This window comes from Microcaecilia unicolor, chromosome 3 (genome assembly GCF_901765095.1).
Source record: "Microcaecilia unicolor chromosome 3, aMicUni1.1, whole genome shotgun sequence".
NCBI classification, from domain to species: Eukaryota; Metazoa; Chordata; class Amphibia; order Gymnophiona; family Siphonopidae; genus Microcaecilia; species Microcaecilia unicolor.
The window spans coordinates 72,210,734-72,488,640 of record NC_044033.1 but is presented as its reverse complement, the minus strand read 5'-3'; the positions used below and the strand labels follow the sequence as shown (position 1 = coordinate 72,488,640).

Genomic DNA, 277,907 nt, shown 5'->3' with positions numbered 1-277,907 from the left:
CAGATTCCCTGTTATAAATTTACCCTTAGTGATGTTTTTCAGTCATTAATTATAATGGGACAATCTGTTGGTACAGAAATCGCACCTACAGTACAGATGCAGACACGTATACCTGTTAAGCAGCTGTAAATGTTAATGCCTAGATTATTCAGGGTCACTTGTAGACTATCATATTTTTAATATGTGCATGTACTTAAAAACTCTGCCTACACTCCACCTAAACTCCTCTCTGTACATGCCTATGTCCAGAGTATGCATCATCATGTCATGATGTGCGCTTTTACACCAGTTACTGTTGTCTAGGAGGCCGTTTATGTACTTATGTGGTCACTTTCTAAAAATTGCCCTTCATATGTCTGAGGGTAGTGGAATGCCTTCATTTGCTAGTGCTGGTAGCAGTGGAAATATCCTCAGATTGTGTATGTACACTGAATTTCTCTCAGTAGTGCTGTGTAAGCATGAGAAAAAAAAATCTGAGACTGGAACACAGTAAGAGATTTATTCCTTTTAGCGGGAGATTTAATCCTCCAGTTCTGCCCATGGTGAAAACATTGGCCCCAGTATCCAAAGGCATATTTATCTGGATAATAGCACTGTCTGGATTAATGATCTACGAAGCCCCATCCATGGTTTGTCAGTACCACTATCCAGAGTGTGCTGCTGACAGACTTTACAGACTGCCTAGGCACTGTCTGAATAGTGCCAGTGCGGAGTGTGGCATTCTGCCCAACTATACAAAGAGCAATGATATTCAGTCCACTGTCTGCATAGATGTCTGGATAAATTCAGGCCAGCAAAAAGGCTGTGCTAATGCAAAATTTATCCAGATACCTATATTGCCGCGCTCCATATAGTAGAGGTGTTCACTGCTAAAAAAAAATTTTTTTTAAATGCCAATCGCTGTGTTTATATATAGGTCCAGATATGCTCTGAGTGGGTTCAGGTAGCAGGATGATAACCTCTCATTTTGTACAGGGTCTCAGTCGAAAGGCCAAGAACACATATCCCCAGCTCACAGCTCAGACCTTACGACTGGATCTTATTCAAGAAGTAGGAGAGAAATACTATACTGGAAAAAGCTATTAGATCTGAGCTTCCCAAACTGTGGGTCGGGACCGCTAATGGGGTCACCAAACCTACATTTGAGGTCCAGGACCTGGGTGAGCTCTCCATAGTGCATCATAATTCTGCAACTCTGAGGGGATCACACAGTTTTACTTGGCTGCCATCATGGGGTCACAGCCACAAAAAGATTGTTCAGCACTGTATTAGATGATTCCTTGGTTGTGAGTGGCTGTTATGGTAATGTATTTAGTTATGAAAAAAACTAGCAAGATTTGTAAACCTCTTAAATGCAATGGAGTACAAAATACTCATAGGGGAAAAAGCCTCAAAACCCTTCCTCCACTTATTTATAGAAGAGCATAGAGTAGGAATATCTCAGGTACATTTACTTCATCAGCATAAAAAAAAAACCCTTGAGAATTTAATTGTTAAAACAAAACTCCAATGCAATCAGTTTTCCTGGATTCAAATCCAAGTGACGTTATGAATAAAGGTGACGCTGTGAACAAGTAACGCAGTCTTAAGCTGAGACACGTTATATATATATACCTTGAAACAGCCTGATTGGCAAAATTTTGGCCACAGTTGGTGTGTGCTGAATGGGGAGCTGAATTGCACGATCGTTTGTTAAGTCACATTTGAACTTTATTCATAATGTCACTTCGATTCAGAAAAACTGATTGCATTGGAGTTTTGAACAATTAATTCTCAAGGGGCTTTTTATGCCGATGAAGTAAATGTACCTGAGATATTCCTAGTATAAATAAGGAGGAAGAGTTCTGAGGCTTTTTCCCTATGTGTTTTTGTACTCCATTGCATTTAAGAGATTCACAAATCTTGCTAGTTCTTTTATAGAAACAGTTAAGTCTAGTTATCTATATAAATAAAATCCCCCCTCAGAGTTCTGAAGCTCACTCCATCTGTGGCAGTGAAGCCCTGAACTCCTGTCCTCCTGGTAGGCTAGGCTACTATTGGGACTACTCACCCTCAGTACTCAGCCACGCCCATCTGCTCCCTATAAACTCACCCTCAACGTTCTATTGGCTTTCTGATGTCACTGAAGCCAAGGTTCGTATGTTCGAAGCTCTGAGCCTCGAAAAACACAGTCTCTGGCCCCGCCCTCAGCGTCAAACGTTATGACGTTGAGGGCAGAGGCGAAGCAATTCACCGCCCTCGCGTCAAACGTTATGACGTTGAGGGCAGAGGTGGACCAATTCACCAACATCGACGACGGGTTGGCGGGGGGGGGGGGGGGCCACAGGAAAGCCTTGCTAGCGCCCGTTTCATTGGCTCCAGAACGGGCCTTTTTTTACTAGTATATATATATTTGATCTTTCTTCCTCTTTTTAGAGAATTAATGTATTTAGTTTATAACATTAGACGTGTTCATTGTGCTTGCCGTCTGACACAAAGATTAACTGTTGACAGCTCTTAAATACATTAGAATAAATTTACACCATTTAAAGTAAGAAAATAGTTATTTGAGACTTTTATACCACTTCCTCATCTGATAGACTTCCCAAAGCAATATCTACAGCAGCAATTTTTAGTAAACATTAACAGTAATTTCCAAATTGTAAATTAATAGCTGGTCTTTTTTAACTTGTCACTTAAGAAAGCAAATATCTTGGGATGTAAATGGAGTTATTAGTTAATGAAACCCCCTTTTGAACCTCTGATTCTTAAAAACCTAACATCTGACACAGAAAACTTGTTTTCCCTAGTTGCTATGCTTTACCATTGGAGAGTGAGTAAATTACTTGCAACATCTTTTTCCATGTTGGGGCCAAAATCTGGAACGAGCTGCCTACATCAATATGTTTGGAGACCGGTGTATTATCTTTTAGAAAGAAGTTAAAGGCCTGGTATTCAGCCACCGACAGCGTAATGCTCAGATATTTTTGTTCCTGTTCTGCCCTCTGTTCGCAGTTTGGGGGTGATTTGGGATACTACTTTACTTTTCGACAACAGGTGATTGTGGTGGTTAAGAATGTGTTTTTAAGCTGTGGCTGGTATCTGGGCTCAGGAATTTTCTTCTTGTGAGAATTTCCGTACTGTGCTGCAGAATTATATGCTACCACATTTTGATTACTGTAATGCCCTTTTTTTTGTGGTCTTCCACATACAACTTTGTGGGCATTATAGGTTGCACAGCACTCTCATTACACCTCAGTTGCAGGGTTTGCGTTGGTTGCACATCATGTGGCACATTGTTTAAGATGCTTATGTTGGTTTTTAAGGCGTTGCACAATGATGCTGCACTGGCCTTGGCACAGGGTTTGCAGGCGTATGGTCCTTGGCATGCTTGAGATCCCAGGAACAGGGTCTGTTCATTGTTTCTTCATTTCCTCATGTTCGGCTTGAAGAAATTCATTCACATATGTTCCTTGTTGCAGGACCTAGTCTGTGGAAAAACTCTTTCCCTTGCCTTGCGCCAAGCAATGTCGCTATCTGTGTTTAAAAAAAACAAAGTGGAGGAGTGGCCTAGTGGTTAGAGCACCAGTCTTGACATCCAGAGGTGGCCAGTTCAAATCCTACTGCTGCTCCTTGTGATCTGGGCAGTCACTTAACCCTCCATTGCCTCAGGTACAAACTTAGATTGTGAGACCTCCTGGGACAGAGAAATACCCAGTGTACCTGAATGTAACTCATCTTGAGCTACTACTGAAAAGGGTGTGAGCAAAATCTAAATAAATAAATGAAAACCTTGTCTGTAAGGCTTTTTCTTGAAGAATTAGGAGTTTGATTGAGATATCAGTTGGGTAATTGTTGTATTGTTTATGATAATGATCTTATGTATGTTTTTATTGTACTCTGCCCAGATGTTTGGATGGGTGGATTATAAATCTGTTTAAATAAAATATTCAGTGCTGGGCTGGTTTGTTTTCCAGTGACTGACATTGAATATCGGGGGGTGAGGGTGGTGTTTAGCCACTATAAAGTTAACCAGCTATGCCGATATTGAGCACTAGCCAGTTAACATTTTAGTGATTAAAGATAGGACAGCTATAGTATTGGTGCCCTACCGGATAAATCATGCTATATATGTGGTTATGCACTAAGAACTAACTGGCAATATTCAGCAGAGATAACCGGTTAGCTCTTGCTGAGTGTTAGCAGTTAGATGCTGATATGCTATTTAACTGGTCATGCGGCCATATCTGGCCGGTTAAATAGCTTTGAATATCATGGGTAAAGGCTTATCTTTTTGACCTTGCTTATGCTTAAGGTTTCAGTTTAACACTGAGAAATGTAAAGTTTATTTTATCCCAGAATTTGTTCCAAAGTTTATTATGTTTAAACTGCAATTATTTTTCGTGTTTTGTGATTTTATTTTGTGGTGTTGTATTTGCTTTTTGTATTTATAATGTAGATGTTTGTTTATATGTACCATATCTATTACTGCTAGGAGATAATTGTGTAATAAATGAATAAATAATAATGATGATGATACATTTGATTTTTCCAAAACAGTTTTATTTTCAGAACCCGAGATGGTAACAGTAATTTATTTTGTTACATTTGTACCCCGCGCTTTCTCACTCATGGCAGGCTCAATGCGGCAATGGAGGGTTAAGTGACTTGCCCAGAGTCACAAGGAGGTGCCTGTGCCTGAAGTGGGAATCGACTCAGTTCCCCCAGGACCAAAGTCCATCACCCTAACCACTAGGCCATCCATATTAATCCATTATATTTCTTTAATGCTATAGGGGCTTATTTTTGAAAACAGAAAAACATTCAACAAGCAGCACAGAGCTATTCAGTTTATTGCAGTGCATTCAAATAACCAAGGGGGTATGTTGGGGGCAGGATTTGGGCATTCCTAAACCTGGATGTTTTTCTTTCTGCCATAATAGAACCAAATAAAAATGTCCAGGGCTACAATTTAGACATTTGCTGTATACCTGTTTACATCACACAAAGTCAGAAAAAGGTACTGTCCAGATGACCACTGGAAGGATTAAGGCATGACCCCACTTGTTCCCCCCAGTGGGTACTGACACCCCCCCCCCCCCCCCAAGATGTGAAAGAAACAGTTCGTACCAGCTCTATGATAACGTCAGATGTCATAGCCAGGCCTATTTAGAGCATCAAGCAGGTCCCTGGAGTAGCCTAGTGGTTGTTGCAGTGCACTGTAGAGAAGGGAACCTAGGCCAATAGCCCAGTCTGTTAACACTTGTGGTGGAAAGTGTGAGCCCTCCAAAACCCACCAAAAACCTACTTGCAGGCATAAGGGCTATTGTAGTGGGGTACAGTAGGTTTTTGGTGGGCTCATTGTACAAGATAAGGGGTCAATGATGAGATGTATACCTGGGACATTCTATGTGAAGTCCACTGCAGTGCCCCCTAGGGTGCCCCACTGCTCTGCTGGGATGCCTGTGTGGCCAGTCTACTAAGAATACCGGCTCTTCCTACATCTCAATGGCTTGATTTTGCGCATTTTCCCTTGGACATTTGTTTTCGAAAATAGCCCAAAAAGATAGAAACACAAATACCACAACATCTAGCAAATGGCCATTTTTGAAACAAAAGATAGACATTTTGCTGTTTCAAAAATGGTTATATTTGCCACTTGAATTCTGGATGTTTTTGAGCAAGACATCCAAAGTCAGACTTGAATGTCATATCGAAAATGCCCCTCATAGTGATGTACATGCAGAAAACGTTTTGATATATTTCCCCCATTTTGCTTTTTTTTTCCATTTTCTTTCATTGCACGTTTTGTTGATGTTCGCTAAATTGAATTATGTTGGCCTGCATTATTCAATTTAGGGGCCATTTTACTAAAACATGTTAAATATGGGCTTAACCTGTTTTAACATGGGAATTTCCTGTCTCTAAGGGCCCTGTTTACTAAGGCGTGCTAGTGTTTTAGTGTGTGCTAAAATTTAGCATGTGCTAATACTAGACACCTATATTCCTATGGGAAGCTTGCTAGGTGCCCTTGGCCTGGATTGGCCGCTGTCGTGGACAGGATGCTGGGCTCAATAGACCCTTGGTCTTTTCCCAGTGTGACATTACTTATGTACTTATGGGTGGCTCTAGCGTTAGCGCACACAAAAAACTAGCGCACCTACGCACTGCTTAATAAACAGGACCCCTTAGCCCGGGTTTAAGATGGCAGAATTTAGGGCTTTTAAAAAATGATTTTTTTTCAGGTGTCACGCTAATTTTTCCATTAGTTCTCAGGACTTAGATTAATTCAGGAGCACTTACTGCCTACCATTTAGGAGGTGCTAAATGCTCCTTTGTTAATTCTGCATTGTCTAGTTAGCAGGTACTAGTGCAAACGCACTAGCTGTATAACATTTTCCCAGTAATGCAAATGTATTGGCTGGATAATGTTTCCATGCCTATTCACTGCCCATGACATGCCCCTCTTGGAAAAAACTTCCAAAAATAACATATAATTAGCATGTGTAAACTGGCAAATTACCACAAAATGTTGTAGCATGTGTTGTTGCAGTAAGCAATATATATATATATATATATATAATGGACTTCTTAGCATTTAGCAGGCACTAAGCTTTAGTGAGAGGGCCTCTTAGTGTGCATTAAACCGAAGTGATACAAAAATGCATATCCCTTTAGGTTTTCTAACCTTCCCTAAACTATATGTACATCAAGGTGAATCGTTCTAAGTAGGTTAGCTTGAAAAAGAGCACTTGATCAACAGTTATTTCTAAGGGGAAAAAGCGAGGTCCAAGGAGTCCAAAGGATGATCATTAAACGCTTGTAAATTGAAAAAGTCAGACAAACACTTGCACCTGGAGAAGCATGGCTTGACACGCCATGTTTCGGCAAAGGTGCCTGCATCAGGACTCCAATGCACTAAAGTGTTGTGTATCACAGTTTGGGCAGTAATAATAAATGTAGTTATGGACTGGTTTCTTTGGTGTGAAAGTGCAGATGTAAGCTCTGTATAAAGGGTGCCCCACCCGTGGTATAGAAGGTTTACGACATAGATCCTGTGTAGGCCTATTTGCAGGGTTTTACATTATTTTCACGAAGTATTTGGCAGTGGGGAGATTTATGTTGTTGTTACGTGAGGCAATATCAGAATTTTTATTTATTTATGTAGACTGTAAGGGGAGGCACCTTAGTTCTGCCTGTATAGACTCCAGAAGAAGTATAAATAAATAAACTATAATCGATGCTATAATAAGTTTTGGTGCTAATTCAACCACGCATCAAAAACTGCATAGTTGCTATTCTTTGCTATTTTTCAAAACATCTGTGCTTTTCCGTGGTCAACATGTCTGTGAGCCCTGTTTACTAAGGTGCACTAGTGTTTGTTCTGGATGTGTCCGGGCAGACGCAGTTTAGTAGAAAGCAGTTCCTAGAGCTAAAGCCTAAAGTTTGACTGTGGGAGCAACTTTTTCCCTATTTCCTTGCAAGTGCCTGGTTCAGTATGGGAACAACAGCTACACCTTTATGAACTCTTCTCAATGGAATTGTTTCGTTCGGATAAACCGGTACTCGCTGCCTGTGAGTTTTTGTTTTCTTTTTTTAGTTTCTAGCCTCGCTTGTTAGCCCTACTGTAGTTTTTTTACATTTCAACTAGGCTTTTGAATATTTTCCTTTGTTTTTGAATTATTCTTGGATATTTTATTTACTTTCTGTTGTAATAAAATTATGAATAATCCAATAAAAGAACTGCATACTGCACATCATCCCAGATTTGTCACTTAAAGGAAAAAAAAAACCTTTTGTGAGAAAAAATTCAGTTTAATGATTTGCTTTATTTTATGAAAAGTAAATTCTGTTTAAGAACAGTTTCTATTTCCATTGCATCACTTTTAACTGTGGTATTTGTGTTCAGTGTGTCATGCACATGAATGTAGTCTGTCACAACAGAAGAAAGACTGAGAGCCACACCATTACAATGTATCCTGACCAATGTAAGGGGTATGTTACTAAGGTGCATTAGCATTTTTATCACATGCTTAAAATTAGCACGCACTAACCATGTAGGCGTCCATAGGAATAGTATGTGCACCTACACGGTTAGTGCATGCTAAAAAACGCTAGCCACGCCCTTAGCATTGCTTAATTACTATTTTTTGGTTTAGTGATTCAGGCAAGCATTTTGCAGCAATTTTATGCTATTTTCTTTTGTAGATTGGATGCCTCGTTACACAATAGACCCTGATGAAGCCATAGATATATTGATGAAACAGGTCCTATTGACTGTGTATAGCAGTACTAATACATTGCTTCTTCTGTGATTTAAATTTAAAACTATATCAGGCACTTTAATGATCTGTGCTGTAAGTTAGCATGAAGCGAAGAGGTATGATTGTTTCATTTATTTTGACAAGTTTGAACACTTTATCTTTTTTGAGTTTGCACTACTATTAAAACCAGTTTTAATTAAGTCAGACTGAAGTATCAAGGCAGAATAAGCAGTAACAGTCTGTTTTGTATTCCCATCCCCCCCTTTCCCCCCTTCCCCCCCCCCCCCCCCCCCCCCCCCCCCCAGCAAGCAGGTTCTAACCAGATAACTTTTCCATTGTTCATAACAGTCTGATCTTGGGAAGCAGCGGTATCACCCTGTTGTTGGTGATTGGGCAAACCGTAAATCTTTCTTTGCCTTAGGCACTTTGACCGTCCTCACAATAAAGGGCACTACCTTCGGTCCTGTGCTTGATAATTATGTTCACGTCTACAACCACATACTGGTAAAAAGAAAGTAAAACCATATCAAAAACTAAAACTGCTCTAGGCCAAGTATTGTACCACTGAAAGAAGAACTGGGATATAGATAAGATGGATACCTACCTACTATACTTCAGGTTTTTTTTTCTCCCACTCTATCTGCATTCCCAAGGCCTGGAAAAAGTCCCAGGCTGCCAGACAGAGAAATTTCACTCCTTTATGTTACTTTGGCAAGATTCTGCCCAGGAACGTATGTGCCAGCCAAGCAGGATTTATTCAGGTCTGCTGTTGCACAGATAACATTCAGTGCTTGATCAGAATCCCAGACCATTCTTCTATGTCATCGCACATTTATTACTCAGCATGGTCTTGCAGGAATCACTGTATGGTTAAGTACTTGTACTTTGGGTATTGTTTGATTGATTTGGTTTATGAGAAACACTCTGAGCCTTGATTAGTAATAATACTGGCCACATAGGAGATACATGCAAGCATGAGACAAATCAATTAGTGATACCAATTTTAGACTAGTTTTATGTGCAACTCAATAGTTGTGGCTTCATAGTCATAGGTGACTCTTTGGAATAAGAAGGCAGGCCCTCCTGCTTTCAGTCCCATTGGTGTATAAAACCAGAGAAACCTTTTGCTGCACTTTAGTCCCATTATTATTTTCAAGATATTGTGATAGCAGCCTACTTAAATGATTGTGATAAAGTGACAGGAACTCTAGGGGGAGGGGTTAGTTTTTACATGGATTATAGAATGCAGGTCATGTTCTGTTTCATATCACTGATTCTAGCATTGTGAAACAAGTAGAGAACATGGCTAGGTTTCAGGTACAACACCAGAAAGACCAAGGTTGGAGTCATGGATTTTTCAAACATTTTCAAAATAATTTTTCTCTTTAAAATATCCCCTGCTCTTACTCCACTCAGGTAGTTGATTCCACAGCCGAATGGTTCTTCACACATTCTCAGCATGGTTCATAGGCTCACTTAACATCTAAGATTTGGAGTGTCTTCATCCCTAGTAGCATCCAATGCCTCTCAAGGCTTTGACATGATCCAAAACAGAGATGTTGGGAACCCATTTTCTCTATAATGGAGGTGGCAACCATGGTCCTTGAGGTCTACAACCAGTTGCCTTTTCAAGATGCCACAATGAATAGGCATGAGATTGCATTTGCATGTACTACTTCCATTTGTATGCAAATCAATCTCATGCCGAGCATTGAGAAAATCTGTAGATCTGACTGGTTGGGCTTTCCACTGCTCTAGCTTTATTCCATATTGAGACCATTTTTCTATGACAGTCTACAAGGTGAGCACAATGGGGGGCATTCTATTGATGGCATGACCACAAGCCTTCACGCCTGAAACAGGTTCTTTAATCAGTTGATGTACATCATTACCTGACACGGGCTGTGTTTTGGCACTCAATGTCTGCAGTAGGGGTCATATAACATAAAAGTTCCCAAAATAGATAGTCCCACATCGGGGTGCTAATGATGATGACCAGTAAGTAAGTCAATCTTACAGTAATCCATTCTCCATGGAGATTTTGAGACCAGAAAGAATTGGCACTGAAAGTTGCTGAACTGTAAACAGTGCTCCAGGTTGAGCTTGTTTTATAGAACAGAGCTTGGGGCCCATTTCCACACCAAAAGTTTCGTGGTGTTATTTACGCCAGCGCAACCTGGTATAAATGCCAATGCCCAACTCCAGTAATTTTTAGTGCAGAAATGGAACTATTCTACTACAAAATGAAGTAGTGAGGAAATGATTTAAAAAAAAAAAAAAAGACAGTTCCAGTTGGAATACCAAGAAGTCCTTATTACTATATTATCATTGTGGCACAGAAAAGGACCAACGCAGCTTTGTTTTAGCAAACAATGCTGCGTCTGGAGTTTGCACAGTAAACAGAACATAAATAAATGAATAGATAAATCTTTGAAAACATATAAATAATATCAATATATAAAATATGTATGGAATAAAAGTGCATTTAAAAAATATGCTTAAAATGATGTTGACAAACTTGCCCTAAAGGCAACTCAAGGAATGGCAACAATATTAGGGGGTCCTTTACCAAATGGTGGTAAAAGGGGGCCACGGTGGTGTCAATGTGCAGTGATTGCCACACACCAAAGCCACCATTTCTGCCATGGGTAAAAGCTCATTTTCTTTAAAGGGCCAGTAAATGGCGTGCACTAACAAAAAACACATTGGCAAGCAGCCATTTGCTGGGGGAGCCCTTACGAGGCGGTGAGGGCTCCAGAGCTAAAAAATAGAAATTACCTCTCCCTTCACATGGTCCAGGAGCTTGCTCAACTATCCACCAGCACCCACAGAGCTGGCTCCTTTGCTCTCAGAACTGAAAAACATACAGTTTCTAGCCTTGTTACTTAATTGGCTCCCATAAGTACATAAGTACATAAGTAGTGCCCTACTGGGAAAGACCAAAGGTCCATCTAGCCCAGCATCCTGTCACCGACAGTGGCCAATCCAGGTCAAGGGCACCTGGCACGCTCCCCAAACGTAAAAACATTCCAGACAAGTTATACCTAAAAATGCGGAATTTTTCCAAGTCCATTTAATAGCGGTCTATGGACTTGTCCTTTAGGAATCTATCTAACCCCTTTTTAAACTCCGTCAAGCTAACCGCCCGTACCACGTTCTCCGGCAACGAATTCCAGAGTCTAATTGACACGTTGGGTGAAGAAAAATTTTCTCCGATTCGTTTTAAATTTACCACACTGTAGCTTCAACTCATGCCCTCTAGTCCTAGTATTTTGGATAGCGTGAACAGTCCGCTTCACATCCACCCGATCCATTCCACTCATTATTTATACACTTCTATCATATCTCCCCTCAGCCGTCTCTTCTCCAAGCTGAAAAGCCCTAGCCTTCTCAGCCTCTCTTCGTAGGAAAGTCGTCCCATCCCCACTATCATTTTCGTCGCCCTTCGCTGTACCTTTTCTAATTCTACTATATCTTTTTTTGAGATACGGAGACCAGTACTGAACACAATACTCCAGGTGCGGTCGCACCATGGAGCGATACAACGGCATTATAACATCCGCACACCTGGACTCCATACCCTTCCTAATAACACCCAACATTCTATTCGCTTTCCTAGCCGCAGCAGCACACTGAGCAGAAGGTTTCAGCGTATCATCGACGACGACACCCAGATCCCTTTCTTGATCCGTCACTCCTAACGCGGAACCTTGCAAGACGTAGCTATCATTCGGGGTTCCTCTTACCCACATGCATCACTTTGCACTTGTCAACATTGAACTTCATCTGCACTTGCACGCCCATTCTCCCAGTCTCGCAAGGTCCTCCTGTAATCGTTCACATTCCTCCTGCGATTTCCAGTTTTGTACAATCCGGCAGGTTGACAGGTGTAAGTACCAGTAGCACTTATAAATGCATGTTGCAAAGTTAATACTTATGTACATAAGTACCAGACCATATGCATTCAAACCTCAGGTGATGGCACTCAGTTTTCAGAATATGTTCCTTCTGTAAACTGGGTTGCAGAAGAGAGGGTTTGGACACACACACAGCACAAAAGGCCTTCAAGTATGGAACAATCAAGAGTCCTTTAATTACCTGACCCGACACAGGCCATGTTTCGGCATATAGAATGCCTGCATCAGGGGTCAGTTTGGATGGGAACTCTTGAAAACAATATATATATATGTTTGTGTGTATGGCTCAGGATATCAGGTAGATGCAGTCTAAAACACAATGCTGATCAGCACCGCAGTACTCACAAACTGGAATAACGATCAGACATAATCTATATGTTCCAATCCAATGAAATTAAGGCATACAAAGCTCAGTTCAAAGACAGCGTCACAATGCAACAGGGTTAACACAAAGACGCCCTTTCATTGGATTGGCACTTTTAAGATTGTGTCTGATCGTTATTCCAGTTTATATGCCGAACATGGCTTGTGTCAGGTCAATTAATTAAAGGACTCTTGATTGTTCTATACTTGAAGATCCTTTGTGGCCTTCTGTAAATTGGAAATACATTGAGCAAGCCTTTTGTAAAATTCTCGGTAAATTGTGCACTTCCAAACTCCACATCTCTTTTCCTACTTAACTGGCCCTGCAAAATCAGGCTTTTAAAACCCGATTGTCTAACTGCCTTCAGCAAGAATTTAACTGTGTGCTAACTGAAGATCAGTGAGAGGCAATTAAGGAATGAATATAGGAAACCCTTTCAATTTGGATTGCAGTGCATAGTTATAAAATCTGTTTAAGGTGGTTCTGACTGCGTATAGCCTCAACAAAACAATTCGAGAGCCAAATGTATTTGCTGGAGGGAATGTGATAGAGTGGGTATAATTCATATGTGGGGGAAAATAACCTGGTAGAAATGAATCAAATGAAACACATCCAGTAACGAAAAGAACTGCTATGGGTTCCACAGATGTTAAAAGTGGTACAGAATATGACAGTACAGTCCTTGACTGGTTGTCACCACTACAGAGATGTCACTCCTGCTCTATGCATGCTAAATGGGCACATCAAAATTAATTTTAAAATCAGTGCTTGATGATGAAACTTTGTATTTGGACATTGTCTTCTTGGTCTATATGACCTCTCATACTAGGTATCCCTATGTTTGATATTTTTCCTGTTCTGACAGTCGAGCATGAATCTGATGCTTACTACTACTACTACTACTACTACTACTACTTCAATTAAATCCGGAAAATCACATTGTGGAAAGTATATGAATTTATTTGCATTCTGCAGAGGGAAATAAGTATTTGATCCCCCACCAACCAGTAAGAGATCTGGCCCCTACAGACCAGGTAGATGCTCCAAATCAACTCGTTACCTGCATGACAGACAGCTGTCGGCAATGGTCACCTGTATGAAAGACACCTGTCCACAGACTCAGTGAATCAGTCAGACTCTAACCTCTACAAAATGGCCAAGAGCAAGGAGCTGTCTAAGGATGTCAGGGACAAGATCATACACCTGCACAAGGCTGGAATGGGCTACAAAACCATCAGTAAGACGCTGGGCGAGAAGGAGACAACTGTTGGTGCCATAGTAAGAAAATGGAAGAAGTACAAAATGACTGTCAATCGACAAAGATCTGGGGCTCCACGCAAAATCTCACCTCGTGGGGTATCCTTGATCATGAGGAAGGTTAGAAATCAGCCTACAACTACAAGGGGGGAACTTGTCAATGATCTCAAGGCAGCTGGGACCACTGTCACCACGAAAACCATTGGTAACACATTACGACATAACGGATTGCAATCCTGCAGTGCCCGCAAGGTCCCCCTGCTCCGGAAGGCACATGTGACGGCCCATCTGAAGTTTGCCAGTGAACACCTGGATGATGCTGAGAGTGATTGGGAGAAGGTGCTGTGGTCAGATGAGACAAAAATTGAGCTCTTTGGCATGAACTCAACTCGCCGTGTTTGGAGGAAGAGAAATGCTGCCTATGACCCAAAGAACACCGTCCCCACTGTCAAGCATGGAGGTGGAAATGTTATGTTTTGGGGTGTTTCTCTGCTAAGGGCACAGGACTACTTCACCGCATCAATGGGAGAATGGATGGGGCCATGTACCGTACAATTCTGAGTGACAACCTCCTTCCCTCCGCCAGGGCCTTAAAAATGGGTCGTGGCTGGGTCTTCCAGCACGACAATGACCCAAAACATACAGCCAAGGCAACAAAGGAGTGGCTCAGGAAGAAGCACATTAGGGTCATGGAGTGGCCTAGCCAGTCACCAGACCTTAATCCCATTGAAAACTTATGGAGGGAGCTGAAGCTGCGAGTTGCCAAGCGACAGCCCAGAACTCTTAATGATTTAGAGATGATCTGCAAAGAGTGGACCAAAATTCCTCCTGATATGTGTGCAAACCTCATCATCAACTACAGAAGACGTCTGACCGCTGTGCTTGCCAACAAGGGTTTTGCCACCAAGTATTAGGTCTTGTTTGCCAGAGGGATCAAATACTTATTTCCCTCTGCAGAATGCAAATAAATTCATATACTTTCCACAATGTGATTTTCCGGATTTAATTTGTGATGTGCTATCTCTCACTGTTACCAATAACCTACCCTTCAATTATGGGCTGCTCATGTCTTTGTCAGTGGGCAAACTTACAAAATCAGCAAGGGATCAAATACTTTTTCCCCCACTGTTATAGCGCTACAAAGCGTATGCAGTGCTGCACAAACATAGAAGAAAGACAGTCCCTTCTCAAAGAGCTTACAATCTAATAGACAAAAAATAAAAAAAGTAAGCAAATCAATTAATGTGAAGAGGAAAGAGGAGAGGAGGGTAGGTAGAAGCGAGAGGTACAAGTGGTTGGTTACAAGTCAAAGCAATGTTGAAGAGGTGGCTTTCAGTCTAGATTTAAAGATGGTCAAGGATGGAGCAAGACGTAGGGGCTCAGGAAGTTTATTCCAGGCGTAGGGTGCAGCGAGACAGAAGGGGCGAAGTCTGGAGTTGGCAGTAGTGGAGAAGGGAACAGATAAGAAGGATTTATCCATGGATCAGAGCGCGCGAGAAGGGGAGTAGGGAAGGAGAAGTGTGGAGAGATACTGGTGAGCAGCAGAGTGAATACATTTATAGGTTAGTAGAAGAAGTTTAAACAGGATGCGAAAATGGATAGGGAGCCAGTGAAGTGACCTGAGGAGAGGGGTAGTATGAGTAAAGCGACCCTGGCGGAAGACGAGATGGGCAGCAGAGTTTTGAACCGACTGGAGAGGGGAGAGGTGACTAAGTGGGAGGCCAGCAAGAAGCAGATTGCAGTAGTCTAAACGAAAATTCTGTTCCTGATTAGGTTAGGCCAGCGATTAATTTGTCTTTTTTTGAGGGGGGAGCAAAAGCCTTATTTTTTTAGACAACAGTTTGGACCAGATTGATATGGCTTTCCCTTTGCTGAGTTTTTGCTGGTCTAGACTCTATGCTGTGTATGATCTGCTTGTTTTTATTGCTAAAGTTTATTGCCATCCATGCAGAACTGAAATACAGTTTCAAAAATGAATGTAGAGGCAACTTATCACAACATTCACAGAAACTAAATCATATGAATAGGAAAATATATTCATCCCTAAATCAGCAAGAATAGTAACAAATAGAGAAAAAGACCTTGGTGAAAACAAATCTATGGTACTACAGCAATCTAATTGGTATCCCACAGCTCACATCACTGCAAAGTGATCTCTTCAGTAATTCAATATTTTCATACAGTCAATAATTCAAACATTTAATCATTTTGTAAGTATATCTATGAAAAACATAACGTGCATTGTAAGCAATGAAACTTCTGCATAAGTGCTGACAATGGCCACTTTTTCGCATCCTCAGCTGTTTCAGTGTTCTGTGTACAATGAAACTGAGGTGGCAATCTGCACGTAGACAGTTTGGACAAAACAGGGCAAGACCAATGTTTTGAAACAACCAACTTTATTAACCAAGGAGCCCGGCAAGGACAAGGCGGTGGCTGTATCTAGAAGGTTGTTGGGCTGTATAGAGAGAGGTGTGACCAGCAGAAGAAAGGAGGTGTTGATGCCCCTGTACAAGTCGTTGGTGAGGCCCCATCTGGAGTATTGTGTTCAGTTTTGGAGGCCGTATCTTGCTAAGGATGTAAAAAGAATCGAAGCGGTGCAAAGAAAAGCTACGAGAATGGTATGGGATTTGCGTAACAAGACGTATGAGGAGAGACTGGCTGACCTGAACATGTATACCCTGGAGGAAAGGAGAAACGGGTGATATGATACAGACGTTCAAATATTTGAAAGGTATTAATCCGCAAACGAACCTTTTCCAGAGATACGAAGGTGGTAGAACTAGAGGACATGAAATAAGATTGAAGGGGGACAGACTCAAGAAAAGTGTCAGGAAGTATTTCTTCACGGAGAGAGTGGTGGATGCTTGGAATGCCCTCCCGCGGGAGGTGGTGGAGATGAAAACGGTAACGGAATTCAAACATGCGTGGGATAAACATAAAGGAATCCTGTTCAGAAGGAGTGGATCCTCAGGAGCGTAACCGAGATTGGATAGCAGAGCCGGTAGTGAGAGGCGGGGCTGGAGGTTGGGAGGCGGGGATAGTGCGGGGCAGACTTATACAGTCTGTGCCAGAGCCAGTGGTGGGAGGCGGGACTGGAGGTTGGAAGGCAGGAATAGTGCTGGGCAGACTTATACGGTCTGTGCCAGAGCCGGTGGTGGGAGGCGGGGATAGTGCTGGGCAGACTTATACGGTCTGTGCCCTGAAGAGCATAGGTACAAATCAAAGTAGGGTATACACAAAAAGTAGCACACATGAGTTGTCTTGTTGGGCAGACTGGATGGACCGTGCATGTCTTTTTCTGCCGTCATCTACTATGTTACTATGATGTGGCCATGTTTTTGCCTTCTTAGAGAGGCTGAGTCGTGGCTTGTACTATTAGGGTCCAAAAAGGCACTTACACCTAATAGTGTTTTCACAAATAGTAGCACAGTCTCTCTCACTGACAGAGTGGATTAGAAGTCACTTTTAAGTAAAAAAGTCTTCCTGCTGGGTACTGGAATATATACTCCAGGGACCAAATCAGTCACTCAGTTATTGGCTGCAACCAGCTGGGAATAAGCAAATGGTTGATGTGCACGTGGACTGTCTACTTAATGGTGAAGTTAGCAGCAATATGGAAAGATAAATTGCCTTAGTTTAATTAAACCTAAAACCCATTTTCAGAATTCTTGAGAGACTAAAGAATATTAGTTCAAGGAGCAGGATAGCTTGAAAAGTAGAAGTTGGAAAAAAAATATTTGTTACATTTGTACCCCACATTTTCCCACCTATTTGCAGGCTTTCTTACCCCATAATTTTGTTTGTACATATAAAGAACCATTTCAGGAAAAACATCAGTTAAACTGGTGGACTACTGGTAGCTCAACAACACTGATGCTCTAAAAGCATCAAGTAGTAATAATTCCACAATCCGCACAAGGAATTCTTGAATATGGGCAGTTGTGAACCAAACTAGGCTGCAGTATTTTGTAAACTACAGTGGAACCACAAATTGCATAGGTAATTCCCCTCTTCAAGCACTTTCAAGAGTACTGGCTGTTTGTTGATCAAGAGAAGTATGAAACAGGAAAGGTGAATGAAACTGTATCTGGGATAGTGCAAGACATTAGAGAAGGCACCACTGAGTTTGCAATTAGGCATCTGAAAGAGATCCAGCCAGGGAATTCTAGGAATCGGTTGTTGTTTTTCTTGGAGCTGTCCCACCAAAGGGGTTCATTCATGACACCTGGGGCCATTCACCATACTCTCTGGACGTTGAAGGTAATTATTCTCTAAAGATCTGTATGTTTCAAAGCCACTTCACTCCGACACCGAACAAGGAAAAGGGACTACAGGACACGTGTGCATTTGTGGTACGTGTCTATCTGAAGGCTGGATAATGGCTCTGCTTGCAGCAAATGCTAGCACATACAATGACTTCCTGCTGGTGAAATCACGTTTACAAACACTTGTGGTATTTGTCACCAGAAATAGTTGAGCTGGCCCTATTTGACAGCCAAGTAAGTACTTCAACAAAGACGCTGATAGTAGTGCCATTAACAATGAGGATGATGTTGAGCAGGGTCATGCCAAAAGAATCACTGTGAACGTACAGTCATTCAGGGACAAGAACCTCTAAGATTTTATCTCAATTAAGTTTAAGACATTATTTCAAAGGATAGAGCTTGATGCATTTCTTGATGTAGATCCAAACATGGAAGACACGAGAAAACTGTCAACAGGCTGTGGAGACAGTACATGCTATTACAGTGGAGAATGATCAAGCTTGAATGATGCTACTGTCATTCAAGAATACTGTGGCCTCATGACAAAAGATGAGTCACAACTTCAGTTCTTACTCAAAATTATTGAGCAGCACCAGCAGGTTTATCCAGATAGCAAGAAACTGACATTGGCAGGTCTACATAATTTTTCTTTACTTTTTTAATGCATATTTTCCAACACAACCAAGAATCTGTTAATCTGTATCTTGAAAGGGTCACACACAAAAAATTAAAGGAAGCAAAACTACCAAGAAGGAAAACAATATATCAATTATTTAGCCCACAACATTAAGGGGGGTCAGGACAGGAAAAATGTAGAAGTCTAAAGCAGAAAGAAACTAGCCACCAAGAGTAGCAGCTCATACAAACAGTTGCTTTAGCTAGTTCATGCTAACCTAAGGAAGGTCACATGGTGTTTGCTGATCGGTTGGCTGGTCTTTTGTTCTCTCTGTGGATTAACTTGTTTTTATAACCACGTGCATACATAAAGGAATTATTCAAGCCAATCAGCTTCTTCTCAGAGAAAGTTGTTTGTGACCCCTGAGGCAGGTGCTTTGGAGCCGAAACACGGACCGTGTCGGGTCCTTGATATGAATATTCTGAATAAACTGTTTTTTGATATTATCTCCCTATTGGTTTGCGCATTTGTCGGTGTCTAAAATTAGGTACCAATGGGGTCTATTCTTTAACAATGCACATAAATTCTGGGTGCATCCCTGGAACACCCCTAAAATGCTCCTGGCAATGCCCCCTAGAATTTATGCACTATAAGATTTACACACAGAGCATTATAGAATATGAGCCACACCTTACTCCAATTAAGACCAATTAACACCAATAATTGGCTGTTAGCAGTTATCGGTGCTGATTGATTCATTAATCAAGTTGCACTTGCAAATCAGTAATGTGCTCTGAATTGAATGCACAACTTTAGTCACCATATTACTACTACTACTACTATTTAGCATTTCTATAGCGCTACAAGGCATACGCAGCGCTGCACAAACTTAGAAGAAAGACAGTCCCTGCTCAAAGAGCTTACAATCTACTAGAATCTTAGGGGGGGGGGGGGGGGGTAAATGCATCTGGTAGCGCTATACAAATGTTGATAATAATAATAATAAATGCCTTCAAGATAATCTACAAGAGTTGCACAAAAATCATTTGATTCAAGAGCCATATCAAGCAATCTGCAACTGTGCACTGCAAACAATGCTTCTGCTGCAACCATTTATAACAATGCTTAACTTGTACATTATACTCCCTCTCAAGTACTTCAAAAGCCTTAAATTCTCCCTCCTGAAAAAGCTGATGGTTGAACTAAATACCTCTAGAATGCCAAGCAGGCCTACTAAAATACAGACAAATGGACATATAGAAGATCAACATGTTCAAAGCCAGCGTATAACCAGTTATGTTGTAAAATAGCAACACAACTGGTTATGTGCCACTACATAACCAGTTATCTATACAGTCTTAGAAATGTAACTGTCAAGAAGCAGGGAAGCATGGGGTTGTACCTCCTGCCTCCCATGGGATGTCGCTCCGAACCACTTACCTGGCTGGAGAAAGCAACTATCTGGCAGGCAGACTGATTTGGGTCTTGCAACCACACAAGTGGTCCTTAACACCCCCTCAATAGAACATTTCATTACACATCTCAACAAGAACGTCCCTTAGTTCTGTTCCTGACTAGGGTCACACGACAAACTAGACTCAGATGCCTTTCTCCTTCATTGGAGACAAGGTCTTCTGTATACATATCCTCCAATGCTTCTAATAACAAAAACTCTCCTGAACTCAAACAGGACCAGGGAACCATGATTCTCATCAGACCATACTGGTTGCGGCAGATACGGTTCCCTCTGCCTCTGAAGATCCAAGGAGATTGGAATGCTTTCCAACACTCACCACTCAGAATGAGGGGTCCCTCTTGTATACTGACCTCCAGTCCTTGGCCCTCACAGCTTGGATGTTGAGAGGATAGAGGTGTTCCCTAGTTTCCAAGTCATTAATCATTTAATATACCGCATAGTGGACTCCTTGAACTTACCGGAGGGTGTCTCTCTGATTCTGGTTACTTCTAGGACAGTTTCCACTAGAAGACTGTATAGTTTCAAATGGATGAGGTATGCCGTCTGGTACGAGAGCAAGGCTCTAGATCCCTTTTCCTGCTGTACACAAAAACTGCTTGAATACCTTCTACACCTATGTTGCTCTTATAGAATCCAAGCATAAGTCTACATTTCACACCTAAACTGTAGGAGTCAGCATTTATGCCTGCTGAACGGCTAGTGTAATGTTTGCACCTAAGTACTGGCAGTCAGGAGTGTAAATAACAGTATTCCATAACATTGCACCTAATTGCATGACATACCTGCTCCTCCCACCTTTGGAGTTGTTGCACCATAAAAATTAGGTGTTCAGTTTATAGAATAGGGGCTTAAGGTCAGTCATGCACATAACTACAAATTGTCAATTAATGCTTATTAAGGCCAACTATTGGTACTTTATTGCCAATTTAGCGCTAATTAACCAGTTAAGTTGCGCCAAATAACTGACCCTACTTTATAACCACATGCCCAATTTTCTTGCCTAACTGTGGGGCGACATTTATAGAATTAGGGAGGTAAGTGTGCACTTTCAATTTGCTGTTTCGTTTTATATAATTACTGTGATCAAACTGTGGTAATGGTTTTAGCAGTCAGGTTAACAATCAATCAAAAAAGATTAGAACAAGCAGGGAAACACAATGCTTTTGTACTGTCAAGTGTGTCTAAATGACAGTAGTATTAAGGGCGGACTGACAATGATCTGGGCCCTCGGGGCAGTAAAGATCATTGCCCCCCCCTCCACTACAATCTCCCTAGCCTCAGTGGGCCCTTCTCAGTCCTACCTTGAAGGGCCCTGGTGGTCTAGTGGCTTCTTCGGGGGCAGGAAAAGAAACCCAGTCTTTCATGCCCACTATCGCTATTCTGCCCAGCATCACCTGTTTTCAAAATGGGTTCCGAGATGTCCTGCAGTAGTCTAATGGGTGTCGGCCACTGGCGTACCAAGGGGGGGGGTGGGGGCGGTCCAACCCGGGGTGCACGCCGCTGAGGGGGTGCTGCGCGCCTGTTGGCTCCGAGTCCGCTCGTTCATTCCCTGCTGCTTTCTCTGCGCAGAACAGGTTACTTCCTGTTCCGGGGGCAGAGGGAGCAGCAGGGAACGAGCGGACTCGGAACCGACAGGCGCGCGGCACCCCCCTCCAGCAGGTAAAAATGCACCCGGGGGGTCGCGCTGCACCCGGAGGGGGGTAATTTCGCTGGGGGGGGGGCGCATCGGCGATCCACCCCGGGTGTCAGCCAGCCTAGGAACACCACTGGTGTCGGCAGCCATTTTTTAAAACACTGTGGTGCTAGGCAGGAAAGAGTGTTGTCCTTTCCTGCCCCTACAGAGGCTACTAGACCACCAGGGCCCTTCAAGGTGGGACCGGGGAGGGCCCAGTGAGGCTCAGGGGACTGCAGTGTGCGGTGGCGGCAGGAGAGCCTCTGGGCCCTCGGGCACGGCCCGGTTGCCCGAATGGTCAGTCCTGCCCCTGGTATTAGCACTGCTGCCATCCATGGAGTGTTAGACAGTGTGTTTATAAAAAATAAAAGAAATTCTACAGAAGATAAACCAATCAAATTCCTAGCCAAAAACTGGCACACACACACTTATCCAGAAGTATGAGACCTTTGTTTTGGTCCTCTTAAAACTTGGAGCTTTGAATGTAGCAAGAGCAGACAGAAGTGAAATGTGATAATTAGCAGTCTGTTCCTCATTGTTTATTCTGTTGTTCTGTACCCAGCGTGTTCTTTCCTTTCGACAGAGTCAATCTGAATAACATTAAAACCTGTAAAAGGCTTTTGGTGCCTCTATACTAATGTTATTAAAATATTAAAAGTAACAATATTTTAAAAATTGAATGAAATTTCAGCAGAACCATTTAGAAATAGATTGGTAGCTAGTGACGGACCATGGACAGGTCTAGTTTGATGCATCCCAGGAGTCACTGCAGCAAATGTGCAACCCTTCCAATCCTCTTCAGTTTAGAGGTGCATGTGGCAATCACTAGTCTTTTAAAACAGACAGCTGAACTGATCATTTGTTACCTTATCGTATACGCAGAACAATGGATGCCTTCAACACATCATTTCTTATTACAATGAACATTGGGAAGGCTTTCTTCAACTTGTGCATGGAAATGTTTAAATATTAGCATGTACAATCTTCACATCTGTGTGTGATTGCCTATTTGACATCTAAGCTCTAAATCTTACACAGCACGCATTTGCAAGGGGAGTCTAAGTGGGACTCACTTTGATGCATGCTCAAGGAATTATGGTACCTTAAGTCAACTTACTTCGATCCCCTCCCCCCCCCCCCCCCCACACACACACACAACATTGCTTCTAGCCTTAGCACCCCCCCACAGATCTGGCATCTCTTTTTTGCACACTTGGTCTAGCGTCTCTTCCATTCTCTACCCACTCCCCCTGGTCCAGCCTCTGTCTCTCCCTCTTACACAGCGGTCCTGCCTTGGTTGCTGGCAGAGGCAGAAGCATGAACAACAGGCAGCTTTTCCGCCCCACCCCTCCGTCTTCTCTCTGCTTTGTCCTGCCTCTCCTGATGCAATTTCTTGTGAGTGGGACATAGCTGAGGGAAGATGCAGGGCCAGGTCACAGGCCAAATGCCTCCTGTTGTTCATGTTGCTGCTGCTGCTGCCGGCAACCAAAGTAAAGTGTACAGGACCATGGTGGATGAGGAAAGGAGAGCGAGAGAGAGACCAGACTAGGGGGGTGGTGAAAGAAGGGGAGAGACACTGGACCAAATGAGTGGAGAGGTGCTGGACTCACAGGGAGGGGGGGAGGCTTAACCTTTAGACCAGGTGAGGCACTGGTGGCGACATCAGATGCTGGGGATTTTGGCATCCTTTATCACCTAGTGCCCAGATCTAGTGCCTCACCTGGTCCAATGGTTAAGCTGGCCCTTTAGAATACTATAAACCGTATGTACGTATCTTTATCATTTAGGGTCCTGCAGTTACATCAGCTTTATGGCTGGCATAAGTGCTCACATCTAAATAGCATGTGTGTATTTACCCAGTTAGGCTAGTATTTCTTTTATAGCAGAGTCTCTAACCAGGTGTCCTCTGGATGCCTATTTGTAGGCACAGTAAGTTGAAGAATTCTCACAGGGAGTTGGGAATTAGCGAGAGAATTAGATGTATTACTCCAAGAGACAAGCGGGTTCAGTGATCAGTGTTAGAGAACAGAAATCAAAATGGGAGTATGAGTGTCTATAAGTTCACTAGCCATCAGATCAACATCTGAATTCAATAAAGAATTTCTCTGGTGAATCTACTTGTCATGTGAGTTTAAACTGAACATCCACATACACCCGGGGTTCTCATTCTTTTAGAGGCACGGACCCCTTTTCAATCACCAAACATTTTAGGTATCCAAAGTCTATCCCCCTTCAGTCAAATTCTATTTCTACATTTCCCAGTTTCTCTCTCAACCCTCCAAACCCAGCTTAGCCCACCATTCTCTCTCCCCAGCCCCTCGTCACCTGCCTCAATCTCCCCCAGATCCTCTCCAGTATGTTATCTCTCCAGCTTCCCCATACACTGTCTGTCTCTCATAAAATTCTCATTCCAGTCATTTCCCTCCTTTCAACCCATCTAGTCACTTCCCATCAAATTCTCTTTATTTCTTCCTGCTGCTCCCTACTAATCTCTCCCTCCACCTTCTAGTCACTCTGCACCACTCTCAATCTCTCTGTCTTCTCCAATCAACTTCCCTTCCTTCACACCCTCAAAGATTAGCCCTACCAGCCTTTTTCTATCCTCTGCTCTCCTCAGCCCTATGATTTTTTTCTTCCCACAGCCCATTCCTGACCTCTTTCTCTTCCTACCCCTCGCTCCCCCCTACTACTCATTGTCTCCACCTAATGCTCTCCCTCCCTTTCTGCTGCAACCACTGCTGATCTTGTGGCCTGTGTTGGTTACTGTTGCCTCACTCATTTCCAGACCCTGAGCTGTCATTCTCTTACTGATATCTGGACCCTAAGCTGCCACTTCCTGCTTCTCTTCAGGCCAAACCTGATTTTCTAGGCCCTGAGCCGCTGTTAATCCATTGATCTCCAGGCGCCAACCCAAAATTCACTGCTGCCTGACCTCTCTTGTGGAGATGCAGAGGTTTGAGAGTTCAAGCCAACTCAGTCCTTAAGCTACTTCCTTCTGATACCGCCATTGCAGCCCTGAGCTCTGCAGAAGCAAGAAGCAGAAATCCAATTAGAGGGGTGCAAAGGTAGGAGGCAGCAGTACCTCTTGATGAAACAAAACTTGAAGGGCAATTCTACAACTGAGTGCATGTAGTTATATGTGCTTTGTGAGCATAAGTGCACAGTGTTAAGGTAGTGAGTAAGCGCTTTAGTGTGTAACATGTGGGTGGAGCATGGGCATGTGTCCAGTTTACACGTGTAAAAAAAAAATAATAATAATAAGAAGAAGGACGGAAGCTGTACAGATAGACCAAACTAAAATCACAGGTGTAAAAAAGCCAAATTCCTTTATTAAGACCCTACACGGTCCGTGTTTCGGCCAAAGAGGCCTTCTTCAGGGGTCTATGGATTGGCATATATAGATATTCTTCCAAAGGTTCACTCAAATTAAGACAAATCTTGTTTGCTGGCGGGGGTCCACAAATCCCGCCAGCCGAAGAGTCTTCTTCAGCGCAGACTCCGGCGCCTTCGTTCAACGAAGTTCATTGTGTGATCAGCTGTTTCTGACGCCTTACGTCCTGCACGGGGCTACATGTTTTACTTGCCGCCTGGTCATTTCCTTTTGTCCTCCACCTTTTAAGGCACTGTCTATCTAATTGAAACAGCTTTAGACTTGTTTCAGATGGAACAACAATTAAAAAACGACAATGTGGAGCAGCAGCTCCTAGGTTTGCTTAATAAAGGAATTTGGCTTTTTACATCTGTGATTTTAGTTTGGTCTTTCTGTACATCTTCCGTTCTTGTTGTTTTTTGGTGTTTTTTACGGGAGATTTGGACTCTCTTTGTCGCAGTTTACACGTGTATCTTTTAGAATACTACCAGTCATGCCCATTTACGCCTGCCATTGTCCTGGTGTAAATGATCACGCCTAACATTCGGTATGCCAATGTTTACATTTTATTTGTTACATTTGTATCCCACATTTTCCACAAATTTGTAGGCTCAATGTGGCTTACATAGTACCGGAGAGGCGTTTGCAGACTCCGGTGAGAACAAATACAAAATGATGTTGTGGTAAGATGAAGTTCATGTGGCATAGCCACATTACAGAAACGTACATCGGAAGAGCTGCGTTTTGTCCATTACGTACTTTAGTTTTGTTGTGTTGCAGAGATCAGGCATTTAAGTTGGATCGGTGGGGTATGCCTTTTGAACAGGTTAGTTTTTAGTGATTTCCGGAAGTTTAGGTGGCTTTTGGTAATGCGTTCCATAGTTGTGTGCTTATGTAGGAAACGCTGGATGCATAAGTTGATTTGTATTTAAGTCCTTTGCAGGTTGGGTAGTGCAGATTTAGATATGATCGTGTTCATTCTGATGTGTTTCTAGTTGGTAAGTCGATCAAGTCTGTCATGTATACTGGGGCTTCACTGTAGATAATTTTAGCATTCTATACAGCATCTTGGCGCACAGAAGCCATTATAGAATTGGTGATCAGCACGCGGCATCAGAGCATGTAATTGGAAGTGCCCAGTTATACAATTGCCCACTTGATCCTTCAGTGGAAAGAATAGGGACATGCATTTGTTTAAAATGATATAAGCATCAATGAGAAAGGTTAGATATAAAATGTTGTGGGTTTTGTTAGCCATCAAATTGTTTCTAGGGTGTGCACCATTCGCAAACCCCCTCATTCTATAACAGTGATCGTCAGGGCCACTTTGAAGGAGAGCTGCCAAATCTCTTCTCCATGAAGGGCCACAACACTGTTGGCCAGTGTGTATATCAGTGATAAAAGGAGGAATGCCCTCAGAGATTATCCACATACACATAGTAGTCACTTAAGACCACTAAAGGGTGAAATATTGCACTTCATTCATCGGGCAACTCACTCCATAATAAAACTCATAATACCACTGGGAGTGAGTTGCCCGATGAATGAAGTGCAATATTTCACCCTTTAGTGGTCTTAAGTGACTACTATGTGTATGTGGATAATCTCTGAGGGCATTCCTCCATTTATTATTAAAAAAGTGCTTTCTCCTGATTTTGTTTTGTTTCTGAGTACATTCTACCAGTGAGGTTTTGGATTTTTTGCTTTCAGTGTGTATTGATGACATCCATCCCCACCAGCTGGCCTTCAAACTTTTCAATACAGGTTTCATCAAGAAGGTAGGCGTTTCCAAATGTATTCAGAAATGTCTTGTCCTTCAAACATGTGGCTCTTCCTCCCATCTACTCCCCTTTTTTTTCCTGAGCTTGGGTAGGGAGGCAGAGAGCAGTGGAAAGAAAAAAAACAAAACAAAAAAAGAATGACAATGGCAGTCATCCCAAAGGACTTCAGGGGCCTTGCATTGAAGATCAACAACAGGTCACCTAAGGTTAGGCGCCAGCTGTGTGCAAATGTTATAGAATTCTAGCCCTTACACAAGAGATTGCTACAGTTACACATGTGGAGGAGTAGCCTAATGGTTAATGCAGTAGGCTTTGATTCTGGCAACCAGGGTTCAATTCCCACTGAAGCTCCTTGTGACCTTGGGCAAGTCACTTAACCCCCCCCCCCCCCCCCCCCCCATTGCCCAAGGAACAAAAGAAAAAAACAACTTAAGATTGTGAGCCCCCTAGGGACAGAGAAAGTACTGCATACATCCAGTAGTGCTATAGAAATGGTTAGTAGTAGTATGTAAGTGCAACTGGGCACTAACTGGTAATCTATAACTTTAGTGAATAGCTGCTTAGCATATAAACGTAAGAGGCTGGGTACATGGGCAGGTCCCACATTCGTGCACGTAACTTACTATAAGTTATATCCTTAAGAGCCACATTTAGGTATGTGCATTCAGAGGCTGCTATTGAAATTTTGGCATGCATATGCCAACTTAATAATGGAATCTTGGTGCCCAGATGTTGCATTCTAGAATTAGCGCTCAGCAAGCTGCTTCTTGGTTCCTAACTTTTGGCATCCTTTGCAGAATTGTCCCTACAGAATGCACACTCTTAGAGAATAGCGCACAGTTAACAACATTGCTCCCGTGACACCATCGAGAAAAACAAACATTCCTAGAAACAGCCCACAAAATGACATGAAATGAAAACTTTCTGGCTGCCCATCTCTAGGATAGAACCCGACATCAAAAAGTATTTTATTTCCTGAATCAGCATCTCTACTCTGCAAACGATTTCTGTAATAGCCAGAATAAAGGAAAACTAGAGCACTTCTCACGATCTCATCTTTAATGCACACCTTTCACCAATGACCAAGGAGATCATGCCAATTAGTTTTCTGTCACCCATCTGCCTCACTGTGGTCATTGGCCACAATGCTCATTCCATAAAACTGTCCATGATTGACATGGTGTACTCTTAAAATACTTGCAGTTCTTGAACTTTTTTAATGATGGGCCTGCTAGGTTCCTCCTGTCCCACTGGGCTTCCTGCTCATGTGAAACGAGGGCTAGGATTTAGCACCATTGTCCTTCAGTACAACTTCCTGGGAATCTTCCATTTTATATCCTGTCTGAACTCACCCAGCCCAGTCAAGTCCTTGTCTGAGAGCTATGCACCAGGAACTCTGCAATCTTACACTCTAATATGGCCACCAGCAGGAAACATCAGATGTGATGACTGTGACACCTCTCCCACCTCTGCACATCACCCTGAGACCCAGCTGATCAGGCAGTGGAAAACCTCAGCCGTGAATCAAACAGAGGCATCCACTGAGCCTGTGAACTAGTTTATAGCCGCAAAATGACTTATTTTCACTACAGTGTTTCTCTTATCAAAAACAGTCAAGAAGAGAATCTACGTCTTTAATAAAAAAAAGTCTTTATTGCATAATCTGAGTAAGGATAGGTTTTTCTTTTTAACAATCTGCCTTCCCCCCCCCTTCCCCAAGATGTTGAAGAGTGTGTATAAAACAAAATTTATTTACAGACAAAGCGGGGTAGGGGTGGGGGGTGAGGAAGTTGTTCCAGTCTCCATAGTATAAGCGTTTTCCATGCATTTTATGCAGCCTTTTTTTTTTTTTAATTAAAAAGGGAAACTGGCTCTGTGAGAAGGCACATGAAGACTGGTAGGTCAACACTGAAACCTCATGGTCAGCAATTTTGTTTTTACAAGAATAATCATTTAAAACATATATATATTCAGACCCACTACATGTAGAATGCTGACCACCAGTAGCTATACATATAGGAGGTAATTTTATGAAGTCATCCTGCATGGATGAGCCTATTAGAAAATACAGGGGAACCACCCAAAGGTGGAGGAATGAGAACACTCAACAAACAATCACAGAAAAAAACACAAGGGACTACGGTATATGATGGCCCCTCTCAATCATGAACAACAGGAAACTTCAGTCCAAAGCAAGAAGTTTACTGTAAGTAATTGCAGCACTTAAGACTCAACACGGTGCCGTGTTTCGGCATTTCTGAATCGAAAATGCTGAAACATGGCTTCAGGTTAAGCCCGAGTGCTGCAATTACTACAATAAACTTATTGCTCTCGTTCCTTCAGCTTTGGGTGGTTTGCCTATATTTTATAAAAGGCTCATCCATGCAAAATGAGTTCATAAAATTACCTCCTATATGTATAGCTACTGATGGTCAGCAGTCTCCTGTTGTTTGTGGTTGAAAGGGGCCATCATACACCCTACTCCCTTGTGATTTTCTATTACAAAATACCAAATGGCATTAAAGTACGTGCCAGGACAGGATGCCATGTACTTTGCTAGTTCGTGTGCACAGGGGCGGAGTTAGCAGATATGCACATAGATTATGAAAATACATTAATCTATGTGTGAGTATGTCAACCATAAGCCACCATTTACACAAGCTCTGGAGCAGGTAAAAGTAATCATGCCTGCATTCAAGATACTTGTTTTTATCAAATAGTGCCTACATACTTGTTATAAAATTACCTTCAGTGTGGTAACATTCAGATGCCATACATATTGTCGTGCAGTTTACTTGAGATCTGCGCTTCAGCAGAAAATCTGTCTGGGAACACTGCATATACATCAATGAAAACAAGCAGTAGAACTATGCAAAATTATCTTCGGTAAGCATATTAAATTCCAAAACAAAATATTCTGAATAATATATGTGTCTCTTTTATAATTATCACATATAACAATATGTAAAAATAAATGTAAAACATCAAAAGCTAGAAAATATGGACTTATCTTGAAAACAAAATATAGATATTTATTTACTGATGTTGCATACTTGATATACCGCCAAAGGCCTACACACAGAGGGGCATTTTTGATATCACGTCTAAGTCCAACTTTGGGCGCTTTCCTCAAAACATCCAAAATTCAAGTGGGGAATATAGCCATTTTCGAAACAGAAAAATGACTATCTTTTTTTTTTCCTGAAAATGGCTATTTTCTAGCCCACCTATTTACTAAGCTGAGCTAGTAGCTGGAAGTGCACTAATGCCGACACAGCCCATTTACTTTGAATGGGCTGTGTCGGCGTTGCCGCATGGCAGCTGCTAGCGTAACTTAGTAAAGAGAGGGGAAGATGTTTTGTGTTCATCTTCTTCATCATTTTATCTTTATCTTCTTCATCATTTTTTGGAAAAAAAAAAAAGAAGTCAAAATGTAGAATATTAAGCCATTATGATATAGAAGGGACCAGGATTTTTAGTAGACTGGTCTCCCAGACATCCCAGGAGAGCAGTGGGGCACCCTAGGGGGCACTGCAGTGGACTTCATATAATTGCTCCCAGGTACACATCTCACCATTGTTCCCTTATCTTGTCTGCTGAGCCCTCCAAAACCCACTGCCCCCAACTGTACATCACTACAATAGCACATATATGTGGGTACAGTAGGTTTCTGGTGAGTTTCGGAGGGCTCACAGTTTCAACCACAAGTGTAAGAGGTAGGGCGAGATATGGGCCTGGGTCCATCTGTCTAACTGTGCACTGCACTAACCACTAGACTACTCCTGGGATCTGCATGCTGTTCTAATTGACCTGGCCATTACATCTGAAGTTGTCATAGAGGCTGGTAAGTAATATTTTTACTCACATGGGAGCGGGGTCAGTGACCACTGGGGAAGTAAGGGTAGTCATCCCTGATTCCCTCCAGTTATCATCTGGTCATTTAAGGTAACTTTTTGTGCCTAATTCATTCTACAGGTCTAGACCAAAATGTTGAAGTTTCAGCCCTAGACATTTTTGTTTTGTTCCACCATTGGACCAATATTTCTAAATGCTGAGTCATAGGCAAGGAAAAGGTGAAGTTGGGTGGGAGTGTTATTGGATGAACGGAGACAGTGGAGGGGAGCATATGGAATAAGGAGGTTGTCGAGATAGGCAGGAGCAGAGGGAGACCTAGATTTATAGACTAGGAGCAGAATTTTGAATTTGATATGGGCAGAGATGAGCAACCAGTGTTTGGATAGAAAGAGGGGGTAACATAGTCAAACGGTGTTGAAAATCCTCCTTTCTTCTTATGTATGGTATTTCAAAAACACCAGTCTCCCAGGAAGGCAAAATTGCAAGTGTGAAATTAGAGAATGGTACTGATTATTATATATCAGGCCTACAGTGTTTCCATAAGAGAGAGCAATATGCTCTCTGAATGGGAGGCTGGAGTTTTCGAAATACCATGTGTAAGATGAAAGGAGGGAGATTTTTCAACACTGATAAAAGATATGTATATCTTGTTTTCAAGGTAAAGCCCACATTTCTAGCTTTCAATGTTTCACATTTATTTTTAAATATTTTTTGTTATGTGTGTGATGAAAACTGCTTTTCAGCAGGCCTGAAGTAAACCGCATAGCTATAGCATGACGTGGCCGACTACCACCACTATATATACAGCTAGGTGTTACCACCCACAACTCTGCTTTAACCCCACCCAGACACTACATAGCAGGGCCAGACTAACAGTGACCTGGGCCCCTGGGCAATAAGGGTTATGGGCCCCTAATCACTTATCAAAAGTGATTAAACTAGATGGAAGTTAGGGGAGAATGGGTTCCTTACTGCTGTGGACCCTCTGGTACTGTCCTATTGTTCCAATGGTCAGTCCGCCCCTGCTACACAGAAAGTGCCAAAGTGGTTAAAGTGATTTTCAGTGGCACAATTTTTAAACTACCATTGAAAATCGGCGGTCAGAGGACTTATGGGGTCAATATTTAGCAGGACCCCTCCAGATAATGCCTCTGAATATCCGGACAGACTGCCTCAGCATTATCCAGATAGTGCCAGAATACAGTGGCATACCAAGGGCGGAGCAGTGGGGGCGGTCCGCCCTGGGTGCACGCTGCTGTGGGGGTGCAGAGAGCAGCCGCGCGCCTGTCGGCACCGCTGGTTCCCTGCTCCCTGTGCCCCGGAACAGGTTACTTCCTGTTCCGGAGCAGAGGGAGCCAGCGGAGCTGAGAGCCGCGCAGCTGCTCCCAGCAGCTAAAAATGCACCCGGGGAGGGGGTGGTGTGCATCGGCAATCCGCCCCGGGTAGCAGCCGACCTGGGATCGTCACTGCCAGAATAGTCTGGGAGTGTAGCTTAGGTTGATCCAGGAGTTACTCAATTAGCAGCAATATTCAGCCTGCTAACCAGATATCTATCTGGATAACACTTTTATTCGGATAGTTATCTGGTACTAGTCTGAATACTGCTGGAACCCAAATAACTACCGCCAGCCAAGCTCTACTTAGACCTTCTGTGCCAGCAGAAATCTGGATACTGCTGATGAATACTTGGTTATAAAAACACTGACGAGGGCTATACGTTCACCTGTTAAATGATATAACTCTTTTTGAATATTGACCCATGGATGTCTTAAAGCCCTGTATATGCCTTGGCAATCAATGTATGCTACACAGAACTTTATACAAAGAGAACAAAGGGGAAATACAGTGCAAAAAAATATTGTCAAAAGTAGTCACAGTTGTATATACAAAACTGGCAGGCATAAGCTTATTTACTGATATGAACATTGTACATTAGGGTATAAAACAGCATGCATAGTTTAGAAAAAGGCTTATGCAAGTACAAAATCGATATGGCACTTATACCTATTAACCTAGTCAATGAACTGACCCATTTTCATTTCGAGGTTGTGAGGTACAGTGTGAGAATCCCCACCCCCCCCTTTTTTATAAATCAAGTTAATCTGTAATTTACAAAGGAATGAAAAATACCAAAGATCACAAAAAATAATAATAATAATAATAAACATTCAGCAGGACAATGTCTGGCACTGTGAAACTAACTCACCTCTGTACAGAAGTAATGTCATATTTCCTTAAATACCTAAATACGCTCTCCTCTCTATGGAGAGGGGGGAGATAGAGAGAGAATCTGCATTACAGCTCTTACATAGAACAGATCATAATATATCCATCTTCAATCTACCCACTTCTCCTATGTACTGCCATACTGAAGGCCCTACATGATCTTTAGCTTAACCCTCACTTTCCTGACACTAAAAAGCTTCTCTTTTTCTTCAAGATGATATCTACAATGAGTTTCTCAAAAACAGGGGTGGGCAACTTCGGTCCTCAAGGATCGCAACCCAGTCGGGTTTTCAGGATTTCCCCAATGAGTATGCATCAAACATACTCATAACAACAACTATGGCTAGTTATACATCTTTATTATATCAAAATGTTCCTCTATAAAATGAATAAAACCCACAAACCTTCTACACATTGTTGATCATATTTCAAACATATATTCACACAACATCACACTCATACTCTCATTAAAACAACAACGCCAAGTCTTCTTCCTCAATGTGGAGCCAATAATAGAGTGTAAAAAAACTCTGTACTTATCTTGAGCATCGTCCATCTGACTGTCCCACTGTCAAATATATGTCCATATAATTTTACCACCAAGATCTTCACCCCATACTCTTCAATGAGGCAGGACCCAGTCAGTGGAACAGCATGAAAATGAATCCTCTAGGATCTAGAAGCACCCGCTCTGTAAAGGTGTTTCACTACCGCTTCCCACCACATGCAGTGAATCATTGTTTAAATGAGTCCAGAACCACCACCATTGTCAATCCATTTAGGACATGAATATGCATGAGATCTATTTGCATGCAATCGGGGCAGTGCATGCACACAGATCTCATGCATGCTCATTGGGGAAATCCTAAAAACCCGACTGGGTTATGGAGCTCAACAACCGAGGTTGCCCACCCCTGCTCTAAAAGAATTGGACAAAAATCTTCAGTCTTTTTGCCAGTTTCTTGCTCAGTTTCCATCCAACAACACTGACAACCTTTCATAAAAACAGCAGCACAGCACAAATTCTACCCCTGAAGTCAGTGGTGAATTACTGTAGGTTTCTGAGAAGTGCTATAGGGTTATATGATAAGGCAACCTGTCGCGTAATTACTGGCATTATAGTTTCTTTGTGTCTGTTCCAATGTTGGGGTAGGGTGGGAGGGGAAGGGTAAGAAGAGGTGGAAACAGAAATTCAGTGTTAACATTTTATTGTTAATCACCTAAATTAAAATATGTTTACAACTATATAGGTTTCTGAGTTGTGCTAGCAGTTATAATGGACTAAGGCTATTTTGTTTAGCCTATAAGGAGCAAGAATGCAGTTGGGACCCATTACTTGGCTTTTGATGTTGGTTTAATGCAGACTTACTCAAACAGTAATGGGGGGCCAATATAGGCTAGATGCACTTCCATGCCCCCTCCTTGCCCAAGGCAGGGTGGAATGCAGAGACACAGTAATGTGCTTCTCACTTAACTGGTCCCCTTGCCAGTTCTCATGATGGCAATATCATCATGCCCAGTACCCCTGGGTGACCTGTGAGGGTTGAAGAGAGATGCAGGGACAACTGCAAGGTCTCATTTGCATGGGTCAGTAAAGGACCGAAAAATGGGGTCAGATGTGAAAAACAAATCTCACTCAATGATAGGGCTGCTTTGTACAAGGTTATTGGTGGTCAGACATGATGATTTTTTACATCATTTTATTTATTTTAGTTATATTTGTACCCCGCGCTTTCCCACTCATGGCAGGCTCAATAAGCTTGCAAACAAGACTCTTGAATCACCATGGCCTGTGGTAGAGGTCATTTTCTGGCATTTGAGGAAACAGGCTACGAAATACTGTCAGAGCACCATGGGGGTCCCATCTTCAAGTTTTGCGAGCTGGCAGTCAAGTTCTTTGTTGTAAGACAAGGACTGAGAATCAACATTTTTTTTCTACAAATGATTATAGTCGAATTAGTCTGCTATACAAAGCGCTATGCACAGCTTACTTAACGGAAAATACCTTTATTTTGTTATAAATAATGGTTTGTTAGAGGAGCCCCTGCAACTTAGGAGGGACTTGGATCACATAAGTTCATCCTCATCCTGGTCCTAATGATGACCTTCCTTTCCGGAACACACGCCAAAGGGCCAAAGTCAGCTAATGTTCTTGTGCTTAATACAGCTGGACAGGGCCCTGTATTTTCACATGATCACACCAACATGGAATATGTTATCAATGTATGGCTAAGAGTTCTCCCTTGACAGTCCCCTTCAGTTTAAGAAGGATACTTTATCATTAAAGGTACTTTGCATATAGTACAATCACTAACACTGAACAGTGAAATATTTGCAAGGCAATAAAGTCTTTCTAAATATTTGCTTGTAAGACTGGGTAGCAGCAAGAAAACTGATAGCACATAGAAGAACCTTGTGGGCTACTGAGTGAGTCTGCCCACTTTGTCAGCATCATCTCGGACCCTGCTTTCCCTAAAGGCATCTCTTTTCCTTGTCCTCACCATCACTCTTCTGTGTCAAATGGTAGTCAACATTTAGACTTCAGTGCATGATCAACAATTGTGTTTCATTCATTCAATAGGACCAAGGTTGTTCTTCAGGTTATCCTTCTCCCCCCCCCCCCCCCCCAACACATTGTCTTAGTTACACAATGATTTTCAAGGCAAAAAACCTGGTAACACAGCTGGAACAGAACATACATGGGATATCCCCCCCCCCCCCAAGTTCCACAGTCCAAATTCAACCATCTAATGAGAGAGGGCAGCAGCAAAAGCAGACTTCTGTTCATGAAGGGTGTGCTATAGGGTTACATGATAAGGCAACAACCTGTCACATCATAAATGACATTATAGTTTCTCTGTGTCTGTTCTAATTGTTGGAGTAGGGTGGGAGGGGAAGGGTAAGAAGAGGTGGAAATAGAGAATCAGTGTTGATATCTTATTGTTAATCACCTAAATTAAAATGTGTTTACAACTATTTAAGGGTACAGCTGGCACTATGGATATAATTCAAGCAAATTGGTTAAGCAGACAAGGGCAAGTTACACACTGGAGAAACCTAAATTGGTTAATTGTATTCATCACGTCATGGTCTTCTGGCAAAGTCACTACCTTGCATGCCTTCCTACTTGGAAGTTTGGTCCATTTTTAACAGTGACCTAGCTAAGTCACCATAGTAAAAGTTGTTGACTGGGGTCACAGCCCATGGTACCCTCTGTACATAAACTGATTGATGAACTCTGACTATACAAGTGCTTTTGCTAAAAAAATTTTTTTGGAAATTTAACAGGCAAAGTGGCCAAGGTTGTCTGGATAGAAAAGGGGCATGGTTAGGCAAACATTACCCGCCGCCTGTATAACCTACACATGAAAGTGGCAACAGCTAAGCAGCAGGTATAACGTTAAGAAACATTCTGCAGGTAGAAAATGATTGTTACAAAATTGTTTGGTGGCATACATGTATAAACGTAGGCGCACCACAAGATTACATCTTCTCTTACCCATCCATGGGTAGGCATTCCTGGGGCAGAGCTGGGTTGGAATGGTGATGTATGCACACATTAAAATTCATGTGTACACACATACAATACATGCCCATACTTACAACAACTTTAGAGCAGTGATAAATTTATGCGAAGCCCACAGTATATTATAAAGGCACATAGGTATATACAAGATAGGACAGGTGCCTTTTCACATATTTCATAAAGGCAGCCTGTTATGAAACTACTCCTTAAATGCATTTACAGTTACATTTGAATTTTTATCATTGCTGCTCATACCTTTTCCAATGCTGAAAATCTGCATTCCCTTAAACAGGGCCGGTGTTGGGGGGGGGGGGGGTGTACAAACAGGGATGCTGCCAGCTGCCCTGAGCCCCACAGGTCCAGGGGGCCCCGTGGTCCAGGCACCTCCTCCTCCCTTCCCCTCAACTTCCCAATCTTCCTAAAAATTTATTTCCCTTCTCAGAGGGGCCCTGGCACAGCAACCATCCTCACAAGCTGCCTCTGGCTGCCCCAAAGCTTTCCCTCTCTGTTGCGATCCACTCCCTCTAACGCAATTTCCTGTTTCTGGCTGGGTGGATCGTGGCAGAGAGGGAAAGCTTTGGGGCAGCATTCATAACCCAAGAGGATTTTCTTGTAAGCTAAGTCCCTATGATTCCTTTCCATCACCCAGGTGGCACTGCTTTGACTGAACAATACAGAGCAGCTTTTAAGGCAGCCAGCGGTGCTGTTTGTGCATGGCGATGGGCACTCTTGCTTCCACAGAGCTACCAAGACCCATTGAATTGAGGAACAGGTATCAGATGTAAAAGAAAATCTGCTTCACAACAACACAACGACAACAACAGAAAGTTCTACCAACAGAGGAGTGAACTAGAGAACTGTAATCCCTTTAGCCGTTTGTCACGGATGCCAACTAAGGTTACAGAAGAACAAGTGGCGTTCAGGCAGTACACTTTCTACTTTTGGGTAGCCAGCAGCTGCAACATGGCAACGATGAATGGTTCACAACAACAGTGTCTACAGAAAAGCAAAATAATGAAGGAGTTTTTTCTTTTTTTTAAAAATGAAACAATAAATACAAATTCAATAAAATCTCTAGTATATTAATGTTTGTAACAAAGAATGTCTACATCTGTAGGTGCTTTAATGATAACTAGTTGTAGCTGTTCTGGTCTTATGATAACCGTCTTCCAAAAGCAAACAGTACAAAGCAAGTCAGTAGAAAGACAGGCGTGAAAGTCAAACCAGCATCTTCTGTGCTTTGTCAAATGAGCTGCCCCTCCCCCCACTGTATATGAATTAAATGTCTGGCTATTTTTCATTTCAACTGCAGCAGGAAACATCAATATAAGAACATCATCAACAACCCTCCACAAAACTTAATTAAAAAAACAAACAAACAAACAAGAAGAACAATTCTAAAATCAATGTTGCTCATAGAAATTAAGAAATATTCCCCCTCCCTTCCCCTATTGGTCACATACAGTTTGGTGTGTCATTAAACCACACTATTCATAAGTCATATCTTCAACATATATAAAAATAAAGAAGATATAATACTAGTTTCTTAAAGAAATTCTCTATAGTGAGACACCTAGATCGACAGCTCCAGCTGTCCAATCTCAAAGTCAGCTGTGGGTCTGGATTAGCTCTTGGCCCAAACTTGGTCTATCTGGGGCATTAAAAACCCTTTAGTGTCCAATGTTCCCATCAATCTGTTCCCATATGGCTTATTACGGGAACATTGGACACTAAAGGGTTAATAAAGCAGTGGTCTACTCCTTGGCCACCTTTCCAGATAGGAAGAATCTCTAAGTACTAATGAAATTACTTCAAATGATAGTTGTTAATTTAGGGGCCCTTTTTCTAAAGAGCAGTAAAATCTGGGTTTAACGAATAGGACTTTCCTGTATGTTAAGCCAAAATTTAATGCAGTGTTTATGGTTTGTGTGTGTGTGGGGGGGGGTGTGTTCTAAAATATTTTATTCCAGGTTGCATGATAATGTCATTAGTATGCAGCAACTGCATAGAGTTAATGCAGCAGCACCCATTGGCTCCTATTTCAGAGGCACTAGGTATCCTGAACATAAGAGTAGCCATACTGGATCAGACCAATGGTCCATCTAGCCCAGTATCCTGTTTTCCAAACAGTGGCCAAGCCAGGTCACAAGTACCTGGCAGAAATCCAAATTGTGGCAACACTCCATACTACAAATCACAGGGCAAGCAGTTGCTTCCCATGTCTGTCTCAATTGCAGACTATGGAGTTTTCCTCCAGGAATTTGTCCAAACCTTTTTTAAACCCAGATACACTAACCGCTGTTACCACTTCCTCCGGCAAAGAGTTCCAGAGCTTAACTATTCGTTAAGTGAAAAAAATTTTCCTCCTATTTGTTTTAAAAGTATTTCCATGTAACTTCCTTGAGTGTCCCCCAGTCTTTGTACTTTTGGAACGAGTAAAAAAATGATTTTCTCTACTCATTCTACACCACTCAGGATTTTGTAGACCTCAATCATATCGCCCCTGTGTTATTCAGTGTCAGAATGGCCGAGTGGTCTAAGGCGCCAGTTAGCATACACTAATCATAATGCACTAGTTGGATAACGCAGGAACATCCACTCTCTGATCATGACATGCCCCCTCCAAAAAATATCTTTGAAAAATGGGTAACATTAGTGCATGCAAACAGGCAAAATACTGCAAAACATTTTCTGTGGTAGCCTGCTAGCGTGAGCTAACCGCACATTAAGACCTTAAAGCTCTTCAGAAAAAGGGCTCCTTAACTAGCCATTCATTGGCACTTGCAAATAATCTCAATTTTGACATCCTAACCCCTTGGCTAGCCTAGTCCTGTTTTTTCCAATATCCTGCTCAATGCGCTCTGCAGATCAATTAAAAAAAACTCCAGAATGACATTTCTAGAGTTGCTAAGAGCAAAGATCAACCAAGAATTCCATACTAGAAGTTAGTTCACCATTCCATACTGCCACAGCACCATTGCACCAAGTCAGAGCCAACATGTAAAGAGCTCCATAGAATTATTTCCTGGAACACAGACAGATTCACAAAAGATGGGATCCGACAGCAGACACACCAAATCTCATGGCCATACCTGCTCTAAACCCCCCCTGCAACTCATCACACTCCCTGAAATTCTAATGACTGAATTACTCCACTCTGGATTCATGATCCGATAATGCTCCCCTCCTCCACCACCTATAGACAAGTATCTGGATGAAGGCCACTGTCAAGGATTGCCCACAAATAATTGGACACTACAGAGAAGCTCCTTGGGGGCACAGAATAAATCAGTGAGGTCAAGGCTGCATATAGGTAAGAAAAGCAAAGTCCGGGGAATGTGGTATCAGACATACAGTGACAGGGGGAACACATCAGAATACTATAGCTGTGATGCACTTTCTCCTCGGAGACACATGACAGCCAAGAGATCTCTGTAAACCACACTTCGAATCAGCTTTCTTGGCACAACTGCTGTAAATCCAAGCAGAGAAACAAAATGGGAGAAAACATTTAGGACTCTGGCTCTCTTGACAGATCCATATAAGATTGTTTGTGTACAGAGTCACACCAACAGCACCATCACTGGCATGCAACAGTTTGCACCTTTTGGGGCTAAGGGGGAGGGAGGGAAGAGTTGGTAAAATAGCTTTCATTATTTTAGAACTGAGAACAGAATTTTAAAACTGGACAAAGTGGGCAAGTAGCCAGCAATTTAATTTAAGGGGAAAAAAAAGAGCTCATGTTCCCATTTAATCAGAGTAATAATCTCAAGTTACTAGATCAACAGTGTCAATCTTTTTTTTTTTACATTTATGGATTTGGCCCTGCAGAACTAGCTGCTCAGATTGGGCTCCTATTTCAGTGTGTCTCACTTTAACCGTTGAAGCAGAGATCTCTTCCAAAAGTAGCACTACTCAAAAATCCACAGACTGAAGACACATCCATTTCAACAGTTGCAATGTACGTACAAAAATAGATGGACATCAGACAAGAAATCCCCGCAGCTGGCGATTGCCACAGCCCTCAGACACCCTGCAAGATAACCAGGTCCATCTAATGTGGCTCCCAATGTCGGCAAAGGCTTCACTCCAGGAATACTATAAGTTACTGAAAAGAGTTCCCCAATAAAAAAAAATAATAAATTAACTCATATAAAATAGTTCCAGGGACTGTCTGGCAAAGAATAAGGCAGCCTTGGAGGCTGGAAGCCAACCCCAGCACAAGAGGGTCGTGATTTCCGCACGAGCCAGCGTGGCGAGATGTGGAGGACGAGCATCTCCATGGCCAGGGTCTCCAAATGGGCTTCACAGCATGTGGCTTATGACCTCAGGGAAAATTAAATGAGTCTGGAGCTTTGAAGGAACTGGATAAGCACTTGATAAACAAACGTGTACTGGGCGATCGTCTGGATCATAAACATCCTCTGGTCCCTGAGGTGTTGCAGCATCATGGGAACATTCACTACCTGTAAACAGAAGGAAACCAACCATTAGGACACTTAATTCAATATCATCTAACACAGGGATGGGCAATCACGGTCCTCAAGGGCCACAATCCAGTCAGGTTTTCAAAATTTCCACAATGAATACACATGAGATTGATTTGCATGTACTGTTTCCATTGAAAACCCAACTAGGTTGTGGCCCTCAAAGACCATGGTTGCTCACCCCTGATCTTAATTGCTTTAGGTAAAGCATGAGTACTCAGTGACTGGTATCATGCATTAGTGACTTCCAAGTATCACACACAAAGTAGAGCTGATATACAAGGATCTCTCATCTGTGTGAATTGCAAGTAATGTCTGGCCATAAGTTTGTATATTTCCTGTGTCGTATCTGGAGATATTTCTCCCAGAATGTTTATTCTATGCGGCATAAAATGTATTCCTGTTTGGCCCTGGAGATACAAAGTTCTGATACATGCATATTATTAACAGTAATCTGTGCCACACAGACCTTCATCACATCACCATTTAGGCCCAACACAAACGGCTGAAGAGGGGACCCAAGAATAAATCATTTAAAAAATCTAGGTCTGCAACCACAGGAGAGGGCCCCACTGAAACTGATCAGTCATGTGTAGACCAAGCCTCAAAAGGGAGTTATGGTCCAAGTCTCTTGGTCTGAGGCCAATGATACCAAAAGCCTCCAGTGTTAACAGTAAACAGAATGATAGGGATCAGAGAGCACAGCCAAGCTAACAGCACATCTTTTACCTAAAAAAGTATAAAGACGAAAATAGGGCATGGAAAAGGAAAGAGATAGCTTAAGAACAGAAAAAAAAAGGCCACAAGAGCTATGAGTCAGGATAGATGGAATTCTGAGCAATGTTGAGCATGGAATTCTACAGACAGCAACTGGAAAGAAAGGTGTAAATCAGCCTATACTTTTGTAGGTTGACTAACAATCTCAATATAATTACAACCCCCCCCCCCCCCCCCCCCCCCCCGATATTCAAAATTATTTAACTGGCCAGGAATCAGTCTTTACGGATGACTTAGCTAAGCATGGGCATAATTTCCATACTCATTCTCATTTCCATACTCTGTAAGCCACATTGAGCCTGCAAAAAGGTGGGATAATGTGGGGTACAAATACAATAAATAAATAAATAGATGAACCCAACTGACCATGTGCATTTTTAGCCGCAGTTGAGGATGGAAATTCTCAGTCGGGCCATTTTATCTGCACAGCTGTATAAAATCATTACATGTAGACCTGGTTGTCTTTTTTTAAGGATCGGATTTTTGCTGGGAGGACTGAATTTTTGCTTTACACTGTGGTGGTGGTATTTGTGATTTGAGGATATTGACTCTGCTGGAAACCGATTCACACTTGCATCAGTTTGTCCTGAATACCGTTAACATAAAAACAATCATTTCTTAAGATATCATCATTTCAGGAGTTAACGTAAAAACTGAATTGATGTGCAGTGGTGGATTTACGAGTTGCCTTCTCATTTCTATGGTATGTGAGACAATGTATTTCCGAGCCGTAATACACCGTTTATTTATTGATTGATTGGTCATATTAAATAAAGTATTCACTTATTTTGTAAAAAAAATTCATGCAGTTCTTTTTTTGACAGTCACTTACTTCGTTGTGTTCCAAACAGCCAATCATCAGCTCTGTCAGTATGACAACGCCCGTCCTTCCTACACCAGCACTGCAGTGGACTATGATTGGCGGGTTGCAGCTCTTGCTACTGTCCAGCATGCTGTTGGTATGCCGTCGCACTGACTGGATCTCCTCCAAGTAGGCTACGATGCAAAATGCGAAAGCATGAATGTGATTTCACAGGAAAGCTGAAAAACTGTCAAAACCACCCTTATACTTTCCCCAATGATAAATAATTTGGCAGTTCCTGCAAAGTCTTCACACTGTCCTGGATCCAGCCACTAGCTGGGTGCTTTAGGTTACCCAAATTGTTGAGGCAATTCAATTCAGCACATTATTTTCACTGCAATTATGTGTGGTTTTCTGAAAATTTCCAGTCTCCAAGGACATTATGGCCAATAATTTAGAAGTATCCCCATGTCTACATGGCAGCATTTAAATATCTGGAGAAGCCCAGACATTTAAATGCCTTTTCAGAACAGGGACCATTCTGACGTGGGGAAGCAAGTATATCTATGGCAAGGGAGCATGGGGAGGTGCGGACAGGCAGTGGTCTAGGTGGAACAACAATAAAGACCTGTATTCTCTGTTTCACATAGGAAATCCATGTCTGCACTAACAAACCTAGACCATGGAATTTATACCTGCTCTGCAGCATGTCTAAGCACTGTAAGTCTCCACGTTCAAGGTCCCAGCAATGTCACCATTCTGCCCCTCCCCCTCCCCTAGAGGTCTTGTGGCCATTTTGAAGACCTGGAGCACACTAGGTGGGAGATCATGAGCATTGCTCCCACCACACTAGGCACCAGGGACTGGGTTGGGGGGGATTTGCAGCCCAAGGGCCATTTTGAAGGCCTTGGTTTGAGGGAGGGAGGTGAGCCTGGGAGAGGCTGCTATATGTCAGATGTGTCAGGATCATGCCCACATGTGGAGGGAGGGGGCTCTAGGTGAAGGATCAGTTTCTTAGTGTGTGTGGGGGGGAGGGGGATTTGAAGGGTTGGTTTGTTGGTGGGAAGGCTCTGGGTAACAGCTTGTTTGCCAGCGGGGGATACTGCTGAAGAATCTGTTTGCTGGTGGGGCAGAGAGAGTCTGTTTCCTGGTGATTGAGTGGGTTGGGGAGGCTTGCAGGCCACTCATGCTGGGATCAAAGAAAGAAAGAAAGAACGTAAGATAAGAATAGATTAAGAAATAGAATAGTTGAAAACATTTTATTCTGTCTCCCTGCTGAGGGTGGCAGCAGGCCTGGGAGAAGGCGGTGGGTAGCAAGATATAGAGGTAATACCTGAAAAGTATAAAGCCAGCGTGGAATGATTAGCATGTTATACAAAGCTATGCGGCCTATTAGTGACAATGGATAGGACAGCCATGCTTGTAACGTATTACAAGTACCTGAGGTGGCATCTGTATAAGAGTGTATAAAGGCTGGAACTGGTTCTCAATTGCTGTGTTTTTAATTATATTGATGTATTTGTTTTATTGTAGAATTTTTTCTGATGTATTTGGTGATTTTAATTATGTATATGATTTTTGTAATCCGCTAGGAACTGTGGACTATGCGGAATATAAATATTTTTAAATAAATAAATTAAATTAAATTAAATACCAGGATTGCCTCAAATATTCCTACAGAGGATTTACACTTAATGTGGCTTGATTTTGATAATTCCCATTTAGTACAAAACCTTAACACAGTTTAATAACTAGAGGCCTATTTAATAAGCCGTGAGGTAGGCGCGCTAGTGTTTTTTAGCGCACACTAATGCTAGAAACACCCATAGGAATATATGGGTGTTTCTAGCATTAGTGCATGCTAAAATTTAGCACGTGCTAAAAACACTAGCGTGCCTAAGTAAACAGGGCCATGGGCCCTATACAGTGTTGGATAGTATTATTTTACCGGTAATATACTTTTAAAACTAATGAGTACCTGTAAAGATTACTTTCGTGCAAATGTAATAACTGTAATATATTAGTTTTCAGTAATGAGTAATACAATGTCTAGTTACTTTGTATAGTTACTTTATAGTGACACTGATTTTCTTTACATCATTAGACCATTATTGGGCTGCTTCTGGTTTAAAGCAAACTTCCTTTTGATTGAAATTGTTCAAGTGTGCAGCACAAGGTGATAACAAAGATGACTGGGTCCTCAACAATTAAGCACTCTGTTTATGTCAATTGTTTTGATTTAGTAAGCAAAAATGAAAATATTTATGTCAGCGGCGAAGCTAGGTGGGGCCACAAGGGCCTGGGCCTGGGCCTGGGCCTGGGCCTGGGCCCCCCCCCCCCCCCCAGATTTCATCCAAGCCCCAGGTTTTGCTGGCGGGGGTCCCCAACCACCGCCAGCCAAAGTCTTCTTCAGCAATGGTCTCCTTGCCTCCCCCCACCGCCTCGTTGCTCCCCCCGCTGCACCCCACACCTTTGTAGGTGGAGATCCCCAACTCCTACCAGCTGAAGTCTTTGTCAGCACTGGTCTCCAGTGCACAGCGTTTGCTGCCCTGTGCTTTCTTCCTCCTGACGTCCTGCACTTTCCTTTAAGTGAAACTGAGCATGCTCAGTTTCACTTAAAGGAGCGTTCACAGGACGTCAGGAGAAAGAAAGAGAAGGGCAGCGAACGCGGCGCGACGGAGACCGGCACTGAAAAAGGCTTTGGGTGGCGGGGGTTGGGGACCCCAGCCAGCAAAGGTATGTGGTGCTGTGGGGTGCGGTGGAGGGAAGCAGCGAGGCGGTGGGGGGAGGTGAGGAGACCGACGCTGAGGAAGGCATCAGCTGGCGTGAGTTCGGGACCCCCGTCAGCAAAGGTATTTGGTGCTGTGGGGTGCGGCGAGACGGTGGGGGGGGGGGGGTGGTGAGGCGGCAGGGTGGCAGACTAAAATGTGCCCCCCACCTTGGGCTCTGGCCCTCTCCCACCGCAAGGTCTGGCTACGCCTCTGATTTATGTTAGGTGCAAGTTGTGTCTGGTAAGCCACAAACCTGAGAGTGATGAAGTGGCATCAATGCCAGGAAAAAACATAATCTTGTTCGATCAATTATTGCTTTTAATCATGACACAAAGAGGAACATGACTCAGAAGATGCTTGAAATGATGTGGAGGGGCATAATCGAAAGGGGGGCGCCCAAGTTTTCCTGAGGACGTCCTCGCAGGACGTCCCGGCAAAGGGGCGGGAAAACCCGTATTATCGAAACAAGATGGGTGTCCATCTTTCGTTTCGATAATACGGTCGGGGACGCCCAAATCTCAACATTTAGGTCAACCTTAGAGATGGTTGTCCCCAATTTTTGGCGATAACGGACACCGAGGACGCCCATCTCAGAAACGACCAAATCCAAGCCCTTTGGTCATGGGAGGAGCCAGCATTTGTAGTGCACTGGTCCCCCTCACGTGCCAAGACACCAACTGGGCACCCTAGGGGGCACTGCAGTGGACTTCAGAAATTTCTCCCAGGTGCATAGCTCCCTTACCTTGTGTGCTGAGCCCCCCCCCCCCCAAAACCCACTCCCCACAACTGTACACCACTACCATAGCCCTAAGGGGTGAAGGGGGGCTCCTACATGTGGGTACAGTGGGTTTTGAAGGGCTCACATTTACCACCACAAGTGTAACAGGTAGGGGGGGATGGGCCTGGGTCCGCATGCCTGAAGTGCACTGCACCCACTAAAACTGCTCCAGGGACCTGCATACTGCTGTGATGGAGCTGGGTGTGACATCTGAGGCTAGCATAGAGGCTGGCAAAAAATATTTAAAAAGTTTTTTTTTTTAGGGTGGGAGGGGGTTGGTGACCACTGGGGGAGTAAGGGGAGATCATCCCCGATTCCCTCCGGTGGTCATCTGGTCAGTTCCGGCAACTTTTTGAGGCTTAGTCGTAACAAAAAATGGACCAAGTAAAGTTGCCCAAGTGCTCGTCAGGGACTCCCTTCATTTTTCCATTATCGGTCGAGGACGCCCATGTGTTAGGCACGCCCCAGTCCCGCCTTCGCTACACTTCCAACACGCCCCGGTAACTTTGGTCGTCCCCGCGACGGAAAGCAGTTGAGGATGCCCAAAATCGGCTTTCGATTATGCCGATTTGAGCGACCCTGGGAGAAGGACGCCCATCTCCCAATTTGTGTCGAAAGATGGGCGCCCTTCTCTTTCGAAAATAAACCTGACAGTGTACAAGAAGATTTTTTTTTTCAAAGCTCAATGGCAAAGTGTGCAGCATTATGGAACAAGACAAGTCGAAGTGCTCAGGCAGTTGATATTGAATAAGGAAAATGCAATATTTAGCTGATCACTCCAAATGCAACGTGGTGGAATTGTTTCTTCTATGTTGTTGAGAAAATTAATTCCATTGTTGCAAAACATGAACTTGGATAGCCTGCCGAATGAATTGTGCACAACTCTGGAGTGACTGGATTCAAACAGTATGAAATAATGTGTGAGTACTGCCGTGTCAGAGTTTGCTGGCAGTTCCTCTGGATCCTACAAGGCAAAGCTAAATGTTACTTGGGCTTTTTACGGCCAACTTTGGTCATACTGAAAACAAAGCTGACTAAAGTTTGTATAAACTTTAAACATGCCTCAGCTCTGGTTTGTGCACTTCAACTTGACCAATAAGATTTGATTCTGTCTGCAGATAAGTTGCTACAGTTTAGCATTTCTTAGGTTGAAGGCGATGAAATTAAGAAGAAAAATACAAATAACTTCCTTTCGAAGCAAAGAAGACAGTGAAGCTCCTTTGTTGTAATAGGAAACTGTTAGGTTAAATCATTAGTAGGTACGCTGAGTTCTTTTCTTAATTTTAACATGTTATGTATACCACCGTGACCATTTTCGAATTATGCAGTATTTCAAGTATATTAGAGTTGAATTCGGTAAAAATTATCTGATTTTGAAGTTAACAACGTGTAAAGTTTCTTTCAACAACACAGTTGCTAGAATTAATCTTATGCAATGTTGAAACAACTGTTTATATCCAACAATTATAAAGTAGCTATAAGCAACATATTACTTTTCACAGTAACCTAACTCAATATTTTCATTAAACAAGTAACTAGTATATTATTTTTACAATGGCCCTATAGTTTTGCAAACGTATACTTTTCTAACCTAACTTCACAGGATTAAACTATGCACACTGTTGATCCCTGTACATACTTTTGCTCAGGGAAAGGGTGGACAGCTTTTAGACACTTTGGGGTTGATATTCAAAGTGATTTAACTGGCCAGGAATGGCTCCTGGAAGGTTAAATCGCTGGTGCGCCTAAATTTTAAGTTGAATAGTTGAAAAGGGGGCATGGGTGTTCCTACAATCTATGTGCATTATTATAGAACACATCCGCTCTGCGCCTAACTTCGGTGTCGGGATTTACACCAAGTAAAACACAGCCTAAATGAACATGACCAAATCCAGTCACATGGAGAGGTGTTCAGCATATTCTATATACCACGCAGAAATTTAAGCCAATTCTATAAAATTTTGGCATACTTTAGAGAATACGCCTAGGCGTATGTTTTTACCACACGGATTTTTCTGGCTTTGGTGCGCTCTTAATGAATAGCACTTATTGGCACCTCTGATGGGCTCGATATTCAGCCGGCAGTGATGGGTGTTTTGCTGACCACTACTAATGTTAAAAACATAAATTGAATGCAGGGTCATGTCTGGGCACTGGCACTGAAATTATGAGTTTCTGGAGCTGGCTAACACATAGCCGGTTAACTGTGATATTCAGCAATTAACCAGTATGGGTTACCGCATACAGATAGGACTGACTTTTATGCGGTCCTATTTATGCGGTTACCCTGCTGAATACTGGCACCTAATCAGCCAAGTGCTGACTCCGTCCACTGAATGCCCCCCAAAATAGCTGGCTTTCAATTTGAGGCTAGCCCAGTTATTTTCAGCAGACTAACCAGTAAAGTGGTGCTGAAAATTACCGGTAGCCCTGAACAGGCGATTTAACCTGTTTCTGGCCAGTTAAATTGCTTTGAATATCGACTCTTATGTGCACACTTGGGACTAGATTCTGTAAATGATGTTAAGAAATTGGTGCCAAAAAAGTTAAGCGCTGAGCGCTATTCTATAAAAAATCCAAGCCTTTTACACAATATCAGCTAAGCGCATAAATGGCGTCTAATTTAATGCGCGTAAATTCTCCCTGGAACACCCCCTGCCCCCTTGAATTTATATATCTTATAGAATTTCTGCACATATCATTATAGAATATGATGTGCGTGTAAAGCCTAATGGGCAATTAACGCCGATAATTGGTTGCTGGCGCTGATTAGCTTATTAATCAGTTAACTGATTTGTGCACGCAAGTTTAGTCACCATATTGGCGCCCATTAGGGGGTTGGCGCCTAATAGGCACCAAGTTATAGAAAGAGGGGGATTGCTTTGTTATTTCTTTTAGGTAACCCCTCTGAGACTATCCCCCATACCTTAGCCAGAAGTGAGCTACATCATTGGCTGCCATTACAGAATTACAATATTTGCTCTTGGCTTTCCGGACCATTCTGCTGTGAGATACCTGTACTCTGCTTAACAGTGTCATTTTCTAGGGGAGTGGGGGGGGGGGGGGAATAAGAGGTCCAACCTTATAGGCTGAATGCACCAAGAATGTATTACACTGTTATCATTCATAGGAAACAGTTATGAAAATCTTACACAGAAAGCCTTGAACGTCTTCTGGGCAGCCATGGTCTGGCCAGTCTGTGTACTGCAGATGCCAGACAGTCCTCTCCTGCCCAGACAGCAGGTGCTTGACTTTTAAACCCGTGGTGGCATAGTGAGCGGAATCCGTACGGAACTTGGTGGTCACCTTAAACTTCCCGTATGTAGTTGAGCTGTGTTTGGAGCCCAGTTTTGGCCAGTACCGGTGGCTCTTCACTCTTCCCCCCTCCTGAATGGAAAAACACGTCCAAGTTATTCTGATGCCATAAAGATTCTCAAAGAGAACTACTTTATTTGTAACTTTTACTACAAAGACACTGGACTATCTAAACGGGAAATCCTTCATCTTCATTGGCTTCTATGGGTTTGAAATCTATTGTAACTTTTTGGAGCACAGCTGCCATTTTTGTTCTGAAAAACATGCAGAGCGGCAGTATCTGGTTAGAACACTGGCCAACTGTGCACAGTTTTATACCATGGTGGCAATAATGCACTTCTTTTTTTGACAAGGGAATAAAAGAATTTTCAATAAAGGTATCCCAAAAGGACAGCAGTTTCTGGGGCTGTTGCAGCTGATAAGAATGACATGTATGCGGAGCTGGCCCTGGTTGGGCTGCTGCCATAAGCTAATTCAACCAAAAACAGTGCACAGTTGTCAGACTCCATTGCAAATACAGTTGCTTTCTTTGGCAAACGCAGGCTCAAAAACCAACTGATGCTTGTGGGTCGTTGGGGCTTTTTTATTATTATTTCAGTTTATAGCCAACTGATTACTGGAATAAAAAGATACAGGAAAACATCCAAGGGAAATAGTAACAGAATTTAAAACAGTCACAAATGAAAACATCTCTCCGTAATGGAAGCCTTGATCGTGGCAGCTCTAACCCTACTCACAATACAAATGAATTATTTTCTCCCATTTCACATACCTCTTCAGCTGTCACCATGGCAATCACGTTCACCCCCTGTTCCCACACCATCTGCCAAAAGTCATGGCAGGTATGTGGCAAAGGTCCTTGTGTGGCTACATAATGCCATTCTTCCCCACCTACAGTCACCTGAGGATTAAAAAGATTTCTGTTAGTATCGAGGCGAGAGTTCACGGGGTCCTGCTTTACATAAATACACATGTTTTTTTAAAGGGAGAACTGTTTTCATCCAGTCTGTCACTCTAAGATTCTACGTAGAAACGATAATAAGGTCCAGAAAGCAAGTTCTACATCCCTGGATGCCGAGCTGGAAACTGCTCTCTTCTTGGCAATCTACTGGTGTATTTTACATCATATTAAGAAATCCTAATTCTTGGTAGAACTACAAAGCTTCACTCAAAACTGGAGTTCTGCAGACTGCATTATGCTCAAAGCAAAATCAAAACCCATGATAGAGTGTTCTCCTCTTCCTTTGAACTTCCAGCTGTCTTGGAACCAGCCTCTACTTAGACTACGGCATCCCGAGTCTTTACCTGCAGCCACCCTACTACTAATCATAATTTCTACAGCATTACTAGACGTACGCAGTGCTGTACACTAAACATGTCCCTGCTCGACAGAGCTTACAATCGAATCAAGAAAGACAAATAGGACAAATAAGGGATAAGGGAGCTACTTAAACTGGGAATGATAAAACAGACATGAGTTTCCCTTTCTTTTTAAATTCCCTTTCTCTCCTCCCCCTCAGCCTTCATCTAGCCTAGTCCATCACTGCAATAGTCTTCCAGCACAATCCATGACTCCAGCTAGAATCTGGAAGCCATGTAGTCTGACTCTGGCCACTAGGTGTCACTATTCAGCAATGGTTGGGTATTGTTTCTCACACTGTGAATACAAATATACAGTACTTAATACTTTGATCATCTTGGTCAGGATAAAGTTATGACTACAATTTTTTTGTTGCAGATAGCCGCCACACAGAGTTAAACCTGTAAAATCAGCATATGTACATATTTCATAAAAAACGTGTATAAGTGCCAATCCTATCCCCACTCCTCCATTCTCTACTTCCTGGGAATGCCTATGGTTATACAGCATAACAGCGGTTTCTATGATTTCCTAGTGCTTACTTTTATACCTTTATATTGAACGTGGTACCAGAAGATTGGAGGGTGGCCAATGTAGCGCCAATTTTTTTAAATGGTTCCAGAGGAGATCCGGGAAATTATAGACCAGTGAGTCTGACGTTGGTGCTGGGCAAAATGGTAGAGACTATTATAAAGAACAAAATTACAGAGCATACTCAAAAGCATGGATTAATGAGACAAAGTCAACATGGATTTAGTAAAGGGAAATCTTGCTCCACTACTCTAAAGCTATTGGAATGAAGCTTAGAGCGAATCGCTCTAAGCTGCCTTAAGCAAAAAAAGAATCTTTTGGACAAGGCCTCTTTACATGTAGTTCAAAAGTTAAGGCAGAATTTAACTCCCCAAATCTTGGAAAGATTCTCTATTATTAGTATCTCTCTCCTGTTTCTAATTTAAAACGCTTTTCTGACAACAAATCATATGCTCCAAACCACACAACTTTAGTTTTTAACCTATTCAATTTTAGAAAATTCATTCTAGCCCAACTGTCAGTTTGAATAACAATCCTTTTCAACTGAGACATAGTATCTTCAATTTTATCCCTAGTCTCACATAATAAAAATTATGTCATCAGCGTATGAATATACCGAAACTCCCAAAGTGGACAACGCATTACCCATCATTCTGAGATAGATGTTAAATGAAGAGGGTGACAGTGGAGACCCCCGCAGGACACCAAAACTCGCATTCCACTCAGATGACACATTAGAATCCTTCCTCATTCCTATAAGTTCTTCTCTTCAACAATTCTCTGAACCACTTCAACACAATCCCACTCTCTTCAATCTGACTTAGTCTAATTAATTATTGATTGTGATCCACCGCATCAAAAGCGGCTGAGATATTGAACTGTAAAAGAATCATCTGCTTTCCCCTACTTAAGGCAAGCTTAATTTCTGTCATCATCTCTAGTTGCACAGTTTCCGTGCTATGTAACGATCTGAAACCACGTTGTGAAACATGGAGAAGATCGAATGTTTTAATACAGTCACTAAGCTGCATATTCACTATAAATTCAATTAGTTTTGCAAACCACTGAATACTCACTACTGGCCTGTAGTTTTCAACTCTGGACAAATTTGGCCCCACTGATTTAGGAATAGGTGACAATATAACACACGCCAGATCGGAAGGATAACTTCCACTATTCAAAATGGAATTAATAAATGATGTCACTCAAGTTACTATAACTGGTGACATCCTTTTCAACAAGTAAGGAGGACAGACATCTAACAAGACAAACACAAAGTATAAAGTATTACATATGCATGCTAGATCTTGATTTGTCCTTGCCATTTTCAGGGCACAGACTGTAAAAGTCTGCCTGGCATTGACAAGTTCTCCACACTGTAAGCAAATGGCAGAACAGGAGGGAAGAGGTAATGATCCCCATAAGGCCCCTTCCTTCTTCCTCCCCTCTCCCATTTCATTGCATAAAGCCAAAAAGGGGGCAATTCTATAATTTGGTGCCCATATGCAGTGGCGTAGCTACATGGGGCCACAGGGGCCCTGGACCCCCCTGCTGACGACCCTCTCGACCCCCTCTCCTGCTGCCAACCCGCCGTCGCCTACCTTTGCTGGCCGGGGGTTGGGGTCCCCTGCCAGCAAAGGTAGGCGACGGTGTCGGCGGGGGAGGGTTGGCGGCGGGAGGGGGGTCGAGAGGGTTGTCGGCGGGGGGGGGGGGGGGTCAAAGTTGGTGGTGGTGGCGGCGGTCGGCAATGGGGGGGGGGGGTAGGCGGTGCTGGGGGGGGGCTAAAATATGCCCCCTCACCTCGGGCTTTGGACCCCCTCCCGCCAAAGTCTGGCTACGCCCCTGCCCATATGTAAGTGCCACAATGGGGCATGCTTAGTGCCAATTCTATAATCGCTTCAGAGTGCTATTACAGAAAACTAGTGCAAAACTGCTTTGGAATGCCGAAATTTCAGCATGCCCACTTATGACAGGTGTTAAGTTGGCAAACCTAAATGTGCCATGCAATGCACGCAACTGATAGTATTGTGCGCATCGCTTGACAAGCATAAAGCAGAGGACCACAGCGCTTTTGCAGTCCTGTTAAGCTTGTTACTAGAGTGGGTTCTTTCACTGTGATCTCAGCATTGAAAGGTTACTAATTGCTGCATTGCTTATATCTGAACTCAGTATGAAATTGCCAGCTGTCCATGTCATCAGACCCCTGACGCAGGCAACCTTTCAGCCGAAACACAGCCGTGTCGGCTCATCAGCACTACATTGTGTCTGTTGGTAGGAATACAGATCACTGGTTTCATAAAGAATCTCCATTTCCTCGCTGTGTCTGTTATCGTGCATCGCTTGACGACACATTCATGGCCCTCCCATGCTCCGTCCACATGTACTGTCCTTTCGCAGTTAAGTACTAAGTGACTTTGGTGTGTACAATACAGACTAATGCCTAGCACTTGTGTGATTATTGCTACATCATTATTGGTACCTCTGAAGCATAATTTAAAAAGACAGAAGTGAGAGACTAGCTCTACATGAAAAGTAGCTGCTTCAAAAGCCTGAAGGTCACATGTTCAAGCTAGTTTTTCCATTCCTTAAGGAAAAAAAAAATAGAATTTGTGGATACTTGGAGAAGTCCAAGCCCCTTTCCTCTTACTCCCCCACTGGGATCTATTGGGGTTTAGGTGGCTTCAAAACTTTAGGAGGAAATTACATGGAAAGTTCACTAATGTGCATTGGGAGAAGAATAAATCAAACACTAAACTGTCCAATGAAAATTATTTCAACAAGCAGTGGAGGTAAGTCAATAAATATAAAAATCAACCTTGCACTGTACTTCTCTTATGGAAAATTTCAATACAGATGGGTAATCCAGATTGAACTTTTTATTGAAATTTCTTTTGGAAATTTATTGTTGTTCACACAATTCAATTCAGACCCCCGCCAACATGGGCCATGTTTTGCCATGCTGCGTCAGGACTAGGGTCTGTAATAAAATTTACACATAGTGGACAGGCAAACTGGATGGGCCATTTGGCCTTTATCTGCCATCATGTTCTATGTAAGGGCTCTTATTTTATAACATTACACATGCAACTTATACCTTATAGAATGAGGGGGGGGGGATACCTATAGATACAGACACTCTCATAAAGACTTGAATAAGACTGCAGTTTATGGAAAAAATCCATATTTCTAATTTAGGTATTTATTTTATTTATTACATATTTAACCCACTAATCCAAACATCTAGGTGAGGTACAATAAAACATTCATTAAAAAAAATTCAACATAAACAATACACAATCTTAAAGATCACAAACTCTAGAACAGAATGGGGCTATAAGCAAGTGCAAGAATTATGTACATCTACCTCACAACTAGAATGAGTTGACACACAGTAGACCCAGTATTGACATTGATGTATGAACTCAAACTCAAAGTCAGTTCCTTTTACCTTAATAAAAACACGTTCAATGCAGCAACCTCATCTCTCTTTGTTCTAATAATAATCCTTTGTTTACTAAGGACCAAATTCTATAAATGGCGCCTTAAAAATCGGCACAAAAAAAACCCCACGAGGTTAGCGTGATTCTATAAATTATGCCTAAAGCTAGGCGTAGTTTATAGAATATACCTACACGTCGGTCGTACGACTAAAATTTAGGTGCACCCATTTAGCAGGCATATTTTCAAAGCACTTAGCCTTCCAAAGTTCCATAGGTCACCTAGAACCAGGCCTAAATAGCTGTGCCTATGTCAGGTGCAGATCAGGTGTTTTCTATAATAGTGCGCATAGTTTTTTGAAACACCTACCACACCCTCCATTCCACGCCCATAGCCTTGCCCCTTTTCAACTGTATGCATTAGAATTTACGTGCACCACACTGTAGAACACGCCTAGAAAGTTGTGTGTGTAAATTCTAATTAAAGCCAATTAGTGTCACTAATTGGTTGTTAAGTACCAATTATAGGCACTGATTGACTTGTTAATTAAACGGCCAAATTACAGGTCACAACTTAAAGCATCATATATAGAATTTGGGGGTAAGGGACCTTTTATTAAGCTGTGTTAGAAACTAATGTCTGCCTAACACATCAAAAATGACCTAACCCAGGATATGCCAAAGTAATCTGCATTAGTCTTGCTATCTGCACCCATTAAGAACACGGTATTGGGAGAGGGTGTGTTGGAGTGGAGAATGGACATGGCTGCATTAACCAGCTCGCTGACATCACTGCCATGCTAATTGGTTAGTGGTCCATAATGCAGGAGTCCGTAGACGTGCTCCTGCAGTAGTGCACAGCCATATAGTTAACAAATAGAAAAAGTCCTTTTTGACTTCCGTGCCAAAAATGGGCTTTAGTACATGGGAAAGTCCCATATAAGGATGCGCTAAGCCCATTTCTTAGCACAGCTTACTAAAAGTGCCCCTAAGTAATTATAGTCCTGTTTAAGAAACTCCTCAAGACTCATCTATGTGATAAAACCTACTTAGCTGTTCCTTAACTTCCTGCCGTCCCTCCTTGGCTTCCCCTGTTGTCCCCCCCCACCCCCACCACCACCACCAGATGTGCCTTCTTCTTTGTTCCGCCCTTGCATTTGTTTGATGTTCATTCTTTATAAATTGTTAGCCACATAGAGCCTGCTATGTTGGGAATATGTGGGATATAAATGTTCTAAATAAATAAATAAATAGTCAACTAGATGCAAGCTGTTGGGAATCTCAGCCAAACCACCAGATTTGGGAAAAAAAAAAGACACAAAACAAGAATTCTCCCAGTATTAAACCCTGCTTCACGTGGCCCTTTCTGAAATGTATCCTCTGCATCTATGATAATTTCTTGGTGATGCCCCATACATAAGGCAGTCACTGTGCACTGCCTCCAACCTCTTCCTCACTCTGCCCATTGAGCACAGACGTGATGCTTGATAAGATTCCTATTCTCTGACTGAGTCTTAGGCATGAAAAGCCAACCAGGACCTCACAGCTATTTTAAACACTAGTGCTGTCTCCTCCCACCCCAGCCCAGCCACCCTACAGAGCAGGGGCCCCAGCCTGGAAATCAGGGCTCCTTCATGGAAGCACAAACATGGTAGGATCCATGTGTTGATAAAAAAAAACACTACCCACTAGAACAGTCTCCTTTCTTTTCCTGCTAATCATAACAACCTGTCAGCATGAATCAGCAGAGGAATGTCAGCCCGTAGCAGGCCTCAAGGCTTAGCGGTGGGAGTCAGGAACCCCAGGAATGGAAGATCTCAGAATGGCATGCTACTGTACTCCAGATATTATTTCTAACCGATGACTAGTCCAAATACCAACCTTTTGACACCTCTTTTGAAGACCATAAATATTCAGCAGGGAGGGTACTGCAAGGAACGCCACCCTAAATTTACTAAAGACATTTATTAAATGTGTACTGTCCTGAGACAGGACATTCTACTGGACTTCAACAGAAGTGCTGCCAGGCACTTAAAATCTCCAGAGCACGGACCCCAGGTCTGTCCTCCCAATCCCCTGTGGGGATTGTGAGATTTGGTTACTATGGTGGTGAGAGGGAAATGGGTTGCTGTATTTGTTTTATTTCATTGGAACACACCACAAGCTTTTCGGTGAGGTGTAATTTTCAAATACTGGAAATAATAAAGAGATAAAACAAAGTTACATTGAGCAGTCACGATCGCCTCCCACCCTTGAGAATGATACTGTAAAAATAAATCATGAGATGTCACACTTAAAATTTTTGTTAACTTTGTATCTTTCACTGATGGTAACAGTACAGGATAAGAAATTGCTTTCTTAGCAGTATAAAGAGAAAACACCACTTGGTATATAACTGTTTCTTTTACATACCCTACCTTTTAAAATATGTTCTCTCTTTTCTTTCACTCTACCCCATTTTCCCGCTTTGCTTCTTTCTCCTTTTCTTCCTTTCACCATCCTTCCTCTTTTCTCCTCTCTTCCATTCCTCATCCTCTTTCTCCTACCTTCTTTCCCTGGTTTCTTCCAGTTCTCCAACCCAGGATGCTCTCAACCTGCTAGTACCCACCATCCCTGGTCCTTTCACATACTCCCCTTTGTGGGTCTTCTTTTCCTTTCCATTGTCCTCATCCAGAGGTTTACAATTGATTTCACAGGGCACACAACCTGCCAGCTGAGTTTTCAGGATATCTGCACTGAATATATACGAGAAAGATTTGCCTGTGATGCAAATCTCATGATTATTCATTGTACATATCCTGCTAAATTGAAGTAACAAACCAATGATCAAATAGAAAGTCAGTTAGACTAAAATTCTATTCTATTCTATGCACAACTTTTATTCCGCTCTATCTCCACAGAATTCATTGAGGATTACAAGAAAAGAAGCATCTCAATCAGATGGAACTGCATAATAACATACTAAAATAATACAACCAAGATTAACCCGAGTCTACATCTAAAAACAAGAAAGTCTGCAACTGTTTTATAATCCAAAAAAATAAGACAAAATGGATCTAATCTGAAAAGGAACAATATTCCAGATTTTTACAGCTAAGAATTGAAAAGAATTACTCAGATAACTCTTAAGCCTAACTCCTCGGAAATTTGGGAACAACAAAGAATTTAAATGTCTGGAAAGAAAAGCTCATCCAACAGACAATAAACTCAAATATTTAGACAAAAAAAACTGAATTTTGTCTCATTAAAGTTTTAAAAAACATACAAGCTATTTTGAATTTAATACATGAGTGAACCTATTTAAATAAAGGAATCACTCTCTCAAACCTATTAACTCTAAGAATCAGTCTGTCAGCTGTACACTGAAGAAGATGTAATCTTCACAATGACTTCAATGTAAATCCCCCATATAAAGAGTTGCAATAATCAAGATACAGTAAAAGGACAGTCTGAGCTATACTTCGGAAACTTTCCATATTAAGACTGGACCGAATTGCTCAAAGTTGGCACAATCAGAAATTAAATTTCTTTACAAGAACTGTAATATAGTCATCAAAAGATAGTCTAGAGTCCAAAATTACACCTAGAACTTTAGACTTATTAGTGATCTGCAAAATTTCACCTGTAACTAACTGTAAACATTATTGGGACAAAGAGTCATAGTTCCCAAACCAAACAATACTAGTCTTTCGTCTATTTTAAAAATTTGCAGTAGCTTATGAATCAATCATAGAAATATTTTCAATTAGCATTGCTAATGTGTGTTCAAAAGTGTCTAATGCAGGACACGGTAAAAAAAAAATATCATCAGTGTAAGATAGTATTTGAATTCCAAAAAAAGATACCCAAGCACCAAGTGGCCTCATATAAACATTAAATAACAAAGGGAACAGTGGTGACCCCTGAGGGACACCACATCCAGGCAACCAGGAATCAGAGAAAACACCATTCTTACATCCCTATATGCATACATAGTGCAATACAGTGGTACAAACTACTCCAATGTAAAAATAATTCTTTCATAAAATACATTTTAAAAGCTTCAGCAGGGTAGGTAAGGCTCTGCAATAAATAATAGACATGTATGTTTGTGTCTGAGACAAAGCCAGCTCTCTGGTGAAATACACTGACATGTTACAGACAGTTCTTGGGATGAGAAGATGCAAGGTGGATGCTAGGTTGAACTCTCCCGTGTGATCACAGCCAACGCACCCATCAGTTCATCTTTTCATGGGCATGTAGGAAGGGCAGCCCAATCAGAAAAATATATCCCTCCTCCACTACTTACACAGAGAGAAAGCCTGCATTCTGCAACAATTCACAAAGTAGACAAGAATCCACTATGCCTTCCTGTGGAGAATGGGAACACAAGAGCAAAAACCAATGTGCTGCCTGTGAGTGTGGCAAGTGCTAGAGTATTCCTGGCTAGGCAGCCACTGCTGCATATACAATTCATGACAAGATGAAATCTGGAGTATGTCAGGGGAAATTCTCAGCTCACTGTAACTGTACCACCAAGTGTGCACTCTTTATGATGGAAAGGAGAAGAAAGATCCACAGTGTGCCTGGAAAAAATGCAGGCCCTGCCAGCTTTCAATCTAAAAACCCCGAGTAACATGACAAGAACACCTGCCACCCAGCAAGACCTACACGGAAAGGTAGTAAGTGTAATTCTGGCACCCCATAAGTGAGAAGTTACAGATGTTTACCACCTGATCCACGATCCATCACCGGACTTAAATATTTAGCAGAAAATGATACCCACTGTATCCTACACAGTGTTTAATGAGTGCATGTGGCAAGGTGCAATGTTTGCTGTGTATCAATTAAAAGCATTGCTCAGAAATAGTTTAATTCTTAAACAGCTACCTTATAATTGCCCCATTCTCCTATGCAGCAGCTGTGCTTAAAAGACAATTAGAATTTACATAAAGCCTTGTTTGTGCAATGAGTCTGACACCATTGGTGATACCAAAAGCACTGTCAGGGTAATTTTGTAACTGGGTGCCTAGTTTAAGGCAGCAAAATGAACTTCTTTTATAAATAAACTAGCCGTTAAGCCCGTTAAAACGGGCAAGATTTCCAGGAACCCTCCTCGCTGCTGCTGCCTCCCCCCTCCGTGCCGGGCCCCCTGCACTGACCTGACAGTGCCTCTCACCTCCGTGTGAAAGCGCTGCAGGCAGCAGTAGAGCGATCTGCTGCTGCCTGCAGCACTTTCACACGGAGATGAGAGGCACTGTCAGGTCAGTGCAGGGGGCCCGGCACGGAGGGGGGGGGGGGAGCGGCGGCGGGGATGGGGGGGGAGGTGGAGGTTGGTGCACGCGATATTTGTTTCCAAGCGGCAGCATCCGACAGTCCGACTCCGTTTCCCTCTCTGTTCTGCCCTCTGATGTCATCACGTCTTGACGCAAGGGCGGGACAGAGAGGGAAGTCTCTACTGCGCATTTGCAGGTGAGCCAGTCACTTGCCATTTATATGTTTGATAGGCGGCCCCATGTACAAGTGAGGAGAAATAGTCCCAACTGTTTGGCTACCACTGGCCTGATAGAAAAGCACTGAAGGGCACCAATGAACGTGTACCTGGAGTGGGTTCTAGGTGAGTTCCTATTTTATTCTGCTTGCAAAAAGAGAGGAGACTATGAGATTGCCATCTGTTGGCTATCTGAAAGTCGGAGATCCTGCCCAGCACACCCTGGATTTACAGTGAGGTACATTCTTGTTATGATAAACAGAAGACAAACTCAATACAAACCCCACATTTCCAGTTCCATAAACATATGCTTTGTACCCCCCACATTCCCCCAACAGTGGATGCAGAGCCAAACATGTTTTTTTTTATATCTCACCATATGAAGAAAAAAAAAAAAAAAGTATTCGGATCCTGGTGTCATCTCAGTAACAGCAACACAATCTCCTTTCATTAGCAGGCACATAGTGAAACAATACAAAACACCACAAAAGCACTAATCACACACATTAGATTAGATTAAGTATTAAGTATTAGATTAGATTATTAGATTAAGTATACCAGTGTTTAAGCATGAAGAAGTAGAACCTGTGCAGAGTGACATATTCAATTGGCTACCTTGTTGGGAAGACTGGATGGGCCATACAGGTCTCTATCTACCAACATTTACTATGTTTAAAGGTTTTAGTAAACAACTTTGTTTCAAAACCCTAGGCAGCAATTTATGTGGGAGATGTAGAAATAATTAAGATGTCAAGGAGAAAATAGTTATTTTTCCAATTCTTAATGGAGTGTAATATTGCAGACCAGACAAGCTTAGCTGCATTTCCTCAAGTCTGGTAGATCTAGACCCCAATTTTCCAATTACTATAAAGGAAAGGTAAACTCAATTTGGGTTTCTTCCCACCCGAGCAAAAGGGCTCAACTAACCTATTCAGCTTCCTCATCTATCTTTAATATACGGATCTGGAGAATCTGCAAGACATATAGAGGGGTATTTTCAAAGCATTAGCTTTACAAAGTTACACAGTAACTTATGGAACTTTGTAAGTCTAAGTGCTTTGAAAATGAGCCCCATAGCTATTTAGGGAAAACAATCTTCTGATATAAACTATACGTTCAGTTAAGGACGAAGGAAAATGTGTCCAAATACCCAAGTGATGTGTATCACTTAATACATGTAAGTATTGACCTGACTGCCTATCTGTACCCCACGAATCCCAGGATTCCCTTGCACTTCCCTCAAAAATGGGTTGAGTCAGAACAAAAGAGGGGATAAAGAGACAACCCTGTCTAGTGCCTCTGAAAATAGAAACAAATCTCTGAAAGCCAGCCACTAACCCACACTCTGGCTTTCAGTATGGCATATAGAGCCTGGATAGCCAAACTAAAACAACTCCCTATTCCATAATGAAGTAAGGCTTGAAACAAAGTCCTATCAAACATAGTCAAAGGTCTTCTCCATGTCAAAATTAATCAGTAAGGACAACCTACACCCCTCCCACCCCATCTGTTCCAACAAAGACAAGATTTTCCTAACGTTCTTAACCGCATGGCGGTCCCTAACAAACCCCACCTGAGAGTCTAATACAATGGAGGGGAGCACTTGAACCAAGCGATTGGCCAGAATTTTGGCCAACAGTTTGATTTATATACATAACAATGAGATGGGGTCGTATGATTCTAGAATCAGTGGGTCTTTCCCTGTTTTAGGGAGAACTATTATTTGAGTTGCTAAATTGTCCAGTACAGCCCGATGATCTATAATATAATTAGAGTGAGAATTTAAAATGGATTTGGGAAGCAGTGGGTAACCAATGACGCTGAAAGAGCAAAAGAGTGATTGGTCAAATCTCCTTGCATGTGAAAGAACACAAGCAGCGGTGTTCTGAATAGATTGAAGGCAGAAGTTGTGGGAGGCCAGAGTAAATTATATTACAATAGTCCAAGCATGACATCAAAAAAGCATAAAGATCTGTCTTTTAAGAAGATATATCAAGAAAAGAGCAAGCAATTCTAAACTGTCAGAGAGAGAGAGAGAGAGAAAGCATGCCTTAGTGAGGGATGAGACATGCTGGTTGAATGATAGTTCTTGGTCAAGAATAACAGTAAGGCATTTGAAATGTGTGACAATTCAGTTCAAATCAATTCTTGTATACCGCTAATATCCCCTTTCCAGGGTTCAGTGTGGTTTACATTCTAGGTGAGACAAAAGCAAATAATGTTAGTGTTAGGTTTGAAAAGCATTAGAGACCATTGGATTAATGCATGAGACTAAAAACATTAAGAAAATGATAATGGGTGATACTAGGAGGTAAAAGTCATGATGGTCTGTCACGAAGCAGTCTTTGGGAAGAGAAAGGTTTTTAGCCTCTTCCTGAAGTTGAGGTAGCTGTTTTCTGTTCTGATGGGAATAGGTAGAGAGTTCCATATTTTGACTCCAAGAAAGGGGAATAGAGAGCTGAACATTTTCTATTTCTAATTGTCTTTTGGAACAATGATGCTAGCAACAGTTGTTTCAGTATGTTAGACTTAAGTGGTCTTAGTCAGCAGTTCAGAGTTGAAGCCCTGTAGGATTTGAAGAGTAATAATGGCATCATATGAAGCATAGGGCTAAGTGCCAGTAATCCAAAAGGCGATGGTTTTGGATGGATTAAGAATGACCTGCTTCTTCTTGAGCCAGGATGCTAAAATAATGAAGTAATAAGTTTAGACAGATCAGGGGAGAGCAGATTGACAAGATGCAAAAGCAGGATATCATCTGCATAATAAATGAGTCTTGTTTGATAGCGGTCAAAGGACTTAGGAAAATGTTAAAGAGCAAAGGAGTCAGTATGGAGCCCTGAGGAACTCTGCAAGAAGTTGGCCATTTTCTGGAAAGCAAAGAAGAGTGAGAAACACTGTACGGCAACCAAGAAATGTTGTGAACCAGGGAGAACTGAGCTAGAAATTCCTAGGTCCAACATCCAAGAGAGCAAGAGGTTTAGCTTGAAAGCAGCAGTAAGGTCAAGGGAAACTAGAACTGCAATATCGCTGTTGTCCAGGGTAGAGTGGAGATCACTGAGGAGGGCAACAGGTATGGTCTCACAGCTGTGACCAGGGTGAAAACCTGACTGCTGAAGATGCAACACATTATTTTGGCACATATAAGCTAAAAGTTGCTTGAAGACAACCCATTTGTAATTTTGAGATGAAGGGTAAGTTTGAAAACTGGATGACAGTTTACATCTACTTTCATTTTTCACTTTAAGGGGAGAGGAAGGAGGACAGCAGCCGCTGGGGGATTAAGGAGGTGTCATGCCTTAATCCCTCCAGTGGACAGTTGCTCATTCAGGACACCTTTTGTACCCTGGACATGCCTGAAACAGGTCTAAGTAAGGATATCCTTTTTAGACAAGGACATTTCTTCCTCTTGGTTATTGCTCTTGGGTGTCCAGATTTCAGGCCCTCCCTATTCCCACCCAAAACACATCCCCTTGCTATATGAACACACTACAGTGGTTGGACGTCCCTTTGCTGCTTTTGCAAATCGGTACTTTGACATTGAAGCACATGGATGTCCACTTTGGCCTTTTAACACGTCCATATTCTTTGGAGCCAATACTAAGCCACAGAAGACAGGCCGGCTAAGTCCCGCAGTCGGCGCTGAGCCTGGATATTCAATGCCAAGCCATTCTGGTGATTGGCATTGAATATCCAGGGGTTTTTTTGGCCACTATAAATATAACCAGATAAGTTAATCTGGTCAGTGCTGGCCGGTTACGTTTACAGAGGCAAAGATAAGTCTGTTATTTCGGCGGCCCAATTTGGCCACTTAACTTGGCTGGCAAACTGATGAATATTCACAGATAGCCAGTTATATCACATGATATAACCGCTTAGCTGCTATGTGCTGACAGCAAATATTTATATAACCGGCTATCTCCCGATGAATATTTGCAGATAGCAAGTTAAGTGCTATTTAACTGGTCAGGAGCCACAAACCAGAAACAAAAAACAAGGATTACAATTTAATATATAAAACAGGCAAAAAATTCGTACAAAGCAAAAATTCAAAAAATGAAAATGATTATATCTGGTCTTAATTTTTTTTTTTTAATTTTGCTTTCTAAGAATTTTTTTTTACCTGTCATACAGTAAATGTCAATCCTATTTTTATTTATTTGTGTTTCATTTCGTTTTCTGGTTTGTGTTTGGTTTACCATCATGCCCTTGGATACTGTGCCTCTTCTTGATTGTCAGCAATGAATATTCAGGAGACAGATTTGCATGCACTTCCATCACTCTATACTAATGTTCATTATGGATATTCTAAAGACCAGACTGAGCAGGTACACCTTAATAACTTGATTGAAAAATACCGTTTTACCACAAGCTGAGCTGCAAATTGTGAAACATAGGGCCCTGTTTACTAAGCCAAGTTATATTAATGTGCACTAACTTTGTACGAGCATTAACCGTGTACGCACCTGCAATATCCCTATAGGCGCCTACATGGTTAGTGCGTGTGCTAATTGTAGGCAAATTAGAACCGCTAACTCACCTTAGTAAACAGGACCCATAGAGGGGCATAATCGAAGACGAACGCCCATCTCCATGGGCGTCTATCTCCGAGGACGGGTACATGAAGGGGCGGGCCAGACAGTATTTTCGAAAAAGATGGGCGTCCATCTTTTTTTTCGATAATACGGATTTGAGCTGGGCGGTATCTTTTTTCAGCGATAATGGAAACCGAAGGCGCCCTGCTCAAAAACGAACAAATCCAAGGTATTTGGTCGTGGGAGGGGCCAGGATTCTTAGTGCACTGGTCCCCCCTCACATGCCAGGACACCAACTGAGCACCCTAGGGGGCACTTGTAACAATTAAAAAAAAAATTAAAATAACTCCCAAGTCCATAGCTCCCTTCTCTTGGGTGCTGAGCCCCCCCCCAAACCCACAACTCTACACCATTACCATAGCACTTATGGCTGAAGGGGGGCACCTAGATGTGGGTACAGTGGGTTTTGGGGGCAGTTGGGAGTGCTCCCATTTACCACCACAAGTGTAACAGGTAGGGGGGGATGGGCCTGGGTCCACCTGGCTGAAGGCCACTGCACCCACTAACAACTGCTCCAGGGACCTGCATACTGCTGTCATGGAGCTGGGTATGACATTTGAGGCTGGCATACAGGCTGGTAAAAAAAGTTTTTAAAGTTCTTTTTTTTTGGGTGGGAGGGGTTAGTGACCACTGGGGGAGTCAGGGGTGGTCATCCGATTCCCTCCAGTGGTCATCTGAGCAGTTGGGGGCACTTTTTGGGGACTTGTTCGTGAAAAAAGGGTCCAGAAAAAGTGACCCAAATTCTCGCTTCTGGCGCCCTTCTTTTTTTCCATTATCGGCCGAGCACGCCCATCTCTCCTCGGCCGATAAACACGGCCCCAGTCCAGCCTTCAGCACGCCTCCGACAGGCCCCCATCAACTTTGTCCGTTCCCGCGACAGATTGCAGTTGGAGATGCCCAAAATCAGCTTTCGATTATACCGATTTGGGCACCCATCTCCCAATTTGGGTCGAAATATGGGTGTCTTTCTCTTTCGAAAATAAGCAGGATAGTCTTCTAATAAAATGTGATTTTTCTTGTTTGTGAACATTGGAGAACAATATATTTTAAAATAGGGGTTGCACCTCAGCCCAACCCTAAAGAATAACTTACAACAGAATCAATCCAAGCACTGCCCAACAGTGATGCATGCAAACACAAACTCCCAAAGTGAAGCATGCAAACACAATAATATCTACATATTTCAAGCATGCTTAATGCACAGCAATCTTTTTGCCACCAAATCTTCCACAATGTAAGCAAAAGGATGTTTGGAATGTTTTTCGAAGCCTGAATGAGTAGGGAAGCATCTGCATGTAAGCACAGCCAAACTATCGGCAGGCCCAATAGGGTATCTGGACTGCATGTAAACATTTACCTGGCAGAAGTACCATGGCACAGCAAAAAAAAGCGCAATGGACCTCAAGAATGGTGTAGAGGAACAAAATGTATTAAAAGAGCTGACACGGGTTGGTGTTACACCTGCATCAGGGGTCAGCTGGATATATGTTCAGTCAGGTAAAAGTAGCTCAGACAGCCAGCAGTACAAAGTATCTTCTCTCATTGAACTGATATCCACAGAACGTTTCTGGATTTATCATTGTTACCAGTGTACATGCTGGACTGAACTACTTTTACCTGACTGAACATGCATAATTGAATTGTGTAGGAACATAAACCCAGTTGATCTCTAATGCAGGCTTAACACCAAACATGGCCGTGTCAGATTTTTAAATAATTTTGTTCCTTTACACCATTTCTTGGGGCCCATCGTGCTTTTTTTTTGTTTGTTTGGCTATGCTTTTTTCACTGCACTTTCGGTTCCCTCTTTTTTTTTGTTTCTCAGAAGTACCATCGGGCATACCAATGGCAATTGACAGAAGCCATGCATTCACTCGAGTTTCTTCAGTGCACAAAGTTGGAGATGCAGGACTTATGCTCTTACCTTGATATGGATGCATTGACGTAACCTGTATTATTTTCTTTGGTTGGGACCAGCTCACCCTGTTCTCCTCATATGGATGACCTCCCTGATGCGGTTGCGCTCGCTGTTTTCTGGCAGAGCAGCCGTGGTGAACATGCCATCCCCCTTCTCTTCGGGATCTGCTCATACTCTGTGAACACCATGCCCTCCTCCAGCCTCTGCCTCAACAGCCTACACTGAAATGATCAGCACAGAGCGGAATGAGTGTCTTGTAATGTTGCAGCTGCTGAAATCCACAGATAGAATGAGTGCAACCTACATTTAAAATACACTCCATCGCCTCCTAGGACCCTCTGGATTTTCATCTAATATACGAACCTGACTTAACTCTACTGGAACCACTTAAAAAAAAAAAAAAAGCAAAATAAGGCCTGGTGAGAGCACAATGAATCAATGAACCTCTACCTGGAGTGGGTTTCTAGGTAAGTTCCTATTTTACTCTACTTGCCAAAAGAGAGGAGATTATGAGATTGTCATCTGTGGGTGCATGCCCTTGCGTTCCTCCTTAATAACTTTTGATGTTTTGTGTACTCCTCTATGTCAATTTTTCAGGATACATCAGAGACCAAGAGCATCTTGACAAAGGATATTCTTTGTGGCTCTACATCTGATTCTGAGGTTATAATCTAGGACAGTCGGTCATTTGCAATGACATGGGAAATATCAACGAAATATCCCATGCTGTTGCATGTCATTAGCAACATGAAACAAGGAGGAAAAAGCCACATTTTATTTTTTTTTATTTGTCGATATTAGTGTGTCTTTTTTGCATGGGGGCCTGAAATTTCGAAAGAGCATGCACTCTTAACAAAACAAAGCGAACACCGGCAGCAAATGACATGGGAAATAAGTGGAATGAAAACTTTTGAGCTTCCTGTCCCTACTGTAAAACTGCTCTGAACCAGAAAAGTGAAATACAATGTACGGTAGTGTAATTCCAAACCCTAGAGACATGACTGAAAAGGAGGCATCATTATTCAGCATGGAACTTCTTGTTATACCTGCCATCGCCAGACCTTTTTTCTATACTGGTACAGAATCTATACCATCATGAGGGACAAATTTCTACCCTTAATTCCAATCTTAGGGCACTTAACATGGGGATGTTAAGGAGTGGAGGAGTGGCTTAGTGGTTAGGGTGGTGGACTTTGGTCCTGGGGAACTGAGGAGCTGAGTTCGATTCCCACTTCAGGCACAGGCAGCTCCTTGTGACTCTGGGCAAGTCACTTAACCCTCCATTGCCCCAGGTACAAATAAGTACCTGTATATAATATGTAAGCCGCATTGAGCCTGCCATGAGTGGGAAAGCACAGGGTACAAATGTAACAAAAAAAAATAAAGTTACTGCAAAACATGTTCGAGTATTTTACAGTAATTGCCTATCAGAATGTGCTAATCGTGTGCTACTTAATTAAAAAAAAAATTTCAGGAGGGGGTATGTCATGGGCGGGGATGTGAGCATGGAAGCATTTTGCAGATAGCACACACTAATATAAATGCGCTAACTGGATAATGCAGGGGCATCTCCTAAATAAGAGGATATCAGTGTTCCTGCATTATTCCTTTTCAAGTCCCATGTGCCAATGGAAAAATTAGCATGGGACATGCAAAAAAAAACAAATAGAAAATAATCCTTAATAAAGTGATGTGGTAAATCTGGCTTAGCACGTGGGAAAGTCCCACTTTAGCATGCAGTAAGCCCAGGTTTTGCTGCGGCCATTGTGTAAAAGGGTGCCTTAGTGTAACATCAGCTTTCAAGACCATGTAGGTGCTCCTTTTCACATCTGACCAGCAGTCTCATCCAAAGCAGGGATTTCACATAAAAATTCCTAAATGACCCTGGGCCAATCAGCTCTGGCTCATCCCAAGCTTTGCTCCTTTTTTTTTTCTCTGCAAAGGGGAAAGAGCTATTTTCAAAGGAGCCTTTTCTGTAACCCAAAATCCCATTTACCGACAGGAAATCCCTTTCAAAATTGCCCCTCTGAGTGCTCGGTTTTCTCTGTTCCATACTAGTTCTGCCTTTTCAATACCATCAGGGCGATGTGGGGGAGAAAACCTGCAGTGCTACAGAAGAGTTGAGCTTCCCCCCCCCCCCCCCCCACCCCCCCACCCACCACCGGCGCCGCTGGAGTGAAGTTTCAGTTTAAACTTTGCTGAGCACTTCTGCTTCAACAGACAACACGAACAACAGTCCAAAAGAACAGATTTTTCAATCTCGCAGGCTAATAAAATGGTAAGCAGCAGAAGTGCTGGCGTTACGTTTCACTTTGCATGGGGCTGATTACCATCTCTTGCATCCGTCATAAACCTAGAATTAGCCTGGCCTGACTGCTACCGGCTCATGTGTCCATGTGATAACTGCTGGTGTGGCACTGCTAACATCCCAATGGATAAATGCAAACCAAATATACACACATATATATATACTTTTCAAGCATGCTTTGAAAGAAACAAAGAATGCACAGTTTGTAAGAACCACAGAACTAAAGGTCTGCTGCTGAGGGGACGGGGCAAAGGGGGGGGGGAAGTAATTCATTAAGTGCTGTTCTTACCCTTTCAATCCGTTGGCACCTTAGAGGTTTCATCTTGGCTGTCCTCAAGCACTGGAACTCCAGAAACTGAGAGCCCATTTCAGGGCTGCCAGCATCAACGGCCCCTTCTGCGCCTCCAGGGCTGCCATCCTCTGCCTCTCCAGATTCTTTTGGCAAGAAAAGGCATGTTTTCATCTCCGTGTAATTATTTATAATACCAGTCAAATGCTGGAATGTATTTTTAATCTCCTGAATCTGCAAACTTTGCCAGGTCAAGGAATGCAGATGATCACCATTAACTAAGTCACATTTCAAACACAACCTCCGTTCTTCCAGTCTGCCCTGTAGGGGCCTGTTCCTACATGAGGAAAGGAGTTCCACTTCCAAAGGAACAATTCCCACACTATAGTGTCTGCTACCGCCAAGACCCTTGCAAAACAGAAGTCTCAGCGCATCTGTAAAATATATATTTTTTTCCTCTGGTTGTTTCTGTTTTGATGTGGGGGCAGCAGTGGAACAATGAAACCAATCACAGTACTAATGTTTCAGCAAAATACTCTAACTTGGATGCTGTGCACTGCAGGTCTGCAAGCTGTTTGACTAGCCAGACTTATTACAGCAGCCACAGAGACTGGCCTCCCATACTGCTCGCTCTGATTTAATAAGGCAAAATAGGGCACAAAGATCCTCTGTTATTAAACCACACAGGATCGTTAAAAAAAATACTCCCAAGCTGATAAACATGAGGCCAAAATGCCAGGATCAGGTGACACAGCGTGGGGAATGCAGCACAGGGCCGCTGAGAGGGAGGTCGGGGGGGGAGGATTCCCCAGGCCCACTCCTCCAAGGGGAGCCCAGCGTTGGGGTCTCTCCCTCTCTTCTGCTCCTGACAGGACCCGGGTGATCGCGTCCCGACAGGAGCAGAAAAGAGAAAACTCCGGCGCTGGGCCCCCTTGGAGGCTGGGGAGGACCCGGAGGATCAGACACTGCAGGTCTTCCTCCAGCGCTGCTCTTCATTCTGCCCATTGCTTGCCAAATGGCTCCTTTACCCCTCAGGCCGCACATGCTCGGTTTTGAAACCGAGCATGCATTGAGAGGAAACATAGCCGAGGGAAAGGCAATAGGCAGAGTGAAGACCAGCGCTGGAGGAAGACTTCTGCTGGCAGGGCCTTGGGATCCCTGTCAGCTAAGGTACTTGTAAGTTGCGGCGGTGGCAGAGGTGGGGGGGTAGAAGCAGCGGAAATCCTGGGGCAGCAGCCCTGCCCCGGCGGTCCTGATGCAGCACAAGACTTGTGGATTCTACAGATCCCAGGTAAACTGTCAACATATTTTTTTCAAATAACGTGGTCAATGGCACTGAATATAGGCATTCGCCGCTGATGGCCAGCCACTATACAAACAGCAACAATATTCAGCCATTCTCTGTGCTGTGTTTTCTTTAGGCCTTCCAAATAGATTATCTGCATAGTGGCAGGATATTTTGGCTGTCTAATGGCCAGCAGTCAATATATTCATCATTTGAAAAAGATATGCTGACCTCCACCAAGTTATGTGCTATTCAGCTCATTTTTAGTTCCCTCTTTGACCAACCCAGACCCGGTCCCATTTTATTCAGACACATTTTTAGCTCTATTCTATCTGAACATTTTCACCATCAACAGATATGGGATTTATATGGTATCAGCAGCTGGTAGCCAAATAGATCCTTTTGAAAATTGATCCTCTATGTTTTAATGCTAATAATGATTTATCAATATTCTTACAGTATTATTAATGAACATTAATGCTTTTCAATAGAAAATTCAAATAATGTTTTCCCTACTTTTTTAATGCTGTTATTTAAGCCTTCTACAGATATTAAAGTGGCCAAATGCTAGACATTATTCACTGTTTATATCTAACCCTCACATGACAGAGGTCCTTGTTCACATAAAACTGTCTCACAGCATACTGTTATATGGTGGTGGTGGTGGGGGTGACCTTTTCTAGCAATAAAGGGGTTGATATTCAAGCGATTTAACCAGCCAGAAATGGTTCCATATCGGTTAAATTGCCTGTTTAGGGCTAGCCGGTCATTTTCAATGGTACTTAATCGGTTAGCATCGCTGAAAATAATGTTTTCATTAGCGTCAAACTCAAAACTGGCTATTTTGGGGGTGTTGCGGGGGCACAGTAGACACTTAACCAGACAAGGAAACCGCATACCCTCATATAGCACGCCTAGAGACACGCACCAAAATACAAGCATATTCTATAACAATGCACATAACTTAATTAGATTAACAAGCCAATCAGCACTGTTAACAGGACTTAATAAATAATGAGCACTGGCATTTAACCTTTGTTATATGAATAAAGATGATTTAAACATAATGAGCACTAATTGACAATAATTAGAATTTACGTGCGCAAATCGCTAAGCAATTCTGTAATGCAGAGTGCCTAAATTTTAGTGCGTGCAGGCAAAAAGGGGCATGGTTATGGGTGGGAAAATGGGCGTTTCATGGCTGTTCCAAAATTTACTTGCACTGTTATAGAAAATGGCCCTCTGTGCCTAAATCTACATGCCGGGATTTACACCATGTTTTCGTTGGTGTAAATGGATTCTATATAGTGTGCCTAGAGATCAGCACTAATATATGGAAGATAAGGATAAAGCTGAACTGCTGAACAAATATTTTAGCTCTGTGTTCATGAATGAAAGACCGGAGGGTAGGGATGCAGAAAACAAAGGCTAAAGGGGATGGATGTATGGTAGATCAAGACCCATTTACGGAGTACTGTGCTCGTGAGGAGCTAGCCAAATTAAAAGTAGACAACAGCGATGGGGCCGGATGGGATACATCAGAGGGTGCTCAAGGAACTCGGAGAAGTTCTGTCGGCTCCGCTGACGGACCTCTTCAATGCTTCCTTAGAAACTGGAGTGGTCCCGGTGGGCTGGAGAAGGGCGGATGTGGTTCCTTTGCACAAGATTGGAAGGAAGGAGGAGATTGGGAACAGTCTGACCTCGGTGGTGAGTAAGCTAATGGAAATGATTCTAAAGAGGAGGACTGTGAGATTTCTTGAACTAAATGGAATGTGGGACCTGAGGCAGCATGGCTTCACTAGTGGCGGATCGTGTCAGATGAATCTGACTGTCTTCTTTGACTGGGTGACCAAACAGTTGGACGTGGGAGGGGCGCTTGATGTGATATACTTGGATTTCAGCAAAGCCTTTCACATGGTTCCGCACAGGCGACTGATAAATTGAGTACCCTCGGTATGGGACCAAGAGTAACTGATTGGGTTAAAAATTGGTTGAATGGAAGGAGACAGAGGGTAGCAGTAAATGGAGCTTGCTCTGAAGAAAAGGATGTTGTCAGTGGAGTATTCGAGGTGCGGTCGCACCATGGAGCGATACCAAGGCATTATAACATCCTCATTTTTGTTTTCCATTCCTTTCCTAATAATACCTAACATTCTATTTGCTTTCTTAGCCGCAGCAGCACACTGAGCAGAAGGTTTCAACGTATCATCAACGTGGAACCTTGCATTATAGCTACGTCATGCAAGGTTCCACGTTAGGAATCACGGACCAAGAAAGGGATCTAGGTGTCGTCGTTGATGATACGTTGAAACCTTCTGCTCAGTGTGCTGCTGCGGCTAAGAAAGCAAATAGAATGTAAGGTATTATTAGGAAACAAATGGAAAACAAAAATGAGGATGTTATAATGCATTGTATCGCTCCATGTGCGACTGCACCTCGAATATTGTGTCCAATTCTGGTCGCCGCATTTCAAAAAAGATATAGTGAATTAGAAAAGGTGCAGAGAAGGGCAACGAAAATGATAAAGGGGATGGGACGACTTCCCTATGAGGAAAGTCTAAAGTGACTAGGGCTCTTCAGCTTGGAGAAAAGGCGCTGAGGGGAGATATGATAGAGGTCTATAAATAATGAGTGGAGTTGAACGGGTAGATGAGAAGCGTCTGTTCACGCTTTCCAAAAATACTAGGACTAGGGGGCATGTGATGAAGCTACAATGTAGTAAATTTAAAACGAATCGGAGAAAGTTTTCTTCACTCAACGTGTAATTAAACTCTGGAATTCGTTGCCAGAGAATGTGGTAAAGGCGGTTAGCTTAGCAGAGCTTAAAAAAAGGTCTGGACGGCTTCCTAAAGGAAAAGTCCATAGACCGTTATTAAATGGACTAGAGGAAAATCCACTATTTCTGGGATAAAGCAGTGTAAAATGTTTTGTACATTTTTGGGATCTTGCTGGGTATTTGTGACCTGGATTGGGCCACTGATGGAAACAGGATGCTGGGCTCGATGGACCTTTGGTCTTTCCCAGTATGGCAATTATAGGGACAGGTTTATGAACTCAACATGTATACGCTGGAAGAGAGGAGGGAGAGAGGAAGACATGATAGAGACGTTTAAATATCTCAAGGGGCATTATGTACAGAAGAGGGCCTTTTTTCAACTGAAGGAGAGCTCTGGAATGAGGGGGCAAATGACGAAGTTAAGAGGGAATAGGCTTAGGAGTAATCTAAGGAAGTACTATTCAATATTTCAAATATTTGAAAGGTATTAATCTGCAAACGAACCTTTTCCGGAGATACGAAGGCGGTAGAACGAGAGGACATGAAATGAGATTGAAGGGGGGCAGACTCAAGAAAAAATGTCAGGAAGTATTTCTTCACGGAGAGAGTGGTGGATGCTTGGAATGCCCTCCCGCGGGAGATGGTGGAGAGGAAAACGGTAACGGAATTCAAACATGCGTGGGATAACATAAAGGAATCCTGTTCAGAAGGAAAGGATCCTCAGGAGCTTAACCGAGATTGGATAGCAGAGCCGGTAGTGGGAGGCGGGGCTGGAGGTTGGGAGGCGGGGATAGTGCGGGGCAGACTTATACTGTCCTGTGCCAGAGCCAGTGGGGGGAGGCGGGACTGGAGGTTGGGAGGCGGGGGATAGTGCTGGGCAGACTTATACGGTCTATGCCAGAGCCGGTGGTTGGGAGGCGGGGCTAGTGCTGGGCAGACTTATACGGTCTGTGCCCTGACGAGCACAGGTACGAATCAAAGTAGGGTATACCAAAAGTAGCACACATGAGCTGTCTTGTTGGGCAGACTGGATGGACCGTGCAGGTCTTTTTCTGCCGTCATCTACTATGTACTACTATGTTACTATTTCACAGAAAGGGTGGTGGAGGCATGGAATGGCCTCCCTGTGGAGGTTGTGGAGTCGAGGACTGCTCCAGAATTTAAAAAGGCATGGGATAAGCATGTGGGATCGCTTAGGAAAAGGAAGAGTTAGGATTACAGAGGATGGGATGGGTCATATGGTCTTTATCTGGCCGTTATGTTTCTATGTTTCTAGGCATATTCTACAACAATGCACGTAACTTAATTGACTTTAACAAGCTAATCAGCGTTGATAACAGCACTTAACAAGCAATAATGAACACTAATTGGCAATAATTATAATTTACGCGCACAACTCGCTAAGCATATTCTGTAACTAACTGTGCCTAAATTCTAATGCGCTTAGTTCAAAAGAGGCATGGCTATGGGCGGGGAAACAGGTGTTTTGTATGGGAGTTCCAAAATTTATGTGCGCAGTTATAGAATATGGCCCAGTGCGAAATAAATCTACATGCAGGGATTTGGGCTACATTTTCATTGGCCTAAATGGAAGAACTAGGATTTCCACCTAAGAGTATTCTACATGCCATGCCTAAATCTAGGCTCCACTTATAGAATACGGTTACACGGAAATCTTTACTGAGCGGATTTTTTAAGCGCCAAATATAGAATCTGGCCCTTAGCATGTTCCACGAATAAGAGGTATATCAAATATTGATTAAACTTGGACTGTATAAAAGTCAGTCCTATCTTTGGTATCCTTTTACAAAGCCACGCTAGCTTTTCCAGCACGGCAAACGTGATGAAGACCATAGGACTTGAATGGGCTATGTCGCATTTGTCACACCTTTTGCAGTGTGGCTTTGTACAAGGAGCCCTTTATGCAGTGCCCCATAGCCAGTTAAGTGCTGAATATCGATATGAATTAGCCGGCTCTGCAAATCCGGAAATTCAAAGACAGTGCCTGGACATGGCCCGGCATTGAAGTTCCGGATTTAGCGCTGGCGGCGATCAGCAAACTGCTGATCACCGCTGGCTGAATATTGACCCCATACAGACAGGTAAATCTCTAAGGTGGGTGCTAATGTTTATGTACTGAATATGCATGGAAATGGTTAGAATAATGGTAGTATCATGTGTAAATGACATAAATCCAGCAAGAGCTATTTTGTAAAAGTGCATATATTGTACACAGTGTGGATTTTACATGTAGGTGTACACATGGGCAGGGCTCGCATGCACATAACTTATTCAAACTATAATTTAAGCATTTATCTTCGACATTTAGGTGCCCCCACTCTATGGCTGGCAAAAGCACTTGTGCCTAAATTATAGGGATGTATTTCACCTGTTACACTAGCATTCTATAGAGCAATGGTTCCAAACCAAATATTCATGAGTGACATTTGCTTGCAGTGGAGGAGGTGCATGCAAATTTCTCTCATGAATATTCATTGTGGATATCCTGAAAACCTGACTGGCTGGGGTTCCCCAGTCAGGTTGGGATCCACTGCTATAGGAGAAAGTATGTACACTGTAATAGCATTACCCCCTCCCCCCCCACCCCCCAATATGGCCTCCAGTAGATCTGGCACTGAAGAGGGTAAACACAAGATTATATTAAACTGAGCTCTGAAAAAAACGACCTACAGTTCCCTGCCTTTCCTACAATAATTAACAAAGAAAAACACACATATTGAGGAGCACAGTACTTACTCTCATTTTAACTTCGCTTTCTACAATATTGTCCTCCAGAGAAAACATTTCGGACACAGGTCTCTCTTTTATACCGGTTCTTTCTTGGCCCTTTCTTTTACACTGGTGAGGTCTGGTTCAGAGATAGAAGGCCCAAGTGAGGGTCCGTTTATTACCACTTGATCTGCTCGAGAGACGCAGGGGATCTGTGAAGGCCTAGGGTTCATGGCTTCGGCTCTAGCCAGAGCGATCTTTGCTCGACCCTGTCTTAGAGCTCCATTGCTCACACTCTTCCGTGGCCCAGGGTACTCTGGAGGAGGTTTATTTGGGATTCTAGCCAAGACGGCTTGTAGCCGGGCACTATACTCCATGGTCCCATGGATCATCTGTGAGACAGGTTCTGAGGTTTCCTCTTCCTCCTCACTCTCGCTGCTGTGTATCAACATGGTAGCATCCGAAAGCGTTTTCTTGTGATGGAATGAAGGGAGCTGCTGGATCTCATGGGTTTTCTGTATGGGTTGTTCCGATGGCACCTGTTCTCGCAATGTATTCCTGCGTGGCAAAGGTGCATTTAAAGTCTTTAAAGCCATTGCTTCCATTCCACGCACCATACTGCTAATGACCTCAAAACTGTGCCGCTTGTTCAGAACGGATGATGTTTGGCCACCAGAAGAGGCTCCGCTGACCTCCTGAAGAGACTGATGAACCACAGGTGAACTGTCTTCTTGAAATGTCTTTACCGACAACTGGACCTTCCGAGTCACTAGATCAGGGCTACTACCACTGACATACCTGTGACGGTGGCTTGCTAGATCAGGTGTGCTTGTGGCAGGACGAGGACGTGGGTAAGGAGGTGGAGGGTCTACAAAAGTAATTTCTTAACATATGAGCAGTATTGTAGTTTTGGCTGCTCTGAAAGCTGCATGTTAGCCAGTTCTGGTGTGCTTACCGTATGGGATATGGCATTGGCTGCTGTCGTACTTTGCACAGTGTTGTTGGATTCACTTGGTCAGTTGGGATTAATGGTTTGTTATAAGCAACCCTGGTGTCCATAAGGGTTTGCATAAGGATGCCTTTCCTGAATCTCAGGCTGACTATAACTAAGTCCTCAGGTTGGTTGTAAGCGTGTGTGTTTCCAATGTTGAGGTTCCTCAAAGACTGACTTTGGCAGTCCATATGAATAATGCCTCTTTCATCTGTCTCATTACAGTATCATAATCTGGAGTTGGCCTATAGGAAGGCACAATGATTGCACTATGCCTATGGCTGGGAATGTAATCAGCTCTCATGATGTCACTTCCTGGGATGCTGACATTGGAAGACAGTGGAGAAGGCTGGATGAAGTTTGGTGAACAGTTCAGAGAGTTCATGCTGTGGGCACTGCACCACTGCCATTTGGCACTGTACCATTCATATAACTAAAGTCCCACTTGGACACCGGTCCAAGCTTGGTTTCAGATCTATAATAGAATGCATCCTCATTTCCATGGAAAAATGCTGTCTGCGTGTTGCAAAAGATAAGGAACAAATGCAGCTTAGCAAACGTGGCTAGCATGTAAAAACATATTACATTCAAGTGCATTCTTCCTGCCTTCTTCCCCTTGTAAGCAATCAGAAATTATAATTGCTGCAGGAATAAAAGAGACGAACTTACAAAATGGCCTCTTCAAGAAAAAACAAAACTATGGTAAAAATGTTATATTAATGTTTAAGATTCTATGGCACAAGGTTAACTTTAACTCTTTGGTCTTTATCAGATATGCTTACACGAAAAGCCAGTTAAAGAGAGGCCAGGGTCTCTCATTTTCAGGATCATAACACACACATCTTGTAACAGCATGCAAAGTTTCAACTACATTGGTTTCTCTCCCTCTTGGAGGTCAGCTGTTGAGGTCATAGTCATATCTCAAGGAGTCTTTCTGCCTTGCACATGGTAAAGTGACCTAATGCAAGCAGCTGGTGGGTGGAATGGAAGGATATATAGTACAGAATAAAATTATCAGAGAAACTTTAGCGAGACTAAAGCCTAGAAACATGGCTCAGCTCTCCAAGAAGAGGGCCAAGAACTAACCAACTGTGGCAAAATGAAATCCTGTATTCTATCCCAGATTTTATCGTCATCAGTCATGGGACTGTGGTGATGTCCCTTTGTGGAATTTCTCACATCCAACAGCCAACTCTGTGGAAGGCGTGGGGTGGGAGGAGGGCACCTTATCTCTAACTTGTAATTAGTGGAAAACTCCAGGAAATACCTTGTGATGTGTGCGTTTCTGTGTAATGCTCTCCACATGGGATGTGCATAGGGGGTAGAATAAATGGCTGCTGTCGTGGCTGGAAGAAAAAATAGAAAAGTAAGTCTCAAAAATCTCAACTCAATGCTCAGTTTTTGGTTTCTGCTACTAAATGGAACAAACACATTACTATGGTAATCAAACAACCTCTAACCAAACCCCGTGATTGTAATATTTGACGCCATAAAGATCTCTTCAGACAAATCTAAGGAGCTGCCTGTGTGATACCAAAAGCTCATGTACAACACCATCTTTGGACAGGGTCTTGTTGTTAGCCTGAAATGAATACAGTTTCCCCGCACCAATACAGCTGTTGCACTTCAGCACTGACTGGGGAGTGTGCCAGTGGCATAGCCACAGGTGGGCCTAGGTGGGCCAGTGCCACCCACCTAGGGCTCAGACCCACCCAACAGTAGCACATGTTTACTGGTAGCTGAAGTTTTCTCCCTGATGGTAACAAAAATGCTACTCTCCACGATACCGGTATCTGCGCATGCTCAGTTTTAAGCACATGCCTGCTGCAGACCACCAACGTGGAAAGAAGCATTTTTCCGCCAGCTGAGATATTTTTTAGGTGGGGGGGGGGTGGGGGGGAGAGAACACTTGGTGCCCAACCACTTCTTGCCTAGGCCACCCCAAAATCTGTTGTCTGGCTACGCCCCTGGAGTGTGCATCTCAACTACTGGGTCTGCAGGTGTCCTACCAATACATACAGCCATTTCTTAGAGAGGACGTATGATAGGCTACAATTTTTTGGTGGTTGAATTAATTGCATCTCTTACAGTGGAGGACCAGTTTGAGTCTCTATTTCTAATTCTCTGGGCCCAAGTGGGCATCAATAGCAGATACAACATTATTTCTAAAGAATGGACCACACCATCCACTGAAATCCAGGATCTTAGACTGAAAACTGACAAACCCTGTGGATAAGAAACTAGAGTGAAAAGTTATGGAACATATCAGCTGGACAGAGAAGGATGCAGACATTGGGACAGAGAAGAAAAACATACATTAATTCTCTCTTACAGAGGACTCATTCTTTCCCTCTACCAGCGTGCAATAGTAATGTCAAGTACAAAATGACACGGGAACCCACGGGAACTGTGGGAATGGGGACGGGGACAAATCCCATGGGGGATGGGGCACGGATGGGGACGGGGACAAATTTTCAGCTTTGAAGCCTGCTAATGGACTGGACTGTTATTATGTTTGAGTGATGAAAACATGCTGAGCACAGCTAGCAAAATTTGTATGGGGGATCCTGTACATTCCTGCTACCAGCACATCTTCTAAGAAGACATCTTCTATTGAGGAAGGACCATGGAAGAGGGGAGAGCTAGACTGAATCCTGAGATTGTTGATGACTTAATTCAGCCACAGATGAAAAAATCATAACAGGCATATTTCTCCCCCGCTAGGGCATATAGAATGGGTTGTATTTTGTACTCATGGACATTTTAACAGGGTGGATTAGGATTCCCTAGGATAGTAGAAATCAGCTATTCTTGGGGATGGAAGGGTAGAGGGTGGTGATGGTGGGAGGTTATTATGGTTGCTCGTTGATATTATTGTTTTCTAGTTGTGATTTATAAACAGTTGCACAGCATATTGTTCCTTGTTATACTTTAATAAAAAGATTTAAATATAAAATCATAAGTGTTCAAGGCTTTTGCAGATGAGGACAGAGCCCACGGGGATGGGGCAGGGAAGGGGACAGAACTTGCGGGGATAGGGTGGGGGACGGAGACAGGGCCTGAGGGGACGGGACAGAGACGGAGACAGAACCTACGTGGACGGGGCGGGTACAGGGACAAACTTTGTCACCATGTCATTCTCTAATGTCAAGATTAGTAATCTCTGGAAATCACTGCTGCCTTCATGAAATAACTTGTGAAGTAAAGCAGAAAATATTTATGTTGTCCTAATTATCACAACAGGGAGGGCGATAATACAACCTGTGTTCTTTATAGTAATTGGGTGCACATACTTATAGGGTAGATTCTATATATGGTGCCAAAAAAGCGCTATTCTAGAAGCTGTGCTTAATGTTAGGCATGGTACATAGAAAAGCACTTATGCTCGGGAGTCACACCTAACATTAGGCGCAGCTATTGCACCAACTGAAACGTGGTGCAAATGTACACAACTAAATTAGGTGCAAATCCCCCTTATTCCTTATCCCTTGAGCCTGCAAAGAGGTGGGATAACGTGGGATACAAATGCAATAAATAAATAAATAAATTCTATAACAATGCACGTAAATGCTAGGAATGCCCCCATTCCACCCATGCCTCTCCCATTGCCGCACCCCCTTCTTCTGATTGCGTGTAAATCAACCACGTGGGTAAAGTCCAATTAAATTTAATTATATTCAATTAAATTGCGCACACGACCCAAATTTGCGCACACAATTTTGGCGGCTTTTATAGAATATGGGGGGATAACAGGTAATGTGGAGTAGCAGCCTAGTGGTTAGTGCAGTAGACTTTGATCCTGGGGAACTGAGTTCCATTCCCACTGCAGCTCCTTGTGACTCTGGGCAAGTCACTTAACCCTCCATTGCCCCTGGTACAAAAAATAAGTACCTGAGTATATGTAAACCGCTTTGAATGTAGTTGCAAAAACCTCAGAAAGGCGGTGTATCAAGTCCCATTTCCCTTTCATTTTATAACAGGTTGCTTAATGTGGAGACAAACGCTTTAGTTGGTGGGGGTTGGGGACCCCCACCAGCCAAGGTACCTTCCAGCAGGGGTGGGGGGGAGCGGCGGCGGGTGGGCGGGGGGAGTGGTGGCAGAGTGGTAGAAGTGGTGGTAGGAAGGCGGCAAGCCAAAATGTGCCCCCCATCATGTCGAGATCTGGCCACGCCCCTGCTGTCAACTCACAGTCACAGCTTCCATCATTTCTAATAAAGGCACGTGGCCACCAGACTAGAGGTGAAGTACATTTAGATAGGTTGAAAACAAGGGGCAACGAATATGTGGATAATGGCGTGCTAAAGTTAGTCCAATAAAAATGTAACATCTACAATAATTGATAAGTAGACTTTGATGCAAGGGGTCGACAGAACCAAGCCAAACGCAGTATTTATGAGCCCAGACTGCTATACAAGGGAAGAGGCACAAAGAGTAACACCATCTTTGGTTTATTTCCAGGAAACTGTGTGCTGGAAAGTTGGAGGAAGTGTCAGGAGTACAGGTTCCTGCTAGAGTAGAAAAATGTGTGTGTGTGTGTGTGTGAGGGGGGGGGGGGGGATGTGGAATATGACACCCTGAATTGTCGGGAAAGTGTGGTAGCAGAGTAGAGGGTTTCTGTTGTTGTAATGCACAGGTGGCTGTGTTTGAATCAGAGCAGGGCTTCATGCAGTATTGGGAAGAGGGATAAAATCAGAGAGAGAGGGGATGCTGTATTATTTATATTTGCTTTAATGTAGTAACATTTATGTTAGAAATGCTGTCTGAGTGCTGGAATATTTCAGTAAATACTCGTTTGATAAAATACGTCTGTAAAAAACTGATGGTGTGTCTTGACAATTTTTGCGCCTTTTCAGTGTGCCGCAAGATGAAAAAGGTTGAAAATCACTGAGACAGAAGAATATCAACTAGAGCTGTACCAAATAGCATATTTTACTATTCAGCCGAATACGAATAATAAAAAATATTATTCGGCCGAATACAAATACTAAATACGAATAATGGGCATTGAGCTTTAACATAACAAATAATAAAAGGTGCAATGTGAAATCAATGTTTATTTCAGTAGAATTTAGCACAGTACAGCCCTGGATTATTTGTATTCAAATTTAAATAACTATTAAGCCAAATATGAATAATGTATTCAGGGCACTATTTAGGGCCAAATCAAATCAAATATTCGGTACAGCCCGAATATCAACTGCATAATCCTGTCAAATTTCAGTCTCAGGTATGGACTAATTATGGGGTCCGTTTACTAAGGTGCGCTGAAAAATGGCCTGCGGTAGTGTAAGCGCATGTTTTGGACGTGCGCAGATCCATTTTTCAGCGCACCTGTAAAAATGCCTTTTTAAAATTCTGACCGAAAATGGACGTGCGGCAAAATGAAAATTGATGCGCATCCATTTTGGGTCTGAGACCTTACCACCAGCCATTGAATTAGCGGTAAGGTCTCACGCGTTAACTGGGTGGTAAGGGCCTACGTGTGTCAAATGCGTTGTAGCGCCGTGTGCCAGAAAATAAAAATAATTTTCTGGCGTGCATATTGGACGTGCGACAAAAATGAAATTACCACTCAGCACATGTGGTAGCCAGGCGGTAACTCGAAACTTGCACACATTGGGCGCATGTAGGCCCTTATGTGGCTTAGTAAAAGGACCCCTATGTCTTTAAAAAATGAGAAATGTTTATCAATAAAAGTAATTAACCCCGGAAATCACATGCCCCACTTTAGGCACCCGCAGTTTTTAGGCTGTGGAACATGGAAAAACATGAAAGTTGTTAAAAAAAATTTCAAAAATGAAAGTTGCCCAAATTTACCCCTTCAAACTTTTATAGCCTTTATCTCTATTATTTGTAACCCCACTTCTGATACTTTTTCGTTTAGCGGGTCATAAATATAAATGCAAAAAAAGGTACCTTAACTTTATCTCCTTGAACACCCAAAGAAAATGTAATAAGTGAAATGATAAGGTAGTGTAGCTTTTCTCCAGGTAGCATGTGTGCTCCTTTCACAGCAGATTTCATTTTAGATTGGGGAAAATCCTGTTCTGCTTTAGCTCTCTTCTCAGTGCTACCCAGATGGCTGATGAATTTCTCTGGGGTACTTACCAAGGGTGATTTACTCCATGTGGGCCTTCGTCTGATAGGTGGAGTACTTGATTGCCTGTGTGAGGAATGCAGACATAATTGCTATTCAGTTGTATGCACAAAACTCAGATTTATCAGCCAAAAATATCCAGAGGACAAATATTTGTCTTAATGAGAAAGTGGAACAAAAAAAACAAACAGGCTGGTGTTCACAGCAACTCATATGTTCACTGGCAGCCAGTGAACATATAACTTGCCTATCCATGTATTTCTGAAAAATATAAAGGTAACATCAGGCTGTTTAAATCCATCTATAAAAATGGCACAGTAGGGTTACCATTGGGCTCATTTTCGAAAGAGAAGGGCGCCCATCTTTAGACACAAATCGGGAGATGGGCGTCCTTCTCCCAGGGTCGCCCAAATCAGCATAATCGAAAGCCGATTTTGGGCGCCCTCAACTACTTTCCATCGTGGGGACGACCAAAGATCCCGGGGGCATCGGAAGCATAGCGAAGGCGGGACTGGGGCATGCTTAACACATGGGTGTCCTCGGCCAATAATGGAAAAAAGAAGGGTGTCCCTGAGGAACACTTGGACGACTTTACTTGGTCTTTTTTTTTTTTTACGACCAAGCCACAAAAATGTGCCCTAAATGACCAGATGACCACGGGAAGGAATAAGGGACGACCGCCCCCTACTCCCCCAATGGTAGGGGGTAGGGAAGAGGGCCGCTAGACCACCAGATTGGAGGGGTTGACTCGCAGCCCACTGGGCCACCAGGGCTCTATTTGAGGGGATGCTTGGGGGGGGGGGGGAGGTTAGTGGGGCTGGAGACCCATCGGATCTCCAGCCCCACTCGAACTTGTGTCGGGGGGGGGGGGGGGGGGGGGGGGGGGGGACTGTAGTCCTGCCAGATCTCCAGTCCCCGTGTCGCTTGGCTTGGGGTGGAGGTACTAGGCCACCAGGGCCATGTTGTTTGGGGTCTGGTGGTTTGGTGGTCCCAGACCTGTCAAACAAGTGCGGGAGGATTGTGCCTGAACCCTCCCATATTTTACCCTGTGATCAGAGATAATAGAGCACATAAATTTGCATGCTATTATCTCTGATCTTAGGGGCGGTAAAGCCCCGCACTGTTCCAGCGCAATTTTTAGAGTGCTATTTGGAACAGCGCAGGGCTTTTGATCATCTGCCCATGAGAGAACAACTGTTTGACAGAGCCTTGAGGTATGGCAACTGATAGCAGTAGTGCCGTACAGAAAGTCACCACAGTCAGGATGTACTAAAAGTATGAGTGGAGAGATAAAAAGAAGACTAAGACAGAGTAAAATCCTGAAATTCAATTTTTTTGTTTTATTTGTACCCCGCGCTTTCCCACTCATGGCAGGCTCAATGCGGCTTAGGTACTTATTTGTACCTGGGGCAATGGAGGGTTAAGTGACTTGCCCAGAGTCACAAGGAACTGCCTGTGCCTGCAGTGGGAATCGAACCCGTTTCCCCAGGACCAAAGTCCACCACTCTAACCTCTAGGCCACTCCTCCAGATTGTGTTGAGGAGTAGACGTGATCAGTGGAATCAAAATCAGTGGACAGGCCAAGGAGGATAAGAACTGAGTATAGGCTCTTGGCTATAAAGAGGTCAATGGAGACTTTGGCAGGAGTAAGTTATGTGGAATGTAGAAAATGGATCTAGAATGATTTGAGATGAAAGAATATCAAGACAGCAGAAATTAATGGTGCATTTGAGCTGTTTGGAAAGAAAAGGGAAGAGGGAGTGGGCTGATAGCGAGGCCGGTAGGGTCCAGGGAAGGGTTTTAGAGGGGCAGTGTGATCACAACATGTTTGAAGGAAGAGGAAACAGTCGAAGTGGCAAGTGATCAATTGAGGATGTGACGGAGGGAATGACTGCAGGTTGGAGAAACTGAGCAGCTAAAATAGGGTAGAGGAACAAATAGTGAGATTAGAAGACGAGAGAATTTGATCAGTTTCCTCCTCTGTAATTTCCAAAAAAGAAAAATGTGTGGAAGGCCAGTGGAAAAAGAGGTGAACAAAGTAGAGGAGGAGATGGTGGCCTTGTGGAGAATTCAAAATTAATCTTGCGAGTCTTGTCATGGAAGACGTCAGCTAAAAACTGTGCAGAGAGTGAAACGGGGTGGGAAGCAGAGCAGTTGGTGAAGGGAGGCGAGTGTTGCAAGGAGCCAACAGGGATTGGAGGCAAGAATGTTCGTCAGATGGACATGATAATCTTGCCTGGCGAGCCTGACAGCAAAGTGAACATTGAGCATAAATTTGAAAGGTATAAGGAAAGAGACTTAGAAGTCCTGATGTTTTGCGTCTTTAAATGTTTATTAGTCTTAAAAAAGTATTGCCTCCCCATTTCTTGCTGCTTTTCGTTTTACAAATTCTGTTCATTAATGGTTCATGGTAGTGCAAGATCTGCTTTTATGTTTCCTTTACGTGGCCTGTGGCCAGACCCACTGAGGTAGATTCTCAGGGCAGATGGGCAGTTCCCCTTTGCCTAGGCTTTTTTTTTTTCTGTATATCAAGTGCAGCATTCTACAAAGCAGCGTGGCTCTGCACCTTCTGAGAACAGAAGACCAAATTTATTGCAAATGCTTGTTTTATGGACAAGGATGTTCAGCCAATGAAGTGACTTTTATTTATTGTGTATTAACCAAAGCTATTCAAGGCAGTAGTGCACTCCTCTGTTCTTTTCTTAGTTCAGGTCATCATTGGAACGACACCCTTGGCGTTTCTCAGAAGTGAAGAAAAAGGAGGAATGCAAACCAAAAGGAAAAAACCCCCCAAAGATAATCAGAAGAACAGGCGAGTTCACAGAGGTAGGATAATTTAGGGGTGCAGTTATCAACATGGGCTATCATTATTTTACCACTAACTCATGCTATTTTATCATGGGTCCCATTTTATGCAATGAGATCTAGGTACTAATAATCTGGGTTAACCCATCTTAAAATAGCTCACATTGATAACTTTCCCTCTTAGTCTGAAAAAGTCTCTCATCTTACACATATATCCCCAGGTTCTATATATTCCATAACAATGCGCATAACCTAACTGGTTAACAAGCTAATCAGCGCTGATAATTGAACATTATCAATTATCAGCACTAACTGGAATTAGAATTTACACACACTACATGCTAAGCGTATTCTGTAAAGTGTTGTGTGTAAATTCTAATTAATGCCAATTAGTGCTGATAAAAAAGGGGCATGGAATGAGTGGTTCATGGGTGTTCTGAAAGTTTACGCGCAGGGTTATAGAATACACCTGCTCTGCACGTGCCTAGAGTTAGGTACTGGCATGGCCACTAGGCGTATTCTATAAACCACGCCTAAATCTAGGTGCACTTTATAGACTATGACAGGGCAGAAATTTTTTCAGCACCGATTTTTCAGGTGCCATAAATAGAATCTAGTCCATATAGAGGGGCATAATCGAACGGCGCCGGCCCTGTAAAGCGTTGCCCCAACCATATTATCGAAATAAGATAGCCGGCAATCTTTCGTTTCGATAATACAGTTGGAGACGGCCAAATCTCAGCATTTGGGCCGACTTTAGAGATGGCCGGCATCGGTTTCCGGCGATAATGGAAACTAATGCTGGCGATCTCAAACCCGGCCAAATCCAAGGTATTTGGTCATGGGAGGAGCCAGCATTTGTAGTGCACTGATCTCCCTCACATGCCAGGACACCAACCGGGCACTCTAGGGGGCACTGCAGTGGACTTAAAAAATTGCTCCCAGGTGCATAACTCCCTTACCTTGGGTGCTGAGCCCCCCAAATCCCCCCAAACCCACTCTTCACAACTCTACACCACTACCATAACCCTAAGGGGTGAAGGGGGGCACCTACATGTGTGGGTACAGTGGGTTTGGGGGGGGGGGGGTTGGAGGGCTCCCATTTACCACCACAAGTGTAACAGGTGGGGGGGGGGGGGCCTGGGTCCACCTGCCTGAAGTGCACTGCACCCACAAAAAACTGCTCCAGGGACCTACATACTGCTGTCAGGGAGCTGGGTATGACATTTGAGGCTGGCATAGAGGCTGGCAAAAAAATGTTTTTTTTTTTTTATTTTTGGGTGGGAGGGGGTTGGTGACCACTGGGGGAGTAAGGGGAGGTGATCCTCGATTTCCTCCAGTGGTCATCTGGTCAATTGGGGCACTTTTTTGAGGCTTGGTCCTAAAAATAAATGGACCAAGTGAAGCCGGCCAAGTGCTTGTCCGAGCCGGCCTTCTTTTTTCCATTATCAGCCGAAGCTGGCCATGTCTTAACCACGCCCCCGTTCCGCCTTTCTCTACCCTGCCAACACGACCCCTTGAACATTGGCCGGCTCTGCAACAGAAAGCAATTGGAGCTGGCCAAAACTGGCTTTCGATTATACCGATTTGGCCGGGTTCAGAAGATGGCCGGCCATCTCCCGATTTGTGTCGGAAGATGGCCGGCGATCTCCTTCGAAAATAAGCAGGATAGTCAAAAGTCACCAAGTTCATTTTATTTTTTATTTGGATTTTGCTGTTCTGTTTCTTTCTTTGAACAAACAAGTCAAAGCAGATTAACAGAAACCACCATATAATAAGGATAGAAATCAAACACACAAGACATTCTGTCCTAAGCCCTGCTAGCTGAAGGCTCCAGGTATCTTTCCTTCCCCTCCCTTGCATTCCATGTCTCTCAACTCCACCCCTTTAACTTCTCCCCTCCCCTATCTTTTAAAGCCTTCATTTCTTTGCCAGCACCTATTCATCCCTACCCCGAACCTTCCTTCTGATGCAACTTCCTGTTTCCGCATAGACAAGACCAGGTCAGAAGGAAGGCTTGGGCTGGTGGTGCAGCGTGTACGAGTCGATGCATGCTGCCAGCAAAGAAATAAAGGCTTTAAAAGGTACGGAGGGTGGAAGGGGTGGAGTTGAGACATGCGCAATCACCGGGGGACGTGGTTCTCATGCCCACCCAACTTCGGGCTCAGGCACACTCAAAATTGGGTTTCTGTCTACACCCCAGTTTCTGAGAGGATATGATAGTTTATAAAATTATGAGCATGGTGGAACAATCGAATAGGAAACAGGTTAACCTGTCACCCAAGAGGACATTCCATGAAACAAATGACCAGCTGATAGAAAAACTTAGAAAGATTCTTTTCAGGTGGCACAAAGTTGTGGAATCTTTTGCCAGAGGATGTGGTCAAAGTGACTAATAAAGAAATTCAAAAGAGGTTTGAACGAGTTCCTTGAGGGAAGGTACATATAAAATTATTAGCCAGGTAGACTTTGGGGAGCCACTGCTCATCCCTGGAAATCATCTATGGGAAATAAATGCATTTTTTGGAATATGCTCTCTTGGAGACAGGGTGCTGGGCTCGATGGACCCTGCTCTGACTCAGCATGGCTTTTCTTATGTTCTTTAGTTCCCTTTTCCAAATTCTCAGTCTCCTTTCTTTCTCCAGATGCCCCAGGAAATGTTCTCCCCTTAATGCCTCATGAGCTGCTCTCACAGGTGCCAACATTTCAAAGTAATAGGGTGTGCAATAAGCAATATAAATTACCCCTCCCTGGGCACAATGAAGGATCTTGCTCAATACTGGAGGTGCTTAGCACCAAGTGGCACCCACAGAACTGGTTCCTGTAGATGTTCTCTTCCTGAATGTGCATCATTTGGCAAATCTATGTGTGCCAACTCATACCTCCCACTGACATAGCTTAAGAGGACACACACTAATGCCAACCTTACGCTAATATTCTACTAAGAGAATCCTGGCGAAAGATACAGTCATAGAATTGACACTAAGCGCACAGCACTGGGGCGTCCAGACTGAGCTGCCAATTTAAAGAATTGCCCTTATAGTGTTACCTGGCACTTTCCAAAACGGGAGGTGTTACAAGCAATGTCCTAGAAGTATGTAGAGACTCAGGCAAGAGTGCTCTTAGGATCCAAGGAAATCTTAAGGATGAGAGGACCCAGAGGTGAAGACTGGTGAATGAGTTAGTTCCTCGCTCTCATTAAAGAATGTCTCAACTGTCTGATCAGAGGATATTTTATTGTCAGTCACCCTGAATAAGTGCCCTGCAAGGAGAAAGTCTTCGGATCTGTGGTTTGCTAAGATTCAGCAGGAGCTCATCTGTTTAGCAGAAGGAGATAGTGCTTCAAGAACTGGTCTGCAACCAGGACAAATGGGAAAGAACTCAAACAGTAACCAGAACAGAGGGTGGTAAAGGAAGATACCCCTAGTGTGTGGTGTTGCGGATTTCATTGACAATGACTTTGAATTATTTTTGGACTGTCTATCCTGTTTATTTTCCCTGCTGGAATTGGAGCCAGAGGAAATGAACTGTTGCCAAGCTATTCAACTGCACTGACTTACCCAGTAAAAGATTTATTTGAACAACCTCAAAATGGTGTGTTGTATAAAGGTTTTGTTCAGAACTTAGACTAGCGTCAGACAACTTCTGAGAGCTAAGGGCTCTGAAAGAACTCAGGGAGCATTACTGAAGGAATGCTATCTACAGAACTTGCACCATCACCACTGGTGCATGGTAGCAGCAACCTAACTAAAATTCAATTTACCACATTTTCTATGTAACACTCCTCTAGTTCAGGCTTAAACTGAGGACTTTACTAATTACCACTGTTGTATTTTTGTTGCCATCAAGCCAAATACCTTAAGTCCTCAGAATTACCCCAACAGAGATGTACAATTATACTAACCTCGTCTTTTTGTTTCAAAACCGGAAGGAGGAATAAGAAACTAAGGGGTCCTTTTACAAAGCCACGCTAGCATTTTTAGCGTGTACGTTAAATATGCGTGCACTAAACACTAGAGATGCCCATATATTCCCATGGGTGTCTCTAGCACTTAGCGCACTAAAAACACTAACGTATCCTTCGTAAAAGGACCCCTAAACGAATTTTTGAGTCCAAGAACCAGACAGGTGTTACAAAATGTTTACAAATTTTATTTGGATTCCAACTAAGAGCCAGCAAAATGCTATTAGAGTGAAGTCAAAATTCTTATGTTTTTCACAAAATTTGAGTTAACATAACTTCTCCTTTTACTCAATGGGTAATGAATAATTTTCTGTTTAATGTACAAATTTTTCCTTTCAAACAGATTTGGATAACCTACATCAGCTTCAGGCCTTAAGAACAGTAATATCAGATAAGTATTACTACGTTTACCCATTTTTGCCCTCTTTTTCTATAACTGTTACTCTATTTTCTTTAAGAAGTGACACTTTGTGCTTTCTTTTTTCGTCTTCTCCTTTCTTGTATACGTTGGGGCCCAGCTTCTGCAGCTGAATGCTGTCACGACTATCCTATTCCTTAATAAATTAAAGGAGAAAATTTATTTCCCTGACTAGACACAGTTTCTGCTGTCTGGGAAAGAGAGACATTGTTTGGGCCTCTATCTGCTTAAATAAATGAATAATTGAAATCCTTATCTATGATGTTCCCATTCTTTTACTGCTTCCCTCAAATTTCTTGAGAGTTTCACTCCTTTATATCATTCAAGCTACTACTACTACTACTACTATTTAGCATTTCTATAGCGCTACAAGGCATACGCAGCGCTGCACAAACATAGAAGAAAGACAGTCCCTGCTCAAAGAGCTTACAATCTAATAGACAAAAAATAAATAAAGTAAGCAAATCAAATCAATTAATGTGAACGGGAAGGAAGAGAGGAGGGTAGGTGGAGGCGAGTGGTTACAAGTGGTTACGAGTCAAAAGCAATGTTAAAGAGGTGGGCTTTCAGTCTAGATTTAAAGGTGGCCAAGGATGGGGCAAGACGTAGGGGCTCAGGAAGTTTATTCCAGGCGTAGGGTGCAGCGAGACAGAAGGCGCGAAGTCTGGAATTGGCAGTAGTGGAGAAGGGAACAGATAAGAAGGATTTATCCATGGAGCGGAGTGCACGGGAAGGGGTGTAGGGAAGGACGAGTGTGGAGAGACACTGGGGAGCAGCAGAGTGAGTACATTTATAGGTTAGTAGAAGAAGTTTGAACAGGATGCGAAAACGGATAGGGAGCCAGTGAAGGGTCTTGAGGAGAGGGGTAGTATGACTAAAGCGACCCTGGCGGAAGACGAGACGGGCAGCAGAGTTTTGAACCGACTGGAGAGGGGAGAAGTGACTAAGTGGGAGGCCAGCAAGAAGCAGATTGCAGTAGTCTAAATGAGAGGTGACAAGGGTGTGGATGAGGGTTTTCGTAGAGTGCTCGGAAAGAAAGGGGAAGTATGGGAAAAATTATCACAAAAATTATTATTAAAAATCACTCAAAGTGACCTAAAACCCCTACTACAGACGGAGATCAATATATAGTTTTCAAAACACTCTAGAAGCTCACTAGAAGCTTAACTACAGATTTAGGCAGTTAGATCAGAGGTTTGGGGAATTTTCTGCAGTTAAAAAGCATCTAAATCACAATCACAGCCTACCTGAACAGCCCTGAGTCTGAAAATCTACCTACGGTTCTAGGGATAAACAAAACCATGCACTTTGCACACTGTGTGGGTTTTTCAAAACTGCTCCCATGGCACAGAGAGTCAGTACACAAGAGTCAGTCCTGAGTCTTATTCCAATGAGTTAATCACGATGCTGGAGCCTCTTGCCCCCACCCCATAACTGTTATCCTTTAATAATTGATATGGATCGGTTATATAAAACTGGTTCCTACTTCATCACAGAATCAAATTAGCTGTGCATCACTCCTGCTGGTTAAGAGAGATGCTTGTATCTGGAGGAAACCAAGGGAAAGATTCAAACGACACTCGTAAAAAAGCCAGTGCAAGACATACAAGACAGCAAGCAGTTAAGAAAGCAGATACTCACTCTGTGCAGATTTTATGCTGTTTGTAAAACTTATATCTGGCAGCAAATAACCTTGAAATATATTTGGCATTTTCCATATCATCCTGTAAAAGTTAAAAAAAAATGTAATCAGGTAACATAGCAAAATGCAACTTAATGGACATTTCCATTGCAAGGCCTGCGTTCAGCTACAACAAATATTCTAAAAGAATGAAGATGATGGCCATGAGGCTACTGTGAGCCATCTTAGGCAGAGCAGATCAGTAAGGTCACGCCTGCTACAATATGCAGGTCTCAAGCCACAAACAGAAAGCGGACCACAGAGACACATGCCATTCATCACCAGCTCACTCTGCTGTAATGGAATACTATATCCAAACTAGAGGAAAACCTGGTTTCATTCACACTGTTAGGATCACCAGTAAAAAAAATGTGGAGAAAAACTCCAAGCCTGATACCAAGAGAAGATGAAAACTAGAACAGGGATGTGCAAATGTTAGATTTATCAAACTGGCTAGACAAATTTTTGTCATGAGATAAGTTCCCTCACCAGCTAAGTGCTGTAATTGTCTATTGCATACGGTTGAGTTATTCTTGCTGCACACCGCCTTGAGTGAATTCCTTCAAAGGTGGTAAATAAATAAATACATATCAATCTCTCCTCTTCCCTCCTACTCACCTGGTGCCATTACACTCTTCTTCTCCCCCCCCCCCCCCCCCCCTCCAAACTTCCTGGTACTGTTATTGCTCTCTGCCTTTCACTCCTTCAAGTGCTCCTGCTCAAACATTCTGAGGGTGGTATTGAGGAGATTGGAGTAGGGCTACCATATATGTCCGGTTTTACCTGGACATGTCCTCCTTTTGAGGACACCGCAGGACGTCTGGGTGGGTTTTTCCATTGAATACTGGCAATGTTTGGATAACTTCGGGACTGCCCAGATTCTGCCCCTGGGCTTCCCCTGCACTAAGGGAGCGGGGAAGTGGAGGAGTGGCCTAGTGGTTAGAGCACCTGTCTTGATATCCCACTGCTGCCCCTTGTGACCTTAGGCAAGTCACTTAACCCTCCATTGCCTCAGGTACAAAATTAGATTGTAAGCCCTCTAGGGACAGCAAAATACCCAGTGTACCTGAATGTAACTCACCTTGCACTACTACTAAAAAAGGTGTGAGCAAAATCCAAATAAATAAATAGAAATCTACAAACGGTGCCCTTCATTTAGGCACACCAAAGACCCATGGTAGGAGCCTATTCTATACATTAACCTGGGTGCCCAGATTCCAATATAGAATACTAGCATCTCCCATGCACCTGTGGTTACAGCAGCCACAGACCTGGTGTAACTGCGAACACATAAATGTGGCATGGACATGCATAACTCAGGGATCCTTTTACTAATATGTGTTAAGCACTGACGCTCAGGTATCACGTCGTAATTTTGTGATCAGCACGCATTTCCTACGCGTTAAAAAATAGATTTCATTTTTTAGTGCTGGGGTTGGTTGGGGGCAGAGAGTAGGCGTGTTATGCACTAATCAGTTAGTGAAGCTACATAGCCAAACTCTAACTGATTAGTGCATGATTAGCACGTGAGCCCTTACCTCCTACAAAATAGGTGGTGGTAGGGGCTCACACGTTAATGGTCATGCGTTAATGGGAAAATCGGCCACTTTACCCACGCAGAAAATCAGTGGGAAGGACCCACAGAAGGCCACTTTTTACCGCAGTTTGGTAAAAGGGCCTCTTACAGTTTTCTGCTAGTTATGTGTGTAACTGGCAACGTGTGTAATTACAATATTCTGTAAGTTACACCTCTGCCCATGTCTTGCCCGTGTGTACACTCTGTTGCATTTACGCGCTATATAAGCTAGGCACACTGTTACAGAATAGCGTTTAGGATACGTGTATATTTTTGCGAATAAGCGCTAGTATTCTAGAAATGTATATGTGCAAGAGGAGTGTACATACAGGTGTCTATAGAATTGCCCTTCGCCTGGATAGTGCTGCAGTGGTCTGTGATAATATCCAGTGGCACTCTCCAGTTGGTGCCATGGCATATTAGCCCGGGACCCAGTAAGCACTATTTAACTGAGTAGGAGCCTCTCCTGGTTAAATAGCAACGAATATTGACCGATATATATTTTTATATACTGTTGGTCTGCACAAACTCGTTTTTTTTCTTTTGTTTTTCTTGGAATACGGCCATTGCTCCAGCTCCCCCATATCTACTTTTAATCAAGAGACAAAGCACAGGCACCACAGTACACGAATGCCAAAAGAACATTCTGTATTCCTTGCAAAGAACAGGATAAGAGAAAAGTAAACACTGGACAATTTGAAAACACATGCGTCAAGCAAGAACACTTAAGAGCATCCCTGAGCTTCTTTATACTGAAGTCACTTTCGTGCAACTGAAACTTTGGCTCCGCTTGAACTTCTAGGCTACACTGTTCAATTCTTTATATGCAAAATCCTTGTTTACTGCTCACTAAATGAGGATTCTTCCGCTAGCACTCTATTCTTTCTTCTCATGACATCAACAAGTCACAAGCAGTGAGAACACAGACTTGTATTGTAATCCACTTTCAATGTGCAGAAACGCAGCATAGGAACTGATGCTTCAGATAGGATGGAGCAGACAGAGCTTGTAAACTGCACTATATTCGTGGACAAGCAAGCTAGCCTCTGTTCTCATTTCGCACCATCTCTGGAAAAAGGTGACTAACGTCACCAGAAACAAAAAAATGAGGTTTTAATAAATTCAGTTAGAGCAAACAATTTATAATACAACAGTCCAAACCTCATTCTTTTATGTGAAAAAAATTATAAAAAGTTACAGAAATTCAACATGTAACTTTTTCAGACTACTTACGGACCCATAACATGGAAAACTGGCCATTCTCAACATTTTGGATCCACTACGTTAGTCACCTTTTCCCAGAGACGGTCACATTTTTTTTTTTTCAAAGTGACTGTGGGCAGCTCAGCAACACAAGCTCTTCTGGAGCGTCAGAAACACCTGTCATGAAACATTTTAGTAATGCCACTTACAGTGTGAAAGAGCACAGTCTCTTCCTTTCCAGTTAACTCCATGGCAATTGAACACTTGTTATGTGTTATGTTCCCAATGTCATCCCACCTGCAGAAGAGAGGTGCTGTTAGAAAGGGTATTTTGGAAAATCAAATGCTGCACCGATGCCAATACTTATCAGCAGCAGTAGAAATGGATAGCTATTTTACATAAAACTTGGCCTGTACAAGGAAAGGAAGTGGACGAGCAGTCTATCCCTTATTTGCTTCAGGTACAACATAGATTGTGAGTCCACTTGGACGACAGAGAAATAAATGTTATTTTGTATCTCTAGATTTTTGTTCATATTTTGAACTATAAAACAAAATGCACACCACTTGAGAAACAGCAACACATGCCCAGTTTCAAATATCATTGAAATAAAATCACAAAAAGAGGAATTATTACTGTTCCTAAAAATAACACCACCATCTAAAAGTCCCTCTACCCCATCCCTTCCCCTGTGGTTATAATGTGCCATAAGTGAGTCCATTCTTACTACTACTACTACTTAACATTTCTAAAGCGCTACTAGGGTTACGCAGCGCTGTACAATTTAACATAGAAGGACAGTCCCTGCTCAACGAGCTTACAATCTAAAAGACAAGTGTACAGACAAAGTGGGGCAGTCTAGATTTCCAAAAGGTTAGGTGCCGAAGGCAGCATTGAAGAGGTGAGCTTTGAGCAAAGATTTGAAGATGGGTAGGGAGGGGGCTTGGCGTAGGGGTTCAGGAAGTTTGTTCCAGGCATAGGGTGAGGCAAGGCAGAATGAGCGGAGCCTGGAGTTGGCGGTGGTGGAGAAGGGTATTGAGAGGAGGGATTTGTCCTGCGAGCGGAGGTTACGGGCGGGAACGTAGGGGGAGATGAGGGTAGAGAGGTAGTGAAAAGCAGCAGACTGAATGCATTTGTAGGTAAGGAGGAGAAGCTTGAACTGTATACGGTATCTGATCGGAAGCCAGTGAAGTGACCTGAGGAGAGGGGTGATATGAGTATATCGGTTCTGGCGGAATATAAGACGTGCAGCAGAGTTCTGAACGGATTGGAGGGGGGATAGATGGCTAAGTGGGAGACCAGTGAGGAGTAGGTTGCAGTAGTCAAGGCGAGAGGTAATGAGAGCGTGGACGAGAGTTCGAGTGGTGTGCTCAGAAAGGAAAGGGCGAATTTTGCTGATGTTAAAGAGGAAGAAGCGACAGGTCTTGGCAGTCTGCTGGATATGCGCTGAGAAGGAGAGGGAGGAGTCGAAGATGACCCCGAGGTTGCGGGCAGATGAGACGGGGAGGGTGAGGGTGTTATCAACTGAGATAGAGAGTGGGGGAAGAGGAGAGGTGGGTTTAGGTGGAAAGACGATGAGCTCGGTCTTGGACATGTTCAGCTTCAGGTGGTGGTTGGACATCCAGGCAGCAATGTCAGATAAGCAGGCCGATACCTTGGTCTGGGTCTCCGCGGTGATGTCAGGTGTGGATAGATAAAGCTGGGTGTCGTCAGCATAAAGATGATACTGAAAACCATGAGATGAGATCAGAGAGCCTAGGGAAGAGGTGTAGATTGAAAAGAGAAGGGGACCAAGGACAGATCCCTGGGGAACTCCAACAGATAGCGGGATGGGGGTGGATGAAGATTCATGAGAGCACTCTGAAGGTGCGGTGGGAGAGATAGGAGGAGAACCAGGAAAGGACAGAGCCCCGGAACCCAAACGAGGACAGTGTGGCAAGAAGTAAATCATGATTGACAGTGTCAAAAGCGGCGGATAGATCGAGGAGGATGAGGATGGAGTAGTGGCCTCTGGATTTGGCCAGGAGCAGGTCATTACAGACTCTAGAGAGTGCTGTTTCTGTCGAGTGTAGAGGGCGAAAGCCGGATTGAAGTGGGTCGAGGATGGCATGAGAGGAGAGAAAATCAAGACAGCGGCTGTGAACGGCACGCTCAAGTATTTTGGAGAGGAAGGGTAGGAGGGAGATGGGGCGGTAGTTGGAGGGACAGGTAGGGTCAAGTGATGGTTTTTTGAGGAGAGGTGTGACTACGGCGTGCTTGAAGGTGTCAGGGACGGTTGCAGTGGAGAGAGAGAGGTTAAGGATGTGACAGATGGACGGGGTGACGGTATGAGAGATGGTGTTGAGTAAGTTGGTGGGGATGGGATCAGAGGAACAGGTGGTGCATTTCGAGGAGGAAAGAAGGTGGGCGGTTTCCTCCTCGATGATGTCAGGAAAGGAGGAGAAAGAGGCCTGGGTTGTTTGGTTGAGGGAGCAGGTTAAAGGGTGAAGAGGAGCAGGGCCGTGCCTAGGGTCTCTGGCGCCCCCCTGCAGACTATCAGTTGGCGCCCCCCCCCCCCCCCGGTGAAAATGATCGCTCACCACTTGCCACACTGACAGGAATTGTCAGCAATATTCTTAGAAACAAATTGCTATACATTGCAAAATAAGATAGCAGATGTAAATTCTCAAAGTGGACATATTCCAAACGCTAGACAAAAATTAAACTGAACCCCCAAGATGCCAGACTCTGCATACAATGCAACACCACAGAAACAGAAAATGTCCCCTAGTACTGTGCAAAATATAAAGACTGCAGATGTAAATTTGAAAAAAACTAACAAGAACCAATCACCACTTTACAAATTAACAAATAGAAATAAAACAAATATAGAAAATAAAATAATACCATTTTATTGGACTAATACATTTAGCTTTCAGAGGCCAAAACATCCTTCCTCAGGTCAATACAGTATAGTGCTGTTACAGTATCCTATCCTGACCTGAGGAAGGGGGTTTTGTTCTCCGAAAGTTAGTCAAAATGTATTAAAATTAGTCCAATAAAAAGATTACCTATTATAAACATTTATTAACACAGCTACAATACTACTATATCCTAAAGCAAAAAAATAAAAGTAAATATTTTATTTACAGTTTGTTGTCTCTGGTTTCTGCTTTCCTCATCTTCTTTTCACTGTCTTCCTTCCTTCCATCCAGCATCTGTCTTTGTTCTCTCTCTGCCATCCAGTGTCTGCCCTCTCTGCTGTCCCCTTCATCCAATGTCTGCCCTCTCTCCCTGCTCCTTCCATCTACATCTGCCCTCTATCTCTGCCCTTTCCATCCACCATCTGCCCCTGTCTGCCCTCTCTCTCTCCCCCTTCCATTCACTGTCTGCCCTTTCTATCGCTTCCATCCACTGTCTGCCCTTTCTCTCTGTCCGCTCAATCCACCATTTGCCCTCCCTCTCCCATCCATCTAGGGTCTGCCCTCCCTCTCACTCCCCCTTCCATCTAGGATCTGTCCCCTCTCTCTGCCCCTTTTTTCAGCCCCCAGTTCCAGCCCCACTATCCCACCAGTCCCCAGTTTCAGCCTTAGCCCTTTTCTCCCACCAGTCTTGAGCTTCGGCCCCCCAGCCACATCTCCCTGTCCCCTTTTCAGCCCCCAGTTTCAAACCCAGCCCTTTTCTCTCACTAGTCCCGAGCTTCAGCCCAGCCACTTCTCCCTGTCTTCTTTTCAGCCCCCAGTCCCCACAGTTTCAGCTCTTGTCCCTTTTCAGCCCCCCAGTCCCAGTACTAGCCCTCTTATCCCACCTACCCTCCTTTTCAGCCCCCAGTTCCAGCTCCCTTCATCCACATGCCTTGCATTAGGGCCTCCCCTTTCAGCCCCAGACCCCATCTGGGCTCCCCTCCCCATCCCCTTCTCCCATCTGGGCACCCCAACCCCTTCTCCCATCTGGCCACCCCATCCCCTTCTGCCATCTGGGCTCCCCACCCCATCCCCTTCTGTCATCTGGGCACCCCACCCCATCCCCTTCTGCCATCTGGGCTCCCCTCCCCATCTGTCATCTGGGCTCCCATCCCATCCCCTTCTGCCATCTGGGCTCCCCTCCCCATCTGGGCTCCCCTCCCCATCCCCATCCCCTTCTGTCATCTGGGCACCCCACCCCATCCCCTTCTGTCATCTGGGCACCCCACCCCATCCCCTTCTGTCATCTGGGCTCCCCACCCCATCCCCTTCTGCCATCTGGGCTCCCCTCCCCATCCCCTTCTGTCATCTGGGCTCCCATCCCCTTCTGTCATCTGGGCTCCCCTCCCCATCTGTCATCTGGGCACCCCATCCCATCCCCTTCTGTCATCTGGGCTCCCCTCCCCATCCCCATCCCCTTCTCCCATCTGGGCACCCCATCCCCTTCTCCCATCTGGGCTCCCCACCCCATCCCCTTCTGTCATCTGGGCACCCCACCCCCATCCCCTTCTGCCATCTGGGCTCCCCTCCCCATCCCCTTCTGCCATCTGGGCTCCCTCCCCATCCCCTTCTGTCATCTGGGCACCCCATCCCCTTCTGTCATCTGGGCTCCCCTCCCCATCCCCTTCTGTCATCTGGGCTCCCCTCCCCATCCCCTTCTGCCATCTGGGCACCCCTGATCCGACCCGACTACCAGCTCCGTCGAGATGACAGCGGGTGGGGGGGGGGGGGGGGGGTGCTCCGCTCCCGCTGCCCCCAGCCTACCTTCTTAAAAAAAAAGAAATCAGTAAAGCGGCGTGGCAGGCAGCGCAGCTTCGCGTCTGCCCTGCTTGTAAAACAAGTAGATCTCCTCGTCGGGCCTTCGCTCACTGGGTCCCGCCCTCCTCTGAGGTAACTTCCTATTTCCTCAAGGGCGGGACCCAGTGAGCGAAGGCCCGACGAGGAGATCTACTTGTTTTACAAGCAGGGCAGACGCGAAGCTGCGCTGCCTGCCACGCCGCTTTACTGATTTCTTTTTTTTTAAGAAGGTAGGGTGGGAGCAGCGGGAGCGGAGCACCCCCCACCCGCTGACACCCGGGGCGGACCGCCCCCACCGCGCTCTTGGTTCCCTCAGTGTCCGCCTTCTTCTGACGTCAGAAGAAGGCGGGACACTGAGGGAACCAATGAGTGCAAGGGAAGGGAGACGTCGGCAGCGCTTTCACCGACACTGCTGCAGCCTGCGACCGAGGTAATTTAAAGTCCTCGGCGGCGCGGGGCGAGGGTAAGCACCGTGGTGGCGCCCTCCAGAGGTGGGCGCCCCCCTGCGGCGCTTCCCTCGCTTACCGCATCGGCACGGCCCTGAAGAGGAGGAGGTGGCTTGCTAGTGAACTCAAGGTTGATTTTTTGCACCTTGTCGCGGAAGTAATCAGCCAGTGATTGAGGAGAGAGTGAGGGGGGAGTGGGAGCAGGGGGCAATTTGAGGAGGGAGTTAAGGGTGGCGAAGAGACGACGAGGGTTGGAGCTGAGAGAATTGGTCAATTGGGTGTAATAGTCCTGTTTTGCAAGGAATAGGGAGGAATGGAAGGAGGATAGCATGAATTTGTAGTGAAGGAAGTCCGAGTGGGTACGAGATTTCCTCCAGAGGCGTTCAGCAGATTGGGCGCAGGAGCGAAGGTAACGGATGCAAGGGGTCAGCCAAGGCTGGGGATTAGTATGCCTTGTAGGACGGGAGGTGGATGGTGCGAGGGTGTCGAGAGCAGAGGAGAGAGTGGTATTATAAGCGGAGACAGCCTTGTCGACAGTCTCGGAGGACATGATGGAAGGGAGGAGATTAGAGATACAAGAGGTTAAGGTGGGGGGGTCAATAGCCTGGAGATTCCTGGGGGTAGTGGTTAAAGTTGGTCGGGGCTGAGGGGGGGGGGTGAAGAAGTGTGAAGGTGATCAGGTGATGATCGGAGAGAGGAAGAGCCGAGGCGTGGAAATTGGAGGGTGAGCCGGAGGAGGAGAGGACGAGGTCAAGACAATGGCCGTCACGGTGAGTAGGGGTGGTGGAGCACAGCTGGAGGTTGAAGGAGGATGTTAGAGTGAGGAACTGAGAGGTGTGAGGGTCGGATGGGTCATCAGTGTGTATGTTAAAGTCTCCGAGAATGAGGGACGGAGATGAGAGTTCCAGGAAAACGGAGAGCCAAGCATCGAAGTCGGTGAGGAAGGAAGAGAGGGATTTATTAGAGGGGCGGTAAATGACTGCCACTCTGAGTGGCAACGGGTAGAATAGCCGGATGGAGTGGGATTCAAAGGATGAGAAGCAGTGAGACTGTGGTATGAGGAGGGGTTGGAAACTACAGGAGGGCGAGAGTAGTAACCCAACGCCTCCACCGCGGCCAACTGGACAGGGAGTGTGGGAGAAGAGATAACCTCCATGGCAAAGGGCCACAAAGGGCCGCAACTGAAGCAGAGTCATCTGGGGAGATCCATTCTTCATGTGTCTGGTCACAGCGTCCTTAATGCCTATCAGTCAGCTTTTCCAGATCTCGCACCATTTAGTGGTCACTAGGTAAATTCACTTAAATCTGGATTGCCATGTCCCCGTCTGTTACACAATCCTAAAAGACAAAATTTAGGGTCCAAAGCAAACGAAATGCCCAACTCCCTTGACATAAGATGGACAGGGAAATAGCTTGTGTATCTGAACTTGTAGCTTGTTTTGAACTCAGATTTGGAAAGCACTTGCCACACGGCCATTTCGTGGGGGGGAGCCCTTACCGCCACCAACTGAGGTGGCAGTAGGAGTTCCCATGCTAACCTAGCAGTAACTGGGCAGTGTGCAGCACTGTCCAATTACTGCCGGGTACACACTGGTGCTATAAAAATAAATATATTTTTCTAGCCAGATATGATGGCTTGCTGGGGGTGGGAACTACCGCTGGGCTGCTGAAGTAGCCTCACGGTACTTCCTTTTTAGCGAGCGGTAAGCCCGTGTTGGGCTTATCGTCACTTTGTAATAGGGGCCCTAAATCTCACATTCAAATCCGGCTGGCACAAAGAAGAAAGGATTATCCTCTAGATACCTATTATAGTGAAAGCTACCAAAACACTTGGGGTCGCTTTTACAAAGCAGCGGTAAGCCCAATGCAGTAGTTCCCACCCCCATTGTGCCGTCATATCCGGCGCTACAAAAATATATTTCTTTTTGTACCCGATGGTAACTGGGCAGTGCCACATGCTGCCTGTTTATCGCTGTGTTAGCACGGGAGCCCTTACTGCCACCTCAATGGGTGGAGGTAAGGGTTCGCCCCAGAAATGACCATGCGGCAAGTGCTTCACTTACAGAACGACCATTTCCTCAAAAAAAAAAAAAAGACATACCTTTTACCCGCTGAGGTAAAAGGGGACCTTGACACGCATCAAAAACACGAGCTGATGCCAGCACAGGCACCCTTTTACTCGGTGACGATCCTAGGTCGGCTGCCACCCGGGGCGGATCACCGATGCACACCCCCCCCCCCCCCCCCCCCCGGGTGCATACTTAGCTGCTGGGAGCAGCCGCGCGGCTGTTGGTTCCCTGCTCCCTCTGCCCCGGAACACCGGAACAGGAAGTAACCTGCTCCGGGGCAGAGGGAGCAGGGAACCAGCGGAGCCGACAGGCGTGCAGCTGCTCTCTGCACCCCTACAGCGGCATGCACCCGGGGCGGACCGCCCCCACCGCCCCGCCCTTAGTACGCCGCTGCTTTTGCTGCACCTTGGTAAAAGAGGCCTTCGGGGGGAAATATGAAGTCTGCAGAGATTTAACATACATGGAATTTCACTGTGATTAGACTAAGAACTGCTTAACGGCAGAGTCTCTACACTAAAAATAACAAGGGCTACTCGCTCCCAAGAACTAAGCCAACTTTTTGGAAAGAGCGTATTCTTAGGATCTGTACGCATCCACCTTGAAAGCATCACACTCTGTGATACTGGCCCAAACATAGAAAAAATGAATATGAAGAGGGTAATTTTATAAGGGGAGGGGAATGTGTACTATAAGTGGTAAAGTATGCAACCACTTTGGGATAGTTTAGTCATTTAAGCACATGGCCACATACATGCATAAATTATCTCTTCTAATAATGCTTTGAAATGATGTCATGCACTTTGCTGGTGGGCATGCACAAGGTGGAATTTGGGTGGAGTGACGGTGAAATATGCAAGCATGCATGTAGATTATAAAATATTATAATTTATTTGCATACTTGACAAATATTGGAATGGATAGTTCCACCAGCTCTAGAGCTAGTGTAAATGTCGATGCCTACCACTGGCATTTTAACTAGGCACCACCTTATAAAATTACTCTTGATATGTACCAAGCTTAACAAACTAGTCGAAATGTATTTACTAGAGTAAAAAATGGATGGGGTCATGAGACAGAAAAATTCAAATATTTGAAAAGATTCAATAAGTAACAAGAAAGGGTAAATTTCCATAGAAAATTTATTTCATTGACAAGGGATCATGATATGAAGCTGTCGGGACAAAGGTTCAAAGGAAACAAAAGAAAATACACTGTTACTGAGACAGCTGTAGATGGCTGGAAAACCTTCCAGTACCGATGGTAGAAATGAGTACTGTGACAGAATTCAAGCATGCTTAAGGCACATAAGGAGGACAGCGGTAGGAGAAGAGCTGGAAGAAGGGGCAGGCCAAGGCAATCTGCCACCTGAGGCAGGGATGAAATGGCACCCAAGCTGCCGCCCTCCCCACCCGTCAACCAGAAGCGTAGCTAGGTTATGACGCCAGGGGGAGCAGAGAGGCGTACACGTACACCACATAGGCACACGCACGGACTGCGTAGGTGCGACGGACTGCCTGAAAAATAGGCGCTGTCGCTGTCTGAAGTCAGTTTGGGGAAGTGGTCGCTTCCCTGGCACCCCACCTAGCTATGCCTTTGCTGCCAACTCCTTCCAACCTACCCCCAGCTGCGGTCTAGGATCTCTCCCCCATCTTCTTTTTTTGTTTTCAAAAGTCAGAGGCAGCAGCAATCCCCGTATGCTGCCCTGCCGCCAGCACCGCCGTCTTCTATGTACTGCCTCCGAGGAAACAGGAAGTTAAGTCAGAGAGGCGGGCCACAGTACAGGAGACACCAATGCCAGCAGCAGGACAGTGTATGGGGATCACTGCCCCTGCCGCCTTTTGAAAAACAAAACAAAGAAAAGGAGGTAGGCTGTGGAAGGAAGTTGAGGAATGAAGGGGAAAAGATAATTAGTGCCACCTAAGGCCCCCACCTCAGTTGGCCTAATGGCTGGAAGTTTGCAGTATTGTACTACAGGTTAGAATAGCTGTATTGGAACCACCAGACTATGGACTCTCCAGATCAATACTGGTAAGTTGCCTGCTATTATACAACAAGGTGAATAGAAGAAAACAAAAAGCAAATAAAGGAAGTCTGACCTATCAGGTAATGCTAAGATTCAGAAGTCTTAATATAGAATTGGGCATACAAGTCAAATTGTGTATGTGCCTTCTCCCTCCCCAGTCACTGTTTCTTCTTTAATTGTCATCTTCAGAAATCTAGATTATAACACTGAAAAAATTTGGGAAGAATAAAAACGTATACAGATGTGCATTCATTTTGAAATTATATGTCCTATGTTGTTTCATATTGTTTTCAATTCAAAATGAACGGTAAAAATCCAAAATGTGCTTTTTCCCCCCATGTCATCAATAGTATATGCTATTTCTCAACATTATGCACCACTGATTGGCAGCACACACTATTGTGATAGTGTGTGCTATTGACAATATTGCCCCAAAGTGAAAAAAAAAATCCCTACACAAAACCATGTAAATGGCAAGGGAAGCTAAACAATAGGGATGTGGGATCATTAGAAGGTAATCAGCGCCTTAAGAATTTTAATGCATGCAAAATCAATTGTACATGTGTAAACCTACAAATTAATGAGCACTAAATTAATTTGTACATGTTAACATTCTAAAATAAGCACAAAAATGATATTAAAATGAATTTGTGACACAAACCATAAAGCATCCAAAAATCAGGAAAAAGTCAGAAAAATCCAACAATGATCTGAAATTTGTTTGGCCATGCATATCCCTACTAAACAAAATGAAAATGTTTGGCATGCATACCCCTAAAACATTTTAACTTCTTGCCAAGTAATGTCTGTCCATGTGATGAACAATATAACTTAGCTCAGGAGCTGTAACAATAACATATCATTCTGCCAAGACAGAACAGAAAAAAATATTCCATCTCAATTTCTAATCAACAAACACAAGATCTAACATAACACAAATATCACCATGCTGAGAGAGACCAATGGTCCATTCAACCCAGCATCCTGTCTCCAAATATGACCAGAAAGTTGTTCCATAATCACTCAGTTTCAGACATAAGAGGTGGAGACACCCAAGTCTATATGGCTAAGATTTATTTATGGACCTTGTCCACACATACTTTGTTTATTCATATATTAATACATCTTGAAACATAACACAGAAAGGTATAATCACTATTCATGCAAGACAGCAAAACCATAATAAAAAGGGGAAAACACCCAACAACTTTCTACTACAGCTCTCAAAAGAAGATTCAGGAACCAAATCTATCCCTTAACCCTAATTCCAAAATGTCAGCACCCCATCCCAACATAGATCTGATATTTAAAAAGAAACAAAGTTGAGAGGGTCAACGAAAATATACAAGTTGCTCTTAAACTTAATAAACAAAAACATTTGCCCTATGAGAAAGCACTTCTTGGGACACCTAAGCCTACAGAAGCCCAAGAAAGTGCTCCTTTCCAGCAACCTCCAGGTATTTACTCCATGACACCAGCTCCCTTTCTTCTCAAGAAAACGCCTCCTAGTGCATCCAAGCCCGCAGAAGCCCAAGAAAGAGCTCATCTCCGACAATCTCCAGCTACTCACTCCAGTATACTGGCTTCCTGTCTTCTCCAGAAAGCACCTCCTGGAACAACCAAGCCTGCAGAAGCTCAAGAAAGTGTTCCTCTCTGACAACCTCCAAGTACTCGCTCCAGGACACTGGCTCCTTTTCTTCTCCAGAAAGCACCTCGTAGAACAACCAAACCCACGGAAGCCCAAGAAAGTGCTCCTCTCCAGCAACCTCCACGTACTCACTCCAGGACACCAACTCCCTCTCTTCCCCAGAAAGCACCCCCTCAACCTGTTCAGGTTGAAGCTGCCGCTGCTCTCTGTCCAATCATCCTGTGTAAGATGAAGTGTCAGCAGAGGCACCAAAAGGGTCCAATCTCTTCCCATCCATATACTGCTTTTGATACAGCGGAGAGAAAAACTGAGATCAATCTCTGCCACCAGCAGCCCCAATATCTGTGTCCTAGCTGACCTGGGACTGCAGCAGGAGGTGGTGAAGATAACCCTGAAGTCCTCCTTTTAATGTTTGATGATTATAAACCATTTTGAATGATCCTTGAGAGACTGGGAAGACAGTCTGTAAGTATTTTAAATCAGTGTTTCTCAACCCAGTCCTTGGGGTACACCGAGCCAGTCAGGTTTTCAGCATATCCACAATGAATACACACAAGATAGATTTGCATGCACTGCCTTCCTCAGTATGCAAATCTCTTCATGCATATTCACTGTGGATATCCTGAACACCTAACTGGTTGGTAATGCCTCAAGGACTGGATTGAGAAGCATTTTTTTTTAAATAAACAAACAATATAGGGAAAACCTTGTACCGTCTATTTGAGAGTCAGTACGCCACTGGATTTGAAACAATTTTATCAAAGGGAAATCTCATCTGTTATAGATTACAGACTCCTAAGTTTCTCTGCTTTCTGTTTGGTTCGAAAGTTTATTCATCATTACCTGTATCTTACTGTTGTTCTTCCGATCCGATTTTTCACAAAAATTCCCATGAAGAAAATACTGAGAATGATACCGCTTCCATGATTGTCCTGGACAAAAAGCATGAGCAGTTTGTTGACTGAGAGGAACACATTGAAAGGGGAAAAGCTTTCTTTTACCAAATCACTGCTTATTATCTATTTTCAGAACAACATGCTGGGCCTTTCTGATGCTAGCATAGTTTACTACTATTGATTACAGAAATAATCCTATTGTGGGGACATTGCAAGCATTTTCTTACCAGGATGAGCAAATTTTCCCTAATGAACAGCCATAACGCTTGCAAACCCCTGAATTTAAAACTATCCATAAGATGCTGTGCACTATGTAATTCTCTACATCAGTGCCATGGAGACAGTCCACAAGGTAAGCAGAAGTATGCCAAGCATACCAAAGCATATGCAAATTTATCCCGTGAATGGTCAAGGCAGGTAATCTGAAAAACAGCCCTGGTTGAGCATCTTGACAACAGTATTCGAGAACTACTACACTACTATGGACTACAGTCACTAAGGGGGTAATTCTGTAAGGAGCTGCCTGGCTTTATGTGGCAAGCATGTGAGTATATGGTTATTCTACTTATTTCTACGTGTAAGTGGGAGCTGATGCATGTAAATATCCTCTTACAGAATACCCGACTAGTGGAAAAGTGTAAGCCATGATTTGATAGCATGTATTTTGTCAGTGGGCCTGTGAATAGGTGAAGCATGGATGGAATGCACATTTATGCATGTAAATTATAGAATGCTCTAATTTATGCATGTTCATGTATACATGTAGGTGTGGGCATTGACAAGAATAAACAAAAAAAGGGAGTGGAAGTGACCACAAAGTCTGTTCCAGGAAGATAGATAAAAAAAAATTTATTCACAAATGCATAATCTCAAATTGGGTCATCTAATGCAGTACATATAATAATCCAGCAGATGCACAGTCTCAATTTTATAAAACATATGCTTTACAGATGGACACTACAGGAGCTGTATTTCAGCAAATAAGGCTTTCTCAGGGGTCCGCAAAAATGTAAAATAAATCAAAGTTAATTGCAGTGTAAATAATACACAGAACATGACAGACATCAGATATCCAGCGAAATATCAAAGACACAAAACTAAAATGGAAAATAAAATGAATGTGATATGTGCAACAGAAAAGCTTCTATTACGTAGTGTAAATGCCGTGTAAATCAAAACAATTTGTAATAGAAGTTTTTTTGTTGCACATATCATATACATCTTATTTTCCAGTTTGGCTTTATGTTTTTATGTTTCGCTGGCTATCGGGTCTCTCTGTCATGTTTTATGTATTATTTGCACTGCAATTAACTTTGGTTTATTTTACATTTTTGAGGACTCCTGAGGAAGCCTTATTTGTCAAAATGTGGTCCATGTAGTGTCCATCTACACAGTATATGTTTAATACGACTGAAACAACGCATCTGCTGGATTATTATCCAGCTTATTTTCGAAAGAGAAAAACGCCTATAGTGCGACCTAAATCGGGAGATAGACGTTTATCTCGCAAAGGCGCCCAAATCGGTATAATCGAAAGCTGATTTTGGGCGTTTCCAACTGCAGTCCATCGCGGAAACGAATAAAGTTGACGGGGGCGTGTCGGAGGCGTGGTGGAGGCGGAACTTGGGCGTGGCTATCGGCCGAGGAGAGATGGGCATCTTTAGCTGATAATCGGAAAAAAAAGGCGTTTTTACCGCGATTTTGGGTCACTTTTTTTGGACCCTTTTTTTTCACGAACAAGTCCCAAAAAAGTGCCCCAACTGCCCAGATGACCACTGGAGGGAATTGGGGATGACCTCCCCAGACTCCCCCAGTGGTCACTAACCCCCTCCCACCAAAAAAAACCCACTTTACAAACTTTTTTCCCAGCCTGTATGCCAGCCTCAAATGCCGTACCCACCTCAATGACAGCAGAATGTGTTCGATCCTGTCACAGCCTTTCCCTGGGTCAAATGTGGCTCTCGGGTGCAGTACAGGGTCACATCAGCATTGCATTGTGGTGGGTGTAGGGTATTGGGCTCCGTGATTTCATTAGCTTGTGTTACAGTCTCACGATGTTGGTAGTTGGTAGGCTCTTCTCCCATGGTGCTTTTCCCCCTGCCTACTGGGTCAGAGTGTGCCCTGTTGTGTTTCCTGTTGTAGTCCACGCGATAGTGGCCATTTTTGTAAGCCAGTTTTAGTTCCCTTTCCTGTGTTAGCCACATTACAGAACTTAGTTCTTCCCTTGAATGTGGCTGAAAGAGGGCATTGTACAGCATTCTGCCAGCTGTGACCTACTGCTCATCTCAGTACCAGGGAGACTCGTTGCCAGTGGGGCACAACCTCTGATCTGCAGTTAAACTGTGAGTAAAGGCGGTTATTCCAATAAAGGACGTTTTCGAAGAGCTTAGTCTTCAGGTGTCAACTGGTGTGCCAATGTTATATAGCAGCAACCAGTCCTAGAGGCCTGCGTGTATGCAGGTCCCTGGAGCACTTTTAGTGGGTACCGCAGTGCACTTCAGCCAGGTGGACCCAGGCCCATCCCCCCCCCCCCCCCCACCTGTAACACTTGTGCTGGTAAATGGGAGGCCTCCAAAACCCACTGTAACCACATGTAGGTGCCCCCTTCACCCCTAAGAGCTATGGTAGTGTTGTACATTTGTGGGTAGTGGGTTTTGGGGGAGGGGGGTTGGGTGCTCAGCACCCATGGTAAGGGAGCTATGCATGTGGGAGCGTTGTCTGAAGTCCACCGCACTGACCTCTAGGGTGCCCAGTTGGTGTCCTGGCATATCAGGGTGGCCAGTGTACTACGAATCCTGGCCCCTCCCACAACCAAATGGCTCGGATTAGGACGTTTTTGAGCTGGGCGTTTTTAGTTTCCATTATCGCTAAAAAAAACAAACGCCCAGCTCAAAAACGTCCATTTTTTCAAAAATACAGTTCGGCCCGCCCCTTCACGGCCCTGTTCTCGGAGATAAATGCCCATGGAGATAGGCGTTTCCATTCGATTATGCCCCTCTATATGGACTGCATTAGATGAACTAAATTTCAGATTCTGCATTTGTGAATACAATTTTTATCTATCCTCCTGGAACAGACTTTTTGTGGTCACTTCCACTCCTTTATTCTTATTTGGCCTGTAGAAGTGTTTGGTTTTCTCTTGTTCCTGGAGTGAGTGTTTATACCAGCTATAGGGTAGTGTACCTGGGTGTGCCTAGATGTCCGTGCATTCTCTGCCACTTAAGCTAGTATTCTATAAAGAAAAAGTAAGTACCGTATTTTTCGGACTATAAGACGCACTTTTTTCCCCCCAAATTTGGGAGGAAAATGGGGGGTGCGTCTTATATTCCGAAGGTAGCGAGTTCCCTCCCTCCCGCCCTCCCCCCGAGTTCGGGATCGCCCTCCCCCCAGCCCTGTCACCACTTCTCCCCTACTCACGTCACGCGATGTTCCCTGGTGGTCTAGTGACGTTGGGGCAGGAAAGAGCCCCCTCTTTCCTGCCCAGCGCGCTGCTCTCCGTCCTCCTGTATGCTGTCTGACGGTCTCGGCAAGATTCAAAATGGCCGCCGAGACTTTAATTCTCGGCGGCCATTTTGAATCTCGCCGAGACCGTCAGGCAGCATACAGGAGGACGGAGAGCAGCGCGCTGGGCAAGAAAGAGGGGGCTCTTTCCTGCCCCAACGTCACTAAACCACCAGGGAACATCGCGTGACGTGAGTAGGGGAGAAGTGGTGACAGGGCCGGGGGGAGGGCGATCCCGAACTCGGACAAGACGCACCGGAGCACCTAGGTTTTAGAGGAGGGAAAAAGGAAAATTTTTTTTCCTATTTCCCTCCTCTAAAACCTAGGTGCGTCTTATGGTCCGGTGCGTCTTATAGTCCGAAAAATACGGTACCTACTTTTCTTTATAAAATAAGTGTAAGTGTCATAATCAGCACCTATAGCAGATACCTTATTATAGAATTACCCTCTAGATCAATGGTTCTCCAACCTATCCTGGGGGACCACCAGCCAGTTGGGTTTTCAGGATATTCCTAATGAATATGCATGAGAGAGATTTGCATATAATATAGCTGACAGGCCTGCAAATCTCTCTTTTATGACTGTGTTGTTCAGGGGTGCCAGTGCTTCTAAGGATCACTCTTCAACTTATGATGATTTGGATGACCAAAAGGTAAGCTAGAATTAGGGTAGAGTGAGAGATGAGAAGAATGAGAAGGGAAAGGGAAGGCTGGGTGAGAAGGAAAGAGACAAGTAGAAAGGAAAAGGGTGAAGTAAAAAGGTGAGACAGAAGGGAGAAGAAGTGGGATGGAAGGAAAAGTAGAAGGTGAGGACAGGCAAGAGGGGAACAGAAGATGTCAATTTAAAAATTACCCTGAAAAAAAATATCTGAGCTCATGTTAAGTGCCTAAGGGCCTTGTTTACTAATTTGAGCTTGCGATTCCCGGCGCAACAAATGAGAGGAAGCCCCTTCGGTTTCTATGGGCTTCCTCTCATTTGCTGTGCTGGAATCACTAGCGTGGCTTTGTAAAAGAAGCCCTAAATCTGTCCTCTATTTCAGTCAGGACCCCTACCTGTCATTTATTTGCCTAGATTTAGAAGTCCCAATTTACATGCCTAATTTTTTTCCTGCCCTAAATCTGCCATCCACTTTTTTAGGCTCCTAAATTTAGTGTGTGTGTTGCGGAGGGGGGAGGGTGGGGGTTTCTAATGAAACTGTGAGCATAAATTGAGGCATTCAGCCCTAGTAAATTTTCAAAGAGGCCATCTTAGGACCCTCTCTCAAAGCTAGGAATATCCGCTTTGGCATGTTTATTTTAAGTAGCATGGAAACTTTAGGTTTCCGTTGACAGAATTCTAACAGTCCAAAAGGAACTAGAGTACTGTACCTTCACAGGGAAGCTTTCCTGTCCATAGCCATCTAGCTGTTCCACTCCTTTGATGTACAGCAACTCTGCATCAGGTGCAGGCATTCCACTAAGACGGACACACACACATACAGAAAAACAAGAGAAAAATTGGATCTACTATGTCAAGGTAATGAGATAAAGGAAATGCTACGTTTGTTCTACACCAGTACTTCACAATCCAAGAACTTGAGAAATTCCCAACAGATCCTGTTTTACAGTCACCAAACTTTACACATGAACTTATATCTCCAAAACTTACCACAGTTTGGTGAAATGAGTATTACAAGCAGGGGTTACAATGAATGAGCTTTGAGGATCTCAGAGACAAGGGAAGGAAATGATGAAGCCTGAAAACTCATATATAATTAAAACAATGTCCAAAAGAATTGTTTGGGTGATCCAATACAAGTTTTCCCAGGTCCCCCATCTCTTCCTGACACATCCAATAGCTTTTCTGTTTCATGCGAACGCAGGGAAGAATGAAGTCAGATTTTGTCATTTACCTGTGTGCTTTGTGCTCCAGGGCCACCTTCTGAGTCAGCTCCTCCAGAACTGCTTCGTCTTGGACCCATTTCTAAAAATAATTTAAATGAGAGCCTTATATAGTATGAAGGAAACTGAGAATCAGGTACATTAGGCGGTTGCCTAAGATGGCAGCTTCCTGGGGGCGGCAAAGAGCTGCTGTAGTCAAAGCAAAACAATAGATCCTGATACCACACAAACTCAAAGAATCATTAGAGTGTACTTTTACCCACAAACCCCCTGATTCTATATTTAGCGTCCAAATTTCTGTACCCAGCTATGTGCATGCATCAGAGATGCGTGAGCAAATAAATTGACTAATGAGCTCAGAAACATCAATACTCGGGTGCTAACAACCAATTATTTGATGTTAATTGGCAGTCTTAAAAATTAGCACGTGCATCTCACTATGAACTATTCTATACAAGCACAGTGTCTAACTTCAATCGTGTGTATCTGAAAAGTGGGTGTGGCCATGGACGTTCCAAAAAGTTGTGCACAGATTTACAGAATTCACCTGAAGCGCGCCTAAGTTGGCATTTACACCTGCTTTTAGCAGGTGTAAGTAGGGTGCCCAAAAGTTAAGCGCCAGATCTGGTCCGAACAATATTCTATAAAGGGCGCACTCCCTTTACAGAATTTTCGGCACCATTTATTGGCGTCCCTCCATAGTTCCTGCACATAACATATGTATGAAAAATCAACAACGGAGTAGGGAAGAGACAGCAGTTCCAAAAACCAAGAGGAAGACACAAAGGGCCCCGTTTACTAAGCCGCGTTGTAGGTGTGCTATCGTTTTGAGTGCACGCTAATGCTAGATACACTCATAGGAATAGATGGGTGTCTCTAGCATTAGCATGCACTACATTTTAGCACTCGCTAGAAACGCTAGCGCGCCTTAGTAAACTGGGCCCAAAGAATGGTAGTAGGTGACATTTATTTGCAATAAACCAAAAGGACTTGACACAGCAGCTGTATTTCGGTGCCTAAGTGCATGCCTCAAGAGTCTGACCATTTTTCTTTTTGGCATCACTGAAGATTTTCTGCCTTTACTGAGGTTTAATCTCTGCGATTTAAAGATATTCATTTTCTGCCTTTGCCAAGGTTTAATCTCTGTGATTTTAAGATATTCGTTTTACTCACACAGTTTTGTCAGCTGCACAGAAGTCTATTTAACCATTACTCATCAAATTGGTCAGACTCCTGAGGCAGGCACTTAGGCACCGAAACACAGCCGCTGTGTTGAGTCCTTTTTGGTTTATTTCACATCTGCTGGAATGTAAATAAATGTACTTTTACAGCAATTAAAACAGTTCTGTATTTCATTTTCAACAATTTAAGGAGCCCTTTTACTACAGCTTAGTGTGCACTAATGGACATTGGCCTGCGCCAAGTGCCACGTGGCTCATAGGTATAAAGTAGGACACACAGCATTTAGAACGCTAATGTCCGTTAGCATGTGCTAAGCTTTAGTAAAAGGGTCCCTAAGTGTTGGTTTCACATTGGGTTGCTCTTAGCAAGCATTCTGATAGCATCTTGCACATCATTTCTGATTTGATTCCAGTGGCAGGTGGCTTGGCACGAAATCAATACCACATCCTGGCCTGTGTTTAGATGAGCAAGTTGAATGCCAAGAAAATCTGTTTATATCGTTGCTAGAATATATTTTTTAATGTTAATCATTGCTTTTATACTCTAGGCTTTCTTTCCCTTTCCCAGATGCTTTGTGATGCTATATAGTATGGCAATATCATGTAATCACACTACAGCATCAAACCATCACGTTCCCAAACAGTGGGAAGCTTCGTTTCAAGGCCTCTCGGGTGCAGTGACTAAGACCTACAAAACATTCTCCATACTCAGAGTGGTGTTCCAAACAAAACTTCAGTAGAAATGATTTGACAAAGAGTAGGTTTACTCGGTGGAGAATCAGAAGATTCTATTCACACATCTAACAGCACAATCGGTCAGGGTTTCCTAATGTCATTGCGGCAGATTCTCTTACCAACCAGGGTTAAGGGAATTCCCACACATTATAGGATACCCTTTCTACATGAATTTCTTCTCCTCTTCTCTCTTCTTAAGAACATAACTGCCTAACTGGCCTTTCTCTGTGTGCAGACAGACCTCTTTAGACAAATTTAAATCTGACTTGAAAACTGTTTTGTTTAACAATGCCTTTACTTAAAGCTCTCAATCGCCCCACCCTTTTATCACAGGGTGTCCCATGAGATTATTCACACCATGAGCTTGTGGGCTATAACACTTACCCGCTTTTCCCTTTCCCATATTACCCTATTTCTCCCTTGGTGCACTGATCTCCTCCCATGGTTTTCAGTATCACCTTTATGCTGATGACTCCCAGATCTAACTCTCTCCACACCAGAAATTTCAGCAGGAAATCAGGTCCAAGTCTTAGCCTGCCTGTCTGACATTGCTGCTTGGATGTCTCATTGCCATCTTAAGTAGAGAGGTGTGGTAGACGTGTTAGTTCACTCTTAAAGGTTATCAATAGAAATCAAACAAAATAAAACATGGAAAAGAAAATAAGATGATACCTTTTTTATTGGACATAACTTAATACATTTCTTAATACATTTCTTCTTGGAAAGCTAATCAAGAAATGTATTAAGTTATGTCCAATAAAAAAGGTATCATCTTATTTTCTTTTCCATGTTTTATTTTGTTTGATTTCTATTCATTGCCATCTGAAACTAAACATGGCCAAGACTGAGCTTCTCATCCTCCCTGTCTCATCAGCTCATAACTTTGGGATTATCTTTGACTCCTCTCTCTCTCTTTCTCTGCACATATCCAACAGACTGCTAACACTTAACACTTGTCGTTTCTTTCTTTATAATTTCACCAAGATTCTTCCCTTTCTTTCTGAGCACACTACCAAAATCCTTATCCACACTCTCATCACCTACACTGAGCCTATTGCAACTTGCTTCTCAATCTCCCATTAAACCATCTCTCTCCCCTTCAATCTGTTCAAAATTCTGCTAAATGACTTACATTCCGCCAGTGTCTCTACATTCATATCAGCCCTCTCATCAAGTCACTTCATTGGCTCCCTATCCTTTTTCACATAGAGTTCAAACTCCTTTATTGACTTACAAGTACCTTCTCTCTGCAGCTCCTCAGTACCTCTCTACTCTTATCTCTTCCTACATTCCTTCCCAGGAACTCCGTTCATCAGATAAATCTCTCTTCTGTACCCTTCTCATCCACTGTCAACTCCAGACCCCATTCCTTTTATCTTGCTGCACCATACACCTGGAATAGACTTCCTGAGTCAGTACATCAAGCTCAATCTCTGGCTGACTTCAAATCTAGAATCAAAGCCCACCTTTTTGAAGCTGTTTCTAACTCCTAACTCCTATTCACTTGTTCGGTACCCATGTCTGTTTTATCATTCTCATCTTAAGTATTTCCCTTATCCCTTATTTGTCCTGTTTGTCTGTCTTGATTAGATTGTAAGCTGTGTTAAGCAGGGACTGTATCTTACATGTTTATTGTACAGCGCTGCGTACGTCTAGTAACACTATAGAAATGATAAGTAGTAGTAGTATTCTCACCTTTCCTATCACAAATTGTAGTTCCTCCCCTCATCCCTTAAGTTTTTTTCCCTCACCACCAAGCCTTTCTTGTACACTACTCTTATACCTATAGGATTGTCCTAGAATTGGAAACCACTCAGAAATTTTTCTTGATGAGCGGTATAGCAAATCTCTCTATATAAAAGGCACCTCCAACGTTCTAATGCAGCCTCTAGCCAGAAGTTTGAGGCGGTCTAGATATCCAGTGTGCCCATGAGTGTCTGCCCCGCCCTCGCGTCACAACATGATGATGTCGAGGGCGGAGCAATGACACTCGAGGGGCGAAACGGACAAGGCACAGGCGCGGAGGCGGAGCAAGAAAAAAAAAAAAAAGAGCGTCCCAACACAGAGAGAACCAGGAACAACGTGGGACAGAGGGAGAGAGGCAGGCAGGCACACACCCTCAATGTTGGAGGGCGAAACAGACAAGGCACAGGCGCGGAGGCGGACCAAGATCGCCGCTCACCACACTCCCTCAGAGTTCACAGAACCCCGGCAACTTCAACCCCACCCAAACACACAAACACAGGGTCAATGCGCACTTGCTCCCGCACCCCCTCCCCCCAGGGCCATCGCTCACTCGCACCCCCCCCCTCAGGCTGCCACTCACTCCCCGAGGTCGACGGAGGCAGCGCTTTAAAGTAATGCCAGCTGAGAGGAAGATAAGCACAGTACAGCAGCCTCACATTCACCTTTCCTCTTCTCTCTCTGCATCCCGCCCTCATTTCCTGTTTCACAGAGAGAAAAGGGGAAAGCTGAACGCGAGGTTGCTGTACTGTGCTTATCTTCCTCTCAGCTGGCATTACTTTAAAGCGCTGCCTCCGTCGACCTCGGGGGGTGAGTGGCGGCCTCCAAGGGGGGGGGGCAAGTGAGTGACGGCCCTGGGGGGGGGAGCGAGTGCCCCGCGACCCTATGTTTGTGTGTTTGGGTGGGTGGGAGGGGTTGCAGTTGCCGGGGTTCTGCAAACATTGAGGACTGCGGTGAGTGGTGACCTCGGGGTGGGGGGAGTGAACGACCACCGACCTGGGGGGGTGCTGTTCTCGGAGGGACGGAGAGAGGGGGCCTGGAAATCAGAGGACACAGAAGGAGAGGGAGGGAGGGGCCCTGGAAATCAAAGGCCACAGAGGGAGACGGAGGGAGAGAAAGGAAGGAAGGAAGGAAGGGAGGGAGGGGATGCCTACAACTCACAGGGGACAGGGAGGAGGGCCTATGACTCAGAGGGCAGAGAGACAGGGAGGGGGACACTATATGGGTGAAAGGAAACATATAGAGACATATGGAGAGGAGGGGAGACCAGGGGGAGAGAACAGATTGCTCAATGTGGACAGGAGGGGATGCCAGGGGACAGGACACAATACACTCACTCAGACAGACACACACACACTCTGGCTCTGTCTCAATCACACACTCACTCATACTCACTCACATGCTCTCTCTCTCTCACACATGCTCTCTCCTAACAGTTCCCTTAAAAACAAAATTACCATTACAGAACCTTGCTAGCGCCCGTTTCATTGCGTTCAGAAACGGGCCTTTTTTCCTAGTATTTAATAAACTTGGTCAAACCAATGATTTATTAAGTCTAGTGTCTGGTTTCCAACAGTGCCCAATTCAGGTCACAAGTACCTGGCAGGATCCTAAAAAGTGACTAGATTCCATGCTGCTTACTCTCAGGGATAAGCCGTGGATTTCCCCAAGTCTTCCTTAACTGTTTATGGATATCTTCTCCAGGAACTTGTGCAAACATAGTAACATAGCAGATGACAGCAGATAAAGATCTGTATGGTCCATCCAGTCTGCCCAACAAGATAAACTCATTACTAATGGTACGATGTGATACATCATATGTATAACTGATCTTGATTTATCTTTGCCATTTTTAGGGCATAGACTGTAGGAGTCTGCCAAGCACTGGCCTTGTTCTAAAATTTCTAAAGTTAACATCAAAGCCTCTAAAAAGCTCCCCTCCAACCCATCCAAATCTATTCAGCCATGATGAGGGCACAGATTGTAGATGTCTGCCCAGCACTGGCCTTGTTCTCCAACTTCTGAAGCTGAAGTTGAATCTGTCCAGCCAAGATCAGAGCACAGACTATAAAAGTTTGCCTAGTAAAGGCTTTGCTTCCTGATTACCAGTGTTGCTTTCGAATCTCCGCTAAGCTTCTTTGGATCCATTCCTTCTAAACAGGATTCCTTTGTATTTATCCAACACATTTTTGGATTCTGTTACAGTTTTCATCTCCACCACCTCCCAATCTACCACCCTCTCTGTGAAAACCATTTTTAAACCCAGCTATACTAACCGCTTTTACCACATCCTCTGCAATGAATTCCCTTGAGCCAGCCCTGTGAATATCTATATGTTCAGTAATTTTGGCACAACCCCTCTTCTCCCAGATGTGAAGCACTTTGTTGGCACTTCATTACATTGACTGGATAAATCACTGCACTCTCTCTTCTCGCTTAAGATCACAAAGGGTATCAGATCACTTCCAGAAAACCAAAAATGGAACTCTCCTGCTCCAAAAATAAGGCCTTTTCCTTTCCTGAAAATATTAGAACAAGTGCTTTCTTCCAGTTTTTGAGAAACTGACTCCTAGTTGTCCTCAACTAGGAAAGGAAAGAGTGTGTTTTCTTTTCCCTCCTTTGAAGAAAACTTACAAGCTTTCTGCACCTGAATCTGCAGCTGCTCGCACCTCTAAAGCAGGGGTTCTCAGCCCAGTCCTCATGTAGCCAGTCAGGTTTTCAGGATATCCATGATGAATATGTGTGAGATAGATTTGCACAATGGAGGAAGTGCACGCAAATCTATCACATGATTGTTCATTGTGGATGTCTTGAAAAAGTGATTGGCTGGGTGTGTCCTGAGGTCTGGATTGAGAGCCCCTGCTCTAGAGGGGTAGGGAACCTGCATTTCCGTCAAAAGCACAGTTTCTTATGGTGCACATTCAAAAGGTTTGATCTTACAAATGGAACATATCCCTTTCCCTTTCTCCAAAAACATGTCCTTGGAAATCAGACATAATGCTGGTAGGATTTCTATACAAGTAAAGTCAATGATTCCAGCGTTCATCATACTGGAACCTCCATACACCCATCACAAACGATATTAGTGAAATTCCAGCAACTTTGGAACAGAGTTATGTTTTAAGTGGGCATGCAGGAGGAAAAGCAAAACAACAAGGAGGAAAGGCTTAAGAAAAAGACAAGAGAAACACCCAGCAGTGAGCAGCATCTTTCTCGCTTCTACAAGTCACTGCAGAGCAAAAGCTATATGTTTGCGGACAGCTTAAATGTCCTTGAAAACAAGGAAAATGGTGGCGTCAGCTGACTAATGGAATCTTTACAGGAAAATGGAGGGCTGGCAAAGGAAAGATAAACAGGGAGTCCAGAACATAGGGATGAAAGGGGGACAGCACTGACTCTTATCCATTTCCGAAAGCTCTGTGCAGGTTTCCTGTCTCTCCAGATCAGGACACAGCTGTATATTGCCATGAATATCTTTGCCAGCCTCATTGTTTTCATGTCCAAGGACAACATAAATATTAAAAATGCTTCCAAAGTTCTGTGCAAAATGTGGACTGAACTCTGAAGAAATATTTCCTGGATTGTGCTGTTCTCGAGTGTTACTTCAGAGACCATCACAACAGTGATTTGCTTGCTGTTCAGCACTTCTATTCTTCTAGGCCACCACTTGGGGATATCATATTGATCTTTTATGAAAAAGAGTCAATGTATTCCACTTTATATATGTTCCATGGCAAAACTAGTAACCACTGCTCTCGTGGCCCCTGAAGGGAATGTTAGGCACCCTGGGGAAACCTTTAGTCTTGTGCACCCCCTCAATTAACTTTCAGGATATCACCCCCCCCCCCCCCCCCAACATGATTCTGATAATTAAAGAAGAGCAACCAAAATTATAAAGGGGATGGAACTCCTCTCTTATGAGGAAAGGCTAAAGAGGTTAGTGCTCTTCAGCTTGGAAAACTGGAATAACTATGTTAACAATGGATGAGGGGAGAAATGATTCGTTCCAAAAGTACAAAGACTAGGGAACACTCAAGGAAGTTACACGGAAATACTTTTAAAACAAATAGGAGGAAATATGTTTTCACTTAATTAATAGTTAAGTTCTGGAACTCTTTGCTGGAGGATGTGGCAACAGCGGTTAGCATATCTGGGTTTTAAAAAGGCTTGGACAAGTTCCCGGAGGAAAAATCCATAGTTTGCTATTGAGACAGACATGGGGAGGCAGCTGCTTGCCCCAGGAATGTTGCTAATAATTGGGTTTCTGCCAGGTACTTGTGACCTGGCTTGGCCACTGTTTGGAAACAGGATACTGGGCTATATGGACCATTGGTCTGACCCAATATGACTACTCTTATGTACTTATGATCACTCCAACACCAACCCTCCCAAAGTCCTCCTGTAAAAAAAACTATACGTGGACAAAATAAGACCAACAGTCAGCCAAGTGGTGAACATAAAATTTTAGGTATTCTATTTGTATTCAGTGGTTTAAATGGTGCCACAGAATATCCACATACAGGGGCTCCTTTTACCAAGCTGTGGCAAAACAGGGCTGGCGCTGGCATGTGTTTTACACACGTGCTAAGGACCCTTTTACCGCACCTGGTAAAAGGGAAGTCTCGCTTTCCTACAGGAAACAGCCATGCGGCAAGCAAAGCACTTGCCACACGGCCATTTCAGAGGGGGAGCCACCCATTGAGGTGGCACTGCCCGATTACTGCCAGGTACACTCTGGCACTACAAAAATAAATACATTCTTCTAGCACCAGAAACGATGGCGCAATAGGGGTGGGAAGTACCACTGGGGCTGCTGCGGTAGCCCGGTGGTACTTCCTGTATAGCGAGCGGTAAGCCTGCATTGGGCTTACTGCCACTTAGCAACTAACAAATATATATATATATATATATATATATATATATATATATATATATATATATAAAGAACAGAATAGATGGTAGTATGATTCTTAGAAAATATGCTTTTTTTTTTTTTTAAGTGTATGTTGCAGGAGACTGTAGATGAGCTGGGGTACCCAGTGTGGGGCTTTGAAGAACAGAAACAGAGAGATTGTCCACTCAGGATGCAGGAAGAGGATTCAAGTGAAGAACAGAGAGAAGAGACCTGCCAGTGAGAGAAAAAGAAGTGGGACTTTCTTTAACTTATTTTTTTCCTTTTTAAATTTTGCTACAGAGTGCATGGTTGATTTAGGGAATTTCATCTAATAAAGGAGCTAAGATTGTTTTGGAGAATTTTTCAAGTGTGGTAAAGCAGTCAGCTAGTAATGGGCTCTGAGCATTCCCTGACCACTAGAATCCCTCAATTTGGGGTTTTCTATTATATTTGTGCCTCCTCTAGAGCAAACCCTCACCCGACCAAAACAGAAGCTCCACTAACACTGAGAAGACATGCTCATAATGATGAATATGAGTTACATTTCTCTCTCACTCAATATGGAGGCCATTTCACAAATGTCACAAATACATTTGCACATGAATAAAGCAAAGGTAGGTAGCGATTCTAGAAAACCGCTTATACAGCATGCACAGTTTGGAAAGAGACATGTTCTGAGCATGGTTTGGGCTGCCCTGAAAAGTATGCATATGCTTTCTATTTTGCAACAGCAGTGCACATATAATCTTAAACGTTTGCCCATCAAAATTAGACCTGCCAGAAGTTAATGTTAACTAAGTGCTCGTTTGGGCCTAATCTTTGGAGGGGTGATGAGGGGAATTGTGCTTTTAACACCACCTCAACAGTAAAAAAAAAAAAAACTCGTTTTGGAACTTGGCTCTTTAATTGGTTCTCCTTGGATGTCCAGTTTTGTGAAATTTTGAACTTATACGTGTACGTGTCAGCATGTACAAGTGTAGATTGCAAAATCTGTGATCTACATATGTAAGTGCCAACATTTAAACATGCAGAGTGATGCCACTCTTTTTTTGAACGTGCAATTTTATAAAATGTTTGCTCTTGCTCTATGTTCTACTAAATATATATGTATTTCCTGTAGCTTTATACATTTTTTTGCAAAAGGCTCAGTGTTCAGCAAGCCTTTTGTAAAATATAGGTGCCCTTATTACAAAATGCTCAGTATTCAGCAAGCCTTTTGTAAAATACAGGTGCCCTTATATATTCTTTACAAAAACCTGTGTTCAGCAAGTCTTTTGTTAAACACCTGTGCCCTTATATGTTTTTTTTTTTTTACAAAATGCTCAGTGTTCAGGAAGTCATTTGTAAAATATTGATGCCCTTATATGTTTTTTTTTTACGAAAAGCTCAGCATTTAGCAAAGCCTTTTGTTAAATACCTGTGCCCTTATATGTTTTTTTTTTTTTTACAAAATGATCAGTGTTCAGCAAGCCTTTTGTTAAATACCTGTGCCTTTATATATTTTTTACAAAATGCTCAGTGTTAAATACCATGCACATTTGGAACATCCTGAATTGGATGTCCCTATTTCCTACCTATACAACCTATGCAAAATCAGCCTTCCTGCACACAGGGGGGCACACTTTCAAAGCATTTAAACTTACAAAGTTGCATAGAAACCTATGGAACTTTGTAAATCTAAGAGTTCCTTTTACTAAGAAATGATATGCTCAACGTGGGCTTACTGCTCGCTACACAGGAAGTACTGCCAGGCTACTGCAGCAGCCCGGTGGTACTTCCCACCCCTAGTGCGCCGTCGTTTCTGGTGCTAGAAGAATGTATTTATTTTTGTAGTGCCGGAGTGTACCTGGCAGTAATCGGGCAGTGCCGCTCACTACCCGGTTACCACTGGGGTAACATGGGAGCCCTTACTGCCATCTCAATGGGTGGCAGTAAGGGCTCCCCCCACCACCCGAAATGACCTCGTCGCAAGTGCTTTACTTGCCGCATGGCCATTTTCTGTAGGAAGGCAAGACTTCCCTTTTACCAGCTGCGGTAAAAGGGGGCCTTGGCACGCGTGTAAAACACACCCCAATGCCAGCGCTGGCCCCCTTTGGCCGCAGCTTGGTAAAAGGGACCCTAAGTGCTTTGAAAATGAGCCCCAAGGTGTCTCAGAGAAATTGTAAAGCACTGATTATGCTTCTGCACCAGAAACTGTTCTGTTGTTATTAGATAACTGGGCAATAACTAACATCATACCCAAATATTAAGAGGAGGGGGTGCAAAAATATAAATACAACTCACCACTGGAAATAATACGTATTCCCGGAGAAAATCCTGAGATTCATAATTATTATAGTCTCCAAAATCCGCTGAAAAATAAAAGGTTATAGTTGAACTGTCAGAACTGCACGAGTTAAATGACTATGAAACCTTCACAAGAAAAAATGAGTCTTCTATTTCAGAGCTTATCAATATTTATTTCAGTGGCTGTGACCCTACTCCTGAGGCCACTGAAAATGCATGACCCCATGGAGGTGCAGGCCAATGACATCTTTATAGTGTGCCCGCCCAAGTCATCACTGCAACAACAGGTTTCACAACCACAGTTGGGAAGCCCTGAGCTACTGAATCTAGAGAATGACACAGGGACAGTCCCTGTGGGTTCTGTCTCCAACCCCACTCCATCCCTGTCCCCACAGGTTCTGTCCTCATTTGCAGAAGCCTTGAACAATTATGATTTTATATTTAAATCTTTTTATTAAGGTATAAAAAGGAACAATATGCTGTGCAACTATGTATAAACTACAAATAGAAAACAATAATAACAATGAGCAGATATAAAGGAGCAGCTGTAAAGGACTAAAATACAAGCTGATGCACGCCACCACCTTCTCTTACATGAGCACGCAGTTATGGAATGCATTACCCACAGATCTGAATACAATTGACGAAACAACTACCTTTCGCAAATCTCTGAAGACATATTTCTTCAACAAGGCCTACAATAAGAACCTACAGCCCCACTAATCCACTTCACCAACCCATTCAGTTATGAAAGCCCACCTTCTATAAATACCCTAATAAATTCCTTCCTTCTTCTTTCTTCCCTTAATTAATCTCTACACAATACTAACTATACTTGATATACTGGAATAACTATGTTAACAATACTATGTAAACTACTTTGAGCCTGCAAATAGGTGGGATAAGGTGGGATACAAATGCAATAAATAAATAAATAATAACCCTCCTCCCCACCACCACCCTCTCTACCCTTCCAACCCCAACAACAGCTGATTTCTACTACCCTAATGAATTCTAATCCACCCTGTTAAAATGTCCAGGGGTATAAATTATATGCCCAGGAAGGGGAATATATACCCTATGAAGCACTATTATGATTTTTTAATCTGTGGATGAATAAGAAGTCATCAACAATCTCAGGATTCAATCCAGCTCTCCTGTCTTCCACAGTCCTTCCTGCAATAGAAGATGTCTTCTTAGAAGATGTGGTGGAAGAAGGATGTACAGTATCCCCCATGCAAATTTTGCTAGTTGTGGCCAGCATGTTTGCTTGTTTTTCCAAAAAAAATCAAAATATTGTTGTGGGCATCACTCAAACATAAACAGTAGTCAAGTTCACTAACAGGCTTCAAAGTAGAAAATGACATGGGGACAAAGTTTGTCCCCGTGGGCTCTGTCCCCCTCCCCGCCTCAACCCCATGGGATCTGTCCCCATCCCCGTAGGATCTGTGTCCACCCCATCCCCACGAGCTCTGTCCCCGTCCCCGCAGTTACCGTGGGTCTCCGTGTCATTCTCTAATTCAATCCTAATCCTGAGAGCTAGTCAAGGGGTTCAGGCTGACACGTGGAGGGGCATAATCGAACAGAGACGACCATCTCTAAGGACGCCCATCTCTGAGGACGTCCTGGTGAATGGGCGGGGCATCCCGTATTATCAAAACAAGATGGGCGTCCATCTTTTGTTTTGATAATACGGTCGGGAACGCCCAAATCTCAACATTTAGGTCGACCTTAGAGATGGTCGACCTCGGTTTTCGCCGATAATAGAAACTGAGGACGCCCATCTTATAAACGACCAAATCCAAGGCATTTGGTCATGGGAGGAGCCAGCATTTGTAGTGCACTGGTCCCCCTCACATGCCAGGACACCAACCGGGCACCCTAGGGGGCACAGCAGTGGACTTCACAAATTGCTCCCAGGTGCATAGCTCCCTTACCTTCGGTGCTGAGCCCCCCCAAAACCCACTCCCCACAACCGTACATCACTACCATAGCCCTTAGGGATGAAGGGGGACACCTACATGTGGGTACAGTGGGTTTTGGAGGGCTCACATGTACCAACACAAGTGTAACAGGTGGGGGGGGGGGATGGGCCTGGGTCTGCCTGCCTGAAGTGCACTGCACCCATTAAAAACTGCTCCAGGGACATGCATACTGCTGTGATGGAGCTGGGTATGACAATTGAGGCTGGCAAAAAATGGTTTTTAATTTTTTTTTTTGGGTGGGAGAGGGTTGGTGATCACTGGGGGACTAAGGGGAGATCATCCCCGATTCCCTCCGGTGGTCATCTGGTCAGTTCGAGCACCTTTTCGAGGCTTGGTCGTGAAAAAAAGGGACCAAGTAAAGTCGGCCAAATGCTCGTGAGGGACGCCCTTCTTTTTTCCATTATCGGCCGAGGACGCCCATCTCTTAACCACGCCCCCATCCCGCCTTCGCTACGTTGCCGACACGCCCCCATAAACTTTGGTCGTCCCCGCGACAGAAAGCAGTTGAGGACGCCCAAAATCGGTTTTCAATTATGCCGATTTGGGCGACCCTGATAGAAGGACGCCCATCTCCCTATTTGTGTCAAAAGATGGGCACCCTTCTCTTTCGATTATGCCCCTGCTAGTGGTACATTTCAACCACAAAAACACAAACACTTTCAGACAGTTATCACAATAACATCTATCTTTCTCACCAGATTTAGAAAAGGCATAATATTCTTGAAGCATCATACCACAAATTCATCACTATTATTATTTTTTTTTTATATCATGGAATATATTTTGTAGCAGGTGCTTTGAAAGGTATACAAATCTTATGAAATTATGAGCCCTATTTTTGGTTTTCTTGCCTATGACCTCTAACACCACTGACAGTAGGGCATAAGTTTCTGTTGAGGGCACTGCCTCCAAATGGTTTCGTTTTGTACACACCATGACAGTAATGAACCTCACTCCTAAGCCAGGGTATGTGGAGAATAACCTCAGTCTCTCAATTTTACTGCTAATGCTCGCCAAAGACAGCCAAAGAGAGCTTCCCTGTGGAGTTCATATGATATAACATATATAAGTGACCTATCAAGGTGTGCTTAAAAACTCCTTTTAATCAAGCTTGTAGCACCCAAATGATGAGCGGTATATCAAATAAAGGTGACAAGTGAAGGGAAACATTTCTGCATCTTTCTTGGTCTCTGACTGTATTTGTTGGTAGTTAAGGATTTTTTTCCTCTTCCCATGATTCTCTTGCCCAAATAGTTGCACTGAATAAATGGTACCTGGATAATTTCCAACTTCACCCCTGATGTCCAGATGGTCAGTGAAGATTTTCAGCAACATTATCCATATTTGGGCCCAGTGAGTAGCACTTATCCAAGCAGGCGCAGTTCTACCCAGATAAGAGCTGCTGAATAAGGCCTATGTTTGTACCTGAGGAAATGGAAGGTTAAGTGACTTCCACAAGAAGCCGAAGGGATTTGAACCCTGGCTTTCCTGATTCTCAGGCCACTAGACTACTCCACTCCTGTCACATATTTATTCATATCTCCATGTATATAAGTTATTGGTAGTCTACAGTTCTTTTTTCCTACTGACTGACAAACCAAGGCTAGAAAGTTGTTAACATCTGAATGTAACTTTGTGGCCCTCTATGAATTTAGCTTACTTTCCCAGAACAGTTGTAAGTTATCTTTTTTTTAAATACGCTTTTACGTTTACCTATTTTCATCAACCCTTTTATTTCATGACCCTCATCTGGCATCTCTCCCTCGTCTCCCCCCCCCCCAGAAGATCGGGGGGGGGGGGGGATCTCTTAATTGCACTTCCCCAACCTCCCTGGTCCCTGGTACCTTTTAAAACTTTCAGTTCTTCGCCAGCAGTGAGCAGTGACTCATAACGGCTGTCTTCCCTCTGATGTAACTTCCTGGTTCCACGGAAAGGAAATTACATCAAAGGGAAGGCTCGGGTCCGGCGTGAGCAGCTGGTATTAGCTACTGAAGGATTTAAAAAGTACCAGGAGGTTGGGGGAGTGCAGTTAAGACACCCCTGATTGCCTGGGAGGGGGAGGAGGGGGAGAAAAGATCAAAGTCTTTAGCTGGCAGGACGTGAGCATCCCCACCAACCACATCAAAGGTGCTAAGCTGCTGGGTGGGTCTGAGTTCAAAGTGAGTGGGCTTGAGTCCTTGGCTATCCCTTGACTATCCCTTCTTGCCCCTTTTATCTGCCAGCACCTACTTGTTCCTCTTGGCCACCACTGTTTACAGTCCAACTTTCGCTGTCAGACTTTCCTTCCACTGCCGGCTCCCTCTGGCCATGACAGCATATGGCTACACATTCCTGCAGCCTGACCTTCCTTTTGTAGCGATAAAATAATAACAGACTGCCCATGCTCTCACACATCCTCCATAGGGGGTGGTGCATGGCCAAAAAAACACTTGGTTTGTTTTCCAAATTTTTTCAAATTGTCATGTGTTTTCCATTCCTTTCCACAAGTTTCTTTAAATGAACGGATTTATGTGTACTAAAACTTTTTTACACATGCAAATTTATTTATTTATTATTACATTTGTACCCCACACTTTCCCACTAAAAGCAGGGTCAATGCGGCTTACAAAGTAATAGGGATTACAGAATATTGATAAAGACAATAAAGTTGAGTATCGCAGAATAATAAAAGAGAATAGGTAGGAGAAGGACAGGGTGAAGGGAGTAAGAGAGGAGAGAGCAAGGGTAGGTCAACATTAGAAGGGGGTGGAGGAGGCGGGAGGGGGATGGGTTACAGGATGAACAACGGAGCTATGGTGGGAGAAGTAGTCTAGGTCATTGTCGTTGTCTCCTGGATATGTGTTGGGTAGTATGGCTCATAGGATTAGTTTGGGTCATTAGGATAGGCTTGTTTGAATAGATGGGGTTTTAGTGATTAATTGATTGTATGCATGTTAATTTATAGATTGTAAGCACCCAAATAGGCCGAATGAATGCTACCAAATACACACCCCTAATCCTCAGTCTCCTGAATTCAATCAGACCAGAATCTAATCTGTTCTAGATCTTCATTACTTTTTTCCCAGATTCTTCTTTTCTCTTGTCCTATCAACTCCTTTCCCTGTCTCTTCAATCCTCTTTAAATTAGGAGTGGACAGTCAGAAAATTTTCATTTCGTGTAATTTCCTGTGTCGTTAAAACAAAAAGGACAAAGTCATGCAGCAGAAAATTTGAACAGATTGAAGGGGAGAGAGATGGTTTAGTGAGAGATCTACGAGAAGAAAATTGCAGTAATCTAGGCATGAGGTGAAAAGAGGGGGTAAGGGTTTATGCTGCAGACATCCAGCGCATAAACATCCACTGACAGACTTTAGTTCTGAAATACTTGTGAAACTTGTGGCATCCTTACCCAGAAATCACAATTCTGATTTTTACATCCTTTCTAAAATCAGACTGTATATTAATAATTAGGAAGCACATAGCTTTTTAAATGTATTTCCCCCTGTGAAAGAGCACGTGTTGGTACAGAATAATAATTAACATGAACGAAGCAAGAAATGCCTAGAATTCAGTGGTTCAGGGTCCTGGGTTTTACTGGTACAGCAAAACGACACTGTAGACATCTGGGATGAGATCTCAAAGGCTCTTTGTACAAAACGGACCAGTGTTCATTCTTGACCCTATGAATCTGAACTGAATTGTATGTCAAAATCCTTTCTGTGCTTGCCACAATGTGTGTTCATTGGTTGTTTTTATTTATTAGGATTCTGAAGACTTCAGCAGATGCATTCATGGATCAGAGCGGTGTACAATTAAAGAAGCGTGTTTTTCAGAGCAGTCATTGTGTTCATCTTGGTGAGAGGATAGCACATGAGAAGGGCTGCTGCTTCCCGCTATCCTCTCCCTTCCTTCCAGGAACAAGGAATAAGCTTTCACCACAGTGTTACGCTAAGATTCTTCACATATGATCCTGCAGTGTTCCAGACTCTGTTGTTTCCTCTTTTGGAAACATTCTACTTCTTCTCTTTTTACACAAAGGGGGAAATTCTATAACTGGATGCCTCCATTTAGGTACCTCAAGAATGTGAGGCGAAAGACTATTCCAGTGGTTCCCAAACCTGGTCCTGGAGGCACCCCAGCCAGTCAGGTTTTCAGGATATCCACAATGAATATTCATGAAAGAGACCTGATTGCAGTGGAGGCAGTGCATGCAAATCTCTCTCATATGAATATTTATTGTGGACCAGGTTCGGGAACCACTGGCCTATTCTATTACAGCACCTAGGTGCCCAGATTTCATTACAGAATACTAGCATAGCACGAATAGCCATACTGGGTCACACCAATGGTCTATCCAGCCCAGTATCCTGTTTCCAACAGTGGCTAATCCAGGTCACAAGTACCTGGCAGAAACCCAATTAGTAGCAACATTCCATGCTAAAACCCAGGGCAAGCCATGTCTGTTTCAATAAAAGACTATGGCCTTTTCCTCTAGGAACTTGTCCAGACTTTTTTTTTTTTTAACCCAGGTACGCTAACTGCCGATTCCACACCCTCTGGCAATGAGCTCCAGAGCTTAACTATTCTTTGACTGAAAAATATTTTTTCCTATTTGTTTTAAAAGTATTTTCATGTAATTTCATGGAATTACGTGGTCTTTGTACTTTTTAAAAGAGTGAAAAATCAACTCACATTAACTTTTGTGCGCCTGCAGTTACACCGGCGTAGAGATGGTATAAAGGCAGTAATGTAAATGCAGCAGGGATGTGCATAACTTACAGTATTCTGTAAGTTATGTGTGTAAGTGTGAGTGCCGCTCATTGTCACCCATGCTCCTCTCATATATACCCCCTTGTGTTTACGTGCTATGCCACTTACACACACCAAATGCAAACAAAGGGGTTGATGTTCAAAGCAATTTAACTGGCCAGAAACAGCTCTTGGCAAGTTAAATCGCTTGTTTGGGTCTAACCAGTCATTTTCAGCAGCACTTAACCAGATAGTGCTACTGAAAATAGCTGTTTTGCCCCAAACTCAAAACTGGCTATTTCGGGGGCTGGTTAAGTGCCGATATTCATTACTCAACTGGCCAAGGTCCCACATAAAAGTCAGTCCTATCTTTATGTGGTGCTCCATATCTAGTTAAGTGCTAAATATCGCACTTAACTGGCTATGGGTTAGCTGGCTCCAGAAGTCCAGAAATTGAATGCCGAAACTCAGACATGGTCCAGCACTGAATTTCTGGGAATAACAACAACGGCAATTACCATAATGCTGAGCGCTGCCGGCTGAATATCAACCCCCCCAAATAAAAAATGGGATTTTGCCAACTATATTGTTTTTAACCAAACAAAGAATTGTCTAAACCAGAGATTTTCAACCTTTTTCATCTCACAGCACACTTACATGGGCTAAAATTCTCAAAGCACACCCCCACAAATGGCCCAGCATTTTACCTTCTACACCCCCCCCACCCCCCACAAACGGTCCAGCATTTTACTTTCTTCTCCCCCCCCCCCCCCCCCACCTGCACCCCCACACATGGTCCAGTCCAGCATTTACCGTCTCTTCCCCTCTCCAGCTAGCAACTGGGCATCGCCCCTTGTCTCTTGACCCCCCCCCCTCCCCACCCCCAGTGTACCTTTTAAAAGTTTGCTTGTCTCTAGCGGTCGGTACCAGCGAGCAGCGATTCAGCCTTTGTCATACCAACTCCAGAGCTTTCTCTCTGATGTAACTTCCTGCTTCCTGCCTATGTGAAGCAGGAAGTTACATCAGAGAGAAAGCTCTGGGGTTAGCAAGAGCAGGCTGTATGAATTACTGCTCGCTGGTGCCGACCGCTAGAGATAAGAAAACTTTGAAAAGGTACACTCTGTTCCAGCACAAATTAAGCAGGCCCTACTAATAAATGACCCTCAACTCCTGTGGTACACCTGTGGACCAGCCATGACACACTGGTTGAAAAACGCTGGTCTAAACATTAATTCTTGCTAGTACTGCAGCTTTAGAAAGAGAATGGGAGGGGCAAAAATAAGACAATACTCATGTTAGAGAAGTTGAAGGAATAGTCATAAAAGGAAATATGGAAGACACAGGAAGCACACAACAACACAGGAGACAATGGCAAGTAAGTAGCCTAGTGGTTAAGTGCTATGGGCTGAAAACCAGAAAAGCTAGAGTTCAAATCTTGCTTTTTACCAGCTCCATCCCTGTAACTCAACCCTTCCTGGTATAAGCCACACTGAGCCCGCAAAAAGGTGGGAAAATGTGGGATACAAATGCAATAAATAAATAAATCTAGGCCATTTCTTCTTCCTCTTACCCCCTACCCAGCTTCCAATACCTCCACTTCATCTTCTCTCCAGTCCCATTTCCATATTTTCTCTGTCTTTCATAGTTCCACCTCTTAATACTGCTATCTAAGCCCCCAGCCTCCTGATCCTCCATACCATTTCTCCACACCCACTCCAGACACAGATTCCCCTTTCTCCCTTCCCTTCCCCTCTTTCATTATAGGCTCTTCTTCTACCTCACCCTCTCTAGAAATGCTTCTTTTCCTCTGTTCGCCTTCTCCTTCCCTCGTTATCGCTTTCTTTATCTAGAGGTTCTTCCCTCCATTTTTCTGTTCCCTCCTTCTCTTTCTTCCAACCTCTCCTCACTAGAGATTCCTTTTCCTCCAGTAGAGACTATCCATCTTGTTTTTCCCCATTAAAACCCCCATTCATCCTCTTGATGCTTGCCCCTCTAATCTCACCTCTATAAACTTCATGCTTTTCCCCCATTCTAACACTGTTTCACCCACTTGATGCTTTTTCCACATTTTAACCCCGCACCCACTTACTCACCCACTCAATGCTCTCTTCCCCATTCTTACCCCAACCCACCTGATGCTCTTTTCACAATTCTCACTCCCATCTACTCAATGCTTTTTCCTCGATTCTCAATCCCACCCACTAAAGGGGTTCTCCCCATTCCTTCCCATTATGTGATTCTTTGTGGCATCAACATACTGCCTCCTCATCTATCAGCATCTAAATACTGGGGAGTCTTAAGGTTCCATCCTGAGTTCATTTTATTGTTCAAGTTTGTATATAAGGAAAGGAAGAATTTAGTTGAATCATTTTCAACCGCTCAAAGGGTTGCTTCTGTGAAGCACCTAATTAAGTCTGTTTGGAAAGCTTTTTGCCGATGATGAAACAGTAAGAGATCATTTAGATCCTTTTGGCTCAGATTTTGAGCTCTTTGAAGCTTTTTCCTTCCTTTGCTATGCACATTGGTTATTTTTCTTTGTCTGGATGAAACACTTTTAGAGGATCACTAATGCAGCACCAACCATAAAGTTGGCGATTTGCAGTTTGCTGTTCTTTGGAAGATATTCTTGCCAAGAGATGGCAATGTTTCACAACAGCTACTGCGAAAAGAACAATTTACATATTTTTGGGAAACTGTACAACCTAGGGGTTTGAATAAGGAAATCGAATGAAATCTGTTATAAGTACCTGCTATCAGAAGAAACATTTAAGACAGCATCAGTAATTTTAATTGGGGAATAGGCTCTAATGACATCAATTTATAAGACTGTGAACGTTATGCTTATAATGTTGGTGGCATTCTTTACCCATTATGGAACCCATTTAGACAGCAGGCCACTAGGCCACTCCTCCACCTTGCTATACTGGATTTCAACTAATCAACTTTATCTGAATTTACTTGACTCCTGAGGCAGGCACCTGTGGCACCAAAATGTAGGACTGGGTCATGTCATTTTACAGTATGAAGTTGATTGACTGTTAATAAATATCCCCATGTTGGAAAAACAGTGATCTACCACCATCTTTTTTTGTTTTCTTCATCTTTTGCAAGCAGCAAAAGGTCATATCCCCCCCCCCCCCCCCCCCCCCCACCCCCAATGTAGCACTCCTCCTTCTGGCATCTTATAAGCATCATTGCAATACCAGAAATATCACTGCAGTAAACGATAATCAACATAACACTTCAACTATCGTACAGACATCATATGCTGAGTTAGACCAGGGTCCATTGAGCCCAGCATTCTGTCACCAACAGTGTCCAATCTGGGTCACAAGTACTCAGAAGATCCCCCAAAGAGATAGAACCATTCCCTGTTGCTCACTCCCAGATAAAAGCAGTGGCTTCCCAACTTTACTTGACTAATAATGCTTTAAGGTTGCTTCCTCTAGGAAGTTATCCAAACCGCATTTAATCCCAATTACTCTACATGCCTTGATCCCATCCTCTGGCAACAAATTTCACAGCTTGATTATGCATTGAGTGAAAATATACTTTCTCCAATTTGTTTTAAATGTCCTACTTGTTAGTTTCCTGGAGTATCCCCAAGTCTTATTACTGTCTGAAAAGGTAAATAACCATTTCCTGTTAACCTGTTTTAAACCACTCATGATTTTGTACACATCTATCATATCCACTTTAATCATCTCTTCTCCAAGCTGAATAACCCTTCAGTAGCCTTTCTTTCTTTGAAGGAAAGTCTTTCTATTCCCTTCATTGTTTTGATGCCCTTTTCTGTATCCTTTCTGATATTTATTTTTGAGTTGAGGTGACCAGAACTGCACACAACATTCAAAATGCATTCACATCATATATTCATAAAGGGCATTTTATTTTTCATTCCTTTCCAAATAATTCTAAGCTTTCTGTTTGCTTCCTTGACCACCGCCACACATCAAGGTGAGGATTTTAGCATATTGTTCACAAAGACTCTAGGAACCTTTTCCTGGGTGGTGATCCATATTGTGGAATTCAGCATCATGTAGCTAGAGCTTGAATTATCTTTCCCTATGTGCATCTATTTGTCCACATTAAATTTCAGCTGCCATTTAAACTCCAAGTTCCTAATTCTCACATCAGACTAGATAGTACAATTATAAAGTGTGCTAATTATGGAGAAACTAGTGGAACGCAGCCCGTTTCCTCAACAATGAAACGGGCCCTAGAAACGCTCTTGTAAGCGATTTTTTGTCTCTCCCCTGCCCTCCCCTCCCCTCCATGTCCAGCGATTCTTCCCTTCCCTCCCATCCCCTCCATGTACAGCGATTCTCCTCTTCCGTGCCCTCCCATCCGTGTCCCGCAATTCTCTTCTCGCCTGTCCTCTCCTCCCATCCCATCCCATCGATTCTGCTGTGCTCTGCCCTCGATGTGCCACAATTCTCTCTTCCTTTGTACCTCATCGTTTTCTGGCTGGCCTGGCTGGCTTGCCTTCCGTTGGTAACATCCTGACGTCAGCTCACCTCCAGCGTTCCCTTCCCTCTCACTGTTCCGCCCTCTGACGTCATTACGTTTTGACGCGAGGGCGGGGCAGTGAAAAGGAATGGAACACTGGAGGCTGGCTGACGTCATGAGATGTTACGAACCCAGGCAGCCAGACAGCAATGGAACATTGGAGTGCAAATTATTATATAGGATTAGGTCTTACCTGATAATTTTCTTTCCATTAGTCCTTCCCATTATTCCAGAAACTGTGAAATAGTTGTGTCTATCAACCAGCAGGTGGAGATTGAGAACTGAAAACTGAGCTGAGACATCTCTTTCTCTTGTCATCCAGTCCAGCCCTCAGTATTTACATACACAAGCAGTAAGGAGAAACTCAGAAAAAATACAACAACCTTAAACAATTTGTTAACCTAACGCTAACCAGCTGAGCAAACACGCGTGGACCTCTTTCTTCTCTGGACAACTTGTAGAGAACGTGAGATATGCAGAAAGCAACATGCAAGGTCATAGTCGTTGACCCATTACATCGCACCGACTAAACATCTCAGAACCCTGGGGTGGGGGTGGGGGGACTCTGGCATAGTGGAAAGGGCTAATGGAAAGAAATGATCAGGTAATATCTAATTTCTCCTTCCATTATGTAGCTTCCCAGTATTCCACAATCTGTGGGATGTTCTAAAGCAATCCCTAGAGTGGGTGTGATCCTGATGCCTCCACCCTGAAGACCGAAACACCACAACTGGCTTCCAAGCGCGCCACAACATCCACCCTGTAGTGCTTGGCAAAGGTATGCAGTATCAACCACATCACTGCCTTGAAAATATCCAGCAGAGACAGTAAGATACTCTTCACCCAGTACGCCTCATAGAATAAGCTTGCTTCTCAACAAGCTAATAAGCGGATGCAATAGTCTTCTTCAGTCATCTAGAAATTGTGGACTTGGAAGCCATGATACCAAGTCTCTGTTTACCAATAAACACAAGTCTGTCTGAATTGTGAAACTCATTTGTAACTTTCAGATATCTAATGAGGACTCTACACACATCGAGAACCTTCAAAGAAGAATACTGATCTTCTTTGTCCTCTCTGCAGACTGAGATGAAATGCTGATACCACTTTCTAAAGAAAGGAAGGAATCGTGTGCAGGGAGACCCCCCACTTCCAAAACGCGAAGAAAGGGATCCCGACAAGAGAGCCTGACACTCCAAAACCCTATGTGCCAATGCAACAGCCACCAAAACTGCTGTCCTTAGCATAAGATCCTTCAAGGAGGTCTTCCAGAGTGGCTCAAAAGGATGCTTCTGAAGAGCCTGAAGAACTAAATTAAGGTTCCACTCTGGACACAATGTACGAAAGGGAGGCTGCAAGTGGCTCGCTCCTTGCAAGAATCAAATGATATTGAGGTAAGCTGCAAGAAAAATCTTCTGAAGATGTCCCCTGAAACAAGCCAAAGCCACAATCTGAACTTTCAGAGAACCCAACGCCAATCCTTTCTGAAGACATGCTTGGAGAAATGCTAGGTGTAGCAGAGAAGGGAGATAGTCTGCGGTCCGCGCTGAGAATACCAACCCTTGAATGTCCTCCACACCCTCACATATGTTATGGATGTAGAGCATTTACAGGCCTGAAAGAAGGTAGCAATAACTGAATCAGAATAACCTTTTCATATCAACTAAGCTCTTTCAATGGCCAAGCCATAAGACCAAAGGGGTACAGATCCTTCATGAGCACTGGACCTTGCTTTAGTAGGCCGTGTACCTATAGAAGATGGAGAGGACCCCTGTCTAGCAGTCAAATCAGGTCTGCGTACCACACCCTCCATGGCCAATCCGGGGCTACGAGAATTTTTTGACCCTGGTGCAATGCAATCCTTTTCAACATGTGGCCAAGGGTCAAGGACGGAAGACATACAGTACATGTCTCTCTTTCCAGGACTGGCCTAAAACTCATAAAAGAGAGCTTAGTGCAAAGATCCAAGGGTATGAGGTTCCACTGGGTAGGGGCAACCATGGAAAAACAGGTTGATCCAGCACGGTGTGAATGAATTTGCAGACAAGAAGGAATGATGAGAAGATGTTAGCTAGAAGAATGCAAAGGACGAACTGGCACATAAGGAAGAAGTGATGTGAACAAGAACTGAAATGAAGAATTCCGAAATGAAGAATTTGACATATTAGTGCTACAACCTTAAATATGATATGGAGCTGGATAGGGAGCCAGTGTTCAGACATCAGAAGAGGGGAAACACTGTCATATTTTCCAGCCCCATGAATAAGCTTAACTGCAGTATTTTGAATTAATTGTAAGCAATGTAGCTGATAAAGTTGGAGACCATGAAAAAGGAAATTGCAATAGTCAAGACCAAACCCAACAACTAAAGAAGATGGATAACTTTTTCCGTCACTGCCATGCTGTCCAAATAGGATGATGGACGAATGAGCCAGTCGTTGAGATACGAGTGAACTCTGATTCTCTGGAGCCTAAGGAAGGACACCACAACCAAACTAACCGTGGTAAACATTCTAGTAGTTGTAGTGAGACCGAAGGGCAAAGCCTACCAGCAATGCAAACCTCTGATGCAGCAGCCATATGGGTATATGCAAGTACACCTCCTTGAGATCGAGGGTGATGAGAAATTCTCCCACTTGAACCGAGGCTGTCATGTGTAGTGAGTCCTTGTGCCATTCCTTAGGCAATGATGCCCAGGTGAGAGGACGGTGTTCTGTTCCAGGAACAGCAGTCGGCAAGCCCAGTGCTTCACCTATGGTGACCGTCGTTCCCCAGAGGTTGAGTCCCTGGGTCCAGGCGGCTGACAGGCCTTGGATGATCATGGGTACTGGAAGGAAGAAGAGGAACTGGAACAGAAGTGGACAGGGAGACCCCCAGAGGGGCCAAACAGAAGAGACCAAGAGAAGCTGGATTCCCCAGGCACGGAATTCAGGCAGGCCACAGGCAGAAGATGGCGTCAAGGTTCCGCTGGGGCAAAGGGTTCAGACAGGCGGCAGGTGGAAGTCAGCGTCAATGTCCAGGCACAGGGTTCAGGCAGGCAGCAGGCAGAAGACAACATCAAGGCCAAGGCACAGGATTCAGGCAGGCAGAAGACAGCGTCAAGGTCCAGGCACAGGGTCCAGGCAGGTGGCAGGCAGAGGACGGTGTCAAGGTCCAGAAACAGGATTCTGGCAGAAGACGGCATTCAATGTCCAGGCACAGGGTTCAGGCAGGCAGCAGGCAGAAGACGGCATCAAGGCCCAGGCACAGGGTTCAAGCATGCAGAAGACAGAATCAAGGTCCAGGCACAGAGTTCAGGCAAGTAGCAGGCAGAAGACAGCATCAATGAGGAAAGCCAAGGAGCCAAGAGAGCAACCCAACTAGTAGCTGAGTCATTTGGAAAAGGGCTGAGCTGGTTTAAATGCCAGCAGCATCTGATGTCAGTGACGGCAGGACAGGAAGTGTTCCCTCAAGATGGAAGAAAGAGCACTGGAGGGGAGCCGCATGCACTGTGCCCGCTGCGACAGCACCCACCCCGAAGAGACGCATGCCCTGCCCCCGAGTTGATGCGCTGAAGCACTGCCCGACGCTCCTGGTCTGGACCCGGCTACAGGTAAAGATTGTGACAGAGGCTATGACTACTCTAAGTGTCTCCATTCGAAAAAGAACACTCGGATACAGCAGTTTAGACCTTTGAGATCTAAGACCGGACAAAAGGTGCCTTCTTTCTTTGGGACAATGAAGTAGACAGAGTATCTGCCTTGTCCCTTTTCAGCCTGGGGAATTGGAACAATGACCTGGAGTACCAGCAAGGAAATCGGTGACTTGAACCTCGACCACCGTGGTTTTCTTTTGACAAGGAGACTGCAAGAAGAGAGGGGCGACCAGGTGAGAGAACTCCAACTTGTAACCTTCTGTAAGAATATCCAGAATCCACTGGCCTAAGTGATTTTGACCCACTACCAGTGGCGTAGCCAAGGGTGGGCCTGGGTGGGCCCAGGCCCATCCACTTTGGGCTCAGGCCCACCCAGTAGCAGCACACCTATGGTGTGGTTGGCAGGGATTCCCAAGCCCCACCAGCTGAAAGCTCCCAACAACTGTCCCTCCTGCATACCTTGTAAATAGCAGATGGCATGCAGGTGAGACAAGGAGAGACCAAATCACCTGTGGGACAGGGAGGGGTTATTCTGCCCACCCATCTTGGGTCCAGGCCCACTCAAAGTTGGGTGTCTGGCTACGCCCCTGCCCACTACTCCTAAAACTCCTGAAGATGTCCTCGCATTAGAGGAAAAGAAGAGTGGACTAGCCTCACATCACTGAGAAGCTCTAGAGGCATTGACTGAGAGAGGGCTTCCTGTCTGCATGAAAGGAAGACTGGCATGCTTGAAAGCGATATTTCTGACCATACTGCTGACAAACAGGTGGGTACCATCTGCTGTCTCGAAATTGAGATTGAGAGCCCCCTGAAGACAGACAACCAGATGCTTTCAGCTTATGCTCCAGCAACTGTAGTTGCTTAGTTTTCCCCAGTTCTTTCACCAAGTTACTGAGATCTTTGTTTATCATTTATTTGGTTTACTATACTGATTCTCACTGAAGTCAAAACAGTTTACAATAAGGGCAGTCAAACTAGATAGGATTTTGACACGGCATCCACTGCCCAATGCCACAATCAAAATTGCCCACATGCTACTGCGGGCCATAACCTGTAATGTCTCATAAATAACATTTGCTTCCAGCTTGGCGTTATAGCGCCCAACTTGTGTTGCCAACTGCTGATGCCACTTCAGGCATGCTCTTGCCACGAATGAGCTACACACTGTCGCTTGAAGGCCCAAACAGACCACTTCAAAGGTTTGTTTCAGCGAGCCTTCTAGCTTCCTATCCTGTAAGTCTTTTAGGGCAATGCCCCTTTCCACAGGCAAGGTGGTCTTCTTAGTCACTGCCATAACTAGGGAGTCCACCCTAGGAAGTAGCAATTTATTTTTCTCCTATAGAACTAATGGGTGAAGGTGAGCCATGTCTCTTCCCACTCTCAGCTTACATTCAGCTGTAATCAGGTCCTGAATGTCTGGATGCATCGGGAAGATCTTAGAAAGACCTCTATGCCTCCTCATGATTGATGAAGATAGAACTCCTGACACCGAAGCAGAATGCTGCTCAATGGAAAGCACTGCCAGTGTCTCAGAAATAAGAGTATTGAGCTCCTCTTTATGAAACACCCTCAGTACTTTCTGTTCATCCCCCTCCTCTAACAGCTCCTTCAATGATTGCTCCTCTGAATAGACCGAGGCCACATCAAATAAGAAGAGAGAAGCAGAGACAGCCTCATCTACCCACTCCTGGAGGTCTAAATGAGATCTCTTAGGAACCAGAGGAGCAGTAGGGTGAGAAATTGAAGCAACTAACAGCAACTATCCCTGCTTTAGCAAATAGGCCTGGTGTAAGAGCAATATAAATTCCAGAGAAAACAAAGATCCCAATGCAGCTGAATGCTCAGGTGCTGAGGCTGTAAAATGGTGGCTGTGCTCTGCACATGATCAGACAGATGCTGCTTCTCACTGCCAGTTGGCCCTGATAAAATGTCCGCCTGTGCTCGTACTCTCCTGCATCAAACTGCGCACCAGACCTGCCGGAGAGCCTGAAGACCCCAACATATTCGGATGCTGCGCAAAATCTGAAGATGTGCTGCTGCTGACTCTTTCCTCCGCATCCTGTGGGATTCCTGGTTTCACACACTGCAACGCACCAACACTGTCTGGTGGTTCACACAGAAGGAAAACCACTTAACTGCCTCCATGGGAGCTGCCATTCACCCCAACTGTCACAAGCATAGCACATGTCTCAAGCGGTGAGTCAGGATCCCTCCCCTGCACCAAGTAGAACTCTCAGCCCTCCAAGCAGTTCTGAGTCCAAATGAAGTCGACTTACCACTGCTGGCTGCTCCCTCCAAGCTCACAGTCTTCACAACTCTTATCCCAGATGAGAAAGGCTCAGGACTGACACTCTGTCCCACGCTCTCCAGCAAACCTCTTTCCTACTCCTTTCTTTCTTTAAGGTTGTTGTGCTGGAAAAGGATAGATCCACAGGAAACAGGGAGGGAGGGGAGAAGTAAGATCACTGGACACCAGAGACAGGGGATCTGAAGATCTCCAGATATAACTCTGCAGACTCAAGCCACCCGCAAAGCTCAACTAGGGACCAGTTGACTAACTGGACCAGAAGCAAAGCACTCAGAACCAGAGGCTGAAAAGTGCATCCATCCACCTGCTGGAGACAGAAAATACTGAAGAGCTGGACTATGTCTCAGCTCAGTTTTCAGTTCTCTATCTCCACCTACTGGTTGATGAACAAAACTATCCCATAGGTTCTGGAATAGTAGAAAGCTACATAATGGAAATTCTTTTTTTCCTCTTCCATAAAGCTCATTTTACAAAATGCAGCCCCTATTAGCTCAAAACCATTTTGGGCTACTAGTTTCACATGGCCAAAGTCAGCAACAGGAAGGGTGAAGGGATGAAATGAAAATGAAAAGCCACATACTGTCAGACCAAAATTGAAAGTCCACAGCTACATATATTCAAAATGCACCAGTGGATGAGATGGACAGTGCCTTACCTTATTTAGTTAATGGACAGGGGTCTCTTCTAGAACTAGGGGGCAAGATATGCATTGACTATGGGTATGTATTTTGTTTGTGCCTGAGGTTCTGTTATTGCTCTTCCTGATGGGCTGCTTATTTGCTGTTGACTGTTCCTTTTACTTACTGGTATTAAATAAAGATTTAAAAAAAAATCCACAGCTGGTGTTTCGTTTAAATGCTGGTATCCAGATAGCAGCACTGAATATCCAGGTAGAATGGACAGCACCACCGTTATCTAGGTATCATCAATATTCAGTTTTGCTGTCCTAACTTTACCTAGTTATTTGTGTAGAAGTTTGAATATCTGCACTGCCTAAATAAATTTTGCCTCTGCCCATGCTCTGACCTCCTACACCCCAGCATCATCCAGACAGCATTGGAGTGCTTCAGAAAATCAGGGGATAGCCTTAGTCAGTGCACTTATTTGGATAACAGGTGCTGCTACGGCTATGCATTTAAAAATATATATTTATGAAATATTCAAAATAATCACATCCAAGTATACAATCTGTAAAGAAATAAAGAGCCTAGTAGAAAGAAAAATGACAACTCTTGTTATATAAAAATCAAACTGCCCAATTTTCATAGCCGGGCTGTCTCCCGAGGTCTGCGCTGAACCTGGATATACAATGCCCGGCTGTTTCTGGTGACCGGCATTTAATATCTGGTTTAACTTTGGCCAGTCCGACTTGAACTGGCCAAGCTGATATTCAGCACTAACCGGTTAGAATCAGACCAGTCAAAATTATTCCACCTATCTTGATGGCCAAATATGGCCAGTCTGACTTTTAAAATCAGTGACTAGCCGGTTATATCGCGTGCTATAACCAGCTATCTTTAAGCCGCTATCCGGCGATATTCAGCGCCGGATAGCCACCTAAGTGCCATTTTAGTGGCTATATCCTTCTGAATATCGTCCTCAAAGGGAATAATGTATACTTTGCTCTGAATTAAGTCCACAATTGGAGAGATCAAGAACAACATGGAGAAAAAGAAGAAAAAGGAAAAGGAGGCCATGCATTTTTTAAAGTATTTCTATTTACTTTAAAATGTATCAAGCTGCAAAAAATGTGAGGGCTGATGGATCTGCATCCTCCATACTACAGTATAGCATAGGGGTGCGCAACATCGGTCCTTGAGGGCTGCAACCCAGTCAGATTTTCAGGTTTCCCCAATACAGTGGCATAGTAACGGAGGTGGGGGGAGCAGACCACTCTGGGTACTGTCTTGGCAAGGGCATGGCAGGCATCCCAGGCCCCCCAAAGTTGAGGCGAATGGCTGGTGGGAGTCCCAAGCCCTGCCATTGGAAGCCCTCCTGCTCTTGCGCCACGCCATCCACTCTCCCTATGCATATGCATTTTTCACACATGCGGGGGGGGGGGGGGGGGGGCCTCCTCATGCATGCTTGGTTGCACAAAAACCCAACAACGTGCAGATGGGGAGAGTAGATGGCACACCGCATGGGAAGGAGGGCTTCCACTGGCGGGGCTTGAAAACCCCACCAGTTCAGGTATAAAGTGCATGCTGGGGGAGGGGGGAGAGAGCGGAGGCAATTCATAGTGGTGTAGAAAAGGATGGCAGGAGTGCCGTCCTCCCTTACTACGCCACTGCCCCAATGAATATGCATGAGATCTATTTGCACGGACTGCCTCCATTGTATGAAAATAGATCTCATGCATCTTCATTGGGGAAATCCTGAAACGTCGAGGACCAATGTTTCCCACCTCTGGACCTAGCATTAAAGGGGCAAATCTATCATCTAGGCGCTTGCAAGCTCCCTTGTGTGTATAAATATATAGAATACTAGCACCGAAAAGGTACCATTGGGGCACCTGAGCGCAATTCTACAACAGCACATGTATCTTACATAGCACGTAAATGCAAAGGACGTATACATGGGAGGAGCATGAACAACTTATGCACATAACTTACAGAATACGTTATGCACATCCTTACCACATTTACGCAGCTGCAATTATGCCAGGTCTATGGCTGGTGTAACTGCGGACCCATATACGTTAGGTGTGCCAATTGCAGGTTATGCAAATATTCTATAGTGGAATCTGGGAGTCCTGATGCCATTATAGAAGAGGCTCCCAATGCGCATCCTGGGGGGCACCTAAACTGAGGTGCTCAGTTGTAGAATTCTCCTTAAACCCTTTATGAAGAATAGCCCAATATGCAAAACAATTACAGCGCCCACAGTGCCTTGTTACCACAAGAAAAGTGGCATATAATGCGTTTTACCTTGCACAGCTAAACCAGCTAGCTTGATTCCTTGATCTACTGAGGAGCGTAACCTGCCATCGAGAACATCCTTTTTCACTTGGAGGTAATACTGATATCTGCAGAAAGAGAAGAGACACTCATTGATTATCGGGCTACAGTTGGATAGTTATGTTCTAATAAACATTGCTCCCCAACTATCTTCCCACTGGTTTGAAGCAAAAGCAGAAAGCATGTCCATTTTTACATTACTTTAGGCGAGCAAGAACTTTGTTTGTGTCTGCTTAATTTAACAATGTGTCAGCGGTACTATGGCTCCTCCATCTCATTTGTCACTGGAGCCACACTCTGGTTATTAATTTTATTGTTGAGTGTGGCTCCAGTGACATCATTATTTCCCTGGCCACCTCAACGTTTTGCTGTTTCTGTTCTCAGCGGAACGTTTTTGTTCTTCTCCTGTTTCTCCTCCACCTCATTTCTCAGCATCTTAACCAATTTTAATACAGGAGCGTACCAGCATGAACCCAAAGACAATACAAAAAAAATATCAAAATACAGGAGTAACAGCCCAGGATAGCAGGCAGCGGATTCATTTTCCAATAGTTACATTTTCACGTTTCTATTCCCTTTCTTGCTCTACCATAGCTAGTAATCATTCTATTCTAATTATCTTTACACTAAGCATTGCAAGATGATTAGGCCTGCTGTTCTTAGACATTTATAATTGGTATATATTTTCCAGCTAATAAGGGTTCTTCCAAGAATATTAAAGTGGTATGGTAGCCGTGTTAGTCCATTTTTAAAGGCAATAAGTAGAAATAAATCAAAACATAGAAAAGAAAATAAGATGATACCTTTTTATTGTACCAAAAATGTATTAAGTTAGTCCAATGAAAAAAAATATATTTTATTTTCTCTGTTTTGATTTAAGAACATTAAACATCAGTCATTGTGGAGCACAGGTAATATTGTTGGTCCTTTTTTCCAGTTGAAAAGTCATCAGCAGAGAAATGGCGTAAAATTAGGGTGGAGGATCCAAGACAGACAAGAAGAATGATGCGAGAGCATTAGGGCAAGTGTTGCCTTTTTTCCAGCATGTATCCAATAAAGGGGTAATTCTATAAATAGGCATCTCCATATAGGCACCTTGAAGCTGTATAGGAAGAGCTGATTCTGTAACAGATCCACTTCTGAATGCAAACATATTGTATCCTCGTAATGGCATGTATAGCAACCATAAAGCTGGAGTAAGTGTGGAACATGCATAACTTGCAGTATTTTTATTTATTTATTTATTTATTTATTGCACTTGTATCCCACATTTCCCCACCTATTTGCAGGCTCAATGTGGCTTACAAAGACCTGTTATAGCATTGCCATATCAGGTTAAAGAATACAATTGGTGTTACAAAGAAGTCAAAGAAGATAAGAGATGTTTGGTCAAGCAGTGAAAAGATCTATTCTGAATAAGTTGGGTAGGTGTTGTGTTATAGTTAGTTAAAGGATCTCATGGTAGGCTTTGTTAAAGAGGTAAGTCTTCAGGGATTTGCGGAAGCTCATTAATTCATTGATTGATCTCAGTTGAGTTGGAAGTGAATTCTACAGTTGCGTGCTCATGTAAGAAAAGCTGGTCGCGTGTGTTGATTTGTATTTTAGCCCTTTACAGCTGGGGAAGTGTAGGTTAAGAAAGGTGTGGGAAGATCTCTTAGCATTTCTGGGTGGTAGGTCCACGAGATTCAGCATGTAGGTCGGGGCATCTCCATAAATGATTTTATGAACGGTCGTGCAAATCTTGAACGTGATGTGTTCTTTGAGTGGGAGCCAGTGTAGTTTCTTTCTTAAGGGTTTTGCACTTTCATATTTTGTTTTACCAAACATAAGTCTGGCTGCGGTATTTTGGGCTGTTTGAAGTTTCTTGATGGTCTGTTCCTTACATCCAGCGTAGAGTGCATTGCAATAGTCCAAGTGGCTTAGTACCATTAGTACCATTGATTGTAACTTACCTAAGTGGTACACATGTCTATGTCTCACCTATGCTCCTCCCCTGTGTACATACCTCTTACAAACAACCATTGTATAAGTTAAGTGGGTATTTGTAAATAGCAGGCAGAAACTTGCCATTTACAAAGTAACATAGTAGATGACGGAAGGTACAGACCTGTAGGGCCCATCCAGTTTGTCCACAAGATAAACTGATAGCATAAGGTATGGTGTGATACTACATATGAATACTTGAGCTTGATTTGTCCTTACCATTTTCAGGGCACAGACCGAAGAAGCGTGGATGGCATTATCCTGTACATTTATGTCAGGGGTATAGCCAGCAGCCCATTTGGAGAAGCCACTCATTCTTCTCTGCCCCCTCCTTCGGTTAAAAATTTTACTTTTGCTGGCTGGGAAGCCAAAGCCCCGCCAGCTGAAGAGCTCCACAACGAGAACCTCCCCTGATGCGACAGGTGGGCAGATGCTGAGACACTGCGGAGTTGGCACAGGCAGCAATAATGGATCACTGCAGGCGTCAGGGACAACTGTAAGGTGCACCGGGGAAGTACGGGTTTCAGCGACTGGCAGGCAGATTCCGAGACGCCGCAAAGGAGAGATGTTGATGAAGTAGGTGAAAAAAAACCTACATTTTTTTTAGATCTCTGGGGGGGGGGGGGGGGGAGGGGGATGTGTGGCATGGTGTGGAAGGGCGCATCTAAGTTAACTCTGGGCCCATCCAAAATACTGGGTTTGACTATGCCACTGCTTTGCTGGTGGGGGGATGATCAGGAGGGAGGGGGATCTGACTATGCTTGGTTGAGCAGGAGGGAGGAACTGTGGTCTGCACTTATGCAGGTCTCAGCCAGGACTCACCTATATGTATATCTACCTGCAAAGTATGTGCTATGTAAGATATGTACATATTTAGACCATAGTGTTTAGGTGGGTATATGGCATTTAATCGTCGCCTAGATTTAGACACTGATTATAGAATATGCTTAGCTAATATTTCAGCGCCTAAATCTATGCACATCCATTTACACCAAGCAAAACATAGCATAAATCCCGGTGCATAGATTTAGGCACTCTGGGCCATGTGCTATAAATAAATTTCTGAATACCCTTAAAATGCCCATTTCCATGCCCCTTTTTGCATGCGCTCATTGCAAGTTTGATGCACATCGGTACAGAATACACTTAGCGAGTTGTGCACCTAAATTATAATCAGTGCCAATTAATGCTCATTATTGTTAAGTGCTGTTATCAGCGCTCATTAACTTCTTAAGCTTGATAAATTGTGAGCATTGTTATAGAATCTGCACTGATTTCAGAACTGATCTTTAGGCACACTATATAGAATTTGGAGGTTAGAAACTTAAATAGTTAAAGTTACCCATATAATTGGCCTGGATTTTTTTTTTAATAAAAAAAAAAAAAAGCACTTATGTGGTCAGTCCCAACCATACAAGTAGAGACCACACCTTCAGGAAGATATAAACAGGATGGAGTCGGTCCAGAGGGCAGCTACTAAAATGGTCACTGGTCTTCATCATAAAGTGTATGGGGACAGACTTAAAGATGTCAATATTTATACTCTGGAAAAAAGGCAGGAAAGAGGGGATATGATAGGGACATTTAAATACCTACCTGGCATAAATGAACAGGAGATGAGTCTCTTTCAGTTGAAAGGAAGCTCTGGAATGAGGGGGCTTAGGATGAAGGTGAAAGCAAACAGACTCAGAAATAACCTCAGGAATACTTCTTTATGGAAAGGGTAGTGAATTCGTAGAACATCCTGAGTTGGTGGAAGTGAAGACTGTATTTGAATTCAAGAAAGCTTGGGACAAGGGAGTGATAGGGAGAGAAGATGGCATGGATGGATGGGCTGACTGGATAGGTCACATGGTCTTTATCTGCCTTCATTTTCTCTGTTTCTATGTTTATGTGCTTTTGAATATTGACCTTGTAATGTTCTAGACTAAGCCAAAGGAGAACTGGAGTTTTGTATTATATACAGTAAAGCTGAAACACTTCACAACAATTCACAATGTGAAATTATTCTAAAGCAGTAGTGACTCCTACTGTTAATTAGCCACAAGTACAATCTTGCTATAAGGAAGGAAAAGAAGCACCAGACTAATCATGTAGCAGAATCTCAGCATATAAAAAATGCAGAAGCTAGGGCCAGCCTGCTTCAACTGCTGGGCCATGAATCTATTCTGCGGGCTGGCTGCCGAGGCTGCAGACGCAGCATTCACAGTTCCCGGGTAGAGGAACTCCCAGTCATGGCTCCATGGTGACAGACACTTGCCAGACTCAGAGTCCATGCCGCTGTGCCATTTGGTCTGCTATCTCTATCCACCTGCTTAAGTACAGGATTCAAAATGGGCCTGTTTTTCAATCTGGCCACATAGAAATACAGCTACTATTGATATTCATCATGAAGGTAGCACTACTAAATGTAAGCAAAGAAAATGAAATTTGGACAGATTCTATGGGGTTCTTTTTTTAAGGGAGAAGTGCAGTTGGTGTTCACCATCTTTCCCTTACATCATCTGATACTCATTATCCCCTCTGCTCTTTCCCTTTTCACTCTCTGTCTCCCCTTCTCTTCACTATTTCAGGTTCCACTCCATCCCCCTCCCACAGGTTCCTCTACATCCACTTCCTCCACTTCTCTTTACTCCCCCCCCCCCCCCCCCCGCACCTCAGGTATTGCTACTCCAGCCACCATGCAGCCAACGGCAGTCAATGGTATTTTAAATGCTGACATCTATGGGTTCTGGGCACCGGACTGAATATCAGGTCATGACCAGCCAAGAATGTGATGCCCCAGGACCGCCAAAAGGGGGGAAAAAGGGGCAAAATTTCCCGGGCCCAGTCTCCAATGGGGGGGCCCGGACCTGGCAAGTTTCTTCCTGCCTGCTTCCGGGACTGTCCTCTCCTACTCCTGTCTGTGCTGGGAGTTGGGACATGGATGATTGCATTAGCACAATATCGTGTTAATGCAATCATCCGGGAACCGACTCCTGGCACGGACAGGAGAACGAAAGGACGCCGGGCCCCCTCCTTGGAGGCAGAGACAGAAAGGTAAGGAGGCGGGTAGGAGGTAGTGGCGGCACGAGTGGGGGGGGGGGGGGGGAGCACGAGGCAGTCCGGTGTAGCCCTGGGTCCGGCAATACGGTTCTGCCCCGGGCCCAGCTGTGTCTCTCGGTGGCCCTATGCTGTCCTAACTTATATAGGTCCGGATACAGCAAAGGGGCCTTAAAGTTGGCCTTCAGTTTGAGGCGGGCTTGGAGCCCCCTATGGAATGGGGGCCAAGGGCAATTGCCCTGTTTGCCACCCCCTAACACTGGTCTAAGCGGTGTACTCTGTAAAATAAATAAACTTCAATTCACCATTTCCTGAATTTCATCCCCCACTTAAGATCCTTTCCATCTTCCCTTTTTTCCTTAAAAACCTCCTACTGCATCTCAAGCATCCATATATTCTTCTCTATCACGCTCTATAATTGTTCATATATTCTTCTCTATGGTTCTCTATAATTGCTCCTCTACTTTACTTCCCCAGCATCTTGCAAGCAGGAAGCATGGTATGAGGAGAAGATTCAGATATTGTAAATGCTTGCTGAAGGTGTCCCCAAGCTAACAGCCTGCAAATGTTGCCCTTAATCTGATTACCAGGGGGCAGGGGAAAGTTGGCTTTTTGAAAAAAATGTGTTCTGCAAAGGCAATAGAAAAATGTATTTTTTTTGTTGTTTCTTTCTGAGTTTTTCCCAGTTTCTGGGTGTTATTTTCGATTCATTTCAAACATTCATTTTTAATAGCAATTTTTAAACATAAACTATTGTATTTTAACAGGGACTAATTGACTTCATGCATGATAATTTGTCAGTTAATACACATTAAATCAACTTAGCACGCACTAACATTTTTAAGGCATGTCAATGAACCAAATGAATGCATATCGCTTACATCTGGTATGGCTTTTAGCAAGGGGATTTCCATGCATACGGCAGTGGCTGGACTAAGGGAATTGGGAGGGAATGACAAAATAGGGTAGAAAATCTTGGGCACTTGCAAATAAAGGTTCACGGTTCCGCAATCCACTAGAAAATGGATCCAGTTTAGATGAAAGCCCAAAGGAGTAGGACAAAATGGCCAGGCAAACTGAAAAAATATATACAGAATTAGGGGTCAGATGCTCAAAACTCTGGTGCTGTACTAAATAGCGGCAGACCAGTGCAGAAGAACTCCTCCCTAATTCTCAACGCTAATGAGATGCAAACAGCATTCAGCATTAGGGAGTTCAGTGGAAGGCAGAAGTTGTCTAACAGCTGGAAGTTACTTTTGACGACAGAGCATATCTTTTAGATGATCAGTTTCTGGATTAACGGTCTTTTTCATGACCTCCTTTAGTGTTTCATTCTTTGAAGCTAGGCACATTAGTATACATTGAAGAGACTCCTGAGGCAGGCACGTGTGTGTGCTGAAACATGATACCGTGTCAATTCATCATTAAGAATCACCAAGTTATACTGGGTGTGCCTTGGTCTGTTTGAAGTACTTGGATCCGTTACCCACTCCTGCTTCCTTGGTGTGTGCTTCTCTGTGGGATTCTGGTGTTGTTTCCACATCTGTAGTTTGTCTGACTAGATTAGGCAACATTTATAAAGAAGAGACGCCTATTGGGTTTTATGAGTAACTATGACTTAGTGAATCCTCTGGGGGAGAAGGGGGATGTAATTATTTTAAGTCCCTCCAACACAGTAATTTACCAAACACTAACTCACCCCCCCCCCCCCCCCCATAATATTATATACCCTAAGGGAACTGATCAAAACGTTTCCTGTGTCCAAGAAAAATTGTTTGAAATTACCTTAGCCTTCTCCTGCCCCTCATACACCCTAATGCCAGCTCCATGCTGGTATAGGGTTTACAGCAGAAAGAGCGCCCGCTGAGCACTGGGGAGGAACAGGGAATGTCCTCATCAGCATGAATTTGCATGCTCATTGCACTGTGAGCCAGCGAGCTCATTGGTTCACACTCTCGTCGGCTCTCAGCATTCTGCGCTAGCAAATGTGGGCGCTAGTCCAGCGCTAATGGCCTCTAGCGCACACATTTGCTTTTTAGCCTTGGTAACTTAATCAGGAACCTGGATAATGGCTGATGGGCCCATTGTCTCTCTTATCTCCTTTATGGAGGAGTGGCCTAGTGGTTAGAGCACTGGTCTTGCAATCCAGAGGTGGCCAGTTCAAATCCCGCTAGATTGTAAGCTCTCTTGAGCAGGGACTGTCCTTCCCCTTGTCTAAACTTGTACAGCGCTGCGTAATCCTGGCAGCGCTATAGAAATGCTAAGTAGTAGTAGTAGTAGTAGTAGTAGTAGTAGTACTGCTCCTTGTGATCTTGGGCAAGTCACTTAAACCTCCATTGCCTCAGGTACAAACTTAGATTGTGAGCCCTCCTGGGACAGAGAAATATCCAGTGTACCTGATTGTAACTCACCTTGAGCTACTACTGAATAAGGTGTGAGCAAAATCTAAATAAAATAAATAAATAAACTGGCTGCCACTTTGACATTAACAGCCACATTTGTTTTGGATAAAAGAATGGTTCTAAATATAAAAAGGGACGAAAATGTCTGAGAGTTAGTTTGCTTGAAAAGGTACAGATGTGCTGAGCCAAACATTTTCTGCTCCTTTTGAATTTTTCCAGATTTTTTTTCAAAATTTTGAGTGAAATTTTTTCAGTTCATTTCACACACTCGTGTTAAAAACCTTTTTTTTTGTATGTGTTTTAACATTTTTTAACACATGCAAATCGACTGTATACACATTAATTCATAGGTAAACGTGCATACAATCCAGTCTGTGCACATTACAATTTTTAAGTCACCAAAATGAACTGGAATGTGAGTCAGTTCTCTCCAAGTTCAGAAGGGGGAAAAGATACACAGCTGAATCCAAGCAAACAAAGGCATCTTCTTTTCCAGAGAAGGAGAAACGGCAGAACAAGAGGACAAGAAGTATTTTTTCATGGAGAGGGTGGTGGATGCCTGGAATGCCTTCCTATGGGAAGTGGTCGAGACTAAAATGGTAACGGAATTCAAAAATGCGTGGGATAAACACAAAAGAGTCCTATATGGAAAGGGAATGGAATCAAATCAAAACAAAACTTTGCATTGCTTACACAGTAATTGGGAAATAAGGCCAATGCTAGACAGACGTCTACAGTCTGTGCTCCCATTATGGCTAGACAGATCTGGATGGGCTGGAGTGGGCTTCAACGGCAACTTCAGTAGTTGAGGAATAAAGCCAGTGCTGGGCAGACTCAGGGCCGTGCCGATGCGGTAAGCGGGGTAAGCGCCGCAGGGGGGCGCCCACCTCTGGAGGGCGCCGCCGCGGTGCTTACTCTCGCCCCGCGCCGCCGAGGCCTTTAAATCTTTTACCTGGTCGCAGCAGCGTCAGTGAAAGCGCTGCCGACGTCTCCCTTCCCTTGCACTCATTGGTTCCCTCAGTGTCCCGCCTTCTAGAAGAAGGCGGACACTGAGGGAACCAAGAGCGCGAAGGGAGATGTCGGCAGCGCTCCGCTTTCACTGACGCTGCTGCGACCGGAAGTAAAAGATTTAAAGGCCCCAGGGTGCGGAGGAAAGAGCAGAGGCATAGGCGCCCCGTATAAGAGGCTTGGGGAGGCTAAGCCTCCCCAGCCCAACCATGACCTTTAAAACCGGCTCCGGTCCCCACCTGGCAGTGTTGACGGCGTCCCCTGTGCCTTTGAGCAGCTTACCGGCACACGCAGCACTTCTCTTGTTTCTCCTCTTCGTTGCCGTCGCGTCGTCCCACCCCCCCACCCCCCCCCCTTCACGCGATTTGCGAACCGCGCTGCCGCTTAGCACTGCTTAAAAAAAAAATTTACACGTCAGCAGGAACAGGCTGCTTCAGCCAATCCCAGGAGCCTTCCTTCAGCCCTTGGGCGGAACACGCTGAAGGAAGGCCCCTGGGATTGGCTGAAGCAGCCTGTTCCTGCTGATGTGTAATTTTTTTTTTAAGCAGTGCTAAGCGGTTCGCGAATCGCGTGAAGGGAGAGGACAATTTGCTGGAAATGGAGGGGAGGGGAGAGAGGAGGATTGCTGGCTATGGATGGAGGAGGGAAGGGCAGAGAGGGACAAGGATGGACATGGGGGCCCACGGAGAGGACAATTTGCTGGAAATGGAGGGGAGGGGAGAGAGGAGGATTGCTGGCTATGGATGGAGGAGGGAAGGGCAGAGAGGGACAAGGATGGACATGGGGGCCCACGGAGAGGACAATTTGCTGGAAATGGAGGGGAGGGGAGAGAGGAGGATTGCTGGCTATGGATGGAGGAGGGAAGGGCAGAGGGGGACAAGGATGGACATGGGGGCCCACGGAGAGGACAATTTGCTGGAAATGGAGGGGAGGGGAGAGAGGAGGATTGCTGGCTATGGATGGAGGAGGGAAGGGCAGAGGGGGACAAGGATGGACATGGGGGCCCAGGGAGAGGACAATTTGCTGGAAATGGAGGGGAGAGGAGAGAGGAGGATTGCTGGCTATGGATGGAGGAGGGAAGGGCAGAGAGGGACAAGGATGGACATGGGGGCCCACGGAGAGGACAATTTGCTGGAAATGGAGGGGAGGGGAGAGAGGAGGATTGCTGGCTATGGATGGAGGAGGGAAGGGCAGAGAGGGACAAGGATGGACATGGGGGCCCACGGAGAGGACAATTTGCTGGAAATGGAGGGGAGGGGAGAGAGGAGGATTGCTGGCTATGGATGGAGGAGGGAAGGGCAGAGAGGGACAAGGATGGACATGGGGGCCCACGGAGAGGACAATTTGCTGGAAATGGAGGGGAGGGGAGAGAGGAGGATTGCTGGCTATGGATGGAGGAGGGAAGGGCAGAGAGGGACAAGGATGGACATGGGGGCCCACGGAGAGGACAATTTGCTGGAAATGGAGGGGAGGGGAGAGAGGAGGATTGCTGGCTATGGATGGAGGAGGGAAGGGCAGAGGGGGACAAGGATGGACATGGGGGCCCACGGAGAGGACAATTTGCTGGAAATGGAGGGGAGGGGAGAGAGGAGGATTGCTGGCTATGGATGGAGGAGGGAAGGGCAGAGGGGGACAAGGATGGACATGGGGGCCCAGGGAGAGGACAATTTGCTGGAAATGGAGGGGAGAGGAGAGAGGAGGATTGCTGGCTATGGATGGAGGAGGGAAGGGCAGAGAGGGACAAGGATGGACATGGGGGCCCACGGAGAGGACAATTTGCTGGAAATGGAGGGGAGGGGAGAGAGGAGGATTGCTGGCTATGGATGGAGGAGGGAAGGGCAGAGAGGGACAAGGATGGACATGGATGGGAGGACAGGACCCAGGGAGAGAGAAGAAATTGCTGGAAATGGATCTAGAGCAAGAAATGAAGAAGAAAGGAGGAAAGTAAAGAAATAAATGGAAAGGAAGCCCTGGAAATGGAGTTAAGAGGACAGATAGCAGCAGACTCAGATACTGGGCCAGCATGATCGGAAAAAGAAAGTCACCAGACAACAAAGGTAGAAAAAAATCATTTTATTTTCATTTTAGCGTTTGGAATATGTCTACTTTGAGAATTTACATCTGCTATCTTATTTTGCAATGTATAGCAATTTGTTTCTAAGAATATTGCTGACAATTCCTGTCAGTGTAGCAAGTGGTGAGCGATCATTTTCACCGGGGGGGGGGGGGGGGGGCGCCAACTGATAGTCTGCAGGGGGGCGCCAGAGACCCTAGGCACGGCCCTGGGCAGACTTCTACAATCTGTGCACTGAAAATGGCAAGGACAGATCGAGATCAAGAATATATATGTTATATTGCATCATATGCTACGAATTTATTTTATTGGACAGACTGGATGGACCATGCAGGTCATTATCTGCTGTCATCTACTATGTTACTATGGTACTAATTTTCGAAGCAGATAGACGTCTCAAAACAGCCAATAACACACGTACATCTGCTGAAAACATCTAAATCGTGATTTTTGAAAAGGCAGAATTTGGACATTTTCCAACGAGTTTGTCCAAATAAAAGGGAAAATGTTATTGGGTGTATTTCGGGCAGGACTAGGGCAAGTACAAAAATAAGATGTATTTCAGTGAAAATGGAACAGGAAGACACGTCCTAGATTGTAAGCTCTTTGAGCAGGGACTGTCTCTCTATGTCAAATGTTCAGCGCTGCGTGCGTCTGGTAGCGCTATATAAATGCTAGTAGTAGTAGTAAAAAGAAATACGTTTTTATCTGACCTATTTTAATCACGTCCAAGTGAAAAAAAGATGCTCTGAATGATCAGCTGACCACTGGATGGATTAAGACTTTACTCCTCCTTAATCCTCAAGTGAATGCTGTCCCTCTCCCACCCCCCCCCCTAAGAACTGAAACTGAAAAGGGCTATACGACAGCATCGGGTATTATGGTCATACCCAACAGAGCGGCAAGCCAGGAGTAGCCTAGTGGTCAGTGGAATGGATTGTGAACAAGGGGATCCAGGTTCAAATCCACTCCACCTAATACATTTGTAGTGCAAATTGTGAGCCCTCCAAAACCACCAAATTACCTACTGCAGGGTGCAAGGCTTACAAAATACAATACAAAATAATGGAGTTACGATGGGAAGTGTACCTGGATGCCATTGTTTAAACTCCGCTGCAATGACCACTAGGTTGCCCCTCTGATCTGCAGGGATGTCTGAGTGGCCGTTTCTCTCAAAATGATGCCAGACAGACATTCTAGTGTGTGTTTTTTTGGTATTTGAAGTTGGACATGTACTTTGGAAAATGGCACTCCTTTTTAGACTTCTGTGCAAATATATCCATCTTTGAGACATTTTCGAAAGGGAAACACATTTTTTTTCCTGTTCAAAAATGGCTCTAAGATGGACTTTTTTGGACGTAATGTATAAATGCCCTAATTCTGACTTAGAGGGGCATTTTCAAAATAATGCCTATGCTACTATGAGGGGAATTTTCGATAGTACATCTAAGTCGGAATTTGGACATTTTATGCTAAACGTACCAAATCTGAATAGGAAATATATCCATTTTTGAAAAAAGAAAAACATCTATCATTTTTTTTTTTTAATTTCATTTTGAACAAGGTTTTGTGCTTTGTGCGTTTACCTTTTAGGCAATTTCCGCCCCCACCCCCACCCCAGTTTAAAAATGTACAAAATGAAGCCACTGGGATGTAGAAGGGGCCAGCAGTTTTAGCAAACTGGTCCCCCAGACATCCCAAAAGACTAATGGTGCACCCTAGGGAGAACTACTGTAGACTTCATATAAATGCTTCCAGGTATACATCTCACTGTTGCTCCCTTATCTTGTCTGCTGAGCCCTCCTAAACCCACCCAAAACCCACTACTCCGAACTGTACACCACTACAATAGCTCTTATGGATGAAGGAGCACCTATAAGTGGGTAAAGTAGGTTTCTGGTGAGTTTTGGAGGACTCACAGTTTCCACAAGTGTAACAGGTAGGAGGAGGTATGGGTCTGGGTCCACCTATCTACAGTGCACTGCACCTACCACTAGACTACTCCAGGAACCTGCATGCTGCTCTAATGGACCTGGCTATAACATCTGAGGCTGTCACAGAGCTGCTGAGTACACTATTTTTATTCACATTTTTGGGGGTGGGTGGGAGGGGGTCAGTGACTACTGGGGGAGTAAGGGGGTTCATCCCTCCAGTGGTCATCTGGTCATTTAGGGCACCTTTTTGTGTCTTATTCGCTAATGTTGAAATTTTCACCCTAGACATTTTGGTTTTATTCCATTATGGCTCTAAAACGTCCAAATGTTAGACACACCCTAAGTCTGCCCTAATCCCACCTTCGAAACGTGACCACGTCGAGTCTTTTTTCTTTAATTATTGTTGTTTGACCTTCTTCTGTGATCCTTTCTGCTCTTTGTGCTGCACTCTCTGTGGATCTATACTGCCTCTCTTTGTTGGACTAAAAAAAGAAAAGTACTGAGAAACTGTCCGATTTTGTAGTCAAGTACATTCAGACCAAAGATGTACAGATCTTTCTACAGATGTTTTCTTTGCGGAGGTGTGCACCTGCCAAAAAACAGTACCAAGGTGCTGGGCAGTTTATGCATGTATTCTTCATGACCAAAGCAGACCATAGGAGACATGATGGAAACGTTTAAATATCTCAAGGGCATTTATGTACAGGAAGAGAGCCTTTTTCAAATGAAGGAGAGCTCTGGAATGAGGGGGCATACGACAAAGTTAAGAGGGAATAGGCTTAGGAGTAACCGAAGGAAGTATTATTTCACAGAAAGGGTGGTGGAATGGCCTCCCGGTGGAGGTGGTGGAGTTGAGGACTGTTCCAGAATTTTAAAAGGCATGGGATAAGCATGTGGGATCGCTTAGGAACAGGAAGAATTAGGGGGTTACAGAGGATGGGCAGACTGGATGGGTCATATGGCCTTTAGCTGCCATCATGTTTCTATGTTTCTATTATACAGTGAACTAACAGACTGCTTTTCCAGATTAATATTTGTTCTGTTCAGTCTTGTTAAAGAAGAAATGCAGAATTAGGAAACACAGCCCCCTGCCCCCCCCCCCCCCCCCCCCCCCCCACCACCAGCATGTTGGCACAGGTAGTTGAAAAAAAGAATAATAGCCTCAGTTGCACCAGTGTCTGAGCAACTTCCCACACACACTGGCTTGGATTTGACCCACCATAAATAAAGGGGCAAAGCCCTTGATTTCTAATGAAGACTGCAGAGTGCAGGTGTGCAAATAGGCTTTCACTGCTTTAAAACTAGGTCATCGCCCTTCTGACATGGTCATGAGGGCCTAATTTACTGACTCGTAGTACTCTGTGCCTGCACATTGTGGCCGAGTGTTCAGAATTAGCTTTGATCCTTCTACATTTGTGTGGCAAAAGCAACAACATCAAAGAAGAATGTTCTAACCTTTTGGTCCACATCTCTAAAACATTTAACCCATTTTATTCTAACCAGGAAAAAAAAAAACCCACAACTTTTGAACAGTGGGTACATTGTACTTAACTGAGCTCTTTCATCTCAAACCAACAAGCAGTTTCCCCCTATAGAAGTGTGGGAAGCATGATAGCAGTAAGTATTTACAAAGTTACTTGCAAGAAGTGTATGATAAAAGTTTGTCCAAGCTCACTAGTATGCATTTAATTTTACAGAGGAGCTTGGGGTTGATAACAAGCCTGGGCAGAGCTGTAATTAGTGGGGCTCTCAGGTTCCACAGCAACAGGGAAGAGGCACAGAGCTGACTTGGGAAACATTACACTAGCTTTCTAGATGCACCAGTGCACAGTCAGGCAGCCCACGCTAAAGAATGCTATTGAAACAAGAACTGGTGTTTCTCAGGGTGAGTATGTGGTCCATTCCGGTGCATCCTCCAAATGTAAAGAATCTGGTTTTATCAGCAGACTGACAAAGCAGACCAGCAGACAGTAGAGATAAGAAATTTTATCAATCAAAAGTATCCGATGTGGTCACGTTTTGTCTTCACGCAGGCTGCGTCAGGGGCAAACTACCAATTTAGATATATAAATTAAATTAAAAAATAATCTAATAAATAACACATAAAAACATACATCATCTAAATCAATAAATAATGGTAAAGAAATAAAACATTAAAACCACTAAATAATACACATCAAACGCTTTCCACATACAGATTGGTAATGATAAAATACTCAAAAGGGAATTAAAAACAAACACTAATGTAAAAAACCAAAATTCAAAGGGCTCCGAAAGGTACAAAAAGTATATGATGGATTCTAATGTGGGTTGTAAGTGAATCATGCACAATGTGTTGAGTCATTACAAAGAGCTTTCTATTACACCAGTGACTGGACTAAAAAAAAGGACACATACCTACAGGGGATCTAAAATAATCCTTCCCCTACTAGTTTAAAAATAGGAGCAAAACCTAGAAACAATAAAATAGGCACTAATGAACAATTAGTAAATGATGAGACACAATTACAGCTCCAGATAGTCTGACTGCACCCCATCCTTCTCTCCTGGAGTCTCCTTTCCCTACAGCAGAAGTCCTTCTCTCTTCTTCCAATCACTAGTTCAAGGCACCAGAAAGTATTTTCAAAATGCTTGAACCACCACCACCATGTGGATCTGCCTGCCTGTAATTTTTCCAGACATTCTTGCCAGTGGTGTAGCCATGGGGGGCCTTGGGGGCCTGCCCCTCCCACCTTGGGCTCAGGCCCCTCCAAACCTACACCACCTCATTAAATGGCCGGCAGGGATGCCTAAGCCCCGCCAGTCAAAGAAATTCCGTGCCTGAGGTGCTCCCACCTCCTTGTGCTGCTGTTGTAATGCGTACGTCGACAGTGTACCTCCAGCTGCTGACGCCAGGACTTCTTCTCGCACATGCTCAGTTCGCACAAGAACTGAGCATGTTCAGGGAATCCTGGAGTCGATGGCTGAAGACATATTGCCGACTTCCATATTACAGCAGTAGCATAAGGAGGAAGGGAGCAGTTCAGGAACTGAATTTCTTCAGCTGGTGGGGCTTCGGTATCCCTGCCTGAAAAGGTATACTTTTAATATACGCCGGGAGGGAGGAGGAGGGAATGCATTGCCCCCCCCCCCAGTCTACCCCAGGTCCTTCCTAAAATCTGAGGGCTGGTTATGCTCCTAGCAACCATCAAGTAGAAATCTACACTGTGCAGTTACTGCTGTAAATAAGTTGTGTATGGAAAGTCAAGAAAATACGATTCAGGTATCGTAGTCCAACTCATGGGAAAATCTCCTGACAGGAACAAAGTACTATACAGAATGGCTGCTACCTCATAAATTGGTGCCACACCTAACAAAACAGGTAAAGAATAATAAGTATAGGGGTAAATATTCAACCGGCGGCAGTCAGTGTTTTTTGGCTGCACCAGAAATTATGCCTGGATTTCAATCCCGGATGTGTGGCCACCGGCACTGAATATTCAGTTATGTGCGGCCAGCTATCCCTCATGTTTTGGTTAAGTGCAATATTTGGCACATTTCAACTCAGTCCTCAGGCCACACCCTGCCAGCTGGAATTTTCAGGATATCCTCAAAAACCCCGACTGGCTGGTTGTGCCCCGACGACTGGGTTGAAAACTTGCCCTTAGTGAAAATCAGACAAAGACAGGATAGAGTTTTATGTGAATAAATATTGGCATTTAACCACATAAGTGCCATCTCTGCCCCCGAACTGCCCACAAAATAGCAGTGGTGTAGCCACAGGTGGGTCACCCAGTTTTGATTCAGGCCTACCCAGTGGCGATGTACATCATTAATGTTCCCCACCCCCAGGCAGTCTCATCCTTGGAGCAGTCAGCAGTACATTTCCAGCTACTGATGCTGGCACTCCCCTCCTGCGCATGCTCAGTTCAATTGGCACCCTCCGCGCTGGAGGAGAACAGCTAGGACTCTGATTAGGTAGGGTGTATGAGCAAGAAGAGAAAAATAGGAATGGGGATGTGAAATTGTGACAGTAGGAGGCTAAGAGCTGGTAAGCAAAATCAGTGTATGAAAGAGAGATGGAATGATTAAAATGGAGGAATAAGACAATAAAAGATGGTAGGGAGATTTACTGTAATGTAGGGTTGTTTTATTAAGTAGATAGTTGACTGCATGATTTATTAACTGTGATATTTTAATGTTGAATATTTAACATTTTAGAATATATTTGTAAATCACTTACAGGGCATTTTAGAAGAATTAATGCACACAAGGGCTATCAAGACTGAGACAATAAGAAATGATATATTCAAAAAGTGCCCCGACACGGCCGTGTTTTGGCCAGAGTCACCTGCAGTTTGGTGGTACCTTCATACCGATAGCATTTTCTAAATATTTGCACAACTGAGACAGCGGTAACCTTTTTTCTGTGTTTGCGCAGATATTTGTATGAAAAGTAGAATTTTTTTGTAATGTTTATTAAGTATTTTCTTGCAATACACATCAAGGAAGTTGGGACCTTGTTTTGACCCCTGATGCAGGTGGACTCTGAGCCTATGTCAGGTCACTTTTTGAATAAATCATTTCTTATTGTCCTAGTCTTGAAGGCCCTTGAGTGCTTTTTCTATTTTGTTTTGGTTGGCATACTCTTTGTCTTTTGTAAGAAGAAATTACTAGAAATGTAAGTAAACCAAAATGCACAAAGGGGTTGAGGTATAGAGATTGTGATGATGAACATGAGAAATATTAACTAGAAGGGATGGGATGAGAAAACTTAGAATGGGTGAGGAGAGAGAATGGGTGAGAGTAATGAGAGGGGATGATTTGGTAGAGTCAGAGTGGGGATAATTTGAAAGAATCAGAAAGAAGGCTTGTGAGGAAGGACAATGGAACAAGACTCTTGTAGTCTGGAGAGAATAAACAGAAAAAGGGCAGAAGACTGACAAGATGAATGCAAAAAAAGAAAGACCAGGAGCAATATGATTAAAAGAATAAAATGCCCAGAGAATAAAGGCAGAAAAAAATTTATTTTTCAGTTTGCCGATTGGAATGTACCTGCTTTGAGAATGTCCCTGTCTTGTATCTTTATATTTTACGCAATTCATAAGGAAATGCTTTTCTGTTTCTCTTTCTCCAGTATTGCACTTCATGAAGCATGACTTCTTCTGATTTGCCATTTCAGTTTTTGTTTGTACATTTCAAAAAGCATATTTCTATTTATTTTGTTTGTAATTTTTTATTATGTATGTTTTTATGGTAGCCAATTAGGTGTTAAGTGTGTTAAAAATAAAAAAATAAATATAATACATTCTACTTTGTGGTCCCTGCTTTGGTGAGGGCCGTATGGTCTGAACGTGTGACTGAGGTGAAATATTTTGTTAGTATAAAGGAATAAAAGCCCTGTTTTACTAAGCCGTGCATATATTCCTATGGATGTCCATTTAGCGTGCCCTAAATATTAGCGAGCACTAAAAATGCTAGCACGCCTTAGTAAAAGAGTCCCTAAATTAGGCAGGGATTCCCTTTATCCTATAACGCATGCAAATTAAAGGAATGTTCCTGATCTGCCCATGACCCTCCCATGGCCACGCCCCCTTTGTGGACCTGCACTTAGGGGTCCTTTTACAAAGTCACGGTAAAAAGTGGCCTGCGGTAGTGTAGGCACGGGTTTTGGGTGCGCGCAGAATTATTTTTCAGTGCACCTGTAAAAAAAGGCCTCTTCCCCCCCCCGAAAATGCGCGTGCGGCAAAATCTCTGACCTTCCCGTGTGCCAAAAATGAAATTATCGCAAGAGCCACATAGTAGTCAGGTGGTAAGTCCATTTTGGCGCGCACTGGGCGCGTGTAGGTGTCTACGCGGCTTAGTAAAAGGGGCCCTTAATTTTCATGCACGTATCTCAGCACCTAAATTTACATGCGTAATTTCTAACTGAAGCAAATTTGCACCGATAACTGATAGGGCCCTATTATTGGTGCGAATTAGTTCATTATTCAATTAAATTACGTGCCCAAATTGGGCACACACCCAAATTAGCACATACAATTTTTAGTGACATTTACAGAATTTGGGGAATATTGGGGCTCTGTTGCAGTCCAACTTGTTCCATTTTCTCAGTAGGAGGCAGGGTCTGGGGGAATATTTGTATTACTACCTTTTCCTAAGTAGGGTAAATGCTGTTAGTACTGTTTTTGTAAAGCACATTTGTGATATAAGTTTTCAGCTCTTTTCTTTGCAGGGAGTTCCATAATTCTGGGTGACACCACAACACTACATGTAAATATAACATATCATAATTAAGTGATAGATTTACCTCAAACGACAGTACTTAGTTTGAATATCTTTATTTGTGGGCTATGATTTTAAATGTTCATTTACATTTTCCTATTACAAATAAAGTACATCTTAGTATACATGCAAGCATTTTATTCATACAAATACAAAATAAAAACCCTGTTTACAAAGGCGCACAAGCGGCTGGCAGTGCGGTACCGCCGACACAGTCCATTCACTTTGAATGGGCTGTGTCTGCAATGCCATGCAGCTTTGTAAACATGGGGGTTAATTTTCAAATGTTTTAATTGTGTGTGTATGTGTGGTGGGCATAGTTTGCCTAGGCGGTTAATACTCTGCACTGGCCCTGTGTTGAAGAATTAAACCTGGGACTTTGGAAACTTAAGTACCATATGCATCTTATGAAACCGATAAGTCTCAATTTCAATGTCAAGAGTAATGTGGAAAAATGAAATGGAGGAGCGGAATTTTAATTATCAGCAGCATAACTCGCCCTGTGGGAGACAACAATACAGTGGCAGGAATTTCAGACATCTCATACTATAGTAATCACTTTTTGCATTAAGCGTTGGAGTATGAAGGACAGTTCTGGGATAAGAGAAGAAAATATGAGGCTGAGGGTAAATTCAAAAATGCCGATCTTTCAAGTGTCTCAGCAGAGGTCAAAACCATAAATCCCCTCACAGATAACCATTGACTAATGCATTCTCACTGGCTTTAAATTTCGAGATTAGGAAGTATGAAAGCAGGCAAAACACAACATCCCTGGAAAAATGAGCTATCAGAACTAAAGAAACCCCAGCTGGCTGCAAGCCAACAACACGCCAACAAGCTAGTCACCAAGATACTAGCTGCATGTGGTCTCTCCGGACTGCTGCTGCCTCCCTGGTCTTGCATACGACACTGCTGTGTTGCACACACCAGGGAGGACCAGACATGTTTTTCTATTGTAGATACAGGTGTCACATATTGGAGTGAAGTGAAGTTAGGGCTTCATCCTGTCTTACTTAATAGGAAAAGCACCAGCTCAGTGATTTTGAAAGGAAAAAAAAAAACTTGTTAAAAACGAATATTTGCTCAGCTTTGACAAATATCAAAGCATAAAAAGAGGATCTTAAAGATCTTCTCTGCTAGAAGTGTTGTTTAGGGGCTAAGTAGCCCATAGGCACAGGTGGTGAGTGTAGGTGTATGAGAACAGGTGTGGGTGGGTGTGTGGGGTTGGCTGTTGGTACGTGTGGAGGTATAAGTGTTGTTACCTTTAACAATCAGTAACAAAGTAGTTTACAATCATATACAAACAAAAAAAAAAAAAGATAAAAAAATACAGGACTGGAACTCCATCACACAAGACAGAAAAGAGAGATAATACAAGCAAATAAACAGTCTCTGGGAGAACTGTGAGGCTTCCTGAGTAGCCACCATATGCTCAAACAACATTTCTTATTAAGGGCTTCTTTTATTAAGCGGCAGTAAGCCCAATGCGGGCTTACACCTCGCTATAACGGAAGTACTGCCAGGCTACCGCAGCAGCCCGGCGGTACTCCCCATCCCTACCGCGCCGTCACTTCCAGTGGTACAAAAATTTATTTATTTTTTATAGCGCCAGACTGTACCCGGTGGTAATCGCTGCCTGGTTACCACCGGGTTAGTGCAAGAGCCCTTACTGCCACCTCAATGGGTGACGGTAAGGGCTCCCCTCAAAATGGCCGCACAGAAAGTGCTTTACTTGCTGCCCGGCCATTTCCTGCAGAAAAGCGAGACTACTACTACTATTACTACTAATAGCATTTATATAGCGCTACCAGATGCACGCAGCGCTGAACATTTGACATAGAGAGACAGTCCCTACTCAAAGAGCTTACAATCTAGGTAAAACAGACAGACAAGACATTACGGGCAAGGGACTTACAGGGTAAAAAGGAACAGGGGAGGAGGGGGGCAAATGAGTAGCGGTTAGGAGCCAAAGGCAGCAGTGAAAAGGTGAGCTTTCAGCATAGATTTAAAAACAGGTAGAGATGGAGCTAGACATATGGGTTTGGGAAGACGGTTCCAGGCATAAGGTGCTGCAAGATGAAAGGAACGAAGTCTGGAGTTAGCAGTGGAGGAGAAGGGGGACGACAAGAGAGATTTGTTGAGAGAGCGGAGTTCACGGGGAGGAATGTAGGGAGAAATGAGAGAGGAGAGGTAGTGAGGGGTCATAGAGTGGATGCATTTAAAGGCCATTAAGAGGAGTTTGAACTGTATACGGAAGCGGACAGGGAGCCAGTGAAGTGACCTGAGGAGTGGGCTAGTGTGGGCATAACGATTCTGGCAGAAAATAAGTCGAGCTGCAGAATTCTGGACAGATTGGAGAGGAGAAAGATGATTGAGCCAGCTGCGGTAAAAGGGGGCCTTGGCGGCGGTAATCGGGTAGTGCCATGTGCTGCCCAGTTACCGCTGGGTTATTGTGAGAGCCCTTACCGCCACCTCAATGGGTGGTGGTAAGGGCTACCCCCCCCCCCCCCCCCGCCAAATGGCCATGCGGCATGAGCTTTACTTGCCGCCCGGCTATTTCCTGCAGGAGACCTTCCCCTTTACCAGCTATGATAAAAGGGGGCCTCGGTATGCATGTAAAACACGCACCGGTGCCAGCGTGGCTTCCTTTTGCCACAGGTTGGTAAACGGACCCCTAAACCTGAGTTAGGGAGGAGATTCCAGGGACAGCAATGAAAAAAAGCACTCTGGTCGATATTCAGCCTGCAATAATCAGCATTTTTTTAAATGTTGACTGCAATGTGTAGAACTATTCCCAGATATTCAGTCCCGGGCCACATCTGGGCACCAGCACAGATTATTTGGGGATCACTGAGCATGCAGTGGCCCCCAGAGCATATGCAGGTCCCGGCAGACATTTAGCAGAGGCCTGCCTAACTATACGGATATCAGCCAAGACTCACATAACACAAAAAGGCGCCCTCTGCTCCTCCCCCTCTCCCATCGCTCTGGTTCAGATCCCCACTTCTATCCCCTACAGGTCCAAACCCCCTCCCAACCGCCCCCTGGGCCACCTAAATTCCCTGGCGGTAGTAGCTGCCCCTACATAATGGCTGACACAACCTCTTGCGGCCTCATTGAAGTACTTAGTAGGTTCCTGCCCCCTTAAATCATGCTCAGTGGGCCAGTTACTGATATTCAGCAGCATTTAACCAGACAGTGCCACTGAATATTGGCACTAACTGCACATGTGGAATTCAGTTAGTAGAAAGGTGATCCTGGTGTGGAATCAGGGAGGAGCCAGCAGTTATGTGGGTACCAGCAATACTCAGTACCAGTTCCTGCATAGCTAAGCTGGCAGATAGGACTGCAACTTCCAGGTTGCTGCTGCTGGCACTCCCAATCCTCCTCCAAATCCCCAATACTGCCCCTGGTTCCAATCCCCTCTGATCACACCTCCTGGACTCCCAACCAAGATCTGCCCCCACTGAAAGACCCCTGGCTGCAGAGCACCCAAAGGAAGAAGCCTTCCTGCTAGCTCCACCCTACCTTTGATCAACCCCCCCACATATAAAATAGAGCCCCCTCCAACACAAGCAGTGTCCCCTACCCCCCTCCCGAGCAGCCTCCAGACATTTTAAGGCAGGGTTATAGAGACCTCCGGGACGGCTGATCTTGGGTGGTGGGCAGAAAGGGGAAGTGTTGCTTGAGTTGAAGGGGAGTTCCAGATGGAGTCTATTAGGGGAGGAGCTGATTTTGGGTGGGACTGGGTCCAGAGGGAGTGCTCGTTGTGTTGGGGGGGGGGGGGTATTTAAACCTCAGTATTGTGGATTATGGTATAGCGTTTGAAGGCGTGCGTTGCTACCCTGACTTGGAATAAAGTCCCCATGGTAAGCAGCCAATAATGTAGTTTAACGATATTGAAATTATTTATTTATTTGTTACATTTGTATCCCACATTTTCCCACCTAATTGCAGGATCAATGTGGCTTGCATAGTACCGTAAAGGCGATCGCCAATTCCGGTATGAACAAATACAAAATGATACAAATGGAAAGATGCATCATGCATCTTTCCATCAATCTTCAGAAATCTCCACTGTTTCTGCTGTCACAACACACCCCCACACAACCATCATGCTTTACTGTAGAGATGGTGTTAGAAGGCTGATGTGCTTTGGTCTCACCAAGCCACAAAACCTTCCTGCACATGAATTCAGGTTCCTCTAACTGTTTGTTCTCTCATTTCCAGTTTATCAAGGCAAAAGATCCTCCAGAGAAATCGAATTGCAGCTGAGAGTGAAATTTAGAGCATTCTGTGACATGGCACCACAAAAATTAATGAATTAACGAGCAAGAAGATAAAAAAGCAGAGTTATCTGAGGAAAACACCTTCCTATACGTGTCTTATTTTGCAACACTCACCCTGAACCACAAGCTTTCACGTGTGCTTAGGCCTTGCCAAGGCCTGCAGGGAAAACAAACCTCCTAAACATATTTTTCACAAGATTCGGTCTTTCAGTGGCTATCCATCTGTAGATTACTCAGAATAAACATAACAAGCCTATAACGGCCTCCAACCTGGAATTTCAAGGTTTGTTCTTACAAGGCGCCAACAGAAAACTCACTCCCCCATAAATAAAACTGGATAATGTTTGTAAAGTGATGGTATGAAACATCTCAACTATGTAGTAGAAAGGGCGAGTAGTAGCATGCTTTTACGAAAGAGGACGGCATGCCACAGCCTGAGTCTTATTTTCTGACCTTGAGCTCTTGCATTTATCATCCCAAATTGCAGAGATCTCAAAAACAGTTTACAAGCACAACATGTTCCTTCAGAGTAACCTATAATTTAATCAGGGTTAATCCAAAATGCCAGAAATACTATTCCAGCACCACATCAACACATTTGATGTAAGAACAACTTGTGGAAATATTCTCTTCTGCCCTTCAGAGCTACTGAATAGATGAGCTTAAGTTACCTGGGCAGAAGAGTTCTACTTTTCAGCAAATCTATAACATGAACAGAAGAGCAAGAGTAGCTACAGCAGGCATAATCTGGTAAAATAATTCCACAAATACGGCGGAAAGACAGAGAAATCTGGATAACTCCAGAGAGGTACTTAAAATTCCTTTAAAGTTTAGTACACTTAGGAGCTCATTTTCAAAGCACTTAGACATACAAAGTTACATATTATTATGTTATATTTTGTACCAGTAGCTACTGGATTTCTATACTTAATAGCAATACATATGTACTTAAACAACAAACTATGGAGTCCTTTTACTATGGTGCGCTGAAAAATGGCTTGCAGTAGTGTAGGCACAGGTTTTGGGGGTGAGCCGATCCATTTTTCAGCAGCCTGTAAAAAAAAGGCCTTTTTAAAATTTTTGCCGAAAATGGACATGCGGCAAAATGAAAATTGCTGCGAGTGCATTTAGGGTCTGCGACCTTACCACCAGCCACTGATCTAGCGGTAAAGACTCAAGCGGTAACTGGGCAGTAATGACCTACGAAAATCAAATGCCACTTGGCGCGCGTCTGATACACGTGTCCAAAAATAAAAAAAATTTTTTAGAAGTGCATATCGGACGCACACCAAAAATGGCACTCCTGGAGCTCAGCACTATGTACCAAAATCGATATCAAGCTAAATGTGTGTCAGTCAATAACTGTCCGTAGTGGTCTACCGATATCATTCCACCATCCCTCCACCAGGGAGGCATAGCTTTGCGTTGGCTGGTATTTAATTAATGCCTTTTTAAACCAAGAAACAGAAATCTGACTCACCGCATACTCCTCCAAGAATTCCTGTAGATGTGAGCTAAATTGAAGAAACAGGCTCTCAGATGGTAAACTCACATAATAGTAGATCTAGGGAAGCAGCCTTGGTTCCATCAGTATAGATAATATGATTGAGATATTAGATTTGAACCCAAATGTCTGTTCTATTTTCCTTTCTCTTTTTGTGATTTTTTTCTTCTTTGGAGAATTTCTTTGGGTCTCCTCATAGTGGTCTAAATTTCCCCTTATATAGATAGTGCTAAACATTTCCTTAAATAATTGTGTTGTAATTGGAAAATATTTCTGGTCAAGATGATTGTCTTTTATACATTATTTAAAATCCCAATACAACACATTTACCCTACAATAACCACCCCCTACGGCACACTTCCTATCTCAGAAAACCTGAAAATTCTTGGAGTCACCATTGATCGAAACCTCACTCTCGACACCCACGCGAAGAATACAATGAAAAAAATGTTACAATCGATGTGGAAACTCAAAAGAATAAAACCTTTTTTCCCAAGAAACATCTTCCGCACCCTAGTACAGTCATTAGTACTAAGCCACTTGGACTACTGTAACACTCTGTACGCAGGCTGTAAAGAACAGACCATCAAAAAACTCCAAACAGCCCAGAACACCGCAGCCAGACTCATTTTTGGAACACCTAAATATGAAAGCGTGAAACCCCTAAGAGAAAAACTGCACTGGCTCCCGCTCAAGGAACGAATTGAGGTCAAGATCTGCACGAATGTACACAAAATCATTCACGCATATGCCCCACTCTATATGTTAAACTTAGTGGACTTACTGCCCAGAAATGCCAAAAGATCGGCCCGCAAATTCCTCAATCTGAACTTCCCCAGCTGTAAAGGAATGAAATACAAACATGCTTATGCTACTACCTTTGCGTACAAAAGCACACAGTCTTGGAACGCACTACCCATGGCCCTGAAAACCATGACCAATCTAACCAGCTTTTGCAAAAATTTGAAAACACATCTCTTCAACAAAGCCTACAAAAGTCACCCTCAATGAAACAAATCATTCCTTAAACCACCCAAGTACACCAAAAAACACCTCTCACACGACCTTACCTAACACCTTCCATCTAAATCCTCTTTCACCTCTGCTTATGATCGACTGTTCTTAAAACATGTAACGACGTTATCATATCTATACTCTGTAAGCCACATTGAGCCTGCAAAAAGGTGGGAAAATGTGGGGTACAAATACAATAAATAAATAAATAAAGTTTAAACAAATTTGGGTAGCTTAGTAGACGGCCATATGTGGAGGGGCATTTTTAATATGACACCTAAATCCAACTTTGGACATTTTGGAGAAAATGTCCAAAATTCCAGTAGCCAAAATAATCCCTGTTAACTCCATCGATACCTCTAACATTTATATAGACTAATAAAAAAATAAAGGGGGATATCTAAATTTATATTTAAAAAAAAGTCAACAAAGTTAATTGCTGGCATATCCAGTGACTGAAGATTAAGGGCTCCTTTTTCAAAGCGGTGTTATCAATTAGCCTGCGCTGAATGCGAAGAAGCCCATGGGAATTGAATGGGTTTCTTCACATTCAATGTGCTGCTATAATCAGTAGTGCTGTTTTGTAAAGAGAGCCCTAAATTTTTGATTATATGTCACTGTCAGTCCTCCCACTTATACCTTGGTCTTGAACAATACAGGAATGGTCTAGGGTGGTGATTCCCAAACCTGGTCCTGGAGGCACCCAAGCCACTCAGATTTTCTGAATATCCACAATGAATATCCATGAGATGTATTTGCATGCACTGCCTCCACTGCATGCAAATCCCTCTCATGGATATTCATTGTGGATATCCTAAAAACCTGACTGGCTGGGGTGCCTACAGGACCAGGTTCGGGAACCACTGGTCTAAGGACATGCCTCAGTCAGAATGATCAAATCCCCTTCAATATCAATTTATAACAGATCAGTCTAGCATTAATCAGTCCCGTTTCTATGATAGCCAGCTGTCTACCCCCAGCAAAATCAATAACTGAAGCAAAATCCAAACTGCTGCCTTCTAATGGAATTATAGGAAAGGGAAAGGGAATGGGATTTGATATCCCACCTTCTGTGGTTATAATCCAAGTGGTTTACACATTACACACAGGTACTTATTTTGTACTTGGGAAAACAGAAGGTTACATGATTTGCTCAGAGTCACAAGGAGCTACAGTGGGAATCAAACCCAGTTCCCCTGGTTATCAGGCCGCTGCACTAACCATTAGGCTATTCCTCTACTCCATTAGACTATCAAAAGTAACTAACACAAGCCCACAAACACAAAAAAGTTTGCTCCTTTGTCAGAGAGATGACATTGGTATCCATGCCTTTGGTGCAAGATGCGACTAGCATCTTCCCCAGCTTCTTCAGCCACACCTGGCCACTGATGTCACTGGGGGAGGGGGGTGTTGCAGTATCTGGGACTGATGGCCCTTACTAAGGATGCAGAGGGAGAAGGATGGGCCAGCTGCTAGACTGGTTCATTCTGTGCTGGGTAGATGAGAACTCAAAGCTGTAGGAGACATCTGGAAGGTAATTCTAACACAGGGCACCTACTAAATACATTGGTTATGGCATCTACTTAAAGCCTATTCTATAAAGAAAAGTGGATGCCAATAGCTGCCTATATTTCTTTATAGAATACTAGTGTAGGTGGCCAAAAATGCACTTACATTTCAGGTGTGAGCACTTACACCAGCCTTAGAGCTGGTGTACATATCTGTGTCTAGTTGTGCACAAAATGATTGTAAATTATAGAGTACTTACTACTTGTGCACCCTACCCAAACTATGCCTATCCAGCTTATTTTCGAAAGTGAAGGCCGGCCATCTTCCAACACAAATCAGGAGATGGCCGGCCATCTCTCAAGGCCGGCAAAATCGGCATAATCAAAAGCCGATTTTGGCCGGCCTCAACTGCAGTCTGTCGCGGAGCCGGCCAAACTTCAAGGGGGCGTGTCGGCAGGGTACAGAAGGCGGGATGGGGGCGTGCTTAAGAGATGGTCAGCTTCGCCCGATAATGGAAAAAGGAAAGTCGGCCCTGACGAGCATTTGGTTGACTTTACTTGGTCCCTTTTTTTCAGGTCCAAGTCCCAAAAAAGTGCCCGAACTGACCGATGACCACCGGAGGGAATCGAGGATCACCTCTCCGGACTCCCCCAGTGGTCACTAACCCCCTCCCACCCTCAAAAAAAAACTTTTAAAACTTTTTTTGCCAACCTCTATGCCAGCCTCAAATGTCATACTCAGGACCATCGCAGCAGTATACAGGTCCCTGGAGCAGTTTTAGTGGGTGTAGTGGACTTCAGGCAGGCGGACCCAGGCCCTTCCCCCCCCCCCCCCCCCCACCTGTTACACTTGTGGTGGAAAATGTGAGCCCTTCAAAACCCACTCGAAACCCACTGTACCCACATGTAGGTGCCCCCCTTCACCCCTTAGGGCTATGGTAGTGGTGTATAGTTGTGGGGAGTGGGTTTTGGGGGGCTCAGCACCCAAGGTAAGGGAGCTATGCACCTGGGGCCAATTTGCGAAGTCCACTGTAGTGCCCCCTAGGGTGCCCGGTTGGTGCCCTGGCATGTGAGGGGGACCAGTGCACTACGAATCCTGGCCCCTCCCAAGACCAAATGCCTTGGATTTGTTCATTTTTGAGATGGGCGCCATCGGTTTCCATTATCGTCGAAAACTGAAGGCGCCCATCTCTAAATCCGGCGATCTCAGCATTTAGGTCGACCATCATTAATGTTGACCTAAATGTTGAGATTTGGGCGCCCCAACCGTATAATCGAAACGAAAGATGGATGCCCATCTCGTTCGATAATATGGGTGGCCCCGCCCCTTCACGGCGCCGTCCTTGGAGATGGGCGTTCCTGGTCGAAAATGCCCCTCTATGTGCATGTCCACTGGCAAAATACTACTACTATGAATCATTTCTATAGCGCTACTAGATGTATGCAGCTCTGTGCGCTGTACACATTATATGCAGGTACTATCTCTGTCCCAGAGGGCTCACAATCTAAGTTACGTATATAAAATCACAGCACATCCTTTTCTGCTAGTAGGTATTATATATCAGATCACGTAGGAGCATAAATGACTAAGGGGCCCTTTTATTAAAGGGTGTTAAGCCCTATTACATGTTTAGCTCATGAATAAAAGCTTATAGAAAAATGTGTTACAGGAGTGCTCCCGCAATAACTTTTGGCAAGTCCTACTTGCTAATGGAAAAAGTGTGGGACCTGCAAACAAATAAATATTAAAGAGCCCTAAATACCATTGCATTAAATTTGGGGTTAGTGTGCAGGGAAACTCCCATGTTAAAACCCATGAAGTCCAGATATTAATATGTTTTAGTAAAATGGCCCCTAAAATATTGACATGTATATGCCTTTGCGCTGCCTATCACTAAGTGGCTCCTTATAGGATTAACCTCTTGTTGTCTGCCCCTGGCTCTTCACCTGCACCAGGCTGCTGATACCACCGGGTGTGGTGGGGCTACTATCAAAATCAAGGTCAAAGTAACAAGTGTTAAACGTGGAGCCTTTTCTGCCCATGTGCACACTCAACATCCACATATGTTCTCACTCCACCACCAGAAACAACAAGGGTGAAAGTGAGGAAAAGTTCCAAATGACCAAGGCAAACAAGGAGTAAGAGCATCCAAAGGTTTATTTGCCAAAGTAAGCTGACCCAAAAAGACCCTACATGAGCCATGTTTCGGCACAATGCCTTCCTCAGGGGTCAAGATAGTTCAAATAAATCAGCTTTGCAGAGTATGCAAATGGAGAAGACCACTGAAATACTGGAGCAAAATACTCTGCGTGCCATGGTAACCAGTCTTCTCTTACTCCTTATTTGCCTTGGTAATTTAGAACTTTCATCACTTTCACCCTTGTTGTGAGGACCCCCTCCTCCTTTTTTCTCACTCTGCCGCCCACACTTCTGTTTGATGCTGCTTCTTTGCCGAGTCCCAGCTGCTCCTCCATCTTCCTTACTCTGGCCAGTGCCTGGAGCCCATGCTCCGCACCCCCAACCCACCCCATTTGCTATACCACTGCCTTTGAAAATTAGACCAGTAACTTGTTGACAGTGTGGTAAGTTGGGGGCAGCACAGAGAGAATAAATGATGTACAGTTAAATAATGTCACTAGTAGACGATTTGACCTTGCATCCCAATAATTCTCCTGACTCTTAGTTCAATGACCTGCTCAGAAGAGCGTTATCTCCTACCTATTAAGAAATACTGCTTATAAAATCTTCAAAAAACAGTTGAAGACATCATTCTGTCTATACCAGTTGCCATAGATAAAAATCCTTGAATCAGTAAATATCTCACTGCTGAAGAATTGCCTATGATCCTACACTGGCATTTCTGCCAAATTCTTCTGAGGTTTTCATCGGCAGAAGGGCCTCAGCACAAATGCTTCATTTAAACTCCCTCAGAGTATTCCTGATTGTGCTGACATACAAATGAAAGTCTTATGCGTTTGCACTTTGGCAACACAACAAACAAATTCTGCAGATATTTGACTCTGTTTAGAAAGCTGCCTTCTAAAACTACAGTATCTGTACTACTTGAACTTCAAATACACTCAGGAAAGAAGAGAGCGATTATTCACTTAGCAACAGATTAACCCTCAAGTTACCCATAGGTACTGGAACAGTTAGCTGTCCTCTCCCCCCCCCCCCCCATCCCCCCAGGGGGCAAGAGAGATACAAGCCTCTGAAACAGCAGCTGGTTGGGGAGGGCAAGGTCCAGCTCTGATCTTACGGTGCTTTGTGGGAGAATGTTGACTGCCCACGATCCACTATTTCCCCATCAGAATTTGATGGTAGGGACCATTCTCAAAAAGCCTTCTTATAACTTCATTCACCATGCTTTTTTAATTAAATTTTGAGGGGAGGGGTGAAATTCAGTCACTACCTACACAGGTTAAGAGCAGCAATGGTAAGGTAGGAGAGGCTACTGGCCATTTTGAGGCGAGCACATAGTAACATAGTAGATGACGGCAGAAAAAGACCTGCATGGTCCATCCAGTCTGCCCAACAAGATAAACTCATATGTGTATACCTTACCTTGATTTGTACCTGCCTTTTTCAGGGCACAGACAGTACAAGTCTGCCCAGCAGTATTTCCCGCCTCCCAACCACCAGTCCTGCCTCCCATCACCGGCTCTGGCACAGAACGTATAAGTCTGCCCTCCACTATCCTCGCCTCCCAACCACCAACCTCTCTTCCCCCATCTGCTCCACCACCCAATTTCGGCTAAGCTTCTGAGGATCCCTTCCTACTGCATAGGATTCCTTTACGCATATCCCACGCATGTTTGAATTCCGTTACCGTTTTCATCTCCACCACCTCCCGCGGGAGGGCATTCCAAGCATCCACCACCCTCTCCGTGAAAAAATACTTCCTGACATCTTTTTTGAGTCTGCCCCCCTTCAATCTCATTTCATGTCCTCTCATTCTACCACCTTCCCATCTCCGGAAAAGATTTGTTTGCGGATTAATACCTTTCAAGTATTTGAACGTCTGTATCATATCACCCCTGTTCCTCCTTTCCTCCAGGGTATACATGTTCAGGTCAGCAAGTCTCTGCTCATACGTCTTGGAACGCAAATCCCTTACCATTCTCATAGCTTTTCTTTGCACCGCTTCCATTTTTTTAACATCCTTCGCAAGGTACGGCCTCCAAAACTGAACACAATACTGCAGGTGGGGCCTCACCAACGACTTGTACAGAGGCATCAACACTTCCTTTCTTCTGCTGATCACACCTCTCTCTATACAGCCTAGCAACCTTCTCGCTACGGCCACCGCCTTGTCACACTGTTTCGTCGCCTTCAGATCCTCGGATACTATCACCCCAAGATCCCTCTCCCCCTCAGTACCTATCAGACTCTCACCGCCTAACACATAAGTCTCTCGTGGGTTTCTACTCCCTAAATGCATCACTTTGAGGCGAGCACTTACCATACAGATGGAAAGCAGGAGGCTGGCCTATGGCAGAGGTTTGTGCATTCACTCTCACACTGTCTCCTTCTTCACTGGAGCCAGACCTGAACCGATGCTCCTGGTGGTGTCCTTTCTTACACAGTGTCCTGGGTGACTGCCCTGTTTGTTTGCCCTACCCTAAATCAAGCCTTGAGAGGTCCTTCAAACCGCACACAGCAGAGGTCCAAGGGGGCCCAAACTTGATGTTCTGTCGGCAAACCACCACAAAAAGAAATGATGAGCCCCATAAGAGCACCAGTACTAGTGATAGGCAGACTTCTAGTCGTACGGCAACTGCCCCTAGCTGCTGCTCATTTCACTTATTTTGAAGTCCACCCCTGTATATGTTAGCCCAATAACCAAAGCGGCAGCTGCTATATATATAAAACTCCTATCTGTGAATTTTTATTGTAAACAGCATACCATGCCATACCTTGTATTGTTATTTGACTATTTATACAGCTCTAATTGTCTATTGCCTATGTTGGACTTATTCTTGCTGTACACTGCCTTGAATAAATTAATTAAAAAATGCAGTAAATAAATCCTAAGAAATAAAGAAACAGATAAGGGTCAACATTCAGCCGGCAGCAGTGAGTGTTTTACTTACCACCAATGGAGGTATTCCTTGATATTCAAAGCTGGACCCTGTCCAGGCTTTGGCTTTGACTATCCTTTTTGAACCAGCTAACACATAGCTGCTTAAGTCGATATTAAGCATTTAAGCTGACTCTGCCCCCCAGAACACCCCCAACATAGCTGGCCTTGAGTTAGGCGCTAACCGTGAACTTCAGTGGCTTTTAGCCAGTTAAGTGTCACTGAAAATTAGCAGCTAGTCCCAAAAAGCAATTTAACCCCACCTCACTTGGCATAATTCTAGAGCTGCATCTGCCTGGGGTGTAGGGAATGGGGAATCGATAATATGGGATGTCAAGAGGGAGGAATCTGCTGGGGGAGGTGGAAGGGAGAACTGCTTTTTATGGGTACATTGCAGCAGCTATTTCTATGCAGGCCCACACTGTGTTACATACACCGACAGTGTGAATGCTCCCACGCTGTCTGCCACTGCTTGTAATACAGTGCTGTGTCTGCCTTGTGTGTTAATTGCAAGACAGATGGTGGGCATGGCCCCTTTATTTACTGCACAGGCTTTGCACTTATCGTGCACTAATTTTTGCAACTAGCACATGGTGAGTGCAAAAGCTTACCATTCTTTAGTAAAAGGGCCCCTGAGAGTAGTTCGACTGATATGCACATAAATTGTCTTAAAAAGATTTTGCATACTAAATAGCAGATTTAAACGTGTGTTTAGTTTCCATGAGGTAATTTTCAAAGGCAAAATATGTGCATATTTTCTATTTAGAAAGTGGTATACTTATGCACATAGAGACTGCAGAAGTTGTGCAAATGCTACAAAATTATCCTGTTAATTAAAACCTTCAGGCTTCCTCAGGCAAGTAGCCTGTTGAATTCATGGAGCTGCTCTCTGCCAACAGCCGAATGCAGCGGGCTGCAATCTGGACTATTCCACTCTGGCCTACAGCAAACACATAGCGGCTTGTAAAACCTGCACCAAGGAATGTGAAATATGTTTGCTGTTTTGTAATAAAGTTAATATGTCTTGCACTGAGTACTTCTTCTTAGCACGTAAGACTGATTCCACTCAAATGTTTGGCTGACACAATCCCTCTTTTTCAAAAATTTTCTCTCTAAAAATACAGCTTTAAAATGGCCTTTATGACATGAAATTTTCAGTTCAACAAGCAGCTGAGGAAAAATGTTTTGGAAAGCAACCATTTCTGTGTTTTTAAGGGGGCTAACCTTGCAAGCATCAAGGTATAGATGGGAAGCTTTTATTGTAGGGGTCAGCTATTGCTGGTGTACTATTAAGCAGTATTTAAATATTATATTAATAATGTTTCTATCTTTATTGAAAACCAAATAAGGTTTTTGTTTGACTTTTCTCTAAGGTGGTGATGTACATTACTTACTACATCTTTTTTCTAACACCCAAGACTGTACCAGGCTATAACATACAACTCACCCATTGGCTCCTCCTCGCCCCGCCTACTTCACTATCACCAATGAGAGGAGATGGTGGACTGGAAGCAACGTTTGCACCCCTCCATACAGAGGAGTAAAGAAACGGATATTATGCTCAATGACAAATAAGACATTATACTGAATCCTTATTGGCGCTGTAGCCTACTATATTTGAAGGTTCTTGCTTTGATTTGGCTCTGTTGGGAAATAAAGGGGGAAGCAAGAACAAAAAAGGAGGTAAAAACCCTCACGAAACCGTGAGATATAAAACAAAAAGTGAGGAGAATGGATGAGGATACCAAAAAATATATGTATTTATTCACATGAAAAAAATAATTAAAAAGTAACAAATTGTACACGAAATGGACCCGACACGGCCGTGTTTCGGCCCTAAGGCCTGCCTCAGGGGTCTTTGCAACCTCAGAAGATATACCTCGGAATGTGTGCTCCAAGGGAAATATCGAGACAAAACTCTCTTAGGTCTCCTCTCTTCTAAAAAATGTGTATAAAATATGCTAAAAAGCAAAACGAACTTGTAATACTCCTCTCCGAAGAGATATCTACAATTGTGAAATATATTGAATAAAGGGGGTAATATTCAGCCCGCAGCAGTAAAATGGCTTGCAAGCCGCTTCCAGCCGTAGGCTGACCTAACCCAGGGACATGCATTGCTCCTGGCATTGAATATCCAGGTTACGTCCACTGACTTGGAAGTTAACCAGGACGAACCAATATTCAGAATGGTGCTCAGTTAACTTGCCGCATAAAACTAGCTTTTTTTCTGTCCTAACTTTATACGGTTACTTAGCCAGTTAGCAAACTGAATATCACTGCTATTTAAAATAGCGTTCCATCTTAATTCCACTCCCAGCCCTCTCAAAACCTAGCCGGTTAGCAGTGATAGTAGTACTACCTGGTTAAGTGCCGCTGAATATCAGCAGTCAGCCAGCCAGCCAGCTCAGCGGGCTTTAACCGGGCAGGAGCCTCCCTTTTGAATATCGACACCAGATTTTAGAAAGGAACATCATCATGTTCATATAAGGGATAGGCCAGGGAATTGGCAAATGATTCCTTTTCCACCACTGTCCAAACATTGGGAAGAGGTCTTGAGAAAGACATTTCAGCAGATGACTTGAAAGACAGTTTAATGAAGATAAGCAACTGAGGAGCCCTTTTAGTAAGGTGTGCTGAAAAATGGCCTGCGCTGGTATAGACGTGTGTATTGGATGTGCACAGGTCTATTTTTCAGCATGCCTGCAAAAAAGGCCTTTTCCTTTTTTTTTTTTTTGCCGAAAATGGACGTGTAGCAAAATAAAAATCAGCGCGTGTCCATTTTGGGCCTGAAACCTTACCACCACCCACTGACTTAGCGGTAAGGTCTCACGCGTTAACCGGGCGGTAATCGCCAGCGCGCATACACTGCCAATTACCGACTGGTTAGCGTTACGTAGTAGAAAACAGAAATTATTTTCTGTTGCGCACTTTGGACGTGCATCAAAATTATCTGACGCGCATTGTACGTGCGTAGGCACCTACGTGTCTTAGTAAAAGGGCCCCTGAGTGTGCTGTGCTGCGAGACATTCCATATAAATTCTTGCATAAATGATTCAGGTATCCTAAAATGGCCTACAGAGCAAAAGGTGCGAAGTATGAATGCTGTATTGGGCACATCAAGTTGGTCTGGCAGGGATACTAGGCATACAAGTCTCAACTGTGCTACTTATACTCTTATCGACAATAGACAATAGATTTCTAAGTAGTCTGCAACAGCTGTCCTCAATTCTTTCAAGCAGTTACCAATGCCTTCTTGCCAGGGCTGGTGTTACTTCTTTGCTGTCCTGTGCTGCCCTCCGGATGGATTCGAATGAAGCCATTCACAAGCTTCTTTTTTGTTCCAACAATAACTTCATGAGAGTCTGAATACTCTTTACTCATGAGAGTAAAGGCTACCAGATTTCTACATGACTTCTCTTCAGTACCAACTACCAGATGTGTTCTCCGACTCACCCGCAGCATTGCTGGAGTCTCTGTTACTTCCACTGGCACAGGGAACCACGCATGCGGTTGTCCCTGACAGCCCCAGCACTCCCCGGATTGCATTGTTCCCTGCACTGCGCCACCGGCAACAGCTATTCTTTTAGGCGCATGCACTCATCACAAGTGGGAACTTAGGGCCAGCAGTCTCCAGCAGACATTGACACATCTTGATGATGTCATCCGGCCAGGAAATTTAAGGCCATCATACCCCTCCTGCTTTGCCTTCGCTACTCCCTACTCAGCGTTGCTCCCAGCCCAGTGTTCCTGGTTTCTGCTTCCCAAGTTCCTGCCTCCTGCCTCCACTCTGCTCAGTTCCAGTCTCCAGCCTGCACAGTTCCTGTCTCTAGTCTGCTCAGTTCTGGCCTGCACAGTTCCTGTCTCCAGTTTGTTCAGGTCCATCCTGCACCGTTCCAGGCTCCAGTTCCAGCATCCAGTCTTCAGCTCCGCAGATCCTGCCTCTGGTTCTAGTATCCTCTCTTCAGTTCCAGCATCCAGTCTTCAGCTCTGCCTCTGGTTCCAGTATCCTGTCTCCAGTTTCAGCATCCACTAGATTCCGCTACTCTAGAATGACTTGTCTGCCATCTATCGAGATCCTCCCGACCTTTGGGTTGGGAACCCGGTGACGGTCCAAGGGCACACCATCCAGACCCGTGACACCAGATACATTATTAAGAACTACAAAACCCTATAGTACACCTAACATAACCTAATAAATTGCCAGGGTTTATATAGCACCACCCACTCTATGAAAAGGCAGCACTACAAATATTACCTTGGGCTCAAGAACAGCAACATACTTCTTACTGGTAAAACAGAACAATTACCAAGGTGTTGGCCCTAATAAATAAATAAATAAATAAAAAGGGCTGCCCAGTCCAGCCTCCTCCCCTGATCCTCCTTGATCTAACCTCGTGCCATCTTAGCACTGACCACCCCTATATTCAAATCTCCCCTTCTGATATCCCCCATAAAAGACCACCCCACACTCTGATCCGCCTGATCCAATCCAACTCCATTCCAATCACTCTCTTAAAGCTGCCACACAATAGAATCACCCCCCAATACTTCGACTCTCTCCCTACCCCCCCCCTCCCCGAAACTTACCCAGGGGTCTCTCTGGTAGTCACGGAAGCAGTCCTCCTCCGCTCCAATCCTGGCACTTACCATGGGTACAAAATGAAGGTGAGGACCTCTAACGGGAGTCTCACAGTACAGCTGGAAGGGATCATCCTTCCATATAAAGAGTGATTCTCCTCACAAGAAAAAAATGACTATGCTTGAGGTAGCATTAAATGCAGTCACACTATTGGCAATCATGATAGCTAGCACACAGCACCAATCCATGCACTAGCTGTCACAGCTGCCCACTCCCGCTCCTCCCTATCGGTCCTGTGACCCATCCCTACAAGAATTAAGCAGCTAGTGCAGGTTTTTTTTTTTTTTTTTACTGTGCTGGCTGGTTTTAAAGTACAGGAACTGTTAGGGTGGAACCACATTTATTTATTTTATTACTGGGATTTATTAACCACCTTTATGAAGAGATTGACCCAATGCGATGTACAGCAGGTACAGTCTAACATAAAACTTACCATTTTGTTAACAGCATAACAATAGTAAAAATGACCAAATATAAACATAAATACAATAAATAAGGTAAACTTGAGAACACTAAATTAAAACCTAATAATAGGATTACCATGAAACAGTATCAAAATATACACATTTATCAGCACTGAAATTCAAATAACAAGAGATATAATGGAATGAAACATCTAATAAGCATGCATTAGAACATTCAAATAACATAGATATGATGCTAATGATTTTCTACAATACAGCTTACCATGTAGCCAAGGGTAGGGTTACCATATGTCCGGACAACTGGGCGGGTTTTGCCATCCTGCCCGTTTGTCCGGATTTCTGGACAAACGGGCAGGCAGGCGGGCCTAGTGGTGTCCTACCCTCCACTCCCCTTACCTTACTATACTGCCCTGGTGGTCTAGTGACCTCTTCGGGGCAGGAAAGAGCACCCTCTTTCCTGCCCCCAGTGCCTGCATACTGTTTCCTGCTGACAGTCCTGGCACCCATTCAAAATGGCCATTGAAAGTTGAAGTCTCGCGAGGCCGCATCAACTCTCGGTGGCCATTTTGAATTGGCGCTAGGACCGGAGTCAGCAAGGAACAGTATGCAGGCGCGGGCAGGAAAGAGAGGGTTCTTGGGCAGTAAGGTAAGGGGAGGGGAGGATAGGACACCCTTAGGGGTGTGTGATGGGGTGTGTGTGTGTGCGCGTGTGTGTGTGTGTGTGAGTGAAAGGGGCGGGGTGGTATGTGACAGGGGGCGGGGTGGTATGTGACAGGGGGCGGGGGTGGTATGTGACAGGGGGCGGGCAGAGCATATGTTCTCTTTTTTGGGGGGGAGCATATATAATAACCCTAGCCAAGGGGCCAAGTGCAGAACAAGATAGATGGTACAGAATCAGTTGGGATAAGTTGATGGTTAGCTAAAATCAAGGCAAGGTCTTTTTACAGGTAAACAAGATATAAGGAACTAGTCTAAGTTACAGTGTGTGTGAGTGGTGCAGAGTGGTGTACAGTCTGTCACACTATGTATTAAGGACTAGATTCTGTATATGGTGTCTTAAAAATTGGCACCGAATATATGTCTGCCTATGCATATTCTGTAAACCGCACATAGACTTAGGCATGGATTACAGAATATGCCTAGCAGGTTTATAGAATATGCCTAGCAGCTATATCTGCACCTAACTCTAGGCATGTCCATTTACGCCAAGTAAAACTTGGTGTAAATACCAGCGTCTAAATTAGGCACAGAGCAGGTGTATTCTATAACCGTGTGTGTAGATTTTTGGAACGCCAATGGTCCCCCCCCCCCCTCAACTTCTGGCAGAACGCATTTGAATTTACGCGCATCACTTTACAGAATATGCTTAGCAAGTTGTCCGCGTAAATTCTAATTAATGCTAATTAGTGTCAATAATTGTCAATAATTGCTTGTCAAGTGGCAATTATCGGCGCTGATTGGCTGGTTAACTAATTAAACTACACACGCAAATCCTGACTATGACCGGATTTGCAAGTGCAATTTTAGTCACGCTATATAGAATCCATGGGGGTAAAGGCTTGGGAGAAGAACCAGGCTTTCACCTGCTTCCTGAAGCGGAGGCAGTCTCGAGTTAACATCTACCATGCACTAAAACCTGCATCAGCTGCTCAACTTAGCTGAGTAAAAGGGCTCCTTTAATTTTTTAGAACAGCTTCTACCATTTTGACTAGAACCACCATCAGGCTCACTCCTGGAGCCTTTTTAAAAAGCTGACAGTACATTGGCCACCCTCCAGTGCTCAGGTGCTGTTTTAAATGGTAGGCCAAAACAAACAAAAGAAAGGCATTTTAAAAGGATTTCATTTATGCATGGCAGCAACATTCCTACATCACACAGTGAGCCATTGTTCTACATATGTTCCTGTGAAAGAAAGCTCTGATTTGCAACACTTCCACAATGCACCTCCTTTCCATGTTCAGTGACACTACATGGAATCAGAAGGGTCTTGTGCAAAGCCAGCCTTCTATGACTCCTTGAACTAAATGCTCACTCAGGATCTCCGCTTCTTTTGGGGTTTAATGTAGCACAAACAGTACCTTTGTTTCCGCTCCTTGTTGCTGGAATAAGTTTTTTTTTTCTTTTATTTTATAGTCATTCAAATGCTGGTTGACAAAATCGCCAGAAACATAAGCCGTTAAGCCATCAGAGAGTTTCATCTGGGACATGCCCTGAATCGCTCCCGAACACTTGTTTTTATAATCTGAAAGTATGAGGGGTCTGATCATAATATTTCACAAGAACACTGCTGTAACCAACAAGCTCCCATAATAGTGCAGGAAGTCAGTGAGCAGGAGAGACTGTAAGCTTCAGAAAATGAAATCAACAAGCAGCAAACTATGCCGAAAGATTATGGTGGCTATTTTAGAAGTCCTATTCATGACTCACATGTATAAATACTACTACTACTACTTATCATTTCTAAAGCGCTACTAGACGTACGCAGCACTGTACACTTGAACATGAAGAGACAGTCCCTGCTCGACAGAGCTTACAATCTAATTAGGACAGACAGAACAAACAAGAGATAAGGGAATATTAAAGTGAGGATGATAAAATAAGGGTTCTGAACAAAGTGAATAAGGGTTAGGAGTTAAAAGCAGCATCAAAAAGGTGGGCTTTTAGCTTAGATTTGAAGACGGTCATTGATGGAGCTTGACGTACCAGCTCAGGAAGTCTATTCCAGGCATATGGTGCAGCAAGATAAAAGGAACGGAGTCTGGAGTTAGCAGTGGAGGAGAAGGGTGCAGATAAGAGAGATTTACCCAGTGAACGGAGTTCCTGGGGAGGAATGTAGGAAGAGATGAGAGTGGAGAGGTACTGAGGAGCTGCAGCGTGAATGCACTTATAGGTCAATAAGAGGAGTTTGAACTGTATGCGGAAACGGATAGGAAGCCAGTGAAGTGACTTGAGGAGAGGGCTAATATGAGCATAACGATACTGGCGGAACATTAGTTGTGCAGCAGAATTTTGAACAGACTGAAGAGGAGAGAGATGGCTAAGTGGGAGACCTGTGAGAAGCAAGTTGCAATAGTCTAAGCGAGAGGTAATAAGAGCGTGGATGAGGGTTCTGGTAGTGTGCTCAGAAAGGAAAGGGCGAATTTTGCTGATATTATAGAGAAAGAAACGACAGGTTTTAGCAGTCTGTTGAATATGTGCAGAGAAGGAGAGGGAGGAGTCGAAGATGACCCCAAGGTTACGAGCTGATGAGACAGGAAGGATGAGAATGTTATCCACAGTAATAGAGAATGGGGAAAGAAGAGAGGTTGGTTTAGGTGGAAAGATAAGAAGCTCAGTCTTGGTCATGTTTAGTTTCAGATGGCTGTGAGACATCCAGACAGCAATGTCAGACAGGCAGGCTGATACTTTGGCCTGGATTCCTGTTGAAATTTCTGGTGTGGAGAGGTAGATCTGGGAGTCATCAGCGTAAAGATGATACTGAAAACCATGGGATGAGATCAGAGTACCACTACTACTACTACTACTACTACTTAGCATTTCTATAGCACTGCCAGGGTTACGCAGCGCTGTACAAGTTTAAACATGGGGAAGGACAGTCCCTGCTCAAGAGAGCTTACAATCTAAAGGTAAAAACTATGTAGTCAGTGTAGGTATCATGAATGGGGAAGGTGGTTAGGCACCAAAAGCAAGGGAAAAGAGATGGGCCTTGAGTAAGGACTTGAAAATGGGCAGGGAGGGCGCATGGCGTATGGGCTCAGGAAGTCTGTTCCAGGCATAAGGTGATGCGAGTCATAAGGGGCGGAGTCTGGAGTTAGCGGTGGTGGAGAAGGGTACAGAAAGGAGTGATTTGTCCTGAGAGCGGAGGTTACGGGTGGGAACATATGAGGAGAGGAGGGTAGAGAGGTAATGGGGGGCTGCAGATTGAGTGCACTTGAAGGTCAACAGGAGAAGCTTGAACTGTATACGGTAGCGGATCGGGAGCCAGTGAAGCAACTTGAGGAGAGGGGTGATACGAGAGTATCGGTTCACGCGGTAGATAAGAAGTGCGGCGGAATTTTGGACACATTGAAGGGGGGATAGGTGGCTAAGCGGGAGGCCAGCGAGGAGAAGGTTGCAATAGTCAAGACGAGAGGTAACGAGCGAGTGGACGAGGGTTCGGGTGGTCTGTTCAGAGAGGAATGGGCAAATTTTGCTAATATTATAGAGGAAGAAGCGACAGGTCTTAGCTGTCTGCTGGATATGGGCAGAGAAGGAGAGGGAGGAGTCAAAAATGACTCCGAGATTGCGGGCTGAAGAGACGGGGAGGATGAGGGCGTTGTCAACAGAGACAGAAAGTGGGGGAACAGGAGAAGAGGGTTTGGGTGGAAAGACAAGGAGCTCAGTCTTTGCCATGTTCAGTTTCAGATGCCGGTTGGACATCCAGGCAGCGATGTCTGAAAGGCAGGCCGAAACTTTGACCTGGGTTTCAACTGTGATGTCGGGAGTGGAGAGGTAAAGCTGGGTATCATCAGCATAGAGATGGTACTGGAAACCATGTGATGAGATCAACAAGCCCAGGGAAGAGGTGTATATCGAGAAAAGAAGTGGTCCAAGGACAGATCCTTGGGAAGAAGTATAGATGGAGAAAAGAAGAGGTCCCAGGACAGATCCCTGAGGTACACCAACTGACAGTGGGATAGAAGTAGAGGAGGATCCACTAGAGCAGTGATGGCGAACCTTTCAGAGACTGAGTGCCCAAACAGCAACCCAAAATCTAATTATTTATCGCAAAGTGCCGGTACTCATTATGGGCAGGGTCACCACATATGACTCCACCCCTATAATAGCCACACCCCCTTACACCAGCCATGGCGCATATAAACAGACATCATTGAAAATATTATACTAGTATAGGAGAAAAAAATAACATGATTTTCTTTCATTATAAATCATTTCTGTAAGTTGTTACAGTTCCAGTACACCCAGTGCAAAATAAGACTGCAGATGTAAATTCTCAAATTGGACATATTCCAAACACTAAAATGAAAATAAAATGATTTTTTCTACCTTTGCTGTCTGGTGATTTTGTTTTTCTATCCATATTGGTCCTAGTTGCTGATTCTGCTGCTCTCTATCTGTTCTCTTAACTACATTTCCAGGGCTTCCTTTCCATTTATTTCTTTACTTTCCTCCTTTCTGCTTCATTTCTTGCCTCCATTTATTTCTTTACTTTCTTCCTTTTTTCATTTCTTGCCCTCCATCCATGTCCAGCAACCCTCCTCTCCCCTCCAGCCACCCATGTCCAGCCACCCTCCTCTCCCCTCCAGCCACCCATGTCCAGCCACCCTCCTCTCCCCCCTGCCATCCCGCCCACCCTCCCTCCCACCCAGCATCAGGCCGTCAGCCCTCCCACCCAGCACTAGGCCTCCCTCCCACCCAGCACCAGGCTTCCCTCCCTCCCACCCACTCAGCACCCAGCATCAGGCCTCCCTCCCTTCCAACCACCCACCCACCCAGCATCAGGCCTCCCTCCCAACCACCCACCCAGCACCCAGCAGCACCCAGCATCAAGCCTCCCTCCCTCCCCCCCAGCACCCAGAGGCACCCAACACCAGGCCTCCCTCCCTCCCAGCACTAAGCATTAGGCCTCCCACCCACCCAGCAGCACCCAGCATCAGGCCTCCCTCCCTCCCACCACGCAGCAGCACCCAGCGTCAGGCCTCCCACCCAGCAGCACCCAGCGTCAGGCCTACCTCCCTCCCACCCAGCACCAGGCCGACCTCCCTCCCTCCCATACGTTTTTTCAATTTCGGAGGAGGAGGAGGGGGGTGGTGCTGGGAGGGAGGGAGGACGGGCGGGCTGATGCTTGTTTGGAAGAGGGAGGGAGCGAGGGCAAGCGGCGTGGTGCTTGGTGAGAGGGAGGGAGGCCGGCCTGGTACTCGGAGGGAGGGAGGGACAGTGGGTGGAGCGGACCAGCGACTGGCGCGTGTGCCAAGGGAGAGGGCTCTGCGTGCCCTCTCTGGCACGTGTGCCATAGGTTCGCCATCACCGCACTAGAGTATACCGACATTTACATGGAGATATGTAGAGGAACAGATTTTAGAAAGCCGGGATTTCCATGTGTGCTTCCCATTTCAGAAAGGGAATGCACATATATGCATAAATATATGCATATATGTGCATTATGCTCCCGGGCACATAGTTTGTTTGTTTGTTTGGTTTTTTTAAGTGCTCGGTTTGGGCAGCCCTTTACAGGACAGATTAAGGGAAGTCTCCTCCTTAATTCCCCATGGATTTTTCCCCCATAAAGTTGAAAGTGCAGAAATGCTGCAGCCCCCATACTTAAATAGGAACATTTACATATGTAGGTTTCCAGACTGGTAGACATACCCATATAGATTCTCGAATAACCTTCTACACGTGTATATATCAGCACTTACGTGTTTAAGTTGCCGAACTACCTTTGGTGATATTTAAAAGAAAAAAAAGGGGGAAAGAACGCTCCACTAGAAAGTAACTGAAAAAAATACAGGAGTACAAAATACGTGGCAACTCTTCACTCTACAAACACTATAAACGCATATCAATAACTCATGGAAATAACTCTTTGCAATATAGTTTTCAATTCTTATGGCAAAGAGGCATCATACAAAGGTAAAACAGGCTATTGGATCCCCTATAGTGCACAGCTGATCCAGATCCGGAGGTCACCAAGTTGTATTAATCATCTGCCTCACTCGCTTATTTTGTTTTTTTAATAAATTGTTTGAGTGCTTAATCATGGGCAAAAGCAACATATCAAAAAACAGACAGCAGCGACCAAACTACTTAACTGAGCACAGAAGAGACAGCACTGTGGAAAATGAGTTCACAACTCCCAATACTCACATTCACAACTGTAAAATGGATTCTCCCGCCACATGTGGCGCCACATACACACCCATTCCTGCACGTACTTTAAAAAAAGTTCTACAAAGGCAGATCCTTCTTCTAAAATACCATCAGAACCGAGCATGACCCAGCCTGGAAATACAAAGTCCAGCTTCTACATTTTACCTAAAATGGGCCTTCTCGTGTGCTTTAAGGAGGGAGAAAATATCAGTTTTAAAGCCATAGCACTAGAAAGAGTGTTGTGGGTTTGGAAGCAATATTCTGCCTCATCAAACTTTCCCAAGCTTTTGGATTCTTTAGCATTCTCTTTTGGTTTTATTTCTTGATCTCTCCTCTTTGTTCTTCTAATATATCCTGCCTGTTTACAGTCCATCTGCTCCAGCCTCCGTCGGATCGCTCTTCCTGTTCGTCTCAGTCCATCTGCTCCAGCCTCCGTCGGATCCAGCTCTTCCTGCTTGTTCCAGCCACCTGCTCCTGCCATCCCAGCCCGCCTATTCCAGCTTGCTCCAGTCAGCCTGATCCAGCTTTCCAGCCATCTGCTCCTGCTGCTCCAGCCCGCCTTAACCTGCTTGCTACAGTCAGCCTGATTAAGCTCTTCCTACTTGTTCCAGCCACCCGCTCCTGCCATTCCAGCCCGCCTAATCCAGCTTGCTCCAGTCAGCCTGATCCAGCTCTCCAGCCATCTGCTCCTGCTGCTCCAGCCCGCCTAAACCTGCTTGCTCCAGTCAGCCTGATCCAGCTTCCCCTGCTCGATCCAGTCCATCTGCACCAGGTTGCTCCAGCCCGCCTGATCCAGCTTCCAGTCCATCTGCACCTGCTTGCTCCACCCCACCAGCTTGTCCAACTTGCCTGCTCACCCACTCCCTACCTCTCTCACTACTATGGCCCCCTTTCACATTCTATTTCTCGCCCTATCCCTCCCCAATCTCTTCCCCTCCCTCCGCTGTCTACCACATGAACTCACTACCCATCCCCCCCCCCCCGTCCTGCCCACTACTGCTATACCCTACCTACCCCTAACCCCCACCACCTCACCATCCCTACTGTCCTCCTCCTCCTTCCTAGCTCTCAACCTCCAACACCTCCTTCCGGCCATGAACCCTTCCCCATTCCTCCTCAGCGCATCCCGCCTTCGGCGCCCTACCTCCCCCACCCTTCTCCGCTCTCTCTTGCTCCTTCTCCTGCTATCCGCGGGAGACATCAATCCCAACCCAGGCCCACCACACATGTCCTCGTCCTCGTCTCATCTATGCAAACGTTCCCGCGATATCTTCAATCTCATCTCCATTCCCCTCCTCCCCCTTCCTCCCTCCCCTTCTCGTGTGCCCTGTGGAATGCCCACTCAATCTGCAACAAACTTACCTTCACCCATGATCTCTTCATCTCCCATTCCCTCGCCCTAACCGAAACCTGGCTCACCCCCGACAACTCTGCCTCAGTCGCAGCCCTTTGCCACGGAGGCTACCTTTTCTCCCATTCGCCCCGCACAGCTAGCCGTGGCGGCGGCGTTGGCGTTGGCATACTACTTTCGCCCTCCTGCAGTTTTCAACCCCTCCTCCTACCACAGTCTCACTGCTTCTCATCCTTTGAAGTCCATTCCATTCGTCTATTCTACCCGCTGCCACTCCGTGTTGCAGTCATCTACCGTCCCCCTGATAAGTCCCTCCCTTCCTTCCTTACTGACTTCGATGCCTGACTCTCCGTTTTCCTCGAGCCCTCATCCCCATCCCTCATTCTTGGTGACTTCAACATACACACTGATAACCCAACTGACTCATACACTTCTCAATTCCTCACCCTAACCTCCTCCTTCAACCTCCAACTGAGCTCCACCACCCCTACTCACAAATCTGGTCACTGTCTTGATCTCGTCCTCTCTTCTACCTGCACGCCCTCTAATCTCTGCGTCTCCGCTCTTCCCATTTCTGACCATCACCTGATCACATTCACACTTCATCACCCTCCCCCTCAGTCCCGCCCAACCCTAACTACTACCTCCAGGAATCTCCAGGCAGTTGACCCCCCCCCACCTTATCCGCTAGTATCTCTGGCCTCCTCCCGTCCATCACGTCCTCCGAGTCCATCGACAAGGCTGTCTCCAACTACAATGCCACTCTCTCCTCCGCCCTTGACACCCTTGCACCGTCTGTTTCCCGTCCCACTAGGTGCACTAATCCCCAGCCCTGGCTTAACCCTTGCACCCGTTACCTTCGCTCCTGCTCCCGATCGGCTGAACCGCTATGGAGGAAATCTCGCACCCATACTGACTTTGTTCACTACAAATTCATGCTATCCTCCTTCCAGTCCTCCCTATTCCTCGCCAAACAGGACTACTACACTCACTTGACTAATTCCCTCAGCTCTAACCCTCGTCGTCTCTTCGCCACCCTCAACTCCCTCCTCAATGTGCCCTCCGCTCCCACCCCCCCTTCACTCTCTCCTCAATCACTGGCTGACTACTTCTGCGACAAAGTCCAGAAGATCAACCTCGAATTCACCACTAAACCTTCTCCTCCCCTTCATCCTATCTCCCACTCCCTCAACAAATCAACCCAGGCCTCCTTCTCCTCTTTTCCTGATATCACCGATGAGGAAACCGCCCATCTTCTCTCCTCCTCTAAATGCACCACCTGTTCCTCAGACCCCATCCCCACCAACTTACTTACCACCATCTCTCCTACTATCACCCCTCCCATCTGTCATATCCTCAACCTCTCTCTCTCCATCCCAACTGTCCCTGACACCTTCAAGCATGCTGTTGTCACACCTCTCCTCAAAAAACATTCACTGGACCCTACTTGTCCCTTCAACTACCGCCCCATCTCCCTCTTACCCTTCCTCTCCAAAATACTTGAACGCGCCGTTCACAGCCGTTGCATTGATTTTCTCGCCTCTCATACCATCCTCGATCCGCTTCAATCTGGCTTTCGCCCACTTCACTCGACAGAAACGGCATTATCCAAAGTCTGTAATGACCTGTTCCTCGCCAAATCTAAAGGTCATTACTCCATCCTCATTCTCCTCGACCTATCCGCCGCTTTTGACACTGTCAATCACAACTTACTTCTTGACACACTGTCCTCTTTTGGGTTCCAGGGCTCTGTCCTCTCCTGGTTCTCCTCTTATCTCTCCCATCGTACCTTCAGAGTACACTCTCATGGTTCTTCCTCCACACCTATCCCGCTCTCTGTTGGAGTCCCTCAGGGTTCTGTCCTTGGACCCCTTCTTTTCTCTATCTACACCTCTTCCCTGGGCTCCCTGATCTCATCTCATGGCTTCCAGTATCATCTCTATGCTGACGACACCCAGCTTTATCTCTCCACACCTGACATCACCGCGGAAACCCAGGCCAAAGTTTCGGCCTGCTTATCAGACATTGCTGCATGGATGTCCAACCGCCACCTGAAACTGACCATGGCCAAGACCGAACTTCTTGTCTTCCCACCCAAACCCACTTCCCCTCTACCTCCACTCTCTATTTCGGTTGATAACACCCTCATCGTTCCCGTCTCATCTGCCCGCAACCTCGATGTCATCTTCGACTCCTCCCTCTCCTTCTCTGCGCATATCCAACAGATAGCCAAGACCTGTCGCTTCTTCCTCTATAACATTAGCAAAATCCGCCCTTTCCTCTCTGAGCACACCACCCGAACTCTCATCCACGCTCTCGTTACCTCTCGCCTTGACTACTGCAACCTACTCCTCACTGGTCTCCCACTTAGCCACCTATCCCCCCTTCAATCCGTTCAGAACTCTGCTGCACGTCTTATCTTCCGCCTGAACCGATACACTCATATCACCCCTCTCCTCAAGTCACTTCATTGGCTTCCGATCAGGTACCGCATTCAATTCAAGCTTCTGCTACTAACCTACAAATGTACTCGATCTGCAGCCCCTCCTTACCTCTCAACCCTCATCTCCCCTTACGTTCCTACCCGTAACCTCCGCTCTCAAGACAAATTCCTCCTTTCAATACCCTTCTCCACCACCGCCAACTCCAGGCTCCGCCCTTTCTGTCTCGCCTCACCCAACGCGTGGAACAAACTCCCCGAGGCCATACGCCAGGCCCCCTCCCTGCCCATCTTCAAATCTCTGCTTAAAGCCCACTTCTTCAACGTCGCCTTCGGCACCTAACCTCTACACCTCTACCCAGGAAATCTAGACTGCCCAACTTGACATTTCGTTCTTTAGATTGTAAGCTCCTTTGAGCAGGGACTGTCCTTCTTTGTTTATTCTGTACAGCGCTGCGTAACCCTAGTAGCGCTCTAGAAATGTTAAGTAGTAGTAGTAGTAGTTTGCACAGTTTTTAGAAAAGGTAAGGCTGCATTTGCTGCTTTCAATAAATCTGTGTTTCTCAAGTCCCCTCATCTTCTGTTTGTGCAATGCTAGTGTTTTCCACTTATCAGTGTAATACCTGTCTGGGCTTCTGATGACCATCAGCACAACAGCACCACATGATTTTCTGTGATGGATGTCGCTAAACTGAAAGAGCTTTTATTTTAAATGTTTTATTGTGAACTACTCAATAGCAAATGATAGGCAGGACAAAAATGAAAAGAATAATACTTGTTTGTTTGACCTGACCACAGAATAATCTGGAAAACAATGATTAAAATACACACATCAATTACACGCACATTGAGTACAAGAACACATTTATACCTGTTACACTATTTAGACTCTGCAATCAGCACTGGAATATACCACTAAAGTATGTTTGCTAAATAACATGTCCCCAGGCCTCTTAGTGTGCAGAATGTCAGTATTAATAGTTTAAACTTTGCCCTTACCATGATTAGAAACCAGTGTAATTGCAGGACAAATAACCTCATAACGTGACATCACAAACTACCACTGACTAAACTGGCTGCAACGATTTGCAGCAGCTGTAACTTATGGATGCTTTTGCTTGGGAGACCCACATACAGGGAATTACAGTAGTCAATTTGTGATATAATTAGCAAATGCATGACCAGTTTAAGTGCACTGTCAAAGTGGACAGAGAAAGCTGCAACTGCCAAATGTTGAATTAGAGAATTCCTACTTTGCTCATTTTATTTTTTCTTTCCTGCTTAATCTTGGCTGACGAAAAGAAAAGTTAAGAGTTATTTTGTTGGCTCAGCCCTGGTACTATGAAAGCCAATGGATAGCTATGTGAGAATGACTCCTCCACGAACTGATTACATCACCAAGGATCAGTCTTTGGGCTCTGTCATGGAACTTGCGGTGACGCTGAGCTCTGGAGCTCAAACTCCTCCACCCCAACAGACTGCCCCAGAGTCAGCATCAATACTAGGAAAAGCCAGCTGCTGACAACTCTATCTCTCTCTCTTATCCATATGATGTATCGTTTCCCCTCCCCCACCTCCCCTAAGCCTAGTTTCATCCTGTTGCATTAAATTTTTGGAAAGTTACTTTGCCCCTAAAAAGAGAGGCATTCTCAACCTCTTTTAAATATTTTTCCCAATTTTTAAATATAGTAATATAGTAAATGATGGCAGATGAAGACCTGTATGGTCCATCTAGTCTACCCAATAACTTGGTTATTTTTTTTTTTATTGCATTTGTACCCCGCACTTTCCCACTCATGGCAGGCTCAATGCGGCTTACATGGGGCAATGGAGGGTTAAGTGACTTGCCCAGAGTCACAAGGAGCTGCCTGTGCCTGAAGTGGGAATTGAACTCAGTTCCTCAGTTCCCCAGGACCAAAGTCCACCACCCTAACCACTAGGCCCCTCTATACTTTCCAGGGACAGGAAAATACCAACTGTATCTGAATGTAATTTACCTTCAGCTTCTGAGAAAGGCATGCACTAAATCCAAAACCCCCATACCTAATTATTCTCTCTACGATAGAGTTGCTGTATTTACAGTTCAAAGAAGGGGTGGGCTGAAATTACACATATGTGCAGATGAGCGCACTAGCTAGCAAACAAAATTTCTCCCTCTGTTAGTGCAGCTCATATATTGTCCCTTTATTAAATATAGGGCAGTAACCAAATTCAAGCTAACATGAGCATAGCTTGTCCATTAATTCACGGAAAAGTCCAATCTGTAAGTGATCTCAATAAGCAATGCATACAGTACAAATCCACATACCTGGTGATTTCCTGCTCAAGTCGCGACACATTGGGAACATAGAACATCACGCCAAAAAAAAGCAAGGGCTCAATGGCAAATTTGTCCAGCTGTTTCTTCAAGGGTTTTTCTAGCTCCACCCATCGTGCCTGATGAGCCTTATTGCGAAACCAAAGGCCAAAGTAGTGTGTCTAGACAGAGAAATAAAATTGCTATATCATCATTTAGATATAAACACATATGACAGCAAACAATGACCTTCATTTTCTATTCCTCCTAGCTCTACTTGATCCACAGCTTTGACCTTGCTTCCTCAGACTAAAGACCCTCTCTGCTTGGTCCAGGTTTTCCCTGAATTCCGATAACCATTTTTGCCTCTACCACCTCCCTGGGAGATTGTTCCATGTTCTTTGTGCAACTGGCTCCAGGATCACAGAATGGGTCCGCCGCCACCCAGGGCAGATTGCGGCTGCATACCCCCCCCCCCCCCCCCCCCCCCCCAAAAAAAAAACCCATCGCATTGCTTCCCCACCCCGGGGCAGGAGTGACCTAATGGTTAGAAAGCACCGGTCTTGCAATCCAGAGGTGGCCGGTTCAAATCCCACTGCTGCTCCTTGTGATCTTGGGCAAGTCACTTAACCCTCCATTGCCTCAGGTACAAACCAAGATTGTGAGCCGTCCTGGGACACAGAATTATCCAGTGTACCTGAATGTAACTCACCTTGAGCTACTACTGAAAAAGGTGTGAGCAAAATCCAAATAAATAAAATAAAAATCACATGGCTTCGCCTCCCCCCTCCAGCGCAATGCATCGCATCGCCTTCCCCCACCTCCCAATGCATTGCTGTTACCTCCTGGGGGTGCTGGGAGCAGCCGCGTGACTGTCAGCTCCGCCGGTTCCCTGCCCCAGAACAAGAAGTAACATCAGAGGAAGCAGAGAAAGGGCGGAGCCACGGCCACACAGCTGCTCCCTGCACCCACCTGCACTGTGCACCCGGGGCGGACCGCCCCCACCGCCCTGCCCTCGGTACGGCACTGGTCTTCCTTTCCTCTTTTGTATCCCATCTGGAAGCAAGCCATTCTTGAAACTACCAGGCACTGTGCATTTTATTCTTCTGTTCCTTTCCACTGGAACTCCCTCCCTCGTGATATCAGAGCTGAATCCTCATTTAAGAAATTTAAGCTAGCTATAAAGACTTGGCTGTTTCAACAGGCCGTTTAATTCTTCATAGAATGTTTACTGCTGTAGGTTCAGCCTTCCCTTCCTTTGCTTACCTCCCCCCCTCCTTGCAAATAGTTTCTTTTCCCATTCCTAATCTCCTTGCTGTTCTATCCTAGCTCTGTAGAATGAATATGGATACTTTCCTATCAACATATTGTAGTTCTTTTCCTCATTTCTTACTATTCTTTTAATTGCACACCGCCTAGATATTCAGAATCTCTCTGCTAAGTTAGGCCTTCTTTCACTAAACCATGCTAGCAGTTCCCGCACGGCAATGCCAACGAAGCCCATTCTAAGCAAATGAGCTTTGTTGGCACTGCCGCGCTGGGAATCGCTAGCGTGGTGCAGCAAAAGGGACCCAGACTTGCTGGTGAATTGGCTTGAAGCACATAACCTGGTATTGAATCCAGGGAAGACATGTGCGGTACTATTCGCTAGAAGTGGCCCACCTATGCTATCACATTCGCTATTTATTTCAGGAAATCCAATTACTTTTAGTACGACAGCTAACATTCTAGGAGTTATCTTCATCAAAATATGACCTTCCATTTGCAGATCTCTCAGGTAGTGCAGCGGATGTTTTTTTGATTGTGCATGTTATATTCTATTTGGCACCTTTTCATTGCTGCTGCTCATGGTACATTCTTTTATTATGGCTCAGCTCGACTACTGTAATGCTCTTTATAATGGGAATCATCACTCTAACATAAAAGGAGGAGATTCTATATATGGCGCCTAAAAAAAATCAGCACTGAAATCAGTGCCGACTAAGTGTATTCTATAATCAGTGCCTAGATTTAGGCGCTGATTATAGAATCAGTGCCTAGATTTAAGCGCTGATTATAGAATACGCTTAGTTGATATCACAGCGCCTAAAACTACACACATCCATTTACACCAACGAAAACATGGCATAAACCCTGGCATGCAAATTTACGTTCACGGGGCCATATTCTATAACTATGCGCATAAATTTCAGAACGCCCACAAAACGCTCATTTCCCCACCCATAACCACACCCCTTTTTGCCTGTGCACATTAGACGTTCAGCACACTTTGCTACAGAATACGCTTAGCAAGTTGTACATGAGTCATTCCGTGTCAAGTGGACCAGGGGTCCCCACCTCACCATCTCAGATTTTGATGAAATTTGGTACATAGTTTCTTTATGATAAAAAACTAAGCTGTGCAAAACTTTAGTTCAAAAGACTAAAAATTGGAGGTTCTAGGGGACCTCAAGTAAAGGGTTGCAAAATGTCGCCTGAGCAAAAATGACATTTTGGGCCAACTTCCAGAAGCTGTAAAACTGGAAGTTTTAGTAGTACAAGGGGGATATTTGGAGAACCTGCACTACTTTTAGGGCTTAATGAACTGGCAAAACCCCATGTTCCTAGTCCTCTTACCTTTTGAATGGTTTAGGCTCAAACGTTGCCAAAAAACGGCAAAAAGCAATTTACAGCGATGTTGAGGCTGCTGTAGTTTCTAAACTAGTTGGCCTTTCAGGTTGATTTTTGGTAGGTGTACTAAATGCAGGGCTGTAATGAGGCATTCCAATTTGCAGCACTTTCCTTCAAGTGGTTGATAAATTATAAGCGTTCAAAGTTGGTATAAAAAGCATTTTTGCCCATTTTGGGCTATCTTTGATGCCCTTGATCTCCAGTGGGACAGCTTCAATATTCTTTCTTTTAGCACCATTAGAAAGAGCAGATGTCCTTCTATCAGAATATTTAGTTTTCATTTTGGAGTCTCATCATATAAGGATTGCAAAAATGCCCTCAAATGTTTGCGGGCAGCAGCCTGTGATTTCTTCACTACACCCTTGATACAAGTGTAGTAAAAGTGATTCTTCTTTCAAAAAGCAACAATTTTTTAAAATAAAGAACACATTATGTTATAAAACTGTATTCAAGAAAACTAAAAAACAGGAATGTTTTTTAGGATGTGGAAGGATGAGGCCAGGTTTCATGACAGGTTTAAAGAAAACTGCAGTCAGTTAGGATGACCGACTTGGCCAATTATGATTGGTGGACCCTGTTGCAAGGCGTCTGAGTGTCTGTTGCTGGTGTTTCTTCACCCTTGCTACAGTTTGACCTCTTAGTGAACTGTAGGCATCAAAGTAAGCCTAGCAACAGACACTCAGGAGCCAGGAGGTACCAGAAGCATACAATTGGGCAATGAAACAAACAATTCTGCCTTGCAACAGGGTTCACCAATCATAATTGGCCAAGTCTAACTGGCTAAAGAAGTTTTCTTTAAATATTATGTTATAAAACTGTGTTCAAGTAAACTAAAAAATAGGGTGGAAACCATTGTATACATACTTCTTGTTGAAGAAACTCGCACCTGCACCGACAGGCTCATTTATATTGAATTAAATGCCACAAATGAAGATATTAATCACTTTAGACTGAAGTAAAATTTTACCCATTGAAAACCTGATTGCAAGAATAAACGCGTCCAGAAAGATCAGATGAATTTCCACTTTGCTCAGTTGGCTGTTCAAGCACATCAGAGTGTCATTTACTGACATACAATAAAAATAAAGGTTTGAAATTAATTGAAGAGCTTCTGCCTGATCAACAGAAGTTGTTACAAGAGCATTCTGGTCAACTTTTCTATGCTGGATCAACTATTTGCCTTCATCATGAATCTTTACTGTTGAAAAAGTTTGAATTTTTGCAAAGAACCTGCTGTAACCCATTTTCCAAAGGTGGTCATAATGCAAAAAGGGGCTTAAGAGTGCTGGATGACACACTAGCAGCCCAGCTAAAGGCCTTAACAAGCAAAATATTTGTGCCGGGTCAGAAACTATGTCCATCTTGTCGAAAAGACGTCAGTAACAGAGCTGCTCTTTATCATCATCAACAGCAGCAGATGATGAACACAGTGACATTTCTGGCAAGTTGAACACAAGTTTGACATCTCTTGGTTTTTCTCCATTAAAGTTCAAAAAAGTCAGCAAGCGTGATGTACGAGGCTACACCAAGCGCAAAATCAGGCGAGTGCAAAATACTTTGAGAGTCATCATCTTGCAGTTGCTGGTGGCTTAGACATTCTACCAGTCAGAAATGTGACAAATGTTCTGATTATGATAACCTGCTAAACGAGTTGAAAAACAAAGTCCAAGTTTCAGCAAATCATGCAGAAAAACTGCAAATACTAACTTTAGCACCAAACAGCTGGTCTATTCAAAGAACTGCCTCAGAATTCATGGTTTCAACTAGAATGGTTAAAAAAGCAAGAAATCTGAAATCAGTTTGTGGAATTCTGGCAAAACCAGACAAGAAGAAAGGTAAAGTTTTACCAGAAGAAACAGAAAAAAAAATTCTTGGCTTTTTTGAAGATGATGAATTCAGTAGACTGTGCCTAGGGAAAAAAGATTTTGTCTCTGTCAGAACTGGCACTGAAAAAATTCAAATGCAAAAGCACTTGCTGCTTAGCAATCTAAAAGAAATGTTTGTTGCATATCGTACTCGAAATGGGCCAGAAGTGGGTTTTTCCAAATTTTGTGAGCTAAGGCCAAAATGGTGTGTCAATGTTGGCTCATCTGGTATGCATTCAGTGTGTGTTTGTGTCATTCATCAAAATGTGAAGCTTATGCTTGCTGGAAGCCATCTGCTGAACGAAGATTACAAAGCACTGATGGCTAAAACTGTGTGCAATTTGGAATGCAAAGAATGCATGCTTCACAGGTGTGAAATATGTCCAGGTAAAGATGTGCCTGAAAATTACCTGACAGAAGTGTTCATTGATGCTGACCCAGGTGAAACAATCGAGTTTAAGCAGTGGGTTCATACAGATCGCACCACACTGGAGACCAAACAAATGTATGTTGATGATTTTGTATCTGAGCTTGCATTGAAAGTTTCAAACCTGTCAATTCACCATTACATTTCCAAACATCAGACACAATACTTAAAGAAAACCTAAATCCTTGTGAAATTGTTGTTCTCTTGGACTTTGCTGAAAACTACTCCTTTATTGTCCAAGATGCTGTTCAAGGTTTCCACTGGGAAAACAGTCAAGCTACACTGCATCCATTTGTTGGGTACTTCCGTGATGCTTCAGGTGAAATTCAGTGCATAAGTGTTTGCAAAATAAGTGACAGCTTGCGGCATGATGCAGTTGCTGTACATGCATTCTTGGAAAAATTAATCACGTTCTTGAAAAGCAAAATTGGAGAAATAAAATATGTAACATACTTTAGTGATGGCTCAGCTGCACAATACAAGAACTTCAAAAACTTTGCCAACTTGTGCTATCATCAAACAGAATTTGGAATAAGTGCACAGTGGAATTTCTTTGGCAGAAGCCATGGCAAGTCACCATGTGATGCCATAGGTGGTACAACAAAGCGACTAGCTGCTCAGGCTAGTTTGCAACGACCTAAAAATAGCCAAATTCTCACAGCACAAGGCTTGTTTGAATTTTGTGATCAAAAAATAAATAAAATCAAGTTCTTTTTTGTTTCCAAGGATGAAATTGAATCTTCAAGATCTGCACAAGAGGAAAGATTCAGTAAAGCTTCCACAGTTGCTGGAACTAAATCACCAGTTTATTCCCATTGACTTGAACCAAATTTCAGTCAGTAGAATGTCAAATGATTCCTCCTCATTTGTTGTCAAACTTTGTCAGTCGGATGACCCAGTGAGTGTACCTGGCATAAATGTGTCTCAACTTCAGCCTGGGCAGTATGTTGCCTGTGTTTATGACAACAAATGGTGGATTGGCAATGTCTGTGACACATCATTTGAAGAACATGATGCCTTGGTCAACTTTATGCATCCATGCGGGCCTGCACGATCATTTCATTGGCCTAGCAGAAGAGATTCTTGTTGGATTTCTGAACAGCATATTCTAGCAGTTCTTCCAGTACCAGCAACTACACACTTGGACGACAGTATACATTTCCAGAAACAGCAGTGAAACTTATCAGTGAAAAATTCTTGTCACTTCAGCACTGAGGTTTTACTTGGGAACCATTAAGACACCCCCATTAGGCTTGAGAAACTAGGCAAAGACAACCAAATGAGGCTTGGGAACCTCAAGTAAGATGCCCACCTTCAGGCTTGGGAACCTGTGCCAAGTGGCTGGACTTGCCTTGCTATCGGGCGTGACCTCTTGGCGATGAGGTTGCCACTTCCTATTGAATTGGTAGTGGCATAGCCACCATGGACCAACGCATGCTTAAAGCAACTGAGTGACTTATACAGCAATTAGAAACATTGATGGGCCCTATATCCGTTTCATCTATCATTCAACAATACTGGCCAAAAAACACTTTTTTTGCAATCCTTATATGGAGAGACTCCAAATTGAAAACTACATATTCTGATAGAAGGAAATCTGCTCTTTCTAATGGTGCTAAAAGAAAGAATATTGAAGCTGTCCCACTGGAGATCAAGGGCATCAAAGATAGCCCAAAATGGGCAAAAATGCTTTTTATACCAACTTTGAACGCTTATAATTTTTCAACCACTTGAAGGAAAGTGCTGCAAATTGGAATGCCTCATTACAGCCGTGCATTTAGTACACCTACCAAAAATCAACCTGAAAGGCCAACTAGTTTAGAAACTACAGCAGCCTCAACATCACTGTAAATTGATTTTTGCCGTTTTTTTTGGCAAAGTTTGAGCCTAAACCATTCAAAAAGTAAGAGGACTAGGAACATGGGGTTTTGCCAGTTCATTAAGCCCTAAAAGTAGTGCAGGTTCTCCAAATATCCCCCTTGTACTACTAAAACTTCCAGTTTTACAGCTTCTGGAAGTTGGCCCAAAATGTCATTTTTGCTCAGGCGACATTTTGCAACCCTTTACTTGAGGTCCCCTAGAATCTCCAATTTTTAGTCTTTTGAACTAAAGTTTTGCACAGCTTAGTTTTTTATCATAAAGAAACTATGTACCAAATTTCATCAAAATCTGAGATGGTGAGGTGGGGACGACCTTTAAAATTGGTCCACTTGACACGGAATGACTCACATGTAAATTCTAATCAGTGCCAATTTGTGCTCATTATTGCTTGTTAACAGCTGTTATCAACGCTGATTAACTTAAGCCAATTAAGTTATGCACATTGTTATGGAATCTGTGCTGATCTCTAGGCGCACTATGTAGAATCCAGGGGAAAGTGATTACAACTGGTCCAAAACATGGAGATCAAGTTGTTGACTAACTCAAGTAAATATGACCATGTCACCCCTCTTCTGAGATGGGAACATTGGTTACCTATCTTTTACAGGATACGATTTAAACTTCTTTGTTTTGTTTACAAGATTCATTTTACAGGCATTCCATCATATTTGGCAGATTTGTTAATCTTGTACATGCCTATGTGGTCTTTCAGGTCCAGTTCTCAAAACTGTTTGATGGTTCCATCTTTTCAGACCTTTGATCTAGAAACTATACGTACTAAAATGTTTAGCATTGCTGGTCCACTCTCTTGGAATAAGATGCCGTTGTAGTTACAGTTGGAGGAGTCATTTCACATCTTTAAGCAACTCCTTAAATCATATTCATTTCAGGAGACTTTTGGGACCTCACTATGATGAATTTTCTCCTAGACCTCTCTGTTGGCCCTTCAGTTCAGACTGGAATTATCAGCACATATGAGTTTATCTTGTTGGGCAGACTGCATGGACCGTACAGGTCTTTTTCTGCCGTCACCTACTATGTTACTATTGCTGAAGTGCCCCTGTGTCAGGGATGCTTCCGGATTCCATGACTGCAGTTGAGTTACACTATGTTACTATCAGCACTGAATAAGAGATGATACGACATGATATGATTGATTTGGTATGATGCAATATTGCATGATGTGTGTCAATCTGCTTTACTTTATATTGTGTTTGTTTTTGTGTTTAGTTGCTATTTTATTCTTTCCTATTATTGGCTTGGTGTTCCTTTTTGTTTTATATACATAATTTTATATTGTAAACTGCCCAGAAGGTTGTCCCTAGGGGGTGATATATAAAATTTTAAATAAAACTTGGAAACTTGGGTGTTATCAATAATTGGTGCTAATTGGCAACAATTTGGATTTATACGTGCAACTTGCAAGACGCTATTCTATAAGACGCACACATAAATCTTTTTGTGTGCAACTGAAAACGGGGCATGGCTATGGGAGGGGCACAGGCAGGTCAGGGGTGTTCATTAAAGATGCACGCACTATTACAGAATTAGGAGGATCCGCATTTAATTTATACATGGGGATTTACACCAGGTTTCAGTTGGTGTAAATTCTTCACCCAAAATTGGTTGTGGATCCCAGCGCTACGTACTATTCAATAAACGACATCTAACTTGGGGTGCCATTTAGAGCATAATGCTTAGCACTCATTTTTTTCAACACCTAAATTTGGGTGCCATTTTCTGAATTTAGTCCTATGTGTCTGCCTGTGCGGTAAATGCAGGGAGATGATTGCCAAGCCCTAGGCATTTACCACACAAGATTACCACACCTTACGTTTTGCACTTAAATTGAAGTAAGTAAACAGGCTCCTTAATTACATCAAAATAGACACAACATTATAAGAGACAACAATTATCAATGCCTTGCAATGAAACATATCAGTTAAAATTGTGAACCCTACAGTCCTATGTTTTCAACCACCACTGCAACCCCTAATCAGTAGAGAAGACCATCACTGGATATGAAATGCTCTCTAAAATTGTATGCTTTCATATTTTATTTTGTATTTATTTTTTTTAGTGAATTGCAAGTAATCTTTGTTCAGCCAAATTCCTAGGACATGCCACAGCTTGATCCTTTTACTGAAAGAATCTAAGCATCTCAGACAACCAAGTACCATTGACAATAAAGAGCAAATAAGCAGGCCTGATCCTAGCAGACAGATGGAATGGATAGAGAAATTAGGTCTTATCAGAAATTTTTCATTCTATTAGCACTTCCCACTATTCCAGAACCTGTGGGATAGTTGTGTCCATCAACCAGCAGGTGGAGATAGAGAACTGAAAACTGAGCTGAGACATATCTCTCTTGGCATCCAGTCCAGCTCCTCAGTGTTTACATAGACAAGCAGGAAGGAGAAACTCAGAATAAACACAACAACCTTAAATAAATCGCTAACCTAACACTAACCAGATGAGCAAATATATAATTGGAATTGATGCTACAAATATTTCGCATCTGTTCTATCTTGTTGCCTCACTTACAAATATACAAGATGTTATTGCTAACTCTGATATGGCTAACCAATTGCTATTTTCAGTCTAAAATTCAAGTTAATAGAATCCAATTTTTCAGATAATTTAATTGGGATCAATTTTCCTTTAAATCATTACAATAGTGACATTACTCCAGCAGGTTTTAGTCAGCTAGATTGGAATGACTTTATTACATTCCCACTGTCAATTTGACAGCTGTCCTTCATATACAAAAAAAAACAGCTCCTTTAGAATTTAAACAAATGATCTTTGAATGGTTATAAAAAGCGTTAAAGTTAGGAAACTTTCCATCACATATAAAAGAAATTATTCTTACACCTATTATAAAGGATCCTAAGGAAGCACTGCATATTGTTTCTGGAATGCACTGCCTGAAAGGCTCCACTTAACAAAAGACTATCTCTACTTAAGGAAGAAGGTGAAAGCTTGGCTCTTCAACCAGGCCTTTAATGGAAGAAGTAACTAACTTCTTAGTCTCTGTCACACACACACAAGGAATGACACAAGCTTGCCATACTGCAGCAGTACATGTTTATCTACTCCTATCCTTGCTGAGATAACATTTAATCATCTCTCTGACCTCATGTGCAACTTTCTTAAATTAGTCACCTTATTTTCTAACTCCTCTTACTCTCTTACCTATCTATATGTTCCATCTTTGCTTACACACTACACTGTCTATTAAAATGTTTTATTATGTTTTGACATTGTAAGTAGTACACTATGCCATACTTTGTATTGTTATTTGAATGTTTGTACTGCTGCAATTGTCTATTGCTTATGTTTGACTTATTCTTACTGTGCACCGCTTTGAGTGAATTCTTTCAAGAAGTTGGTAAATAAATCCTAATAAGTAAATAAATAAATGTTAGACCAGTGGCATCTATACCATTTTTTGAGAAAATAATGTAGGCTTTGGTGGCTAAACAGATGTCACATTATATAGATCTGTTTGATATTTTACATTTCTCTCAGTCTAGATTTTGATCTTTCTAGAATACAGAGACGGTAATAGTATCTTTAATAGATAATATTAAAACTACTAGTAAAAAAGGCCCGTTTCTGGCTCAAATGAAACGGGCGCTAGCAAGGTTTTCCGCGGAGTGTGCATGAGAGAGTGTGAGAGTGACTGTGTGAGAGAGAGTGAATGTGCAAGTGTGTGTGTGTGACAGAGTGAGATTGGTTGCGAGTGTGTCTGTGAGAGAGTGTGTGTATGTGAGAATGAGTGTGTGCGAGTGCATATGTGAGACAGTGTCCTGCCCTTTCCCCCATCTCAGGTCTGAGGACCCCCTCCCCTGTGGTCTGAGGACCCCCCTTCCCCCCGTCTCTGTGGTCTGAGGACCCCCCCTCTGTGGTCTTAGGGATCCCCTTCCCCCCCTCTCTGTGGTCTTAGGGATCCCCCTTCCCCCCCTCTCTGTGGTCTTAGGGACCCCCCTTCCCCCCCTCTCTGGTGTTATGGTCCCCCCTCCCCTCCCCCTCTCCATACCAGCGACCCTCCTCTTGCCTGCCCCCCCTGCAGCCACCCATACCCACCAACCCTCCTCTCACCACGCATGTGCAGTGGCCCTCCCTCTCTCCCCTGCCCCCCTCGGCGCATCACCCAAGCCCCTCCCCCTGGCGCATCACCCAAGCCCCCCCCCCTCGGGCTCATCAACCCTCTCGTCACCCGCAGCCGCCAATACTAACGCTGTCCGTCCGCTGCTGCTTCTCGTGTTGAGCAGCAGCGGCCGGTACAAAAAGAAAAAAAGGAAAAACAAGAGTTTCTACCTGAAACGCAGCTCCGTAGACAGCCATCTGGCATTGGCTGTCGTCTCTGCAGCCGCTCCTCCTCTCCCCTCTGACGTCACTGCGCTCCTCCAGAGTCTTCCTCCAGGAGCAGTGATGTCAGAGGGGAGAGGAGGAGCGCCTGCAGAGACGACAGTCAATGCCAGATGGCTGTCTACGGAGGCGCGTATGAGGTTTAATGTTTTTTTTTTTGCTTTTTTCTTTTTGTACCGGCCACTGCTACTGAACAGGAGAAGCAGCAGCGGCCAGACAGCGTTAGTATTGGGGGCTGCGGGTGCGAGGGGGTTGATTTGTCCGTGGGGGGGGGTAGGGGCTTGTGTGATGCAATTCGCTGAGTGTTTGTGCTCCGCCCATGACGTCATGGGGCAGACACTCATGGAGCAAAACCGATCTACACAACTACAAATTTAGAACGTTGGGAGCATTGAGGCTTCATTAGAACGTTGGAGGTGCGAATTATGTCTGGATGGGGCGTGGCTGAGGGCGGGTCTATGAGTGAGGGTGAGTGGTGCTGACAGCCTAGCCTACGAACAGTACAGGGCTTCAGTGCTTCCCTGCCACGGAGTGAGCTTCAGAACATAGGAGGTGGGAATTATTTATTTAGATAATCACTAAAAGGCAAAAAGTATTGATTTTGCAATTCAGTCTTTCCAGTGCATTTGACCTGGTTGCTCACAAAGGGGTATGTTTACCAAGGCGTGTTACTATTTTTAACGCGCCTTTAAAGTTAAGGCGTGTTAAACACTAATGCACCAATTGCACTAATGCACATTCCTATAGGCGTTATTAGTGTTTGACATGCATCAACCATTAACACGCGTTAAAAACGCTTACGTGCCTATAGCATGCCTTTGTAAACACAGGTCAAAATCTTTATTTAGCTCTTAGATAGTCTTCTTGTTATACTCCTCTTGTTGTAAGTATTTTTCTCCCTCACATGAGGTATTTCCAATGCATTCATGCAACTTGACTAGTAATTATATTACCTTGCTCTTAAGCTTATGTGAATATGGTATGTTCAATTGATTGTAACGTCCTGTTTTCTTCTTTTTGGATTATATGTACCCTTGTCCTTTTGGGATATACTTATTTTGTTGTATTGAAAGCATATAAGAATGTTTTCTCTTTGTTCTCACTACAAACATGTTTTCATTTCTCAATTTTGGGGGTTTCGAGATTACTAATTGTCCTCCTTATCCCTTTATGCATTATGTTTTACATGGAAGTACAAATTCTATTTAAACTGATGTATGTTTTTATTTCTGTTTATATAGATTGTGATTGTTTTTCTTGGTTCATAAACAATCTCATCGTATGTTAAAATTGGAATTATTCTAAAAGGTCAGTGATATTCTTGTCTTTTTCATTACCATTGTTCATTGCTTTTATGCTTTTAGGGCCCTGTTTACTAAGGTGCGCAAACATTTTGAGTGCCTGCTAGAGACACCCATATATTCCTATGGGTGTCTCTAGAATTAGCGCATGCTAAATTTTAGTGCACGCTAAAACGCTAGTGCACCTGTAGCATAGCTTAGTAAACAGGGTCCTTAGTCTTTTATTGTTTACACTATTTGTATATACATCATATAATTATATTGTAATAGTCCTGGCATATCATATTTCATTTATTGTTATATTTTGATTCATTGTTTAAGCATTATATTTACTATTTGTTTATCCTTTTTAATTTTTTTTGTGTCATATGTATTTCCTTTTCTCACATGTATGTACATATTTGTCTCCTATTGCCGAAACACAGTATCATGTTGGGTCATTTACAAAATAAAGATTCCTGTTGCACCTACATCAGTCTCCTGTTCCTTTTGGAAGTGTCGTGTTGGCTACGCTATTCTTTTTGTTGCCCTCACTCATGGCACCACTTGCATCACTGCCGTCATTTACCCTAGAACCTGGATGTAGTCCCCGATCCCAGGCATGCCTTGACTGAGCAGAAGATGAATCTGTTAATCTAGCTTCGACCTCCTGTACTCCAAAAGAAAGATCCTCTCTCATACTGTGTCAAATAGATACTCCAGCGTCTGTGATGGAGTTAGTCTGCTCTTTGTAAAATTGATCACCCAACCCAATGACTGCAAAAGATGGACAACTTTGTCACCACCATGCTGTCTAAATAGGACAACACACGAATGAGCCAGTTGAGATACAGGTAAACTCTGATTCCTGGCATTGAAGGAAAGCCACCGCCACCACTACAATAACCTTGGTAAACATTCTTGGAGCCACTGTGAGGCCGAAGGACAAAGCCCTGAACTGGACATAAGAATAGCCATACTGGGTCAGGCCAATGGTTCATCCAGCCTAGTATCCTGTTTCCAACAGTGGTCAATTCAGGTCACAAGTACCTGGTAGAAACCCAAATAGTAGGAACAGTCCATGTTACTAATCCCAGGACAAGCAGTGGCTTCCCCATGTCTGTCTCAATAGCAGACTATGGACTTTTCCTCCAGGAATTTGTCCAAACCTTTTTTAAACCCAAATACACTAACTGCTGTTACCAGATCCTCTGGCAATGAGTTCCAGAGCTTAACTATTCGTTGAGTGAAAAAATATTTCCTCCTATTTGTTTTAAAAGTATTTCCATGTAACTTCCTTGAGTGTCCCCTAATCTTTGTAACGAGTAAAAAAAAAAAAATCAATTCACTTCTACTTGTTCTACACCACTCTGTATTTTGTAGACCTCAATCATATCTCCCCTCAGCCATCTCTTTTCCAAGCTAAAGAGCCCTAACCTCTTTAGCCTTTCCTCATATGAGAGGAATTCCATCCCTTTTATCATTTTGGTGCCTCTTCTTTGAACCTTTTCTAATTGCAATATATCTTTTTTTGAGATACGGCGACCAGAACTGAAGGTATTTGAAGGTGACAGGTGCAAAACAATGTTTGGTGGATTCTGTTGAGATGAAGAAGAAAGAGAAATACTTTTGTAAATACTTTTGTACCAATGAAGTTGGTGCAGAAAGGGACTTTAATTGGTGCAGCTTAAACAGCATATATTTTTAGCAATTATGTCTACTATGGAACAGATGCATCTGATGTGAACACAGAGCATGCTTCTGAAAATTTACAACTACTTCCACAACTACAAAGTTCAGACTAAGCTCCTGAAAGAATACTGTACTTTTATGGATGCTAAATACAGAAAACTGCTCTCTCATAGCAAGATATGCTGGTTATCCTCATTTCCTGGAATTACAAGGCTGCTTCCAATGTTTCAAGCTTTAAAGGCTTTCTTCTTGACACAAGGCACTTGTCACTATCTACTCTGTTTAAGAAATTTTTGATGATAACTTCAGTCAGATGCACTGCTGGCACGGGCACTCCCTGAGTGTATTCCACTCCCAAACCGATGAACTGGAACATAAAAAGAATTCCACTGTGGAAGTGAGGAAGGCCCTGAATTCAGTGCACAATGTCCTTCCTGATCGCAAGATCCAGCACTTCATGTCCCTGAAAGTCAATGCCCGAGGAGGGGCTGGATGACATTTCTGTGACAACGTGCAAAATCTGCACAGCACATGCAAAGAGTATTTGGATATGTGAATGGAATTCTATCGCGACTTCTCTCACTTCATGAGGATTGCCCTTGGTTAGTGCCCAGATTGGACTTATGTGGATGCCTGTGTAAATTACCTGATAAAAAGAACATAACATAAGAGTAGCCTTATTGGGACAGACCAATGGTCCATCTAGCACAGTATCTTGTTTCTAAAAGTGGCCCATCCTGGTCACAAGTACCTGCCAGAAACCCAAATCGGGGCAGCATTCCATGCTACAAATCTCAGGGCGAGCAGTTGCTTCCCCATATTTGTCTCAATAGCAGACTATGGACTTTTCCTCCAGGCACTTGTCCAAACCTTTTTTTTAAACCAACTGCTGTTACCACATCCTCCAGCAAAAAGAGTTCCACAGCTTAAGTATTTCTTGAGTGAAAAAATATTTCCTCCTATTTGTTATAAAAGTATTTCCATGTAACTTCCTTGAGTGTCCCCTAGTCTTTGTACTTTTAGAACAAGACAAAAAAAAAAAAAAGATTTACTTCCCTCATCCATCTCTTTTCCAAGCTGAAGAGCCCTAACCTCTTTAGCTTTTCCTCATATGAGAGGAGTTCCATCCCTTATATCATTTTGGTTGCACTTCTTTGAACCTTTTCTAATTCCGCTATATCTTTTTTGAGATACGGTGACCGGAACTGAATGCAGTACCATGGAGTGATACAGCGGCATTATAGTATTTTCAGTTTTATTTTTTTTTGTTACATTTGTATCCCGTGCTTTCCCACTCATGGCAGGCTCAATGCGGCTTACATGGGGCAATGGAGGGTTAAGTGACTCGCCCAGAGTCACAAGGAGCTGCCTGTGCCTGAAGTGGGAATTGAACTCAGTTCCTCAGTTCCCCAGGACCAAAGTCCACCACCCTAACCACTAGGCCACTCCTCCACTCATCATCCCTTTCCTAATAATTCCTAGCATCCTGTTTGTTTTTTTGGCCACCGCCACACATTGAGGAAAAGATTTCAGCATGTTATCTACAATGACACCTAGATCTTTTTCTTGGATACTGACCCCCAAGGTGGACCCTAGCATCAGGTAACTATCAATTGGATTATTCTTTCCAATGTGTATCACCTTGCATTTGTCCACATTAAATTTCATCTGCCATTTGGATGCCCAGTCTTCCAATTTCCTAAGGTCTTCCTGCAATATTTCATAGTCCCCATGTGTTTTAACGACCTTGAACAGTTTTGTATCATCTGAATATTTAATCATCTCCCTCGTTCTGATTTCCATATCATTTCCAAATATGTGTAATAGTACCGGTCCCAGTACTACTGATCCCTGTGGCACTCCACTGTTCACCCTCCTCCATTGAAATAAATGATCATTTAACCCTATCCTCTGTTTTCTGTCCAATAACCAATTCCTAATCCACACCTGAACATTGCCTGTTATCCCAAGACTCTATAATTTTCTCAGGAGTCTCTCATGATGAACTTTATCAAAAGCTTTCTGAAAATATAGCTACAAGAAGAGTGGAGTGGAGGAGTGGCCTAGTGGTTAGGGTGGTGGACTTTGGTCCTGGGGAACTGAGTTCGATTCCCGGCCCAGGCAGCTCCTTGTGACTTTGGGCAAGTCACTTAACCCTCCATTGCCTGCCGCATTGAGCCTGCCATGAGTGGGAAAAAGTGCGGGGTACAAATAAATAAAAAAAAAAAAAGAGGTGCAAACTGCTACACTGATGACATCTGATCAATCTACAATGATGAGAGAGAGTTCCAAAACCTGCTGTTTCACTAAAAAAGGAACAGATATTTTGAAAAAAAAAAAACACCAAACAACCCCCCCCCCCCCCCACCCACACACACTGAGTATTACTAGGAAATACTGAAGATCACACAGCTCTTTTTTGCTGTAGTTTCGCATAATGTGAATGTAGAGTACATTTTTTTTATTTCACTACTACAAATCAGTGGACAGGAATCAAAGCATCGGACGACTCACGTATGCTGTGTGTGACAACTAGAGGATGAAGGAAGAGCAGATCCAATAGTATAGATTAAAAATTCTTTATTGATGAGAACACCTGACATGGTCCACGTTTCGCCCACTACTGGGCTTCTTCAGGGGTATAACAAATAGTCAAAAATTCTATTGCTGGCAGTCCCCCTACAAACACATGCAACAGCACAACTTGTGCACCAGCAAGCAATAACCAGCAATCCTTTGTACAGCTTATGCCAAAGGCAGTGATTAGTAACTCTCAGGATGATGCATCACATGACTTGTGTATCCTGAATCTTACTGGTCAATTGCCTGTTGGGATAAGCTATGCTAAGGATTGCTGGTTATTGCTTGCTGGAGCACAAGCTGTACTGTGGCACAATAAAATTTCTGACTATTGTTATACCCCTGAAGCAGCCCAATAGTGGGTGAAACGTGGACCACGTCGGGAATTATCCTCAACAAAGAACTTTTTAATGTACAAGTTTGGATCTGATCTTCTGCACTCTCTGTGGATTTATAGAGCTTCTTCATACAACTCCCTAGAGAAGCCTTGAGCCCAGTGAGCCAGGGATAAATTTTCACCATTCAGCCACCACTTTCATCTGTTTATTCTTTCTCAAAAGTTAAATCATGCACTGGTTACGCAAAAATATCACACACACACACATACCCTTACTATTCAGCCACAGAGGTAAGCATTTGATTTAAATACCAGCCATCATGGTTTTCTTTCTATTTACATGTTTAGTGCAAGTAAATGGACACTGGTCAGCACTAAATATCTAAGTATAACGATTTTTACATTGAATATGCTCATACCATGTGGGCTAAACACAGAGTTCGAATGGATGACGTTGATATAGCCTAGGTGCCCTGATTGGCAGACTTTTCAAATAATTGATATAAATCAGCTGCTCAGAAACACCGCCGCCATCTTGCTTTATATACTTTTTTCAGGGGGTGGATCCTTGATACAGCCGAATGGTGAAATATGATTTCATGTTGGATTTAAAATCCTCCCCCCCCCCCCCCGCCACTGACTCATTCAAGATAAGTAAAAGAATTTGAGACTACTAGTACCTCTCATATGTCTGAAAATTACCCAAAAGCTATAAATTGGGAACATTATATGTAATTATAAAAAGTAACAAAGAGAAATGAGCATTAAAAGAAAAATAAGACAAAAAAAACCAATGAAGACCGGTGACGACAGGAGAGTGGCTGCTGAAACAAATATGTGCTCCAGAACTCCGCTTGACTGTGGTCTTTAAAATATAGAGATAAACTGGATAATTATTAGCACCCAATTATCAGCACTAATTGGCTCATTAATCAATTAAATTGGGCGTGCAAATTGGGTGCACGGCCAAATTTGCACGCACAATTTAAGTGTCATCTACAGAATTGTGAGGATAATGCTGCACATAAAATGCATAACTTGCTAACTTACATAATTTCATATTTTGCACAAGCATAGAGAGGAGATGTCAGTTATGCTACCCATAGGAGCCAACTTTTTAAAATTATTGGGGGTGCTAAGCCCAATGGAAATAACCCCTCCCTGGACACATACAAGGAATTTTCTCAATATTGGGGGTGCTCAAGCACCCACAGCGTCGGCTCCAATGATGCTACCCATAGTTCTAACACTATATCACATGAACTAGATGAAGGGAAGCAGCACTAACTTGTGGGGTCAGAACCAAGAGAGACAGAATTGGCCTTTTGGGGCTGGAAACAGGAAGTGCTATTCCATCTCCATCCATCTCTTACCCTCATCCATCCCACATTATCCCATCTTCTCTCTCAATGCACTCTACCCTAAATCTCACCATTTCCTCCCTCCCATTCTCCCTAGTTTCTATCCTGTATATACCGAAGAGAAGACACCAGAAGCACTTCGAGCACTGGGGCTGTGAACTGGAAAAGTGAGGTACTAGAAGGTGTGCTGCTGAAGAAAGATTGTGGTAGCTCAGAACCAGAGGACAGCAGCGAGAAGGAGGCAAACATCTGTAGAAGAGGGGACTGGACTATATCAATAGGGCCGAAAGGCAGATGCAAGAATCGCTGCACAAAAAAGGAAGTCTGGAGGAGCAGAGGAGAGCAGCAGCAGCCGAGAGGACATCTGGGCAGAGAACAGCAGAACTGACAAGAGTTAACAGGCAGGAGGAGAGCTGGTGATGAAAGAGAGGAACCGGAACAGCTGCCACAGGTGGGCATCAAGATCAATGGCAGTGCAAACCAAGGAGGCTGAGGATGAAAGGCAGGAAAGACAGTGTTGAAGAGACGAGCAATGGGACTGGAGGTGAGTTACTGCAGAAGCTGGGGTAGCAATTGGAATTGTGGCAGCTGGGGGAATGGCCAGAGCAAAGCAGTAGGAGGGAAGTTCATTGTGGCGGGGTGGGCTAGTTTCTCGTGATTTCATGGCAAGGTTCAAATATCAACAGAAAAAAGGGAAAAATTCACAGCAGTCACACAGTCTAGATGCAACAAAGAACCAGAATTACCAGGTTGATAAAGCTGATTTTTCAATTTAAACAGAAAAGGCAATTCAAACATTATTTTGCACTTTTTGATTATGGGGCTGCATATCATGAACTAATTTAAATTAAGTGAATTAGGTTGGACAATTCAACCTTTCCTGATAAGCAGTGAAGCCAAAAACTGGAGACAAACTGGGTGGGCCTCTCCAGGTAAACATTTTTGTAGTCCATTTACAGAAAGTTATTTCGATATGAAAATAAGCCAGGCAATGTTTTTTTTTTCTAGATAATAATAAATACAGCAATTATAATGTCATTTCTGCACATCAATTTTTCAGATACATTTCTTGAAGAAGAATGTGTAGGCTGCTTGTTCCCAAGCTAAAGATAAAACCACCCACACATACACAGGATGACGTGAAAAGTATGTTTAAGCAAACTTAACTTAAACTGCGTTGTTACACCATATGGCCTCCTCCCAAATCAAAAACATCACAGTATCTTTTTTTTTTTCTTCTCATGTGTCCTTTTACATATACTACTACATATATCTGATAGGTATTTAGTCTCTTGTTTCTGGTCTGGAAAATAGCATTTTCCCATACGACACATATGGGATGTACGTTTGTTGCATACATTTGGTTTGCATTTAACGTGCAGATAAAAAGTTCATACAAAATTGATTCCACACACATTAACCTCCAAATTAATGCATGTGTACCGCTTCCTTGAGGATGTCCATGGGTCTAGGGCCAACCTGGCAGAAATCCCCCTTGGGCAGATTCCACTGGGCCCTGAATGCTTGGTGCCCCCACCTGAAGTAAAAGGGTGTAATGGATAGGATTTCCCTCTTTTCTCACCCTTCCCCCCAGAAAAACAAAAATAAGTGTAACTGTAAAAAAAAGTTGGCTGGCAGTATTTACCAATTTTGGTTAATGTATTCAGCTACATGTTCATAGCAAATACCACTTAACCAGCTGAAGTATTAAATTCCAAAGGACAGCAAGACTCTCTTATACATTCCTATAGTAACAGGTACATAAGTATTGCCATACTGGGACAAACCGAAGGTCCGTCAAGCCCAGCATCCTGTTTTCAACAGTGGCTAATCCAGGTCACAAGATCTCAAACAGTACAATACATTTTATGCTGCTTATTCTAGAAATAAGCAGTTGATTTCCCCCAAGTTCATTTTAATAATGGTCTATGGACCTTTCCTTTAGGAAGCCACCCAAACCTTTTTTAAACCCCACTAAGCTAACCGCTTTTACTACATTCTCTGGCAACGAATTCCAGAGTTTAATTACACATTGAGTGAAGAAATATTTTCTCTAATTCGTTTTAAATTTACTACATTGTAGCTTCATTGCATCCCCCTAGTCCTAGCATTTTTGGAGAGAGTAAACAAGCGATTCACGTCTATCCATTCCACTCCACTCATTATTTGATACACCTCTATCATATCTCCCCTCAGCCGTCTTTTCGCCAAGCTAAAGAGCCCTAGATGCTTCAGCCTTTCCTCATAGGGAAGTTGTCCCATCCCCTTTATCATTTTTGTTGCCCTTCTCTGTACCTTTTCTAATTCCACTATATCTTTTTTGTGATGCGGTGACCAAAATTAAACACAATATCCAAGGTGCAGCCGCACCATGGAGCGATAAAAAGGCATTATAACGTTCTCATTTTTGTTTTCAATTCCTTTCCTAATAATACCTAGCATTCTATTTGCTTTCTTAGCCGCCGCCACACAATGAGCAGAAGGTTTCAACGTATCAACGGTGACGCCTAGAACCCTTTCCTGGTCAGTGACCCCTAACGTGGAACCTTGCATTCTGTAGCTATAATTCAGGTTCCTCTTTCCCACATGCATCACTTTGCACTTGCTCATTAAACGACATCTGCCATTTAGATGCCCAGTTTCCCAGTCTCATAAGGTCCTCTTGTAATTTTTCACAATCCTCTTGCGATTTAACAACTTGAATAACTTTGTGTAGTCAGCAAATGTAATTACCTCAGTAGTTACTCCCATCTCTAGATCATTTATAAATATGTTAAAAAGCAACGGTCCCAGCACAGACCCCTGGGGAACCCCACTAACTACCCTTCTCCATTGAGAATACTGACCATTTAACCCTACTCTCTGTTTTCTATCTTTTAACCAGTTTTTAATCCACAATAGGATACTATCTCCCATGACTTTCCAATCATTTAAATAACTTGAGGCATCAATCACAACACAATATTACTAGTTAGATAACAAAATCTATCTTCTCCACTTCCCATTACTAGTTGTCTTCCACATTATCCTTCCTACCATACCCCACAGGAGCTGCAGGAAGTCCCGGGAGGATTTGTGGTGCCTGACCTGGCTTGTCTCCACTGCTCTGCTGTTTGGTCTCAAAACCCCACCTCTGTGGCTAGTTTCATCCCCCCTACATCTGTGGCTCCTGCTGCTTTCAGCTGCTGGTCCTCTCGCCTCATGGGACCACCATTCCAATGCTGTACTTCTTTTCTTTCTGAAGATGTCACCACTCTACTGCCTGCCATCTTTTCATTGTTCCTTTTCATTGTTCCTCTGCCTCTCGGCCACAGCTCAAAACCCAGCAGGGCTTTCCTCCTTGGGAGAAATTTGTATTAGGTTGCAGCTAGCTCTTATTCTTTGTGAATCAAGCTCAAAGCAATTCTACCTAACAGAACTCATGGTTTATAGTCCATCTTCCTCAGGAGAAACCCCTTACCTCTCAGCCAAAAAAAAAAATAAAACCAAGAGGGGCATAATCGAAAGGGGCGACCAAGTTTTCCCGAGGACGTCCTCACAGGACATGCTGGTGAAGGGGCGGGGAAACCCGTATTATTGAAACAAGATGGGCGTCCATCTTTTGTTTCGATAATACGGTCGGGGGCGACCAAATCTCAACATTTAGGTCGACCTTAGAGATGGTCGTCCCCATTTTTCGGCGAATGAAAAGGAACAGAAGGGCACACGTCCCTGTAATTTATCCAGTTGCAAACTATGCCAAAATATTTCACAGGACACCACAGTTATCCACAAAGGAAAGATATTCAACATAAAGGGATCTTTCACTTGCTCATCTTCCAATGTGGTATATATCATTCAGTGTAAAAAATGTAACGAAGGATGCTATATTGGAGAAACAGGCCAGATGCTTAAGACAAGATTCAATTTACATAGACATCACATGAACAATACAGCCAGTAGGGCCCCCACCCCGGTGGGACAGCACTTCACAGAACCAGGACACTGTACCAGTGATTTCACAGTGAGAATACTGAAAGGTAACTTTAAAACCATACAAGAACGTAAGACCTTTGAAGTCAGAATGATTGAATATTTTAACACCCAACAGAAAGGACTTAACAAGGCTCTGGGGTTCCTAACCCATTATAAACCATAAAGCTGTATGTCTCTGTTGATCACCCCACCCCTCACCTATCCACACCCATCCTGTTAGAATATCAATGATATGCTTTGATGTCCCCATGCATACCTCCGACCCACTCCCATCCTCCCACCCTGTCAGACTGTCATAGTAATGCTTGAATGTTTTAACTTATATACACTGTCAGCTAGCACATTTGCTTATTTCCGATCAGACGAAGAAGGGCAACCTTCGAAAGCTAATCAAGAAATGTATTAAGTTATGTCCAATAAAAAAGGTATCATCTTATTTTCTTTTCCATGTTTTATTTTGTTTGATTTCTATTGATAACCTTAAGAGTGGACTAACACGGCTACCACACTCCTCTACTTGGCGATAATGGAAACCGAGGACGCCCATCTCAGAATCGACTAAATCCAAGCCATTTGGTCGTGGGAGGAGCCAGCATTCATAGTGCACTGGTCCCCCTCACATGCCAGGACACCAACTGGACACCCTAGGGGGCACTGCAGTGGACTTCAGAAAAAGCTCCCAGGTGCATAGCTCCCTTACCTTGTGTGCTGAGCCCCCCAAAACCCACTCCCCACAACTGTACGCCACTACCATAGCCCTAAGGGGTGAAGGGGGCACCTAGATGTGGGTACAGTGGGTTTCTGGTGGGTTTTGAAGGGCTCACATTTACCACCACAAGTGTAACAGGTAAGGGGGGGCCTGGGTCCGCCTGCCTGAAGTGCACTGAACCCACTAAAACTGCTCCAGGGACCTGCATACTGCTGTCAGGGAGCTGGGTATGACAGTTGACAGTTTAGGCTGGCATAGAGGCTGGCAAAAAATATTTTTAAAGTTTTTTTTAGGGTGGGAGGGGGTTAGTGACCACTGGGGGAGTAAGAGGAGGTCATCCCCGATTCTCTCCGGTGATCATCTGGTCAGTTCAGGCACCTTTTTGAGGCTTGGTCGTAACAAAAAATGGACCAAGTAAAGTCGCCCAAGTGCTCATCAGGGACACCCTTCCTTTTTCCATCATCGGTCGAGGACGCCCATGTGTTAGGCATGCCCCAGTCCCGCCTTCGCTACCCTTCCAACACGCCTCTGTGAACTTTGGTCGTCCGCGCGACGGAAAGCAGTTGAGGACACCCAAAATCGGCTTTCGATTATGTCGATTTGGGCGACCCTGGGAGAAGGACGCCCACCTCCAGATTCTGTGTCGAAAGATGGGCACCCTTCTCTTTCGAAAATAAGCCTGCAAGTAAACTAGACAGACAAAATATGCAAAGTCTCCCATACCAGCATCTCATTTTAATTCATTCTGAATCCAGGACCTAGGGTGAACTCCTTCTCTTCTTAGTTAGGGTTGAGAGTCTGCCTTCCCAGTGAATAAAGTCCTGCAACCTCCTTAATTAATATATATGTATGTATATATATATATATATATATATATATATATATATATATAGTAAGAAGGAAGAGGCTGTCCTACCCTGGTTAGGCCCCTAGGGGGCGTAGTTCCCCTAAAATGTCCAGGGAAAAGGGCTGGGTGAGTTGCTGAAGGGAGCCAGAAAGGGGAGCTATAGCTGGAGGTCGCTAGGACCTGGGGCGAGTCCTGGAGGATAGCTGGAGGTCGCTAGGACCTGGGGCGAGTCCTGGAGGATAGCTGGAGGTCGCTAGGACCGGGGAGAGTCCTGGGGATAGAAACAGGTGCAGCAGGTTATGGGCTGGGCCCTGTTTGGCTATTAACTACTTATACTCCTCCTGAGTTGTGAAAGGGAGAAGGAGAGCTGGCAGCTGAGAAAGAAGGCTGGTAACTGAAGCAGAGGGATCCCCAGGAGAAGTGCTGGCTGAGCCCTATGGCCTGGTGGTGAAAAGACTGTGTCTAGAACAGTGAAGAGGTACTGTGTGTGTCAGATGAAAGGACTGTGTCTAGAACAGTGAAGAGGTACTCTGTGGCCCAGAGGATGAGACTGTGTGTCTAGAGCTGGGTGCTACAAGGAGGGACTGTGTGTCCAGGGACTGAGTTTGTACTGAGCCCAAATGCCTGTGTGAGAGGGCTCAGGGGGAAGAAATCCATGGATATTGAACTGTGCAATAAGAAAGGTTTAAAAGGGAAGATTGCACTGAGTAGAAAGAAATGAAATGTTTAAGCTGGAAGAACTGTTTAAGCTTGTGAAAGTGTTTTAAGTTAAAAGAAGTGTGCCACAGAGGCTGGAATAAAGATGTGTTTGCAAATAACCTGATTGGTGAGACCTGACTATGCTGACTATGTTTGCCTTGTGAGAAGCAAGTCACCCTGAGCAGAAAAGGGTAGTAGATTAATTTGCATAAAATCTGCATACTGAGAACCAGCTCACCCTGAGTGAAAGAGGGACCTGGGATCCTGAGGTGGGAGCTTCATTATCACACAAGCCTCATCATTTTCACAATATATATATTCTTCCCTTTCAGATTTATGGCTCTGTTTACTAAGCTGCATTGTAGGCACGTTAACATTTTAGTACACGGTAAAAATTAGCATGCGCTAATACTAGACACCCATAGGTATGGGTGTCACTAGCATTAGCGCGTGCTAAAAACGCTAGCGTGCCTTAGTAAACAGGGCCCTTTTACAAAGGTGTGCTGAAAAATGGCCTGCAGTAATGAAGAAGCGCATTTTGGGCATGCGCAAAATCATTTCAGCACACCTACATAAAATTCCTTTTTTAAATTTTTGCTGAAAATGATTTGCTGCAAAATTAAAATTGCCTTGCGTCCATTTCGGGTCTGAGACCTTACCGCCAGCCACTGACCTAGTGGTAAAGTCTCACACGGTAACCGGGCGGTAATGACCTACGCGCGTCAAACGCCTCTTGGTGCGTGTCCGAAAATAAAAATTCTTTTTCGTATACGCGTCAAAAATGAAATTGCTGCAAGAGCCACGTGGTAGCCGGGCGGTAACTCCATTTTGGCGCGTGTTGGGCATGCGTAGACGCATAAGCGGCTTAGTAAAAGGGCCCCTTAGTGTGATATTATTATTTATCTGTATAAATAATAGTACTACATGATGTCATCTTTTCAGTGAAAGCCACCAATTTGCATGTCCCACTCCCAAGCTCTCTGAGTACAGAAGTTGCCTGGTTACCCACTGATGAATTATATTATACTACAGGAATATGCAGCTTCTGCCCGTATGCTGTTTTGTTTTTATTTATTTTATTGCATTTGTAGCCCACATTTTCCCACCTATTTGCAGGCTCAATGTGGCTTACATAGTTGTTATGGCATAGTCATTACATGATATCAGATACACTTAGTATTGTATAGAGATTATGTAAGGGAAGAGAGAACGAATGTGTTAGACAGGATAGTGTGGAAAGTGAACTTTAATAATTGGAAATGTTGGTGTGGTAATGTTGTACAGGGTATGGGTTCTCTTAATATGCCTTGTTAAAGAGATGTGTCTTCAAAGATTTTCCTTACTATAGCACAATTTTTTCAGATACTATCTTTGCAGCTACAGCAGATATGGTGATTTAACTACCAAGTAGGTGGTGTTTGGTGCAAAGAATCCAAAACTGGCTATAACTCACATAATGCAAATTTGGCAGATGTTTTGCCTTTGTAGGGCAGCTCTGCCCTTTTGTGCTTGAAGTTTATTCTGGCAAATTAATCCCTTCCTTTGTGTACCCAAAACCACACGGGTTTCACAAATAAAGTCAATTTACAGATGTAAAAAGATTTTTGGGGTGAAAATGATTAACAACAAGTCCAGAAAGCAGTCTAAGAGGCTGTTCACTAAGCAGTGGTAGGGCTTCCGCATGGGTAGTGAACGGCAAAACAGCACAACCCAGATGCCCGGTGGTAGTTTTATTTATTTATTTATTGCATTTGTATCCCACATTTTCCCACCTTTTTGCAGGCTCAATGTGGCTTACAATATATCATGAATAATGGAGATATGTAAGAAATGAACATTTAGTTTTCTTTTTGCCATGCGGCATTTCCCACACCAGAAAATAATTTTGTAGTTTCTAGCACAGGGGCAGGGTGTAGGCATGTCCGACAGTAATCGGGCAGCAATTACCGCCGGGTTAGCACGTGAATCCTTACCGCTTACTAAATAGAAGGCAGTAAGGGCTCAGGCAGTAAAAGGCCACGTGCCAATTTTTATATTTGTGCATGGCCATTAACAACCTCCATATTAAAAATAGGCTTTTTCCAGCTGCAGTAAAAAGTGGCCCTGGTGCGTGGCAATTCCATGCACCCACACTACCACAGGCCACTTTTTACCGCAGCTTGGTAAGAGGGCCCCTAAATGTCTAAAAATGAACAAAAATTGTTTTCCTACCCCACACGGAAATACTGTCTCTTGCTTATTTAAACTAGATATGCAAGAGAACCAGGGTCTGCTATAGCCAGGACAGCGAGGCACACAATGGTACTTAACAGTATTACATTAGGAACTGATTATCTGTCAGATTACAAGTTAGATTCTTTTTTTTTATACTCTTGTGTCTAAATAAAAAGGCATTACAAAATTGCATTGCAAAACAAAAACATACCAGTGTTGTAGAGCACAATTTTCTCTTTCAGATGATACTGTTCACAAGCTGATTCAGGCAGACTCTTTTTTAATAATTGGCTTTGAACTTTAATACATTTTACCATTTGCGCTGACAGTGCCAACTTTGAACATATCCTGCAGGGCGGTTATAGATGCTGGTTAATTGCAAATCTGGCAGTATTATGTCCAGCATAAGCATAATGCTTGTTCAAAATTTCAAGCCCATATCTTTGTTTGCATGGAAGTTGTTGCAGTCTGAATACTGGTCCAAATATGTTCCGATGAGTCACAACCAATTTTGATGCACACTTTGAGTCAACTTGTTTGACTGGATTTTGCATCCATAATGTTAAAATGTATTTAATCGGAATTAGCATCAAAAACTGTACAGGATTTGAATTTTTTAGCCATGCTTACAAATGTGTTTGGATTTTATTAGACCTCAAAAATGGCATTTTGGTAAATGTCGCACGCTCATGGACTGACAACCTTTCAGAAAGGGGGGTCTAGATCTGCAACTATTGCAGTTGGAGACCTCAAATTTTGAGAAACTTCGTTTAACACCCGACTCGCGCAACAGATAAAATTTGAACAAAATTGGAGACATGATGGTGGGAAGGTTTAGACCACTTGGCATGGAATGACCCACTAGCCATTTTCATTTTTTTATTTTGAATCTGTAAAAACCTACAAATAGTGGATAGGCATTAAAATTTGCTGAAAAATGCTGTATTCTGCCTGATACAAATTCAAATCAATTCTTGTATACCGCTAATATCCCCTTTCTAGGGTTCAGTGCAGTTTACACTCTAGGTGAGACAAAAACAAACAGTGGTAGTGTGACATTTGAGAAACATTAGCAACCACTGGATTAATGCATGAGACTAAAAACATTAAGGAAAGGATGATGGACGATACTAGGAGGTACAAGTTGTGATGGATTGTTATGAAGCAGTTTTTGGGAAGGGAAAGATTTTTAGCCTCTTCCTGAACTTGAGGTCGCTGTTTTCTATTCTGATGGGAACAGGTAGAAAGTTCCATACTTTGACTTGATACCATGTAGAAGTTGTGTCAGCTTTTAAGGATTCATTGAAACATACAATTTGCCCACAAGCGCCTAAGCTTTTGCACATACCTGTACGATAAAACTGCTGTTTGTTTTTCTCACTAGTACAGTAAAGCTGCATGGACAAAATAAAATGCTTAGTTTTTTTTCTCAGATTCATATGCGAGGTTTTAAATACATCTGTTTCCTTCATAGGCACATAGAACTACTAATTAACTAGGGATCCTACTAGACAGAACCTCTGCGAATGGTCACAATCCTTAGATTTATTCAATGTAGCAGGCAATGGAAGACTACGATACTAAAGAGGACATAGCCCTCTCATGAGCCATAAATCCAAGAGCTTTTTTAAAAATACAATTTACAGCTAGCCCCGAAATGAACTGATGACTTAAGGTCTGCATTATTCCCTGTGGTCAGCAGACCCACAGATGTAATACAACAGAAACCACAAGTATTTGAGACATCGCTCAGCCATGACAAATCCAGCAACCTGATGACAGTCAACAAAAAGAATCAGTCACAACCACACTCAGACCTCCCACCAAAGCACAGGAAACGAGCAAACAGAACCTGTGGCCTCCGTATCTCTAGGAATTCTACATAAAAGCGCTGCTCACTTCCTGGGCGTCAACTACCACAACAGAAAAGTTTCTACTGCACAAGAGAAAAAGCAGTCTACTACCATTTCTTATATGACGTGTCAGCCGTACTGTAGAAGAGTTATAAATCCTTTTACATCTAAACTGGTAGAAAAAGTACGTAAAAAGACCCCAAATGGAACCAAATATCAATATTATTCTTCCCATATAGAGAAAGAATATCAGTTTTCACATATAGGATTCAAGGGTCCTCTTATTAAGGTGCACTGAAAAATGGCCTGTGGTAGTGTAGACGCATGTTTTGGGCGCATGCAGAATCATTTTTCAGCGCACCTGCAAAAGATGCCTGTTTAAATTTTTGCCAAAAATGGACATGCGACCTTACTGCCAGCCATTGACCTAGCGGTAAAGTCTCATGCGGTAACTGGGTGGTAATGACCTACGCGTGTCAAACGCCAGAAAATAAAAAATATTTTTTTGGTGCGAGTAGCGAATGCACACCAAAAATGAAATTACCGCAAGGGCCACGTGGTAGCTGCGCGGTAACTCTATTTTGGCGCACATTGGGTATGCATAGACGTTTACGCGGCTTAGTAAAAGGGCCCCTCAATGCGGTGTACAATTTTCCAATTAAGGAATTCTAGACAATACAGGAAGAAAAAACATAAAATAAAAATTACAATAAAGTACAGTGAAAATAATATCAATAGTAACAGCAATTAACCCTCTCACAAACAAAAAGGTTTTAACTTTCTTCTGAAAGTTCCAATAATTCTGTTCCAATCTAACATGACAAGGAAAGGAGTTCCATTAAGACACGCTACTCAAACTTAACTGGCCAAGTTACCATTCAGCACTGGCTGGTTAAGTTTATAGCGGTCAAAGATAGGACTGCTATTTAGGTGGTCCTATTTGGCTACTAAATTTAGCCGGTGAAGCGCTGAATTTTCGCAGCTAGCTAGTTAGCCACTGCAAGGGAGATTCTATATATGGTGCCTAAAAAAAATCAGTGCGGAAAACATTTTCGACTAAGCGTATTCTATAAGTGGCGCCTAGAGTTAGGCATGGTATATAAAATATGCTTAGTCGATATCCCAGTGCCTAAAACTATGCACTTCCATTTACACCAACGAAAACGTGGGGTAAATCCCGGTGCTTAGGTTTAGGTACACAGGGCCATATTTTGTAAGTATATTTATAAATTTAAGAACGTAGTAATATCACCAAAAACGAGCATTATGTCTTGATATGCATCAACACCATACCATTGAAAAGTAAAAAATCAAAACAGGGGGAAAAGACCTCAGAAGGTAATGACCTGCCACTCCAACACTCAATACTACGTCCTGGTCACAGTGCGTTGTTGTATAATCATCGATCAAAAAACCCCCAGCCAACCAAAAAGGTTGTGCAAAAAATAATTTATCTTTTTATATTTTTTTTGTTTATGCAATACACAAATGTCCAAAAAAACAAATCAAAAGGTTATGGTAAAATTGTTGGATTATTTGTAGTAAATAATTAGCAGATTTTTATACACACAGCTTCAGCTTTAGAAATGTTAATTTCTTTTCTTCATCTCTCTCACATACACCCCAGAATAATTCACTGCTGAGTCACTTTAAAGTTGAAGTAACAAAACATCTGTTTACTCACAGTTTGTAGTTAGATTTATATTCAGACAGGCTTATATAAACATAATACTATACATTTGGATTATCAGCTCTTTCCATGTGCTTAGATGGTAATGGATGCTCACACCATAGATCCTCAGGTTAGGAGAGACCTTTTGAGCTACATGTGCTGTTCCTAACCACACCCACAGGAAGTTGCATGGGTGTGACTTCTCTAGGCAATTCACATCAGAGGTCACAGAGTAATCACAGAGAAAAAAAAAAAACATTGCTGACAGACAATGCATGTAAAACACAATACATTATTCCAACAAACCCCTTCTCATGCATAACTGTCATGCAATTATTAATTCATACAAAGTCCAAGCTTTATTCGCAGATTCTCAAAACGTTCTCTGGGTAACGGTTTGGTCATGATGTCAGCTGTCATCTCACTGGTGTGACAATAGTGTAGACTGATAACCCCTTCTTTCGCCAGCTCTCGCACGTTGTGATATTTCGTTGCGATGTGCTTGGTGCGTGACTGAACCTTGTCATTCTGTGACAGTCTGATGCAGCTCTGATTATCTTCCATTATCTGGATTGGTCTCTGTTCATCTATTCCAAAATCCAGCAAAAGTTTTTCAATCCACATCAGTTCTCTGCATGCTTCTGATACAGCTACATATTCAGCTTCTGTAGAAGACAGACTCACAATACTTTGTTTATGACTGGCCCAAGAAATTTGTACATTTCCATACATAAACACATATCCACTTGTGGATTTATAATCAGAATGATCCCCTGCCCAATCTGAATCACAGTAACATATTAGTTTTGGATTACTATTGGCTGAAATCTTTAATTTACAATCAATGGTACCTTTTAAATACCTTACCATCCTTTTAACTGCAGTCCAATCTGATTTGGTAGGTGAGCTGACCCTTCTGCTCAAAATTCCTACTGCATTTGCTATATCAGCCCTGTATGTGGTAGTCAGATATAAAAGCTTACCTATGGCTGATCTATATTGGATGTTATCTGGTAAAGGTTCTCTTACTGTTTCATCCTTCAGAAAATCAGTGATCATGGGAGTGCTTACAACTTGGGCATCTTGCATACCTAAACTTTCAATAAGCTCATTTATTTTCTGCTTCTGGCTTAGAAGATAAGAACCATCATTTTGTTTCTCAATTTCTATACCAAGATAGTATGACACATTACCAAGTTCTTTTATCTCAACATTCAGGTTTAAATATTTTACAATGTCCTTGTACTCTTGCTCACTTTCGCTTGCAATGAGCAGATCATCAACAAAAGCTAAAATGTATGCATATTGTCCATTTCTGCACCTAGTGTACAAGCATTTATCTGCTTCACCTGCTTAAATCCTAAATTTGTCAATATTTCATGCAATTTGTCATTCCAACATTTTGCACTTTGCTTTAATCCATAAAGACCTTTGTTTAATTTACACACTAGCTGTCTTTGTTTTGTATTTATGAAACCTGTTGGCTGTTCCATGTACAAGTCTTCAGTTATATCTCCATGAAGAAATGCTGTTTTCACATCAATGTGGTTGACTTGCATGCCTTTTGAGACTGCAATGCTCAGAAGTGTTCTAATTGTCGTGTGTTTCACTACAGGTGCAAACACTTCATCAAAATCTTCTCCATATTTTTGAAGATATCCCTTTGCGACTAATCTGGCTTTATACCTTTCCACTTTTCCTTGTGCATTCCTTTTTAACTTGAATACCCATTTGCATCCTATAGCTTTCTTGCCAGGAGGTAATTTTGTAAGAATCCAAGTTTTATTTTTATGCAATGCATCAATTTCTTCTTGTGCAGCTTTACGCCATTCAGCAGCTTCTTCTGCTGGCATTTTCTCAATCTCATCCCATGTTAAGGGCTCTTGAGCTTCTGCTGACTTTGTTAGGTAAGACAGTCTTGGGGGTGGAACACCTTTGTTTTCCCTGGATGAGCGTCTGACAACAGGTTGGTCCGACCTTTCCGCATCCTCTAAATCTGAGAGTCCTTCTCCAATTGATTCCCCTTCTCCTACTGTCTTCTTCAATGATCCTTTCTGTGTCTGCTTCCTCTGCCTGTTCCTCGTTAGATACAGATGAGTTGCTTTCAGACATCTGCCTTGGTATGGCATTTATATACACTGGCATGTCTATTATGGTTCTAGTTTCATATTCTGGATGATAAGGCTCATCTGGGATAATCCAGCCTTTATCAACCCTTTTGTTTTCATCAAAATATGTAACATGTCTTATGCCAACAATGCCAGTTTTCAGATTCAAAATTCTATATCCTTTGTGTCCTGGAGCATAGCCAACTAAAATGCCCCTTTCTGTTGTGGAATCCAGCTTATGCCTTCTTTGCTTTGGTACATGAGTAGTCCCTGCGTTTGCAGTATGAAGAACACCTTCTTCTGGACTCATTTCCTGAAAGAAATCCTTACAATTGGTTAAATGGCATGTGCTCCCCGAATCCAAAATCCAAGTACTTTCATTTGAATTATTATTTACCATAGTCAAAGATTTTTCTGCCATTAGAAAGCTCTTATGTTTATCATTGTCCTTTGTACATTTCCTGCTTGGAAAATTCTTTTGTTCCATTGGCTTAGGTGAGCTAGAGGGGGTGTTTTGTGTTTCCTTACACCATTTAGATACATGTCCCTCCTTTCCACATGAGTAGCAAATCAGCTTGCCCTTGGGTGGAGTTTTCCCATAGCTCCGCCTTCCTCTATTCTTTGCCAAGAAATTTGTTTCATTTCTCTCTGACTGTCTTTGAGAACACATCTCCTCAGAATCATTAATTATGCATTCCTGCCTCAGTTTTGATGCTGCCTGTTCAAACGATTGCCCTTCAATGGCTTCATTCACAGACCTAAAAACATCAAACTTCTTTGATAGTGAGGTAAAAAGAAATGCTCTTTTCAATGCATCACACATGGGAATTCCAGAAAGTTCTAGCTTTTGAAATGAAGACATAAGATGCATAATGTGATCATTACACTTACTTTATCCCTTAATTTGGTTTCATTCAACTCTGCCAACCAAATTGGTTGCTGTTTTGCATATGTAGTTGCATACATAGTTCTCAGTTTATCTAAAATTTCCTTTGCTGTATCTTTTGCCTCCACCAATATGGCTTGTTTCTCTGAGAGAGCTTCAAAAAACATGCACTTCACATAATAGTTTGCATTGTCCCATTCAGCCATATTTTCAGCTGTTCTGTTTTGGTCTAAACATATACTTAATTTCTTTGCTTGAAGGAGACATACTTAATTTCTTTGCTTGAAGGAGACATCTGAATCTTAGCTCCCATTGCTGATAATTATATTCAGTTAATTTAGGCACCTTGAGAGAGTGGAAAAATGGTGAATTTCCTCCCTCAGCCATTGCTTACTGTTTGGTGTGTGGGGGTGGAGAGAGAGACAGACTGAATCTTTCTTTTAAAACTTAAGAGAAAAAATTTGGCTTTTTCACTGCCTGGTAATATTTCTCTTCTTCCTTTTTCAATTCCTGGGCTGGGCCCATAACCCTTTTGTTGGATTATTTGTAGTAAATAATTAGCAGATTTTTATACACACAGCTTCAGCTTTAGAAATGTTAATTTCTTTTCTTCATCTCTCTCACATACACCCCAGAATAATTCACTGCTGAGTCACTTTAAACTTGAAGTAACAAAACATCTGTTTACTCACAGTTTGTAGTTAGATTTATATTCAGACAGGCTTATATAAACATAATACTATACATTTGGATTATCAGCTCTTTCCATGTGCTTAGATGGTAATGGATGCTCACACCATAGATCCTCAGGTTAGGAGAGACCTTTTGAGCTCCATGTGCTGTTCCTAACCACACCCACAGGAAGTTGCATGGGTGTGACCTCTCTAGGCAATTCACATCAGAGGTCACAGAGAAAAAAAAAAACATTGCTGACAGACAATGCATGTAAAACACAATACATTATTCCAACAAAAATAACCAGTGCTCTCACTGTCCAACGGTAGTTAGTGTACTCAAATCCAAATATAACTTAACTGACTGTGCTTGATTGCATCTGGTAGTCTCAAATGGCATCCACACCCGACGGACCCGTTTCACCGAAAGGCTTCTTCAGGGGACGCAGGATGCCAGTCTCATAGATGCAAGTTCGGACTCCACAGTGGCGTTGAACAGAACATATATCCGTTGATAATGAATTTAAGAATGCCCATAACCAAGCCCCTTTTTGCCTGCACGCATTAGATGTTAGACGCACTGCATTACAGAATATGCTTAAGGAGTTGTGCATGTAAATTCTAATTATTGCCAATTAGTGTTCATTATTGATTGTTAAGAGCTGTTATCAACGCTGATTAGCTTGTTAAACCAATTAATTTATGTGCATTGTTATAAAATATGTTTGGATTTTGGCAAGAATGCTAGGTGCACTATACAGAATCTGGGGGTACGTGCTAATATTCAGTGGAGATAACCGGCTACCTCGTGCTGAACATAGGCACTGACTCCGTGGGTGCTGTGGGTGCTCGAGCACCCCCAATATTTCACCCACCGGAAGTTCCCTTCGCCAGCCCACAATTTTAAAAGTCGCTCCCCTCCCTCCGAATTTTAAAAGTCATCTTACCTCGTCGGGGTTACGCCAGCAGCAGCAGTGAAAAGTGTGCAGGCTCGGTGATTCAGCCCTTCCCTTCTCTCAGCTCTGGTCCCACCCTCATTTCCTGTTTCCACAAGGGCGGGACCAGAGCTGAGAGAAGGGAAGGGCTGAAGCGCCGAGCCTGCACGCTTTTCACTGCTGCTGCCAGCGTAACCCCGACGAGGTAAGATGACTTTTAAAATTCGGAGGGAGGGGGGACCCTGGAACTGGGAGGGAGGTGGACCGAGGAGGACCCTGGAACTCGGAGGGAGGGGACCCTGGGAGGAAGGGGGGAGAGAACCCTGGAACTCAGAGGGAGGGGGGAGGGCCCTGGAACTCGGAGGGAGGGAGGACCCTGGAACTTGGAGGGAGGGGGAGAGGACCCTGGAACTCGGAGGGAGGGAGGGGGGGAGGACCCTGGAACTCAGGGAGGGGGGAGGAAGACCCTGGAACTCAGAGGGGGGAGGGAGGACCCTGGAAATCGAAGGGAGGGGGAAGAGGACCCTGGAACTCGGAGGGAGGGGGGCCCTGGAACTTGAAGGGAGGGAGGGGAGGGATAGAGGGGGCCCTGGAACTCAAAGGGAGGCAGGGGGGCCTGGAACTCAAAGGGAGGGAGGGGAGCCTGGAACAGGGAGGAGGGGCCTGGAACTTGGAGGGGAAAGGGGAGGGGGGAAGAGGGAGGAGGGAGGGGGAGGGGGAATGCATCACCTGTAAAAAAAAAAAAAAAAATTTTCAGCACCCCCCAATCATTTTGAAAAGTTGGCTCCTATGGTGCTGAATATTAGTGCTTAGCCAGCTGAGTGCCATTTATTTGGCCAGGAGCCATTCATGGCCGGTTAAAAAGCGCTGCATATCGGCCAGTACATTTCTGTGTTTAATAGATCCTGAACATGTGCATGTATAAGAAAGCTTTGCAGACTATTGTTTACATGGTAGGGATGAGTCAAAGAGATCTTTGCCTCCAATATTCTAAAAAAGAAAAAACAACCTCATTTAACCATTTTCTAGAGCATTTTAAACCCAATTGATCAAATCAGAAAGCAACCTTACAGTGAAACATGGCATGCTGAGTTTTTAACATATGTTATTAATATGGGTTCTTATAAAAATATATTACGCCCATTTAAATATGGCCAAGCATCTCTTGAATGTCTTCTGATCTTCTTCCATGATCTGGTTTATGGCTCAGCAGCAAGAAAGAATCGGGAGAGATTTGGCATACAAGAATTACGCAGCATCAGAGAGAAGCAGGGTAGTCCTGGGATCTTTGTAGGACTATCCAAAAACAGGAAAAATAATACTGAAAAATTAATTCATAGTGAAGCTATTCAGAAACTACTTCTGGGGGTGAGGAAGAACTCGTTAACTACCGTTCAACTAGGGCAATTTTTAAAACCATTTGCAGAGGAAAGTAATGATTAAGGTAAAAAAAACCCCACTGCCTTCCTAAAAATGGCTGAAAGCACAAATGGGCTTCCCAAAGCATGCATACATTTAACCAGGCTTGTGTCCACGTTTGCTTCAAGGGATGAAAACAGCACTTGTATGTTAAGTGTTTAAACTTATGAGTCATATTTTGTTTCTGTTCAATCACTCAAACAAATACCAGGTGCAAAGTGTCTAAATGCTTTTGCACCCACTTGCTGATCTTTAAAAAGAGACAGTGCAGGTGGTTTCTCTCTGAAAGAGTGAATTAAGTACATATGCTACTAGAAAAATGCCTCCAATTTATTTTTAACAACTTTACTATACTGGGCTAGATTTAACTAAATAACTGTATTAACTATACTAGCAGTATAAATCATATAATCAGTTATGCTGCATTACAAAATCTTTTATTATTTATTATCATTTACTGCACGCAAAACATACTAGTTTAACATCTTCCTGCTTTCACATGTGAGGTCATATGCACTGATATCCCTTTCTGTGCATACCTTAAAATACTAATACAACAGACTCATTGTATGAGTGGAAGAGAAGGTGGCACGTATATAAATGAAGGACTCAAAGGGATTGATTGGATTCCTGTTTGAAATTTCTGGAACTGAGGAGGAGTGGCCAGAAATGCACAGTGATTAACTAGGGAAACAAGGAGACAAAGAGAACTGAGCACAACCTTTTGGTTGAGTGCAGCATTTAAAGCTACATGGACTTTGCAATCAGTATTTTGTTGGGGTTCACAGGCATTTCGAACAGGCAGTTTGAATTTGTATTAGTGAGTCTGTTGTATTAGTATTTTAAGGTATGGACAGAAAGGGATATGAGTGCAATTTATTTTTAAGAGATACCACTGCCTTACATGGGGTAAGATGTTATCTGCTGTTTACCAAGCCTCAACATTTTAAAATTAGTGAAGGATTTTATGAATGTTATTCTATTTAATAGACATCTAATAAAACAACTCTGCCAAAATACACAGTCAATAAATCAGTTTCAAAAACAAAGGGGCCATTTTACTAAAGTGTTTTAAGGAGATAATATAAGAATAAAGAAAAAACACACTGTCTCATCCTCTCATCCCTACACGGCACGGATAACCCCACAATTATCAACAACCCAGATTACACCCTCCCTGGGTGTGGATGGCTGGGGGGGGCAGGGGAGAGAAGAGAATCGCTGGGTATGGACGGCTGGATGGGGGGCAGGGGAGAGAAGAGAATTGCTGGGTATGGATGGATAGAGGGGGGGCAGGGGATCGAAGAGAATTGCTGGGTATGGATGGATAGAGGGGGCAGTGGAGAGAAGAGAATTGCTGGACATGGGTGGCTGGAGGGGAGGGCAGGGGAGAGGAGAGTTGCTGGACATGGGTGGATGGAGGGGAGGGGAGAGAAAGTAGCTGGACATGTGTGGATGGAGGGGAGGGGAGAGAAAGTTGCTGGACATGGATGGATGGAGGGAAGGGCAGGGGGAGAGGAGGGTTGCTGGACATGGATGGATGGAGGGGAGGGCAGGGGGAGAGGAGGGTTGCTGGACATGGATGGATGGAGGGGAGGGCAGGGGAGAGGAGAGGAGGGTTGCTGGACAAGGATGGATGGAGGGGTGGGCAGGGGAGAGGAGAGGAGGGTTGCTGGACAAGGATGGATGGAGGGGAGGGCAGGGGATAGGAGAGGAGGGTTGCCGGACAGGGATGGATGGAGGGCAGGGGAGAGGAGAATTGCTGGACATGGGTGGATGGAGGGGAGGGGAGAGGAGAGTTGCTGGACATGGGTGGGTGGATGGAGGGGAGGGCATGGGGGAGGAGGGTTGCTGGACATGGGTGGGTGGATGGAGGGGAGGGCATGGGGGAGGAGGGTTGCTGGACATGGGTGGATGGAGGGAAGGAAGGGGAGAGGAGGGTTGCTGGACATGATGGAGGAAAGGGAAGGGAGAGAGAGAGAACTGCTGGACATGGATGGAGGGGAGGGAAGAGTGAGGAAGGAGATGAGATGAGGGAAAAAGGAAGAGAGGAGAAAAACAGCACATGGATGAAGAAAATAGGCAGAAGCTGGATCCACTGGACAGTCAAGTCTGCGGAGTAGGGCCCAGCTTTTACTTACGGATGTAGGAGAAGAAATGAAGAAGAAAGGCGGAGGGTAAAGAAATAAATGGAAAGGAAGGCCTGGAAACGGAGTTAAGAGGACAGATAGCAGCAGAACCAGATACTGGGCCAGCATGATCAGAAAAACAATGTCACCAGACAACAAAGGTAGAAAGAAATCATTTTATTTTCATTATAGTGTTTGGAATATGTCCACTTTGAGAATCAGGTGCTCAACATTAAAAGATTATATTTATTTATTTACTTATTTATGGCATTTTATCCCACATTAAACATGAATTAGATTGGAACCTGGGATCATTTAAATTTTTTTTTCTGGAGAGAGTAATGCATTGCGCCCCCCCCCCCCCCCCCCCCAAGGCTCTGTTCCTGGCTATAGCCAGCTCTGCAATTTGGAGGGGGGCGGCGCAGAGGTGGACCGGGGAGAGAGCCTGTTGTTAAACATTTACCAGCACACCACTGGTTGGATTGACTCTTTGCGCTGGCCTGATGTGTAAGTAAGAGCAGATTCCTGCAATATCTGTCATTTCTCTGCCAGCCATGTAATTTGCATGAAGATTGATTTACCAATCGTGGAGGCTCCTAGAAGGTCATGGAGATTAAATTTAGCCTTTATTGGGAATGATAAATTTAAGGAATTGGTAGGGAACACTATTAAAGACTGACACATACAGCTTGCAGGGTAACTCCCACACAGATGTGTACCACCAAGAGACTACTGAGGAGTCGATTTACGTCATCTGCTTCGAACCAGTCAGCAGAGTTTGAAAGGATATTAATGGGATTTAGTTATTAAGTGCACGCAGAATTTACAGTTAGCTAAAGTCTGGTAAGTGTTTTCACCTAGCGCCCTTTAACAGGAAAAAATGAATATGTGGTAAGTGGAAAGACTATGCAATAACTGTTACCACACTGTTCTTTACCACTCATCAAGATCATTTGTAATTAGTACCGCAATAAGTGAATCTATATTAAGGGGGGGGGGGTTCTATAAATGGTGGTCACCATTAAGTGCCAGGAAGGTCCATGCTAAACTAGCATTCTACAGTTTAGCACAGATCTCGTACCTACCTTATGCCTGATGAAACCTGGTGTAAATGCTGACATGCCAGGACACCAACCGGGCACCCTAGGGAGCACTGCAGTGGACTTCACAAATTGATCCCAGGTACACAGCTCCCTTACCTTGGGTGCTGAGCCCCACAAAACCCACTCCCCACAACTGTACACCACTACCATAGCCCTTAGGGATGAAGGAGGGTACCTACATGTGGGTATAGTGGGTTTCAGGTGGGTTTTGGAGGGCTCCCATTTACCACCACAAGTGTAACAGGTAGTGGAGGATGGGTCTGGGTCCACCTGCCTGAAGTGCACTGCACCCACTAAAACTGCTCCAGGGATCTGCATACTGCTGTCATGGAACTGGGTATGTCATTTGAGGCTGGCATAAAAATGTTTATTTTTATTTTTTTTTTGGTGGGAGGGGGTTTGTGACCACTGGGGGAGTAAGGGGAGGTCATCCCCCATTCCCTCTGGTGGTCATCTGGTCAGTTGGGGCACCTTTTTGAGACTTGGTCGTGAATAAAAAGGGACCAAGTAAAGTCGGCCAAATGCTCATCAGGGCTGGCTTTCTTTTTTCCATCCACGCCCCCATCCCGCCTTCGGTCCACTGCAGACACGCCCCCTTGAACTTTCGCCGGCTCCGCGACGGAAAGCAGTTGAAGCCGGCCAAAAACGGCTTTCGATTATACCAATTTGGCCGGGTTTAGGAGATGGCCGGCCATCTCCCGATTTGTGTCAGAAGATGGCCGGCCTTCTCGTTCGAAAATAAGCAGGATAGTAACATAGTAGATGACAACAGACAAAGACCTGCACAGTCCATTCAGTCTGCCCAACAAGATAAACTCATATGTGCTACTTTATGTGTATACCTGACCTTGATTTGTATCTGCCATTTTCAGGGCACAGACCACAGAAGTCTGCCCAACACTAGTCCCGCCTCCCACCACAGGCTCTGCCACTCAATCTCCGCTAAGCTTCTGAGGATCCCTTCCTTCTGAACAGGATTCCTTTATGTTTATCCCACGCATATTTGAATTCTGTTACCGTTTTCATCTCCACCACCTCCCGCGGGAGGGCATTCCAAGCATCCACCACTCTCTCTGTGAAAAAAATACTTCCTGACATTTTTCTTGAGTCTGCCCCCCCTTCAATCTCATTTCATGTCCTCTAGTTCTACCGCCTTCAGGGCCGTGCCGATGCGGTAAGCGAGGTAAGCGCCGCAGGGGGGCGCCCACCTCTGGAGGGCGCCGCCGCGGTGCTTACCCTCGCCCCGCGCCGCAAAAGCCTTTAAATATTTCACCTGGGTCGCAGCAGCGTCAGTGAAAGCGCTGCCGACCAGCAAGGGCGGGGCGGTGGGGGCGGTCCGCCCCGAGTGTCATAAAAAAGGGGGGTGCCGCCGCTCCCGCTGCTCTTCTTCCTGGCAGCCCCTCCCCCGCACCAGCCCTTTAAAAATAAATTGCCGACGCGAATAGCGAGCGCAGCACCTCGTGTACAAGTAAAAGAAGCGGATCCGATCATCTCATTGGGCCTTCCCTCACTGTCCCGCCCTCCTCTGACGCAACTTCCTATTTCCTCTAGGGCGGGACAGTGAAGGAAGGCCCAATGAGATGATCGGATCCGCTTCTTTTACTTGCACACGAGGTGCTGCGCTCCCTATCGCGTCGGCAATTTATTTTTAAAGACCGGGTGGCAGGGAGAAGACGAGGCAGGGTGAGGGTGGGGGACAGATGGGGTGAGGGGGACTCGGATGGGCAGAAGGGACTGGGTGGGAGACAGATGGGGTGAGGGTGGGGTGAGGGTGGGGGGCACTTGGATAGCAGAAGGGACTGGGTGGGAGCCAGATGGGGTGAGGGGGACTCGGATGGGCAGAAGGGACTGGGTGGGAGACAGATGGGGTGAGGGTGGGGGGCATTTGGATAGCAGAAGGGACTGGGTGGGAGCCAGATGGGGTGAGGGGGACTCGGATGGGCAGAAGGGACTGGGAGGGAGCCAGATGGGGTGAGGGGGACTCGGATGGGCAGAAGGGACTGGGTGGGAGACAGATGATAGGGTGAGGGTGGGGGGCACTTGGATAGCAGAAGGGACTGGGTGGGACACAGATGGGGTAAGGGGGACTCGGATGGGCAGAAGGGACTGGGTGGGAGACAGATGGGGTGAGGGTGGGGGGCACTTGGATAGCAGAAGGGACTAGGTGGGAGACAGATGGGGTGAGGGGGACTCGGATGGGCAGAAGGGACTGGGTGGGAGACAGATGGGGTGAGGGTGGGGGGCACTTGGATAGCAGAAGGGACTGGATGGGAGCCAGATGGGATGAGGGGGACTCGGATGGGCAGAAGGGACTGGGTGGGAGACAGATGGGGTGAGGGTGGGGGGCATTTGGATAGCAGAAGGGACTGGGTGGGAGACAGATGAGGTGAGGGGGACTCGGATGGGCAGAAGGGACTGGGTGGGAGACAGGGTGAGGGTGGGGGGCACTTGGATAGCAGAAGGGACTGGGTGGGAGCCAGATGGGGTGAGGGGGACTCGGATGGGCAGAAGGGACTGGGTGGGAGACAGATGGGGTGAGGGTGGGGGTGGGGGTGAGGGTGGGGGGCCACATGGATAGCAGAAGGGACTGGGTGGGAGACAAATGGGGTGAGGGTGGGGGCACTTGGATAGCAGAAGGGACTGGGTGGGAGCCAGATGGGGTGAGGGGGACTCGGATGGGCAGAAGGGACTGGGTGGGAGCCAGATGGGGTGAGGGGGACTCGGATGGGCAGAAGGGACTGGGTGGGAGACAGATGGGGTGAGGGTGGGGGGCACTTGGATAGCAGAAGGGACTGGGTGGGAGACAAATGGGGTGAGGGTGGGGGCACTTGGATAGCAGAAGGGACTGGGTGGGAGACAGATGGGGTGAGGGGGACTCAGATGGGCAGAAGGGACTGGGTGGGAGACAGATGGGGTGAGGGTGGGGGCACTTGGATAGCAGAAGGGACTGGGTGGGAGACAGATGGGGTGAGGGGGACTTGGATGGGCAGAAGGGACTGGGTGGGAGACAGATGGGAGAAGGGGCATGGATCTGGAACTGGGGTCTGAAAAGTGAGCAGGAGGGAGAATGGGGTCATGCCTGGGGCAGAGGTGGATGGGAGAATCAATGGATCTGGAACTAGGGGCAGCCGCAGGTGGGAACTGGGAGCCGAAAAGAGGGGGCATTGAGAGAGGGGGGATAGATCCTGGATGGAATGGGGAGTGAGAGGGAGGGCAGACCCTGAATGGATGGGAGGGGGAAAGAGAAAGGGCAAATGGTGAATCGAAGGAGCAGAGAGAAAGGGCAGACAGTGGATAGAAGGGAGTGAAAGAGCAGACAGTGGATGGAAGGGGCAGAGATAGAGGGCAAATGCTGGAGGGAAAGGAGAGAGAGAGGGCAGATGGTGGATGGAAGGGGGAGAGAGAGATGGCAGACTGGGGCAGATGGTGGATGGAAGGGGCAGAAATAGAGGGCAGATGTGGATGGAAGGCACATTAGAGAGGGCAGACACTGGATGGCAGAGCGAAGACAGATGCTGGATGGAAGGAAGACGGTGAAAAGAAGATGAGGAAAGCAGAAACCAAAGACAACAAACTGTAAATATATATTTTTATTATTTTGCTTTAGGATATAGTATTTTAGCTGTGTTAATAAATGTTTATAAATAGAACATGTAAATAAGGTAATCTTTTTATTGGACTAATTTTAATACATTTTGACTTAACTTTCAGAGAACAAAACCCCCTTCCTCAGATCAGGATAGGATACTGTAACAGCACTATACTGTATTGACCTGAGGAAGGAGATTTTGGCCTCTGGAAGTTAAATGTATTAGTCCAATAAAATGGTATTATTTTATTTTCTGTATTTGTTTTATTTCTATTTGTTAATTTGTAAAGTGGTGATTGGTATTTGTTAGTTTTTTCAAATTTACATCTGCTGTCTTTATATTTTGCACAGTACTAGGAGACATTTTCTGTTTCTGTGGCGTTGCATTGTATGCAGAGTCTGGCATTGGGGGTTCAGTTTAATTTTTGTCTAAATAGAAAGTTTATGATTACTTATTCTATAGTGGATTAGGGTGTATCTGTGTTTGTGAAAAAGACATGGCTTTCAGTTGGCATTGACTGTGCAGGATCTAAGATCTGTACTAATCTGTCTGGTTTTGTTTTACAATAGGTGAATTGGTGTTCTAGTGATCACTGTAGTGCTTAAGATGCTTTCCTTTTCCTTGTGTGACTCGTAGAAACAACTGCTTATGGTATGGTAAAATTGCTCTATAGGTCGTGTTTTGTATTCTCGGTATGCCTAGTACTGGATTTGGGGGGGGGGGGGTGTTAAAAAAATGACCGGCCCCGGGTGTCAACTACCCTAGCTACGCCACTGCTGCCGACGTCTCCCTTCCCTTGCACTCGTTGGTTCCCTCAGTGTCCCGCCTTCTTCTGACGTCAGAAGAAGGCGGACACTGAGGGAACCAAGAGCGCAAAGGGAAGGGAGATGTCGGCAGCGCTCCGCTTTCACTGACGCTGCTGCGACCAGAAATAAAAGATTTAAAGGCCCCAGGGCGCGGAGGGAAGGGCAGAGAGGCATGGATGGGAGGGCAGAGAGGCATCGATGGGAGGGCAGGGCCCAGGGAGAGGACAAATTGCTGGAAGGGGAGGGGAGAGAGGATTGCTGACTATGGATGGAGGAGGGAAGGGCAGAGAGGGACAAGGATGGACATGGGGGCCCAGGGAGAGGACAAATTGCTGGAAATGGAGGGGAGGGGAGAGAGGAGGATTGCTGGCTATGGATGGAGGAGGGAAGGGCAGAGAGGGACAAGAATGGACATGGATGGGAGGGCAGGACCCAGGGAGAGAGGAGAAATTGCTGGAAATGGATATAGAGCAAGAAATGAAGAAGAAAGGAGAAAAGTAAAGAAATAAATGGAAAGGAAGCCCTGGAAATGGAGTTAAGAGGACATATAGCAGCAGAATCAGATACTGGACCAGCATGATTGAAAAAAGAAAGTCACCAGACAACAAAGGTAGAAAAAAAATCATTTTATTTTCATTTTAGCATTTGGAATATGTCCACTTTGAGAATTTACATCTGCTATCTTATTTTGCAATGTATACCAATTTGTTTCTAAGAATATTGCTGACAATTCCTTTCAGTGTGGCAAGTGGTGAGCGATCATTTTCATGGGGGGGGGGGGCGGGATCATTTTCACGGGGGGGGGGGGGGGGGGGCGCCAATTGATAGTCTGCAGGGGGGCGCCAGAGACCCTAGGCACGGCCCTGACCGCCTTCCCCTCTACGGAAAAGGTTCATTTGCGGATTAATACCTTTCAAATATTTGAATGTCTGTATCATATCACCCCTGTTTCTCCTTTCCTCCAGGGTATACCTGTTCAGGTCAGCAAGTCTCTCCTCATACGTCTTGTAACGCAAATCCCATACCATTTTTGTAGCTTTTCTTTGCACCGCTTCAATTCTTTTTATAAAGTACATATCTTATCAAAAGACAATAAATAATGTTGCCATCTCTCTTATATGTTTCAACATAACCTAACTCTAGCCTAGATTCATGACAAACACACAATTATTTCTAATATGTTAAAATGTTATAATTAATTATGACTGTATTATATTTTTTATGTTTTTCTTGAATGTAAGCCACATTGAACCTGAGCTTGATTGGAATAATGTGATATGCAAGTGTCATAATAATAAAAATAAGAAGAACATAAAATAGCCATACTGGGTCAGACCAATGGTACATCTAGCCCAATATCCTGCTTCCAACAGTGGCCAATCCAGGTCACAAGTACCTGGCAGAAACCCAATTAGTAGCACAATCTCATGCTACCAATCCCAGGGCAAGCAGTGGCTTCCCCCATGTCCATCTCAATAACAGACTATAAACTTTTCCTCCAGGAACTTGTCCAAACATTTTTTTAAACCCAGATATGCTAAATGCTGTTACCAAATCCTCCAGAAATTAGTTCCAGAGCTTAACTATTCTTTGAGTAAAATAACATTTCCTGCTATTTATTTTAAAAGTATTTCCATGTAATTTCATGGAATGTCCCCTGGTGTTTGTAATTTTTGAAAGAAAGAAAAATGTATTCACTTTTACCTGTTCTACACCACTCGGGATTTTGTAGATCTCAATCATATCCCACTTTTCCAAGCTGAACAGCCCTAACTTCTTTAGCCTTTCCTCATATGAGAGGAGTTCCAGCCTCTTTATCATTTCATTATATTCCAGAAGTGAATGCATGCCTTGTTTTTGATCTGTACCTTCTGGAACCTATAACCTTTGAACCTGAATGCCTGTCAAACAGCCTAGCATAATTTGACCCAGACTGAATTGTACCGCCAGTACCTGCATCTAACCTGCTTGCTGAATACTGGGGACTGTGTGTGGATCCAAGACAATATGGGGGGCTAAATTTTGTGTTTTGAGTCTGGTTATAAAAGGTGAACTAAACAGTGCTCTTTTGATCCTAGTGTTAACAAAACCTCGAGCTAACTCCAGAAGAGAGTTATATTCCATGACCTGAGGCCCTAACCTGAAATTCTAACAGCTCTGTCAACCCCCAAACTGCATAGGCGTAGACTGGGGGAGGCGAGGGGGGGCAATGCCCCCCCAAACGACGATGAGGCGCCGCCGCGCCATTAGTTTAAAAAAAAAAAAAAAACACATGCACGCACGCGCTCCTCTCCATCCGCTTGGCTTCCCTGCTCTCTCTGTCTGCGTCCCGCCTTCCTCTGACGTCAGAGGAAGGCGGGACGCAGACAGAGAGGGCAGGGAAGCCAAGCGGAGTAGCGGACGGAGAGGAGCGTGTCCGTCTACCCCTCTCTCTTCCTCCCTCCCTCCCTCCGGCGCAGGCAGCAGTCTTTTCCAGCGTTCCTGGCAGCGGTAGCGTTGTACACGCTGCCTTCGGCTCTGCCCTGAAGCCTTCTCTTCAAGTTCCTGTTCCCGCATAGGTGGGAACAGGAACTTGAAGAGAAGACTTCCGGGGCAGACTGAAGGCAGCGTGTACATCGCTACCGCTGCCAGGAACACTGAAAAAGCTGAAGACTGTTGCCTGCACCGGAGGGAGGGAGGGAGGGAGGAAGAGAGGGGGTAAACGGAGTCAACATCTTGGACCTCGCGGGGGGGGGGGGAGCAGAGGGAAGATGGATGGGACTGGGAGGGGTGGGAAGCAGAGGGAAGGAGCAAGAGATGGATGGGACTGGGAGGGGTAGGAAGCAGAGGGAAGGAGCAGGAGATGAATGGGACTGGGAGGGGTGGGAAGCAGAGGGAAGGAGCAGGAGATGAATGGGACTGGGAGGGGTGGGGAGCAGAAGGAAGGAGCAAGAGATGAATGGGACTGGGAGGGGTGGGGAGCAGAGGGAAGGAGCAAGAGATGGATGGGACTGGGAGGGGTGGGGAGCAGAGGGAAGGAGCAAGAGATGGATGGGACTGGGAGGGGTGGGAAGCAGAGGGAAGGAGCAGGAGATGAATGGGACTGGGAGGGGTGGGGAGCAGAGGGAAGGAGCAGGAGATGAATGGGACTGGGAGGGGTGGGGAGCAGAAGGAAGGAGCAAGAGATGGATGGGACTGCGAGGGGTGGGGAGCAGAGGGAAGCCTACTGGAAAGAAGACACTGAATAAAACAGAAGACACTGGGACCAAAGCGAATAGAAAAACTAAATGATCAGACAACAAAGGTAGATAAAAGTATTTTATTCATAATTTATTAATTGAAATGTGTCAGCTTTTTGAAATGTGCATCTGTGATATTTTGCCTGTAAATTCAATTCCTTCCTCCACATTAGCATATTCATTTGCATATGTATATATGCAAATGATATGCTAATATGCTCCACCCATTCTTTGCCCCCCCCCAAATGAAACAGTCAAACTACGCCTATGCCCAAACTGTTATATTCAAACCAACAAAAAAAATAATAATAACATTTTTGACAAAAGAATGTTTAATCCCACTCAACTGAGGCAAACAAACTCAATGAAAAGGGCTTCGAATGAACTGCTAAATTTGTTCCTGTTGCAGAAACATGAGGCTGCAACCAGAGCATTGTTAAAAATAGTAATGAAAGTCTTTGCTCAAAAAAGTGTGTTTGGCCCAAAAGTCAGATGCCACAAAGAAACTCAGCACAGGAAGTAGCCATGGCCTTACCAATTTATTTATGTGTTTGCTTAAATGTTTATAGCCCGTTTTTCACCCCTAAGAAGGCTTCCTCAGGAACAACGTGCCGAATATAGATGCAGTAAATTTTAGTTATGCATACTGAATCTGAAAATGGCGCCATTTTCATGGGTCTCACTGTTAATGTGTTGTAAATTAGCAGTGAGTGGGATTTGATGAAATTGCACATTAAGACTTGTGAGAAGCTTCAAAAAGGACTACACTTTGAAGATTGCACTTCATTTAAACGTTAAAAAGCATTGTTAAAAAAAGAAATATATAATTTGGAGTTTATTTTAGCCCAATGTTAGAAACTAAGCACCACTAACACTTACCTAATGTGTGAGCGTTCAAACCAAGGCTTTTTTGCCTTTGGTTTCTGAGAGCTTTTCTCCAAATTGTTTTGAATACCACAGCTGTTTTGAATTATTGTGGCTAGTGTCAGTATCTAGTAGTATTAGATGGCCTCTATTTAGGTGCCCTGAGGATATACGGTAGGATATAAAGTGATTTATAGTGGAGGAGTGGCCTAGTGGTTAGGGTGGTGGACTTTGGTCCTGGGGAACTGAGGAACTAAGTTCAATTCCCACTTCAGGCACAGGCAGCTCCTTGTGACTCTGGATAAGTCACTTAACCCTCCATTGCCCCATGTAAGCCGCATTGAGCCTGCCATGAGTGGGAAAGCGCGGGGTACAAATGTAATAAAAATAAATTGTAGGAGCCTATTCTATAATAGCAACTGGGCACCCAAGCTCCATTACAGAATACTAGTGTAAACTGGAGGAAGCGCATCTAACATTTACATCCCTGTGGTTACATCAGCCAAAGATTTAGCATAACTGTAGATGGGCAACATACCTCCATCCCCCCCATCCGCACTGGTGGTCTAGGGTCCCCCTTACCCCCCTCCCCCCATACCTTGTAGTGACAAAGGAGTAGCACTCCCTCCTCCTTCCAGCGCCAACACCAAAATGGTGGCACCCTGACCAATACATCCTGGGATGCGCTGGGCAGGGCATCTCCACCATATAAAGGAGGTGGCGCTGGAAGGAGAGAGTGCTACTACCTCCTCCATCACTACAAGGTACGAGGGGTGATGGGGCTGCTAGACCACCAGGGTGGGTGGGGGATGGGGTATGTTGCCCATTTTGTCACCAGGGAGTTATTTTTTGTGTCAAGTGGGGTTAGGGGGGGGCAGAGGTCCACTGAACCCCAGCCCCCCTGTACCCTCATGTCGGCGAGGAGGGAGAAGGCAACTGGACCTGTCTAGGGAGGGGGTAGAGAGGGGCTGAAGATCCCCTGCACCTGCAGCCCCGTGCATGCTGGGAGGAGACCACCTGTTTGACAGGTCCGGGCTTTTTTTTTTTTTGTTTTTGACTATCCGGATCTGTAACTTTTGTGGGAGGATTGTGCCTTGGGCGCATGCCCAGGCAAATCCTCCCGCAGTTCAAAACTAATAGCGTGCATGAATTTGCACGCTATTAGTTTTGATCATGAGTGCTTTAGTCCCTCAGCTATTGAGCACTAATTTTCTAGTGCTGTTCAGAAAAGCTTGTGGGGATTTGATCATCGTGACCACAGAGAGATACCAAAGGAAGATCTGCTTGCTGAACAAGTGCTGTAGGCACAGCCTTAGGTTGTTACACCCAGGAGGGAAGGGAATGGATAGGAGGAGCTGCAAATATGTCCATACTGCAGGATCTACATAATTGGATTAGAGGATTTACACCATATCCCTAAATTGGCTTGTGACTGTTTGCACAAAGACATCAAGTATGGATTACAAATTGACTGTTTGAGCTAAAAAGATTTGAAATTGCCTATTGCAGAAGTTTAGTAAAGTTCACTGTTGCATAAAATATAATCCTTGGAGTGGTGAGTATTTCTTTGAAGTGAGAGTGAAGTGTTTGCTCCCAGACTATCAAAGAGAACCCAGAAAAGCCCAGCTTAATACCCTATGGCCTACCGGAGTAAGTCCAGCCCCAGTCTCTGCCCAAGCTTGAGCGAGGAAGAACAAGCACTGTGTGAGAGTGAGTATTTTGGTTTGTGGCCTGAGTTTGTGGCCCGACCCCAAGAACTAGTCAGTGTCCTAGGATGCTGTGTTGGGAGTGAGACCCAGCACTAGTATCAATATGTCAACTTTTTACATATCTTAGACAACTGACAACTGAATTCAGTGATAAAAAAAACTGCAAAAGCTGCTTTTGGATTTAAATGAAGCACTGTTAAATGACATCATTTGTGTCTTCTCTGCTTTGGGGGCTAGATTCTATGTATGGTGCCTAAAAAATTGACACCAAAAAAAGTGCTATTCTATAAGCTGAACTTAAAGTTAGGCAAAATTTTATAGACTAGCATTTATGCCTGGGAGTCACACCTAACTTTAGATACGTCCATTTGCACTAACTGAAACACGGTGCAAATGTATATGCCTACATTAGGGCAGATATACCCATTATTCAATAACAACACGTGTTAATTTTAGGAATGCCCCCATTACGCCCATAACCCTCCCATTTCTGCACCCCTTTTCAGATTGCATGTAAATGCCAATTAAATGTAATTAGTGCCAATAATTCCTTATTAAGCCAATTAGTCACTAATTGACTCATTATTCAATTAAATTGCACACACAAAGTGGACACACACCCAAATTAGCGTGCCCAATTTTGGACAACTTTTATAGAATTAAGGGGTTGATGTGGCAACATGAGTCTTGTCTGCTGATCAGCCTCCTACCATCCGCAACATCCTTCCATCTTGTTCCCAGTTGCTCAAGTATCTTACTGTTTCTGCAACAGATTCATCCATTGGTGCTAGAATCAAGGAACATTTCCAACACTTAATTGACAATTATTTTCCTGTTCATCTGCTACACAATGTTGGTTCGGCTCTACACCTATGTCTGAAAGACAATCTAATCTTCCCAGATGATGTAAAAACAGAAGAAACTGAATCTTTGCGAGGGCTGTACCAAAACCAGATCGAAATGGAATGCTCGAGTCCATCAAACATCAACAACTCAGGATCCTCCACAATCCACATTCCCTGGATGGATGTTAGCAGTTTTATGAGCGACTTTTATGGAACAATGCCTCCTTTGAAGGCTGTTGTTAATGAATTGGACAGTTATTTAAATTTGAGTGTTGCAGACAATGATGGTTTGATTTTTTGGAAAAACAAGCAACATTGCTGCCCGAAACCGGAAAAGCTTGCACAGAGGATCCTGTGCATTCCTGCTATGAGCATGTCTTCTGAGAGGACATTTTTAATTGCAAGAAGGACTGTGGAAGACAGGAGAGCTAAACTGAATCCTGAGATTGTTGATGACTTATTATTGATCCACAGATTAAAAAATCATAACACAGTTTCATAGGGCATATTTCTCCCCTGCTAGGGCACACAGAGTGGGCTGTATTTTGTACCCCTGGACAATTTAACAGGGTTGATTAGGATTCCTTGGAGTAATGGAAGTCAGCTATTGTTGGGGTTGGAAGGGTAGAGGGTGGCGGGGGGGGGGGGGTTATTATAGTTGATTGTTGTTATTGCTTTCTATTTGTGATTTATGCACTACATTTGTACAGAATACTGTTCCTTTTTATACTTTAATAAAAAGATTTAAGTATAAAATAACTGTTCAATGCTTGTGCAGATAAGGACAGAGCACACTGGGGCAGGGTGGGATGGAGACAGAGCCTGAGGGGACAGGGACAAACTTTGTCCCCCTGTCATTCTCTATTCGCCAGTGGCGTAGCTAGGTGGGGCCATGAGGGTTGGGCCCCCCCCCCCCCCCCAAATTCGCTCTGGGCCCCTGGTTGGCTGGCAGGGGTCCCCAACCCCCATCAGCTGAAGACTTTGTCCAGCGCTGGTCTGCAACGGCGGCGCCACATTGCCTGCCCTGCTCTCTCTTCCCCTCTCTTCCTTTTTGTGAAATTGAGCATGCCGAGTTTCACTAAAAGAAGCATGCCGGACATGAGGAGAAGAGAGAGCAGGGCAGGCACTGCGGTGGCACCGGAGACTAGCGCTGGATAAAGTCTTCAACTGGTGGGGGTTGGGGACCCCAGCCAGCCAAGATGTTACAGCGGAGGCAGTGGGCGGCGAGGCAGCAGCAGAGGGGAGGGGCAGAGGCGGAGGGGAGGCAGTGGTGGGGCGGTGACCAAAATATGCCCTCCCCCCACCTTGGATTCTGGCCCCCTTCCATCTTGAGGTCTGGCTGCGCCCCTGCTACTCACAACGTCTGGGTCCTGCCCACCCACATACCAAATAGGAAGGACTCTTGCTGCTGGAAAATACTTGAAAATTGTAACTTTTTGCTCCCATTCCACTTATAGGCACAGTGGATACAGGCATGACAAAATGAATAAATCTTTTTCCGCTTGCGCAAAGCGTTATCTGTTCCGCTGAAAAACCACTGAAACATCTTGAAAAGTAAATCCCTTGCTGCCATGATATTGCACATCTCCATCTTTCCTAGATGCTTCAAGGATATTCTGGCTTGTCGATAAAACAATGTAGCTTTACCAGCACTGGCAGAGGTCAGCCATCTTTCCCTAGGGCAGGAGCCAAGGCCCTGTGAACCTAGTAGTCTCACTTTCCAGTTGCAACAGTTCTGGCAGCCATTTTGTAGAAGAAGTTTATTGGGTCATCACCTTATTTCCCTCCACTTTCTCTGGATATTGTTGCACCTGGAGCAATTTTCTGAATCATCTATTTCTTCACACATTTGTTTTGACTCCTTCATATCTTTTTTGGAGCCATAGCCATAGGATTGCCAACTGGATCCAGATTCGCCCTACAGGGTCAATCCAGTCCTGGGTTTACCCCATTGCATTCAGGGGCTTGTAGTTCTGATTTCCCAAGTGCATTCCCTAAGAAAAACAGGACTGGAAGCTCCTGTAAGCAATGGAGAAAACCCAGGACTGGATCAACCCTGTCAGGAGGATCTGGATCCAGCTGGCAACTTTAAGCCATAGGAGAGTCTTCTAGCTCCGGCACCATTCTCAACCTTGACCAAGTGTACTGTTATCCTGCACTGTGGTCACCTACTGTGCCACTTTCTTTACAACTTTTCCAAACCTGAGTCTATTTTATTTGTAATTTTAGTTGCTAGCATTTCCATTAAATCCTTAATTGAACCCGCCACCACCAGCATCTGCCCTTCCTTATCCAAGGACTGCTTGTTCCCAAGGGGGCAGCACAAACAATCTGCCAGGAATTACAATATTGATCTCTCTCCCTTAATATGCGCTGGGAAACAATGTACTGTATACGGACCAAGCACTGAGCCTGAGTGGAAGCTCAGCAGAGTTACTGCTGTTCAATTCAGAGCACAATCAGAAGCCACTTGAACAGCGGTTCCCAAACTGTGCGCCGCAGCACCCTGGTGCACCACAGCAAACTCTCTGGGGTGTCGTGGCAAATCCTGACCTCCCTCCTGCCAAACCAAAAAAAAAAAGTAAGCGCAGGGCTGCAGTAGCCTTCAAGCATGTGATGTCAGTTCTGCCAGTCCTCTGCCCCCGGAACTTGAAGTTGACATCATTGGGGGCAGAGGACCAGCAGAGCCGACAGCGCATGCCTGAAGGCTGCTGCGGCCCCGTGCTTGCTTTTTTTTTTTTTTTTTTTTGTCACAGCCACTGGGGACACAGAGCAGACTGCCTTCTGGACTTGCTTTTGCTGCTAAGGAGGTTGGAAGAAAACAGGAGAAGGGATGAAGTCAAAAAGTTGAAGCCACGTCAGTCTGTTTCCCCATCTCATTCAAAACAAAGCAAGCAAACCTACAAGTTGCTGCATCCACGTTGTCATTCTTTATTGTTGGCAGCATTTTTTAATTTAATCTCACTTATATTTTCAAACATGCTGGCTTGTGCAGCATATAGATGTACACAGAGGAAATATAGTAATGGAATAACTTTTCATAGATAGAATGGTAATTTGTTAGAAATCATAATCAGTGTGTTATTAGGAGGAGCTGATTATAGGGACACCCTAGCACTGTTATATTTGTGCAAAGAAAAAGATGGAGGCCAGGGGGGGGGAGATCGGTGTGGCCGGGGGGGGGGTTGCCACAAACAATTACTCTGACACGAAGGGTGCCGTGAACCAAAAATGTTTGAGAACCACTGCACTAGAAGGATATTTTAATTTAGCAGGAGCCACACAGAGGCAGGTTGCAATCCCCTAGTACGAATTCTTCCTGACCTCCTGCATACTCCAGTGATAAGGATGTCAACTTTCAGCATTCAGCAAAGTAGGTAATGGTTTATGCTTCAGCAAAACCCTTTCAGAAGGCAAACATGGAAGATTCCAAACAATACAAGTTTTTATCAGCTTTTTTCCCCCACAGGCCCAGTTCTAACTTAATTTACAAAGCAATAGGGCCCTGAAGCAAGCAATTATGTCCCCAAAAATACATATTGCAAAAGCCTTTCTACAAACAATTTGAGAGAATAATGCATGCCTTTAAAACAAAAACACACATAGTCCACATTCCAGTTATCAGTTAAGTGGATTTGTTTAAGTTTTCCCCCCTCAAGTGGCATGTTCATTCTTGCTTATGAGAAAAAGAGAAACCTGGCTGAGCTCTCTTCTTTTTTTACATTTTGATTATATCTAAATAGTCAGCCATGTCATTACTATGAAATGCAGTTATTACATCTCAGAGAAGATAGAGCAAATGTGTGAGGGAAGATGCCTTTTCCTCTGCCTTTTATCCCTAAAATATTAAGACCGTTATTTTAGAAGGATCTCCCACAGGTAATAAGCAGCTGTTACACGTCCTACACGTGTAACTGCAATACTAGGAATATGCTATGTGGGGATCCACACCACAGCTAAATGGCAAAGGGAATAGGGTAAGGAGAGAAGGTGGTTGAGCCGGCCTACAATATAAACGTTTATTGCTTATTTCACAAAGGGAACACATGTCGATATGAAAAATTGCCACGTATACCTGCTACAAGACGGGCAGAAATGCCTGCCTGGTGGGAAAGGTGGAAAGGCTAAAGCCAGGCACTTCCCTCAATCAATTCCACCCCAGATATCTGATCCTGACTCCCCCTCCCAGAATACAGTAAACCCCCTCACCCTTCACCCCCTGATTCCATCCCCAGGCTTACTGGGTTCCCTGGAGTCTAATGGGAGCAGAAGCAATCCTCAGGTGCTTCTGCTCATTCTGGTTCAGGATTCAAAATGGTGGCCATGACCCCTAGTGGTAATCTTGCTGTACTACTGCTAGAGTCAGACTTCCAAATAAGGCATTGGCAACCAGAACCTTGGTGGTAGTACCATAAGATTACTAGGTAATCTAGTAATCTAAGAACCTAGTAACCTTATGGTACTACCACCAAGGTTCTGGTTGCCAATGCCTTATTTGGAAGTCTGACTCTAGCAGTAGTACAGCAAGATTACCACTAGGGGTCATGGCCATCATTTTGAACCCAGGACAAGAAAGACTAGGGATCATACTACTCTCCCTGGGCACCAGGGACGTCAGTAGGGGGGCAGTTACCAGGGAGTCATTAGGTGGGGGTTACTGACTACCTGGGGGGTAAGGTTGGGGTGACTACGTCTGCAGGATCAGAATACGCCTGCAGCTAGGGAGCAGTAATTTTACAAATCTGTTTCCACATACATGTGAGCTAGAGCAGTGTTTCTCAACTTCTTCAAGTCAAGTACCCCCTAAGTTGAACGAATTTCATATGACTACCCTAGAGCTCTGATCAGTGGAGATTTTGAAACTGACATTCCAAAAACTAACACAAAATAGAAAATAAACTTAACTTGCCTATCATTGTTATCTGGTAATTTTGCTTGGCTAACTGTGTTGTTCTGAGCTCTGGTTTCTGCTTTCTTCCATCTTTTCTTGTCATTTTTCCTTTCAGCTTTCTTCAAGCTCTTTGTCCTCTCAGCCTCTCTGTCCAAATTAATTCATTTTTACTATCCAGTCATCAATTTCCCTCTTTTTATTGCGTCAGCTTTCCATCTCTTTCCTCTTTCTGGCTCTCCCATCCCCATTACTGTTATTCCCCACTCTTTCACTAAGTCTATTCTCTTCCCCCTTCCATCCAGGGTTTCCCCCTTCTTCCATCTTCCCTCTCCCTCTCCTTACCCTTCCATCACGCGCCTCCCCCTCTCTCACTCTCTCCCCACCTTCCAGCCAGCCCTCCCCTCTTTCTCTCCCTCTTTCTATCCAGCATCTCCCTTCTTTCTCTCCCTCTTTCTATCCAGCATCTCCCTTCTTTCTCTCCTCTCAAATGTCTACCCTTGCTTCATTGTCCCCCACTCCCTCCCCGCTGCTGCTGTTTCAACAAACCAGCAGCAGCAAAAGAACTGAAGGAGTCTCCCAGCTGCAGTCTCCATGTGCACACTGTTATCTCTGCCCGTATCCACCCTCTGACATCAACTTCGTGTTCTGGAGAAGGAGATTGGCAGAGCCAAGCGCATGCATCCCTGTTATGTTGTTTTGTAGTTGCTGGTCTGAGAGGTGGTGGGTGTGGCAGAAGGAGAGAGGTGGTGAGGAAGATCTGTTGCATACTCCCTGCAGAGGTTTTGTGTACCAAATGTTGGGAACATGTTGGAAACCTCTGAGCTAGAATAACATGTATTTTGCACATATGTAAAATCACTAATCCTGCTGGAAATAGGGAGACATGATGGATGTGTAATCCTGCATGTCCATACTTGAATTTCACGAGAAGCTGTGATTTCAAGCACAGCCTTTGCAAAATATGGTGGGAATTTCCCACATCCTGACCTCATCGTCTGAATTCCCATCTCAATATCCTTCTTAAAATTGGGCTCCACATCTAAACCCCTTTTCGTAGATAAGCACATCACTTTGCCAACTGAAACATGCTCAGACAGGAAGCAATCCAAGAATTTTGCACTTCCTCAGCGAAGAACATCAGAGAGGAGAGTGTCTTGTCTGAAGAGAAGGTGAGCCCTTAGGTCCCGCAAGGCCCCGAAGGACCTCAGAGGACAGCCGTGCAACCCCAAGTCTTCACCCACGGCGACCGCCGTTCACCAAGGGTTGAGCCCCCAGCTGCAGGTGGTCAACGGGACTTCCAGAACCGTGGTGTTGACGAACTGACCCAATACTGGAACCAGGAGCCAGGAGGGCAGGGGAACACCACGGCGACAGGTCAGGGCAGGCAGCTCACAGCGTAGTCGAAACAGGCAATAGGTCAGGGCAGGCAGCTCACAGCATAGTCGAAACAGGCAAAAGGTCAAGGCAGGCAGCTAGCAGAGAAGTCCAAAACAATGCAAAGGTCAAGACCAGGAGAGCAAGGAAAACAGACTGAGAACCGGAACACACGGAGACAAGCCTCGGGAAACAGAACCTGAAGCAATGTTCTATCCCAGACCTGCTCCTTAAATACAGTCCGCAATCAACCACCCAGCCCCAGCTGACATGGCCGGCCAATCAGAACCTGGTAACTGACAGAATCCTTCTGATTGGCTGTGTCCAAGCTCCCAGGCGGGACTACATCGCCGGCCTCCCAATCTAACTCCTCTGAGGCGGAGCTTCGGGTACCCGCGCCCGAAAGTGAAGGAGACGCCGGCCATCGCATCTCGGCGCCATTCTCCTTAATGGTGCGAGGACGGCCATCATAGCCGGCGATCGAGAGCCCGACAGCCGCAATCGCCAGCCTACGGCCTCGGCCCCAGAATGGGCGGCTATCGCCGTGGCGAGCCCCGGCTCTCCGCCGCGGCCTCAAGATGGCCGGCCTTCGCCGCAGTGGACACCGGCTCCCGCTTCCAGCGGAGGAGCAGCCAGAGGGAGCGACGGATGTGACAGAGAGAGAAGATATGACTGAAGCCAACAAAAGAGGGGGTAATAAGATGTGAAGCTGAAAGGGAAAGAAGACTTTGGGACAGCTCAGGGGAGGAGAAGGAAAGTCAGGGGTGCAGGACTGATCCTAGAAACCAACACTATCACCAATTCAAATGGTTTTTGTCGTGGGTATGATTTTATCATGGGTCCTTTGCAGGTGATTTTGTTGGAGGAGTGGGATACCGTCTGTATGTTTTATTTGGGGGGGGGGCATTTTTTTGTCCACCCCCAATCCATAACGAGCAGCCTCTCTTTTTCTGACTTCCATCCCTACCTGTGCCCCGTAGTCTTATGAAACCTGCTGGCACTGCAATTCAGACGTCTACACTGAAGTCAATTGTCAACGGAGGCAGATGCATGGAAAACGCAGCTCTCCTCTTGTTAGTCCCCAGGGGAACAGAGAAGGCCAAACTTGAAGGAAGGAAGTATGCATGTGTGTGGTAGGACGGGGGGGGGGGGGGGAGCTCCACAGTCCTGGCTCTTTTATCAAACCCACCATAGCTGTTTCATATCTGGTAAGTTGTAACAGCACTGGGTTTTGGGTTTTGACATCAACAGCTATGACTGTACGTTGTTCAAGGTTGTGATCAGGTTGCATCCCTACTTATAGGGCTTGATTTTATAACAGGACTCTTATATGAAAAGTCAAAAAAGGCGCCTATTTTGTCTGTTTTAGAAAGGCAACAAAGACCCCACATCTATTCTAAAAAGTGCACAAATGCCAACACACAAATTTACATGTGTGCCTGTACACTACATGTGTATTCATGTATTTTATAAAATGCATCACAACTTTGCCTACATTATGCCCAGAATACACCCCTTGGAATGCCTACAAGCAGACTGCATAAAAGTAGGCACACTCTTTCCATGTGTATGTGGTCATACAATTTTATAAAATCCCTTTTCAACCTAGAAAACATGTTTTTATGTGAAAAAAAATTATAAAATTATCCTCAAGGAGGGTAATTATAGAAATGAGCACCTATTTTTAGACACCGAGAATATACCTATTTGGAGCCTAATCTATAAAGAAAAGTTGGCACCTACTTGTCTTTATAGAACAGTAACATAAAGGTCAAATATATGCCAGGGACGTCAGTATTGTGTTCAGTTTTGGAGGCCGTATCTTGCTAAGGATGTAAAAGAATTGAAGCGGTGCAAAGAAAAGCTACGAAAATGGTATGGGATTTGCGTTACAAGACGTATGAGGAGAGACTTGCTGACCTGAACATGTATACCCTGGAGGAAAGGAGAAACAGGGATGATATGATACTGATGTTCAAATATTTGAAAGGTATTAATCCGCAAACGAACCTTTTCCGTAGATGGGAAGGTGGTAGAACTAGAGTACATGAAATGAGATTGAAGGGGGGCAGACTCAAGAAAAATGTCAGGAATTATTTTTCCACGGAGAGAGTGGTTGGATACTTGGAATGCCCTCCCACGGGAGGTGGTGGAGATGAAAACGGTAACGGAATTCAAACATGTGTGGGATAAACATAATGGAATCCTATTGAGAAGGAACGGATCCTCAGAAGCTTAGCAGAGCTTGGGTGGCAGAGACGGTGGGGGAGGCGGGGCTGGTGGTTGCGAGGCGGGGCTAGTGCTGGGCAGACTTCTACGGTCTGTGCCCTGAAAATGGCAGATACAAATCAAGGTAAGGTATACACAAAAAAATAGTACATATGAGTTTATCTTGTTGGGCAGACTGGATGGACTGTGCAGGTCTATTTCTGCCGTCATCTACTATGTTACTATGTCATTTTAGGTGTGAGCAGATACAGCACCTTAGAGCTGGTATAAATGCGCATGCAGACTGTAAAAGTAAACACATGAATTACAGTATTTTATCTTCTATGCAAGTGTGCACCCTACCCAGGCACCACACATGTGGGTGGAACCCATTACCAGAGGATGTGGTAACAGCGGTTAGTGTAACTGAGTTTTAAAAAAAAGTTTGGACAGGTTCCCGAAGGACATGGAGGAAGCTACTGCTCGCCCTGGGATTGACAGCATGGAATGGTACTACTAGTTGGGTTTCTGCCAGGTACTTGTGACCTGGATTGGCCACTGTTGGAAGCAGGATACTAGGCTAGATGGACCATTGGTCTGACCTAGTATGGCTATTCGTATGTTCTTATGTTCATGTGAATGCCCACCTGCACAGTACGCACCATCAAATATTGTAATGTATGCACAGAATAGTGCATAACCGGAAACTGCTCATTTACATGTTAATATGCACATGTGGACTGGAATACCAGCATTTATACATGTACTCGGGGCCAGATTCAGTAAATGGTGCCCAAACTTAGGCGCCGTTAAGATCTGAAATAAGCGCCAATTCTATAAAGGTTGCAGAGCGCTAAACCACCTTTATAGAATAGCGCTTACCACGGATTCTTGTGTCCAACTTTGGGTGTGAGGACTTATGTTTGCTGAAATATGGTGTAAATACTTGCACCCAACTGATGGCAGTTGGGCGACTGAATCCAAGTATTCTATAACGCTGCACCTAGGCTTTGAGAACGCCCTTCACCTAACCATGTCCCCTCCCATGCCCATGCCTCCTTTTGAGTTGCACACTATGAAATTTAGGCGCACATGTTATAGAACAGGGTGTAGGGTAGATACGTGCGTAACTCCTAAATTACTGCCGCTTAAGTGCCAATCAACTCCAATTATCTCCAATAATTGAATGTTAGCGCCTAATTGACAAATTAGTTTACACGCATATCTGGGATCCACGCTCAAATTTGGGCCAAAAAAGCAAACAGGATGCTAAGAATTATTAGGAAAGGGGTGGTAAATAAGACCAAGAATACTATAATGCCTCTGTGTCATTCCATGGTGCGACCTCACCTTGAGTACAATTCTGTTTGCCATATGTCAAAAAAGATATATCGGAATTAGAAAAGGCTCAAAGAAGAGCGATCAAAATTAAAAAGAGGATGGAACTTCTCTCATATGAGGAAAGGCTAAAGGGGCTGAAGGGAGATATGATTGAGGTCTACATAATACTGAGTGGTGTAGAACAAGTAGAAGTTAATCGATTTTTTTACTCTTTCAAAAACTACAAAGTCTAGGGGACACTCAATGAAGTAACATGGAAATACTTTTAAAACAAATAGGAGAAAATATTTTTTCACTCAACAAAAGGCTAAGCTCTGGAACTCATTACCGGAGAATGTGGTCGCAGCAGATAGCATATCTGGGTTTAAAAAAAGGTTTGGACACGTTCCTGGAGGAAAAGTCCATAGTCTGCTATTGAAATAGACATGGGGAAGCTATTGAGACAGACGTGGGGTAGCAACTGCTACCCAAATAGTTGCTACTACTTGGGTTTCTGCCAAGTACTTGTGACCTGGATTGGCCACTGTTGGAAGGATGCTGGGCTAGATGGACCACTGGTCTGACCCAGTGTGGCTGTTCTTATATCGAATCTGGGGGTTGCTGCCTAAATCTAGGCAGCTCCTTATAGAATTACTCCCTAAATAGTGTCCTAGTATACGTGAAGAATTTGGAAGTCAGAAATACTATTAAATACATTGGCGCAAAGTCTAAAATGTATTACATATACTGAAATGAACCTAGTTAAAAAAAAAAAAAAAATACCTCCTGCACCTTCCAAAGCCTCATCTTTCAAAAGAACAGACACACATAAATGACAATTCTATATAGTACATGTGTAATCCATTAGAATAGCGGCATATATTTGTGTACATATAGGAAAGGGAATGGGATTTGGTATATCAGTTTTCTTTAATTACAATCAAAGAAGTTTACATGTTATATACAGGTACTTATTTTGTACCTGGGGCAATACATGATTTGCCCAGAGTCACAAGGCGATGCAGTGTGAATTGAACCCAGTTCCCCTGATTCTCAGACCATTGCACTAACCATTCTGTAAAGAAAAGCAGGCACCTATATTCCTTTACAGAATAGGCACCCCAGTACTTTCCCTCTTCTCCCAAGAGTTCCCTAAACCCCCTTCCTCCATGGTGTAGTGGGGGATTAAGACCTCCACTCTCTCTCTCTCTCTCTCAAAAGTGGTACTGTAACCCACTGAACTCAAAATTGCAGCATAGCACAAAAAAAAAAAAATACTAGCATTCTGCATGCTCAGAAAGATGAAAGAAGTTATAAATTACAATCACCACAGAGTAATTCCAGGCTTCCTGCCAGAAACCACACACCCTGCTGCCCTCTAACCTTAGGTCTATTCTATTCCATCTTGGAATTTGAGACAAAAAAGCTAGACTAAAGATCATTTTTCAAACAGCCGTGAAATGCAATCACATGTAACCCATATTTCACTTCTACCGCAGTTTTTACACTTAATTACAATTTTCCTGCATTGTTTATGATTTTGAATGGCAAACACCAAATTCTGTTCAAAATCCAAATGATTAATAGGTTATCAATCAAGACTCTAAATCATAATCTTTTTGCCCACCTTACATTTCTATTGCCCCCTTTTTTTTAAAAGACAAAATACTACAAACTGCACAGATGAAGTGGCCTTAGGAATACAGGGAATAATTCTACAAATAAAGGGGCCCCGATATTCAAAACGATTTAAACGGCCAGGACAGGCTCTGGCTGTTTAATCAACTGTCCCGGGTTGACCCACACATTTTCAATAGCACTTAACTGGATAGTGTCACTGAAAATAACCGTTTAGTATCCAGCTCTTTAGGAGAATTCCAGGGGTGGAGTCGGCACTTGGTTAAATGCTGATTTCAGCATTTAACCAGCTAAGATAACCCCGTTCATAGGACCATACATTATGTAGTTCTTCATAGCGGTTAAGTGCCGAATAGTGCACTAAGGGGCAGTGGCGTAGGAAGGGCGGGGCGGTGGGGGCAGTCCGCCCGGGTGCACGCTGCTGGAGGGTGCAGAGAGCAGCCGCGTGCCTATCGGCTCCGCTGGTTCCCTGCTCCCTCTGCCCCGGAACAGGTTACTTCCTGTTTCGGGGCAGAGGGAAGCAGGGAGCCAGCGGAGCCGACAGGCGCACAGCTGCTCTCTGCACCTCCAGCAGCCAAGAATGCACCTGGGGGGATGGACGCAGCTACACCCGGGGGTGGGGGGGGGAGTGCGCAGCGGCGATCCGCACCGGGTGGCAGCCAACCTAGGAACGCCAGTGCTAAGGGGCCCTTTTAATGAGCTGTGATAAAAGGGGTCCTGAGCTAGCGACGGTGGCCATTTCTGTCGCATGCTGAGGCCCTTTTTACTGCAGCGGCTAAAAAAAGCCCCCCCCCCCCCCCCCAAAAAAAAAGAAATGGTCATGCGGTTAAGATTGCATGTACCGAGTGGCCATGCGGGAGAGAGAGCATTACCGCCACCCACTGAGGTGGCTGCAAGGGCTCTCACACTAACCCGATGGTAACCAGCCAGCATGCAGCACTGACCGATTACCACTGGGTAACCCCCTGCAGAAATATTTTTCAAGTATTTCACTAGTGCTGGAAATGTTGCACGCTGGGGGGTATGCCATCAGTGGTCAGCAAAACGCTAATGGCCATCGGCTGAATATCAGGCACAAGGCTGTTAACATTTACTCAACAAATATATGCATAAATGATTAGAATACCAGCATATATGCATGTGTGCACATATTCAGATAAAATGCCAAAAATCCAGCAAAGTGCTATTCTATAAATACACACATATCTTCCACAGTGCATATTTTATAGGTAGGGATACACATTAGGAATCTGGTCAGAACACAGGCAGAGTACACATGTATGTAACACAAGGAATAATTTCTTTATTAAAGAATGGAATAAACCGGAAACAAATACCTGTAACATAGTAACATAATAAATGAAAGGTAAAATCCAGTCTGCCAACAGTCACATTATCAAAGCATTATTGAGTCAACAATCCAATAGTATTATTATTATATTTTACTCGCTCAGTTCCACTGTACAATGTCTTCCGCTCCCCACTGAGATATACAAGGCCTGCACTCATATGATAATGAATGTGGTATAAAATACGCACACCCGCTCCTGATCCATCCTTGCCATTTTCAGGGATCAGACCATTAAAAAAATCCACCCTACCTCCTTGGTTAAATGATTAAATAAGTTATGGTATATAAGCGAAATGGAGAGACTCTGGCCAATTCGCTGTCACATTCTAAGTGGAAAGCTATATGGGATCCTTTCTTGACACAATGCTCATGATGGAAGTCTGGTGTGTGGAGAGAGGGCAGGAGGGAGGGGAGTTTAGGGTTGGGGGGGTTGGGGGGGTGCGATATTACAAAAACTGGTTAGAAATCTTAGAAGTACTGGGCATCTAGGGTATATGGTTTGAGAGTTATTGCTCATTGTTAATGTTTTTTGGAGGCTGTGTACCTCCTTTGTTGAAATGTATGTAGCCGTTTGTGGGCTGATGTTTATTTGTTTCCTTGCTTCATGTTATGTCTCTCAATACCAAATAAGGACTTCTAAAAATTAAAAAAACAAAAAAAATTCCACCCTGCACTGGTCCTACTTCCCAGCTACTGGAGTTGCTGTCGAAACCCACACTAGCCCATCCTGATCAGTCTTGCCATATATGGAACACAGACCAGAGAAGTCCATCCGGCACTGGCTTCACTTCCTCACTGCTGCAGATGCCACCTAAACACCATTCCTACGCATCATAAATGAACTTATAGCAGTTGATGCATTGTTTTGTTTTGAAACTATCCTCTTTCTATTTAAGGATCCTCTGTGTCTATCCCATGCATTTTTGAATTCTGTCACTGTAGCAAGCAAACATCATCTAGTACAGTAACAGGCAGTTATATTATATAATGTATTTTGATATGAAATGTCTGTCTGTCCCCGCCACATATGCCTTCCATCTTCTCTGTAGGGTTGCTGCCAATTGATTGAGCAGTAAACTGTATGCTCTAGGTGACAATGATTGAATGTAATTGTCCTATATAGTTAAAAATTACACCTGGGTGTAAATCCTGCACTGTATGCCTCCTTCACAGGAAGATGGGGTGTCTTGAATCCAGTACTGCAAAATACATTTCTTCCCTACAATATACACTTTATGCAGCAAAACTCTTCCCACCCCCACCCCCCACACTCCCACAAACCCCAGAGGTGTCCATTTTGCCCCAAAGTATATTCAAGGCAGCCATATGTATACCCTGTCTCATATTACCTGCCATATATCGAACAATATTCCTCCAGAACTGCTGTATAGTGATACAAGAGCATCATGCAATATATATTTTTGACCTCCTTTTGTTTGGAATCTACTCTCCCAGCCTTGTGAGCCTGATCCTGAGAAAAGTATGCTCAGTGCAAATTTGAATTGGTATTCCACATAGTCACATGTACAACTGAAGGAGTGGAACGCCGGATACTGTTCAAATACTATGAATACTACTGAGCAACAGGACAACCTCATGTTTTGTGCCTACTGATGAACTTATACTTATGCACTACTACCTCTGCTTTTGGCTGTTTAGCCACACCCTATTACTGCACTGGACATTTGTGCCTTATCCAGTTCTACTGTTTACTAACAAAGAAGTTGCTGTTTACTAATGTACAGACAGAATGCAGGGCTATTAGACATATAGCTTGTGACAGTAGTTTGCAAGGCCTATACAAGACCAGCTTGCATGTAGCAACGCCATCTGAATAGACGACCTTGGTGGGTGCTGACACCCCGCCCTGCATTCCTGAGCCGAACGAATCTTATCTCCTGTGCTAGAAAGGAGCATTGTGTGTGTGAAGAATAAGCTGCTAAGTTTCGTTTTTCTTGCCAGTATCATTTCAGTGTTATGACGTGTGTACGTACTGAGACTACAATTTTGTACTGTAAGAACTACAAATGTTTACTGCGCATGTCGGTTGTGACGTGTAAGGGGCCAAATGCGCAGGCCCAGTAGGGAAGTATAAATGTAGTGTCAGATGGTTTATGACACACAGTGTCCCGAGACTACTCGGTGCTGTTCACTTGCTAGCAATAAAGTTGCCTTGTTTGGAAACCAAATTTGCCTTTCGTCTTCTGATTTCCCACCTGTTTCATTGGCGACCCAGATGGGACGGAAGTAGAAAGGGGAATCGGATTATTCTTCCCCTCCCCCACTGCGGTCGGACCGGGTCATCGACCCCACCCGCGAAGGTGGTGAGTGGCCACCGCTGATTTCAGCGTCCATCTCCCGGAGGAGGGCCGATCAACTCCGCCTGACTGTGGAGGGGGCTGTGTGGTTCCGACAAGGCACCTTTTTCTATTTCAGAGAGAAGCGTACGACGGCGCGGCCTGCGACCCCCGGCGGACAGGCGAGTATACTCTACGTAGTGACCGGCCCAGTAAGGACCGAAGAAGAGGCGTGATCACCCTCTTTTAGCCAGTGACTAATACGGACTATTGGTATCCGACTAGGTCCCGAACTCACTAGGCTCCGACGACGAAACCCGAGCGGGCGAACGGGAGGGTTTCTTGTGGCGTATGAAAGTGTGTGAATGGGCTTGCAGTTCCAGGCCGGGCGACCGCGTCCTGGTCAGGCCGAGTGTTGACCCTTCTGTGTCTGGTGGAACGAGACCCCTTACTCCTCCACCGCCCCTTTCCCCCTTTGTCCGTCACCTGTCCTTTGGCACTCAGGTTAGGATGGGCGGGGGTGGGTCTTCACCGTTAGATTTAATGACGGAACACTTTAGCGAAGTGTTCGACCTAGATAAATGTAGCAGGGCCGGGATGATACAGAGATGTCAATTTATGTGGCCGGGGCTAGGAATTGCTGGATGGCCCCCGGAAGGGTCATTCGAGTATGCAAAAGTGGCGGCGGTCATGAATATTGTTATAATTGAGGGAAACCCAGGCTGTCCCGAGGACATTCCATACATAGAAGCGTGGTTGGATGTAGTCCGGGATCCGCCGGCTTGGGCCCAACGGAAGGTAGAAAAGGCCGCCCTCATGTTGGTAAAGCAGAGAAAAGGCCGGAAAACTAAACTTAGAACCCTGCCGACCCATGCCTTCGCTCTCCAAAGCTCGGCAACCGTTGCCGTCCCGAAGGCCGCAGGGACCGCCCCCATACGGCCTACCGCCCCTAGCACTGAAGCCACTGAGACCACGCCCCCTGCTACTATAGGTAAGGCAGGAACCACGCCCAGTACTACCAACACACCTTCTAGAAAGAAACCCCCGAAGAAAACCGCAGGGAAGTTCAGGGTTCGCCCGAGAAGAAGACTCCAAAAGCCCGATACTGCTACGGCGGAAGCATACGAAGACGACATTGCGCCGCCGCCATATGCCCCTATATACCCTGACCTCACGGGCCTAGCAGAAGGCCCCGCTGACGCCGAGACTTCCGGGTCAGAGTCGATGCCGGGGAGACGTCTCACCCAGCCTCACCTGAGTCACCTGGCCCCGCAACCACACGGAAAAGTAAACGGGTTGTGAAGAACATTACGTCGGTTCCCCCAATCGAGTCCGCATCAGGCCTTCCCGTCCGGCCGAAAAGGGGAACCTCCCAACTTATTCCCAGTTCGACAGTCTACCACCTATACCCCTAACCCGGCGGAAGGGGGGGGCCAGCCCATTGAATCAAACAGTTTATAGCCACGTTCCCTTCTCAAGTGCCGATTTGTATAACTGGAAATTCCATGGGCCGTCCTACGACCAGAAACCTGAGCAGTTGGTAGAGCTGGTGGAAGGCATTATATACAGTTATAATCCGACTTGGGCAGACCTTAGGCAGTTGAGCGCCCACATCCTGACCACTGAAGAACGCCGCCTTTACAACAAATATGGAGCAAAGCCATCCGGGATGCTAATCCGGCCCATGCCAACTTACAGAACCTAATAGAAACGGAGGCGCCCATCGCTGCCCCTACGTGGGACTACCGAACCGCTGAAGGCCAAACCTTTATCCGCCGATACCAGCAGGCGTACCTGGCCGCTTTAAAGAAGGGAAAGCAGAAGGTTACCAACATGGGGAAAATCCATAGTGTGGTCCAACAAAAGGACGAGAGTCCAGGGGACTTCCTTGAACGACTTATGGACGCATTCAGGAGGCACAGCCCGATACATCCCGAAGACCCTAAGAACCTCCCAACCGTGGTTATGAGTTTGTTAGCCAGTCAGCACCGGATATACGAAGAAAGCTACAGAGAACGGAGGGGTTCGAAGGGATGAGCCTCAGCCAACTGAAAGCTATAGCTGATCGCGTATTCGGATATCGCGACCAGGAGGAGAAGGTGGAGGCCCGGAAGGAATCGACCAGACGGATGCGGGAGAAGGCAGATGTGTTGGCCACGGTGCTGGAAGAACGAATGGGTCTAGACCAAAGGGGAGGGGCAGGAGAACAAGAGGAACGCGGTCCCCCATAGGGCGTAACCAGTGTGCAAATTGCCGACAAGAAGGACACTGGTGGGCTGATTGTCCAGAGGAGATACGGGACAGCCCGAGAGAAGAGGAATCATGGGACCGGCAGACAGAGGAGGAGACAGGCGACCGTACGGGGGCCCCCAGGCGAGGCCGGGGAAGGGGCCGAAGAGAGAGAGGACGGGATGACCGGAGGGAATGGCAGATGGCTGTGGACGCTACCCGAGACAGCACAGCATGAAGAAACCGGGAGGGCAGAGTCCCCACTGACCCTCTGGTGGAAATTCGGGTGGGGACAGAATCTATGAAGGCCTTACTAGACACGGGGGCCCAGCGATCTGTTATCACCACCGCCATAGCCCCAGCCACGAAAGAAACTATACCAATTGTGGGAGCCTCCGGGAAATCCCTTGCGGCCCCCCTCCTCAAAGAGCGCAAGTCCAGATCGGAGGGACGATGGTGTCCATCATTCATACACATCCCTGGATGCCCAGTCCCCTTAATTGGTCGAGACCTACTCTGTAAGCTCCAGGCCACCTTGAAGTTCAAGACCACGGGTGAGGTAGAAGCTCGCTTTGAAGATCGGCCAGTGACACTCATCTGCCCAGTAAGAGAAGAATGGAGACTACACGCTCCCCAACTGTAGGGCCTGGCAGCTGCCGTTACGACCAGAATACCTCTTTTGCCCAGCAGAGACGAGCCATAATGGATGAATGTGCCTGATGTATGGGCCAGAAGTGAACCCCGGAGGGACTGGCCGTTAACGCTATACCTATCTGGATTGAGCTCAAACCGAACGCTCAAGTTGTCACCCAAGGACAATACCATATCCCCTATGCGGCCCCGGCATAGTATGCAAATTCACCTACAGAAACTCCTTCAACAAGGGGTCCTTAAAGCCGACTAGATCCGCGTGGAACACCCCATTGTTGCCCGTTAAGAAGCCAGGAACATCCGAGTACAGACCCGTCCAGGACCTGAGGAAAGTCAACAACCAGGTAGCCGACATAGTTGCCCTTGTACCAAACCCATACTCCATCCTAGCCCAAGTGCCATCCCAGACTAAGTGGTACAGTGTCATTGATTTGAAGGACGCCTTCTTTTCCATCCCTCTTGCTGTTGACAGCCAAAAGTTGTTTGCCTTCACGTGGGAAGACTTGCAGACGGGAACCAAGCAGCAATATACATGGACCCGTCTTCCCCAGGGGTTCAAGAACTCGCCTACCCTCTTCGGCGACCAACTCGCCCAGGACCTGAAGACGTATCAGGACGAGTATGGGCCTGTCGTCCAATACGTGGATGACCTGTTGGTGGCCCGTGAAACATACACGGACTGTGCAGAGGCTACCCTTTACCTCTTGAAAACCCTGGAAGCCCAGGGGTACCGGGCCAGTCGCAAGAAGGCCCAGATATGCGAGATCGAAGTCGAATACCTGGGTTTCCGCCTCCGAGAAGGAACCCGGAGGCTCGGTACCCCCCCGAACCCAAGCTATCCGCAACCAACCCACTCCTGCAAATAAGAAGGAATTGCGAGCACTCCTCGGAGCCGCTGGATATTGCCGCATTTGGATCATCAACTTTGCCATCCTGACCCACAGTTTGTACGCCAAACTGAAAGGACCTGAACTCGAGGGCCAAGATCTCCGGTGGGAGAAAAGCGAACTGAAAGCCCTTCAGGACCTCAAGGAGGCCCTTGTGGCCCCACCTGCGCTCGGACTGCCTGATGTGACTAAGCCTTTCCACTTGTTCATCGACGAAAAGAAGGGATTGGCACTTGGAGTCCTCACCCAACTGGTCGGCACCTGGCAACGCCCTGTAGCATACCTCTCCAAGGGCATGGATAATGTGGCACGAGGATGGCCGGGCTGCCTCCGAAGCATTGCGGCGGCCTGTCTGTTGATACACGAGGCCAATAAACTCACGTTTGGCCAGACACTCTTTGTGACCACACCCCACACCATCCGCGGCCTACTCGAGAGCCACGGACCCAGATGGATGACCAACTCCCGATTGGTCAAATACCAAGCCCTCCTGTGTGAAAATCCGGAGGTGCGGATCCTGGACACAACCAACCTTAATCCCGCCACCCTCCTTCCGGCCCCTGAATCACCACTCCACGACTGTGAGGAGGTAATGGCCACTGTGCACTCGAGCAGACCTGACCTGAAGGACCAACCCTGGCAAGGGGGTATCACCCTTTTTACCGATGGAAGCAGCCAGGTGATAGAGGGAATTCGAAGAGCTGGCTATGCTGTCGTGTCTGAGGACCATGTGATCGAGGCTATGGCCCTGCCGCCCGGAACGTCAGCCCAGAAAGCGGAGCTGATCGCCCTCACCAAAGCCCTCCTGTGGGCTGAAGGAAAAGTTGTTAACATTTACACCGACTCCAAATACGCTTTCCTCACCCTCCAGGTGCATGGAGCCTTGTACAAGGAGAGGGGATTTCTGACAGCTGAGGGGAAAGGACTTGCAAATGCCGCTGAGATCTGCCAATTACTCGAGTCAGTATGGAAGCCGAAGAAGGTGGCTGTGATGCACTGCAGGGCCCACACTGGAAGAACGGACCCTATCGCCCGGGGAAATCAGCGGGCAGACGACGCTGCAAAAAGGGCAAGTCAGCTCCCCCACTCCTCTCACCCTTCTGACCCCGTACTCGTCGTCCAGCTCCCTACGGAGACCCCTATCTACACCCCCCAAGAAACGGAATGGGCCCAACAAGAGGGTCTACAGTCACGCAATGGCTGGTGGATACTGCAGGATGGGCGCATATGGATACCCGAAGCCTTGGCCTGGACGGTGGCCAAGGAGGCTCACGACCGTACCCACCTGGGAAGGGACGCCCTGGGGCGCTTACTTGAAAAGACCTACTACATCAACAAACTATCCCTGTGGACAAAAAAACGCTTCCAGCCGATGCGCGACTTGTGCCCGGAACAACCCTCGAACGGGGCCCGGCCCTATGCCAGGACATGTTCTTCGAGGCACCAGCCCTTTCACGTGTGCCAGATTGACTTCACACACATGCCCCCGGCGAGAGGCTACAAAGCTATCCTCGTCGCCGTGTGTACCTACACCGGATGGATTGAAGCCCAGCCCACTAGAACGGAAATGGCTAAAGAAGTCACCTCCCTACTGCTTCATCAAATCCTACCCAGATACGGTCTCCCCAAGCAAATAAACTCTGACAACGGTCCCGCCTTCGCTAGCGAAGTAACGCAACAGCTCAGTACCAGACTGGGCCTCGATTGGAAGTTGCATTGTGCCTGGAGACCCCAAAGCAGTGGAGTAGTGGAGAGGGCTAACCGATCCCTGAAGAACCAGCTAGCCAAGCTATGCCAAGAAGCAAAAGCCAAATGGCCCGACCTGCTTCCACTGGCCTTGCTGCATCTTAGGTGTACCCCCAAGGCTACCGGCCTTACTCCTTACGAGATGATGTATGCTAGGCCACCTCCACTACCCTCCTTTCCCGACTCCTTGCAGATACAGGGCGAGAGTTCCTTAGTAAAACAGATGAGAGCCTTACACCAGGTAGTGCAAGACATCCAGCAGTACACTGAAAGAGTAGCTCCTTTGGTCCTCACCAGTCCTACGCATAGGTTCAGGGTGGGAGACGAGGTCTGGGTAAAAGAGTGGGATGAATCTGACTGTCTAAAGCCCAAATGGAAGGGGCCCTCCCTTGTTCTCCTAACGACCTCAACCGCTGTTAAAATTGCAGGAAGCCCAGTGTGGATACATTGGACCCGACTGAAACCTGCTGCTCCCTCTAGCAGCACCCTGAAGCGTTGGACTGCGCACCAACATCCTGACGCTCCATTACGGCTGACTCTGAGAAAGACGTGAACCACCAGATTCATGCCTGCCCAACAACAGGAAATCAGCTTCTGGACCCACTGCGTTTTTGGCTCTCTGTTCATCGCAGCCTTTATCGTGGGCCTCATTATCTTCTTGCTGCAAAAGCTCGGATACCTCCCACCACATATATAATGCTGACCATCTTCCTTCTCCTGTGTGCAGTCCCGAGCTATCCTGCCACTTTGAGCCTGAATTGCACTGAATGCTTGCGCCTCGTGCGCCACCGTATAGAGGGAGGATATCACCTAGTCACTACCCTCATTCACCAGACGCAGCCCCCGGAAGGCGATTGCCAGCTTCTCCCGACTTGTGCCCTCATCACTCCGAACGGCCTCCAACAGTTCCACAGATGCCTCCAAGGAAATCTCACTATCTGCCACAGCCCTACCAAACCAAGATACTACAATGTCACCCTCAGCGTAGGACTCCCCGCGTATGTGGCCGGACCTCCGGGAGTCGAAGGAGATGGCATTCTGTATTACATTAATTCCACTCGCATCCTTGTCGGTGGCATCCAAACTATAGCAACCCCTAACCTTCGACGTCTGTGCCGCCATGGACAAACACCCTTGGTCTCGCAAGTGTGGCAGCCAGAGGTGGCGTGAGGCATACGTTAACGACCACAAGTATGTCTGCCCCTTCAGTCCAGACATGAGATGCTGCTCCCCGTGGGTTTGGCTCCCATGCGCCGGCGACACTCGAGCCTCGGGCTGGGACCGAGTATGTGCTTATACGGGAGGAGGATATGCCGGATGCACCGGCCTGGGCGAGTTTCGTCGAGGTTCTGGTAACTATGTGTCCCTTGACTGGCCCATTCGAGGACACGACATGCCCTGGAGAGGGACGTGGGGTCTCGGTATTGACGGCGGAGGAATGGATCCGTTGACATATATCACCATATATCAGAGTCTCGAAACGAAGCCTCCTACGCACTACCAAACTACTGTCGTCGGCTACCAAGACGTATTCGATGAAATTGCTCGTGCCGAGCAGACCGAGACTAAATTCCCCATTTCCCCAGAAGCCCGAAATATGTTCCTCAACTTGGCTGAAAACATCGCCCTCTCCCTCGGAATTGCCAACTGTTTCGTCTGTGGAGGAACCGACATGGGTGAACAATGGCCCTGGGAAGCGAGAGAGATCCGACAGCAAACCTGGGATGCACTCAACACCACTAACATTACCTTTCCCCAACGGCCGAAGCCGTACGAATGGGCCCTGAGAACAAATATAATAGGTACCCTCTGCGCTAGTCGAGCGCCATCGAAGCGGTACTCTGTACCAGTGGGAGATTCTGCTTGCACGGGGGTCCTTCAGTATAATGGAAGCCGGACGACCTGGTGGCAAACGGATAACCTGCCCGCCCCGGAGCCTATCTGGACAGAACCCACCTTGAACACGACATGGACATACGGAGGCAACGCTTCCCTCAAGTGGGTAGCCCCCGCGGGCTACTACTATATCTGCGGGCGCAGGGCCTACGAACAGCTCCCGGCCCGCTGGTACGGTACCTGTCTCTTGGGCACTGTTCGACCTAGCTTTTTCCTTTTGCCCCTGCGAGTTGGCGAAACCTTGGGTATCCCCCTATACGTGGAAAAGGGGCCAGATAACCCGGCCAGACGTAAACGGTCCTTCCTAGACACCAAGCCCAAAGTCCAAATTGGAGACTGGAAAGACAACGAGTGGCCGCCTGAACGCATCATTCATTACTATGGACCGGCCACATGGGCTGAAGATGGTACATACGGGTACCGTACCCCTATCTATATGCTGAATCGCATTATTCGCCTACAGGCCGTACTCGAAATCCTTACTAACGATTCGGCCCTTGCCCTCAATATCCTAGCTCGACAGAACACTAAGCTCATTACCGCCGTTTACCAAAATCGCTTGGCTCTCGACTACCTCTTAGCCCAGGAGGGGGGGGTGTGTGGCAAGTTTAACCTCAGTAATTGCTGCTTACAAATTGATGACCAGAGCCATGTCATCAGAGAAATAACTGACCGGATGGTCAAACTAGCCCACGTCCCCGTCCAGACCTGGAACAGTGCGTGGGATTGGACTTCCTCCCTAACCAGCTGGTTGCCAACCTCCGGGAGCCTGCAAGGCCTCCTTGTCATGGGTGGCCTGTTTTTGTTGTCCTGTTTACTAATTCCTTTATCTCTTCCCTTTGTTTTCAGGTGTTTCCGCTCCACCATGGAGAGCATCGCTGACCGCCGGGCTGCTGCCCAGCTCATGGCTCTCCAGATGTACTCCCCCATTCCCCAGTCTGATGAAGCTGACGATGAAGCACCTTGTGGCTGACGTGCACCACCTCCTGAGTCACTTAAGGAGCCATTACCCTTGTGTCAGCACAAGACCGGATACAAAGGGGGGGGGATTCCACTAGGGGCCCTCCGTCTCAACCCCGGCGAAGCAACCAACGGCTGCGCAAGGGCTTAGGGCTCGCTTGTTGCCTCTCTCGCTGACTACCCTTGTCCTTTCTTTCCTTTTCAGGGCTCATGGAGGTGATACTCTCCACCAAAATGGATGTTCAAGTATCAAAAGGGGGGAATGAAGGAGTGGAACGCCGGATACTGTTCAAATACTATGAATACTACTGAGCAACAGGACAACCTCATGTTTTGTGCCTACTGATGAACTTATACTTATGCACTCTACCTCTGCTTTTGGCTGTTTAGCCACACCCTATTACTGCACTGGACATTTGTGCCTTATCCAGTTCTACTGTTTACTAACAAAAGAAGTTTGCTGTTTACTAATGTACAGACAGAATGCAGGGCTATTAGACATATAGCTTGTGACAGTAGTTTGCAAGGCCTATACAAGACCAGCTTGCATGTAGCAACGCCATCTGAATAGACGACCTTGGTGGGTGCTGACACCCCGCCCTGCATTCCTGAGCCGAACGAATCTTATCTCCTGTGCTAGAAAGGAGCATTGTGTGTGTGAAGAATAAGCTGCTAAGTTTCGTTTTTCTTGCCAGTATCATTTCAGTGTTATGACGTGTGTACGTACTGAGACTACAATTTTGTACTGTAAGAACTACAAATGTTTACTGCGCATGTCGGTTGTGACGTGTAAGGGGCCAAATGCGCAGGCCCAGTAGGGAAGTATAAATGTAAGTGTCAGATGGTTTATGACACACAGTGTCCCGAGACTACTCGGTGCTGTTCACTTGCTAGCAATAAAGTTGCCTTGTTTGGAACCAAAATTTGCCTTTCGTCTTCTGATTTCCCACCTGTTTCACAACTTATAGAATACTTTATGTTATGTGCAAATCTCTCACAAGCACAGAACTACCCTCCATGGATACAGCACAGCAAGCATACAACAGTGAAGGAGACCCAAAAAAACTTTGCACAAATGGTGTCCAAAAAAGAAACTTTATTCAATCTTCACAAAGACCCAACTAGACTCGTGTTTCAGCCAAAAACAGCCTGCCTTAGGGGTCTACATTATACAATTATAGAATTGAAAAAAGAACTTGCGGAACTATTGTTAGTAATATGTAATTTATCTTTAAAATCAAGCAAGGTACTGGAAGATTGAAGGGTGGCCAATGTAACGCCAATTTTTTAAAAAGGTTAGAGGTGATCCGGGAAATTATAGACCAGTGAGCCTGACGTTAGTGCCGAGAAAAATGGTAGAGACTATTATAAAGAACAAAATTACAGAACGTATTCAAAAGCATAGATTGATGAGACAAAGCCAACATGCCTTCTTAGAAGGGGTGATCAAACATGTGGATAAAGGTGAGCTGGTCGATATTGTGTATTTGGATTTTCAAAAGGCATTTGACAAAGTACCACATGAAAGACTCCAGAGGAAATTGAGGGTCCCTTTTACTAAGATGGATAGGAGCCTATGCACGTACAACGCTCGTCAAATTAGATCTACCGCCTGGCTACTGTGTGCCCCGGGCGGTAATTCTAATTTTGACAAGCGTAATTTCTATTTTCTACCGTGTGATGCTAACCGAGCGGTAATCAGCAGTGTATGCATGCTGACAATCACCGCCCAGATAACGCGTGAGACCTTACCGCTTAATCAATGGGTGGCTGAAAGGTCTCAGGCCCAAAATGGACATGATTTTGATTTTGCCGCCTGTCCATTTTCAGGGTGAAAAAAGGCCTTTTTTGCAAGCACACTGAAATGGACATGCTTGCGTCCAATACACACGCCTACACCAGCGCAGGCCATTTTTTGGCACACCTTAGTAAAAAGGCCCCTGAGAGTCATGGGATAGGAGAAAAGATGGCTGAGGGGAGATATGATAGAGGTCTATAAAACAATGAGTGGAGTGGAACAGGTAGACATGAATTGCTTGTTTACTCTTTCCAAAAATACTAGGACTAGGGGGCACACAATGAAGCTACAAAGTAGTAAATTTTAAACAAATTGGAGAAAATAGTTCTTCACTCAACGTGTAATTAAACTCTGGAATTTGTTGCCAAAGAATGTAGTGAAGCAGTTAGCTTAGCGAGGTTTAAAAAAAGGTTCGGATAGCTTCCTAAAACAAATGTCCATAAGCCATTATTAAAATGGACTTGGGGAAAATCCATTATTTATTTCTAGGTAAGCAGCATAAATGTATTGTACTGTTTTGGAATCTTGCCAGGTACTTGTAATCTGGATTGGCCACTGCTGGAAACAGGTTACAGTGGCCAATCCAATGGCCTTCAGTCTGTCCCAGTTTTGCAATACTTATGTACATGTTCAGTTGTATATAGAAAGAAACCACAACAAAACTGATTCTGAACAACTCTCTGAAAACTGCTTCTTCTTCTTAGGAACTTAAACCGACTGATCAAAACCCGGAGCTGAATTTTAGGACAGCTGAGGCATGCATTTTCCTGTGAGGAGAATCTGATATCTCTTGATTGTCAGTGGAGTTTCTGAAATTTCTGCCCAGAATTTTAATATAAAACAAAGATGTTAAGAAGAAGCAGTATTTCAGAATCAGTTTTGTTGTGGTTTCTTTGGAAAACAACCTATATATAACTGAACATCTAGACCCCTGAGGCAGGCCATTTTTGGCCGAAATACGAGTCGCATCGGGTCTTTGCGAAGATTGAATAAATTACCTTTTTTTGGACACCATTTCTGCAAAGTTTTTTGGGTTCTCCCCCACTTTTGTGTGCTTCATGTACATAGTTCTGGCATTTAGGTGCGAGCGTTTACACCAGCTCTATGGCTGGCATGAGTGCTCATGCCTAACCGAAAATGTGCATACATACCTGGTTACACTACTATTCTAAAAAGGAAAGTAGGCACCTCCTTTCCTCTGTAGAACAGGCTCCCAATAGGTGCCCTCTAGGTACCCCCTTATAAAGAATTGCCCCCCCCCCCCCTCCCATGCATTGCTGGTTGTCCTTACCTCTCGAAGCTCCAGTCTCTGGGCCACAGCCTCCAGACATTCCTGTCCTGTACTCTCCACAGACAGCGTCCATTCAATCACATTAGTGTCCAGGAGGTGGATCCGTGTAACAAAACAGTTCTTGCTTAGTACATTGTAGCGCCTCGTTCGCCGCAGTTTCAGCCTGAAAGGCATGGCTGTCCTTGGTGTCACGCCTCAGTTTTCCTCAAAATGTTTTCTGGTTTATCACCCCAGCAGCAGCTATGCTCTTCCAAGAGTAGTCACAGTTGGCCATGCTTGGTGCGGTCTCATAGTAACTCCAGCAAAACTGCAAACAAGGAGCACAGTCAAAACAATGGTGTCATACGGATTGGGAAGTTACAGTTTGACCAGAAATACAGAAATCACACAGCAGAAATGAATAACATGCACAGGAAAAAAAAAAAAAGATTCCAATCTATTCTGATTTCAAAAGCCCGACTTGACATGCACTGGGGCAAAAGACCTGCAGACTGTATTCCAAATCTATTTTTCCCCCAGCCTCCACAGAGAGCAATGAATGAGCCTAAATTTGGGTTGCCAAACATTATGAGTCATGAAAATACAGCGCTGAAAAAGAATCTAGCTGGATGCCAGAGGTGGGTACAAGCAGGCACAGCAGATAAATGAAACACTTGTTGCACAAATGGTGAAGCTCAGTTCAGTTCGGTGTTAAACAGAGACATTTAAAGTGCCTCATCCTATGTATTTAACAGCCACCGGCTGTGCAGAGGCCCTCAAAACAAAGATACAGATCTGCCAGGGTGAAAGAGAAAGAAGGTCATATCTGTATTGAAAGGGGTTTATTTCCCTAAAATTTCTTCGGCATTGTTCTAAAAAGCCGCAATGTTGGATTACTCAGGTTTGTCACACCATCCCTAGAATCAGATGACAGGCTTGCAAGAAAACCTGACCTGCTGCATGCCCTGCAGTTCTCAAATGCTAGACACAAACTGCACAGTCAGTGCTACTAAACGGTGTCACCTCCAACTGAAGTGCATTAAAAACAGCGAGCCCTAAAAAAATGTGACACTGCACTTGTTTTCAGGCAGACGCTCTGCTGTAGAGAGAAAAGTCTTTCTTTCTACATCTTGGGCTCCAGCTCCAGGATTATGGCACGTGTTATTTAGCTAAATATGGTAACAATTTAGGCTTCTAGCTGGCTGCCCACGTTCATCGTTTGGCACCTTACCGCATGCAAGGCCGGGTTGCTGAGCTTTTATCATCCAAGTTGCCATGGCGACCATTATAGTAACAATACCGCTTTAAATAATCTTCATTATCCCACAGCACAACACTGTAACTGTAAGGCAAGCTAAAAATAGTCAAAGCAATTTATAGCTGCATTTAGTAGCAGATCCCTCCGCCCCACACATCCTAATGTAGATTTTATCGTTAGTGCTCATGATTATACAGTAGAGGCAAATACAACAAAGTTTATTCCGCAGAAAACCACAATAAACAAACCTTACTAGAATATCCGAAGATTTATAAGTAGTGGGGGGGGGGGGGGGGGGGTGAAGAGCTTACTACTCTCCCTAATATTCACCATCTATGGATTCTTCTTTACACCTCCCTTCCACCAATCCCACTATTTGTTCTACTTAAAAGAAAGGAAATTTAGGCAAGAAGTACTTGGTGAGCAAAGCTGCTTAATAGTCCCTTCCTCAGTCAACACTTTACAAACCATTATGAGGGTAATAAGGCATTTCCACACAAATAGGCCAGTATACCTGCATACCATGGCCTAGGGCCCTGATGGCGAACCTATGACACGCGTGTCAGCACTGACACGCATAGCCATTTTTGATGACACGCGGCGCCGCCGCAGTGTGGTCCCGCCCTCCCTCCTCGCTCTCGGAAACTAACCTTAAAGCCTCCTTTCACGTCGCAGCAAGCAGCAGCAGGGCAGGCTACTCCTTCCTTCCGTGTCCGCCCTCGCCTGATGTAACGTCCGCGAGGGCAGAGCACAGAAGGAAGGAGGAGAGGTCTGCCCTGCTGCTGCTTGCTGCGACGTGAAAGGAGGCTTTAAGGTTAGTTCTGGGCCCGGTAGCAGGTGGAGGGGGGGCCCAGCGACCTCGGGTGGCAGCGATCTCGGGTAGGGGGGGCCTGGGGGCGGTCCTAGTAGATTTTTCTCGAAGTGACACACCACCCGAGTTATGCTCGGTTTTTTCGCGAATTTTGATACACCAAGCTCAAAAGGTTGCCCATCACTGGCCTAGGGTTATCATACATCCTCTTTTGAGAGGACATGTCCTTATTTTGGACTTCCAGGTTTTTTTAATTTTTAGGAAAATATCCTTTTTTTTTAATGTTCCTATGACCAACACACCTACCCACATAATGAGAGAAACCATATCTGGCCTATTAGTCAGTCTGGACACACAGGGGTGCCAAAGAGAGAGAAAGGCATTGCTGATCTCCTCTCTGTTCCCCTGCTGGTTGAATCTGTCAAAGGAATTTTGTTTGTGCAGCACAACGTTAAGCATATGTCATGCAAAGCCTTTCACATGTATCTCAGAAGCCAGCCAACCTTATTGAGTGATATTCACTCTCTGATAAGTACGCTTGGGCTCAGACTCAGTCAAACTCAAATCCAGAAGTTTTTGAAAAGTAGATTGTCTACTGCTGGACTGTTATGTCAGTCACTGATGTTTGTTCATTAACTAAAAGCCATTTACACATTTGCTATGATTAAATATTTCTTTAGCAAAGGTAGCAACCATTTTTATCTTTTGTGTCCTCTTTTCTTCCCATCCATGAGCAGCTTGTCGCCTCCCAGGCCTACCTTGCAGCCCTGGTGGTCTAGTGGCCTCTTCAGGGCAGGAAAGAACCCCGCTCCCCTCTTCTCTGCCCACTGCCACCGCATCTTCAAAAATGGCTGCAGAGACTTCAAGCCGTGACCTTGCATTTTCAAGACGCGGCAGCAGCGGAAAGAGTGGAGTTATTTCAAAGGGTGGTGATAAGTGTTCTCTCCCTGAAATGGACGCGCGGTAAGTGTTTCAACTTGCCGCACGGGCATTTATTGAAAGAAGCAAAAACCCGCCTTTTACCCGCTGCAGTAAAAGGGAGCCTCATCATGCATCAAAAACACGTGCCAACGCCAGCACTGGCCCCCTTTTGCCGCAGCTTCGTAAAAGGACCGCTAATTTTGTGAATGTGTTGTTTAAAGAGGTAGATATAATTTAAACACCTATTCCCAAGTCCGAAGGAGCTGACTTGTCATTAACTTCTAATTTTTGTCCAGTGGCTAGTATATATACCTTGGATGACTAAATTGATTGAATCCTTGTTAGCTTCTCAAACAATTAATTGTTTTGATACTTTTTAAGGTTTACATAGAAGATAGCATGGTTATAGACCCATGCACAGTACAGAATCTTTATGATTAACCTTGGTTTCTAACAGTATTTTTGAGTCCCAAAGTTTCATCTAACATAACATAGTAGATGACAGCAGAAAAAGACCTACACGGTCCATCCAGTCTGCCCAACAAGACAACTCTTATGTGCTACTTTTTGTGCATACCCTGATTTGTACCTGTGCTCTTCAGGGCACAGACCGTATAAGTCTGCCCAGCACTAACCCCGCCTCCCAACCACAGTTTATATCAGATAAGTTTGATACAGCAGATCATATCTTTTGATTGGGTGATCTTGTTTTAGCTGGGGTTCTTCTGAATTGGTTTAAATGGGTTTGTTTGGTTTTGGGTTTTTTTTTTTACAGAATAGGAGATAGAAAGTAAAAAGTCTGGATAATTTTTCAAAATGTTGCTCCCCTTGTTTCGGGGTCCCTCATGGGTTACCATTGACTCCAATATTGTTTAATATTTTCATGGGTTCTTTGGGTTCTGCATTAGAGTCTCTTTTACATTTCATCTTATGCAGATGACATTATTATTTTAGTACCCTATGGAGCTCATTTTCAAAAGAGAAAAACGTCCAAAAAGTGCTTCATTTAAATGTTTTCCTCACAAAAATGTCCAAATTGGTATTTTCAAAATGAAGTTTTAGGCATTTTTCTATGAGGTCCGTCAGAAGTACATTCAAATCAGAAGGGGGTCTGTCAGGGGCATGTTAAGGGTAGGACCTGGGTGTTCCTAACACTTGGGACGTTTTTCTGCCATAATGTAACAAAACAAACACATCCATGGCTATAAGTTGGATGTTCTGGTCTAGACCTGTTTTATTAACAAATAAGCCACAAAAAGTGCCCTAAATGACTAGGGCCCTCATGATCAAAAGTAAACTCTGGCGCTAGAGGCTGTTAACGCCATACTAGCGCCAGAGTTTGCAGCCGATCCATGATCAGAGCCCTCGAGCGCCTGAAACAGCGCACTCGAGGGCTCTCAGCGCAAGTAGCATGCAAATGCATGCTAAACAGGGCTCCTAGCGCAATTAGCTTGCAAATGCATGCTAATTGGCGCTTAACGCATTCATCCCCAATGATCAGCGACCAGCGCGCCAAAGATTGGGTCGCTGGCCGCAGCAAAATCAATGCCAGCTCCGAGCTGGCTTTAGATTTTGCGGATCATTGGGGAGGAATGGTGAGCCCTGTCCAGCATGCAGTTGCATGCTGGCAGGCCCCCCTTCCCCCCAAGGCAAACGCGAACGGGGGGCTGGAGGTCCGGTGGACCTCCGGTCCCCCCGACGATCCCCCCCCCATGTTCACGGAGGGCTGGAGATCCGAAACCCCCAGAAATCATTGATTGGCCGCCTCCGGCCAAAGGATCTCCTACTGTGATCCATCGACGAGGGGGGGTGGGGGCTGGAGGTCCTGGGATGCGCTGGGCGGGGCTACTCCCTTACATGGTCTGTAGCCCCGCCCAGTGCATCCCAGGATGCAGTAGGCGGTGCTGGGCGCTGCCATTTTGGGCGTCGACTGACTGGAAGAGGAGGGAGGCAGGCAGGCTGCGTCCCTCCTCCAACAAAAGGTAGGGGGGCCTGGAGGGGGCCGGCATGACGTCACAGCACACCACGGACCACCAGGGAATCTAAGGACAACGCTGGGGGGAGGATTTGGGGTGGGCTGGAGGTCCACTGGACCTCCAGCCCCCACCCCCCCCCCTCGTCGATGGATCACAGTAGGAGGTCCTTTGGCTGGAGGCGGCCAATCAACGATTTCTGGGGGTTTTGGGGGCTGGAGACCCACCGATCCTCCAGCTCTCCCCCCCCCCCCCCCGTCGGTGGGTGGGAGAGGGTTTGGCTGCCGGCGGCCACGACGTTTTCTGGGGGTTTGGGGGGGGCCTCGTTTTTCGGGCCTCGGGGCAGGCTGTTTGACAGGTTTGGGTTTTTGACAGCCCAGACCTGTCAAACAAGTGCGGGAGGATTGTGCTGAGCGCATGCTCGGCACAATTCTCCCGCACTTTAAACATGATAATCAAAGATAATAGCGCTGCTTAGATTTGCATGCATTATCTTTGATCATCAATGCAGAAAAGCCCTGCGCTGTCCCGGCGCTATTTTTAGGGCGCTGTTTGGAACAGCGCAGGGCTTTTGATCATCTGCCTACCGATGACCACTGGAGGAATTCAAGGTTGACCTCCCCTTACTCCCCAAATGGTCACTGACCCCCCTTCCACCCCACAAAAATCACGCCTATAGGCACAGCCATTTGCACCAACTGAAATGTGGTGCAAATGTATGTGCCTAAATTAGGCTCCCATTATGCCCATGACCCTCCCCTGTTTCTATGCCCCCTTTTTCAGACTGCGCCTGAATTTACATGCATAAATGCTTATTAAATCTAATTAGTACCAATAATTGCTTGTTACAAAGCCAGCTATTGGTGCTAATTAGCTCATTATTCAATACAATTGCACAAGCAAATTGGGCGCACACCCAAATTTGCACATACAATTTTTGGTGACTTTATAGAATTAGAGGGTATGCATATAATTTGTGACTCCGCTCATGCTCAGCCCATATGAGACCCACAGAAAGACCTACACCATAAAAGTGCACACCTGTGTGTCAAAGCATGTACTTTTACATCTGAGATAACTTTATAAGAGACATTTGACATGCACTTATAAGCATGAGAACCATTCTATAACGGGGTATTAAATTTAGGCACTCCAATACGGTGTGGGGAGCACCTATTCTATTACTGCATCTCAGCACCCACATTCCACTATAGAATACTAGTGTAAACCCATATCAGCGTGCCTAAATGTAAGTGTGACCAGGGCTGGTTTTAGACAGGCTGGGGCCTAGGGCAGAAATTAAGGAGGCGGCCCCCTCTCCCAAAATTTCCACACTCACTATTACTGCCACACTTATATAAAACAACATTGAATGACTTCACACACAAAACAGACAGACCTTCACCAAATACAGAACAAGGGATCGGAAATTAGAAACAGAAATATGAACACTAAAATTGAAACCTGGCAAGTACTGCAACACTGAAGAAATAAAAAACAGAAATCCACTTCCTTTTGTATTGAACACAATTGATAGCATCACCATGGGGGGCCTGGATCCCCTCCCTCCCAACTTTGGGCTCAGACCCCTCCCCCCTCAAAATTAGCCATCATCATTGTTGTGGCTGACAGGGATCCCCAATCTGTGCCAGCAGAAGACCACCTCCTCTAGTCCAGTAGCCAGAGCTCTCCCAAGCTCTGCAGCTGGTGGCTCTGTCCTCTAGCTGCTGCCACCACTGCTGGCCCCCCAGGCATGCTCAGTTTTCATGTATGCAGAAAAACCAAGCATTCACAGGGATAGGTCAGCAGTGGCGGCAGCAGCTCAGGGATACTGCCGCCAGGGGCGTAGCCAGACTTCAATGGTAGGGGGGTCCAGAGCCAAGGTAAGGGGGCACATTTTAGCCCCCCCCCCCCCGCCATTGCCGACACCAACCCCCCCAGCCTGCCCACCATTGCCAACACCTCCAACAACTTTGACCCCCCCCCCCCTGCCGATGACCCTCTCAACCCCCTGCCCGCCATCGCCGGCACTGGCGGGGACCCCAACCCCTGCCAGCCAAAGTCTTCTTCCTTCATTTGGTTTCTGACTGAGTCTGACGTCCTGCACGTTGTACGTGCAGGACATCAGAGTCAGAAACCAAATGAAAGAAGAAGACTTCGGCTGGCGGGGGTTGGGGTCCCCTCCCAGCAAAGGGAGCAGGCAGCGGGTTGGCGACGGGAGGGGGGGTTGAGAGGGTCACCGGCAGGGGGGTCCAGGGCCAAATCTACGGGAGCCCAGGCCCCCGTGGCCCCATAGCAGCTACGCCCCTGACTGCGGCTGGATGCAGAGTTTGGAGAGTTCTGGCTGTCAGAACAGCAAAGGAAGAGGAAGTCTTCACCTGGAGGGGCCTGGAGATCCCTGCCAGCTCACATATTTATATTTTGCATTCAGGCACGGGCAGGCGGCAGGGAGAAAATTTGGTGCTCATGCATGTTTAGTTCAGC

At 44.5% G+C, this 277,907-nt stretch overlaps 1 protein-coding gene across 1 annotated transcript; it reads right to left on the bottom strand.

The window, feature by feature from the left end:
• Positions 1 to 39,015: 39,015 nt before the first annotated feature.
• Positions 39,016 to 270,787, bottom strand: PTPN14 (protein tyrosine phosphatase non-receptor type 14). Its single transcript, XM_030196037.1, is given in 30 exon segments — positions 39,016 to 41,038; positions 42,669 to 42,832; positions 49,340 to 49,574; positions 50,275 to 50,422; positions 66,820 to 66,877; positions 66,880 to 66,897; positions 66,900 to 66,971; positions 66,974 to 67,029; positions 67,177 to 67,180; positions 69,411 to 69,489; positions 69,491 to 69,556; positions 76,229 to 76,297; positions 76,300 to 77,067; positions 77,069 to 77,122; positions 77,124 to 77,308; positions 77,311 to 77,400; positions 77,403 to 77,594; positions 77,597 to 77,693; positions 77,695 to 77,708; positions 78,460 to 78,538; positions 83,301 to 83,355; positions 92,118 to 92,200; positions 95,146 to 95,233; positions 106,705 to 106,793; positions 111,626 to 111,713; positions 112,150 to 112,220; positions 122,975 to 123,042; positions 143,069 to 143,166; positions 193,235 to 193,404; positions 270,482 to 270,787. Coding segments are annotated over 30 exon segments (3,561 nt in total). The 5' UTR covers positions 270,656 to 270,787; the 3' UTR covers positions 39,016 to 40,909.
• Between the last annotated feature and the right edge of the window lie 7,120 nt (positions 270,788 to 277,907).